This window comes from Tiliqua scincoides, chromosome 5, assembly GCF_035046505.1.
Source record: "Tiliqua scincoides isolate rTilSci1 chromosome 5, rTilSci1.hap2, whole genome shotgun sequence".
Taxonomy (NCBI): domain Eukaryota; kingdom Metazoa; phylum Chordata; class Lepidosauria; order Squamata; family Scincidae; genus Tiliqua; species Tiliqua scincoides.
The window spans coordinates 77,603,486-77,887,241 of NC_089825.1; the positions used below are offsets into that span (position 1 = coordinate 77,603,486).

General features: G+C 44.9%; 5 protein-coding genes and 1 pseudogene across 13 annotated transcripts; 1 reads left to right on the forward strand and 5 right to left on the reverse strand.

Moving 5' to 3' along the window:
• Window positions 1-392: 392 nt before the first annotated feature.
• TMEM98 (transmembrane protein 98) lies at window positions 393-10,946 on the reverse strand. Its single transcript, XM_066631151.1, has 6 exons — window positions 10,816-10,946; window positions 9,255-9,386; window positions 7,406-7,439; window positions 7,132-7,247; window positions 1,076-1,135; window positions 393-600 (listed from the first exon to the last, which is right to left on the reverse strand). The coding sequence occupies exons 1-6, from the start codon at window positions 10,944-10,946 to the stop codon at window positions 393-395; spliced, it is 681 nt and encodes a 226-aa protein (XP_066487248.1).
• Window positions 10,947-18,887: 7,941 nt separating this feature from the next.
• Window positions 18,888-73,862, reverse strand: ARHGAP27 (Rho GTPase activating protein 27). 2 transcript variants are annotated; one of them, XM_066627219.1, is made up of 16 exons: window positions 73,211-73,862; window positions 67,174-67,995; window positions 39,631-40,074; window positions 38,252-38,449; window positions 36,470-36,589; window positions 35,667-35,734; window positions 34,416-34,503; window positions 32,892-32,996; window positions 31,447-31,545; window positions 30,617-30,719; window positions 28,670-28,795; window positions 28,315-28,413; window positions 27,982-28,059; window positions 23,992-24,126; window positions 22,414-22,519; window positions 18,888-21,072 (listed from the first exon to the last, which is right to left on the reverse strand). In XM_066627219.1, exons 2-16 carry the CDS (start codon window positions 67,951-67,953, stop codon window positions 20,895-20,897), a joined length of 2,727 nt encoding a protein of 908 aa, XP_066483316.1. In that variant the 5' UTR covers window positions 67,954-67,995; window positions 73,211-73,862; the 3' UTR covers window positions 18,888-20,894. The 2 variants fall into 2 exon arrangements, with proteins under 2 accessions (XP_066483316.1, XP_066483317.1); XM_066627220.1 differs by lacking the exons at window positions 67,174-67,995; window positions 73,211-73,862 and adding an exon at window positions 52,110-52,185.
• An 11,609-nt stretch (window positions 73,863-85,471) lies between these two features.
• Window positions 85,472-116,373, reverse strand: PLEKHM1 (pleckstrin homology and RUN domain containing M1). Of its 7 annotated transcripts, XM_066628819.1 has the most exons (15): window positions 116,285-116,373; window positions 112,623-112,704; window positions 108,688-108,877; window positions 106,099-106,188; window positions 104,484-104,579; window positions 103,648-103,895; window positions 102,020-102,649; window positions 98,956-99,394; window positions 95,554-95,794; window positions 94,468-95,391; window positions 93,325-93,470; window positions 91,815-92,008; window positions 90,549-90,612; window positions 89,349-89,506; window positions 85,472-86,310 (listed from the first exon to the last, which is right to left on the reverse strand). In XM_066628819.1, exons 5-15 carry the CDS (start codon window positions 104,535-104,537, stop codon window positions 86,199-86,201), a joined length of 3,210 nt encoding a protein of 1,069 aa, XP_066484916.1. In that variant the 5' UTR covers window positions 104,538-104,579; window positions 106,099-106,188; window positions 108,688-108,877; window positions 112,623-112,704; window positions 116,285-116,373; the 3' UTR covers window positions 85,472-86,198. The 7 variants fall into 7 exon arrangements, with proteins under 7 accessions (XP_066484916.1, XP_066484914.1, XP_066484919.1 ...); XM_066628817.1 differs by lacking the exon at window positions 112,623-112,704 and having other exon boundaries at window positions 116,285-116,369; XM_066628822.1 differs by lacking the exon at window positions 112,623-112,704 and having other exon boundaries at window positions 106,094-106,188; window positions 116,285-116,369.
• Window positions 116,374-126,740: 10,367 nt separating this feature from the next.
• On the reverse strand, window positions 126,741-130,981 carry LOC136651689 (somatotropin-like). The gene is made up of 4 exons (XM_066628304.1): window positions 130,841-130,981; window positions 128,816-128,932; window positions 127,296-127,457; window positions 126,741-126,941 (listed from the first exon to the last, which is right to left on the reverse strand). Exons 1-4 carry the CDS (start codon window positions 130,979-130,981, stop codon window positions 126,741-126,743), a joined length of 621 nt encoding a protein of 206 aa, XP_066484401.1.
• Window positions 130,982-141,157: 10,176 nt separating this feature from the next.
• Window positions 141,158-215,739, reverse strand: SCN4A (sodium voltage-gated channel alpha subunit 4). 2 transcript variants are annotated; one of them, XM_066627114.1, is made up of 26 exons: window positions 215,461-215,724; window positions 213,942-214,060; window positions 210,026-210,115; window positions 207,510-207,638; window positions 206,752-206,843; window positions 205,715-206,035; window positions 203,010-203,073; window positions 200,506-200,647; window positions 199,620-199,832; window positions 190,288-190,449; window positions 189,117-189,258; window positions 187,746-187,984; window positions 178,687-178,860; window positions 176,871-177,227; window positions 170,402-170,866; window positions 161,041-161,049; window positions 153,778-153,910; window positions 153,315-153,469; window positions 152,614-152,787; window positions 152,197-152,319; window positions 149,690-149,968; window positions 148,770-148,823; window positions 148,511-148,648; window positions 146,654-146,758; window positions 145,158-145,428; window positions 141,158-142,458 (listed from the first exon to the last, which is right to left on the reverse strand). In XM_066627114.1, the coding sequence occupies exons 1-26, from the start codon at window positions 215,722-215,724 to the stop codon at window positions 141,158-141,160; spliced, it is 5,715 nt and encodes a 1,904-aa protein (XP_066483211.1). The 2 variants fall into 2 exon arrangements, with proteins under 2 accessions (XP_066483211.1, XP_066483214.1); XM_066627117.1 differs by lacking the exon at window positions 161,041-161,049 and having other exon boundaries at window positions 215,461-215,739.
• Window positions 204,027-204,146, forward strand: LOC136654668 (5S ribosomal RNA; annotated as a pseudogene).
• Window positions 215,740-283,756: the final 68,017 nt, after the last annotated feature.

The following is a 283,756-nucleotide window of genomic DNA, read 5'->3' on the forward strand; positions in this document are numbered from 1 at the left end:
GCCATTCAGCATGTCCCCTAAGCTTTAGGCTCACCTAAAGAAAACTTATGCATATGATTTTCAGAATTCAAGACCACACTTTTGTCTGGTCTTTTTTTATACCACTACTGAAGTAATTCTCCTCATTGCAAATCATCAGCCCCAGCCACACTTCCCCTCCCCACCCCACCCCCAGAGTTTTAGTTGTCTCAGTGTTGCTATTCCACATGCAGGAGAGTTAGAGCAAAGCAGCAACAGAGTGGAGAGTCAGCTCAGTAGCTCTGAGATATTAACTAAAGGGCAAAACTAGGCTACAGGTGGTATTTTGTACTTCTGACAGTGATACTGGTTGAGGGTAGGGAAGAGGTGATGGAAAGCAGTTTATTAGATGAGCTCCAGGCCTTAGATTTCTCTCAGATTGCAGACTGCTCCTGTAGGAAGCCCTCAGTGTTGGATGCAACACGCTCCGGTTCCGAGGCAAGGGCTGCCTCGCGCAGCACAGCCATGTGCTCTTCTGCTGCAGACAGTGATTGGTCGATCCAGTCCATGTGGCTGGGTGAGTGGCAGGCATTCCGGGTAATCAAGACCAAATGGCTCACCGAGAGCAGCAATGCTGTGGTCCTACAAAGGAAGGCTCAGGTTGATTAGAATGGGGGTGAACACGCACCCCTCCCATGTGTTCCCACCCCATACACCAGGGGTTCCCAAATTGGGCATCACATCAAGCATCCTGGCCAAGCTTTCAAGCAACACAATCACAATGCAACAGATTGTGGAGCAGAGTTCCCCCAGCAAGTGCTTTCTAAAGAGACTCCTTGCAAAAAGCAGGCATTAACTTTTTCCATGAACAAACTGCTCAGGAGTAAGAATATGTAACTCTTTCCAAAGAGGAACATGCACTCTTCACTTTTGGCCTTCTCATGCTAAGCAAAGAATTTGAGTTTAGAAAATCACACTTTTAAATTGCAGTTACTTTTGGCATGACAGTGGCTCAAGGCTGCCTGAATGTACAACCACGTCTGGGAGTCATATTGAGTTCCCAGCATCCACTTGGGCAGTCCATCAGCAACCCATCTAACCAAAGTAGCCTACTCACCTGGCATCCAAAAGCTTGGGATCCAGTGGTGGGTACATGGATCGGACCACATCATCCACCCTGGGAGGAAAAAAACATTAGAGGCTTTGGTGGAAAGAGGGTTGTTTCTTGCTATTAATTATGTTAGCTATTCCTTGTGTTAGTACAGGTTGGTGGCTTTTGTGTTAAGGTGATTTTATTTATTTTTTAATTGTTTGTGTGTAAACTGTTTTGGGTGCCTCTATTTAGAGTTGAAAGGCAGGGTAAAGATCTTTTAAAGTAACATATTCTTGTTTTTCAGATTTGTTGTAAACCATTTTTGAATGTCATGGAAACAGAAATGCAGTACGCAAATTAAATGGCTTGATGGTGCTTTCTAATTTCAAATGTTGGGTGAATATAGGATTAAGGCAGGTGACTAGAGAGAGAGAGAGAGAGAGAGAATGTGCAAGAGGCACTCCACTTTATGTTAAGAACATAAGAATAGCCCTGCTGGATCAGGTCACGGGCCTATCTAGTCATCTTCCTATATCTCACAGTGGCCCACCAAATGCCTGAGGGAGCTCACAAGACAACAGACACAACCTGTGGCCTGGTTTTCTCCCCTGCATCTGGCAATCAGAGGCAGCCTGCCTCTAAAACCAAGAGCTTGCACATACCTACTATGACTTGTAACCCATAACGAACTTCTCCTCCAGAAATTTATCCAATCCCCTCTTAAAGGCATCCAGGCAAGGTGCCATAACTACTTCTTGTGGCAAAGAGTTCCACAAACTAATTACACACTGGGTAAAGAAATATTTTCTTCTGTCTGTTCTAACTTTCCCAATACTCAATTTTTGTGGATGTCCCCTGGTTCTGGTGTTTTGTGAGAAGGAAAAGAGCGTCTCTATATCTACTCTGTCCATCCCCTGCATGATTTAGTATGTCTCAGTCATGTCCCCCCTCAGGCGCCTCTTTTCTAGACTGAACAGGTCCAAATGCTGTAGCCTTTCCTCATAGGGAAGGTGCCCCAGCCCAGTAATCATTTTGGTTGCTCTCTTCTGCACCTTTTCCATCTCCACTATATCCTTTTTGAGATGTGGCGACCAGAACTGGACACAATACTCCAGGTGTAGCCTTACCATTGATTTGTACTTTTGTTTTGTACAAATGTTGCATGATACATTGTGCCAAATTCAGTTTGCATTCCAGACTGCCACTCAGAACTAGCCGATCCATAAAGATGAACTAGGGAACCATCTGGGGTGCTGGAATTTTAAGGGTGTCTGCCACAGCTATGTCAGTGTTCAAGAGAGAGAACAAGAGTGGCACTGCCTGCACTGTTGGAGGAGATGGACAGAGGACACTTAATAGCTTGCTGGTTGGCTCTTTCCCTTGCATGCCAAGGCACTAGACTCACAGAGCATGGACAGACACAGTTCTAAAGGAAAAGCAGTCAAAGACTATCAGACATTAAACATGACAACAAGAAAGCAAGATCTCAGCGCATTCTTGATCATTTCATGTGCTACTATTATGTTGTTCTACAACATGTGGGAAGAAGAGGAGCAGAATTTTAATTCATAGTAAAAAACAAACCCCAAACCCAAACATGAGCCAGCTGTGTTGCCTTGAACTTTTCTTTTGCTAAATATAAAAGAGGAAAGAGGTGAAGGTCTGTTTGGCTAAATGTGTATGCAAATTCAATTGTCTACTGCAGAAGTATTATAACAGTGGTTACTTCCACACTAGAGCCTTTAACTATTGAAGTATTTTTTTTTTCTACCTGGAAGAGAAAGTAAAAATGAAGGTTCCACTTGCTACCTTAATATAGTACTACATTAACTAGCAGTGCCCTTCCCTGTGGCCAAGCTCCTCCTATAATATTTATTCTCAAACAAAGTCCCAGCCAACAAAGATCTCTGGCAAATCAAATGAATATACTGCTAGCAGCTTTGGCCCATTATATTAATAATAATAATAAAACTTTATTTTTATCCCGCCCTTCTCCCTAACGGGAGGCTAACAGGGCGGCTAACAACATATTTAAAAAAACAGATTTTAAAAACATTAATACATAGCAGATAAAAACATTTAAAAAACACATTACAGAGGCCATAAAAACAGTAGTCAGATTAAAAGACAGAATAAAAGTCACCGAGGAATCAAGCCTGTAAAAAACTAAAAGATGTATAAAAATGTTAAGAAGGCCAGAAATGTTAAGAAGGCTTGTTTAAACAACAGTGTTTTCAGGCCTCGCCGAAAACTCTCAAGAGAGGGAGCCATTCTCAAATCAAGGGGAAGGGAGTTCCATAGCGTTGGTGCCACTACCGAGAAGGCCCTATTTCTTGCAGCCGCCCCCCAGACCTCCTTGGGTGGCGGCACTTGCAAAAAGGCCTTCTCTGATGACCTGAGAGGACGGGCTGGATTGTACAGGAGTAGGCGGTCTCTAAGATATCCTGGCCCAGAGCAGTATAGGGCTTTAAAGGTCAAAACCAGCACCTTGAATTGGGCCCAGAAACGAATGGGCAGCCAATGTAGCCCCCGGAGAAGCGGACTGACAGAGTCAAACCGCCTGGCTCCGGTGACCACACGGGCCGCCGCATTCTGTACTAATGGTAGTTTCCGAACCGTCTTCAGGGGCAGCCCCACATAGAGCGCGTTACAATAATCTAACCTTGATGTCACCGTGGCATGGATCACCGTGGCCAGGTCTGCACGATCCAAGTACGGTCGCAGCTGGCGCACCAGCCGAAGCTGAGCAAAGGCCCCCCAGCCACAGCCGCCACCTGGGAATCCAGGAGCAGCTGCAAGTCCAGGAGGACCCCCAAGCTGCAAACCTGCTCCTTCAGAGGGAGTGCAACCCCATTCAGAGCAAGCTGATAATCCAGCACCTGCATCGAGGATTTCTGAACCAGGAGAGCCTCTGTCTTATCCAGATTTAATTTCAGCTTGTTAGCCCCCATCCAGATACTCACTGCTTCCAGACAGCGCTCCAGGCCCTCAACCGCCACCCTGGAGTCTGGAGGAAAGGAGAGATAGAGCTGGGTGTCATCAGCATATTGATGACACCTCACTCCAAACCCCCGGATGACCTCTCCCAGCGGTTTCATGTAGATATTAAATAGCATGGGGGACAGAATTGAACCCTGCGGCACCCCGCACCTCAAGGGCCAGGGTGTCGAACAGGCATCCCCCAGCACCACCATCTGGGACCGACCCTCCAAGTAGGAGCGGAACCACTGCAAAACAGTGCCTCCAACTCCCAACTCGGCCAATCGGCCCAGAAGGATACCATGGTCGATGGTATCGAAAGCCGCCGAGAGGTCCAGCAGGACCAACAGGGACGCACTCCCCCTGTCCAGTCCCCGGCGTAGGTCATCCACCAAGGCGACCAAGGCAGTTTCCGTCCCAAAGCCCGGTCTGAAACCAGATTGAAAAGGATCCAGATAATCCGCTTCATCCAAGACCCTCTGGAGTTGGGCCGCCACCACCCGCTCAATTACTTGCCCAGAAACGGGATGTTGGAGACTGGCCGATAGTTATTCAACACAGTGGAATCCAGGGAGGGCTTCTCCAGGAGGGGGCGAACCACCGCCCGCTTCAAGGCGAGCGGCAACGTCCCCTCCATCAAAGAAGAGTTGACCACCCTCCCCGTCCACTCAGCCAGTTCCCCCCCCCCCCCGGGCTGCTCTAATCAGCCAAGCTGGGCAAGGGTCAAACAGGCAGACAGACGGCCTCACACTCCAAAGGAGTCTGTCCACATCCTCAGGCTGCACAAGCTGAAAAGAAACCCACAATACTGGACAAGCAGTTGCCAAGGGGACATCATCAGACATTGTCAATGTGGCATCCAAGTCGCGACGAATACGATCGATTTTATCTGCAAAGTGTTGGGCAAACACGTCACAGCTGCTGACTGTGTATTCCTCCTGGACTACCGAAGGGGCCTGATGAAGGAGGCCCTGCACCACACGGAACAGCTCTGCCGGACGGCTATCAGCAGACGCAATGGTAGCAGAGAAGAACGATCTCTTCGCTGCTACCACCGCCACGGAGTAGGCTCTATAATGAGCTCTACTCCATGTCCGATTGGATTCATCACGAGTTTTCTGCCACCGTTGCTCTAGATGCCTGCCCTGCCGCTTCATCATTCGCAGCTCCTCAGTAAACCAAGGAGCCGCTCCGAGTCTGCAGCGTGGCAGAGGTCGCTCCGGAGCAATCTCATCCACTGCCCTGGACATTTCCCCATTCCAGAGGTCGACCAGGGTCACAGATGAGGCGCCAGTCTTGGCAGTGGGAAAGTCCCCCAGGGCCCTCAGGAAGCCTTCAGGATCCATTAGCCTCCAGGGGCGGACCATAGAAAACGGTCCCCCTCCTCTGCGGAGGTAGGAAGTCGCAACAAGCCTATACCCTACCAGGAAGTGATCTGTCCATGACAATGGAGTGATGTTGATCTCCACTACCTCCAGATCATTGCCCCCATGCCCAGCTGTAAACACCAGGTCCAACACGTGTCCTGCTGTATGTGTTGGGGCCCAGATCTTCTGGGACAGGCCCATGGTTGTCATGGCAGCCATGAAATCCTGAGCTGCACCTGCCACAGGGGCCTCCGCATGAACATTGAAGTCCCCTAGCACTAACAGGCGGGGGGCCTTCAATGCCACCCCCGAGATCACCCCAGTCAGCTCAGGTAGGGAGACTGTTGGGCAGCAGGGCGGGTGGTACACCAACAGAATCCCAATCCTGTCCGGCCCTCTCAACACCACATGCAAGCACTCGAACCTAGGAGACTGCTGGACAAGGCACCTGGTAAGGGAGATGGACTCACAATAGACCATTGCAACTCCCCCTCCCTGTCCCTGCAATCTTGGCTGCTGCAACACCTGGAAACCTGGCGGACACAGTTCAGAGAGACTAACGCCTCCCTCCCCGTCCAACCAGGTCTCCGTAATGCATACCAGGTCAGCTTTCTCATCCAGGATCACATCCCGGATGATACAGGTCTTGTTATTCACCGACCTGGCATTCAAAAGCAGCAGCTTCAGATCCAGGGACTCACCGCCAGGACCACCAAGTATCCGAGAATTGGGGGAAGGACCAGAAGGGGAGATGATCTGCCTACGATGAACTCTCCTTCTCCTGTAACGGCCTGTCCGACCCCCACCACCATATCTCCCCTGGCCCGTCACACTCTTGATAGTGGCACCCTTCCCCTCCCCTGAGCTCCCTCCCGAGAGAACAGACATGTGGCGAGGCCCACCTTCTGATACTGGCCTGCAGGCAGATCCTCGGCTGCTCCACTCTCCCCAGCCTCAAACAAAAAGGGGAGAATCTCCGACGACTGTTGATTGGACCACTGTTCAAGATGGCAGCAGATCTTCCGGGCACGAGCCCCAGGCTAAGAGCCACGGGCCAAGAGCCCTTTATATTGCTTTCTTTTGATCCTGACCAGAGGATTCATGAGTAATTGGCCCTTGAATAGACTCTCTGAATTGCCCCATCTCAGTTTCTATTACTCACAAATAACAAGAAAAATGGAGAGGATACCAGTAATTGACCCCCCACAAAACTGAGATTGGGCAGTTCAGAAAGGGTCAATTAATCCCCTAGCTCAGATCAACAGAGAGTAATACAATAGATTGAGAGAATGTGATTGAGAGAATGCAGGGAGACCTGAAAACTCTAAACAGTGCTTTACTTATCAACACTGGGCAGGCCAGAGCTGTAATTGTGTTTAGTTCAAAATAAATAAAGTTACCACAAGTAAGTCTGGAAAAATCCAGGAAAGGACCACAAAACACACTGGACTGCTAAGATCAGACAACTACCTGGACCTATGTGGTTCTGATAACTCATAGAAGCTCTGTAAAAAGTAAGTGAACAAAAAAGTGGCCATTTCAGAGAAAAAGGGATGGTGTGGAAGCAACCTGACATTTCTGTTAGTGAGACGTTAGCATCAAATTTATTATTTATGTATGATTTACTCTCCCCTAAGTGAATGGTATCTCAGTTCAACATATTCCCTTTGCTGGATGGAACCCACCCCTATCACGTCTCTCATCAGTTTGGCATCAGCCCCTGATAACCCTCACCTGGGACTGATTCGCTTGGCAACCACAATGATATCACTCAGGCTTGCTGGAGACTTCATTTGGGCACCTGACCCCATCGTCATGGCAACAAGCTTTTCCGTGAGAGTATGGCAGATCTGTTCAAAGGAAAAATGGAGTCAGTGTTGCTTGCTGTTTGACCTCCATAGCTGCTTAAATACACTATTTATTATGTACAGATTACTGCATCTTCTAGGAAGCGCCTCTTTAGGGCATAGGATACTCACATTGTGATTTACAAAAAACAGGAACTTACCTTCAGGATGGCAATGCAATGGGAAACCAGGCCCCTGAAGGAAGAAAGAAAGAGAAAAGGGTGCCAGGTTAGAGAAGTAATGTGGCATTTTAAGCAGACACTACTGACTCATCCATGCCTTCCTTTGGCACCACCCCTCATAAGAACATAAGAACATAGGAACAGCCCCGCTGGATCAGGCCATAGGCCCATCTAGTCCAGCTTCCTGTATCTCACAGCGGCCCACCAAATGCCACAGGGAGCACACCAGATAACAAGAGACCTCATCCTGGTGCCCTCCCTTGCATCTGGCATTCTGACGTAACCCATTTCTAAAATCAGGAGGTTGCGCATACACATCATGGCTTGTAACTCGTAATGGATTTTTCCTCCAGAAACTTGTCCAATCCCCTTTTAAAGGCATCTAGGCTAGACAACAGCACCACATCCTGTGGCAAGGAGTTCCACAGACCGACCACACACTGAGTAAAGAAATATTTCCTTTTGTCTATCCTAACCCACCCAACACTCAATTTTAGTGGATGTCCCCTGGTTCTGGTATTATGTGAGAGTGTAAAGAGCATCTCCCTATCCACTCTGTCCATCCCCTGCATAATTTTGTATGTCTCAATCATGTCCCCCCTCAGGCGTCTCTTTTCTAGGCTGAAGAGGCCCAAACGCCGTAGCCTTTCCTCATAAGGAAGGTGCCCCAGCCCCGTAATCATCTTAGTCGCTCTCTTTTGCACCTTTTCCATTTCCACTATGTCTTTTTTGAGATGCGGCAACCAGAACTGGACACAATACTCCAGGTGTGGCCTTACCATCGATTTGTACAACGGCATTATAATACTAGCCGTTTTGTTCTCAATACCCTTCCTAATGATCCCAAGCATAGAATTGGCCTTCTTCACTGCCGCCGCACATTGGGTCGACACTTTCATCGACCTGTCCACCACCACTCCAAGATCTGATCTGTCACAGACAGCTCAGAACCCATCAGCCTATATCTAAAGTTTTGATTTTTTGCCCCAATGTGCATGACTTTACACTTACTGACATTGAAGCGCATCTGCCATTTTGCTGCCCATTCTGCCAGTCTGGAGAGATCTTTCTGGAGCTCCTCACAATCACTTCTGGTCTTCACCACACAGAAAAGTTTGGTGTCATCTGCAAACTTAGCCACCTCACTGCTCACCCCTGTCTCCAGGTCATTTATGAAGAGGTTGAAAAGCACCGGTCCCAGGACAGATCCTTGGGGCACACCGCTTTTCACCTCTCTCCATTGTGAAAATTGCCCATTGACACCCACTCTCTGCTTCCTGGCCTCCAACCAGTTCTCAATCCATGAGAGGACCTGTCCTCTAATTCCCTGACAGTGGAGTTTTTTCAGTAGTCTTTGGTGAGGGACCCTCCACTTCCTATACAATCCACTTATAAATTGTAAAAATATATTGCATTTCAACCTCCTTGTTAAGAATTCACAGCTTCAATTGTCCCTAGGGTTCCGTGTGATATTCTACTCCAAAACTTTCCACCTGAGCAGTCAGTATGTAAATTATTTTATTTATTTATTAAAATTTATACCCTGCTTTATCTTCCCAAAGGGCATTCAATTAACATTTGATGACATCACAGCAGCTTAGCCAATAGCTTTGGGGGTGGCCCTTGAGCATCTGCTGAGTGGGGAACCTGGCCCTCAAAGCCAATTGAGTGTAGTGCCCCAGAACCAAGCCCTTAAAGAGAATTAGACAAATCATGGACTATATTCTTGTGCTGTTTTATTAGCACATTGGTGGCAGTTCAATCACCTCTCCCATTATTGCTAACAAAAGGATAAGAAAACTCTGAGAACTTTCACTGCATGACTTACGAAGCATCTTCGATCCAGTCTTCATTCTCCAGGATTGCTTCAATATGTGGGTTTGTTATTACGACATCATCTAGCTCCAGTTCTGAAGGTTCAGACTGTGTCTCCATTGTGCCAATTAGGTCAACAATAGGCCTGGTGGGGGAAAACAAAGGGATCTGAGGTAGGTCAGCATTTTCTGACATGACAGCCCTACTTAGGTCATTTGGACTTCAAACAAGCTCAATAAACTTCAGTTATCAAAATCAAAGAGAGCTGCCAGCTAACCAGAAGAAAATATGGTCAAGCAAGCTCTTGCGTCTTTCACGTCAGCTTGATCTGCATGTCAAGACTGTTCAGGACATGGAGATAATAAGCATCTTTGCCTGCTGATATTTGTAGACCAAGCTCCTGTTAAAGGCACAAAAGCAGAGGCCAGTAAAAAAGGTGGCAACCCAAATATAAAACAGTTTGAAATCATGGTGGTTTTGCTTAATCTGTTATAACTTTTCCTCCTTATAGTAGAGGTTTTCCTGACGCAGTTTTAAAAAGTCAAAATTCTTTCTCCCCTACTTCGATTTTTGGCCTCTTTTATATGCCGTGTGAATTCGTGCACGATCTTTGTCTCTCATCCAGTCCTTATGAGAGAGCGAGCCTACCTGTTGTTAATTACATTTCCAGGCAATCTTTGCCATGAGAAGATAACCAAGCAGATCCTCAAGGCAAGACAGAAGTTTCCACTCACTCAACTCCACTGCTGCTGTCCCTCCACTTGCTCCTTGGAATGGAAAAAGAGAGGGACAGACCAGAAAAGGAAGGGTGGAGGAGAGTAGACTGGTGGACTAGAGTATCTCCAATGCTCTTGCCTACCACTCTCTTCTCCATACTTCATCTTCTGCTCTATCTCCCTCTTTTTTTTCCCATTCAGGGAGCAGGAGGAGCAAAGTCTGACAGTGCATCACCAGGTAAAGAGGGGCAGCATTTGGCAAGCTGTCTCAAGTGCCAGGAGCTCTTGGGCCAGGTCTGATTGGTACCATAAGTGTATATATTTCCACACCCTTTCCAGCAATTTGGGATGCTTTGGGAAAGGATATGCAAAATGTTCAGCACCACAAATGCATTATCTTGTATTGAGTTGTATATTAGCACAGACTGTGGTTCTCAATGATGTTCTTTTTTCCCACAACTCCTTAGTTTCAAATCCCATTCTTAAACCAAGGTGCGTAAGGCAAGGGTGCATGCACAGAAACAAGCAAAATCTGGTAAATGTGAGATAATTTGACATCCAAATGTCTTTCCACCACCAGCTTGGCTCCACACCAGCACTCTCTTTGATGGCTTAGCTCCAGAACATTTCACTGTGATTTATCAATTGTTGTCAATTATCATTGTCAGATCCTTGAGCTTACTTCACAATCCTTCTCTCAGGGTAAAGAGAGCCTCTGAAAATATGCAAAATATTTGCAATGATGCAGAGTTGTTGTTGTTGTTGTTTTGCCTTGCTGCAACATATTTGGGATTCAAGGCTGAAGAATGTGATTGGCATCTATCCATTTCTTTTTTGAAAGTCAAGGATTGTGCTCACCTGGTATCGTAATGGCTCAAGAAGTCCTTAGGTCGGCAGTAACGTTGCCTGCACACCATGACGAGGGCCACAAAGGAAGCCAGGAAGATGGTTGCCAGTACCCCAATGGCCACAATCACAACTGTCTCCATATCAGCCCTGTTGTGCCCTCAGGGAAGAGGGCAATGAAAAAGCAAGCCACTTTGGGTCACTTCTGAAGTCCTTCCACCTGGAATGAAACCAAGTTGAGGCATAACTAGTTTGTAATTAAGGGATTCTGAGGAAGCAGGCTTGCTTCAGAACAATTCTGCTGGACCACATCAAGGGCCATGTAATCCAATATTCTTTGCAGGAGTCCCTGCAACCAACAACCAGTAAGTGGTTCACCAGAAATTAGTTGGAGGTCAATTAACAGCCAACCATAGCCTACTATTTCCCCTCTATTGCCTTACACCAATTACAGCTGGCTCTAAGACATTGGAGACATTGGTCTCCAAGACATTGGGCTCTAAGACATTGGTCTGTACACGGGCAACAGACCATTATTTTACATCTACCCTCTGTTCAATCTTTCAACTTCCATTCACCATTCTTCCTCAAAATAGCTCACTGCCAAGAACCTCTTGTAAGGCATGATTCAGAGACAGAGTATTTGAGAGAAGGGGGTTTCCCACTGTTCCCCCTTCCAAATATAGCAAATTCAAGAAGCTCTCTGTTGTCAGAGTTAAATACCATCTTGTGAAGTGGGCCCAAGACACAGGCTCAACTGGTCCACTCCTTGATAACAAATTGTCTACTTAGACCTATTTGAACATCAGTCCTATCTTTTTAGGCCTTTTTAAAATTCATATTTTCTTTTAAATATGTATTTTAATTCTATTATGTTACTTTTATGCTGTTTAACTGCTGTGTTATGTTTTATTGTTAATATCAAACATCGACAGTACATTATTATACAATATTATATTTAATGTTATTTTCAACATCATGTAAATTGCCCTATTTTTTTAACCCCCCGAAATGTACAAATTCATTAAATAAATACATTTGCTTACATTTTGCAACACTGCCCAGATTCTTTGCAATTAGCTTGCAAAGCTGACCAGCCCCTATTGCCACGGCTTTCACCTACTACCAAACTAAGCACTTAGTGGGGCAGCCGACATAAAGAAGGCTTGAAGGATCTGAACTTCTCGGGCCAAAACTAGGTGAAGGAAAATAAAAAGAAAAAAACCATGACTACACAACAAGTCAGATCCAAGTTCTGACCAAAGGTCTTGCAAACAAGCTGTGAACAAGAGACCTAGTTCCGATTGTATAAGCAGCACATAATAAGGAGCATAGATTTACATACAGCAGGCTGAGTCTTCGAGAATCCCAATTCTTTTTTCCTTTTGACACACCTTTTAGAAATGCCATCTAAAGGTGGCCAACTTTTGACAGTCTCTGAAGCTGTGCTTTTAGAGAGCAGCTTGATGTCCAGACATGAGCAGACAATTTACTTCCACAGTGGGGGAAAAGCCAGTGGCTGTTCAAGGCACAAGAGCAAGCCAACAGAGCTGACATTGGGTATTAAGGGATCCCTAAACAGGCTGCTAAATGTCAGCTGTGTTTCAGCTGGCTGCTGTCATACAGCATGAACACGATGCTAAGGGGCTCTACCACAGACTTGGACAAGGCAACCAGCCTTGGTTGCTTGCTTAATCACTGCAACACAGAACCAGCGAGGGTACATTGAGTACATTGAGCAAGCCGTGCAGGTGGGGAAAACTGTACTTCTGAATGGTAAGAAAGCATCTCACCTGGCCTCCTCAGGAACACAGCAGCAGCTGAGACTTCCGTGCAAGTGCAACCATCAGGTGAACAGCGGTGGTGGTGCGGGTGACCTTTACCCCCCAACATCCCAACCCAAAGCAAACAGCGCAGAGGAGTGAAATTGTTTCCTTAGGCCGCCCAGACAACCAGTAAGCCTGGCCAGTCAGCTGCTTGTGGAAAGCAGCACATGGGATAATCCCCCAGGAGGGAGAAGGCAGTCATTCCTTCCTTACAGTTACAGCATTAAATAAGGAGGGCAGTATGTTACCAGATATGCAACAGTACAGTATTGACTTGAGTTGTTTTTAAAAAAGTTGAGTTGATTTTAAAAAAAATCCAAGTCACCCTTTAATCCTCTCAGAAAAAATATATAAAATGCAACATAGAAACATGAGCAGCAGAGAGATCATAAGAGTTTGATTGTCAGGGGTCCCAAGAGGGAGAGGTCCTCTAGTATTGGCTCATAAGTCTACATAGGGCTGCCCAGGCCAGGCCCACCTGGTTTGTCTTCCTCGTCTTCCCCTGGGCCTTAAAGCAAGGCACCCTACTCAGCCTCTGAGCCTTTTCCAGCCTCCTAGGGCTCTGGAGCCTCTCTTTCAGTCAGTCTCCAGCTCTCAGCCAGCCCATTCCCATCCCTGGCCCACTCCTTATATTCTCCTGGCCTTGGCTGTTCCTCTCACCTTCCTGGTTCCACCCTCCTTGCCTGGTCCTATGCTTCCTCTTCCAGAAAACAGGCAGGCTCCTGCAGGTACTTGCCATGCAGGCAGGTGCACTCTGCTCAACTGGGCTGATAGCCCCTGCCCTGCCTGAGGCCTTCCCAGCCCTTCCCAGCATGTACCTGGCCCTGGGCTTTCTGGGCAGGCTGCTCTCTGGGGCTGGTAAGTCCAGCCCTGGACATTGATTAAAACAATGTAAGCACAGAATGTGTAAAAGGTCAGGCAGGATACAAATCACCTGGTACCCCAAAGGCATCAGACTCTGCTAGGCAAGCCTTCTTGGCGAAGACATTCCAGAGTCAGGCAAGGCAGGAGCAGGCAGCCATGAAGTTGAGAAAGGCTATCATTTCTGGCAGCAGCGTGCCCATTTCTATCTACCCACTCACGTACATTGCTCCTCTACCTTCCACTCCCTGACATGAAAGCAAGGGGGTACAGTAGTAGAGGAAGCATGCTAGCCCACCACTCTTCTCTTCTCCAGACTTCTTCTTCTATGCCATCCCTCCACTACATTTTTTAGTTCAGAGAGTGGAAGAAGTAGAGGCCAGGACATCTCTAAATGACAGGAAAGGGGCAGCATTTGGCACACCACCTAAGGTGCCAGTAGATCCTGGGCTGGCCTGTGACACCACCATCAAGAAAGCCCTGTTACAGCTCCCACTTGCTTAATATCTGGAGGTGTGGGGAAACAAAGAAGAGCTTCTGAGAATTATTTTTGCAGGTGGGTAGGCTTGTGTGGGAGAAGACAATTCTTAAGGTAGGCTAACTCCAAGCCATTTTGAGTTTTAAAGAATAAAGACCAATTCCTTGACATAGGCTCAAAAATGGATTGGGGTGCCAGTGTAGCTGCTTCTAGACCAGCAAGATGCCCAATCCCTGTAAGTAATCTAATAGCTGTGTTCCATCTTAACTGCGGTTTCTAAACCAGCTTCGGGGCAGTCCTACATAATGCAAGACTGTAAGCCAAACTGGATGGTACAAAGGCATTAATGACTTATGACCAGGCTTTTACCATATGGAAGGTCTGGTCCATAATGAGGCCAACTGAAGCTGTTGCCTCAGGTAGCAGATTGGTAAGTGTGGCACTAACCACTGTCTACCTTGTCTCCACTGCTGCTTCTCCTCCTTCCACTGCCCCTGGCTTGGAAAAGAAAGAGGAATGTGAAGGGGAATGCTGACCCTGGAGAATAGGAGGTTGGCACATCATCAGGTAAGAAGGGCAGCATTTAGCATGCTATCTCAGGGATCAGGAGGTTTTGGAACAGCTCTGCATAGCTGGTACTGTGGAATATGCTCTGGGCACCAAGGCCGCTTAGACCTCTAGCAATAGGAGCAGATTAACCAGCACATGGTCCTTCAGGGGGAGCATATATAAATCCACCTGAAACAGCCCAAACTGTTTATACCCTGAATATATTCAATAAATGAAACTCTTGTGTTACCTTGGATTCTGAACCAGGAAAAGTGAATGATGCAGCCTATATAAAAACTTGCTTGTCATGGACAGAGGGCAAGGAATATGTTACAGACCATCTGGAAATCCTTACCCACCAACATCCTCTCTACCTTTTGACAAACTTGAGGTTTCAGAGTGCTCGGTTCTAAGTACAAACTTGCTAACAAAGTTGGAGCCCAGCTGCAGAAAACACATGGCCTGTGCTGGATGATTCTTTTTGCCTTCAGGGTTGCTCTTTTGCTCACGGGTGCAGTTCCAGCATTGAATGAAAACAAGAATAATCCAGGGAGGCACCAAGCCTACTAGCTGCAGACTCCTTTCCCCAAAGACTCTCCAGAAGAAAAGGTATGGGAAGTGAGATAGGAAGGACAGAAGGAAGGAAAGAAGCTGGCTTCGGGGGCTGCTGCCACCTCCTCCTTGCTGAGGAATTTGGTCTTAGCAAGAGCACCCTTGGAGCAAACAGTGGCCTCCTCAGAACAACAGCCTGAGGAATGCCTGGTTTTTTTCCTTTTCTTTTTTTAAAAGAAAGGATTAATCACTGAATTCCGGCTGTTTCTCTTTCCCACAGTGAAAAAAGGCAGCAGATCTTGAACAAAACAAAATCGGAAACATGCCCCAACATACATGAAAGACTACCCCAGCAACCCAACCAAGCTTAAACAAGATAGCAGTGAGTGGCGTAAACAGATATTTCTTCCCTTGCCAGCTTTGTATTTACCTGGAAATACTTGGTGAGGACTGGAGTGTCCCACTTGCAGAGTCTGCCTATGAGGTTTCCTTCCCCTACGTTAGGATGGGCCTCTAGCCTGCCGCCAGCACCAACTCTTGCAGCTCCTTGGTCCTGCCTGCATTCCTGAGCAGGATAAAACTGAACAGATGCCAAACAGACAGGGGAGAGATTAGAAAGTGGGTTGGCCAAGCAAAGGGGGATTTGAAGTTGGGGTCATGTTCAGCTGGGATGTTGAGCTCCCTTCTCCCTCCAGAGGAAAGTGCTTGAAGTATATCACACAGTACCACCTCTGCCTGCAACCCACAAGCTAATTGCATGCAAATAGGAATTTAATTCTGCAATTGCAGGGTTAACACTGAGTGGCCCAATCCTGTGCATATTGCCTTAAAAGCAAGTCCCATTTTGTCCAATGGACTTCAAAGTCATTGTGTAGAATTACAGCCTTAAATTCACTGCTAGAAACATTCTGTGACACAGAAAGCAAAACTGTGTGCCACATACAGAATGCATCTATGCATGCATAATTTTTAAAAAGTGATACTGCTATCTATCCATAAAAATACACCATTAAACATTAACACAAAGTTTATTTTTTATTTAAAAATCAATGGTCACAAATGGTCTTCCGGCAGAATTTTTTCTTTTGGGCCAAACCAGAGTTAGTTAAGCAGTTTCATAAAATGTTCGCTGATTTTTTAACATATACTGGTTAGATATAGATGAAACCACATGGAGACCATGTGGCAGTAGGGTTCAATCTGTATTTTCACAAAACCCAGGGCAGATGTGCAATTTTCAGTTACCAAACATTTGAATCCAGTTCTTATACATATTACTGTTGCAGCAGCAATATTTTAGACAGCTCAAAAATCCTTTGCAGAAAAAAGGAAGTATTTAGGAACAAAAGGAGCAGGTTTCTCTTTTCTGCAGAGAGAGGTTTGTCCAAGGCATACTGTATATTTTATAAGTGGCATTAGGATTTTTTTTTCTAATATTGTGCTAAAAGAAAGGGGCAGAAGAGAGCATTATTCCTGTACTAGGCCAGAGCTGGGATGGAAACAGAACAGCAAAATCAGTAGGTGAAGCTGAAAAGAGGATCAGAATTCAATTTTTCCTTCTAGGGACTATTCATACTAGAAGCAGTCAGCTGTCTCATCATGAATAGCACTTAAGTCTCTTTTGCCTCCTGTGGAAGATTAATGGCCAAGCATAGCCACCCAGCAAATTCCTAAAGACAAGACCCTAGGAAGAGCACAACAAAAGCTGCTTGTACTAGACCAGGGTGTCAAACAAAAGGCCTGCAGGCCAGATGCAGTCCCCAGAAGCTCTTTATCTAGTCCCCATTATAACTGAGCTCTCCCTGAGTTGCCCTTTCAGCAGTTCTGCTTCCACTGAGTTTACAGAGCATCTCTCAGCTGATGAGCTACAGAGTGATGCTGTGGCAGATGCTGCTGAAAGGGCAGTCCTGTGTGATAATTTGGTCTCCTATCCTAATAATTGGGCTGTCTTATAACTTGAAAATATGATCAGGATTTACACATTTCTTCTTCTGTCATTTGCCGCTGTACTTGTCGTAAGAGGCGACTAAACAGCCACTGGGTAGATGGGACTCGTCAGCCTGGGAAGGCAGCTCATCTGAGAGAAGGAGAACTCTGATTCCAAACCTCCACTGCCTTGTGGCTACATCCAGTTAGGGAAAAGGCTTCAGGAGTCAACCTCGAAGCAAAATCCGGAGCCGGAGTCCCTGAGGCAGTTCATGGCTGAACACAGTCATGTTCTGGCAACTCCTGCGATGCCGCTGGAACCAACCGTATTGGCCTCTGCCTTTCCATTGGACCATTTCAGCGACGTGGAGAGGGGGGATTTGCTGCATGGGTAACAGCCTATCCTCCATACCTACTTTACCCAGGCTTCTCGCACTGGAGAGGACACTCTGTTCCAGAACCACCATTCAGAGCGTGACACCATAGTCTTCCAAGATTGAAGGATGCCAACAAGAAGTTTCTTGTGAGAACAAAGGTTCTTATTTCTGGCCTTCACCTGCTTAATGACAACACTTCCTGCTTAATGATGTCACTTCTGGCCCTCAGCAGGCACCATGAATGCTATTCAGCCACTTTATGAAATGAGTTTGTTATCCTCTATACTAGATTATTAGCAAAGAAGAAAGTAATCCTATTTAGTTAAGGGTGTGGGGCTTCCATATTCACCAACCACCAGAGTTCTAGAGGGCAACCGACTGCCCCCCCCCAACACACACACACCAGGAGGTACAGGAAAAGAAAGTACCATTTGCAAAGAAATGGCTAGGCATATGTGGCTGTGGCTTTGGGGTGAGCATGGAGCAGCACTCCTTCCACACATATTGATGCAGGCATTAAATGTGCATTACTAGGTACCTGCTCAACTTCACTGGGTACAGAAACAAAAGGATAAGTTCATGTGCCATGAAATCAGCCTTTTTGAAGCATGTCCCCCAAAACCAAATGTCTGAATTGTGGATTGAGCAGCACAACAGAAGCAGGATCCTTCTACAAACTCTCTGCTCCATCCTTCAGTAGGATGTAGGTTGGTGCTATCTCAGACCTGTCACAAATGTGCCATATCAGTTGGAGTATCTTCCCCCATGTGAAGTACTTCCCTGAAGAATGCCTGCCCCCAAATCCAGTCTTTTCTCATGAAAATGCAAATTTCAAAAGCCACAGAGTACTTGGCTCTTTCTGGATTTCCCTTTTCAGAAAGCAAAGTTGTTGTTCCTGTACAACATATATGTACAACATATATGGGGAGACACACCACATAAAAAGGCAATATGTCCAAATGCTCGTGCCCCATGTAAGTTCCAAAACCTGTGTTGGATTTCATTGATCAGTAATTTACATTGCACTATTGCCAAAGGCTGGTTTGTGCACAACTCTGAGCTGTAATTTTGGGACAGTAGTGCAGTGTAGGAGAAGGAACTAAAAAATCTGAGCCACTGCAATTTACACAGCCTCCCAAACAGCCCCAAAAAAACTTCCAACTCACAAAAAACTGTCAATAATAATGTATAATGCGAGCTTCTAGCTTAGATTCCTACCCTATGCATATGAATTGAAGTCTCTTGACTAAACCGATGAGTTTACATAAAGCACTTTCCCCTATATCCTGGTACAAAATGGGCTCAATGCATGCCTGACAAATACCATTGCCCACGTAATAAGTGCACACAAACACATGGAAATGCAATAAATGCATGAGTGTGCACATGTACACATAGCCTTCTATTGCAACATGTGGACATATGGCAAGAAACCCTAGCTGGTGACAGGTCCTAGGTAAACATGCACACATCTCAGGCAGGTGGGGGCAGATACAATTTCCTTTGCGAAGGTGGTATGCATATAGGAAGTTTATTGTGGATGAAACAGATCAAATTGCAAATAACAGAATCACTCAATAAACTGACCTCAGCAGTATGTTGAAGCCATTTCTTTTATTACTTGCTCTATTAGGAGGAGGGTAATGAATTTACTTGTTCACTTTAACACAAGCCCACCAAGAAGCTACTCTTCCCTCACTAAATCTTTCTCTCTCACACACCTAGGAGCAAGTATCAGATACATAGGCATTATATTTTAATGGGTTTGCCACCAACAGCCTTTTCTTTGACTTACCAGTTTGAATTCTTTGTTACTGCAAAATTCTAATGCCACTGTGCTCATGTATTAGCACAGCGATTTTCAACATTTTTCATCTCGTGGCACACTGACAAGGCACTAAAATTGTCAAGGCACATCATCAGGCAAATACCACCATTTTGACAATTGACAAGGCACACCATGCTGCCAGTGGGGGGCTCACATCCCCATTGGCTCTACTAAAATGATCTTTCCCCAAATTCCTGTGGCACACCTGTGGACCACTCGTGGCACACTAGTGTGCCAAGGCAGAGTGGTTGAAAATGGTTGTATTAGTATCTTGCATTTTGTGTGTTGCATATGGGCATGAACAGGTGGTATGAGGGAATGGGCTAGAGCAGGGATAGGGGACAAGTACTGTTATCCATCAAATGCAAGTCTTCCCCTGTTCAAACCAATCATTGAGATGTACTTTTAGCAATACCTTGTTCATGGTCATGAGATATCCATGGAGCAATGGGAGAGCTTGTGAATTAAAAGATTGAAATTTACTTTGAATGTAAACCTTACAGAGAACTTTTATAAGATGATGTATAGATGGTATTTGACTCTAGGTAGATTGGCAAAAGTGTATGAAAATGTACTGAACAGATGTTGGAAGTGTAAAAGACAAGAAGGAACGTTCTATCACATGCGGTGGACTTGTAGAAAAACAAAAAAATGGACTTTGATACACTAGCAAATGCAGTTGATACTGAAGGTAAATTTACAAACAAAACCAGAAGCTTTTTTGTTGGGAATACTGGATGACTCGATTCAGAAAGACTATGAAACTATGTTTTTATATATGAAAACTAAGAATATTGTATGCCAAATACTGGAAAGTTCCACAGATACCCATATTGGAAAAGTAGTGGTTAAAGGTATTGGATTTGGCAGAAATGGACAAACTTACAATTTTTCTTAAGGACAAGTCAGTAAAATCTTTTATGGACAATTGGAAACCATTCATGGACTTTCTGTGCGTTGAGGGGAAAGTGGGCCAAGTGATCTATGGATTTGATTTGTAGATAGGTGTTAACTTTTATGTTTTTTAAAATTTTTCTATTTGTGTGGAAAATGTATTTTATAATAGATGTAGACTGCTTGATGATTTTTTGTATGATTTTGTAGTAGAATAAGAAATGTTGTTTGAGATCTCCACATTTGCCATACAACTTGTAATGTTCTTTTAATTGTTTTTGTGTACGTGTGTGTGCGCTTTGTGTTTGTTTTTAATAAAATTAAAAAGTATTTAAAAAAACAACAATACCTTGTTCATTTACTGGCACTCACAAATCCGAGTATGCAAACAACAGTACAATTCCCAAAATTCCTTAGCAGAAAGCCATGGCACTTAATAAGAGATATATTTTTAATGGTACAGCCTTGGTCACAAAAGCCTATCCCAAACTCTGCCCATACCAGAATGTAGCTGTCCATAGCAACTAAGATTTTGGAACACCACTGACCCAGAATGCTTTGTCAAACAACTGGCTTTTTCCTCTCCAAGAGAATTTCATTTTTCAGGTCCCCAACACCGGAGAGAGAGGCAGTGAATCCAGAATTCAGAATCCAGAATAGGCAGATGGCGATCTGCCTCTTTCCCCATCTTGAGCCTTGGCACTGTCCAGCAACACCACCTTCCCAATAGCACTGGGACCTGCCCTTGCATTGAAGCCACTTCTTCATTCAGCTAGAGTCCTCTGGGCCTCTGGGAGTGCTTAGCTCTCTGGGAATATGTAGGTGAACTGGCTCAGAATTTGCTCCACAATCTGGTTCTGGAAAACCATGTGTACAGTCATATTCCCTTCTTCTGCTTCCGGCTTCAGCAATGTTGGACCAAACACAATTGCGATGCTTTGTGCTGACATGCGGTTCTCCTCCCGGCACTCTATAACCCTAAGGGGAAAAAAAAGAGGTCCATGGGAGAAAAATTAAAACAAGAGAAACTCTGATGGTGCAGATAATGGTGTATCCCAGAAGCATATGGAAAGTCTTGGATTCAAATCCTCCACTTGGTTATGTCTCACTATGAACTCATTTCACAGGTTATGTGAGAGAGATACTTCCACACAGAGTTGGCTCATCCATGAGGCAAACAGAAGCAGTCGCCTCAGGTAGCAGATTGGTAGGGAGCATCCACTTCCATGTGTCCACACACATTGCTTCTTCTCCTCATCCCTGGATTATAAAAGGAAGAGGGGGACGGAATGGAAGTGCAGAGGAGAGTGGTGGGGTAGACATCTATCCTTTACACTTCCTCTTCCATTCTGCCCCCCCCCCTCTTTCTTTTACAATCCAGGGAATGGGAAGAGCATTGGCTGGCATGTCATTAGGTCGGGGGCAGCATTTGCCATGCAACCATAGGTGCCAGAAGGTCTTGGGCCAGTCCTGCTCCCATACAGGTGAAAAGCTGCTTATTACTCATCTGCAAATGCCTCCCTCCTTCTTCCCACCTACCCACTACTTGAGATCTTTTGATACCATATCAGCTACTGAGCATTCTGATAGTGAAATAAATAAGTGTTAAACTAAACATTGTTACGCACAGTCTGTTCTGCAGTTTGCTTGTTTTTTCTTTGCAGAGAAGTACATGCTGGGTGGCCAGATCTGGACTGGGACCACATTAGGACTGGGACTGGACTGAGCTTTAACTTTTTGGTCCAAGGCTATTTGATCAGAGGGTGAAGCTCTGTTGGCATCAATAGGAGCTCTCCTTTTGGGTCAAATAGCAGCTGTACCAGTTAGTGGGATACCTGGATCAGAACTGTAATGGTGATGAACGGTTAAGCCCTCCCCACTGCTTTTCGCCCCAATACCAACTGGGTTCTTCACTGCATGCTATTTTACAAAGAAAAAAAACACTACAAGTATACAGATGCATACTTTAAGCTCAAGGTAACACCTAGTTTAGCTCTAGGATTCATTCAGCCACAGATTGTTAAAAATCAGTGCAGGGGCTGTGGAGAAGTAGAAAGTTAACTTGGCTGGGGAAGGGGAGAGTCTGTTTACAGGCAGGAGCCTGTAGCCTGTATGCTGATGGCAGGAATGGAGAGGGGAGGCAAAAGCCAGGGAAACACCATGACAAATGTTGAGCACAGTTGCACAGGGAATAAAGAAAGAGCCTCCAACAAGGTCTTGGGTCATGAGGGGATGTATGCTGCGAGGGGATGTATGCTGTGGAATTAGAACTCCACAACCCAGGCCAACCTGAGGAGCTGGGAAGAGATAGCTGCTCACCTGCAGAGATGCTGGAAAAGGACCCTCATGGTATTGTGGTTAGCAGGAGGTAGAGAATTCACCAGCTCCCGTAAGCGGAGGGCTCGCTTTGCAGGCTCCGGAATTTCTGCAATCCCAAAGAGATGAGAAGATCACTCATTGACATGTTCACATGTATTTCAAGGAGCCAGTGCTGCCACCCTGCATTTCCCCTGCATTTTCAGTGTGTGCCCCTAAGCAGGTACAAGAAAGATACCGCAATCTTTGCACAAAACAAATAAAGCAAGGGCTGGGGGAAAATACACAATTGCTCTGTATCTATTTTCTCTTTTTAGATTTCAGTGAGTAAATACATGCACAGGTGAGACCAGGTTGTCCAAGTTGCTGCACATGTGCACATCATGGTTTTTTTAGAATGCAGGTCGGTCTTCATCTCAGACTCCAAATGGATGTTTCAGTAAAAGCAAGCTTGATAACAAAAAAACAGCAGTTGTGTGTCTAATCCCCCTGCCTCTCATCCCCAACATATGAGGCTGGCTGACAGACTACTGCCCAGTACTGCCTCTAGACTGAATGGAAGCTGCTCTCGAGGAATTTCAGGCAGGATCTGGAGATGACATGATGTGCTCTACCACTGAGCAGCACCCTGACCCACAAATATTGCAACTGCAACAGCTCATACATGTGACAAGATGTTATGCGTTTCTCCATCGCCCATCGCCCTATCCCTTTAGCATCAACCAAGCATGTGGAGTGAAGGTGGGGAAACATTCACTGCCATGCTGCGTGCTTCCCTACTTAGATGTTTTGCTGTCCAGCAAAGGAACCAGGCACACAGCAGTCACATGCATTTACTTTTACATCAAGTTGGTGCCTTAGACATGCTGCCTCCTCTAGTTTCCAGCAAATCCTGGAAAGGCACCTGTAACACCGTGAAACACAAACGTTGTTTGTTGAATTTTTAATGTTTCTTATACAATTCAGAGGTGATTATTCCAATGGTAATCATCGTTTTTTGTATCATCAAAATGGTTTTAGTTATCTTAAATTTTGTATTTTTATTAATCCTATTGCCAAATGCATTGCAATGCACGTCATAATAAACAGCTGCATAGATTTTGGAGTAGCACAACTATTGGTGCCATGCCAAAAATAGTGGCATTTTTAAAAATCCTCACACTAAAATTAATAAAGAAACATCAACATATTCAGATAACCACAAAGTTGTTCAGATTGTGTTGGCCAGAATGATGGATACTTGGTGGTACAGGCCATTGTGTCTTAGAGGCAATTGGATCCCAGCTATGTCCCAGGATTCCACTGTGCCCTTCCTCAAGCCCTGATTAAAGCAGGTCCTATATAAGAAGGGACAACAATGTTTGAACTGTTCTGCCGGCGCAGAGTATCTTTCTCTTTTAGAAGCAACTACATACATGCAGCTCTGCCAGACACTGAACTCCCCAACACCACTTGTACAGATATCCCTTTAAGTGGTACAGGTTGCTTGCCACTGCTCTCCATTCAGCCAAAGCTATCTAGTCAACCTTCAAGCCTTCCTGTTAAGCCTACCCTCCCCCCCGCCCAAGGAGTGCCTCTTACTAATGGCAGCGATGAACTTGTGAAAATGGCTGAAAGGAAAGAGTGGTTCTGGCAACTCGCGAAAGAACAGCTTCAGCGCCCCAGTGATGACATGAACGTCGTCCCAGCGGCCATCGTCAAGATCCAAGCGCTCGTCTGCGAAAAGTATGACAAAACAGGGCATCAGGCAAAACAACTCCAACTAACATTGTCAGCCACTGAAAAGCCACCAACACTATTATGGTGGGAGCAGCTTCACTGGACTCCCCAATCATTTGACTTCCCAGTCGTTGGAACAGACCACAGACAAAATAATGGCTGCTCCTCAAACAACTTAAAAAAGAAAATGTGGCTTTCATTTACTCATATCACAGAGGAACATAAAACACTCAACTATATGCAGCTTCAGCACCATTCTAGGATAACCTGGACATAAGAAGAGGAATGCATGAAAGCTCCACTGAATTAGCCACTGGTATAATCACATTAAGTTAGCCAGTCAGAGCAGAATGAATATGTACTGTTCAATCCCAGAAGCTCCCTTTTCTAATGTTGGTAGTCAAAAAATGTGGCACTGTATAATGCCATCAGTGGCATATCTAGACTGTGGCAGGTATGGACATTTGCACTGGGTGCCCATGCTGTGTTTCGGTGGCTTCCTCCATTCATTCTGCTCAGTGGCACCCACTTTCAAGGAGTGCTCCTTCAAGAGAGAGCCTCAACAGGAGAAAGGACAGGGGTTGGCAGCAAAGCTGCTGCAGCCACCAGTGCCTCCTCCTCTGTGTGACATCACTTTCAAGTTCCCAGAGAGGAAGTGATGCTGGCAACTTCATAATACATCTGCCACCCCCCTGTGGAGGGGAAGGAGAAGGAATGCAAGGCAGTAGCCAAACTGTAAAGCAGCTGCCACCAGCACCCCCAGGAGAATGCAGAGATGACTTCACAATGTGACATCACGACATCACTGCCCAAGGTGCTGGGGCCTCTATGTATGCCAATGAGTACAACCAAGAGAAAAAACTCACTAACAGTTTCCACTTCAGAGGCTGGGGAGCTGAAAAATGCCTGCATGTGTAGCTTACCCAAGTGATCTTGGGTAAGAGCCCCTCCCCAAGATGCTGTTTAACCTCTCTGGGCTCTAAGAATTGAAATTAAATGAGAAAAATCTGCTTGACTATTTTCTCCAACTCCAATCTCTTTGCAACAGTTCAAAATAAGAATGTATAGTTTTCTCATATGTTAATGCTGTTGGATTTAGAAGTTTTCAGGAAGTAGCTGTAAGGTCCTGGATTTGGCAAACTGACTATCAAGTCTGGGCTATCCATGATTTCACCAGTCCAAGTCAGAAGAATATGAGAATTGCTTTGCTGGGTCAGACAAAAGGTTTATCTGTTCCAGTACTCCATTTCCTACAACAGCCGGCCAGAAGGCCCTAAGTGGGCATGGTAGCAATCACTATCCCCTGTTATTTGTTCCCAGCATTTGGCACTCATCTCAGTGAGTACCCTGCATCTCAGCATGGAATTTCCACTGAGTTATCATGGCTAAACAACGCTGATAGACTCATCCTACATCAATTTTAAGTACAGTCACTAGCTTCAATTTCACCATGTCTTGTGGCAGTGAATGCCATGACAACAAAGACCACTTTGCAACTTTTACACCAGAATGTTTGGCTTTTCTCTGTACCATCTTACTCAATTTCTAAAGTTGCACTCTGTTTCATTCTTCTGTAGCTTGGTACAATCTACAGTCCACACTAACTGGCACGGGTTTGCGAGAGATAGTGACCTTATCTAGCTATAAGATTCCTTAAATTGGGAGTCAACAGAGACGGGCAGCCCAATCCTAACCTTCCCCAGAGCAGGCAGGCCAGCAGGCCTGTGCTGCATCCAAGGCAGGATTGGGGCTGAAAGTGGATCAGCTTGGGGCAGTGGTTCTCGAACGTTTCTGGCTCACACCTCCCCTGATCCTTGTAGCCATTGGCCACGGCTCCCCATTATAACACCTTACCTCAGTTACCCCCAAAATGGGGATGAAGGTGTTATAGTTATACACTAGAAACAAAAAAACAGCTGCCCACACTCTGAGGCTGCAATCCTAACCACACTTACCTGAGAGTAAGCCCCATTGAACAAAATAGGGCTTACTTCTGAGTAAACCTGAGTTTATTAGCGGCACACCTGGAGGGTTTTGGAAAGGGGGGGAAGTGATGAATTTGCAGGAGGGGAAGCCTTTGTTTTGTGTGTATCTGCTAATTGCAAACTGAGACCTAGAGACTGTTTGGCTGGAATCCTAACCCCACTTTCCTGGGAGTAAGTCCCATTGAACACAATAGGACTTACTTCTGAGTAGACCTAGCTAGGATTGTGCCTTTTGTCTTACAATAGCAGCCAACAGAGTACCCCCCCCCAAAAAGGGAGGCAGGAAGGAAAAGGGATAGCTGAAAAGAAAGGGGAATTTTTTATTTCTAATCAATTTTTGGAGACAAAGCCATCAAGAGTGGCTTTTTTTCTTTTTTGAAGAGGGAGGAAAAAGAGAAAGGTGAGTATCCTTCATTAAGCTGACACGGACCCCAAGCCTATGTAGGTCTACTCAGAAGTAAGCCCCATTTGAGTTACTCCCAGGAAAGTGTGGAAAGGATTGCAGCCACACCCGGCAAGATTACAACTCACCCCAAAGTAGATGGGGGTTGCTCACACACACACACCCAACATGCAGATGCCACCCCTGTTTTCCCCAGGCAAGACGGCGGGATGAATCAGGCTGGAGCATTTGGACACCCCCCCCCCACTAGGAACAGGCTGGTTCTTTCCTTTCTTCCCAAGCAGCCTTGACCAATCCCAGGATGAGGGGCACACTGGGAAATGTAGTCCTTGGGGCAAGGTTGCACATGGAGAGAGCTCAATGATGAGATGCGGCACCTCTGCCTGCCCAGCCAGCCTTCTCTCCCACCATGTTTCCAACGCCCTCCCAGCCTCACACTGCCCCACCCACCTCGTTCACAGCTGCAGAAAAGCAGCAAGGCAGTACGTGGAGCAGAGCAGCCTCTCCCCCCAGATGCCTGGCGACGCCCCTGGAGAATAGCCACACCTCTTTAGGGACGAACAGATTGAATACCTCAGGCCTGGGGCAAGGGAAATTACTTCCCCTTACCATGGGTAAAGACACAGCAGCCCCGTGGGGCTACTCGGATCTGTGCCACCTCAAGAAGTAGCGTAAATCTGAGCAAACTGGGACTGCCCTGGGCACCCAGGAATGGGGTTAGAATCCGGCATAGCTGCGGGATCCTGGACCCGCCTCCCGTTCCCCGCCCCCCAGAAATGGCCGTCCTCCTCCACCCCGAAACACTTCCCTTCCGCCTCCTCCCTGCTCTCCACACGCCCCCATGCAGACACCTGCATCAGCCAAACCCGGCCAATGCAACTCACCCGTCCTCTGGGGCTTGAAGTGGAATGGGGAGGTCAGCGCATGTTCGTGTGCTGGTCTAACTCCTTTACAAGTGGTTCAAAAATGCTTTACGGTCCAAGTGCGGGTCTGAATTGCACCCTGCATCTGTTAACTTCCACTTGCAAAGGGCATGTTGCAACTTAGGAGAAACCATAGTTTCAGGCCAAACTAGACATGAAAGGAAATGCATAATGTGCTCTGATGTTTTCCTTTTTGTTTTGTCAAAGTAGCACATCATGGGTGGGCTGTGAAATAGGGCAGAGCAGCTTTAGCACTCTGCCATTGCTACCGTTTCAATCCAGATTGTGCCCTTTGCATACACTAATTTTTTTTTAAAGCGAAAATATTTATTTCCCTAATTAAAATAATGCCAGGAAGGGCATATTTGAAATTGAAACCAATGCAGAGGCAGAGTGCTAAGGTCCCCCAATCGCTTGCCACCCTTCTGTCTGTGTCACAGCCCACCACGCTATTTCAAAAAACAAAAAGTACAGAGGCACGCAACACGTTTCACGTAATGTCTAGTTTGACCCATCGTGGTACAACTCTGCAGTCTCTTACCATGGTCCACCTTGTAGCGCAGTTTCTGTATTGTAGCTAGATTCCCACTTATCCGGTAAAGTCCATCAATATCCAAGCCTGTGGAGTAGAAATGACAGCAATTTATTCACTGTCTATTATCTGGGAAACAAAGTTCTGAGTCTAATTAAATCCTGCAAATTAAAGCACACTTACACAGACATTGATTTATTTCACATAATTTATTGTCCACTGCGAAAGGAGCAAAATTATGCAAAATAAAAAGGTAGTTTAATTTGCACAATACTGTATATACAAATAACTGAATTCAAAATGTGGTGTGCTTGGGCAGAGAATTTCAGTTCAGTTCTGTACCTCTGTTCTCCACGGTGGAGATGCACTGCTGAACAAACTGAGGTACGGTGCTCTTCTCACGATCACATAGAACTTGTAAAGGGCATCCAAATACCTGATCTAGACAAAAAACAACAAAAAGCCACATAAAACCCGGCCAGAAACACTACTGTAGCATACCAAGTTAATGCCATGCCAATAAACCGCTGGTAGTAAAGGGCAAATCTATACATACATTTACGCATCTTGTTTAAAATGCAACTATACAGCTAAACGTACAATAAAGGTGAAGATCTCCAAGGAATCAACTAAGCCATCAAAGACACTCCCAGAAGGATTTTTAAAGAGCTTAGACTCTTATCTCCCAGAAAGATACCTTTGATGTAGCCTCGCTCACGAAGGGACTGAAGTGTTGGCCGCCTCTGCAGAAACTTCCGGAGCTTGTTGCGGACTTTGCTGGTATCGCTGTCCAAGTTGAGGGAGCTGGACGAATGCCAGGAGGCTGCAGAATGAAAAAGTTTGACGTCTTAGGGGAGGGGTACACATGAAAGGAGAGAGTAGTGTTGTAACATTCTACTGAAGATCGAACTTGGTATCAGAGGGAGAGAGGAAAAAAAATGGTAAAACTACCCTTCTAAGCTGCGTCTTCTCATACATGATACAAAAGTGCATTTGACTTCTCTCAAGTCTTTGGGGGGGAACATATAATTTCTATTGGTGAGAATGTATGCTCAGTTTTAAAACTTCTCGCTTTTCCTTTCTGTCCTATACAAAATTCACCTGCACAAATAGGCTAAAACAACATTCTCAAACTGCACATGACCTGATGTGCAGTGGGTCATGACATGATGCTCGCTGTCATGCCACAAAGCATTGCTGCAGTGGTTTTCAAACTCTCAGGGAGAGTTTCAGCCACTGTAAGTGCTTGCAGGGGCAGGGGGAGGCAGCGATGTGATCCCCAGGATTGTGCTGCTCAGGGGGCTGCAGGGGCTTATCCAAGACTCCTGCAGCCTCCCCGGAGTTAGGGTAGCCTGGTGCTACCTTTGGCAGGGCTCCCGCAGCAGTGAAAGTGAAAAGCAGTGAAATGCTTTAGCGGAGGCAGGGCGCGATTGCTCTGCTTTCACTGCTGCAGGGAGCCCTGCCAAAGGTTGCACTGGGCTCCCCGCACCCTGGAGAGGCTGCAGGAGTCTTGGGTAAGTGCCCCTAAGCCCCTGTAGCCCTCTGAGCAGCACAAACCTGGGGATCGCGTCGCTGCCTCCTCCCTGCCTCCAGGCTGCCCCCACTCCTTAAGGGGGCAGAGGCCAGGGCCCACAGGCTGGGGCGTCGTGACATCCCAGTTTGAAAAGCCCTGCATTACTGGGAGCCTCTGCTTCTGGGTTGCACCGGGCCTGTGACTCACTCTATTGGCCTTTACGGCCCCCAGAATGCCTTGTGGAAGTGACCAGAACTGGTTTCCATCAGTGACTTCTGGTTTGCTTCTGCAAGGTAATCTGGGGCCCACAGAGGCCAACACCTGGTCACCGGCCTGGAGCAACCAGGAAGCGGCCTCTGGAGGCTCTCAATAATGCTTTGTGCTGTGACAGTGAGCATTGCGTTGTGCCCCACTGTGGAGGACGAGCTGGGGTGCAGCACTATAATGTTTAGGAACCACTAGACTAGAAGACATGCAAGACAGCCTTAGTTTGTTCTAGAACCAAGGGTCAAGAGATCTCCAAACACATAAAACATTGGGTGCTACAGTTATGCTACATCAGTACAGGAATTCAGGGTTGGACCAAGACCTCTTGGCACCTGAGACAGCATGGCAACTTCTACCCCCACATAACTGGAGACACACCAGCCTCTGTTCCCCCTGCTTCCTGGATTGGAAAAGGAAGAAGGCGAGATAGCAGAAGAGAAAGTGTAGAATAGACACCTCTCCTTCACATTATCTCCATGCATTTTGCTCCTTCCCCCTCTTTTCCAATTCAGGGAGTAGAAGAAGCAGTAGCAGAGATAAGTGGGCAGATGGAGGCAAGTACCCCCCCCATCAACCTGCTACAACTGCCTCACAGTCCAACCCTATCCAATTTTCCAGTGTCAGAGCTGCTGTGCCAACGGGGTATGCACTGCTTCCTGAGTTGGGGAGGCAGTCACAGAGGCCTCCTCAAGGTATGGGAACATTTGTTCCCTTACCTCCGGGCTGCTTTACGGTTGCACTGGTGCTGGAAAGTTGGATAGGATTGGGTTGTCAGTCAGCCTAACAGATTGATTAGCCCTGCAGGAATCAAAGCCAATCAACCTCAAGGGTTCAGTGCAAATGTTTACAGTGGCTCTGTACTACCTGGACTCTTCTTCTCCCCCTCTTTTTCTCTATTTCCAGGTTGCTCCTTGGATTTCAGGTCTCTTGAATTCTCCCCATTGTCTTCCACAGGGAAATCTGCAGGCTGAGGAGGAGAGAAATACAAAGTCACCTTTGTCACAGGAGTCACAACTATACACCTCAAGAATTGGCTGCCTGTGAATGGAACCTGCTTCCCTCACAGTTCTTGTGACAAGCACATGTTTGTAATGCTCTTTGCATACCACACACTGAGCACTTGTCATGCAAAACTCAAAGAGGAGATGCAAAATGGTGTAAGTTAGCTAATCAAAGCTGTGCACAGGTAAGAAAATCAACCCTAGTTTGCATAATCCATGTTTAGAATTTGCTCTATTGAGCATTTGGCACCTGGAATACACAGAATTCTAGCGTGGCTCACACTAGATGTAAACATCCCAGAAGGGGCACAAAGCTGTTTTTCTCTGATGCATATTGGCCATGTCTTTCCCCCAGGGTCTGTGCTTCCACCAGAAAGTCCATGCTTTGCCCTTAAACTGTGTATGCTTGGAATCAGTTGTTGAGGCAATGTTGGGGCCAGTCTGCTGGAGACCCTGGACCAGAGACCTAACTGGGCCCTTATGGCACCCTCTGCCTGCCCCCTGATGGCACAGTGGGCACTGCCACTGTACAAATGTTTCAGGGGTTGACCCAGCCAGGTGGGCCCTCTCAAGAGTGTGGGCCCTCAATCTGAACCAACATCTTCCCTGGCCAGTGTACTCAACTGGGTCTCCTCTGAAATTATTAGCAGGTTGGCAGTATATGACCAACTCCTCCTACATGGTTCAACTCACCAGTCTGCTGATGCTGTCAGCAATTGCCTCCTGCCACGTCCTGATAATGGTCTCTGAATCATGATGAATCAGGTACTCGGAGCCGTCCTGTGACTTCAGCTAAAACAGAGCAACCATTTGGGTGAGGGATCAGGACAGAAGATGTTCCCTAGGATCCTGTCATGACTCTGAAAAAAACGCTCCCAAATTTCATTCTCAATGCCGTTGTCAAGAATTTTGACTTTACATGCAGAATGCTCCAGTACATCAGATTTCAAATGGTGTTGAACTTCAAACTACACTGGTTTGTAGTGTAGTTCACTAATGTAGTTCTTATTCTCGGGTCTATTATTTAATCCCAGATGCAAGCCAGATAAATGAGAACTGGAACAAGGGAATTCTCTTTTCATATCATATACACTTACACTGAGAAGATCCAATTTTCATAGACTGTCCAAATGTTGAAACATTCTTTGCCAATACAGGCATTCTCTGACTGGCCTTCTGCATTTGATGCCGTAACACAATGTTTGCAGTATGGCTTTTATGTTCCTTTTTGAACATTGCACTTTTTGCTAGTGTCTTTAGTGCTTCTACAGGGTCACTCCTGAAAACCATTCTACACTAAGGAAGGTATAGAATGATGGTTACACAGTGTGCCCAGACGTGCCGGTGACAGTTTCTGGAACAGGTTTTGATGGGGTAAATGTATGCAGGTTTCTGTCCCCCATTGCAAAAAAGAACGTCATATACACTTATACTAACTTTTAACTCTGAGGTTCACAAGATACAAATACACACACTGTGCCCCAAACAAACTTTATTGATTTAAAGCCATCTACATTTTTTTTAATGAGTTCCATCACTTTCCAAGAGCAGCAAAGTTTCTAGCCCCCTAATGCATATCTCCCTTGTAGGATGAAAAGATGCACATTTGTTGCCAAGAACTATGTAAAAGCAGGCAAGGCTGGCCCAAGTTCTCACCAAATGCCGACTTTCCTTATTTGGTGATGCACCAGCCTGTGTTCTTCCACTCCTGGGTTTGAAAAAGGAAGAGGCAGTGTTGGGGAGGAGACAGTTGTGGGCTAGAGCATCTGAAACTATACTTGCTCTTCCTCCTTCTCCAATCCTCTTCCTTTTCCATTCCAGAGAGTGGGAGGAGAAGCAGTGGTGATGGGCATCCTCTACAAATTGGCTGCCTAAGGCAACCGCCTTAATTGGCCTCATAGATGGGCCAGTTGTACAAAATTATGCTTGCATTTCTCCAAGGCATTGGAAAATAAACTTCCTGAATAGATGTTTGCAAAAAGAGCGATACTTTCTAAACTCAGAAACACATAGTAGAGATGGCATGGTGAATAACAGAGCTCTGTTATGTAACAGAGCTTCTTTCTCTCCAAACATTGGCATCATTCAAAATGATATATACAGAAGCACATCACCATAAATAGTGGTCATTCCTTTACCTCCAAGACATGCTTTTTACTTGATTTGTCCTTAGTGGCCCACGAGAGGGTTGCTCCACGAAGATCCACAGTGTGCTCTGGGCTACTCAACACAGAGGGATGTTTCTGAGTGCAGAGGGAAGAGAAAAAGTGGAAGTGACACCCAAATCCACATTAAGTGACTACTTACAACTACAGTAAGAATAAGAATCCTTTCCTGATTTATCCACCAAAATTATATCCTGCACAGGAAGTGTTCTTAATCTATTCTAGATACCCTAATTCTCTGCCTAAGCATGTGCGAGTTAACATTAAGACTTGGTTACGTACACAATTTTCTTGATTGCTTTAGCTTTTTCTTTTAATTAAGAGCCAAAGTTACTTATTTAAAAAAAATTATATCCCACCTTACCAGTTTGTTTAGAATTGCAGTTTATAATGTAAAACAATTTTTAAAACACTGCATAAATGAAAACCCAGTCCCAGCGAAATTCATACAAAATAACACAACAGCAGATAAAAAATACATTATAAAGGCAGACAGACCAATAAAAGGACTAAAACAAAGCAAGTGAAACAGTAAGTTGAGGCAGAAGTGGCAATTTCATAATTTCCTACCCATCCTCAGAAGCCAACTGAAACCAAAAACTCTTCAGGCCTTGCTGGACATTTTCCAGTGAAGGGGTCAGTCTTAAATAATTGAGAAGATAATTCCAGATGGGCAGTGCCACAACTGCAGCCACACTTTTCATCTGTGACAGAGGCAGAACTCTCAGCAGGACCCTGTCTGATGACATAAGGAACTGGGCCGAACTATATAGAAGTATACAGCCCTATATGGCCTGGTAATGCCAGCACCTTGAATTGGGCCCAGAAATGAATTGGCAGCCAATGCAGCTGCCAGAGCAACAGCCCAACAGAAATGAAGTGATGCCTTTAAATTATCCTGGGTGCTGCTGTGCACAATTTGGGAACTGAGGCCTACTTTATCCCAAATTAAAGTACAGGCATGCCCCCTTATCTGCAGGGGTTTGGCTGCCACCTATTGATCCAGCAGTAACTGTGGTTCCAGAAAGACCCCCAAGGGGGAGTTTGACACTGGAAATTATGGAAAATGATGGGACCAGGGATAGCTTCTTTAGGAAGGGGCAAATCACTGTGACCTTCAAAACACTAGGCAACACTCCATTAGGGATAAACTAACCATCCTCCCCACCCACTTGGCCAGGCCTCCCTGGGTTGATCAAATAAATCACGACCCATGCTGCACAAGGGTCTCACACTCCAAAAGATCCTACACACACCCAAAGTTGAAATTAATGAAGACAGAATATCTTTTTCATGTTAACCCAAGACATTGCCCTTGGGCATAGAGACCCTTAAAAGATTATGCAGTCTAGCTTTTATAATGAAAAGACATGGCACAGGCATTCCATGGGGGGGGGGGGAGAAAATTTGGATTATTTCCCCCTATCTCCTGTACCCCATGAAATATCAACAGGTTGACCCTGAAACGAGGGCAGCAAGCAAAAGCTGATGACGCACCACACCGCCAGAAGCCGAGTGCTTTGAGTCCTTGAAAAACATCAGGACCCCACCTTCCAGAACTGTCCATGAGGAACTCCAATTCTTCCTAAGAGGAGACAAGAACCAGAACATCTCAGGCACAAAAAAGAATACAGTAGGTGGTGTGAAAGAGAGGGAAGGAGAGGGATTCTAGCTCCGTGAGAAGGGGTGTTTGCCCTCAGCTGTCTGCCCAACATTACTAATCCCAGCTCCTCCCTCAGTCCCGCTTCCTTACTCTCACCACCATTTTCAAATAATTTTCTGTGGCATACATGCAATTCCTTCCTTTTATTACTACAAAATCAAGATACCATGACCTAGAGGGGTTAAGCATCTCTCTGTGGAATTAGGGCCTCATCTGGAAAGGAAGTTCCAGCAGGGTAGTGATTTCCAACTGGTATGTGACAAAATATTTTATTATTTTATACTACCCTTCCTCAAGAAGCTAAGGTGATGTACAAGGTTCCTTCCCTCATTTTGTCCTCACAACAACCCTGTGAGGTAGATGAGGCTAGTGTCTGGCCCAAGGTTATCCAGGAAGCTTCATGACTGAGTGGGGATTTGACTGCCCATGTCACACCCCCCCCCCCCGAAGGAACTGTGGGGATGTGATGATGTCACTGCCAATTATTTTCACGTTTTGGAGCTTGGAATGGTTGTGAGCCCCTCTGAGCTGCCAACTGCTTTTTTGTGAAAAAAGAGGTCGGCTGCTCAGAGCAGTTCGCAACCACCCCAAGTGCCTGCAAGGGGGGGGGGGAGTGCAGAAGAAAGTATTGAAGCAATGCAGAGGCATCCCCCCCACTGCAGTATCTTCTCCTGCACCCCCCTACACCATGGGCAGGGAGACAAAGCAGGTGGGCCAGCTCCAGCTCTGCATTGGAATCCACTGTTGGGTGTGTGGGTTGGCACCTCCTCAAGGCGTGGTACCTGGTACCCCCTCGCTTCCCAGCTACAGCACTGCTGTTTGTCTTGCCATAACAAATGTCTGGGAAACAATGAAATATGGAAATACACCAAAAAAAATCTCCTTATTCTTTGCTTAATTATTGCACTGGATCCAAACACTTGGTTCTTCACCTCTTTGCATCTATTCCAGTTTTGCAATTGTTCCTTTTTATTTAAAAAATGTAATTAAAAGGATGTCAAAGCTCCTCCATAAAAAAATCCAGGATCATTCAGCAATGTGATGGTGGTGGAAAATCCCAGAATTCACAAGCAAGTCACTCTTACCTAAGACGTTTCCCTTTATCAGCAGTTTTTGCCCGTTGGAGCATCCCAGCCTTTTCAAGGGTCTTGAACTGGTGGAAAAAAAAAAACAGGATAGGCTGTGGTTTAATGATGTCAAGAACCTTGCAAGAAAAAGTATCAGATTCGATGTTCCCATTGAACGTTTCTTGCTAAGGCAAATGTCTTTGAAAAAAAGCCTGGCTGGATCCAGACAAAGGCCCACCTACTTGAGCATCCTGTTTCCAACTGTGGCCCACTAGCTGCCTTTGCGAAGCCCACAAGTCAGAGAGAAAGGCTTATTTCTCTCCGAGACTTGCTCCCCTACAACTAGTATTCAGAGGTTCATAAAGCTCCCTATCATGATTGGACAGCAAAGCATTTCTCAAACTGTGGGTCGTGACCCATTTGGCCAGGTGGGTCATGAGTTGGGGCCCTTCTGCCTTGCCTCCATCTGGCTCCAAATTGGAGCCAAACTGATGCAACTGGAGGCCACTTCTGGGTTGTGACCCACCTCCAGAAACCACTCCCCCATTGCACTGGGTTTGGGATGGCCTCCAGAGGCTTCTGCGGGCCTCAGAATGCCTCTGGAAGTGAATTTGCATCACTTTTGGTCACTAGCATCACTAATGAGGCAGAAGTCTCTTCCGGTTTCAGCTGTCTGGAGGCCTGTTTCAGCTCATGCCAGAAGCAAAGGTGGGTCACAGCTCCAGTAAGTTTGAGATAGAGGAGTTAGTCCCACTTCCAGTTTCCTTCCCACAAACACTCCCATCCACCTCCAGTCCATGACACCTCATGTCTTGCCTTACCTGTTCCTCCTTTGAGCCAGAGAAAGCCGGAAGATTGGCTGACCAGTTCCCAAAGGGACTGCTGTCTAGACTGGACCCACTGCTGTTGCTGCGGTGATGACCGGACACAATCAACTGAGCCTTTATTAGCAGGAGCAGCATGAAACAAAATTATTATTATTATTATTAACAGTATTTATATACCGCTTTTCAACTAAAAGTTCACAAAGTGGTTTACAGAGAAAAATCAAATAACTAATGGCTCCCTGTCCCAAAAGGGCTCACAATCTAAAAAGATGCAAAAAGAACACCAGCAGACAGCCACTCGAACGGACACTGCTGGGGTGAGGTGGGCCAGTTACTCTCCCCCTGCTAAATAAAAGAGGAGCACCCACTTGAAAAAGTGCCTCTTACCCTATTAGCAGGGGAAAATCAAGGTGTGTGGTGGATTATTAACAGATCTTCAGTATCCTGAACTCCTGTCCCATCTGGCTATGTATGTTGATAATCAGCCACCTCAGTGGCTCTCAAACGTTTTCTTTACACAGTACCCCCTAGGCCAATTGTCATTTTTTTCCATGGCACCCCTCACTGTGTTTTCCTTTAAATACCCCAGGATGCCTTTAAACTACCCTGGGAGCCACAGTGCCTAATTTGGGAACTGTATAATTTGGGAACTGTGGCCTACTTTATCCCAAAGAAAATAGCAGTCTTATGTCAAATAGATGGGTCCATGCCACTTTAAATATAGTGAAAAGGACATAATTTTAAATGATTAAAAACACCATTTTCCTTGCAAGTTAATCCCAAAGTCAGGAATTAAAAAATCTTCACCCTTACTAGGATGGCAGAAATTCAACATGTGCAGAGCAAAGAAGAGGCGGCAATGATGTTTTCACAAGGAGGCTAGTTTTATTTTCCTCCTTTTAGTAACCATCTTTTCATTACTGGATTATTTGATAATGATCAGTTGTTATTTCTTAAACAGGTACTAATGGCTAGAATCTCCCCCAGCGAATCAAGATCATTGGCAGCTGCCACCACTCCGGACACACTTACCAGCCACAGCAGGGCTCAGACTAGTGTTCTGCTGTGTATAGGTGTGGCCAAGGGAGTAAAAACATTTGGAGTGTTGCAGTGCGGCCAATAAGGAGGAAACCAGGCCTTGTGCTTTTTTAGCTCGGCTGGAGGAGCCTCAGGTACAACAAGTGGATGCTGCTTGCTTCTGGGGGAACTGGCGATACTTTACAGACTAGCAACGTCTCCAAGTGCCTATCGTCTTCTTCCTCTCATGTTCAAATCCCACTAAATCACAAGAGCTCTTGCAATAACTTATCCAAAGATAAGTCTATTAAAGCCTGTAAGTCAACCATTTTCAACCACTGTGCCACAGCGCACTGGTTTGCTGTGAGTGGTCCACAGGTGTGCCACAGGAATTTGCGGGAAAGTCATTTATTAGTAGGGCCAATGACGGATGTGAGCCCCCCACTGGCAGCATGGTGTGCCTTGTCAATTGTCAAAAACCTGATGGTGCGCCTTGCCATTTTAGTGCCTTGTCAGTGTGCTGTGAGATGAAAAAGGTTGAAAATCACTGCTGTAAGTGAAGTTCCTTCATGCTGCAGTTAAATAGCTGTCATTTAATAATGTCACAGTACGACAGTTAAATTATAATCTTATATGCATGTGTTTTAGTGGAATCTTTATCCATCTCCATAGGATCTCATGTTGCCTCTTGGTAGGACTGGCATGACCATCCCCCTCGTTATCCCTTACTTGGCATAAGGTCCCACAGCCTCGTCTTACCGTATCCGAGATGTAATGGTCGCCATCAAACAGTTGCCCCTCCGGGTTGCCGTAGGAACCCCAGCTTTGGTATGCTGAGGGAACACAGGGATAGGTGAGTTGCTTGTGGTAAGAGCCCACTGGAGAATAGTCTTCTTCAGGGTAGTGGTCAAGTTCTTCAGGAGAAAGGCTGGGGTAGTCAGTTTCTGGAGTTGGCGGCTGAAGAAGAATCCAGAAAAAGATCAGCTCTACATACACACAGAGCAGGTCCCTCCTTCCTTCACAGCCCCCTAAATTGTTATCTCCTTATCAAACTATGTCCCTTTTTACAATGATGGTGAGTAAAAAGACTTCTGAAAGGGCTACAAATCAGAACTTTTCTATGGAATTGCCCAATCGTATAGTATAGAGGCCTTCTCCTTGCAATATCCTAAGTGGGCATTCACCAACCTAGCCCAAACCCCCATACAAAGCAAGGCACCTTCTTTTCAGGTGCTCCCACAAATCAAACTACGCAATCCAGAGAGACAACAGTGTGCCACAAGCCAAGTGCCTACAGCCAGTTTACTATAACGGGAAAAGACAACTGGCAACCTGTTAACTCAATCCAATCTCCTGAGATAAATTACTCCTTCACCTCTCTGTAGCCCTACTCAGATTTTTTGAGGCATGCTAAGAAGTCTACTCACACACTGACTCATAAAAGAAAAATGATATCACATTGTGCAAGACAGAACCATTCCACACCTTAAAGATAAATTTAGCTTTTGGATTTTGCATGTACATAAAGCTAAAACCAAGCACAAGTGTTCCATTGTGGTAAAACCCTTTCTGTTTGGGGGGGGGGTCAGGTTGTGTAGCCACATGTTTTTACCCCTCACAGAGAACAAAAAAAGTTGGCCTCCATTCACCTTCAAGTTATGCTGCTTGACACATGAAAGCCCTTCCCTTCTCTAATCCCACACGTCTGAAGACTACTGGCTGTCAATCAGTGATGAGGAAAGGCACTCTTGTCCTTCGCATGTCCCAACACTGACAGCATGATAAAACTTTTAAAGTCCTGAATTTGCTGTAGAAGAGCGCTTGCTTGCAAAGGAAGGCACAAGGATATGACTTGAGCAAATGAGTCAAGCCACAGGCTATAAGAGAAGGCATTTCAAGGTTTGATTTGACCTTGTCACACATGACAAATTGTCACACATGTGCAATACCATGTGAGAACCAAACACTTCCTGGGGAACTTTGCTGGAACGCAACTGTATATCATCAAATGTTCCAACTCTGAAGTCATAACCGACTTCAAACCCCACTGACTAGATCACCTGTCAGTGGACCATACGGCTCCATCAAGATTTATCTTTCTCATTTTAATCCCCCATCAGCCCTTGCCCTTCATTTACCCTCTGATCCACAGGACTATAAGGAGCAACTGCAGTCTGCATCTCCAGGCAGCTGAATGTTTCTTCCCCTTGGGGTGCGTCCCACGACGTCTCGCCTGTGGCTGTGTTATAGAAGAACACCTGCCCACTGGCCTCGTCTAGGTATTGGCCCCACTCTGCAGGTGTGGCAGGGCTGGGGGCCAGCGAGGGGGAGTGAGAGTGGACAGGGCTCACGCTATCCACCAAGCCATCAAAAGGAGACTGCCACGTCGTCTGTCCCGTCTCTGGGTTGTAATAGAACAAATGACCACTTTCTGTGTCTGTGTGGGTCTCCCAGTTGGCCAGAGGGTCACAGAGGTGTGGCTGGAGTGTAGATTCAGTGCTGGTGGAAGCAATAGTATTCAATTCCCACTGCAGGTCTTGTAGATTGACATACACTGGATCCGTGGCTGCTTCCTCACATGGCTGAGGAATGAATAAATAGAAGTCATCCAACCGCATCATTGAGTATGACACATGTGCAATGGATTGCAGAACCATATAACCCTCCCATGGTAGAAACTAGTTGGATTTCTAAAGCTTGATCGACTTAGTATGATTAGACCCATCTTTTTCTGGAATCCCAAACCTCTTCCTCTCCATTGTTAGCAGCTTGTTAACTTATATAAATATGAGTGCATTTAACTTCCTTCGTTGATCAGTATCTGCCACATAACAACAGAACCTTCAGATTCTCCTCTCCTTTCACCATGTTAACATAACTTTTCTAACTCATGAGAATATAAGAAGCGCCCTGCTGGATCAGGCCCAAGACCCATCTAGTTCAGCATCCTCAGCCCACAAGCAGGGTATAAGGCATACCCTCTGCTACAATTCTTCCCCTGCAACTGGTATTCAGAGGCTAGAGCCAGTGAGCCTAGAGGTAACACACAGCCATTATAAGCAGTAGCTATTGATAGACCTGTCCTCCATGAGTTTGTCTAATCCCCTTTTCAATTCATAAGCTAATGGCCATCACCAGTTGCATTGGACATCCTTCTTCTAGTGTTGCAAGAGAGGGAGAAAAACCTCTATCCATCTTCCTCGCTCCATGTGTAATTTTATAAGCCCCAATCATGTCCTCCCTTTTCTCTAAAGCAGGGGTGCTCACACTTTTTTTGGCTCGAGAGCTACTTTGAAACCCAGCAAGGCCCGGAGATCTACCAGAGTTTTTTTTACAATGTTCGCGCCATCATAACATATAACATTTATGTGTACAATGTATGTTGGTGTACCTTGAGCCCCACTGAGTATAACAGGACTTACTCCTGAGTAGACATGCCTAGGATTAGGCTGTGAGGCTGCAATCCTAGCCACACTTACCTGGGAGTAAGCCCCATTGAGTACAATGGGCCTTACTCCCGGCGTTTCCTCCCAGAGGCACCTGAAGGGGGGGATCGGCACTCCGTGATCTACTCATTTTGCCTCGCGATCTACCGGTAGATCGCGATCCACCTATTGAGCACCCCTGATCTAAAGTAAGAAGCCCCAAGTGCTGTAGTCTTCCCACAAAAGGAAGGTGCTCCCCCTTCACTCCCCCAATTTTGGAAGCCCATTTACCAGCTCTGCAATACTGAGCAGAACTGTACACCATAGATTTGTATCAAGACATTATAGTATTAGCAGTTTTATTTTTGATCCTTAACATAGCACTTGCACAGACTTGGTCAGTGTTTTCATTGTGCTATCCACCACAACTCTAAGATGTCTTTGCTGGTTAGTTACCAACAGCTCAAGAACACACCAGCGCATATGTAAGGTTGGAATTTTGTGCCTGGATGTCAGGCCTTTGGCATTCCAGGCCCTGAATTGTTATAAGCCAGGATGTGGCAGGAGAGGCCTTGATGTCCAGGCCTAGTATGAAATGTAAATTATAGGAACAGCAGCTGGACTGTCTATGTTGCTGATTAGCAATCAGCTGCACCAGTTACAGGTGGGAGTCACGTGACTTGGGGAGAGATGTGTGCAGAGTCACATAGGCTATGGTGGAGTGGTGCAATGCACCACTAGACAGCCAATCAGAGTGGGTCACAAGACTGTCTTGTGACTATGAGGTCACCCTATTCTGATTGGCTGGCCCCGGTATATATGGGGCAAGCACAGACACCAAGGTGTAGGTTGTTGTGGTGGAGTTTCTGCGTGCCTGGCTGCTGGTTTGTGTACTGATTTTGGACTGGCTTCTTGTGACTGTGACCTGCTGTATCCCTGACTTCTGGACCGTTTGACTGACTACTCTTCTGCCTGCTCCTTTTACCAGTACATGCTTCTGCAACAAACAAGCCTATGCCTGCTTCTTTGGCTCTCTTTGGGATCGCCTGCTTCTTGTGCTGTCTTCCTAGGCTCCCGAGCCACTCTGCTATCAGGAAAGCAAGGGCTATCCTCCCCTGCAGACCTGACACTGAATGGGCTCGATGAGTCACATTTTCCATTAGGTTGCCCATTCACCAGTATCAGTTCACTCAATTTTCAATGCCCTGTGAGTGGTCAGAGAGGCAACACTAATTCCCAACAGACTACTTGATTAATGCTTGAAGGGGCTCTAGGCCTTTCTACAGTTTAAATTAATGGTCCAGTACTTAAGAGCTTTTGGCTCAAATTCTCCCATTTCACCTGAAGGGTGGAGAACTCTGACTAAGGTCAGCTTCTCTGATTGGCTGTTACAAGCTTAGCCCTGCAGAGCTACATCCAACCCTGACTGACCCAAATCCAAGTGGGTTTAGCCATCCTTTCCCCTTATTAGAACATTTCTGTCTATTAAAAGAGTGAACCTAGGAAAATCAAAGTAGGTATTTTCTTATTTCCATGAGGCCTACTTGACTACAGTATAGCCCACAACTGCCTAGAAGCACAGATAACGTGTGGACGATTATTTGAAACAAAGGACTTTTTGAAACCACATTATGCTTGCAGGAAGATGTTTTTAACTGTTGAAAGACAAGATTGATATCAAGAAAAAAAATCCAGATGCTCACAACATAAGAACATAAGAAGGGACCCACTGAATCAGGCCAAGGGCCCATCTGGTCCAGCTTCCTGTATCTCACAGTGGCCCACCAAATCCCTGAGGGAGCACAGGAGACACAACCTGCACACTGGTGCCCTCCCCTGCATCTGGCAGCTTGCCTCTGAAACAAAGCACTTACACATACCTACTATGACTTGTAACCTGTAATGAACTTTTCCTCCAGAAATTTGTCCAGTCCCCTCTTAAATGCATCCAGGCAAGATGCCATCACTACATGCTGGGGCAAGGAATTCCACAAACTAATCACAGGCTGGATAAAGAAATATTTTCTTCTGTCTGTCCTAATTTTCCCAACACTCAACTTTCGTGGATGTCCCCTGGTTCTGGTGTTATGTGAGAGAGAAAAGAGTGTCTCTCTATCCACTCTGTCCATCCCCTGCATGATTTTGTCTATCTCAATCATGTCCCCCCTCAGGTGCCTCTTTTCTAGACTGAAAAGGCCCAAACATTGTAGCCTCTCCTCATACGGAAGGTGCCCCAGCCCACTTATCATTTTGGTTACTCTCTTTTGCACCTTTTTCATCTCCACTATATCCTTTTTGAGATAGGAACATAGGAAAGGTACAGTATTTAACAAACCTTGTATTCTTCTATTTTTATGCCTCTTACCAGTTTTAAAGTATGGCTTTATCTTCCTTTTTCTTCTACATGCCATTTAATTCTGATTCCCTTTAAAATACATTTCATTTTATGACTATTTGCATACTGTGCCTTCGAGTTTCCAGCACTGCCTACTCTGTGTCATTGCTCTGGCTTGCATATCCCCAGATATTATTTCAATCTAGACCAGTGTTTTTCAAACTGTGGGTCAGGACCCATTAGGTGGGTCAGGAGCCAATTTCAGGTAGGTCCCTATTCATTTCATTTCAATGTGTATTTTATTTTTAATATATTTTAAAAACAGATCAGCAACTGCTTGGGAGAATTAGGGGGGTTCTTTATTTTAAATAAATTTTTAAACTTATACTTATTGTAAATTTTTAATTTACTTATTTATTAGATTTGATTTTGTTGTATGGTAGGTGTTAAAATTTTTCCTGTTTGATGATGTCACTTCTGGTCATGACATCACTACCAGGCTAATGACATCACTTCCAGTGGGTCCTGACAGATTGTCATTCTTAAAAGTGGGTCCCGGTGCTAAAAAATTTGAGAACTACTGATCTAGACAATGGTAGCATACTGGAGGGACTTCATTTTAAGTAAGCTTCAACCCTTTGATAAGTGGCTAAGGGACAGGGAACAAAGTTAAACCAAGAAAACCCTCTGCTCAACACACTTCCTTACCTGTTGAGATTTGCACTAGAGAAGCCTTGTGTAAAATCCCTTTCATCAAAAACAACCAACAATATTTTCCTAGGCAAAATACAGTATTACAAAGTTTTGGAACCACAACCAAATAGATCCTATCTGGTAAGGAGACCAAGTAGAGTCTGTTTGGTTGTGGCTCCAAGATTTTGTAATATTTTGCCTAGAAAGGTTGGTGTGGCCCAATTCTACCCAACTTTCCAGCACTTATGCAGCCACAGTGCAGTCCTGAAGTAAGGGGAAAAAACATTCCCTTACTATGAGGACACCACTTTGACTATCCTCCTACTGCAACAGCGTGCACCCTGTTGATATGGCTGCACCAGTGCTGGAAAGTTGGGTAGGATTTGGCTGTAAAACACTTCATTAAAATGTTGCATTTCAAAAGTGAGAGATACAAAATATTTTCTTCAGCAGCACTATCACGTGTTTCCGTTGTGGAGCGGTGTAGCTCTCTTGCTCCCTTTCGAAAATGGATTTTTAAAGGATTCTCCGTGCCTTCATTTTTTTAAATGTAAAGACTGATGGTTTTTAAGTAATCTTAAAAGGAATTGGTCCTTGAGATGGGCCAGCACTTGCAATATACAGAGATAACCAATCAGTATCCATTTTACAAATGGGGAACCAAGATCTAGCAGCTCATCCAAGGAGGAAGCTGGGGGTGAATATGTGCATAGGGAAGATGGGAAGTTGCAAAATGAACTCTTTACTTAAAAATAAGGAGGGGAAGGGAAAGTGTGGGGGCTAAAACAAGTTATTCTCTCTCATACAAGAGGCACCTGGCTGCAGTTACGCACTGGTGCAGTTACCCACTGGTAGAGTAAAAGACTCACCAGATCTTCAGAGAGACTCATATCTGGTGTTCAAGGCTGGGTCTTGGCACAGGTCCCAGACTGAGGGGTTGCTTATAGATTATACCTTAAGCTTGCTCACAGACACTCTTTCCTAGTGTTGCTCATGACCCCAAGGTCAATCTCAATACTGAAACACAGGTTCTGGGCTTGAGGTCAACCTCAATACTGAAACATGGGTTCTGGGCTTGAATCTTTGATCAAGTTAAACCTCGTGTCAAAGGCAGCCTGGTTCCAGCCCCACCAAGTTTGGTTTATCATCTCTGCTTGGACACAAATTTAGCAGTTGTAGCTTTTTATGGCATGGAGATAAAATTATGGGGAAAGCATCACCTGCTTGGTTTTTTTGGGTCAAAGTGAGGTCAACACACATGGCAACAAGCCTAGGGGTGGGCCAAGAAACCTGGATTGAAGGCAGGCTGAGTCTGCCTAGAAAAAAAGAATGCAATGTTTTGGGGGCTGGGTAACCTCTCTCTCTCTCTCTCTCTCTCTCTCTCTCTCTCTCTCTCTCTCTCGCCATTGTGGAGGTGCTGGACTGCTATTGTTTTAGGTACAAGCATTACTTATCTGTAATTACTGGTAGCATTACTTATCTGTACCTGCTCAATTTATCCATATTGTTTGGTAAGCAGAAAAGACCACAAGTCTCTCAGGCTGCCTGACTCAAAAGAAAAGTGTTCTTACAAAGCTGCCTTGGAATGCCCCATCACCAGGGCATCCATCATTTCCATCACAAATGATTATTTTCTCTGCTTGTAACATGTGCAGAATTTTAGAGATTGGACAAGATAAGATCTAAAAATTCTAATATTTGCAAAAGAGCTCAAATCTTCCAGCTTAGTTTGATCCAGCAAAACTAGCCTCAACCCAGCTTTAAATGGACAATTAAGTTTTGCACAGTGGGACTGCTAATCTTTTTACAAGTTCCCACTTATTTCTGGACCCTTAATAGCTGTTTAAGTGCAAAAGTTAACCTGGAATAAACTGTGAATGGAATAAACTGTGAATGGAATAAACTGTGAATGGGTCAGGGCCCATTCTTAACAAGTGGATCCTGCAATAAAATGTTGCATCTCCGCAAACCCATTGTCCACCTCAAGGATGCTATAAGCTGTTGAAGGTCCAAGCCTACCCCACCCCCATGTTCTGCTGAGTTCCCCCTCCCCAACAGATGCCTCAATATCCTATTACTCCCAAGAGCTACTGAGCAAGCTCAGTCTACATCAAGCTTTTGGGTTTTTCCCATTTCTTTACAAATTCACTTCAACCACCTAACGTCATAATATCAGTTAATAATAGATGCCTGTGAGGTTTCCTGTATAGGCAATTCTCCTGCAAGGGTAGGGGGTCAGAGCAGACTCTGTAGGGCAAGTGTATGCAAGACACAGAAGCAGACATTCTATATTTAGAGAGAAGAAAGCACTGCGAATTTATCAGTTTTAGAGATGGCTGTAACAGCTGCAGTCTGTGAATCTGATACAGTGCACCCTGAGAAAGCAAATCCTAACTAAACACCATTGACATCAATGAGACAAGTTAATGATGTCCAAATACCAGTCCAATTGATTTCAACTATACTTATTCAATGTTTACTTTTTTGAGATATAGCATATCTGCTAGTTTTGTACTGTGTCGGCATAACATGCTTGCTTTCACTGTATTTGGCCAATTTATAAGTAAAGCCAATATTACAAAGATGTTAGAATTCTTCCATGCTGTCTCAGGCAAAGGCAACATTGTAACATGGCTCCAGAAGGGTTCACCACAGGGGAGTGTGTAACAGCACCACAATCAGGTATGGGAGTGATTTTACCTTTTTATTCTTTCTTCTCAGTTCTACATCAATGTAAGAATACACACCACCTGGACAGAAGTGTCACTGAAATCAAGGAATTTAGTTTGGATATTAATGCAAAACATGATGATGAGGTTCAAAGCCTGGAATCAATGTTTGGTGCTGAGCAGAAGTTGGATCGCTTCAAATTGTTAGGTGCTAAATAATCTGTATGTTGCTGTACAACTTTTTAAAATGCAATACAACAATTGCTCCTACCCATAGCTTTGGAGATAAACAAGACCCAAAGAAAAGATAAGTTAGGGAAGAAATAAGTCTTCAGCAGAACAGAAAGACGTGGCAGTAACAGGGGTGGGGGGAAATCAGTGGGCACCAAGGACTTGATTTTAAATCAAGTCAGAGAAATATAGGTTAGAAGTGTGCAGGGCGAGAGGTCATCAGAAGGGACCAGAACCTGAACCTGAAAACTGCTTCGGAGACATTTTTTCAATGAACTGGACATAATTCACATGCCTAATGTGTCCTCTTTGTTGCCTTGATCCTCATAATGGTTCAAAATAAGTAGCTTGGTTATCAGGCATTCAACTTTTAATTGAATCATTCATGTTTTATTTTCCTGTTCTATATATTAAAACAGTTTTTAAAAATTTCTTTATGTCTCTTGCTTGTGATGTGTTCAAATCAGTCACAATCCCCCTTTTTCAGATCGGTGTCTGAACTAGAACTGAACTTGAGAGTTAAACTGAACTGATGAACTTGAACTGGAATTGAACCCAAATTTGTAACATTTGACTCCCTGGTCAGCAGACTATGGACCAAGCTCTGTGATTCAGATGCAGATCCTTGAATAAATTTTACATAATTCCACCAGGCCAGTGCTGTTGGCACACAGGGGAAGATAACACAGGACTTCCGTCAAGGAGCTTACAACAGAGACAAACACAGAATCACTGGGCAAACAACCATGAATGCAGAAGTGGCTACTTGTTTCTTGGGCATGCAACTACTGGATGATGAAGACACAGATAGATCCCAAGTTGTGCAATTTAACACCAAGCAGAGGGAACCCCAGAGGAATGCATTAACTGGAGTGGAGCACAGTAGTGGACCATGTGGCTTTTAGAACCTAAAAGAACTCAGCAGACACAACACAAGGAAGCTAAGACCGGATGTAGTTGTAGTTGTGTGTGTGAGAGCTTACAAGTTCCTGGTTCAAAGCTCCTCATCACAGCCAGAAACTCAGGCAACTGGTTGCCTCAGGCACCAGTATCTGAAACATTCCCTCACATACGTATACCCAGGGATGGTTTTTCAAACAACAACAACAAAAAAAAACATACAAGGTCCTGCTTAGAAGAAGAAATAGTACACTCTCTCCTCATCCCTCCTTTCGTCTTCATATCTCCCAGAGCTGAGCCCTAGCCCTGAAGAAAGGTTCTGGATCTGTGCCCTGGAAACACCTGGTTTGTGTTAAGGAAGGAAGTGGAGGTATTCAGGTGTTACACCTAGCAGCAAGCATCAGAGGGGAAGAAATCTAGCTCAGGCTCTCTTCTGTAATTTGTGTGCCAACTGCCAGGCCCAATGCTTAAGTCACCAATGGCAACTAGACATCCACACCCTGAACAGAGGAATAAAAGCTGACCTGCTTGGTCAGACCACGCGTCCACTTGGAGACAGAACTTACCCCAGTCGGCCAGATGCTTACAGAATGCCCACAAGCAGGGCATGAAAGCAACAGCATTCCCTTGTTTGCCCCAGTATCTGATATGCAGAGATCTGTGTTCAGTGGAAGTCTATCATGGTGAACAATACTGGCCTCTTTTATAGGTCCCTTTAAAGGAGATAACACTGCGTAACACAAAAATTCATTCAGTTCAGGGGCAGGTGATTCCAAGGGAATCTTAAGAGTTTTTTTGTATCAAAGCTTTTTTAGTTATCTTCAATTTTGTGGTTTTTATCTATCCTATTGCCTAATGCAGCAGTTCTCAAACTCTCAAGAAGTTAGAGAACCAAAGTAAGTTGTTGCAGGGGAGAGGTGAAAGTAGCGACATGATCGCCAGCATCACACTGCTGCCAGGGACAAGAGGGAGGGGCTTACACTTACCTAAAGCCAGTAGTGGCCTCCAAGGGGGTGCAGGTTGCCTGTGGAGCCCTCTTGGAGGGTTGGGCAGCCCTGCAGAGGGCTCCAGGGGGCTCCCCACACCCCCTGGAGGCTACTGCTGGCTTTAGGTAAGTATAAACCCCTCCCCCTTGTCCCTGGCAGCAGCAGGATCCCCAGGATTACGCTGCTGCCTTCTCCGCTCCTTAAGGTGGCAGAAACAGAGCTTCCCAGGCTGGTGGGTCACAGCCCACCAGTTTGAGAACCTCTGGCCTAATGCATTGTAACATAAGTTGTATTATACAGTGGCATAGTGTAAATTGTGGCTAAACTACTGGTGCTTATAGTGGCATGTTTGAAATTCTCACACCAGAATTAATAAAGTATCATTGAAATATTCTGATAAACATGAAATGGTTCATATTTTGTTTAAACTGTGTAATCCACACAAAGTACTTGGAATATCTGAAATATATTTCATATATAGTTAAATATTAAACAACTTTAACACATGTATTATTTAATACAGTGTTACATTATATCTTAAATATTTTATTTAGTAGTTTTAATCAACTACTGAAGGGAAACTTGACTTCTCCTGTTGTTTTGCCAGAGGAAGACTTTGGAGCAACCCAGATAACTGTCTTTAAGTCATGGTTCAGAGCAGGGGTGTCCAAACCTTTTGGCAGGAAGGCCACGTCATCTCTCTGACACTGTGTCAGGGGCCAGGAAAGAAAAGAATTGATTTACATTTCAAATTTGAATAAATTTACATAAATGAACACATTAGAAATGGAACTTATATGAATGAATGAAGGTCTTTCGATGGGGCAACCTATAAAAGGCTTTGTGCAAAGCAAGGCCAGCCTTTCCTTTGCTGCTGCCCCTGCTTCACAGATGTGAAACAGCAAGCAGTGGAGGGAGCCCTCAGTTCATAGCTCGCATGAGAGGTCAAATACTCAGGCTTCATGCTGAGAGCAGTTGTGTCGGGCCAGCACGGACTCCAGCAAATCTCCTGCGGGCCAGAGGCTCATTGGAGATTGGGATCTCCCTGCGGGCCAGTTTGGGGGTCCCTGAGGGCCGCAAATGGCCCCCAGGCTGGGGTTTGGACACCCCTGGTCCAGAGGATTGAGGACATTGTGCAAGCTCCCATATTCTCTCTTCCTTCTCTCAATTCCCTCCAAGCCAAGTTTGCTAGTGTCAACACTGAGCATTTTCTGATTAGCACTAACCAGGATTGTCTTGAAACGCTGGTGGAAAACTTATTTCAGATCATGGTCTGAAGGCAAATGCAATCTATATTTTGCCTGTTTGGGATGCCAAAGCAAAGAATGCTTAGAGAGAAGACTAGGACAGGAAAGAGGGCACACATTCCAAATCATGATTTGGAGGACTGAGCAGAAGGTGTGGTCTGGAGGTTGCGCTGCATGTCTGCCTGCCTGTATGAAGCTAAATGGGATCAACTCAGTTGTGCTTGGAAAAGAGACCAGACCAAGACTGAAAGTAGCTGACATGTTGTCAAGACCCTCTGTGAGAAAGAGGAGCATGCATGCTGCAGTGAGAGGGCCAAATGAAATGCTGAGATGTCAGTCAGCAAAGAGCAATAACAACCTGAGGTCCTGCTGGGATTGTTGGTGGCTGTCTGCGGAAGCTTGAGGACAAGGACTGTGCAGCCAGAAGAGATGGCTACGCAGTGGGAGGAAAATATCTGGAGTCTGAAAAGTTCTATATTAGAATAGAATAGTATTTTAAAGACCCTTATTGAATATACGTAGGAAAGTCTGCCTATGTAAACCACCTTGAATAAATCTGATGAGAAAAGCAGCCTATAAATAGAGAAATAAAATGGTTTTAATATTTGGGAAGTTTGAATCGGACCTTGAATTTCATAACATCCAAGAAAATCTGGCCCAGAAGGGAAGACAAACCTACACTTCAGTCTCTCTCATTCTCTAGGAGAAACGTTACAATAGCAGCCTGACGGAACGACTCAGTTTTTTGCAAGGGAGACACGCAGGAGGCAGCTGAGTAAATTTAGTCGCTGTTTACTTCCCCTTCCTGTCTCTGCTATGCCGAGACAGAGAGGAAGACAATACTCAATAAACCTAAAAACAGTTTTAAGTCAAACAAAGGCTCCAGTTCTGAAGGGGCTCCTTTTTGTCCAAGCACTGCTTAGAAAGAAGAGTTTCAGAAGCTGGACTTTTTCCATCTTGCAATGCAGAGGAGCTCTTCCGGGGTCTAGGCCTGGCACCCTCAGGGATGGATCCAAGGAAGGGGGTCATGGGTGCTTGGCCCCCCCAAACTGTCTACCAGTAGGCAAGGGCACCCACCAGGGTGGGGAACAAAATCAGGTGCCAGGGGAACACCCACTGGGCAGGTACTGGCAAGATTGGCTGGAATGGGAGACCAGGTCTACCCAGCTGGTAGACCTGGGCTCCAAGGCCAGGCAGGAGCCCAGGCCCACCCACCCAGTAAACCTTGGTCGCAGAGGCCATCAAATTCAACCTGGAGCCCAGGTCTACCTGCCTGGTTGATCTGGGCTCTGGAGTTAGTAGTACTTATGTGCCCCCCCCCCAACACAAACACTGGATCCATCCCTGGACACCACTCCAAACCTCGCAGGAAATCCCTGACCCAAATGTTTTAGAAATATCCCATCACCGCACAGTACATCACTGCCCCAAAGCATTCATACACATGGCTTCTCTTTAAACCAGGGTTGTTACCCTCTCACAGTAAGTGCATATTTGTTTCATGCAGCCCACATACCTTTCATCTCTACAGTGCCTTCTGGTATGAGGATATTGCCTCTCTAAACAATCAAAGCACAATGCTTGAACTTGAGAAGTTACTTTCACCAGCTAATACAACCACCACTGCTGCACGAAATATGGTTGCACCTACTTGATGCAGCTGGAGTTGCAACTTTTTGCATGATGAGACTTCTGTGCTTTCTATAGCTTCATGATAGACAGAAATTCAACAGACACAGACTTTCCAGTCTCACAGATACAATGATTTAGGATTCTGCACCTGTTCATCTTCTATCATGGAACAAGACAGAGAAGTCTTGTTAGCAAATTCAAGCTTATAAATTTGCTATACTTTAGATCCAGCTCCTCTCCACCCCTTATAGTCTCTGCTTGGAGGGTGCCTTCAAAAATAAGTACACCAGCGATGACATTAGCCAAGCCATTACATACCCCAATCCCAGGTGTCTGAATGGCTAATTGTGGTTATTCAGCAGCAAGCAAAATGCTCTGCACATGGGCAGAGGAACCAGTGTTTTCATGTGTTCCTAACTTATCATTCCAGGCAGGTTCTGGACAGACTTAAAGCAAACTCCAGCAGAACTCTGACCCTGTAAGCAAAACTCTACCCTACCTTGGATGAATCAGAGGGAGGATGCAATTTATGCCTGAAACGTGATCTGCGAACCCTGTCTCCCATCTCCAGTACAAACCAAAAAGATTTGTCAGAGTCCGGACGCCTTGATGGGTGGAAGATGGCTGAGTGCAGGCGAAAGACTCACTCTTTCTACTACAGGCCAATCAAGAGGCAAAGAGCAACATCAGAAGAACCCAGCCCTTTGCATGCTTCCTGTTGGGGTTTGTGGGGTGGAAATGTTGCTGTGGCAACAAAGATGTCAAGTCCTACCTACTGTGATGTTCCCTTTTGACAGTTTTGTACAAAACCACCAAGACCGCCTCTTTACCCTAATAGGACATGCTCCAATCTCTCTAAAAATCCTACACCCTTTGACCTGGAAGCTCTTCTCCCAAATTCTAGTTGTGTGGTTAACCAATTGCAATTACACTGCAATGTGGGAAATACACTCCACACATGCTCAGTTGCGGTCTTTTATTACTTTCTCGCTTGAAAAACCAAGGAAGGAGATCACTTCCAGGAAGTATAGAAGTGACAAGGCAGAAGGCCTGGAGACACAAGAACCAGAAGCGGGAGATGGTTCTTAAGAGGCTGGTCTGTAAGAATCTAATTTTAAAATAAGTAGGGTTGTCAAATATGAACACCAGAGGACTCCTCAACTTTTAGGAGTTGTAAAGATTGGAGAATTTTACAAGATGTAAAATTATTCTCATTAAACCAGTGCAACAGGAAAGCCTACAGCTGGTTCAATTTTCCCTTCTATGCTACCATTAAAAGGTAGGTCCCCCTCCCCATCAATGCTGAAGTTGACAACTCAAGGAGTCTCCTTGCATGCTAAAGACCTCTTGCAAAGATATCCGTGTGTAAACCCATAACAAGATAGCAGCAGAAACACACTGTAGCATATTAATAGAAGGTGGGGGGGGGGCAGAAAGACACAGCACCTTTTACTTGAGGTTCACTGAAACAACCCACAATAAGAACATAAGAACAGCCCCACTGGATCAGGCCATAGGCCCATCTAGTCCAGCTTCCTGTATCTCACAGCGGCCCACCAAATGCCCCAGGGAGCACACCAGATAACAAGAGACCTCATCCTGGTGCCCTCCCTTGCATCTGGCATTCTGACATAACCCATTTCTAAAATCAGGAGGTTGCGCATACACATCATGGCTTGTACCCCGTAATGGTACAATAAAGAGGGAAAAATACTTTATGAAGTTAGAATAACTTCAAAGGGGTTCACTTCTAACATTGACTAGGTTACAGACACCTCAGAACTGTTACATTAACTGAGTGCGTTTTGTGAAGTATTCCATCCCAGCCATTCTCAACAGGAGGGGGACAACATATGACCCCCTGGGTAGCCCTGGCACATTTGAACGTGGCCACAGGCTGAAAACCATGAGAAGGGGATTTCAGGTTTATCTGTTTGTGTTATATCCTTGTTTGACAGGGGGCCCCTGGACCCTGAGAAATGCTCTTAAGGGTTCTTAGCAAAAAAAAGTTGAGAGTGTCTGGTGTATTCTACTTCACTAATCAACAACAAACCTGAATTTTAAGAGTGATGGATGCATGGGGGGTGAGAGGGGCTCAACCCTCACAAAACAAGGAAAGAGAACTCCTATACCAGCAGCTTGTCAATGCTGGCAGGATTCTTCTTTGTTTTCTCATCAAGAAGTTCTCTTCTTAAGACCCCTGTAAAAGGGGTCCATTCTCCTGGATAATTTCCAGAGACAGCAAATCCACAGTGTTCTCTAGACAATGTTGAATGTTCAACTGAATTGGGCTTCTCCCTAGGAAATTCCACTGCAAATCTGTGTGACAGCACAATCCTAGGTCTGTTTACTCAGAACAAAGTCCTGCAAGTATAGGGGCTTACTCTGAGGTAAGTGTGCAAAGGATTACAGCCTTGAAAGCAACACAAGACTCTCTGCCACCAGAGGCTCAAGTGCATTTACAGTATAGTGCTGGAATCAGTATGATACAAGCAAGGACATACATACCGTACTATTTTACTTTCCCTTCCTGTCTCAGATTAACAGTATTTTGGATGGATCATAAAAGGCTGCTTTGTACCAACTCAGGTCACTGATCCATCCACCTCTGCATTGTCTACACAGACAGCTGTGTCACAGACAGCACAAGAGAAACTCCTGGGATGCTTTTCAGAACCTTGCACAAAAACATTTTATTGCATAGCTGCTTTGCTAGAAACTATGGCTAGAAGCTCTGAAAAGCATCTACTTGCAGAGCCAATTGCTATTTGCCAATCTACCAACACTAGAACTATAACAATTAAGACACTCTTTAAAAGACTGGTGAAAACATCAAAAACAGGTACACACTGCCAAAGCCCCATTTTACATGCAAGGTTAATATGTAGCAAGCCAACCTGGGCATCCTGGTCTCCGCTTAATCAAGAAGAGTATAAGCTCCCACTTTGCTGTGGGGTGCCTTCTCTGAACCTCTGACCAGTGTTTAAATCCACAGTGAGATTATACAAATTACTTACCCAAGGAGAAAAGACAAGCTACCCAAGGCCTTTACTACTGTCCATCTCACCTAGCTGGTTTTTTCAGCAAACAGCCCCACCCCGCCCTTGAGCTCTCCTCCACCTCCTGAGGCAGGTAAAACAAACTGCTCCATTTGCATAGGGAAGGAGGGTCTGGCATTAATGGCTTTAACCCTCTCATTGCCTCACTCACCCCCACACAGGCTCCTTCCTTGTCACTGAACCACCTCTAGGAAGCTGTGCTTGGGAAGCAGAGCTACTAAGGGATATGGCTTCTAAACAGGCACAAATTATACTGGAGAGGAAACTGAACGCTTTCCACATGCGCTGCCTCCGACGCATTCTTGGCATCACCTGGCAGGACAAAGTTCCTAACAACACAGTCCTGGAACGTGCTGGAATCCCTAGCATGTATGCACTGCTGAAACAGAGACGCCTGCGTTGGCTCAGTCATGTCGTGAGAATGGGTGATGGCTGGATCCCAAAGGATCTCCTCTATGGAGAACTCGTGCAAGGAAAGCGCCCTACAGGTAGACCACAGTTGCGATACAAGGACATCTGCAAGAGGGATCTGAAGGCCTTAGGAATGGACCTCAACAAGTGGGAAACCCTGGCCTCTGAGCGGCCTGCTTGGAGGCAGGCTGTGCAGCACGGCCTTTCCCAGTTTGAAGAGACACTTGGCCAACAGTCTGAGGCTAAGAGGCAAAGAAGGAAGGCCCATAGCCAGGGAGACAGACCAGGGACAGGCTGCACTTGCTCCCAGTGTGGAAGGGATTGTCACTCCCGGATTGGCCTTTTCAGCCACACTAGATGCTGTGCCAGAACCACCTTTCAGAGCGCGATACCATAGTCTTTCGAGACTGAAGGTTGCCAATATATATATACTGGAAGTCAGGGTGTGACAAAGCTTAGCCCTGGGAACATTGATTTTATTGCCAGAGATCAGCTTGTAAAGGTAGGAAACAATAAGAGGCACCCTGAGCATGTGCAGAGCATATGTCCGTGACTGCCTGAATCAGCATGAGCTATTGGAAATGGAAAGATATTCCAAATTGGAGGCTCTCACTTCCAGATAGCCTTGTGCCCTTGAGTATTTTACATTTTAAAAATACTACAATTTAATTAAGATCTGACAGAAAGGCAGAAGGGAAGGAAAAGTCTGGAACATGTCTGCAAGAAGATTCCTTTTCTTACAGGTGCATGCTCTCTCTCTCTCTCCTGTGACTGGTGCCAAAGTTCTGAAAAAATGTTTGCACACAGCCCTGCCCTGCCCTACCCAGTCCAGCAAGAACTGCACATAACAGGGTGAGGCACAGAAACTCTTGTGATAGCCCTCCCTACTATCCTTTATCCCTTTACACATTTCTAAGGCTCCTCCAGCAGTTTAAACATTAATGAGAAGAAAAGGTTGCCATGCAAAGTCAGTCCATATATATCTGTATGAACCCATTTTCTGCCATCTCAAAGGGGCCTGCCAGATGCATCCTGGAAGTTCACGAGCAGCAAGATGACAGCATTCAACTACTATTCTGAATGCCCATCAATTAATAACCAGAGATATGTTGCCTCTTACATGAACATTACCCCTCTGGTTAGTCAAAGTACCAGTATATGTCTAGGCAGTCCCTTTTAAAAATCACAACATCCTGCAGCAATTATTTGCATAGAATTCAGTACATGATACCATTAATAGAGCCACCTCCAATATATTAACCAAATTCTGTCTAATTTTACACAGTTATGTAGGCTATACATAGGTTGGTCTTCTTTGTATTATTATAATTTCTTTGTTGATACACTTTCCTCCTTCTTGGAAGACCCAACTTGATATAAACTAAGCTTTATGCTTCCAATATTACACAAGTTAGCCAGTTCCCTCCCCCTTTTAAATATTATGTAGAACAGGGGTGCCCAAGCCCCGGCCCTGGGGCCAAATGCGGCCCTTGAGGCCTCTCAATGCAGCCCTCGGGGAGCCCCCAGTCTCCAATGAGCCTCTGGCCCTCCAGAGATTTGCTGGAGCCCACACTGGCCCAACGCAACTGTTCTCAGCATGAGGGCAACTGTTTGACCTCTCATGTGAGGGCTCCCTCCACTGCCTGCTGTTTCATATCTGTGATGCAGTAGCGGCAGCAAAGGAAAGGCCAGCCTTGCTTTGTGCAAGGCCTTCTATAGGCCTTGAGCTATTGCAAGACCTTCATTCATTCATTCATTCATATAAGTTCATCTTTAATATATTCATTTATGTAAACTTATGTAAATTTATTCAAATTTTAAATGTAAATTAATCCCCCCCCAGCCCCGACACAGTGTCAGAGAGACGATGTGGCCCTCCTGCCAAAAACTTTGGACACCCCTGATGTAGAGGAACAACCAATAAAGCTTTTATTCTATAAATGGCACACAGGGAAACACAATCAGGGTCAGAACCACTAAAAGAGCAAAGTTCCCTCCTATTTCTGGTAACTAAGCAGTTTAGCCTTAAGCAATAATTTGGCATGGATACAGTTCACCTAACATCCACTTATTCCTTACCAAATTTTGATTTCAAAAATGTTGGTCCCTGAATAAAATCTGGAACAGGTCAGGCAAGGCACTATTCTTTGTTGCTGACTTTCACTGTTACATTAACAGGTTATTATGATGCATTTCAGTACACTGAACATCTTCACCTGATGAGTTCTGAAGCTCAAGCTGATATTAAAGGGAAAGAAAAAAGAAACACTGCTTTTTCTGACCAGTCAGCCTCTCCACAGGCCACAGCCTGGGGGGCTTTGCTGAAAACAGAACTCAGAACCAAACCTTTCTTTTTGCTTTAGTGGCTCATATGGGCTGATGGGTTGAGTCTGTGCTTGGGTGCTAGTGCAAAATGAAGGAGCTAGACAGAGTAGTGGGTGTAAGAAGAGACCTCCTTGCCTGTTTTCAGCTTCGGTTCAAGAGAACCTATGGGGGGGTGGCTCAGTGGGGTAGCTAAGGGATCTGGCATCTGGGGGGGGGCACAAAAATTTTAACATCTCCAGGGGGGGCAGATGCCCAGAACACCCCCTAGGGGCAACTGGGAGGTGATCCTAGGCACAGGGAGGCCACATGCAGCCTCCCTGCATGTCCAAAGGCCTTCTGGAGGCCTGAAAAAGCCACATCTGTTTTCACAAAACCAGAAGTGCCTCTCAGAGGCCTCCAGGAGGCACTGCATGCCTCCCTACACCTCAGAACTCCTCCCAGACCCCTCAGGATCAGACATTGGGAGTGCAGGTTGGCATTCCTCCATAGTACCCCAAGGCAACGTACCCCCCTGCTTGCCTTAGCTACGCCACTGGTGTGGCTATAGGAGAAGGACAAATACACATCTGTCAGTAAAGTGGTGTGCTGGAATTGAGCTCAGCAACCTGGCTGTATATTGTGCAGCTGACAGAGACCGAGCTTGAGTGCAGGCAAACGTAAAATGCTGCTGCTGCCCTTTAATTAAAAAAAAAAAATCCCAGCATTACTAAATAACTAAAGATTCTGACTCACAGCCTTAAATTCTTCCTTTGAAACATGGTACAGCCTCTAGTGCTGTGGAAGCATTGCATTTATGTAATTACCTGAAATTAAAATGGAGTTTCTATACAACATCTAATACAGTACATCACTAGATTATCCAGCAACACCCTTGCTGGATAACACCCTTACTGACAAACATTCTTCTTCTTTCTAGCAACAATGAGAGGAAATCAGTAATTAAAGCCTTCCTCTCCTGGGATAGAATATGACACTGGAGCAATTAAGAAAAGCTATGGAAGAGGCAATTGCTCACCAATCCCCTCCAGCTGAGATCTCTAGGAAAGGGTAAAACAGGCAGGACCTGCAAAAAGGACACTTTTAATTAAAGATACAGGAGGCCTGACTTTGCTTGCCAACACTAGTATACAGGTTAACATATTTTACTGTAATTTTTTTTTGTGGGGAGGGGAATCCAAAAATTAGGTTTGAAAAAAAAACACAGGACAGCACAGAAAACATTGGAATGCAATGAACTGACATCATCATCTGGTGAGTGAACAAATAAATGACTGCAATTCCAATGAGAAGTGACACAGTAACATGCACTCAATCCCCATCAGGCTGGGGTTCCCCCCCCCCACCAGGTTGGCCACTTAAACTTGGGTTTAAGGTGCTTCACCCTAGTGGCATCGCTACGGGATGCGGGCGGTGTGGGCCACACCAGGTGATGCACATGGGGGGGAAGGTGACACCACTACTGGCCAAAATTTCTAAAATACGATATATCAAATGATGTGTAATTTCATGTAGAATGCAGTGAAATAAACCTTGTTGAAATAGCTCTATTCTATAAAAAGTTATAGCCAAAAAACCAGCAGATGGAGGCTGATGGTACATCACCACTCCCACCACCTGGGGCATTGCCTCGCCCACTGGGCCATCATGGGGGTGATGTGCTGGCCTCCTGCACTGGATTATGCAAACCCTACTGACACCACTGCTCCACCCCCTTATTCTGGGAGCCCCTCAGTCAGCATTGAGTTGACTGAGGCACAGCAATGCTTTTTCTCTGTTACAAAATCCCAGCCCAGGATTGATGTCCTCATTCAGCTCTGTTCTTGAAATCAGGATTTTTTGTGCAGGACAGACCTTTTTCATACCTCCTGCCTCATGGAGGAGATCTTCAAATGCCAGGAGGTGGCTTTAGAATTCCCCCCATCCCAGTGTTTACTCTGGAGTTAATGTCGACTGTGAATTATAAATTGCTCAACATATTTTTTATTTGTATTTTGTTCCTTTAAGATATATACCTGCCCATTATCTCTGAGACAGGGCTGATCACATGCTTAAATAAACAAACTGAATTTGCATCTGGGGTAACCCAGATGAAAAGGACCCCTCCCCCACTCACAAACATTGATCATTTACTTGCTAAAATCATACAACCTTGCTCCATAAAATGATTGAGATTCTCCTGTATTTGGAGACAGGGGGCACCTGACCTTCTTACCCTTTGGTCCAGCCTCTTGTCCCTTTAGCTCTGTTTTAGAAACAGTACATTTGCTAGGAGGGGAGGCATGATATGAAATTAGAATGCAATGAAAGTCATTGCAGAGTGTATGCAGATTTTAGTAACTTAATTTTTATTATTGTTAAGTGTCCCCATCCTACCTATTCTCCTGTCATTCAAATGCTATCTGATTGGTCTAGAGCAGGAGTGTCCAAACCCTGGCCCGGGGGCCACTTGTGGCAGGCGGGGGGGGGGGGGGCTCCCAACCCAGCCCTCAGGGAGCCCCAATGAGCCTCTGGTCCTCCAGAGACTTACTGGAGCCCGTGCTGGCTCAATGCAACTGCTCTCAGCATGAGGATGACTGTTTGACCTCTCACCTGAGCTGTGGGACGAGGGCTCCCTCCATTACTTGCTGTTTCACGTCTGTGATGCAGCAGTGCAGTGAACGAAAGGCTGGTCTTGCTTTGTGCAAGGCCTTTTATAAGCCTTGAGCTACTGCAAGACCTTCATTCATGTATATAAGTTCCATCATTTATAAATTCATTTATGTAAATGTATTCAAATTTGAAATGTAAATTAATTTTTTCACAGTGTCAGAGAGATGATGTGGCCCTCCTGCCAAAATGTTTGGACACCTCTGGTCTAGAGAGCAGCAATTTTTCAATCATTATGCCATGCTGCAAATGGTCTGTAGATGTGCCATGAGAGTTTGGAGGAGGGTCATATATTAGTAAGGCCATTGGGGGATATGAGCCCCTGGCCAGCAGAGCAGTGTGCCTTGTCAATTGTCAAAATACTGATGGTGTGCCTTGATCATTGTAATATCTTCTCAGTGTGCCATGAGATGGAAAGGGGTGTCCAAAGTTTTTGGCAGGAGGGCCACATCATCTCTCTGACTCTGTGTCGGGGGTCTGGGGGGGGGGAAATAATTAATTTACATTTAAAATTTGAATAAATTTACATAAGTTTACATGAATAGATATATTAAAGATGAACTTATATGAATGAATGAAGGTCTTGCAATAGCTAAAGACCTATAAAAGGCCTTGCACAAAGCAAGGCTGGCTACTGCATCACAGATGTGAAAAAGCAAGCAATGGAGGGAGCCCTCATCCCACAGCTCACGCGAGAGGTCAAACAGTTGCCCAACAAAGTGCTGGCTCCAACAAATCTCCGGAGGGCCAGAGGCTCATTGGAGACTGGGGGCTCCATGAGGGCTGCATTGAGAGTCCTCAAGGGCCGCAAGTGGCCCCAGGGCTGGGGTTTGGACACCCTGCTCTAGAGGTTGCATCCAGAGCCCCTCTTGCAGATGGGACAGGTGCATGCTAACATTTGCAAACTGCAGCCAAGAAGTTCAGGCCCAGTGAGGCCCTGGGTGTGGTCCCTGGCATGTACAATTCTGTGCTTCATCCTGCTATTTATAGCAGAACAGAGGAGACTACCTGCACAGTTATGTAAGCCAGTGCAGTAATGTGGAAGATTGCTCAAGAAGAATGACAGCTGCTACCAAATATGTGGAGTATCTTTCTGACAGGACTCCTGTGCCTTTGGACAAACCTGAGAGGCACACATGCACACAAAATCCACAAAGTGCAGTCTTTCCCCATGTCCTCTTGATGCCAGGAAAACCTTTCCTCTTGAATTGCTGCCTAGCCAGGGTGACCAGATGTCACAAACCCAAAAGGGGATGAGAAGACTATGCACTGCCTTGAGGGGCCCACTCACAGGAAAAAGGAGGACATTTAAATTCTTTTCTAGGACATGAGGCTTAAAAAGAGGACACGTCCTGGAAAAAGAGGACGTCCAGTCATCCTGTGCCTAGCACACAACTGTTAAGCAGTGGTTCTCACACATTTAGCGCTGGGACCCACTTTTTAGAATGAGAATTTGTCAGGACGCACCAGAAGTGACATCATCAAGCAGGAAAATTTGTAACAATCCTAGGCTGCACTCCTACCCACACTTACCCAGGAGTAAGTCCCATTATCATTGTTAAGGGAATATACATAGTAGCATGTTAAAAGTACAGGACTGTTACATTTCCCCAAATACAGTCACATCCCATGGTAGCATCAAGTCTAATATATTATAAACAAAATATTGAAATGAATGGGGACCCACCTGAAATTGGTTCATGACCCACCTATTGGGTCCCAATCCACAGTTTGAGAAACATGGTTAAAGGATAGGAGCGGTGCCAGAAAAACTAGTGGCAATCAAGGGCAAAGTGGTTTGTTAGGAGGTTATTCTAAAACAGGGGTGCCCAAACCCCAGCCCTGGGGCCAGCCCATAGAGGACTCTCTATGCAGCCCTCAGGGAGCCCCCAGCCTCCAAGGAACCTCTGGCCCTCCATAGTCTTGCTGGAGCCCATGCTGGCCTGATGCAACTGCTCTCAGCCAACTGTTTCACCTCTTGCATGAACTGTGGGAGGAGGGCTCCCTCCACTGCTTGCTGTTTCACATCTATGATGCAGCAGCGGCACCAAAGGAAAGGCTGCCCTTGCTTTGTGCAAGGCCTTTTATAGGCCTTGAGCTATTACAAGACCTTCATTCATTCATATAAGTTCCGCCTCTAATATATTCATTTATGTAAATTTATTCAAATTTGAAATGTAAATGAATTCTTTTTTCCCTGGCCCCCCTGACACAGTGTCAGAGAGATGATGTGGCCCTCCTGCCATAAAGTTTGGACACCCCTGTTCTAAAAAGAGAAGGAGCTCAAGGCTGCCAGGAGGGTGCACCCTGGCAACCCTTGCATCTAGAGCAAGATGTTGCCGCAACTCTTTAGATGCTCAGAGGCCTGTTCTGCTTGTGTCCTCCAACGAGTCTCCTGCTCCAAGCGGAATCCTGGGAAGCTCAGGTTTAAGCGTAATGAAACTACGCCCTGCTGGCCTCGTGATCAGCTGGAATGAAGGGCTGGGAAACCGCTGGGTGACTCGGCATGCTGGCTGTGGGCATCTGTACCGTGCGCAGCCGCCTGAGTCATTGGTTCAATGAGAACTTGCCCTGCCTGCCCGCAGCTAAACACCTGAGCGCTCTAATCCCCCAACCGCCTGGGAGAGGACCAGCCCTGCACCGCCCCGGTGGGAATCTCCCCGCCCCTCATTCCCTTCTCGGTCTCGGGCTTGCACTGCAGGCCAGCCAAGCCGCGGAGTGGACTGCGCCACTTCACTGGGCAGGGGGAGGAACGTGCAGTTTGGGAAGCGAAAGGCTCCTTTCCAACAAAAAACTAGGACTGCGCTACAGTTTTTGCCCCTGATCTTTTTTTCTCTTGCTGTGCTATACGGGGGGCGGGGCCATGAAAACGTAGTGTTCCCCCACCTGCGGTCTGAAGTCGTCCAGTCCACTTTCTACCACTTCAGTCCGCAGTGTGTGTCAACTATAGGGACGTGCTGCTACCTACTGGTGCCTACGAAGTGGTAGCAGGGAAGACATATAGTTGTAATCTCTTCCCTCCTCTCCCATAGAGCATCTACCTGCAGTAATGAGGCAGGCTGCAATTCAAGAGGGGCCCAACATGGAAATTCAGTGATGATGGGGATTCACCTGTTGCATTTCTGCCTGCCACCACACAGCTATTGAAAGGCACAGAGCTCCCCCGCCCCCCCAGCACTGTTAGAGGTAAAACTTTGAGGTCAAGCTTTGTAAGCCGCCTTGGGCATTTGCTTCAACATGGGAAAGGCAGGATATAAATTTCTCAAATAAATAAAATACATAAAACAGTGAGGTGGTAGTCCTGGTGTGATTTCTGTCTGCTTATCTTGGAAATAGCTAAGAAGCAACAAAGGGTGGAGAAGAAAAATAAGCAGCAAGGAGATACTAGAACAGGAATGCCCTGAGCACTCTGGTTAAGCCTTGGAACACAATCCTATGTGTGTGCACTTAGAAGTAAATCCCATTGTGTGTCCTCTAGGTTACTCCCAGGAAGGTGTGCATAAGGTTGAAGTCTAACAGCCCAATCATATCCATGTCTATTCTGAAGTCCCATTATAGTCAATGGGGCTTACTTCCAGGTAAGGAAGGATTGGATAGGATTGGGCTGTTAAACTCTATATGTGACAGTTCAGACCAGAGCTGGGAGGTGAAGGATTCTAGGGGGAGGGGAAAAAAATTCCATTTCTTTTGCTAATTTTATCCAGAGTACAGTTCTGTTTGAGTACAGTACAGTACACTACAGAGTACAGTTTGTATGCAAATAGTAAAGAAGGTCTTTATGGTATCTCTTTAAAAAATGATGGTGCACTCAGGACTGAAGAAAATACTTCTAGGAGTTCCCATTCAAAGTTTTAAGCTAGTTTGGGAAGCGGTGGCAGTTAAATTGGTTTATGTTTCTAGTACAGCAATTTTCAACCTTTTTCATTTCAGGACATGCTGACAAGGTACTAAAACTGTCAAGGCACACCATCAGTTTTCTGATAATTGACAGGGCACACCATGCTGCTGGTGGGGGGCTCACATCCCACAATGGCCCTCCTAATACCATTTGCAGTACACCAATGTGCTGCAGCACACTGGATGAAAGTCGCTGTTTTAGTAGATATGTGCTCTACCCATGCAAACCTGTTTTCACGCTCATGACTTTTCCAGAGGAACTCCTGGAATTCTGTACTAGTGAGAGGTTCTAAGAATTCTCTTTGCATAATTACAGTTCCAAAAAGCCAGGTTTCTTTCAAGCTGTAAGATAGATGTGCCTTAAGGGACTGTGTGGTCTCCAATAGCTGCTAGGTTGCCAACTATCCAGAAAAAACACAACCTGCCTTGCTCTTGGTTCTGTAACCACAGGCTTGATCAGAAAAATCAACAGGCCAAGCTCTTGATGATGTGGAGTACCTGCAGGTCAAGCTGCTATGAAAGGCACAAGAGAATGAGGCTAATAGAGAAAGCTGGCAGCCCTGTTTGCTGCATGTCTGGATTTTTATTGAACGTTATGCATTTTTGTCCCACTCCTATGATGCACAACTCAGGGTGACCAGATGTCATAAATGGAAAAGAGGACAAGGCACCCCAAAACGTAGGACATCCCAGAGGAATGTAGGACGTTACAAAATAAAACCTAAAAATGCTTGTATATTGATTTCATGTGGTAAATTTAAACACTATATTACTTATAATTAAATTTAAAACTATATTACACAGAATGTATTACAAATAATTTATGAATTACAAGAAAGGTATGCACTGCCTGCAGGGGCTGCTTGCAAGGAAAAGGAGGAGGACATTTAACTTTTTTCCAGAACGCAGGCTAGAAAAGAGAACATGTTCCAGAAAAAGAGGATGTCTGATCCCCCTAGCTCAACTGCTCCACACTTCCTCCTTGCGCTTTGGAGAACCTGAAACAGGTCTGCTGCCTTTTTTCTGTTTGTCATTTTCCCATAGAAAAGGAGAATTGAAAGTGCTTCATCCTATCACAGTCTCTAGTCTCCTAGCCATAAGAACAAGTTGCTTTGTTTAGTTCTACCAGATGTTTGCTTTACTTTCTGCATTTACCAAACATGGGGAGGGCTTTGATGAAAGCATTTGCATTTACATTTCTTACTAGAACGACCTTCAGTGCTGCCAGAACCTTTCCTGGCAGTATCCTCTGCCTTTTGATGCTACCCAAAAGGAAGTGATTCAACAGAGACAACTTTTCCACACCATAGAGCTGCAGGGCAGCTGCACTCCTTCTAGTTCTGTTATTCAGTGCACTGGGTCCTCTATCTGCACAGGAGTTGGCAACCCTATTCACCATTGCACAAGTCACTATGGCTATGTATAGTTGTTTGCCATATTGGGGGGGGGGGAGAGACAGGTAGTTCAGTTTCTATTTAGAGTTGAGCGACATGTGCAGAGAAATCAGGTGGTCTTGCCCTGGGGCTGTACCACTTCAGGCTGTAAATAGGGGAGTGTATGTCAGAAGCAGGGTCAGTCCAAGACCTGATGCCTGAGGTGGCATGTCAAATCCTGCTCTCCCTAATCTGGTGATGCACCACCCTCATGGTCCCTGGATTGGAAGGGTGGAGGGGAGTCAGCTAGATCATCTCTCCCCTTCTGCTCCATCCCCTTCTTCCTTTTTCAGTCCAGGGAGTAGTGGAGATGAGTGGGCAGGTGGAGGCGTGCAATTCCCAACAAACTGCTGCCAGAGGTGAACTCCTGAGTTGACCTCCTGAACAAGTTGGCCCTGGTCAGAAGGTTTGCCCATGTTTTAGAAAAAAACAAAACAAAACAAAACAAAACTGCAATAACCAGATGGATCCTCCTTGCATGTAAAACAGTCACAGGTCAATGAGAAGGATTCAAACCTAGCAAGCCTTGTGCTAAGAAAGAAAGAAAAAGTGGCAACAACTGTCTGAAGTTTGGAAAGTAACTGTTAGAGCTATGTTGTAATGCTCAGGCAGTTGTTGTCACCCTCTTTCTGATCTGGGATACAACACAACCTACACAATCTCACACCTACAGTCTGAAATGTACAATCTGAGGAAAGCTACAGCCCAAGATTTTTCTGCACATGTGATTTAATTTCACTGGCTTTCATCTGAAGCTTTCCCCACTAATAAAAATAGTGCGGTGGCAGCAAAGTGCTAAGCTGCCTATATCCTCAGCCCAGTTTGGTTCCTGCCCCCTGCATGCTACTCTTAACACATACACATGAGATCACATTACACAGTTATTGTCATATGCAGTTTGAGCCTAACATATCAGCCATATGCTGCTACTCGATCATAATCAAAGGAAGAGTTCAGATGGCAGGGTCAATTTGTTAGAATTTAACCTCAGAACATTGTTGGAACATGTGCAGAGTGGTATTCACTCATTTGTAAGGAACCTACAGTTCTGTGGGCAGGTCTTCTGGGTCAGAAGGTACAGATTTCATAGAAAAACGGAGCAAAAAGAGACTCGGGAAAGGGAAGGGTTATCAAACCACCGTCAGGAATATTATCTAAAACAGGGGTGCCCAAACCCCGGCCTGGGGGCCATTCGTGGCTCTTGGGGACTCCCAATCCAGCCCACGGGGGGCCCCTAGTTTCCAATGAGCCTCTGGCCTCCGAAGACTTTCAGGAGCCTGTGCTAGCCTGACACAACTGCTGTCAGTGTGAGGGCAACTGTTCGACCTCTCACATGAGCTGTGGGTCAAGGGCTTGCTGTTTCACATTTGTGATGCAGCAGCGGCAGCAAAGGAAAGGCCCACTTTGCTTTGTGCAAGGCCTTTTATAGGCCATGAGCTATTGCAAGACTGTCATTCATTCACATAAGTTCCATCCCTAATATATTCATTTATGTAAATTTATTTAAATTTATTTAAATTTAAAATGTTAATTAATCCCTCCCCCCAGCACAACACAGTGTCAGAGGGATGATGTGGACCTCCTTTCAAAAAGTTTGGACACCCTGCTTTAAACCAATCCTTTAAGATTTCCTTTCCCAAACTACTGTGCTTGAGAAATTCAGAGAAGCAGGGAGGGGATGGCGCTAGTGGTTGGCTCAATGCAAAGACCAGAAGCTAGAACTGAGTGGCTCTCCACATATTAAGAGCATCCCCGTTTCTGGTTTCACTATGATAAAAAACACATACTGTACCTGTGTGGCACAGGGCTTCTGTGCTTCCCACTTCTCCCCATCCTCCACTGGCTTATGGAAGTTTTCAGAGCTGCTCTTCAGGAGCTGGTGAGGGTGAGCCCAGGAGGCAGCTTTATACAATCCCGAGTTCCCAATGCTTGCCTGGCTATGAGCCGTGAACCTTGCCAAGTCATCCAGGGATACCGTAGGCCTCATGTATTCAGCAGAACGACCATAGCCCACTGGGGAATGGCTGGATCCTGTTGCATGGTGTGGCTTGAGGGAACCATGTGATGCACTGAGGGTGGGAAGTGCGGTTTGTATTGCTCCAGAAACGGGGAGCAGAGCCTTCTCACGCATGTCGATGGGGATCACTGTTCCAACCCCTGAGGAGGGGGGATGCAGCTGGGAAGAAGAGCTGGGATAATCTGCATTGGCCTTTTGTACTTTGCAGTCCTGAACGGCGTTCACAAAACGATATTCATACTCTGGTGCCTGCTCTTGGTCACCCTCAGCGAAGGTTGCTAATCCGGCAACCTCTGGTGTGCTTGTGGGGAGCAACTCCTCAGTAGGAGGCATAGTCTGGGCCATGGGAGCCAGCTCCTTGACATACTGAGCTGGGATATAGAAAGGCCGAGTTCCTTTTCCCTTTCGAACGTGCCACCAATGGTCATTTGTTCTCCTCAAAAGCACATATCTCTCATTGGGTTTTATGGAAACAAGTCGCCCATCCTTGGCAGTGTACTCAAAGGCGTACTCCACCAAGACATACGTTTCCTCCTCTCTGCCCAACGTCTCCATCTTTGTGGCCCACAGTAGCTTCCTGTGAGTACTCCCTTCTCTCTGAAAAGCAAGGGGAATAAAACCTTAATGGTAAGGATGAACTTAGGCAGGTCTGTGTGTGATTAAAACAAAACTCAGTCAAGATTGTGGATTTGCAGGTGGGTCTCTGGTGAAGTGTGATGGGGCTTCCCCCAACCCTAGTCTGAAACACTGCTATTTCTGCCCTCCCCCCACATTTTGCCAGATGCATTGAGGAATACAACTAGAACAAATGACTATGTTAAAACATTTTTCTTCTTTACTTTTGTCCAGAGTTATGAGGTCTCTGTCCAAGTTGGAAGGTGCCTTTCACCCATAGAGACCTGAGAGCAAATCCCACTGTCTAGTCCAGGGGTATCAAACATAAGGCCAGTGGGCCGGATGCAGCCCACAGAAGCTCTTTATCCAGCCCATGTGATAATTGGGCTCTCCCAGCACCTTCATCAGCCGCTCTCAGCTGCTGAATTGCAAAATGATGCCTTGCCAGAAGTGGCACTGCTGAAAGGGCAATGCTGGGGAGTCCAATTATCATGCAGGCCACTCTTTCAGCAGTGCCACTTCTGCCAAGGCACTGGAAGGGAGAGAAGGAAGGAGGCCTCAGAAGGTGAGGAACAGTACAGGAGAAGAGGCAGACCAAGAGGGGTGAGAAAGGGAGAAGCCATGGATGCGCTGAGACAGATAGATTATCACACCTGCTGCCCCTTAAGCAGCACTGCTTCTGCTGAGGCGTTACTTTGCAGATCACCTCTCCTTTGCAGATCAACAGATCACCTTTGCTAAGCTGCAAAGTGACACCTTGGCAGAAGTGCACTGCCAGAAGGGCAATCCATGTGACAATTGGGCTCTCCCATATTTTGAAAATATAATCAAGATTTGTGTATTTTCTGTCATAAGAACATAAGAACATAAGAACAGCCCACTGGATCAGGCCATAGGCCCATCTAGTCCAGCTTCCTGTATCTCACAGCGGCCCACCAAAATTAGCTGTCATTTGCAGCTAATGAGTAGAGGTGGAAGAAAACTGTGATAATGAAATAAAAACTCATAACACCGTTTTCTGCACTTCTCCTTTTTGTAACAAAACAAAACAGCTCCAAAATCTGTGAAAAAAACTGCTTTATTTGGTTTTTATTTATTATTTAACGGGGGGGGGATGCATGGGTATGCATGCACTGTGGCTGCATCTGCTGACATTATACCACCTATATCACTTACCTAGTACACTTCTAAAGTGATTATAATTTATAATTATAATGTAAATTTCGAATTATAATACTGCTTTCCGCACTTCTAATTTTTGGAAAACACCAACATTGGTGAAAAAATAAACCATTTTCTCCCACCTCTACTAATGTTCCTAAGTGAGAAAAAAGTGCTTATTTCTGGTCATCACCTGCTTAATGACATCATTTCCTGGTTAATGACATCACTTTCGGCCCCCAGCAGGCACCCTGAATGCTATTCGGCCTGCTGTATAAAATGATTTTGACACCCTTGCTCTGGTCCAGGGGTGCCCAAACCCCGGCCCGGGGGCCACTTGCGGCCCTCGCGGCCTCTCAATGCGGCCCTCAGGGAGTCCCCAGTCTCCAATGAGCCTCTGGCCCTCCGGAGATTTGTTGAAGCCAGCACTGGCCCAATGCAACTACTCTCAGCGTGAGGGCAACTGTTTGACCTCTCGTGTGAGCTGTGGGATGAGAGCTCCCTCCACTGCTTGCTCTTTCACATCTGTGATGCAGCAGTGGCAGCAAAGGAAAGGCCAGCCTTGCTTTGTGCAAGGCCTTTTATAGGCCTTGAGCTATTGCAAGACCTTCATTTGTTCATATAAGTTCATCTTTAATATATTCATTTATGAAAACTTATGTAAATTTATTCAAATTTTCAATGTAAATCAATTCTTTTTTTTTCCCCGGCCCCCGACTCGGTGTCAGAGAGCTGATGTGGCCCTCCTGCCAAAAACTTTGGACACCCCTGCTCTGGTCTGTCACTCCACAGGTCCCCTTCTGCTTTGGCCCTCTTCCTTTTCCAATGGAATAGGAGGAGGTTGAGGAGGAACAGTGGAGGTGAGAGGGTGAGCAAAGGTGGGTGTCCCCTGTCAAACTGCTGCCTCAGGTGACCCCCTCAGAGCCTCCCTGATGGACCAGCCCTGATTGGCCTTTTCAGGCCAAAGACAGATAGAGTCATGTCTCCAGAGAGCTGAAAGGCATTTCAAAGTGGGCGTGTTGCTCATGGAATGTGCACTCCTCCTACTTTCACCTTTGGTAAACAGGTTTTGATAGCTGGGGCATAGTTTCAAAATGCTGTTTGACCAGAAGCATCAGCAAGACATAAGAAATATGCATGAACACCACGCATGGGAAGTGAAACCTCTCACAAATCACTTTCTACTCTTAGGACCAAACTGCCCATTATCAGAAATGTGCCAGATCAGCTTGAGGCTGTGACATTGACCCAAGCTGCATATGTTTTTCAGCTAGCAGCACTAGTAGTGCTGGAGAGGTATATGTAAACCTCCTCCCAGCACACTCTGCTTGCATATGTTTTTCAACTTGTAGCCCACTTGCAATCTTTCCTTTGAACTCAAAGCTATGAAACATGGTGGCCTTGATGCATTTGAGTTCTACTGGTAGAAACATGGCAGCCTCCATACATTATGGTAGAAACATGGCAGTCTTCATGCATTTGAGTTCTAATGACTTGAAGCCATTTTGTCGTTTGTTAATGAATCAAAATAGAAGCATGCTAGCGATGCCACTTCCTGCTTGCCGAAAAACATATGCAGCCCAATTCTCAAGTAGAACTAATAATTATTGTGCTATAACCAGTTCCCACAAGGGAAGGATACACTGTACTGAGAAGAGGAGCAGTCCTCTATGTGGTATTTAGTCAGTTTCGGTAAGTAGAGAAGTGAAAGTGAAATTGATTAAGTGACAGATGGTAAACATGCAACTTTAAAAATTGAGATTCAAAAAGGAACAGATCCATGAAATTGGGTTACAGGACATTATTACTGGGAGACACAAAGTAGTTTGACTGGCTTACCCTTCCTTTCCCTGTTTTTTTTCAAAAGAGATAAGCGAGCATTCCTTATTTTGTGTGCACACTCATTCCCTAAAAAGCTCTTTTGAAACAATGATTTTTGAAATCTCAGATTAGAAGCATATGCGCTATGGAGGAGCTGCATTGCTTATCACCGGAGATGGTGCAAACCTTGTCCCCATAGACACTCTGGATGCAATCCTAACCCCTTATGTCAGTTCTTTCCAGTTCTGACATAAGGGCAATGCAGCTCTGAGGTAAGGGAACAAACATTCCCTTGCTTTTGAGGAGGCCTCCGTGAGTGACACCCAACTGCAGAATGCAGCACACGGCCCATTGGCACAGCTATGCCAGTGCTGGAAAGCACTGACGTAAGGGGTTAGGATTGTGCCTTCTGACACACAGGCTATTCCAAGCCACATCACACATTCTCAGCAGGGAAGTATTTGCCGGGACAAATATTGCATTTTCACCAAAACAAAATACTGCAGCTGGGGAAATGCAGGCACTGGGATCCCTGCACATTTGGATCCCTGTGCAGCTGTTTCTCATTGTGCAGGGATCTGAGTGTCCTTCCCTCAAGGTAATGCTTCTGTGGTGGGGAGAAATGGTTTTGGAAAAAACCAGCCCACCCACCAATTCATTCACCTGTTTATTTGAAGAACTAACTCTTGTTATTCAGTGAGGAGAAAGCTCTCTGCACATGGCAGAGTTACCATATTGTTTCATTACCTATTCCTGTAAGGAGCCACGGTCTTGAAAACAGATTCTAAAGCTAAATGCTGCTTGACATGCTGCCCCAGACACTGTGTCTCGACAGGGACTGAAATCTATTCCACAGAATAAAAGCTGAAAGGAGTCAAAGGTCACTTTATCCAATCCCCCCAGCCCAAAAGGCAGGTCTATCTAGTGACCATCTCCCATGGATCAGCCTCCTCCACAATCCAGATCTCACTATGCCTCAGGCAGAGAGCAAGTGCACAGCAGAGAGAGGTGTCTCCTGAGCTAAATATGTCTCAAACAAGCCAAGCCAAACCACATGCTAAGAGGAAGGCAAAATAATTCCCAGAGGCAGAGAGACCACACCTGATGCTACCTAACTTTGATGTTCTGTAACATGCTTTCCCCCTCCTGTACATTCCTAGAATTAATTGCCACCAGAAATCACCCTGACCTCTGGCGTAGCTGGTTTACAAAAACCCCAAACAATTAGACAAGTTAGTGGAGGATGTCTATCCGTGACTGCTCATCACAATAGCTTGCAGTAGAATTTCCATGATTCAGAGGAAGGATATCCCTGTGTTCTGGATGTTAGGAATAGACCACAGGACAAGGCCCTACTTGCATCTGGCTGGCCACTAAATGCAGGACTTGATCTGATCCAAAAAACCAAGACTTAATTTGATTTAACATTTCTCCATAGCCAATGGTGCTACTACATTAATGATTTTTTGTTGTTGTTGTATGACAACATTACTCCCATTGTACAGGTGGGGAAAACTGAGTCTCAGTAAGTCTTCAAAGCCCATTAAGGAAGTCTGTGTCCAAGCTAGGATTTGAAACAGGGTCCACAGGTTCATAATCAAGAAGGTATTCAGGCCTTCATTTGAAATGGAGTTTCACTTCCAAGGCTGTTTCCCAAGCTACATCTCACCCTTCGAACAGATGAAATAATAATAATTACAAAAGTCCCTCCAGCGAAGTGCACAGTGCACCTCTCCTGGTCACTGAGTAATGCCAACCAGCCCCCATACCTTATAGCTTACGGGCTGACGGCTGAAAGAGGTGCAATTTCGGAGCAGGCAATGAGCCCCAGCAGCTCCATTCATTCTGACTCAACTAAATGCTTCAGTTTGAGAGCCTTTTTGGCAGCTGAGCGCACCAGGAATTCCTTGGAGCAGCCCCCCCATCCTGCTCTTCTGTCATTATCTCTTTGTGCACAAGGTGCTGGGCAGAGTCCATCTTTCTGTCCCACAAGCAGTGAAACTTGCCCAGACAAGCACATGAACCCCGTTGGAGCGAATCGTTCAGTGGCGAGATCAAGAAATTCAGCTCACACCCTGAGCATCCACCTGCTGGAGCCACATCTGTGAAACATAGACTAGTAAGACCCACTTCCCATGCTGCGGCAGGTTCCCACACTCAGCTGGCCTCCACGGACCCACATCTTCACCCTCCATATTTCCCTGGTTGGTTTTACCTGTTGGCTCACATCTTGTTAGTTTTCTCTTCTGTCTCAGGCCTCTTTTTGCCCGTCACCCAGCCTTGCATCCTGAGACATGTCCTGACTCCTCCTTGTCAGTTGTGTCAGGAGCTTCACGAACCTGCCCCAGCCTGTGTGTCTGGTCTGAACCTGCCTCAGGTCCTTTCCTGCTGAACTACGCTGAGAACAGGAATATTTAAAAAAAAATCACAAAACTGATATTTCCATGGACTTCCTCAGGTGAAGATTTGGCGAGCGAAGACAACTGCAGCAGGAAAGCGACTTGGACAGGAAGCTCTTCCAAAAACAACCTCACCATCCCACAGGCCCCCAGGCCTGCTGTGGAATTCCACAACGTGCAATATCACCCCAAGGATCAGACCTGGCTCTCCTGAGACAGTCACGTCAGTCAGGTCCTGAGAGCAGCGTCAAAGCAAAGGGGACAGGAATCCAGTGTGAGGAACAAAGGCAGAGAGATACTTCTGGAAAAACAGCCGCCCACACCCTGCCCGCTTCTGGCTGCCTGTTTCGCTCAGGTCACAGCAGGACACAGGCAGGACACAGGTGTTTCCATCCCCAGCAATCAATGACTCCTGGTTATCCTAAACCTTCCTGTTCAACCAAACTCCTCAGCTATGTCCCTTCTTGCCCAAGCCTCCTCTACCGGTGTGGTTTGAATGCGTGAGGGAGGCAGGCGAAACTGCTTGGGTGTTCCCATCAGCCTGGATGGAGGAAGGAAGCTTCCTCAGTCAGAGGAAGTCTCCCCTAGGCCAGGGATGTGGGGGAAGGGCCCTTTTCAATGGGCAATGACTCATACACTGTGTGTATGTATATATGGGATTTCCATCAGGCTCACTGCTGCATCTTCACTCCCAGCCTCCTTGAGTCACTGGATTGAAACTGAGTGGATTGGGGTTCCTTCAGTCCCAAGAGGACATATGTCTTTATTAAGCAAAAAGTAAAGGAAGACAGTAAAGGAAGGCCAGACAACTAGGATCATCTAGGATCAATGAGTGGCACCTCACCTGCACCTTGAAAATTAAGACTGTATTCAGGGCTAACCTTACTGGGATGTGACAGAAAGCCAAATCTGTGGATGGAGCATACCGTAGTACTTTCTCACAACCTTAGTGTTTCTAGTTCAGCTTGGAACATTATGTAATCAACTTTGATTTAAAGAGAGAGGCCAAATATAAATCTCCTCTCCCAAACAAACAAATGGAAATTAAAAGGCTGCCCTAGAATTTGGCCCTTATTTTTATTTCCTGGGACAAGATTGCACTAGAATGACATGAAGCAGTTACTCAGGTAAGGAATGTGTCATGATGCCCCTCCTTTGCCACAAGTAATTCAGTGGTTTTCAAAAGGATATTGGGAAGAACTGGTGTGTGTATGAGAACTGTTTGCCCCAGCAAGCAGGAGAACAAGAAAGACACAAAGGAATGCAGTTAAATTCCAGGCAATTAAATTCAGGTTGAACTTCCTAAACTTTAGGGAGCACCTGAGGGCTACAAGTGGAAGATGAACAAAGTTGAAGCTGAAGGTAAGACCCACCTACTTGGCAACATAAAAGGTAAACAAATGAAGTGTCTTCTCACTTCTGATACCTCAGCGCTAAGAGACAGACAAGGTTTTCCCCATCCCTGTATACAAATGCCTGGCTCCATGCATGTTTTTATTTACAGTATGTATACTACCTCATGTATCCTCATGGCATAGAAGGACAAACAAGTTTTGATCATGCCGAAATGCATCCAATCAAATGACCTCTGAAGTGACAGGTGGATGGGTTTTGCTTGTGTTCAGTATCTTAGTAGCTGTTATGCTTGCAGTTGGCAAGGCCTGTCCTTCTGGTCAGATTCACTAGTGACATGGCTTGGCTTGGCCTCTGCAGAATAGATCTTGGCTTGCAGGCATGATTCTTCTGACATAGCATGCTTTGTGACTATCTTCCTTAGCCATACTCTTGCGATGCATGACACACTGGCCTTGCAGTCCCTGTCCAACTCTGATTCAACCCCTATGCTATTTGTCAATGTGACAGCTACAAGTCACCCACACAGCTCATGGGTGCATCTTTCTGCATACACCCTTCAACTTCGCTTCTTACTTGTGTTTGCTTTGTAGGGGTTTTCAATGAAGTCACACCCTCATCCCATCTACTTGGTGCAATCCTACAGGCTGCAATCCTAACCACACTTTCCTGAGAGTAAGCCCCATTGAACAAAATAGGACTTTCTTCTGAGTAGACCTGGTTAGGATTGTGCCCTAATATAAGCAGTTTGTGGTTGTTCCCATTTCAGAATTCTGAACATTCTGCAGGTCTCATCATGCCACTCTTGAGACTTAAAATGAAGGTAGTAGAGAGCACTGACAGTCAACAGTCAACAAAACCTTTATTAGGCAAAAACATTTGAGAGGTGAGAATTCTGTACAGAAATTGCAGAGAGTATAAACCTAAATAGTACACAAATATATGTATAAGTGCACACCTATGTGTACACACAGATACAACGTACATTACATTTTACAAACAAACATGAATTATTTAAAAGACAGAAACAATCAGTTACTCTGCGGATCTTGCCAGTATGTAGCCTACTCAGTGATTACTTGGTACAGAAAGCTTGGCTCGATTCAGAATACTCAAATTTAGGAACCGTGCGACTGAGAGGGTTGTATGTTCTACATCACCTGCTAGAAGGAATTGAATTATATCTTTCTCAGAATGCCCTGTTTTGGGATGGAGCAAGGGAGAGAGAAATTGCTGCCTTAGTACTTGATATCTGGGACAGTGCAACATGATGTGTGTGGATGATTCTACTTCGCCTAAATTGCAGCTACATAAATGATCTTCCCTGGAGACATTTCTAAATCTGCCATGCAAGTCATTAGAGGGGGTCACATTACAGCGTGCCAAGGTAAAAGCCCTTCTCTCCAGGGGGTGTATTAGGAGGGACAGATAATTTGGTTGTTGACCACTTGTGATTTTAAGTTGAAAATTCAGAGGGGAACATTTTTTCTGTGCTACGCCTAGAATCTCTTGCCTTTCTATATCAAATAGTCTGGTTTTCACAAGTCTGATGATAACCTCAGGAGAAGGAGCTCCTTGTAGATCGACCTCAAGGCCCATCTGTTGAGTTTTTTTATAGAATAGTACTAGGCAAGGGGATAACGTTGAATCAGTCAACAGCCCCTTTAGCAGCAAGTCGTGATCAGCCCTAAAAAAGACTTTGGCCCAGTATTTTAAAAAACTGGACCATGCATGTAACTCCAGCCTGTGTTGACCTGATTCCAGGCAGAGTGCTGGGTAAGGAACGCAATGCGGTAAGCCGAGAATTTTGTAAAGAAATTTGGATTGGACCCTTTCAATTGCGTTATTTAATGCTGGCATCCATACTGGGATGCCATATAAAATTTGTGGTATAACTTTAGCATTAAAGGTTTGTAAAGCAGCTGGTACAAACCGGTTGCCCCAGGAGAAGAAAAAGCGAGTTATGGCTTGAACCACTGGTTTAGATGAATTAATTGCAGTTGATCGATGAGAGGACCAGGAATGCTTGTAATGAAATCGAAGACCAAGGTACTGGAATTCCTTGACCTGCTGTATTAATTTTCCACTGAAAAGCCAAGATTGTGGTTTCCAAGAGTTCCCAAATACCACAATTTTAGACTTTTCATAATTTAACTGCAAAGAGTTTGTTGTAAAATATTCAATGCAGGCTTTGACCAGTCTCCGTAAGCCTATTTTTGTACGTGAGATCAGAGCCATGTCATCAGCATATAAAAGTAAAGGGACGTCCACCGATCCCAGTTTGGGGCAATGCGAGTCAAGCTTTGTTAAGAAGGGGGCCAAATCATTGATGAAAAGGATGAACAAAGTGGGTGCCAGCACACAACCCTGCTTGACCCCCTTGTTGATTGGATTGGAGCTGAAAGGTCACCCTGTGGGGATAATTTCACTTGACAGGAAGTGTTTAGGTGGAGGACACGAATTAATTCTAATAGTCTTTTGTCAAGTCCCATCTTCTCAAGTTTTTCCCAGAGTCTGTCCCTATCAATAGAGTCAAAGGCAGAGTTTAAATCCAGGAATGCCACATAGAGTCGAGATTTCTTTTGAGTCACCTGTTTGAAAATTAAGTGGGACAATATCACACAGTGGTCGACTGTGGACTTGTTTTGTCTAAAACCGGCTTGCTCTGGACCTATGATGTTATACTCAGATATCCAGGAAGAAAGTTTTTCCAATAAGTGGGATGCGTACATTTTCCCTGCGACATCCAAAAGGCTTATTGGCCTGTAGCTAGAGGGAAGGTTCTTATTTCCTTTTTTGAAAATAGGGACCAAGATTGATCTGGTCCAGGATTCTGGAATTACTCCAAATTTATTGATTCTTGTGAATAGTTCCGCGATGATTGGTGCCCACCAGTCTGGCGCTGCTTTATAGATATCTGAGGGGATTGCATCTGGGCCAGCTGCTTTACCCTGTTTTAGCTGGTTAATAATTGAAATGATCTCATCCTCTGAGACAGCAGGCCAGTCTGGGAGGTCTGGCAGGATGGATGCCTGAAAAGCAGAGGTTGATTTGGATTGATCAAAGAAAATTGATTTGAAGTGCGATTCCCACAATTTGGCAGGGATTGTGGTAGTACCAATTGACTCTTTATGAAAACAGCCTGATATAATTTGCCAAAAACTCTTAGCATTTTTTTATCTGACAGCATTGATTAGCAGTGACCATCTTGCTTCTGCAATACGATGGATCGAGACTCTGACAGCTTCCTTCAGGTGGGCAGTCAGCTTGAAATATTGACGTAGAAGTGTTTTACTGTTAGTGTCTCTAAATTTTTTGTAAGTGCTGCGAACGGCAGTTTTCAGAGATAAGCAGATCTGATCAATCTTAGAGTCATCTCGCCCACCCTCAGCTCTTCGGGATGAGGGGATCTTACCTAATACTTTCAAGAGAGTAGATATTAAATCCTCGAAAAAGTGGACAATCCCTGGTTGATCCAGAGTGGACAACTGAGGGAATTCCTTGGCTTGTATTAATGTATAAAATGAGTCCTTAGAGTCTGGGTCCCATTTAATTCTTTTTGTTATGTCTGGGTAACCTTCTTCCTCCTGGGTGTTAGTGTTATGATAATGATTTGGGAGATAGTCTAAATCACACAGCAGAGGAAGATGGTCACTAGACTGAGGGTATCCAACACAAAAGTTTGCTATCTGGGGAAGGAGTTGAGGAGGAACCAAGATATAATCAATGACACTTGCACCTCTAGATGAGATGTAAGTGAATTCTCCATTATCCCCCAATGCGTCTAAGCCGTTTAGCCAAGTGAGGCCATAAGTAATACAAAATTTGGCTAGAAGCAGCCCCGCAGCATTAATTGTTCTATCTTTCGATTGCCTTTCGAATAGATAGGTCTCTGGCAATATCATGTCAGTATGTAAGTCCCAAAGTTGATGAAAGATGTCAGAATTATGCCCCACCCTGGAACTGAAATCTCCTTCGATTAGAATCTTATAAGAGGGAAATTTACCAGTCAGGTTATTGATTATACCACTAAGATATGCCCATTGCTTTTCAGTTGCAGATTTATCTTTTAAAGGAGGCATATATATGTTAATTATCATTATGCTTTGGGGCATTAGCTTCACCTTGATCACTTGTATTTTGCAAACACTATCAGCCATAAATAGCAATTCATGATTGAAAACATGTTTCACTAGTATAGCGAGGCCTCCAACTGGGCGGCAGAGAGCACTGAGCCCTCTTTAAAAGAGGTGAAGCAGATCCCTACTCTTTAACTACTTCCATATGGTACTCCCTCCCAGCATCAATGGACTACTTCAGGGCCAAACATGAATTTGGCCAGTGTTTTCCCCTTCTTTAAATAGTACAGGTGGAGGGAGCTTCTGTGCTAAATGTGGTGGTGCAGCTCCCACTGCAATTGCTATCCTGACCATGTGCCCCATGTGATATTTTAAAGCTTCTGTTTCTGCTTTTTTTTTTAAAAAAAACTTCAATTGATTTTCAAATCAATCTTTTCTAAAAAACTGTGGCATGCGGGAAGCATACAATTGGAAAAGGAATGACAACTGGAACTAAAGCCATGTGGTTTCATGGCGTCTGGCACAATCTTTTTTTTTTAAAAAGTGGGCTAAATTCATTCTAACCAAATGTTTCTTCATAGTGTGTAGTTTGGTCCTAATCCTCCTTTAATGTTAACATATTACTTTACACACCATACCAATGGCCCAATCCTACCAGGCCCTTTGTGACTAGTTATGATGTTGCAAAGGCCTTACAGAGAGAGGCCAGCAATGGCCATTTCAGATCCAGCATTTGAAGTGGTAGCGGCTGTGGTGGCCCACTCTGCCACCTGGCTCCCCGTGGGACTGCAGGTAAGCCAGTGGGGTGGCCAGAACAGGGTGGAGTCCGGGGAGGGAAGGAAGCTTGTCCGAGGGGGTGTCCTGACCTGTGTGACCTGCACCAAGATGCTATCCACTTCCTCACCTCTCAACATGTCCTTGACAAAGCTAAGAAGCTGGCACAGGTCCAAGAAAACCCACTGGTGATCATTAGCTTACAGGGGAGTAAGGGAAAAATACCTTACCTCTCCCAAGCTTCCCAACTGATCTCCCCCCCCCCTTTTTTTGGCACAGCTGTATGCTATGGTTCACTGTGAACCAACCCTAGAAGAACTTCACGTGGCCCTGGACTCCCTTGCCTTTGGCAAGGCACCTGGAAAAGACAGCATCCCTGCTGAAGTCCTAAAATGCTGCAAAGAGATCATCGTCACTGAGCTGCATGAAATCCTCTGTCTCTGCTGGAGAGAAGGTGGAGTACCTCAAGACATGAGGGATGCAAACATCATCACGCTGTACAAGAACAAAGGTGACAGGGGTGACTGCAACAACTACCGCGGCATCTCTCTCCTTAGCGTTGTAGGAAAGCTGTTTGCCCGAGTTGTACTAAAGAGGCTCCAGGTACTTGCAGAGAGCGTCTATCCAGAATCGCAGTGTGGATTCCGAGCCAACAGGTCCACCACTGATATGGTATTCTCCCTTAGACAACTGCAGGAGAAATGCAGGGAACAACGACAGCCACTCTTTATAGCCTTCATAGATCTCACAAAGGCTTTCGACCTGGTCAGCAGAGACGGCCTCTTCAAGATTCTCCCCAAGATTGGATGTCCACCCAGACTCCTCAGCATCATCAGATCTTTCCACAAGGACATGAAGGGCACTGTTGTCTTCGATGGCTCCACATCAGACCCTTTTGACATCCGAAGCGGAGTGAAGCAGGGCTGTGTTCTTGCACCAACCTTGTTTGGGATTTTCTTCGCTGTCCTGCTGAAGCAGGCCTTTGGAACTGCAACAGAAGGCATCTATCTCCGGACCAGATCAGACGGAAAGCTCTTCAACCTCTCCAGACTGAGAGCAAAATCCAAAGTCCAGCTGAAATGTCTGCGTGACTTCCTCTTTGCCGACGATGCAGCTGTCACTACCCACTCTGCCAAAGATCTCCAGCAGCTCATGGATCGTTTTAGCAAGGCCTGCCAAGATTTTGGACTGACAATCAGCCTGAAGAAAACACAGGTCATGGTTCAGGATGTGGACTCACCTCCCTGCATTACAATCTCTGAGCATGAACTGGAGGTTGTCCATGACTTTGTGTACCTTGGCTCAACGATCTCCGACACTCATTCTCTCGATACCGAGCTAAACAAGCGCATCGGTAAAGCAGCTACCACGTTTTCCAGACTCACAAAGAGAGTCTGGTCCAACAAGAAGCTGACGGAACATACCAAGATCCAGGTCTACAGAGCTTGCGTCCTGAGTACACTTCTGTACTGCAGCGAGTCATGGACTCTTCGCTCACAACAGGAGAGGAAACTGAGCGCTTTCCACATGCGCTGCCTCCGACGCATCCTCGGCATCACCTGGCAGGACAAAGTTCCAAACAACACAGTCCTGGAACGTGCTGGAATCCCTAGCATGTATTCACTGCTGAAACAGAGACGCCTGCGTTGGCTTGGTCATGTCGTGAGAATGGATGATGGCCGGATCCCAAAGGATCTCCTCTATGGAGAACTCGTGCAAGGAAAGCGCCCTACAGGTAGACCACAGCTGCGATACAAGGACATCTGCAAGAGGGATCTGAAGGCCTTAGGGATGGACCTCAACAAGTGGGAAACCCTGGCCTCTGAGCGGCCCGCTTGGAGGCAGGCTGTGCAGCATGGCCTTTCCCAGTTTGAAGAGACACTTTGCCAACAGTCTGAGGCTAAGAGGCAAAGAAGGAAGGCCCATAGCCAGGGAGACAGACCAGGGACAGACTGCACTTGCTTCCGGTGTGGAAGGGATTGTCACTCCTGGATTGGCCTTTTCAGCCACACTAGACGCTGTGCCAGAACCACCTTTCAGAGCGCGATACCATAGTCTTTCGAGACTGAAGGTTGCCAATACTAATACTATGTATGCTATGGCAGGGAAAAGGACAGGACTGGGCTGTAAGTATGGTATCACAACAACTTATATAGCATAAGCATGTTGCAAGAGAGTGGCAACAGGATACAGGTATCTTATTGCTTTGGGTGCTCCCTAAGACATCTGGTGAGCCACTATGAGATACAGGAAGCTGGACTAGATGGGACTTTGGCCTGATCCCGCAGGTCTTATGTTCTTAAGCACCAAATGCAGCCCCAAATCCCATTGAGTATGTTCAGTTTTTTTTTTAAACACCCAAGTTTCTACCCCTCATGGCGTTGAAGATTTGCTTAAGAGTATGTGTGCAAACCTGGTAAAATTTTAAAAGGCAAGTGGTAGAAGATGGTTTCTGGTGGCGTTTCAGTGTCCTGCACAACTTTATGCAGATTGACACAATTTATATAGGCCTCCAAAGCTTTGTCAGCCAACAGTGTTGATTATCCTCCTACAGATAAAATTATTAGTGCAGAGTACTTAAGTTAATGGCTTCTTCTTCACATGAAGTTTGGCGATGATGTGATCACTGAAGGTCCAAAGACATGATGAGTTGCACAGCTGCAGGAGAGGTCTGTGTAGCACCACTGACCCTTTACAGCAGTGTTTCTCAAACTGTGGGCAAAACCCATTAGGTGGATCGCGAGACAATTTCAGGTGGGTCCCCATTCATTTCAATATTTTATTTTTAATATATTAGAGTCGATGCTACCATTTTATGTGACTGCATTTGGGGAAATGTTATAGACCTGTACTTTTAACAAACTTCTATGTATATTCTTTTAACAATGATAGTAAAGGAAACTTACTCCTGGGTAAGTGTGGGTAGGATTGCAGCCTAGGATAGTTAAACATTTTCCTGCTTGATGATGTCCCTTCCGGTCATGACATCACTTCCGGTGGGTCCCAACAGATTCTCATTCTGTCCCGGTGCTAAATGTGTGAGAACCACTGCTTTACAGCAATAGTTCCCAAACTGTGTGTTGTGACACCCTGGGGCATCATGAGGAACTTGCTAAGGCACTGTGGGATACCCACCACCTGGCAGGGAGACCACACTGTGCCAAACAGTGGATGGAGGCTCAGCCCAGCAGGAAGAGCTCCAGTGCATGAAAACCATGTGCTGGGGAAAGACTGCCTGCTCACACTGGCCTCCTTACTGCTGTTTGAAACATGAGTTTCAGGTGTCTGAACCCAAAAGTTACTGCCACTGACATCATCACTAGTCACTTCTGGGAGTCACACACTGCATTCACAGCATGGGGGTGGGGGGGTTGGGAGGAGAGAATCACAGGTCCCAACAGCTTGGGAACCATGGCCTTAAAGGGAATGCTGTACACAAGCCACTGCATTCTGCACTAATTGCAACTTCCAGACCATCTTTAAAGGCAGGCCCATGTAAAGCCTGTTACAGTAATCTAATTGCGATGTCATGGGCCAGGGCCTATGAGAGCAATTTTATTGGGGGGTACAAATTTTCTTTTGGGCCACTTCCCAAAGGGGGAGAAGGCAATGGGGCAGTAGAATGGGTCAAAATAGGGCAGGGGGAGGGTGCTGACAGCCACAATTGTCTTTGCAGCCCAGGGCTACTAGGCTTCTTGATGCAGAGCCCAGGTCTACCTGACCTTGCAGCTAGATAAAGTAATATGGAAAATCAAACACACTCCTAAGTCTCTCTAAAATCTTTGAAATAAAGAAAATTCATTGCAGAAAATTAGCATCGTATTTAGACTCACACTAGAATGGACCAAAATGAACTTCTGCAGCAGCTGTAGCCCTGCAGCTGGGTCCATGAGCTTCTATACACTCCATTACAGTTAAGGAGATCCACAAGCCAGACAGCTGCTGTAGCAGGCCGGTTTCCACCCTGATTTGACACTGGATGCATTCCTGGGCCCGGTGTGCATGGCTTGCAGCAGCAGTTAACACTGCAGGCACTGCACCCGATTGTGAACATAAGAACATAAGAACAGCCCCACTGGATCAGGCCATAGGCCCATCTAGTCCAGCTTCCTGTATCTCACAGCGGCCCACCAAATGCCCCAGGGAGCACACCAGATAACAAGAGACCTCATCCTGGTGCCCTCCCTTGCATCTGGCTTTCTGACATAACCCATTTCTAAAATCAGGAGGTTGCGCATACACATCATGGCTTGTACCCCGTAATGGATTTTTCCTCCAGAAACTTGTCCAATCCCCTTTTAAAGGCGTCCAGGCTAGACGCCAACATCACATCCTGTGGCAAGGAGTTCCACAGACCAACCACATACTGAGTAAAGAAATATTTTCTTTTGTCTGTTCTAACTCTCCCAACACTCAATTTTAGTGGATGTACCCTGGTTCTGGTGTTATGTGAGAGTGTAAAGAGCATCTCCCTATCCACTCTGTCCATCCCCTGCATAATTTTGTATGTCTCAATCATGCCCCCCCTCAGGCGTCTCTTTTCTAGGCTAAAGAGGCCCAAACACCGTAGCCTTTCCTCATAAGGAAGGTGACCCAGCCCCGTAACCATCGCTCTCTTTTGCACCTTTTCCATTTCCACTATGTCTTTTTTGAGATGTGGCGACCAGAACTGGACACAATACTCCAGGTGTGGCCTTACCATAGATTTGTACAACGGCATTATAATACTATTATATAATATTATTATAATGGCATTCTGCCAGTCTGGAGAGATCCTTCTGGAGCTCCACACAATCACTTCTGGTCTTCACCACTCGGAAAAGTTTGGTGTCGTCTGCAAACTTAGCCACCTCACTGCTCACCCCTGTCTCCAGGTCATTTATGAAGAGGTTGAAAAGCACCGGTCCCAGGACAGATCCTTGGGGCACACCGCTTTTCACCTCTCTCCATTGTGAAAATTGCCCATTGACACCCACTCTCTGCTTCCTGGCCTCCAACCAGTTCTCAATCCATGAGAGGACCTGTCCTCTAATTCCCTGACTGTGGTGAGGGACTGTGTCGAACGCCTCCAGATATATAACGTCCACGGGTTCTCCCACATCCACATGCCTGTTGACCTTTTCAAAGAATTCTATAAGGTTCGTGAGGCAAGACTTACCCTTACAGAAGCCATGCTGACTCTCCCTCAGCAAGGCCTGTTCGTCTATGTGTTTTGAGATCCTATCTTTGATGAGGCATTCCACCATCTTACCCGGTATAGATGTTAGGCTGACTGGCCTATAGTTTCCCGGGTCCCCCCTCTTTCCCTTTTTAAAGATAGGTGTGACATTTGCTATCCTCCAATCTTCTGGCACCGTGGCTGTTTTGAGGGACAAGTTGCATATCTTAGTCAAGAGATCTGCAACTTCATTCTTCAATTCCTTAATAACTCTAGGGTGGATGCCATCAGGGCCCGGTGACTTATTGATCTTTAGTTTATCAATGAGGTAAACCTCATTGAGGTAAACCTCATCAGGCACATGATGTGCCTGAGCATCATGTGCAGGCAGCGAGTTCAGGTGAGACAGGAAAATGTCAGATCCCAGGAACTTTCTGGGCCCCCTCCTTTGACTCCTGGGGCCCCTTTCTGACCCTGGGCCCGGGTACAAATTGCCCCCTTTACCTCCCTCTCCTAGGCCCTGTTTTGGGCCACTGTGGTCAGGTCCTTCCCCCTTCCACTTTAGGCATTACTGTGACTAAAACATACCCTCCTCCCCAATACCCCACACTGTTGACTTTGTTTATGTGAACACAGGTCCACAAGATATGAACATTTCTTTTTCAAGGAACTATTTTAAGGAAATATGAGACTCGAAGATACATATGGGTTAGTTTCTTGTTAAATAAACTTTAATTATCTGTGTAGAAGAGTAAAAGGAAAATTAAAAAATCATCTGAACCTGAACCATTGGCTTAGCATTTTTTTTTAAAAAAAGAGCAAGCAAGCAGAAGAGTGGCTTATTTTTTGGAGAAAGGTCACTTTGTTTGGAGGATACCAGGAGGTGGAAGGATGAAATGTGTTCCCAGAGGATTCAGCAGGCATTTGGCACGTGGCATTTCAAGGGTGGTCTGTAAAGTGCAGAAGGCACGAGAACTTTGCTACAAAGTGCGTTAATTTTAAAAAACCCACACAAATCCACTCTGTCCATGGTTTGAATTGAGACGTTCACTAACATTTTGTTTCCCTAAGAGTTCTTGCTTTGCACGTCTTACAAATATCCAGTTTGTGAAGCACAAGAATCAATGTGGTGTCAGTCTGGAAAGGCAGTGGAGAATGAAGGCTGAGGAAATTATTCCCAGAGGTGGCAACAGATCAGCCCACAGAAGTCACCTTGCCCTCCTCATCTGCCCTCTGTAGGCCCCTTTCCTCTATAACTGATGTTAGCAAAGCCCATGAGAGATCATTGTGATCAATGTTGGGGCCAGTCACCGCTGGAAGGAGATGCATGGCTGGCACTGGGCTCTCCTTTACTCCACATGTCCTTTTTTAATTGCTCTCTGGGTTGCTTTATGGCCCTGGCCAGCCTCATTCAAGCAGCAGTGCACCCTAAGGTCATTTTCATGGGGACGCTTGCAGCTTTTGCTGGTATTTCTCCCGGCGTATGCACCGGGGACAAAAACTGGCATTTGTCTGGCAAGTGCTGTGGAAGACAGTTTTACACTCACTACACCTGGAAAAAAAAAAAAAGAGAAAGTCAATCACTGGAGGCAATATGAACCATGTTGTAGATTGCTGGAGTTGGGCTTAAGAAGAACTGACTTCTAAGAACTGACCACTAAGGCAGCTGTTCCCAAACTTACGGGGGTAATTGCGTCCCTGCAGCCTCTTCTTCCTGGCTTAGCTGAGCACTGCCATCTTAGAGCATGTAAAATCTTGCATGATCCAAGATGGCGGGACCCAAATCTGACAAGATCTTGCATGGTTCAAGATGGCAGCTCCTGGGAGAGCCTGTAGTCCCCACATGAAGCTGACAAGGAAAATGTATTGAGCGCCATGGAAAGCAAACTGAGCCACACATGCGTGTTTACTCATAAGCAGGCAACATGCCTTGGCTTCTGTCAAAGGCCAGGTGAAGGGGAATGCACAGCCACCAGAATGGTTCTGATCTGATGAATGTTGAGCTCAACAAAAGCTCAGAAGTCACCCTCCCACCGCAGTAAAAAAATATAAAAAAGAAGCTTAAGCGGCTGGTAAGGTATAACTTTCTGTGTTTAGCCTCATAAAACTAGGTGGGTCCTAATAGAGCGCCCTTTTAAAAAGTGGGTCTCAGTGTTCCAAAAGGTTTGGGAACCACTGGCCTATGTGATTTGTGCAATCCATTTAAGTGTGACAGAATTCAGCATTCCTGGATTTGAGAAATGAGTGTCCCCTGTTTGTAAGCAGCAATCAAAATATTTGGGGACTTTTCTGTCTTTATCTGACAGAAAAAGATAGCTCTGCTTAGAACAGACTTGCGCTCTGTGACGCCCCTGAGGGCTGGGAGGGTGTGCAAGAGGAAATGACCCCAGGCTACCACCTGTGCAGGACAGCGACTCAGGAAGCGCCTGCTGCCTTCACCAAAATAAAAGTATTCCTTGGAGCTATTGTCAGAAGAGCTCCAGGCACATCCTGCCAACTGGGGTAAATAGTCTGGCACAGGCAATAGGAAGTCATGTCATTCCAGCAAGCAGCCACTTCCTGCTGCAATGCATAACATAAGAACAGCCCCACTGGATCAGGCCATAGGCCCATCTAGTCCAGCTTCCTGTATCTCACAGCGGCCCACCAAATGCCCCAGGGAGCACACCAGATAACAAGAGTCCTCATCCTGGTGCCCTCCCTTGCATCTGGCATTCTGACATAACCCATTTCTAAAATCAGAAGGTTGCGCATACACATCATGGCTTGTACCCCATAATGGATTTTTCCTCCAGAAACTTGTCCAATCCCCTTTTAAAGGCGTCTATGCTAGACGCCAGCACCACATCCTGTGGCAAGGAGTTCCACAGACCGACCACACGCTGAGTAAAGAAATATTTCCTTTTATCTGTCCTAACCCGCCCAACACTCAATTTTAGTGGATGTCCCCTGGTTCTGGTATTATGTGAGAGTGTAAAGAGCATCTCCCTATCCACTCTGTCCATCCCCTGCATAATTTTGTATGTCTCAATCATGCCCCCCCTCAGGCGTCTCCTTTCTAGGCTGAAGAGGCCCAAACACCGTAGCCTTTCCTCATAAGGAAGGTGCCCCAGCCCCGTAACCATCGCTCTCTTTTGCACCTTTTCCATTTCCACTATGTCTTTTTTGAGATGCGGCGACCAGAACTGGACACAATACTCCAGGTGTGGCCTTACCATAGATTTGTACAACGGCATTATATTTGCCGTTTTGTTCTCAATACCCTTCCTAATGATCCCAAGCATAGAATTGTCCTTCTTCACTGCCGCCGCACATTGGGTCGACACTTTCATCGACCTGTCCACCACCACTCCAAGATCTCTCTCTTGATCTGTCACAGACAGCTCAGAACCCATCAGCCTATATCTAAAGTTTTGATTTTTTGCCCCAATGTGCATGACTTTACACTTACTGACATTGAAGCGCATCTGCCATTTTGCTGCCCATTCTGCCAGTCTGGAGAGATCCTTCTGGAGCTCCTCACAATCACTTCTGGTCTTCACCACTCAGAAAAGTTTGGTGTCGTCTGCAAACTTAGCCACTTCACTGCTCACCCCTGTCTCCAGGTCATTTATGAAGAGGTTGAAAAGCACCGGTCCCAGGACAGATCCTTGGGGCACACCGCTTTTCACCTCTCTCCATTGTGAAAATTGCCCATTGACACCCACTCTCTGCTTCCTGGCCTCCAACCAGTTCTCAATCCATGAGAGGACCTGTCCTCTAATTCCCTGACTGTGGAGTTTTTTCAGTAGCCAATAAGGAGAAGCTGATGAGGGCAATCCTCATGAGCCATGCTCAGCAGCTGTGATCCCAATGGTGTTACTCTCTCCAGGACACTGGGGCTCCACTTCTACAGTTCGAGAGATGAACTGAGAGCAGGAGTTATTCAAGGACCACTTCAAGGAGGAACTGATGACCAAATTCTTTTCAGGTAATTCCTATGGAAGGTGGATCTCCCTGGCCACTGAAGCACACTTTTTTTCTTCCTTACCAACAGGGCTGACTTTAAGCCAATTGAAACCCGTGCCTAAAGGGGCCCTGCACTAGGGCAATCTAGTCTTGTATGCAATTTTATATTAAAATGTACTTAGATCCATTTGTTCCATTAACTCACATGCACATTCTAAATGCACATTTTGATTGCTTTCCATTCTGCCACAGAGATATAAATTCTATGATAGAAATAAAATTTATCTCTGAGATTCCACATACTTTGGCTAGAGGTGAACCTGGAGCCCTGCAAAAAATATTTCCAATGGGTCCCTGCAGCTCCTAATGCTGGTCCTGCTTATCAACCACTAATTTCCAGAAACACTGCCCTCCTACAGCTGAAGACCTGGAAGGGACATTGTGCAAGTGTTGGACACTTGCATTGTTAATTCCAAGATGTTAATCCTAATCAGAATAGGGTTATGGTGAACATATATGGGAGGCACAGCTCTCCCATTCTCCTTCCCACTGTCCCACATCTTGCAAAAAAAAAAAAAAAAATCTGTTTCTTTAAAAACTTCAATCTAAAAGGGGGTGGGGAGAAGAAGGAACAATGCTCACCTGGTAGTGGTGTCAAATTCAAAAGGAAAGATGATGTCATTGCTGTTACAGAGCTGGCAGATGAAACCCCTCTGTGTGCAAAGGTCACAATTGTAGACGTGGTGAGAGGCAAACTGAATCAGAGACTGGAGAAATGTCTCGAACACACCATCTGCTATCTAAGAACAGAGAAGGCTATTAGCAGGTTGTGGGGTTGGGTAAGCAAGGAAACTGCTATATACATATTTTTTAATAATGATAAATAACTGCAGCTGCTTAAGAACCCAATCCTATGCATGACTACTCAGAAGTAAGTCCCATTATAGTCAATTGGGCTTACTCCCAGGTAAATGTGGATAGGCTTGCAGCCTCAGCTGTCAAAAATACACTTTGTTTCAGAAGATTTTTATCCTGCCTTTTGGCATAAAATTTCTAAAGCAGTTGTGACACCCTGATGCGATAGGACCAGCTTACACCTTCCCATCTACAGGTAGGTCCAACATAGATAATGTAATGTTAGGGCGAAAGGACAGATGAACCAGACACATGCTTTCTCTCTTGTAAGCCACCTCAAACTATTCTGGAGAGTCAGGATACAAATCTATTAAATAAATAAAAATATGGTGCAGAACATCAGTGGGGTGTCAAAGCTAAGCCTCAGCACCTGTTTTCAAGACTCTATGCACTCCCCAAGGTAAGGAAGGAAAACTGACTGTCTCAGAGCATGCAGAGAGTGGTTTTCAGTGTCTTATTATCCCCTCCTCTCCACGTGTGGCATGCTATGGTATAAAGCAGGGGTTCCCAAACTACTTACTTTGGCAACCCACTTCAGCCAAGATGCTGCAACCTAAAGTGGAAGGTGACCCGGAAGTGGCTTTCAGGTTCCTAAGGTGTGTACCGTGCCCCACAACACACACTTTGGGAAACGTGGCATGATACGTCAAATGACACGGAGGCTGTAAGTGTCCTGGAAGCAACTTCCAAATTTTCCACCATTTTAGGCTGCAGGGTCGGTAGGCCAATGAGGAATCGGGTTGCAGCCCACAGTTTGAGAAACATTGATCTAAATGGGGTAAGTAAGGCATGAAGAAGCCATCTGTGTGGGGCTTTCTGAATTGTGTCACGGGGAATCCTGTCTGGAGTCACATGGAGCTGGGAACAGTTTCTTGTGGCACAAGTCCACCTGCATCTAGCATAAGCAGAAGCTTCTTTATCTCATACCTGTCTCAGGTCAGCAATGCTGTATTTATGGGGACATTCCAGGAGGTAGTGTCGGTGATCAAGCCTTCAAATAGGAAACAAAAAGAGGGGGAACAAATGTGAGAGTCTCTTGTTCTCAAAGTTGATCAAACAAATGGACACTAAGGCTGCAATCCTAACCACACTTTCCTGAGAGTAAGCCCCATTGAACAAAACAGGACTTACTTCTGTGTAGACCTGGTTAGGATTGTGCCCCAAGTCTTATAAAAAAAAAATCCAGGAAAGAAGCAACCAAAACCCTGGGCCAGTATCAAAAGTAAGGAAAGAAGAATACCTGGCATTTGTATAGTGCTTTGAGTGTGCAACACACTGTCCTGACAAAAGGTTAATTTTTATCTCCCCCATATTGCGGATGGGTAAGACTGAGGTTGAAAAGAAGTGAGTTGCCTAAAGATACCTAGTGAGAATTCATGGCAGAGGCAAAGTTTGAAGAAGGGAAGTCTGATTTGCATCTCAGTGTCTTCACCACTGCACTGATTTCAAGAGTAAAGGATCAGCAAGGATGATTTATTTAATGTATTTCTACCCCACCTTTCCCCACTAACACGGGTGCTCAAGAATTCTTTCCTTTGACTCCCCTTCTTGGGGAAGAATCAAAGGAAAAGGAAAAAAAATGCAGAGCCCTGCCTCTTTGGCTCAACCACAAAGGGTAGAAACAAGGTCCTCAAGAACATACCCTGAATCTTTAACAAACATGGCATGAGCCTCCTGGCATGAGCCCAGCAAGTGTGGTCCTGCCCCAAATTCCATTTTCTCTTTAAAAGCCACCTTAAGGCTTTACAAGTAAAGGGGGACACTGCATTCTAAAAAGTTTAGCAAATAATCTGAGAGCCAAGCTCCTCAGCTACAGACATCTTGCATTTGATGCCCTTTGAACACTAGTGAATGTTATTTATCACATTTTTTATACCACCCTTTCAATAAGGAGCTCAGGGTTGGGTACACTGTTCCTCCCCTTCTTTTGTCCTCACAACAACCCTGTGAGGTAGGTTAGGCTGGGAGATAGTGACTGGCCCAAAGTCACCCAGGAAGCTACATGGCTCCGCAAGCATTTCAATCTGGGTCTTCCAGGTCTCAGTTCAACTCCTGAACCACTGCACCATGCTGGCTTGCCTAGTGGCATTCCTGTATTCCATTTTGGAATAGTGACATTGGGGATATGACTGGAGCAAGCCTGGGGCCTTGCAGATAAGAGGGGAGGCAGCCTCCTAACGAGTAAAGACCTACCGTTTGGTGATCTCCTTCAGGGCCCCACTTCGGCAGAGGACGAGGTAGTCCCCAAGGAGCTTCAGCTGCTCCCGGCTCCTGTGGATGCGGCTCATGTCTTCCACGTGGTCATAGAGAGTCTCATTCACCAGCTTCAAGTCAATCAACGGCTGGCTGTGGATCTGAGCCAGAAACTTCAGCACCTGACGACAGACCTGAGAGAGATATGATTGGATGAGGGCACCCTGTGAAGGCCCTGGTGTAACCAATAAAGAAGTCAGGTACAAGGGTCCTTATGTGGGCAGCCAGAAGGCTTCAGTTTCAGATTAACACCCCCTCCTGCATATGAGCAGCAAAATAGACTGTGCAGTTCTTGCCTGCTCACTTCAAAGTGTTAACTGTCAAAAAACCCCTTTGTGTTTTTCAGTGCCTTCGCAAAGTTCTCAAGGAGAAGAATGCTTGTGTGTGCCCTCAATTCCACCATCGCTTCATAGAGAGCCTAAATTGTTCAGGAGCACACAGAAGTCACAGGTCTGAGAATCTCAGTTTCGATTTTTGGAAAAGGAAACCTTAGCTATCAGGACTATAAATTGCAAAAATAAAAAATAAAAAAAAAATCCCTGGTTAAATCTCAGAAAGAAAAGCAGCCCAAATTACCAGGCATGGGTTTTAGCAACCTTCTGGATAGCCTTTTGCTCTTCTTCATAACTAACAGAAGTAAAATAAGTTGCGTAGTTTGCAAATTTGCCCCATTTGTGCAACTTAACCTAAACCTTGCAAATTGTTTAACAACAACAACAACAACAACAGTATTTATATACCGCTTTTCAACTAAATGTTCACAAAGCGGTTTACAGAGAAAAATCAAATAACTAAATGGCTCCCTGTCCCAAAAGGGCTCACAATCTAAAAAGATGCAAAAAGAATACCAGCAGACAGCCACTAAAACAGACAGTGCTGGGGTGAGGTGGGCCAGTTACTCTCCCCCTGCTAAAAAAAGGAGCACCCACTTGAAAAAGTGCCTCTTACCCAATTAACTTGGGGCAGAATTTTAATCAATCCATCGTATCAACATAGCTTTCATCACTCCCCCTTCTAAGCTGTTTCTAGGCTCTTGAACGGCACCTTCTACTACAGCAGGATGAAACAAATAGTAATTGGTACTACTTGCGGGCAATTTATCTTTTGTTGTCAAAATTTGTGGTTGTTTTCCTTTAAACATAAAAAGAAGGTTGGAGTAGAAGGTAGAGCATGCAGGAGAGAGACTGGAGCAACTGGAAGCACAGCCAACTGGAAGTCCCACCTAGGCCTTCAGAAGGTTACGCTAAAACAGTGTGTGTTTTCAGGCTTTTCCTCATGGGAGCTAGGAACATGTTTTTAAGAAGCAAATTCAATAATGCAGCTTGTCTTCATGCTGGTTTTGGACTCGAGTATGGTACACAAGGCATATTTGACAGGTGGGGATGCTTAGATGTTGTGTTCTCCCCCTTGCCAGCGCCATGCCCTCTTCCCTTCAGTTGCCCAGACTTACCGGACGTCTGGCGAGATCCCAGTTATGGATCAGGCGTGAAGGAATCACAGACTCGTCATCCTGGTGGCAACTGTCACAGTAATAGAGGCCTGTGAATGAGCACAGCTTGGGTTTTATGAAGGAAAAGCCGATCTGTCTGGAGCAGCCTGGAAGGGTAGGCACAAACTGTGAGGTTTCTAAGTATGCTAAAAACAGACGCTTCCCTATCCAAGAACCTTTCACATTGACTTTTGTCTTGTACATGTTTCAAACCAGACCCCCTCTTTTCTATGCTCCCTCATTTCTGGCTGTGCTTCTAACCTAAAGTCGAGGATGCATTTTGATTACTTGACTAGTATGAAGTTTCCCTAATTCAAACCTCATTTTTTGTTGGTAACAGCCCTACCATCACCAGTAGGTAGCTGGTAGACAAGGTGGATCCCTTCTGACATCAAGGAGTGCAGACAACCCTATCATTAGAAGGAAGCAGAAGGTCAAAAGTATAATAATAAAGTAACTGACCATCATGTGGAAAAGTATCATTAAGATTTGCTGCCTCAGGCATCCAAATATTTTGGGCCACTTCTGCCAAGGATGCATGTCCACATCTTCTGATCACTGGAAATATTTCCAAAATCATGCACAGTGAATACCTAGGTTTACCATTTAGGAGGCAGTTTTGGTCACTATGCATCGTCAGAAGGGCAGAGGCATGCTTTCTCCATTGCGCTCTCCTCCTCTCTCTCCTCCCGCCCCTGCAGTTGCTGTATCAGCAGGAAGATGAAGAGAATCTTCTAATTGCAAATGGTAGATGGGGAGGGGAGCACTCTCTAACGATCACAGCTTCATCAGATGTTCCACACCTGCTGCTTTACAACTCAAATTGCATCAGACAAAACCAAGCAAAATAGAAATTATGGTTGTAAAAGAAACATAGAAAGTTACAATTTGCCTGCAGAAATGGCCCTGTTGCCCCACAACAATTTCTTGATGCCCTCCCTGACTTTACCTGCTTTAATCCCAATCTGATACCCCAATAACTAAAGTTTGAGCCCAATTAGTTATTTGATTTTCTCTGTAAACTACTGGGTGAAATTTATTTTTTAATTGAAAAGCGGTATATAAATTATTATATCTTTGCTACCAGTTGGCCCCCTCCTATACCTGCACATATGAAGCTCTGGCAGTCCAGTCCCTTCTCTGTGGGAATGGCAACCAAGTACTGCAGGAGGAATCCATTCTCCTTGACAGTGCTTTTCAATAGCGCCTGCGAATTTCCATCCAGGTTGCCTCCAAGCGTGAGAGCCTCCTCAGCAGTTTCAAGGTAGGACATGAGCACGCGGCGGACCAGGTCTCTCCAGTCGGTGGCCTCTTCAGCATTCTCCGCTCTCAACTTCAGCACTGCTTTGGAGGTGATGATCTTGAAGAAGGCAGGACCACCCAGGCTCACATCAGGCAGGATGTCCTGGATGGTTTCAATCCCATAGCTGTTGCTCAGGGTTTTTTCACCATTTCTGGCCCTGAAACACTTCAAGGCATCCAAGGACAAAGAGAAAACAAAAGGGGCCCACGTTCTTTCTGCCGCTACATACAGAACAGACTCTTTGATTGCATCCAACTCAGGTGCCACAGCACATGTCCAGTCCAACCCATTCTCCCCAGTACCACCATACTGAAAGAGGGCAGGGTGGTCACTTGGTGGTCCACTGTCACCAGAGCCCACTTCGAGGTCCTCCATGGCCTCTGAGCACTCCAGAGTCTCCCACTCTTCCTCCAGCTGAGGCCTGCATTTCTGAAGAGCCTCATGCAACCGATCCAGCCAGTCCTCTGCCTCATCCTGAGAGGCAGCCCGAAGGCACAGCCGTCTGCCTGAGAAGACCAGGTCAAAGCGGCCGTCACTGTGAGCCAGCCCCAGCGACTCACACCGCAGCAGGGAGCAGTTCTCCACACACACCCGTTCCTCGTTGTCCACAAAGAGGCGCAGTTCTAGTGGGGACAGCTCGCAGAAGAACTCCTTCCAGATGCCCATGCCCCCTCGCCGCTCCAGGGTGCCTAGCTTCAGCAATCCGCGAAATGGATTAGAAAGACCTGGGGGGGGGGGGGTGGAAGAAGAAGAGAATTCTGAGTCCATGCAGACTTGTGCTGGAGCACCCTCCCAGAAACAAAAGTTCTATTTTTAAAAAATGTTAAAATGTTTATTTCAGGTAAAAATGCCCTTATTCTCCACACCCCGTCTTGTTATTCAGTTACCCATCTGTCTGCGATGCACCACACTAAAGCCTTTCGATTCCTGCTCAGGGGACAGCTTGGGTTTCCCAGCTTCCAAGGGTAATGCATGAAGCCTGCTCTGATCCAGGGCACTGCTTGGTATTGGAGGTTGGCCATTAGCCAGCATGCCCAGCGAGGGACTGCGCGAGTTGGAGAGGCCTTTTCCCATCTCCTCAGAAGGTGAAGGTAGGGAAAAATCATCCTCAGTGATCCAGTTTGTTTTCTGTGGGGGAATAAAAAAAAAAAGAAATGCTCCTTATCTAGATGATGCATTTAATACAGTGGAGCTGAGCGAATGCAGACAGATATAGTGAGTTACATTTAGCACAAGAAGTTTTTACCATGCTAGTTTTTATCATGCTAAGTGACACTAGAGGGCTTGCCATTTAGGGTGAACTAGACTGGGGTGGAAGTGAGGGTAGTGAAAAGGATTGTTGCATTTGTAATATTTCTTAAACTATGTAGAGATACTGATTTCAACAGTAATCTTAGTTATTTGTATCATCAAAACTTTTTTAGTTATCTTAAATTTTGTGATTTTAATCTATCCTACTGCCTAATGCAGTGGTTCTCACACATTTAGCACCAGGACCCTCTTTTTAGAATGAGAATCTGTCAGGACCCACCAGAAGTAATGTCATGACTGGAAGTGACATCATCAACATCATTTTTAACAATCCTGGACTGCAATCCTACCCACACTTACCCAGGAAAAAGTCCCATTTGCTATCATTGTTAAAAGAATATACAGAGTAGCTTGTTAAAAGTACAGGTCTGTAACATTTCCCCAGATGCAGTCACATATCATGGTAGCATCAAGTCTAATATATTAAAAATAAAACATTGAAATGAATGGGGACCCACCAGAAATTGGCTCGCGACCCACCTAGTTGGTCCCAACCCACAGTCTGAGAAACACTGGATTGTATTATATAATTGCATAATGTAATATGTGGTTAAACTATTGATGTGATGCAAAAAATGGCAGCATTTTAAAAATCCTGACACAAAAGTTAATAAATACCAAAATATTCAGATACACATAAAATTGTTCAAATTGTTACATAGTGATAGCAGGGGTACTGGGGCAGGGAAGACAGGGCAGGGGAACTGATTACCTTCCGCTTAGCTGGATTTAAGTTAGACAGTGAACAGATCTATCAACTTATAACTAAACCACCTTTGGCTATTATATGTTGGGAACAATCAATAGAAGAGGCTTTGTCCACATGAGCATTACTTCATGAGATCTCGGGTAAACTCCTACTATTGAACGCATGTAATTTTTATAATCATAATCAATAATTAGACTTTTTCTTGATATGACAGGAAAAATTCCAGGCACTAGATCTTAGAGAAATGGCATGGCTAGTGTCTAAGAAGTCAAAATTGTTATTCAGACACGTGTGATATGTTAGCAGATCTATTTGACAGAGTTCATAATTCACCTATAGCCATCCTGGGAATCCCAGCTTCCAAGGACAATGCATGAAGTCTGCTCTGATCCAGAGCAGATCTGCTCTGATTGCTCTGATCCAGGACTGAGGTGAGATTTGAATTTGTGCCTCTCACATTTCAGTTCAGTGCTCTACCTGCAGGGGTCATGCTGACTGGTTTGGGGACTCAGAGCCAAGATTCTGAGCCTTCCACAACCAGGACTGGAGTACCCTGGATAGTAAGTTTACAGCCTCCAAAAGACTCTCTTCTGAATGTCTGTAGAACAGATAGCAGGTATTTGGACAGAGTGAGCTAAGCAGGATGGCATCACTTCCTGTTGACATGTGTGTTACATGAAGATTGGCAGGTTGCCAGGCATGAGAAATACTTCCTTTGGAGGCACTCTGTAGCCAAGGGGAAAGGGAATGGGAGAGAGGATGTTTCGAGTAACAGCAAAGAAAAGCATTTCCTGACCTTTAAAGTGACCTCTTCATCCACAATTCATTCAGTGCCATGGGTCTTGCTCATGAGCTGCTACTACCCATACCTATAATTTTAGTCTCCAGCTGGTATACACAGACCAACTTCCCAATTTGAGGCCAAATAGTCCTCTCCCCTTGGACTACAAAGTAACACAGGTAGATAGCCAAAGAGTGCTGGAAGAAAGAGTGCCTCTGAGCATGTGGTGCAAACTGACTCATGCAAGTGAGTAAAGTCGCACAACTCAAAAGAAAGTTAAAAAAAATCCTCCAGATTAACTTATTAAATATTACCTTGGGAGCTCAATGCCTTGTCCACCACACAAACTCTCCTTTGAAAACTGTACCCAGCTGTGCATTTTATAAAACAACTAAAAATCAGAGGACTGTAAAGAACCAAAAGCTATCTAGTCCAGCCTACTCGGGCAATGAGGCAGAACCACCTCCACCCACACAATTGGGAAGCAAGCCTAAGCAGAAAACAAATACCACACAGAAATGATGCCTATAGAGCAGGGCTGTCAAACATAAGGCCCACAGGATGGATACGGACCATGGAAGATTTTTATCTGGCCTATGTGACAACAGGGCTCTCCCAGCACCACCACAAGCTGCTTTCAAGCTGCTGAACAGAGAAGTGACACCTCAGCAGAAGTGGCACTGCTGGAAGGGTGGCCCACATGATAATTGCGACCTCCCATATCTTGAAAATAAGATCAACATCTGCATATTTTTTCTTCTGTCATTACAGCTAATGAATTCCTAGGAGAGAGAAAAGTGCCTGTTTCTGGTCACTGCTTGCTTAATGACATTACTTCCTGCTTAATGAAGGCACCATGAATGCTATTTGGTCCACTGTAAGAAACGAGTTTCACACCCCTGCTATAGATGATGTGGAATGTAGGCATGAGACTGAGCAAGGAGCTGGAGGTCTCTAGTTCAAATCTCAGCTCAGTCATGAACTCATTAAGTGGTCTTAGGCAAGCCACTCTCACTGAACCTCCATCCTCATTCCATTTCAGCACGTGTAATATGAGGATAATGTTGTACAAAGGGAAAATTGTATCTCTGAAATACTGCAAGGATGTAGAAAAAACTTCCTAGAAATACTAAAGGCCAAGCTAAACATTACAATAACGTGTGAGCTGGCCCTTTAAGAGCTTTGTGTTTGTGAAAAATCCTGTGCAGGCAGTGGCCTGAAGTGAAACAATGGCAGGGGCTTTAATATTTTGCCTCACAGTGGTTCTTCCCCTGGTGCTCTATTAGCAGTAGTAGTAGTAAAAAAAAAAAAAAAAAGCTTCCACTGAAATCCTCTAAGGCTGGGCACATAAGTTACTCCTTAAAATAACTTCTGTCAGAATTAACCTGTTATACAACACTTAGCTGTCTTCTTTATTCTCCAATACCTTTGCCCGCTTGAAAATTTCTGCAGAAAGGTAAATATAAAGAAAACACAAATAATTCCTACTGAACAAATTGTTGGTGAGACTGGTGAGAGAGGCTGTCCAGTCCGAGGAAGGCTTCCGTCATGACCATTAATTTGGCTGCTCCCGTCTTTAGCTCTTCTTTCAGTGTCGCACTGTGTTTGGGACTCATTCACTTCTCCTCTGGCGACATGTGTTGTTGGCAACTGGGAAGCCTGCTGGATCCGGACACAAACAGCTGGAGAGCACTCTGCTCTTTTTCTGGTTTTAAGTGAACTGTCAGCACTCAAAGGCTGCAAGTTTGCAGTGGCAGGAGGTGCTTTGACGTCACTGGGGCACTCTGCTGTTTCAGAACAATGAAGGGACGCACTGGCAGCTGCGAAGGGGCACTGTGGTGGGGAAGATTCAGATGGAATATGAACTTGTAGAATCTCTTCTACAGATTCTGGCTTTTTCTGTGCTCTGCTGAATTCTGCTAACACCCTTGGAGGAAAAAATAAGAGGTTTAAATTCAAGAGCAACGAAAAAACATGTCCTTGGCAGCTGCATCTTCTACTGCAGCTGTGGATTCAACATTTAACTTGTGTAACAATTCTTGAACCACCACATGAGTACTACCAGAGACCACCTCAAGTACCACTGGTGGTACCTATACCACTGATTGAGAAACACTGAGATAGATCTTTTGCTTCTAAAATAATCTCTAGCTATTATTTTACAAATACATTGCTACTTATTTAGATTCTCATCTCATGTTCATCAAACTCATCATCAAGCTCCATGCTTATCAAGCTACAAGATCAAGGAAAAAGTCAAACCACTGTGGGACTAAGATATAATTAGTTTGGTCGTTTATTTTTTATAAATATACATAATTATAAGAGAGAGAGTGTGTTCCTGTGCAATTTTTGGGGCACAGACCAATTTTATTTTTAAAATTCGTAAATGAAGTGCTAATGAAGAATTTTACCCAAGGGTGTGTGTGTTCCTTTCCTAATCTTGGTATTTGGCTGCCACCTTTAAAAATGACAACCATGACTAATACAGTATATGTAGATATCTTGAGGCAAATTTTGAATTTCTAAACAAGGTGAAACATTAAAACAACTGACAACTGGGTAGGCCATACCACTGTTTTGGAACTATCCTTCTTTAAATGCAAAACGGTAACATTACAGACTACTTTTCAAGGCATGATATATAACAGCATCTTCTCCTAATGTCCAACAATCTTATTCTTTTGTGTTTCATTGTATCTTCATTATTTGCTTTTATTTTTTAGTAAACGAATAGAAGGTAAACTGTTAAAAACAATAGATATGGACCAGGAGCTGTACATTCTCAAACAAACCAAGGAGCCCGCACTTTTAGTCGCCAGAATCAGTCAAGAAAAAAACCTAACATGGGTGATAATGAAGCATGTATAACGTGAAGAAACTTCAACGTCGAAGAATCTTTCTTATCACTGAAATGATCACGAACAGAAAATTCCAGAATGGAAGAAATGGGGGCTGGTTTGGGTTCAACCAATTATCTTTATGTGGTGGTTGATGCAGGGAAGATAGCCCTGGAAGAATGAGGCAGAGACCCAGAAGATCAGAACTGACTGACCTCTCTCTTCCTTCCCCCTGAAAAGCCAGTAAATGGAGAGGTAAGGAAAAGTCTCCACACAGTCCAAGATGAGGGTAATGATGGTGAAAAATACTCTGGAGAAACTTGCTTCCGAAACCTAGTAAATATATGACACTATCACAAGAAAAAACAAGGCCTTTGCGACAAGCGATGACTGTAAGCAAGAGGACAGGAAAGCTGAGCTACAATGAAAAAAAACTAGCCTTCTGTAACAAATAGATTACCATGACTAGAAAAAAGTTTACAATGCAGGATTTACTTATCTGAGCCTTTTGCTGCTTACTCCAGATGGAACATTCCACAAACCAAATCCAAGATTGTAATACTGATGTAACTCCAGTTAATCATCACACCAACATGCATTAAAATATTGCAGAAAGTTATGGAGTAAAGCCTCACCAAGCAAGACATGGCATGAATACGCCTCTTCAAGGATGCTGCCAGCTGATATCAGCAGGAGGTAGCACTGCACTTCATTAAATATGTTTATGATTAAGAACTGTGGAAGACTGGCACAAAACAAAATAGTCTCAAAGTCATTTGGGCTTGGTCCTAACATCTACCTTATTTCTGGCAAATAAATGTTGGTCAATAATGATGTTTTTTGCGTTTAAAAGAGCTGCCAAATAGTGAGCCATTACTCAAAAACTACAAAATTTCCTTCATATTTTGATAATACTGAGACTCATTTAGACATTCAAAAATTGGCCACACAGGTCCGAAGAGAGCAAGATGTAACCATCTCACAAGTCATGGCTGCCACTATTAAAATGGTAACCAAACACCAGGATTAGAAATGTGACACCTGCCCACCTGACACCCTCTAGCACAAACTTTCATTCCAGGCACCTCAAAAATGATTTGAGTGTTTTTTAACTTGTTATAATTGTGTTTATTTTTTTTGGTATTCTTTTATTTGTTGTTGTAAGCTGCCTTGGGTCCCTTCGGGGAGAAAGGCAGGATATAAATGTAGTAAATAAATAAATAAATAAATTTTCAGTATAATTTATTGCCTTTTATGCTTGTATTACTTATTCTTGTTGTGTTTGTGATCCATTTATATACTGTAGGCCCTCCTTATTGGCAGGCTCAGCTTCCGTGGATTTGAATATCCATGGAGGCCGAGCCCTGGGCTGGAGGGCCTCAGAGGATCTCCCAGAAATGACTGAAATTGCCTTCCAGAAAGCCTCAGAAGGCCTCCTGGATGCTTCCATAAAGCACTTCTGGTTTGCCAGTGTGGGTCCCCCACAGATTTCAATATCCATGGAATTCAGTATCTGGGGGGAGTCTAGGAATGGATCCCCCATGGATACAGAGGACCCACTGCATGCTTAATTGAGTTGATAAACTAATATGATGAATATGTTTAGATAAGTTAAAACATGGTTTCCAGTCACAGACGTTTTCCTCACAATGCCCACTGATTTTGTATGATTGGACTAAATTTGGCCCACCGTCCTTATTCTACATACTCACTCTTGGAGGGACTGGTCCAAGTCCTTCGCTGTTGCCGTGCCAAGTTCAGAGTTGTTTGAGACTGGCCCCTCGCCTCTGTCAGGACTCTGGGTGCAGCTTCCAGGTAGAAGACTGTCAGAGCCAAGACTAGAAGAGAGTTGCGAGGAACCTGTTGTGCTGATGCTAAGGTTGGGTGCTGTGAGTTTATCAGCCTTTTGGCTTTTAGGAACAGGTAAGATGGCAGGATGAGTTTCGACTTCATCAGAACCAGAAGACAGTGAGACAGAGCCCAGTGATTCCTTCCTCCGGGGCTCCAAACCCACCAGGGCATCCAGCATCTCCGAGGCAGGGCAAAGGCCCGATAATGACAAAGGCGTGGCAGTCCATTCATTCAAAACTGCTGACTTGTAGGAGAGGTCAAAGGCCAGAGAGGACAAGCCCTGCAAGTAGCTGAGGAGGAACTCACCCTCCTCTGCGTCCAGCAGCAGGGCTGGTGAACGGTAATACTCAGAGAGGCGATCCTTTTCGTGAAGCAGGAGTTTCAGGTAGCACTCCATCAGGCCATCGTTCAGCGCCAGTCTCAGCCATGCACGGCAGCGGCCCACATCTGTGTTGATGAAGTCCAGGTGTTCCAGTTCGGAAATAATGTTTCTAGAGGAACAAAAGAAAGGGCAATGCGAAAAGGAGGAGAATGCACAAAATCCATAAAGCAACAGTTCCACTGGAGAGTGGAAGAATGACCTGCCTGTGAATGTGGACTAATTCAGAGAAAGTTGGGCATGATGAACTTTTCAGAGGGGAAAAAGAAGGGAAGGGCACATTGAGGGGGGGTGTTATGCAGACACAACCACAACAGCTCTTGTGTCAGCTGGCTCACAGGTGGGCAGAATTCAGGGTTGATGAATCTACTTTGCTTTTCTTCTTCTTCCTCACAAGACCCCCAAGAATCACCAACTAGAGCCAGGTGCTAGATAGTAACCTAAGAGGCAAACATACATGTTGAATTAAGACACAGGGTGTTTCAGAGCATATGCTCAGGCCAGGGCTTGTCCTGCCATGTAGCAACATGAAACAATCATGTGGTGAGGCACACTTGGGGGGATGGTGAATGGAAATGCCCCCAGCCTATCTGCCCACCATCCACACCAGCCTACTGCTGTGCTGGGGGCTCCAATCACATTGCTGAAAGTAAGTTGGAAGAGGATCGCAGAGGCAGTGGCCTCCTGCTTTCACAATCCCTGGCTCTGACCAGGAATTTGCTTTCAGTAGCAGACCTGAACTTGCACTTCTTTCACACAAAATTCCGTGCCTGGTTTTCTCCCTTGAAGCACCCTTCATTTCAGCAGTTTCATTTTGGAAGCAAAAAAGGGGAAATTTTTGCCACTGCAAAACAACTGAGAGCTACACACCCTTGCCACATCACCAGAGATCTACTTTCTGTTTTCTGCTAGTAGATGCCCACTGAAGCCCTTGTAAAACTTCAGTGGGAGCAGAAAGGTAGGTCCTGTTTAATCTGCAGTGCTTTCAGTTATTCTCTGAAATGAGAAGCCTCACTCTGGGTCATTCACACAAACATGATGCTCAAGTACACAATGCTAGAAAAATTTACAGTTACAAACTCATTCCTCAGAATGACAACCCTGCCTCACCTGTGAGTGATAGATTTTAGCAGGGCCCAGAAAACTGGCTGGGGAAGAGGAAGGCGGCCCCCAAGTTTTCTTCCTTTTGCTCCAGAATCTGCCTTGATATGCTTGGCCTTCAGTCCATGCACAAACACGGCCTCTAGTGCACAGCAGAGGATGTTGGCATCCCCATTGTCACTGGTTACAAGTGCATCAGAGGTCACATAGTGCTTCTGTAGGGCTTTGATGGAGTTCACCAGGTGCTTCTTGATCAGCTAGAGTAACACAGAAGAAGGTTGCATTAGACACTATCAGAGAAACCCCTCCCACTCAAAAATATTGAGCTGCAGAAACTGGCAGCTGTGTGCTGTGTTAAGCTCTGGGCACAGCATGTCAAGAAAGATGTTTAAAAGATGTCAAAGAGAATTGGGTGTGATTGATACCAATCTATTAGGCAAACCACTGAAGAAACTGTATACCTCTAGATTAGAAAAAAGTCCAGGGAGGTGAGAGAGAATACAAAGAACAGCAGCATCCTGTTCAGAAACCAAGGAGAGGGGCCAACGTGCTGTGTCTGGAATAAGCCCCACAGCAGATTTCAAACCAGTTCCTTCGATGCCTCAGAGCATGTGAATATACGAAGCTATCAATAGACTATTTGCACACATCTACCCAGCATGGTCTACTCTCATTCACAGCAGCTCTCCAGGGTCACAGGGAGAAGATTTTTCCCATCACTGGTGTAACAATCACGTCTAGACTACACTCAGCCTCTACCTCTACAGAGATTTGGAAACAGGTGCACTGCTACTTGATATTCCCCTTACTTTAGCCAATGCATAGACCAGTGCAACAGCATTCACCTGGGTGGCTTCTTGTGCCTGGCGTCCATTCTCCATTGTGTGGTTGGAATGCATGTCTTCTCCTGCTTCTGCCCAGTTCTGGAATCACATGTTAACCTAAGTAGGAGGGAACAGAAAGGAGAATAGCTGAGCACTGCAAAAGCAAGATCATGATTCTATGTTAATTAATCTGAAACAACTCCCATCTCCTGGTTTATGTACACAAAAAAAGCACACATAAGGAGACACTCAAGTCAGACTAGGAAACAAGGCCAGTGCAAACCCCTTCTGATGGGCAATAGCACCACACACCCAGAAGACCAAAAAGAGATCAGACCACACAGTTCAAAGTCTAAATACCACACAGAGAGCAGGTAAACTACAGAATGGTGCTTACAGAGTGTTTGAGTGACTTGAGCATGTGAGCCAAGCCATGTGGAACACAGAAGCCACCTACTTCCAAACCACCACAATGAGCCAATGGCCAGACCGACCTAGGGATACAATCCTTTCACAACCACAAGCATGATCATAAGGCAAAATTGGAGCATTAGTACCTCCAATCCATGGAGATTTCACACGAGAACTGTCACCGCAGTGCCTGACAACCTGTCTAGTTGTGCCTGTCCTGTTGCCTCAGAGAAAGGGGACAAAACACCCAGTATTATACTATCACTCTCTATGGCAATCAATTCCAGGTTGCCTCCTCCCATTATCCTAATCTTCCCTTTTACCAGTAAGGACATTCAGAGCTCCCCAGATGTAACCAACTGGTTTTCACCACTTATCTAACTGCAAACTGACCACGCAGACATAAACACACTACAAGTTGAGTCTCAGTATTTCCGATGGTTCAGTTCCCAGAACTCACCTGGGTGTCAAAAATTGAACTAAAGCAAATCCATTTAAAAAACAATATCCTTTAGCTCACCAATTTAAAAACAGCCCTGCTGACCTTTGTCATGCATACAGAAGCAATGAGTCTCTCTCCAGGCGCTTAGGAAGGCTTCACTCCAAGACAGCCACACCTCCCTTCCCCTAGAGCCCAGTGCAGGGAAAGAATGGAGGAGGTGATAGTAACTTGCATTCTTTCATGTACTCAGGGGGAAGGGAGGAGTTCCTTAGAACATAAGAATAGCCCACTGGAACAGGTCATAGGCCCATCTAGTCCAGCTTCCTATATCTCACAGCCCACCAAATGCACACCAGATAACAAGAGACCTGAATCCTGGTGACCTGGTGACCCAGGGAGCACACCAGATAACAAGAGACCTGAACCCTTCCATCTGGCATTCTGACATAGCCCACTTCTAAGTTGCACATACACATCATGGCTTGTAACCCATAATGGATTTTTCCTCCAGAAATTTGTCCAATCCCCTTTTAAAGGCATCTAGGCCAGATGCCATCACCACATCCTGTGACAATGAGTTCCACAGACCAACCACACGCTGAGTGAGAATGAGGCTGTTCTAAGTGCCTGGAAAGAGAATGATTGATGGATTGTCTACCAGCTTCCTCTCCCTCATTAACGATGCTATTGTTAAATGTCTTTTTTCCTTTGATTTAAAGGAAATCATCGCATTGAGATAAAACTGCAGGTAAAAAATCCATGGATAATTAGGTTTTACCTTACCCTGCTTGGTTGGAGACAGGCTGAGCTGTATGAATCACAAAGTCCAAGCAGCAGAGAAATTACAGCCACTGGCAAAAGCTCCACAGCTGCCTGGGGGAAAGGAGTAGGGGAAGAGGGTAAGCCATCTGCCTCCATGTGAACCTGGTCACAAGACTTCCTAAACTCTGGATGCTGCAGTTTTGAAAGCTGAACACAACCATCACATGCAGCTCCCAACTTTGACCTGTATGTTTAATTTGCCAGGTCAGTAGGTCAGAAGCAACTCTTCATTACTGGTACCAATTGGATTCCCTTCTGGGGAACAAGTGAGAGAGGAGGCTGGTGTAGTTTTTGGGTGTCTGCCCCTCAGAGGTCCAAATTCATACCCTACCCCTGACATGTATTATCCAGGTGGCCAGGAATGACACTTCCTGCAACCTAAACACAAACATAATGGAATCATACAGTAAATACATAATGCATCAGCAGCACTGCATTTTCCAGCAGCCTGAGAAACTAAGATTTTTCAGTTATAGGAAGTGCTGGGGCCATAGCTCCATGGTAGAGGACATGCTTTGCACACAGAAAGCCCCAGGTTCAACCCCCCAGAATGTCCAGTTCAAAGACTCTCAGGAAGGAGCACTGTGAAAGACCCTGCCTGAACCTTGGGAAGCTACTTCCAATTAGGCCACTGGTAGAGGGTATCTCTTAATATCTGTCACCACCAGATTCTGGGATTCTTGCATCTGGGGGCGCAGGGCTAGTACCAGCCTCACTATATGTTTTCAATTCCAGAGCTCAGCTCTAGAATGTAAGGTTGTAACACAAACAAGCATGCCTCTGAGCATGCGCAGAGTTCTCCCTTCCTCCAATATAGGAGATAACAAGCAGTTCCCATTTGTTTTGAGTTTTGTATAGGACAGGATAGATCAGGGGTGTCAAACATAAGGCCTGTGGGCCAAATGTGGCCTCTGAAAGCAATTTATCTGTCTCCTTTATAATTGGGTTCTCCCAGCTTCATAACTGGGCTCTCTCATATCTTGAACATACGAACAAGACTTGCACATTTTCTCTTCTGTCATTTGCAGCTAATGCGTTTCTATGTGAGAACAACGTGCTTATTTCTGGCCACCATCTGCTTAATGATGTCACTTCTGCCCTCTGCAGGAGCCATGAATGCTAACTTCGCCCTCTGTATGAAATGGGTTTGACACCACTGGGTTAGATAGTGCAACTTTCAAATCTCTCTCTCTCTCTCTTTCAAAGGAAGGACGTACAGTCTACCAATTCAGAAAACACCAGTATCTGAAATGCTTTCATATTGAACAGCCCCTATATCTACTGTTTTTCTAGAAATTGCCAGCCTTGACATCAAGTCTTTGGAACTCAATGGCTTTCCTCAAGGGCTTAATTTGAGTGTTTGTTTAGTTTTACAACCCAGTCTAGCCGCTATAGCCCAGAGCAAGCCAGCACAGCTCCGATAAACACACAAAAGTAAAGTTAAATCAGCAGCCTAGGCACATTTACTTGGAACTAGATCTTGTGATCCAGGTAGCTCACACACAAAAAATTCTGTTTTGAATGCCAGTGCTGAGCCCTGGACACATGGAGTGTGCCTTTCCTTCATTACTGATAACGATAGGTGTTTGTTTCAGGTGAGAGATAGGTTTACAGCTTGGGTCTTATAGAAAACCGTGGGCTTACTTCTGAGTAAGATAAATAACACAGTTTTCAAACATCTCTACTGATAACCCTATGGCCCTTGCTATAACACTTCAAGTTCCATAAAGGTTCTGGGGCCCATGCACCTTATCACGAACACTTCCTGCTTCAAAGTCCAGATCTGGTGGAGGTGCAGGGGAAACACTCAAAGATACTGATTATTTACACACACCACACCAATCCGTGGCAAGAGTAACAGAGCCAAATTAAAAAAAACAAAAACCTGTTGACAACCACTTGTTTGCAAATAAAGCCTCAACATTATGACCAAGAAACCTAGAACCAATTCCCTGTGCAATCGGCACTTCCCATGGGAGACAGTTGGGCTACTGCTGACAATAAATACAAAACACTGGGCTGAGTGCCAGCGTGAGCAGAGGCTCCAAGGCACTGTTCCCAAAAGTCTCTTTGCAAACAAACACTGGAAGAAAATAGAGCAGCGGAGGAAGGAGTGGGGAATCTGGACACTTCACAAACAGTGATACACAAAGGAATTCAAATGTTTACTTCACAGGGACCTTGTCTGCTCCCTGGGCTGTTCATATCCAAAGTGGTAGAAAACAAGAGTGCATTTAAGAACACCGGGGGGGGGGGGGTGTCATGCTCATCTGACTCAAACAAGGTCCATCCAAATCAGGACATCTGGAATAAAACCAGGCTCAGAGAACACAAAAATACCTAAGGGTCATCTAGCCCAAACCCTGGTCTAAATTCCCCATGTTCAAACCCATCTCATTCAAGTTGTTTTTCTAGAATAGCTTGTGTACATAAATACTAGTGTACAAAAAAGGCACATGTAAAGTATGCCTAAATTATGACAGGTGCAGCTAGGCAAGCATATATTTTGGCACAATCACAGATTGAGGCAGTATAATTTCATCCACTTACCTTGATGTTATCAAGGAAGTCGTCACACAGGTATTCGACCAGAGGCCTAAATCCCAGGGCTACTAGTGTTTTCCAGAAACTTGAAACAGCACATCTCAGAGGCAGTCAGATTCCTCCTTCCTTGGATTCCCTCGTCTTTAGTTTTAAGAAAACAGCAGCTCTGAGCAGGTGACAGACGCCAGGTCATAATCTTGGGACAGAGGATTGTAAGCAACAATAGACAAGTCACATGGTGACTCAGCCAAAGCCTGGAAACTTAAAAGCCATTCATCTCTCAGGCATGAACACTTTGTTCCACATAGCATGATGAGGAGGCTTTGTCTCCCTATCTGACAGATATCGTGCTCCTGCATTTAGGGTCTTTGTCCAGAATTCTGACAGGTAGAAACAGGTAGATTGTCAGTCTTCATTTACAATGATTGATGAAGACTTTAGGAACCCTTTCAAACTTGCCAAATCCCTTAGATCTTCCCTTTTTCCATCCCATCCATCCTACATAAAGAGAAAGAAATAGATCACTAGGTTCTGTCCTTTGGTCTCTGGGAACTAACTTCTCTTTCTTTAAAAAATAAAAATAAAATATATATATATATATATATATATATATATGATTGCAACATGGGAAGGCATTTACTGTGTAGGGCCTTTTCGGTAGTGGCACCAACATTATGGAACTCCCTTCCCCTTGATTTGAGAATGGCTCCCTCTCTTGAGAGTTTTTGGCGAGGCCTGAAAACACTGTTGTTTAAACAAGCCTTCTGATTTCTGGCCTTCTTAACATTTTTATACATCTTTTAGTTTTTTACAGGCTTGATTCCTCGGTGACTTGCTCTTTTATTCTGTCTTTTAATCTGTTTTTATGGCCCCTGTAATGTGTTTTTAAATGTTTTTATCTGCTATGTATTAATGTTTTTAAAAATCTGTTTTTTTAATATGTTGTTAGCCGCCTTGGGTCCCATTAAGGAGAAGGGCGGGATAAAAATAAAGTTTTATTATTATTATTATTATTATTATTATTAATCAGAGCAAGGGATATGCACATGTCTATATCTGTATGATTTGCATCTGTGTGTCTCTGCCATTGAGATTGTTACTATCAAGTTATTGTGAAAGGTTATATGAAAGGAAATGCCAACAAACTCTTAACAACAAAGGTCTAGTAAGTGGGTGTTGGAGGGTCCCCAGCCCAGTGTTGGGGCACATGCTCTGCATGTAAGCAGCCCCAGACACACTCTCTACACAGGTGTCTTGTACAGCAAGACCCTCTGCCTGAGATCCTGGAGAGGTGCTACCAATCCAAGAAAATCAGTTGAGTAGCAGAACTGTAGGGGAGTAAAACAACAACAACAAAACCAGGAACTGAAACTTAAGAACCCAGACCTTTGACCTACAAATTATGGGGATTTAAGGAAAACAAACTTAAAACAAAAGCAGCACAGAACTGGAATAGGCTTCTAAAGAGATGGTGGAATCTGCTTTCTCAAGGGGTTTCAGTAAAAGGTTCAGCAAGCCTGCTTCAAGGACACAATACAGATTTAGAATAATGTAATTAAATCAACAGATAGCTATTCTTCAGCTTCACTGGAACCCCCTCTATCCCCCCCAAATCCTTCGGAAATAACAATTTTGCTCACACCTGCTCTCTTCAGTCACCAGCAGCCTCCAGAAAAACAGATAGTTGGCACTAAAAAGGCACTTCCAGATGCACTTGCTACCTGAGATGCCTCCGTGTTTATTCTTGGCTGCCACGGCAGGAGCAGCAGCCTGCCGCAGAGAAGGGCTTTCCAGCTTGCTGTTGCTTTGTATCCAGGGTTTGGTTGATTACCCCAGACCAGCCAATGTGACAAACACCCTAACGATTGGGAGCAAGGAACACCTCACTCTCCATCACCTGTCTAAGGAAATTATTACGAAATGCACAAGGATTTCATCACCACGAGCCAATGGTCAGAGGGAAAGATTTCAAAAATCAAAGAGAAGCTGGCAGAAAGACATAGAAGGGTCATCAACACCATAGTGTTTTGTAACAGAAACCCGCCCGGTGTTGGTTACAGAATTTCCTTCTGTGCACTCAGAATGCTTATCTTGCACCACCTACTTGACATATTTCATGATAGTAAATGCAAAAGGAAGCTGTTGGCTAGAATCTGCCCTAGGCATTTGTGGGTTCCTAAAACCAGTTGGGCAAGTAGGCTTCCTTAACCATCAGGGTGTGGGAGAGGGGAGATGAATGCAGACTATAACTCAGACTTCACAGTAAAGACCACAGGACCAGCCATGGTTGTTCCTGCCTGCCAACTCTCCCCATTAACTGTAATTGGAAACAATGCAGTTCTTAGTAAAGCTGCCTCATTGCCAGTCATCTTCTCCACTCCCAATGTCCCAACCAACACTTCCAGAAAAATAAGTAAGATGGGAAAGAAAAAGAGAACTATGAGTAGCATCTTTGCAGTCTCCTAAATTGCCATGTTTTTTTTTTTGGCAACTGAGGAAAAACTTCTTAGTTGTATGGAATGGGTGATAGTTCGCAAAGGGTGGGAAGGGAGAGAGGAGCTAGTCACCCATAGTGCACAGTTTCAGCCACATGCGCACCATGTGATGCTCCCTTCTCCAGTCTTCATGGTTTTTTCCAAACAGAAAAGCAGAGTGACTGCTATTGCAGGGGATCAAGCAGCCAGGCAGAAGGACAAGAGCAGGTTCTCCTTTTGTTCATTCATCAACACTGTTAGGAAGAGAATGAAATTAGAACCACAATCAACAATGATGGCAACTCAGTAGGAGCCATCTCAGGTCAAGGAAATGAAGACAAGACAGTGGGCCCTCTTTATCTGCAGGTTTGGCATCTGCAAATTTGAGCATTTGGACTCTGCAGTCATAGAGGGCCACTTCTAGTTGTGTCCAGGTGGTGTTCTGAGGCCACAGAAGGCCCAGGGAATGGGCTGTGGGCCTTCCTCAGCCTCAGAAGTCCTCCCAGACACAACCAAAAGCCACTTCCAGTCCAGGTCCAATACTCCCAGTTGTATCTGGGCTCACTTTTCATGGATGTGAACCAGAGGTGGCTTTCAGTGATATCTGAAAGACCACCTGAAGAGACTAGTAGGCTGGTGTGACCTCTGAAAGGCCCGGTGCAGGTCCCAGGTGAGTCCATGCAGCACCGCAAACCCAGTCTCCAGCAGATTTCATTATCCTTGGATATTCATGGCACTGATTCCCACAGGTACTGAAGGCCCACTGTATTGACAAATACTATATACCCATGGGTGCTATTGAGAGAAGGTGCAAAGTAACCTGTACCTTCCTAGTCTACCCTAGGAAAAAAAGGTACTCCATGAAGAAAATGTGTCCTGTTACATACCTATGCTGAAAAAGTAAACTGAACAGAGATGCCTTTCGAAGATGGTTAGGAAAAGATCACTTGCAAAGAAGCAGTGAGACAGCTCTGTTTATTTGGTTTATCAGGAAAAAGAGGGGCCTCAAACAATTCTAGTGGCCTAAGCAGCTTTATAAGAGCATATTGTCTAACCCCTGCTCCAGTCAAACTTCCAATAAAGTTACAACAAGAATCTGTTGCCATATAGCAAGACTATAATAATTCTTGGCCATGGGTTACCTTACAACACATTTCCCAGTATCCAAGACTGAACTTGCCAAGGTCAAAATTCACATATTCCTAGCTCATATTATGCTTTCCTTCTCACAGAGAGCTAGGAAGACGCATGGGAGCACAAAAATGCATTCAGCCTCAATATAAAAGCTAGATTTCATCAACACTCAAATGCCATCATGATACAAACGCACAGAAAACATACCCAGACATCTCAAGTTAAACTAGAACATAAGACATTTGGAAGTGATGGCCACAAGTGAAGGACTTGACGCCAGGAGGTGTGGATTAGGACAGAAGGTGTGGTCTGAAGGTTGAGGTGTTGCCGTACCTGAAGAAGCTAAACAGGGTCAGTCTTGGAGGGGAGACTGGAAGTTGCTGATGGAGCTTGGGGAGCAATGCGGAGAAGTCAGCTGGCAAGAGAAGGATAACATTTTGAAAACCAGCCAGATGTGTGATTTGCGCTGCCTGTGAAATCTTGGAAAGTGAAGAGTGCAGGCAGGAGGACAATCACACTTTGAAAGGGAAACATCTGGAGAAACTGAGGGTTCTATGAATTTCTCTTGTAGAACAATACTTGTAAAAATTCCATTGGAAAAAAAATGGAGTTTATGATCAGTCTGCCAATGTAAACTGCCTTGAAAAAGGTGGTATATAAATACAATAATAAATAAATAAGACCAGACTGAACAATAAATTACACTATGAAAGATCCCTGAGTGGAGTTCCTTCAACAGTGGACTACCCAAGCATTTCTTTGCATAGGAAAGCACAGCCCCGTCCTTTCACCTGACTAGGCCCCATCCTTTGTCACATTACCAAAGTGTGACAGAGCTCTGAGAACTGACATATCTATTTAGGTATCTGCAAAATGCCTATTATTATGAAGGGTGGGAAGACAGGAAGGTGTACACACACACACACACACACACACACACACACACACAGGTGGAGCCTGTTCATCTGCAGATTTTTCATCCACAGATCTGACTCAACGCAGGTCCCCCAGACCCACACTGAGTCAGACTTGGCTCCACCTGAGCCCTCTGAACAAGACTGGAGCTGTGCCCTCTGAATGGGACCAGAGCCTCCAAGGACTTCTCCAGGCCTCAGAATGCCTTATATGGTGAAAAATGTCACTTTTGGTTTCTTGAGGGCGTTTTTTCACCTCTCTGGGCCATTCTGAAGCCCGCAGAGGTAGCAGGTGGATGTGCACTGCCTCTGCAGGTTTCAGAAAGCCCTCTGGAGGGGACCAGAGCACAGCTCCAGTCCCCTTTGGAGGGAAAAAGGGGCAGAAAAAGCACAGATTTGATTATCTGCAATTTTAGGTATCAGCAAAGGGTCCAAAAATGGATCCCTCATGGATACTGAGGCCCCACCTGTATATATATCAAGGCTTCTCTAGGAGGATGCAGTGGGTGTTACCACACAGAGACACATAACATCCCCTGTGACATGAGACCCCACACAGAGACACATGACATCCCCTGTGACATGAGACCCCTGTTGGGAATGATTGGTCATCTGCATCAGACACAGGAGATATGGTTGGCAACCTTCAGTCTTGAAAGACTATGGTATAAGCCTACAGCACCTGGTATTCCCAGGTGGTCTCCCATCCAAGTACAAGTACTAACCAGGCCTGACCCTGCTTAGCTTCCGAGATCGGAACATGTGCAGGGTAACATAGGAGATAGGTTTTGCCTTTATTTGCAGGGTGTCTCCCAAGTGCCAACAAGCATTACAGGAAGTGATGGAGATAATCTACTAAGTGGCACATAAGTGAGAATCTTAAAGTAGCATTACATTCTTTCCTCGATGAGGAGCTTTGATGCTCAGAACATCTCTGGACAGTTTTATTGCCCTTGACAGGGCAATAAAATTGTCCAGAGATATTCTGAGCATCAAAGTTCCTCATCAAAGAAAGAATGTAAATGTGAAATGTGAATGTGAAATGTGAATGTGAAATGAAGAGCCAAGCAATTCCAAGCAATCAGAATTAGCCTAACCTCACCATGTCTTCCATTTCTTAGTCACATGGGAGCACAATGGGATGTCACACAGACACGCATGTAGAGACTGGGGTTGTTGCATCTAGTTGATCAATTGGTTAGAACAGATCAACAAGCTTCAAAGCATTTGGTCTTCTAAAAAGCTATCTCCCAATTCATTGGGTAGCAGATTTTAAGAACAATACTTAGTACTTATAAAAACTGCAGGTGGCAAGCATCAGCTTAGAAGAGATCTTTGCTTCTGAGCAAGACAAAAAGAAATTCCTCTTTCAAAACTATCCTTGCTGCAACACAGGTGTACCTCAATTCTTTTCCTTCAGACTGCTTTAAGAGATGCAAGTCACTGTGAGATTTTCTAGAGAAATACTTTTTTTGCACATGAGAAAAACACTAAAATATAGAAAACATCATAAAAAACATGAGAAAGATTCAGGCATATAAAACAGGCATAAGTTTACAAGGCTGGGGCATATAAAAAAAAGTCTTCACCAGCACCAAAAGGAATATCAGGGGATATACCAAGGGATTCTCTCTGGAAATGGAATTTCAAAGCAAGTTTGCAGCACTAGAAGATCCTACCCCAAGTGCAGCCTTACTTTTGATGGCAGGAGGCTTTGAAGCAAGGCCTCAGAGGATGATCTCAAAAACTGGGGGGTTCAAGTCAGAATAGCCAGGTCCCGTGCCAGTTAAGGCTTTGAAAGTTAAAACCAGCACTATGAATTCAGAAAACAGTGCAGTTCTTTCTTTCAGGACAAAGGGCCCAATCCTATCCAATTTTCCAGTGCCAGTTGCTGTGCCAATGAAGTATGCAGACCCCAGAAGCCATTTATCCAGTCTCCATTATAACTGGGTTGTCCCAGCATGATAACTGGGCACACTGGCCTAAAGCAGTGTTTCTCAAGGTTTGTCCTCCACTGTACCACTTCACATGGTCCACCTATTTGAAGTACTACCAGAAATAACTGGTGATGACATCATTGCCAGTTACTTCTGGGTTGGGAGGAGGCCAGATGCGATGTGACAAACACAACTAAGGGCACAATCTTAGCCAAATTTCCAGCACCAAGGAAATGGCAATGCAATGCTGAGGTAAGAGAATAAACATTTCCTTACCTTGAGGAGGCCTCTGAGACCGCCCCCCCCCCAATGGCAGGATGCAGCTCATTCCCCACTGGCACAGCTATGCCAGTGCTGGAAAGTTGGTTAGGACTGCGCTCTAAGAGGCTCAGGATGGACCGGAGGGTTTTTTTTTAGTGCAGAAAAGCACACTTTGGAGCTCTGTCTGCTGAGCGGAGTCTCCTACCGCTGTTTGTTGCATTGCATTCCTGATCGGGTGGCAGGGGTCCAGGGGTCCTGTGAGAATCACCAGACACCACCTCAAGTACAACTGGTGGTACCCATACCACTGGTTGAGAAACACTGGCCTAAAGCCCATATGACTAACTGAACATGTTTGTTTGTTTGCTTGGAGTTGAGCAACAGCCAAGATAAGAGCTTCCTGAGAGGATTTTTGGGTGTCAGTGAGGAAAGAAAGGTCTGTCTGTGGTGGACACACCTCCAGCCAGGTGTAGTGCACCTGTCTGTGCTGCAGGCACTGGTCCTACCCCTCTGCAGTGCTGCCTTCATGGCAGGCACTATTAAGAGCAGTGCTTTCAGTTTCCCCCAAAGGGGTAGCAACGTTTCACTTTCATAGGAGGAGGCAAAGGGGGGGAGCCCTCCAGCCACCACTGCAGGGCAGGCTGGAGCTGCTCCTTGCCCCCTGCTGTCTAGACCTGCTCCCACCTGCACAGGTGGAGTCTAGGTTCAGAATCTTGGTCACACTGAAGAGTGACAGCTCCAGAGGATGCTCTCCCCCCCCAGCTCCTTCCTCTCTCTCTCCCCCCACCATTTTCTCTTCCAAGAGTTTCACCTCAGGCTCACTTCACCCCCCCTCCCAGGGGGCGGGGCTTGGGGAAGCAGTAGGGGAAAGAAAGCACCTCACCAGCTCCGATGCGCGACCCCGGCCAAGCTTGATTGAGGAAACCCGGAACCCAGCTGAAGCAGGGCACGGGTGCGCGCCTGGTGACGTCACCAAAGCCCGAGTGGGCGTGGCCACAGTTCTGTCGATCTGTTTTGGGGGTGGGTCTCTCGCTCAGTCTGGTGCTTGCGATTGGCTACCAGCTAAATCCTCTTGCTTTTTATTGGTTTGGAGACTTGCCTTTCTTGTTTCCCTTCCTGCCCACCCTTTAGCCACCCTGCGCAGAAAGATTGTTATGGAATGTGATTGGCTCGGGGTGGGGAAGTGGGCGCGGCTTCGCTGTATTCCTGGGCCCCTGCAGGAACTAGGAGGCAATAGGAAGCGCTGCAGAGAGAGCAGGGGCCTGCATAGGCAAAGTGGAGGTGGCGCTAAGAGGCTGTTTCTCTGCCCTGGAAACCTTTCCCCAGCTGGGGACACGTGGGGTTCTGAGTGTCTCTGGGCATTTACAGGGTCTCAGGCTCAGCTGTAGGGCTCGGATTAGATGGGAAGTCACCATAACAAGAGCTCCTCTGACTGTGTGCAGAGTGCAGAACCTTATTTGGGCACACTCCAGGACCCCTGCCCATTTAGCAAAGGGGCATTTTTAAAGCGGTGCCTCTTATGTTTAGCAGGAGGAGAGCGACTGTCCCTCTTCATCCCAGCCTGATGCTTTTTCCAGTGTCTCTAACACATCTTTAGATTGCGAGCCCTCTGGGGATAGGGAGCCACCAAGTATTTATTCGTTTTGCTTTGTAAAACTGCTTTGTGAACCGCTACTACTATGTAAACCTCTCTCTTGTTGAAAGTGGGTTATTATTATTATTAAGAATGTTTTTATACCACTTTCCAACAGGAATAGGTCACGAAGTAAAATAGTAAAATCAATCAATCAATCCCCCTGTCCCCAGAGGGCTCCTAATCTAAAAAAATATATATAGAAGCGACACTAGCAACAACCATTGGAAAAGATGCCTTGCTGGGGCGGAAGAGTGACTGTAACTTGTTCTTAGTGCCTGAGTAAGGCCCTGGAATGTACAAGTAAATAAGGTAGCAGCAGGTGCTCTGAGCCACGCACAGTCTTCCCTTCACATTACAGCCTAGGCCAGTGTTTCTCAAACTGTAGGTGGGACCCACTTGGTGGGTTGCGAGCCAATTTCAGGTGGGTCCCTATTCATTTCAATGTGTATTTTATTTTTAATCTATTTGATGATGCCACCATGGTATATGACTGCCTTTTGGGGACATGTTACAGACCTGCACTTTTGACAGGCTACTATGTATAGGCAATGACAGTCAATTAGGCTTACTCCTGGATAAGTGCTCCACCAGATCCAGAGCCTCTATGTCGGGCTGGCCACCCAACATGGAGGCTCTTGATTCTACGGCGACCTTTGGGTCACTGTAGAATCAAGTAGCCCCATTGTGGGGCTACTGCTTTTACCTAGGAGAAGGAAGCAGCTGCCTGGAGCACGCTGGATGTGGAGAAGCCATTTTTGGTGCTGCTGCAGCCCCTGGAATTAGCTCAGGATTAGACTGTTAGTAGCTAGCCATAACGTCATGTAGCACATTTGTAGCAGAGGCAAGACTCAAGCTAAGAAAGTTCTGATTCACAGCTCACTCAGTCTATTAGTTGCTTTGCTAGAACAATTCTTGCCTTGTGAAACTCACTAGATCCTAGGGGTTGCCAACTTTTTTCCCCTGGTACGTTCCCTTTGTCTTTATTAGCACAATCTCATGCATATCTACACAGAAGTAAGGCCCATTGTGTTCATTGGGGCTTACTGCCAGGAAAGTGTGTATAAAATTGCAGTCTAAGAGATGTATACCTGAAAACTGCACACATTGAATTCCTGCCTGTCATACATCTATGGAATTCCTGCCCCGAGAAGCTGCACCTGTTGGATTTGTGATTGTCAGTCATGCACTATATACTGTAATACAGTGCTGTAAATATTTTCTGGCCTATGAGGCAGCCATTTGCAACATAAGACTGTCAGATACATGATGTTATTTAAAAGGTACCTATTTGCCCAGCTTTATGTTTGTACAAATTAGCTCCCCTGTTATTCAACTATTCCTTCCTGTTCCACACAGTCTTATAGGATGTTTTGCATTCTACCACTACTCACACCAAGGCTTCCCTTTTAAATAAAAAACTGAATCTATTTCTCACAAGACATAGGCAGAAAAGAAAGGGGGAGCCTACTTGTTTAAGGTGGAATGGGGTGCTTGCCCCCCAAATATGGGATACCTTGGACTAAAATCAGAAGAAAGTAAAAGGAAATAGGGAGATTCAGAAGGAGGAAAAGCTCTGAAGGAGAGAGCAAGGGGCCTGCTAAGCTTCTTGGCTGTATGAGGTGGTACTTTTCATTCAGCACTGACGTTCAGAAATTAGAATTCTTTAATTTTGCTTCATGATTTGTCATATCTTCTGATGTGATTTTTTTCTTCTTTTGACTGTGATTGGTGATTCAACAGATTTTCAGTGCATTGGCCTATTATGTAGGAGGGTCCCTGTTTTTTTTCAGTACCCAAGAATCTAATGTTTCACTATGATGCCATGCAAAGGAACCACTTCTAGTTCATAGCATGTTCACATCATATTAATGCAGATTAGTTGCTCCTCATGATTCTTACTGTTCCCTCCATGCCTAACACAGGATGTTCTGTGCCCTACTTTAACCAATTGGAAAGCATTTCCATTTTTGCTTCCAGCTGGTGTTTTGAAAAATTGGGTCTCCCGTATGTACTCCGTGGAAAAAAAAACCAGGGAAACAGAAGAAGAGTTTTGGTTGGGAGAGGTTCTCTCACTTCCCACAACGTATGTAGACACTTTTCTTTTTTCCCATGGTTGCCTTTGGTCAAAGGCATTTTGCAGATTTGAAACTACACAAAAGCCTGTTTGACCAGAAACAAATGTGCAAGAAATAAGCATAGTATGACAGCTATACTACTTTCCTGTCTGCCACCCATTACATTGCCAGGGCTACAAGTTAGACAGGTGTAGGGCACAGCACTCTGCAACCAGCACCCACTCTGTTTTTGTCCTGAAACTGGGTTTAAACTTGCATAATAGCTCTTGCTAGCAACACCACCCAAGGCCAGGGGAAACCAGACAGATAGCACAATCCTATGCATGTCTACTCAGAAGTAAGTCCCACTGAGCGCAATGGGACTTACTCCCACACAAATGTGCATAGGATCGTAGCCTCGGGGAACACTCCCTCCAGAAGCAGAGAACCCCCAAACCCCTGGAAGTCCCCTTAAAAGCTGGAAAGAAGTGGAAGCTGGTGATGTGGGAAGACAGACCAGCTCCCTCCCAAATGAACTGAGATCAAACAGGGAAAACTATAAAAATACAGGAAGCTTAGTAAAAGGCTGTAAAAGGTATCGATACAATGGAGGGAAACATTTGTTTAACCCAGTTGTTCCCAAACTGTGAGCCGTGGGTCCCCAGCCAGGAGAGTCGTGAAATCCTCACAAAAAATCCACCATCCTGTAGGAGTATAGGCCTAATGGGGAGCCACAGCTAATGATCCAGTAGATCAAGGGAGCAGCCAGTTGATAAAGTTTGGGAACCACTGGGTTAACCCAAAGTTCAACAGAAGAAGATGGGGAGGGTGGTAAAGGTTGGCAAGAAGGATGCTAAAATGCAAAATGAAAATAGACAAAATCACTCATGTGACTTTCCCAAATACTTCCCCTAGCCTGTTGCAAACTCAAAAGCAAACTCAGCAAGCAAGAGTGGTGATCGTCTGCAAGCTTTATTTCGTTGCCAGCAACGGGCTTCTCAGGGACTCCTGTCCAAAGCGAAGAGAGCAATGAGAGCCACGTGGGAACTCTCAGAGCCCTCAGAGAGAGAGCAATTTCCCAGTGTGTGCCTCTCCCTTATATTCAATTCTGGCTCCTTTGTTTGAGGAGTCTTACATTTCATTGGCTGATGTGTGACATCAAAGATGGGGGCTTTCTCAGGATTGGTCACAGATAAATTTACAAACATTTGATTGGTTAGTTTCAAGTTACAGACTTCAAATATAGTCAAAATTTACATTGAGACATTATAGAAAACACTGTTTCCAACAACCACTAGATGGCACAGTTTACTCATTTATTACTGGCCTTTGGTATGTCTTTGTTTATCTCTGGCCATTCCTCACTGGCCTGACCCTGACATGTTTCAAACAGCCATCTGCTTATCTATTCAACTTTCTTTGTGTCTGGTCTCATCAAACACTGGTTAAACTAAACCTTTTGTCTTCCCTCTATTAATTCTCTTTATGTGACTGTGTTATTGTGATGCATAGTGGTATAATTATATTTAATAGAAGACAAAACTAACTTCTTATTGTAAATAAAGATTTTAAGAAATCTTTATTTCAATTAAATCTAGCCCCTCTTGCCAGCGTTTACCTCTGACAGAGGTTTTCAGGAATGTTTTGCTAATTAGGGGCTTTCTCATAGATGTTATTTCTGTTATCTTCTGTCTGTCAAACAAGATAAACTGTCTTCTCATTAAAACTGCTTCTAACCTGTGTATAACTCTTAGTTATCTGCTTCTTGGTGCCAAGAGATATAATTTATTATTGCAAGTGCATCCTGACTACTCCTTTTCTGTCTTTCTTTGAGTTCTAAATCTGTCTTGTAACTCTCTATTCCAATTAAAAGTACCTAAATCTGTCACTTTGAGTCTACAGAGTTGGAGACACCAGTCATTGAGGAAAAGAGGAGAGCTCAAGTAGCATACAAGGCCTGTCCCAGTGAGCGCAACCTGCAGGTCCTCCGAGCTGCTCACAGCAAAGTCCAGCAGGCTGCCAGGAGATGTGCTAATGACTACTGGCTCCAGCTCTGTTCCGAGATACAGATAGCAGCTGACACGGGCAACATCAAGGGGATGTATGATGATATCAAGCAGGCCCTAGGTCCAACACAGAAGAAAATTGCCCCTCTGAAGTCTGCAACAGGCGAGGTCATCCAGGATCGGGCGCAGCAGATGGAACGCTGGGTGCAGCACTACTCTGAGCTATATTCCAGAGATAATGTAGTCACCGAAGAAGTGCTGAACAACATTGAGTGTCTGCCTGTGTTGGAGGAGCTTGAGAGTGAACCAACCCTAGAAGAACTTCACGTGGCCCTGGACTCCCTTGCCTTTGGCAAGGCACCAGGAAAAGACAGCATCCCTGCTGAAGTCCTAAAGTGCTGCAAAGAGATCATCGTCACTGAGCTGCATGAAATCCTCTGTCTCTGCTGGAGAGAAGGTGGAGTACCTCAAGACATGAGGGATGCAAACATCATCACGCTGTACAAGAACAAAGGTGACAGGGGTGACTGCAACAACTACCGTGGCATCTCTCTCCTTAGCGTTGTAGGAAAGTTGTTTGCCCGAGTTGTACTAAAGAGGCTCCAGGTACTTGCAGAGAGCGTCTATCCAGAATCGCAGTGCGGATTCCGAGCCAACAGGTCCACCACTGATATGGTATTCTCCCTTAGACAACTGCAGGAAAAATGCAGGGAACAATGACAGCCACTCTTTATAGCCTTCATAGATCTCACGAAGGCTTTTGACCTGGTCAGCAGGGACGGCCTCTTCAAGATTCTCCCCAAGATCGGATGTCTACCCAGGCTCCTCAGTATCATCAGATCCTTCCACAAGGACATGAAGGGCACTGTTGTCTTCGATGGCTCCACATCAGACCCCTTTGACATCCGAAGTGGCGTGAAGCAGGGCTGTGTTCTTGCGCCAACCTTGTTTGGGATTTTCTTCGCTGTCATGCTGAAGCAGGCCTTTGGAACTGCAACAGAAGGCATCTATCTCCGGACCAGATCTGACGGAAAGCTCTTCAACCTCTCCAGACTGAGAGCAAAGTCCAAAGTCCATCTGAAATGTCTGCGTGACTTCCTCTTTGCCGACGATGCAGCTATCACTACCCACTCTGCCAAAGATCTCCAGCAGCTCATGGATCGTTTTGGCAAGGCCTGCCAAGATTTTGGACTGACGATCAGCTTAAAGAAAACACAGGTCATGGTTCAGGATGTGGACTCACCTCCCAGCATTACAATCTCTGCGCGTGAACTGGAGGTTGTTCATGACTTTGTGTACCTTGGCTCAACGATCTCCGACACTCTTTCTCTCAATACCGAGCTAAACAAACGCGTCGGTAAAGCAGCTACCACGTTTTCCAGACTCACAAAGAGAGTCTGGTCCAACAAGAAGCTGACGGAACATACCAAGATCCAGGTCTACAGAGCTTGCGTCCTGAGTACACTTCTGTACTGCAGCGAGTCATGGACTCTCCGCTCACAACAGGAGAGGAAACTGAACGCTTTCCACATGCGCTGCCTCCGACGCATTCTTGGCATCACCTGGCAGGACAAAGTTCCAAACAACACAGTCCTGGAACGTGCTGGAATCCCTAGCATGTATGCACTGCTGAAACAGAGACGCCTGCGTTGGCTCGGTCATGTTGTGAGAATGGATGATGGCCGGATCCCAAAGGATCTCCTCTATGGAGAACTCGTGCAAGGAAAGCGCCCTACAGGTAGACCACAGCTGTGATACAAGGACATCTGCAAGAGGGATCTGAAGGCCTTAGGAGTGGACCTCAACAAGTGGGAAACCCTGGCCTCTGAGTGGCCCGCTTGGAGGCAGGCTGTGCAGCATGGCCTTTCCCAGTTTGAAGAGACACTTGGCCAACAGACTGAGGCAAAGAGCCAAAGAAGGAAGACCCATAGCCAGGGAGAGAGACCAGGGACAGACTGCACTTGCTCCTGGTGTGGAAGGGATTGTCACTCCCGGATTGGCCTTTTCAGCCATACTAGACGCTGTGCCAGAACCACCTTTCAGAGCGCAATACCATAGTCTTTCGAGACTGAAGGTTGTCAATATATATAATATATAAATGCTTTTTCCCCTTTCAATTCTCTGCTTAGAAGCAACTTGAAGGTGGAATTTGCCTCTCTATTCAAAGACAATGCTTATCTGATGCTTGAATATACAAGCTGTAAATCTGATTCCAAGAGAAGTTTAAATCATCTGTCATACTAGCAATTAGCTTGACAGATGTAAATTCCAGCATGAAGCAGTTCCTTTATCTGATATCCTTGACAGTTGAGCTAGAAACATTCCTTGATTTACAGCCTGCCTGCTGTTTCGGTTTGGAGACAAAGACCAGAATAATGCTCTCTGATGCTGAACATATAAGCATTGCTATACACTCGTATAAACACTTTTCTTATTTCTTAATATTTGTTTGTGAAATGCTAAACATATAAACATAACATTTTGTTTTAAACTAATTTAACTATAAACATCCATAAACATTTGGTTCATTAACATTTGCATAAATGATTAGTTTTAGCATAAATGGCTATAAACACTCATAGCATGGCATAACATTTGCTTCATTAGACATTTGGTCTGTTGGCATAAGTGGCTTTCATGGCCTTGTCTCAAGCCTACATGATTGCACTAATTCAGGATCTTGATCCTTGTACCCACATTTAACTAGGCGGGCAGACTATCATGGACAATTGAATAAATGATTGTTATTCTTCTTACTTTTTTGGCTTGGATTCAACTCCATCCTGTTCACCTTTTTACCTTGTTCAACCTTTCAATTCTCCACCTACCAAAATTTGTTCCTTCCCTGCTAGGAAAAACAGGTTCAGTGTCCATTTCTGGAAAAACAAATTATTTCTTCCCTGTATCTTAGAGGGGATTAAGCAGGAAGGATGGCTAGATAGCTCATGGAAATAGTCCATCAAAATATTTTTTCTTGATGTGAAAGGTATTAATTATTTCAGAATGTTATCAGTCAAAGGAAAGGAGGTAATTATGATGTTTGAGTGAATTAGGCTGCAATCCTATATGCTCTCACCTGGAAGTAAGTACCATTGAGCTTACTGGAATTAACTTCTGAGTAGACAAAATGAAAATGTTAAATGAATTTTGTATTGCATTGTATTGCATTGTAAGACAGAAAACGTAATTTTGGGAAGTTGTTGATTCATCTTGTTGTTTTGCATGATCGTGGCAAAATACAATATAAAAAGACAAGAGTGTGTGAACCTAAAATGGGGCAAACAGGTGAAAAACAGGTAAAGAATCGTAGAAATGTTTAGAAATGTTTAGGTTTAGAAATGTTTTGTCTCTTGATGTTGTAAAAAATTTAATTGTCTCTAAACTCTGCTGCTCTGGATTCATGGTGAGCAGGTATTTACTCTCAATGTGGGCTTGGTACTTTTGGTTTTGGAAGTAGCTTAAGGCTAATTCAAATACTGGAGGTGTGAGCGGCTTATCTTTAGGAGGCAAACTGAAACAGGGTGACCCCACTTGAAGTATCAGATGCTCCAGACAAAGGACCAGGAAGTGGGGTTTTGTGAAGGTATTTTTACACCCTGTGGGTATGTGAGACTCTGCCAGCCTGTATGATGCATCCAGCCTGCTCTGGGTGACCCACATGGTATCACCAATCAGCTGGGCAGTGACTTGCACCACCCTGCCTAGCAGCTAGGAAGTGGCCTAAGTGATTTGGCTGGCTGGCTGGCCACTGGGTGATTGGCTCTACCCAATGGGCAAGATGGAGCAGGTGACAGCAGGGAACTGTTGACTTCCTGCTCTGGGGAATCAGGTGGGCTTCATGGTCCAATGAGTTTGCTCCTCTTCCAGTCCTTTGTCACTACAGGTTGGGTCTCCTTATATGTGAGAGTTCCATTCGCGAACACACGTGGATGGCAAAAATCGTATTAAAGCAAATCCATTTAAAAAACAATGTCCTTTTGCTCAGTGATTTAAAAACAGCTTTGCTGACCTTTGTAATGCATCAAGCAAATAGTCTCTCTCCAGGCGCTTAGAAAGGCTTCACTCTGAGGCAGCAATCCCTCCCTTCACCAGGAACTGCAGCATAGGGGAAAGAATAAAGGAGGTGATAATCACTACCATTTAGCATTCTTTCACATGCTCAGGGGGAAGGGAGGGGTCACTTGCCTTGGAGTGAAGCTGTTCTAAGTGCCTGGAGAGAGAATGATTGATGCATTGTCAGCCAGCTGCCCTCTCTCACATTAACAAGGCTACTGTTAAACAACATTTTTCCTTTAATTTAAAGGGCCCTTCTCATCACACTGAGATAAAACCGCAGGTAAAAAAAAATCCATGGATAATTAGGTTACACCTGTAGTCAGTCTGGGAAGAGGAAGAAAGTCAGCAACAAAGAAACACTAACTATAGCATCAGGGTATCTAAGAAGCCCCTTTATGATGCTTCTGTATACAGGAGCCTCCTAGGTGAAGGTGCAAAATATGTGAAAAAAATAGTTTAAAACTAGGAGATTTTCATGTAGGTGCTGATTCTGCAGTTGCACTGTGCATAAACTGAATCTGATCTGAAATGAATATTCTGAGACTTATTTCCTTTCAGCAAAACAAACCAGGTTTGGGGGCTCAGGGGGATGGAAAATTGAATGGGCTTGGAAATAAGCCAAACTTCCCTGAATTTGCCACCAAGTATCCATTTTTTTTTGACAGTGATAGCTCTCTCTCTCTATTTGATCTAATTCACGCATTCCTTTTTAATGTAGGTGCTAAGACTTAAAGGATGAAGCAGATCTTAGCCACCTTCGATAGCTGCCACATGTGCATTGCACCCCATCACTTTGTAGTAGTGCATGAAACTTGTGATAATTTTGTATAGTCTTATTGCAGATGGGAATTGTTTTTGTGCATGTTGAAGAATATTTGGTGAAGAAAATCTGAACACTAAGAGCACAACCAGATTGCATCCTGAGCTCAAGGAGGGAAGCATGCAGTTGGAGGGATCCATTCAATGCAAGTCTACACTTTTACTGAACAACATAAGAGCCCTATAGCAGTTGAGAGATCTTTTCTACTCTCAGCTGGTGTAGCTAACTGCTGTTTTCATATCTAATTCTCTTAAATTGCAGGTGTGCCAGTTTCTCCCCCATTCTTGATTTGAAAAGAAAGAAGTGGATTGGAAGAAAGAAGGGGGCAGAGCAGAACAGGAGGAGTGGAGGAAGATGCTGTCCACCACTCTCCTCCACATTTCCCAGGGAGTAGGAGAAGGAGCCATGGAGGCAATGTAGTGGACAGGCATCAGTGCCCCTTGCTAACCTGTTGTCTGAGGCAACTATCTCAGTCATCCTCATGGATAGGCTGGCTCTGGCAGTGAGACAAACACTCCACAAATGAGTTTTATAGCATGTTTATTCTTCAGAGGCAAAACTTATTCTTTAGAGGAAAATCATTACAAGCAGAGAGGGGTCTAAGAGGTCTTCATGAAGAACACGCTCTGAAATGCAGGATGCTTTGCTCTCATTGTGGCTCACTTGCAGGAGATCACAGAGAAGGCAGCCGCAACAGCACACCATCTTCACTAGGCTTTAAAAAATAGTGCAAAAAAGCAGGGCAAAGGGGCAAATTTATCCTGCTCTCAGATGTTGCAGTTAACATCCCCAAAACGTCGACACTTCATCATTTTCAGGTAGGTCTCCACCTTATGCAGGTCTTTCCTGAAGCAGGACAGGAGGCCATAGTTTTTCATCAGGGAAGCTTCATTCCGGAGGTTGACATCGAACTTCTCGTAGGTGGGTCGGAGGAGCTGAAGGCCCTGGGAACTTCCATCCTCCAGCGCCTGTTGCAAATGGGAACATGTTACCACAAAAGCACTATACCAAACTTTTGCGAACACCCCACCCCAATTAGACAGATTTTGAAAATTTTCCAGTATTTGCTTCAGCTTCACTAGTTATGGCTACAGTTCAATTTCCTTTCTCTTTTGATCTGTTCCCCTCTTCCCTCTTGAACTCAGAGAGTGGGAAGTGTTTTCAGCCGACACACTAGGGGGCAGCATTTGACACGGGTGTGTGTGTGTGTACCTCTTCTCAAGCTCCAGGCTTTTCAGGTGCAATGGCCAGAAGTGCAACACTCTTCTAAACATAAGTGCTTGGCTGTTTGTACTCTGTTACCATGAGAGGGGACTGCTTACCCTTATAAGAGCCTGGATACCTTCTTCCAAGTCTTGGAGTTTTTCATAGACTCTGTCTGAAGTCCCAAAGACCAAGCTGTTCGTGAATACCCTGCTGAGGAACTGTACTGGAGTGAGCCATGACTGAATGAGGGTCAGTGAAAACTGGAGCAGCTCCATGTCCTTGAACAGAAAAGAAGTGAGTTCAGAAAGAGTTGCAATGAGGTTCATAACCCTTTTCCACCATGACCTGTAAGATCAACCAGGAATGCTTCCTTGACATTGGATCAGTTTTGCAAGGACCAGAGATGCATTCACAGTCACAGCTAGGCAACTTTGAAAGTCTTTGAGCGACTCTTTTACATCTTCTGGAAGTGGCGTTTTTATTCAAACTGACTCTTGTGGACCCAGGACAGAGCAGAATAATGAACATGACTGTCCAATGCAGCTGTTGATCTGGGAAGGACTGTATAGCCCCCCTCCCCCAATTCCACCCAATCTACAACATCTCCCTTTGATCCATTCTGTTGATTATTCATTGCTAGAATGAAAACCCATCTGGACAAACAGCTTAACTGAATCTGAATAATGAATTTTGAGTTGACTTTTCCAATTTATGTGTATCAGGGAGAACCAGGCTCAATCCAATGATGATCCTGTTAACACAACCTGGAGGAGTGAGGAGAAATAACCCATTAAAAAAAATGTAATTACAGCTCCAGTTGCAAGTGCTTTGATGAAACAGAATGTGCTTTTTTTCTAACTCTCAAATGCATGTGTAAAGGAAATGCTATTGTGGTGTATCAAGTTAAACAGAGGATATTTCTGGTTTTAGTTGGTATCAACATGAAAAGTTGCTTTATATTAGGTCATAACATTGGAACATTTCGCCTAGCACTGCCCACTATGTGAACAACTAGACAGGACATTGGAAGACCCATGATCAGAGAATGTGCACATGCACACACATGCGTGTCAGGATTTTCACTGGGGCACCTGTGAGGGAAAGAGTTTTTAAAAAAAGCCACTGCATGCTGATCAAAAAGGATGCAGATTTCCCTGTGGCTGTCATTAAAAGCAATGACAGATGCAAGCACAGATATAATGTCATTTCTGCTTTGTCTCTAGGCAGAATGACACAATGACACAATGGCTCTCTAGGAGTGTCAGGCAGCACTGAAACAGCAGCTGCTATGGGTCAACTTGGACCTACATCAGCGATATTGCTGGTTCAAGTCTGAGCCATACAGGCAGATCAGTCCTGGGAAGAATACAGCATGCTCTGGTGCCACTGATCCTGGCCCACATCCCAGGCCTGATCTGCCCACCCCTGCCCTTTTAGCTGCCTCCCCCACCCCGTTATACTCTCTCTCTCTGCCCCCTACCTGCCTCCCCCACCCCGTTAGACTCCCTCTCTGCCCCCTACCACTTGCATGGGGAGCTCTGTGCAAAATACAAGATTCCAGAATTGGGAAATTTCCAGGTTTTTGGAAATCAATGAAGTCATTCCACTAAAGAAGGTAGTATAGGTGACTACATACCGATTTTTGCTGGGCAACATCCTTCCCAGTAGGTGCAGGAATGGTTTCCGAGTAACAGAACACAGATGGCGAGATTCTGTTGAAGGTTCGCTGGCCTTCTGGGATGTAGGAACGTTCCTGTACAATGGCAAAAAATGCTGTGAGAATCGCGTCTCCTTCTACAGTATGCTCAGGAGGGCAATTTTGGAGAGGGAGAAAAGGGAAGCATTGTGCATTGCCTAGAAAGAGAGGTGCCAGGCACAGTCTGCTGTGCTGCCTGAGTCAGAAAATCCAAATTGCTCTACAAATCCAAATTTGATTAATTTGGACAGTAAAGAAGTATTTATTTCTTTAAATAACGTATCTGTAAACTAGATCAGCAATTTTCAACTGGTGTGCCATGGCACATTGGTGTGCCATGAAAAGTCCGCAAGTGTGCCATGGGAGTTAGGAATACAGTGGTTGAAAGTCACTGAAAATCTCTTCTGGGTTCTGCAGCAAGAGGGACAGACAATTTGTTACTACAGACAGTTGCCCTAGAAACAGAAGTCTCCCAGAAGCCGGAAGTGATATCACAAGAGGTGAAGACCATAGAGGTTAACGTGCCATGAGAAGAAAAACGTTGAAAATCACCAAACTAGGTAATAATTCTTTTTAGCGAATGTACATCTAGTGAATGTACTCTCTGTGTAACCCTTCTTTTTTTGTTGTGTACAGTGGCATAGCTAAGAGGGTGCAGGGGGTAACAGTTGCACTGGGCAACAAGCCTTAGGAGGGCAACAACTTGAGCTTGACACTAGCAGCCAAAATTGTGAAAATCTTGGTATGTACAAATAATACCATCATGTTATATATCATTGGAAAGGTAATTCAATGCAGAATGCAATGAAATAAACTGCATTGGAATACCTGTATTCTATCAAAAGGTACGGCCAAGTAACCGGAAAATGAAAACACAATTGCTTTATGGAACAAAAAGTGGATTATCGTAACTGATCTGTGAGACTCATTGTTCTGAGAGCAAATGAGATGTTATTATAATATAGCATAAAACCAGTAAGGTGTTAATATGTGTCGGCTCTCATTTCCATGTATCATAATACAGTTACCCCTGCTAACTGGGTAAAGAAGCACTTTTTCAAGTGGTGATCCTCTTACGTTTAGCAAGGGGAGAATAACCGTCTCTCTTCACCCCAGCACAGTCTCTAACCAATAAGGGGCACACTTTTTATTTATTTATTTACCTAATTAATTAAATTTGATTTTGTCGTGGAGAGGGGGATACAAAATTTTCTTTGACCCCAGGTTGGCAACCTTCAGTCTCGAAAGACTATGGTATAAGCCTACAGCACCTGGTATTCCCAAGCAGTCTCCCATCCAAGTACTAACCAGGCCTGACCCTGCTTAGCTTCCAAGATCAGACAAGCTCAGGACCCTTAGCAACCAATGCCTTAGCTATGCCACTGGTGGGGGGTCTGGCAGAGTAAGTGAGTATTGTGCTGCTGGGGGAAGGAGGTGGGTTTCCCGCCATTTTCACTTTTTTAAAAACCCAGGCATGATGTCACTTCCAATTGTCAAATCACTTTTGGGGCTTCATTTTGAGCTTGGCACTGGGCTACACGATCACTAGCTACACCACTGGTTGTGTAATATACAAAATAGGCCTTAGAGCCTATTTGGGGGCGGGGGTTGCATTTGTATTAGTTGGAGAGGAACATAAGTACAGTTCTATTAAGTACAGTATTGGCTCTCCTTACCCACCACTTCAGGGTCTCCAAAATGCAGTGTCTCTTACTCTCTCACAAACCAGTGCCTCTCTCTCTCTCCAAAACCAGTGGTATCGTGCCTTTGCAAAAATGCTGGAGTAGACAGAGTGCGCTTGCACAAAGGTATGATGTGGCTGTTTTTAAGTTGGGGCATCTGTAAGCTGGATGTCCTTAAGTAGGGGACTACCTCATAGGATGGTGCTGTAAATCACCCTCTATTAGACCTTGAAGAGTTGTCATATATTGGCATTACCAGTTGATACCATAGTAAAGTACTCACAAATTCCTTGAAGGTATCTGCTGCAAGCAGGTGAAGATGCTGGACTCTTAGGACTGCATTGGCAAACAGGCTGGAGAGGGGCATTGTGGGGAAGGCCACTGTTCTCTCTGGCCATTGCAGGGCCAAGATAACCAAAGACATAATAAACGGAGAGGGCTTGAATCCTGTAAAAGAAGATGAAAGGGGTCTCAGCTTGGTAACATTATCAAAACAAGTAAAGCAATGTGTAAGCAGCAGATAACAGGCAAACTGCTTGCAAGATTGAGGCCTCTTTTCCTTTGCTGAGCTGCTAGATTGATTTGTTATCAAGCCATGCAAAGAAATCTTAAAAGTTCTCAGTTTCTTTTTGAATAAACAGAGCAAAATGTTATCAAATCTGAACTGCTGCAGAACTCAGGCTTAAGATGTTTCAATCTGTTCTTACCAGGTCTCACCTCCTTTGTGAATTAATGAAATTAAATGTTATCAAATCTAAACTGTTGACCAGAACAGAATGAATGTCTTGAATGCACATCTTGCAAGAACTGAGCTCCTTTGAAGAGCAATGAAGCTAACCTTTGCTACACCTGAGCTGCTTTCTGGCAGCTGGAATGGTAAAGCATCCTGGTTACAGTATTGTTACAGAAGTTGTCTCAAGACTGAGCCACACAAACAACTTTCCAATGCATTTGAAACCCATATTTCCCCCAGTCAGTATATATTACTCTCCCGGAGTTCTATGGGAGGAAACCATGGTAAGTAACTTGTCTTTGGCTGGGTTCAACATGTGCCCAGATCTGAGATTCATCTCACTTTTGGGGAAGATTTGGTAGGAGGAGGCCAGAGGAGTAGGTGGAAGATATCTTCACCCATCTTTGATAAAGACCTTGCTAATAGTGTTCTTAAAATTTGGGCAGGTGGGATTGGACTGGAATTGTCCTTCCAAGATTTCCTTCCATTTTAAATGTTTCAGCTTTTGCCATCCTCATTCTCGCATTGGGCCTTTAAACTAAAAGTGAGATAAGCTGGGGAAGTAGAAGATCTTTAAAATATGAAGAGATGCTTTATACAGTCAGAAAATGCCATGTTCATGGTCTAGCCAGCTACAGTCTACACTGCCTTGTTCAAGACAATTCCTAGACCCTACTGTGTGAAATCCTTTAGCCACAGATAACTGAGATGGTAACAATCACCTTCTGCACATGTGGGAACCAGTGCAACATGGAATCACCTGTGTGTGCAGCCAAGGGATGACTTTTCTCCACTTGTACACCCACTCTCCCATCAAAATAATTCCCTTGATACGTCCTGAGTATCACATTAACAACCCAGGAGGGCGGCTTCTTCGGTGGGTTGCAGACTTACCAGCTCAGACAGCAGCAGTTTCCTTTCTCTATAAGCTTCTTAAATTGAGAGAGCAAGCCCTGGTCCAGTCCCTACCAAACTGGTTGTTGATGGCAGCTAAATGCCCAGTGTAAGAAGCAGTTGGGGGTCGGGAGGATAAATATTTGGGGAGGCTTTGATTTTTCTTAACACATAAAAGCATACCTGAAGCCATGTCCTCTTGGCAAAATGCTGGTGTTGTTGGACGACCGTTTTCCTCCTCTCATCTGTACTGCCTGCAGTCCCCTCTGAGCTGTTCTTATACAGGTAGCCATGATTATGCATTGGGTCCCAAACATGTGTCCTGATGCATAGATCCATGCGGACGGAGATCGTTAGCTCATCAGAATCAAGCACATAAGAACACATACACACGTATAGACGTCAGTGGGAACATTTGGAGCATTCGGTCTAATACATTAACCAATTAATTAATTAATTAAGTGGTCAAGCAACTGCTTCTGTGTATGCATATGGCTTTCTGCATATGAAGCGTATGTGTGAATTTCAGTATTCTACTATCCGTGTGGATTACAGCACAATAAATGACATTATAGAGTGTGGGTACATTTTTTTGCCCTGTGTGCATGTATGTATGTAGAGGGCAGTTGCTCTATGAGATGTTTGTTCTCTGAGTGTTGTTTGCCAGAAAAAAAAGGCATTTGGAGCCTGCCTACCCAGAGACCTCAAAGGATAGGGCTGGAGAAATTTGGGGAAAGAGACATTCAGTTTGGGTTGTTGGTAGGCAAAGGAGATGGACCACAGAATCTAGTCCAGAAGGGATTTAGAAATCTGGCTTGGCATGGTTGGATCCAGGTACAGCCAGGGCTGGGCCAATATATGTTCCCTAATCCAGAATGTTCCAGTTGTGGCACAGCATGAATGGCCACCTCAGTGGCCCCTGGTGGTGATAATGGGATGGGAGAATGGTAGTTTATACAAATTCATACATCTCTCTCCATGTTTCCTGTCCTGTCTTGGTCTTGAATGTTTATGCCTGGTACTGGTCATATGGGACAGGATAGAGATTTTGTGGTACACTCACGTCTCCACTGCACAACTGACTCACTGCCTGAACATGTAAAGATGGTCTTGGGGGACCCCTTCCCCCATGTTATTAACCTAAGATCAGGGTGTAGGACATACTTCATGATCACCATGACAAGCACGGAACTGTCCTAGCATCGTATCAGTCCAACACACATGACAGGTCACACTCTGGAAGCAATATTTTCTGCCAGGCAATTAGATGATGATCTGTGCAGGCTGGGACTTCTTGTGGTCTCACTATTGGCATGAATAGATCACTTCCTATGCAAAATTGCATCAGGCAGGATTCCCCTCTGCTGGGGAGGGGGCGTCATTAAATTGGTCCATCCCAAAGTCCAAATGGTTCCCAGGTTTCCAGTTTCTGGTTGCCATGGCTGATGTTTCTGTCAAGGGCTTGATTGATTTGTGGCCTACAGAAATGACTTGGGCTGTAGACACTATTGCTCTGAAGTGGGGTCTTCCCCTCTGCAGAGCCCATTCATTCCACTCAACCAAGCTTTGGTATTTCAGGAAACTGGAAGCGATGAGGCAGTTAGAGTGACAGCTTGATCGCCAGCTTGTGTTGAGTCTAACTACAGGCTGGTGAGCCTGCATTTTTGAGCTGATTCTAGAGCAATAATGAATGACTGACTTTTCAGCCACCATTTTGTCAACAAGGTGCTGTCATTATCTTGAATGGTGCAAAGGCTTCTCAGGGTTGGACCTTGCCCTCCACAAACCCCTGTGACATGTTAGTGAATTATTTTGCTAATAAAATTGCTTACATCCTATCCCATTTGGATGCCTCTTAAGATGTGTCGGAAAGCCATCTGGTCACATTTGCTTGGATGAGTTTCAGTTACAGTATTACAGACTGTGGATGAGATGTGTTTGCTACCATTCACCATTCACACTGTTAACCAAGACTGTTAACCAGGTTAACCACACTGTTAACCTCTTGGTAAGACACCCACAGGGGCTTTTGTGACCTTCCTCAGGGATCCTTTGAGCCACGACATTTCAGGGCAAGGTTTGTGGGCACCTAATTAATAAACATGGATTTGGGAATGAGAGTTATGGACCACTTCTCAGAAGCCCTGCTGAGCTTTGCTTCACATTACAGTGGTCAACATGTAAAGGTCATCTCTCAGGAAAGACATTGTGGGAGGAGGAGCGGAGAAAAGCCCTCCACCCAAGTTGGGTATCCAGTAACCAAAGAGGCAGCGACATCTGGGTGTTGTTTTTTTTCTTCTTTTGCACTGGGTTGTTTTCAGATTCAGCAGCATTGAGGAGTCCTTGTGAAATCCTGATCACTGGCAGCTCAAGAAGGTAGCACAGAGATGAGGAAGGCCCCAGAAAAGATAGCCAAAATGGCCATTGAGGTGGATCATCTTTCCTGTAAAGAACTTGAGGTACACTACAGAGGTTTATAACAAAGCACTCCAGACTCCACTGCACACAGCAAGCTGGAGCAATTGTTCACCTGTAATTGTCCTGCCCCCCTCCCTTTTACAGGTGTGGACAGGAACTGTACAGCATACCCATGAAGAGTAGCAGCACAACTTCCTAGAGGAAACAGATTGCATCTAACTGGTAACCTGTACCTCAATTTCTCTGAAAACTAGACAAATACACATCTTCTAGAACCTGACTTGCTGGATCAAAGTTGAGATTTTTCAAGGGTTCAACTCCGCCCAAAGTTAACATGACTAAAACAGACACCAGTTACCATGTGGTCAGCATGGAGGAACCAGTTTTCTAGACTCTAGCCATGTGGTGAGCCAAGCTATACTCTATTCCTGCAATCCTGAGAACCAGAATCCTCACTCACTTTTCTCAACAGTTACTGTGGCAGTGGAAACTTTTTTCCTCCTATAAATAGTATACAGGAGGGAGTGAATGGGGTCAGAACTGTGATGGGACAAAGCAGTAAAGCTCCCTTAACCTGCCACAATTTTGTGCAACCCCCCCCCCCCCCAATTTACCAAATAAAAAGGCAAAACTCTGGGCTAAATTACACATTCCTGGGCCTATGTAGCTTGGCCCTCAGCATCTGGTTCATGTAAGAGTAAATTTGTCCTTGGCAAAGTGCCCATAAAATGCTAATCAGGTCAGCCTGCTATAGGGTCAGTTCAACACACGCACACACACGCACACATGACCTTTCATCAGCCATTCCTATTCATCACAGAATCAGATTTCACACTAGCATCTTTGGACCAGTAAAGAGATATGGCATCAGATCAAATATGGATCTCTCCCTCTTGCACCATTGCCTGGAACTGACGTCCTCCTTGTCCTCTGAGACAAGGCTGGCACATTTGGAATAAATGTTTTGCAGGAACAAGCTGTTCCAAGACCATCGTGACTGTATTTGCAAAAGACGGGCAGGGGAGGATCAGGACATCTCTGAAGAGTCCTCATAACGTTGTTTTACAAAGTGGTAAAGCACACATAGCTGGTGCCAGACATGGGCAGTGCAGGGTTTTTGCTGAGGCACAGAGCAACTGGGAGCCAGCACAAATGTCACTTTTTAACACATGGTTTTGATGCTCTCATGTAGTTTTGATGGTTGTCCGATTGCATTCACTTGTGGTTTGTTTTTCCAAGCAATTGACAGAATTCCTTTCCCTCCTTCTTCCCCCAACCCTGTCATTGTGATTGGCTTTATTGCCTGGTTCAAGTTGTTTGGTTGGTTCAAGTACTTGATTGTTTCAAGTAACATTTGAGAGGACATACACATGTAATGTGTTATGTGTGGCTGTGTGTTTAGAAGCAGACCTGACTGCCTCCAAAAGACGATTGACAGGAGAGGTTAGCCCCTAAGAAGGATGCTTGGGGGGGAGGTGTGTGCTCTCAGGGACAAACTAGATGTAATAAGATTGGACTCCTGACTCAGTTCACCCTCTTCCTGGCTCCCCTAACCATTAACACCACCCTGCGACAAGTATCTCCTCTTTGCAAGTTCTACAAGATGGTTGAATTTGGGATTTTTGCAAGACCTCTTGTACTTCCAGGAGCCAATGTTTCCAAGAACATCGGAGACATTTTAAAATAATCACTGGGAGAAAATATACTGGGAGAAATGTGTGGAGATTTGACATAAGAGAGCCTTAAAGACCAAAACAGAGCTATGCAGGTGTCAAGCCCCTTACCACTACAAGTATTTTTCGGCATCCAAGATTTTACAGACACTGCCCACTGGACTTCATTTGCACCAGGAACATGTGACATAAATTAAAAGGAGGTGGTTGTTGCAGAATGAAGTTGCTCGATTCTAATTCTCCCCCCCCCCCCAGTTCTAGTACTCACCCTGGAAAACAGAAAAAAATAGCAGGGAGTACATTTTCTTCTTAAATTAATACATACATAAATACATATAGTTGAGCATGTGTAGACACTAATCTCTGAGAGCCCAATCCTATCCAACTTTATAGCTCCAGTGTAACCACAATTCAGCCTCATGGTAAGGGAATACATGTTCCCATATCTTAAGAAGGCCCCAGTTACTGCCCCTCCACCACAGTATGCAGCGCACACCCCACTGGCACAACTGCACCAGCACTGGAAAACTGAATAGGATTGGGCCCTATGTCACTGGGACTAAGAAAAAAAATTCAGAGGCCATGTCTTCAGGGAAGGGTTAAGCCCCAGCACCTCTGTTTTTAGAAATTAAACCAAGAGGGATTAAACTAAGAGGGAAATTAAACCAAGAGGGAACACAGGTGTAGCTACAAGAACACCAGTAATGAAACAGACATGTAGTTCTAAATATAACAATGACTCATTTACAGTTTATTTTAAGAAATGTACAAAGATAACATTGCACTAGCTTATGGAGTTAAGCTTCCCCCCCCATCGCAAATTTTATATGTACAAGCAACAAAGTCTATTCAAAACAGAGCAGCGTCCTCTTTCCACAGTTGTTCACATGTAAACACAATTGAAAACCCTGCCTCAAGTAATGTTTTACTACATCCTCCCTCCCCCTCCCCATGTTGAAAACTGAGGTGTTCTAGTCAACAACTGGAGAATCCTGGCTTTGCCAGTTGCGAAGAGAAGCATCCCTGACAATAAAGTGCTGGCTTGCATTCAAACAACTTTTCTTGATACAAACCCCCTACAGAGTGCTCTTTGCTTGGGGCAGGGAGAATATGGTTTATCAAGAAATTGCCTTGAACCACAAGACTGGTAGGTTAAACTGGAACAATGAGCAGGGCAGTCATGACTATATTCTTTTCTACAAAGGCAAGTGAGAAATGAAACCAGTTCTCATAGGCAGTCTCAGCAATTTCCAGTGATTCTAAGTTGAGGCAGATTCTAAGTTGAGTGAATTTGAGATGCAAAAATTCTCAGGCAGGGAATTGGCTTGCAAAAATTCAAATTTATATTAGTAAAATCAGAATGATGTGGTTTCTTTCTAACCATATTCCAGATTATGGAAATTTTGGATTGGAAGGGTTTGGAAGGAACCATGTACATCACCCTAAACTCCTTGGAGGAAGGGTGGGGGGAAAAAGAAGTGAGAAATAAATAAATAAATAAATTTTAAAAAGAGGGTTTAAGACTTGAGGCACAGCTCATCAGGGCTTAGCCCCATAACCTAGTTTCAGTGCCTGGGAACAGCCCAAGGACATGTCAAGTAATAACAACAAAGACAGGTATCTGCATCTAGTGAATGCAGTCTGTGTGCAGAAACAGTTTTCTGAAGGCAAATCTACACTGGGAGCACACAAACCAGAAGTGTGGGGATGGGGAGGCCACATTCAGAGAGTGGAAGCATAACTTCATAGAAGAATCCTATAAAATGTCTAGACTAGACTGCAGCTGTACATACAAACGGGTATCAGTGCAGGTTTATTTTGCTTCAGGATGAGCTTGCTTGGTTTCTCATTCGCTTCAGTCCTCAAATGACACACGAGTTTGTATTCATATCTAAAACTGATTTCCTCTTCTCCTCCCCTTTATTTTTCAGGAACGCTATCCTATCATATTTTTTCCTTCTCAAGCACCATACACTTTTATTCAATACATCAATAGTATGAGAATGAGAAGATGGCTTTGTGCTGCCACTTGGTCCAGCCATTCAGCACTGTCCATCACTAGCTTCTGCTGGAAGCCAGCAGAACTGGTTTCCCCTGAGCTCTATCTTGCAGAGAAGACTGAATATCTGGCCAGGAGAGGGTTGGTGTGCTTTGTTCCACAGCAGCTTCACTGTTCTCCTTACACATGTCTGTATATACCTACTGTTAATCTTAAGAAAGGCTTTAAAGTCTTCAGGCCATATCCTCTGATCTTATGCAGCAGGAATAATGGGAATCTAGAGTTTTTAGTGCCCTCAGATTTTGTACATCCAAGATGTCCTGTCATGTGCTGATTCTGGCTCTCTAGGTAAAGATGCTCAAGAAGCCTTTCATTCCTTCTAATGAGGAAGTACCAGACCTTCCCTGAGGGTGGGGATTCAATTGAAAAGCCACAGAGGCTTGCTCTGGGGGAACAGCATCTTCAAACTAGAGGAATGGCCAGCTAGGCCCATGGTCCAGCCTGCTAATATAGGTGGAACCTCAGTATCCACTGATTTGGTATCCACTGATTTGACTCCCCACTGATATAGAGGTCTGCCTTGTAACAAGGAAAAAAGCATCAAAATCCAATTTCCTACGTCACACAGTTAAATAATTATTTCATCCCCACTAGATTCCATTATTTAACCCCATCTAGTGGCTATAATGTGGTATAGCATCTATACAAATGCATTTTGGGGCAACAATGGAGGAGCAAGAAACCTGGAAGAGGGTCTTTAAACCTGGGTCTTTAAACCTGGAAGTGGGTCTTTAAAGGAACAGAACCCCAGTGGATAATGAGGCATGACCTGTATTCTGTTTCCAACAGTGGGCATTGTAATGTCTGCCTCAGAGGTAGAGTGTTCCTATTTATTTACTTAATAGAATTTATATCCTGTCTTTGTACATACCTTAGGGTGTGTCTTGTTCAAATGAGAGAGGAGAAAACCTGGGACAGTGGAGGGAAAACTGGAAATAACACTCCCTACAGAAAGGACTCTCCTTTTTCTTTTCACAATCCATGCACGTCCACTGCTTTTCTGAGGCTGGTTGAGGTGGCTGAGGATGCAAACTGCTGGGGAACATATTCTCCCATGAAATGAATGGTTGCTGCCCAACCATTTTGTGGAGGAAGTTTACTTTTGCACATATCCTCATTCACTTTAATGGGATGTTTACAGTAAACTTTCCTGCTGGAATATCCACATAGCGGGCTCCCACCTTTCAGCGGTTTAGCATACTGTTGTAGGAAATGACCTGGCACAAATGAAGGGACACCTTCACTCAAGGCATTCCCTTCTCATTGTCCATGAGAACCCACCATGTGGACTCCAGGCTTCTGTAGTACTTCATGGCCACAGTGTGAACTGGAGAGGAAGAAGCAAAACACCGCACATTTCAGGATTTGGGGATCAGAATATAGCACATCTCTTAGCTATAAAGATGTGCCTTAAAGAGAAATGCAGCAACATGGCAAATACAGAACAAGCACAGCTTACATTCCTATGTGTTTGGTGGGGTTGAGAATTCACAAAAGCTTCAAAGCTGACAGTAAACCCTGAGAACAGGTCAGCACATGACTTTTGCTCTTTTTCCCTCGTTTTAAGGAACTATAGAGTGTACAAATTGTAAGACTTAATTGCACTTTAAACCACTTCTATGATAATCTCTGAAGCTCTTTTGGATACCCAAAAGGAAAAAGTCAAACTCAGTTTTTAAGACATTGCAGATATTAGTTCATAAAATTGTCCCATAATTTCACTATTATTCCATTCATTCACCATGCCTTTGCACTCTGGCAAGGATCTCAAGCCAAAAGTGTATCAGACTGTTATCAGAAAACAGTTAAATAATTTCTTTAACTGTCAACCGGAAAGTTCTATCCATCCAGTTGTTAATGTCTGAGAACCAGTAAAGATGGCAATTTTCACTGCTAGTGTCTTTAAGACACATATAGAAAATGGAAAATGGACAAAAACACAAGTTTTCATGATGTTTGAACAATTCAATATCTGTCCCAACTGATGCCAGTTATTAAGTTCAGGCTGCATACATTCTGTGTCACCATGATCCTGTACAATCTTCTCACAAGCATAGAATTTGCCATTGGGTACAAAATCCATCATCATCATGTTTTCATTTTAAAAGTTTCTAGTTCTTAAGGCTGCAACCATAAGGCTTTTAACTATGCAGGCAAGTCTAATGAAATCTCTTTAGTCCTGTGTTTGTGTACAGACACTTTGAGAATGATTTCCAGTGTAACAGAAGCAAGGCTTCAGTGCTCTAGGAACCTCTTTGTTCCTCCCATGAGTAACACAATAAATTATGCAAAATACTCAGCCACATAAAAATTTGCATAATTTATACAGACCACAATTTTAGTTGTTTTTAAAAGTAGGAGGGAACAACAGCTCTGGTTAAACTTTCAAAACATTCAAAAACACAGTTCCGTGTGTGTTGCTTGAACCTGACTGCAGTGAAACTATGAAGACTTGCATCTTTGGCCATTTCTCCCATTTCCACTTCTTACATCATTTCTTAAAAACTCTAGTAGGAAATAATATTGGAACCGGCCCTGAAACGTACTACATTAGATGCCACCCTTTTCTTCTCACCGGCAAGAGAGAGAATTCACATTTACCTCATTAGAAAAAAAAATTCTCTTTGCACATTGTGGTGAATTTGAAAAAACAAGCATCCAGAGTCAGTCTTCCTTCCAATGATGTTGTGCTGAGTATCTGAAATTTTGGAAGAGAACATGGTTAATTCACTGCAGCACAAGATACGGAAGGGTCCTCGCAAGGGAGATGACAAGTCCTTGGAAGGCAGGTGGCAATCACTCCTTGGTCAGAAGTGCTCTGCATTATACAAATGATTCTTTGGCACCAGATTTGGAGACCTCCTTCCATTCTTTTGTTTCAGCTGAATTATCTTCTGTTGTTTTGCTAGGATTTTCCTCCTTCCCTTTTGTTTCCCTGGGATCATCCATAGTTACTGGAGGGGTGGTGGGACCATCTGTAGTTTCTGGACTGGCAACTGGCTCAAGATCAGGTGATGAAGATGTTTGTGGTGACATTTTAATTTCTTCCTGTGTGCCTGAACCCCTGTATATTTCCTTCATTTTGTCTGCAATCATCCCTTCCTTTTCTGGGGCTTCTTCTTTCAGTGTGTCCTCATCTTGGCTGTGTCGATACATGTACGAGGCTTGCTTCACTGATCGCCTTAGTAGATGTCGCCGGTATGCCCGCTGGATTTTGATGGCACATACTTCCTCATGCTTTCGTTTCAGGGTTGTGGTAATGGGTTCATATGATACTTTTGAAGGATTGGCAGCCATAAATTTCTCCTCCATTGATGCTTTCAAGGAATCCATTTCCCCAGAGTCTCCCAAAACTTCTTTGGTAAGTGCAAAGAGAATGTCCAAACAGTGGATCTTATCCCCAGGTACCATGGGCAAATCCATCGTGACCAACTTGATCTTGTTGGGTTTAGCAATTCGAAGTGGATCTTGCAAAGTGTCTACAAAATCAGAGAGAATGCTGTAATTGATGAATTGTGTGGCATCTGGGTCAAACTTCTCCCATATCTCATAGAACATTTCAAAGTCATCTTCACACAGTGGCTCACTGCTCTCCTCTGTGGCTACATTGAAGTTCTCCAAGATAATTGCAATGTACATGTTGACCACAATCAGGAAGGAGATGATGATGTAGCTGCAGAAAAAGCAGATGCCCATGCCAGGATTACCACAGTCACCCTTCACTGAACTCCCAGGGTTCTCCAGTTCAGGATCACAGTCTGGGGGCCCACTGTTCAGGATGGGGTTCAATAAACCATCCCATCCAGCTGAGGTGGTAATCTGGAAAAGGCAGATGATGCTGTTGCCAAAAGTCTCAAAGTTGAAGATATCATCAACACCAGATTCCTTCCTCACATAAGCAAAGTTAGACATCCCAAAAATGGAGTAGATGAACATAACTAGGAAGAGGAGGAGGCCAATGTTGAAGAGGGCTGGCAGGGACATCATCAAGGCAAAGAGGAGTGTCCGAATGCCTTTGGCTCCTCGAATCAGCCGGAGAACACGTCCTATTCTGGCCAGACGGATGACCCTGAAAAGGGTGGGTGATACAAAGTATTTCTCAATGATGTCCGAAAGGACAAGTCCTGAAAGACAATTAGGAAGGTGTTACATTTTTCCAAGAACAATTATCCCTTAATTTAGTTATCTCTCTTTAGTTCAGGGATCTCCAAACCCTGGCCGGGGGGCCAGATGCGACCCGCGGCAAGCCTCTTGTCCCCTGAAAGCCTCTGGCGCACTTGGTCAAATGTGACAGGAACTATGCTCTGGTTGTGTCTGGAGGGTGTTCTAAGGGCCATAGAGTTTGAATGAATGAGCCCATTCATTCATTTATTCACTCATCTAAGTTCCATCTCTAATTTATTTATATAAATTTTATATTTAAATTTTTTTCCGGCTCTCAACACCGTGCCAGATATTTAATGCAGCCCTCTGGCCAAAATGTTTGGAGACCCCTGCTCTAAGGGGTGGGGGCAGGGGGAAAGCAGAAAAACGATCCCCAGGATTGCACCCCTGCGGGGGGAGGGGGTGCTATTTTTTAACAAAAACATACATGCTTCCAAGGTCTAGGGGGTGCGGGGAGCCCCACGGAGCACTTGCAGGGCTACCTGCAGCTTCTAAACAGTGAAAGTTACAAGCGCGACAAAACCAGAAATTCCACTACCAGTTTAATTGCGCTTGCAACTTTCACTGTTTAGAAGCTGCAGGGAGCCCTGCAAGCACTCTGCGGGGCCCCCCACACCCCCTGGACTCTGAGAGTACATATGTTTTGTTAAAAAATAGCACCCCCTCCCCCTGCAGGGGCGCGATCCTGGGGATTGCTTTGCTGCCCCTGCCCCCACCCCCGCCCCCACAAAGACTTACCCTGGGAGTAAATCTACTGGGAAGTTTGAGAACCATTGCTTTACTGTATTTCCATCACAACTGTACAAAATTTAACCAATCCATATATAACTAGGTACATTTATAACTTATATAACATATATATATGTTTTATTAGTCTTAGGCTGCAATCCTAACCACACTTTCCTGAGAGTAAGCCATATTGAACAAAATAGAACTTACTTCTGAGTAAACCTGATTTGGACTGTGCCCATAGTGTGATAAAAGTGTGATAGTGTGCCCATAGTGATAGCCCATAGTGTGATAGTGTGATAAAAGGAAATATAGATGACTTGGGGTGGTAATTGGGGAAATCTTGGTGCCATAATCTACTTTCTTCCCCCTGATCTGTCCCCATGTCAGGGCCAAAATCAGAAGACTCTGCTGCCACATGACAACAAAGCCGGGTATGGGGGGGGGAGAGAATTCTTGAAAGCTTCCCTCCCACTTATAAAATGGTTAAATTTTCACAAATCTAAGGCTGTACAGCTGTGGTTCCCAAACATTTTCAGCTGGCGGCTCCCATTAGGTTTACAATCCTATACATTGTATAGGGGGTAGGTTTTTCATAAAGATTTCACAGCTCTCTGGCTTGTTTCCACAGCTCCCTGAACATCCTTGGCTCACAGTTTGGAAAACATTGCTGTAGAGCAGGGGTGCTCACACTTTTTTGGCTCGAGAGCTACTTTGAAACCTAGCAAGGCCCAGAGATCTACCAGGGGGAAAGGAAGCGTCTGACAGACACCCCCTTTAATGTATGGAGCCCCTGCTGGAGTCTAGTCAGTTTCGTCAGTTTTGTTGCTGCATGCCTGAAGAGCAGCTAAAGTGTCAGTTTTAGTGTCAGCTAAATATGTCAGTTTCGTCTAGTCACTAGACGAAACTGACATATTAACAGTTTGGAGAGACAGGGCTCCGTGATCTACTCATTTTGCCTCGCGATCTACCGGTAGATCGCGATCCACCTATTGAGCACCCCTGCTGTAGAGTGAAAACCAGGGTCTAGGAGGACTAGGGCAAGGCTCTGACTAAATTCAACCAACTGCAAGCAGATAAAGGGTTAAAATGGTGAGGATGCACTTGTGCTGACCTTCCTTATTATCTTTCCCTTATTCAGGACTGTGAGTGGTGGACTTGGTGGGCTGTGGAATTGTCTGGGTTGTAGATTTCTACTGTAAAGATGGAGTTATGCTGTGCAGGTTTCTTTTCTTCTTATTCTGGATGGGTTTGTGTTGTTTTAGTAGAGGGTATTATTCCTGCTTTGGGGGGGGGGATGTGTTTTTCATATCTTCCTTCAGCAAGATCAACACCCTCCACCAAAACAATGCAAACCCACCCAGAAGAAGTAAAAAGGGTCTAGGAGGGAGAGTTTGCACCTCCGTTGAAAGGGTGGTGACTTGTTGGAGTTGACTGTTCCAGGAGAACAAGGGGTAGTTGCAATTAGACTACCCCTCTTTCTGGCCCTTCCTCCAGTCCTCTGACAACTGCTGTTCTTGCAGTGGAACCCCCCCCCCCAATCATTAAGCTGCTGCTTTTTAATGCAAAGATAGTTAATAATAATATCAGCCTGATCCAGGATTTAATCCAAGAGGAAGATACTGACCTGGCATATATTACAGAGACCTGGTTGGATGAAGCAGGAGGAGTTGGTGTCTCCCAGCTTTGTCTGCCAGGTTTTTGGGTGTTGCAGCAGTTGTAGCTACAGCTGAAAGGGCAGGGAGGGAAGAGGGCTGCGATGGTCCCATACCCTTCATATCTGTCCCAGTTAGGCTTATTTATGGATTTAAAAGCTTTTAGAAACAGTGTCAAGCATTGTTGTTTGAAGTCCTGGGAATGTTTATCACTGTAGTGTGGAATTTACACTTTTATAACAGACAAAGTCTGAATCTGTGACATTCTTTCTCACCTACAATGGAGAGAATGACCACAACAAAGTCAAAGATATTCCAGCCGATGGTGAAGAAGTAGTAGCGCAGAGCAATCATCTTGGAGAAGCACTCAGCTGTGAAGATGACAATGAAGACGAGGTTGATTTGGCCAAGGATAGCTATCTTGGTTTCACTTTGGTCATCTGTTTCCACCATCATTGTCACCATGTTAAGACAAATGAGGATCATGATGACTATATCAAAGGCTTGCTGGGTCACAAAGTCAAAGATCATCGCTTGAAATTTGTTCTTTAATCAGGTGGAAGGCATATGTGGGTGTGTAAGAGAAATGCAGGAAAGGAATGAGACACACGGACAAAGACAAACAAGGGAAGAAAAGAGAAAACAAATGGAGAAAATCCCATACAAGAACATTTAAGAGGGAGACAAAGTGAGGTTCAGAAAAGCTACCCAGAATTCAACTAAACAGAGTATAATCACCACTGAGAATGTGCACCTTTACTTTAAAAAAATTATTGTATGGTATCACTGGTAAGGACATTGAACTTGAATTGGGAATGCTTCTGTTCAACCCCTTGCTCAGCTTTGAAGCTCACAAGGTGATCCTGGGCAAGTAATCTGGGCAAGCCTAACCAACCTCACAGGATTGTTGTAAGAATAAAATGAGGAAAACCCCAAGAACACTGCCTTGAACTCCTTGACGGAACAGGGTACAAATGTGGCAAATGAATACATGGCTTTAAAAATCAAAATGGGGGGGGGGGGCTGAAAGATTAAGCAAATGTGCGTAATCTGTTTTATATTGCATAATTTATTCAGTTTTGGCTAGCCATGGGGAAGAGGAAAGACTAGAGTAGACTAGACTAGACTAGACTAGACTAGACTCCTGGTCAGACACCTGCCCACTTTTCCAAGCACCGCTGACACCTTCTTTCAGCACATCTCTGAAGTGAAAAAGGACCAGCAGAATACATTTGATTTTGTATCTAACAACATTCCCTGACTTAGCACAATGGGGACCCTTGGAAAAGGTCATTCTTTCATAGCCTAGACAACCCTATGAACAAGTCAAAATGACTGTGGAGGGAAAATATCAAATTTTGGTATGAGAGCACAGTTAGGAATTTCATGTCAGGAGGAACTGGGGTGCAAAGAGAAGAAAGAAAGAGAAGGAAAAGGAAGAAGATCCTGGAAAATGATCCCAAATCCTTCCCCATTTCCTTCCCTAGTCAGAAAGATTTACAGCAAATATTGTCTGAAGAGAAACCACTTTGATCTTTGCAAGTGCAGGAACATTGTGCACGAGTTTGTCTCACATATTAGTTTTCTGCAGAGTCCAAAATCTCTATATGCTAAGTGCACCCCAGTCTTCACTTTGGTGCTGCCATTTAGAAAAGATCCTGGATCAAGAAGTAGAAATTAACCCTTTACACTTCAAAGGAAACAAGAAGCCTGAAGACACCCTTCCTCTGTACACGGAAAGTGGAGTTGGGCCATGCCAGGAATGACATACCGAGGGCCTGGGGATGGGCTTCTGTGGCTTTTTGGAGCCAAGCTTCTTCATGGCATTGTAGTATTTCTTTTGTTCCTCTGTCATGAAGATGTCCTTCCCTCCAGAGTAAAAAAAGAATAGCCATTATTAGATGTGGCATGAACACCTTAAGTAGCAGAGTTCAAGACTCATGCAAGGATTCTGTTGTAACCCCTTCTTTAATGGGTAACCCTCACCCTTCCCTGCAGGGCTTAATTTGAACAGAACTTTCATTTTAATTTCTAAGGTAGTGTCATGTGATAATTGGCAGGATGTCTAAACTTGACCAGTTCTTTTTTTTCCCCCTAAAGATCCCAAACTATCTCCTTCCATTGTTAGCAGCCTTGGGTTGTATGTATGATTTTTTTTTATATCAGTGTCTGTCACTCAGACAGCCGTGGTCTCAGTCCCCTCCCTTTAGACAACTGTGCTAACTTTTAACGTCCTGTATGCCAACATTTCTCAAACTGTGAGTTGTAACCCACAGGTGGGTCATGACCCAATTTCTGGTGGGTCATGGACCACTGCCCAGAACCACCAGCACTTCTGGGCTGCTCAGCTTACACATTTTTAAATATGAAAAGCCAGCCTCTGGAGTGTTTTCTCACTGACAAGTGTGCTTTCGTCAGTGAGATGATGCAACTTAGCCCAGAGCAGACCAAAGACCACTGAGCAGAGTGCTGAGGCTCTGCTTGGTGATGATGTCATCATATCATCTTGTCACTGCCAACACTTCTGGGTTGTCCAGCTCAGGGCTGGAGGTGGGTTGCAGGGCAGAAAAATCTGAGAACCACTGCTGTACAGACTATATACTTAGAAAGATTTTCCAAATCATGCCAGACCACCCCATGCTTTTTCCTCAGTTTAATTAATAGCTCATCACTTAAGAGTTTTCAGTTCAAATTCTTCCATAAACAGAGACCTAAAGAGTGATGTCAGCTTTTCCAACTGGCTATTAGCCCAACACAGATTGGCCCAATTCCAAAAATGAATTTGGTCCTCCTTTTCTCTACCAGACTGCACTGATCTATTAAACAATACACCTAGGAAGATCAGAGGTTATTCTTTTGGAGATTTCAGGTTTTTTTTCGCCTGACACCACCACAGTGAGACATGAATTCCTAGATCTGCCCAGAAGCCGTATCTTGAATGGCTTGAAATGAGGAATCTTTAAAAACTATGCATGTCTGAGGGGGAACCGTGATGGTCCTGTGGTTTAAAAGTATTATTTTGCTCATGAAATCTTGTGTTTTAAAATTTGTCTATCTTTTTTTGCTATTTTTAGAAGTTTTCCTTCTTTTCCAAGTGCAGTTCCTAGGCTCTGACTCAAGTTAAACCCTCTACTCTGGACATGCTCAATGGATCTCTCTCTATTGTTGCATCTCATATCCTACTGCAAAGCCCTAGCAGTCAGAATAGGTTCCAGATCTGAGCACTGGAGTACTGTAGCTCAAATCCAGCTGAACTGTACTCAAATCTGTACTGTACTGTACTGTACAGTACAGTACTGTATTGAGTACTGTAGCTCAAATCCATTTCTCAGAAATTGATAGTATGAATTGGTCCTGAGATCTGTGGGATGCTGAACTCTGTACCAGATACAAAATCCTGCAGTTACAGGCTCACAGAACGCAGAACTATTTGTGTGGCCCTTCCAAAGAGCACACAAAATTATTTCCTAAGTATACTGGACCTGTGCCTATTTAGCCATTGGGGCCTGAAGGCCAATTCATAGAATGGGAGATGCCCGCCTACAATTCTTCCTCTGTGACAAGTCTGCATTCTCTGCAGGCAGACGATGACTCCCCTAGTGGAACCCGAAAGCCAAGAGACACTTATCTTTTTCTTCTGTTGGTTGAAGTTGTCAATGATGACACCAATAAAAAGATTGAGAGTGAAGAAAGCCCCAAAGATAATAAAGATGACAAAATAGAGATACATGTAGAGATTCACTTCGTAGGAAGGCTGTTCCTCCAGCTAAGGGGGCAAAGAAGAGGTTTAGAAGTGATCCCTCTTGCAGCTAGGCCCTCCCCATGCAGGTTAGCCTCCTATAAGAAGGCTTCAGGGCAGAGCAAGCAACTTGGCATGTCCAACTTACATCACGGGAGTCGACAGCTGCATACATGATGTCCATCCAGCCTTTGAAAGTAGCCTGTAAGGAAGGACACACACATTCATTGTGACACTGGACAGAGGTGAGCTGGTAACCTTGAAAAGGACCTCTAATGGAACAATCCTATTGGCTATTTGCAACAGCGGGACAAGTGATGATGTGCGAAGTGCACTGCCACCAAGCCAGTCTGAGTTGCAGGGGCAGATCAGAGGAGGGACAGGGTGGATAGTGATACATTCTGGGGTAAACCTCCATGAAACCCAGGTCTTTTAGCCCTAAAAATTGTGCTGGAGGTTTGGAAATAGCATGGTTTTACCGCACAACAGTAGGTACTCCAATTTTCACACTTTTAAATGCCTTTAAAACTTGGACTCCAATATCCGCTGGCAAATCCACAGATGCCAGATCTGTGGGTACTGTGGGTCCACCTATATTCAATAATATGTTAAAGAAAATAAAAGACTGTGTTCCATTTGTGACAGACAAGGGAAGAGTTCCTAAACTATGCTGCTTCAGTGGTGATTGAGAAATATCTGAGCAGTTTGGTATTCTTCCCACACTTGAGGCACACAACTATGCATGGGGTTTCCCACAGGGGTAGAATGAGTAACAAAGCACTGGAAGCTTTGAGGTCTGCTTTATTCATGCACAGAATGCCTCTACATATGACTGCACAGAGACCACAAAAAAGGACCTGACTTAATTGAAATTCTCCAGTATGGTAAACGTCACACCTAGCCACTGGGGTGTATTCTGAAAGGAGGTGTACCATATGAAAATTAATTGGGAGATGTTTTTCCTTTTAAATACCATAATAGAAAAGCCAGCAGAACAGGAGTTATAGCACATTCAGGGAAGGAGAGAAGCATTTCTCAAGGACAGTGGGAGAAAGCAGGTACACTTACCACTTGCAAAAGGGAGAGATAGCCCATGCCCACATTGTCAAAATTAACCTTGACGTTAACCCAACGGACTTCATTGGTGTAGAGGAGGGCGATGCAATCACTTTTGTTGTTGACCACGCTGATGTCGAAGAGTTCATCTGTGGTGGTGTTGATGCAGCGGTAATACTTCCCTGCAAAGAGGTTGACCCCCATAATGCTGAAGATGAGCCAGAAGATCAGGCAGACTAAGAGGACGTTCATGATGGATGGGATGGCTCCCAGAAGAGCATTCACAATGACCTAGCATTCAGGGAGAGAGGAAGAGATGACTCCGCACTTAACAGACTATGCTGAACGCAACTGAGTTTCAACACATTCCAAAAACAACCAGTTTGCTTGCTTTCTTTAAGGGTATGTGAATGTTTAAACTCCAAATTCTGGGACTTTCAAGTTAGCCTGGTTTTAGCACAGAAAAGACAGGAATGTAGTGTTTTAACTTGCCAAATTCTGAAGATATTGATTCTAATAGCATCCACAACTGGAAATGATATTGAGAATTCAAAGGTACTAGAAGTCTACAGGATTTGATTTGAACAGGGATTCCCAGGGTTGAGCACCAGAACATGTTTTCAGTGCCATAACAGAAAGTGATTCTGGCATCTGTGTGTAAAGTGGTGTATCCTTTACCAGTGAGTAAATGCATCTAGCTCTTACAAGACTGGGATTAAATGAGCCAGTGTGGTGTGTTTGACTTGGATGGGGGAAACCTGGTTTGGGTGATCTTGTGCCTGTCCAGATCTCTCAACTAGTCTACCTGACAGGGCTATTAAGGATAAAACAGGACAACTCCAAGCAGGCCTATGATTAATGCTCTGTGATCTTTTTCCCCTGTTTTTCCTTATTTTTAGATACATCTAACTTGCCAGAAACAAGAGTGCAGATTTAGCAATCTAAGGGCTGCTGGGATATTCTCATGCTGCAGTCTTTGTTTTTTATTTGAAACACCATTTTTCATGATCATCTGTTCATGGGGATTCAAGTCCATCTTCATGCCTGGTGTAGCCAATCCCCCTACCGAAATTGACATGTGCCTACCAATTGAGCAGCTAAACCTGTCTATCTAGCTCAGGGGTGCCCAAACCCCAGCCCGGGGGCCACTTGCGGCCCTCGGGGGCTCCTAATCAGGCCCTTGGGGAGCCCCCAGTTTCCAATGAGCACCTGGCTCTCCAGAGACTTTCTGGAGCCTATGCTGGCCCGATGCAACTGCTCTCAGAATGAGGATGACTGTTCGACCTCTCACCTGAGCTGTGGGATGAGGGCTCCCTCCACTACTTTCTGTTTCATATCTGTGGTACAGCAGTGGCAGCAAAGGAAAGGCTAGCCTTGCTTTGTGCAAGGCCTTGAGCTAATGCAAGACCTTCATTCATTCATTCATATAAGTTCCATCTCTAATAAATTCATTTATGTAAATGTATTCAAATTTTAAATGTAAATTAATTCTTATTTTTCGCCAGCGCCCGACACAGTGTCAGAGAGATGATGTGGCCCTCCTGCCAAAATGTTTGGACACCCCTGATCTACCTAAAAGAGTGGGATGGAAAGACCAGGTGAGCTCCACTCCTCCAGTGAGGTAACTTCATCATCAACCCCAGGTTACTTCAGTTCAAGCACAGGGATGCTTGTGTGCGATTCTGCCAGGTCTGCTGTGAAATCTAGTATTGGTTTGTGGAAGGCACATCCACTTATTCAGCAGTACATCCTCAGACCAGGACCTGGCACAATGTAAGCAGCTAGCAATAGGGACAGTATTTTTAACTAGACATGTTTAGGGGATTAGTTTTGTTTAATTTGCTCTTTTCATTCAAAGCCAGCATGGAAACTTCACAACTTTAACTAGGAATTATGCGTTTGTGTGCTTGTGTCACTTCCCAGATCCCTCTACTGGGCTTTCTTGGTCAAGTGTTTTCTTTGTGGCTACCCAGTCAAGTTCAGGCATTTTCCATCAGCCTGCCTGCAAATTTTTGTACCCCATCTTTTGTCCAATTCCTTTTCTTCTGGATGTTAATAAACATATTTTGACTCCTAGCCCATGTATGAATGTGGCATTGCCATGTGTGTTTGCTCACAGACTCTACAATTTGACTTTTAACCCCTGGCAGAAGCCCAGGAGGGGTTTCTTCCCGGATGGATTCCTCTGAGAGGTCTCTTTAGAATGCAATGATGGCAATTCAGCTCCTGACCCAGTAAAAAGCAAAAATGGAGAGTAGGAAGGGGTAGAGGAGCACTAACTATTAGGCACTACTTCCCTTGGCCTGCAGTTTTTCTCTTTCTGTCTTCCATTATAATGCTATTCTGAGTCCTTTGAAAGTAATGCAGAACATAAATGTGGTAAATAAACAGAGGTGAAAAGGTATATTTTTAAGGAAAGCTTTTGTTCTGCCACTTCTTTCTATGAACGTGAAATCAACATTTCTACTATGAGGGTCAAAAGGGGAGAATGAAACCTTGGGGTGTCAGGCCAAACCTACCCGCATGCCTTCAAATCTGGACAAGGCCCGAAGTGGTCTCAGTGCTCTGAGTGTCCTCAGGGATTTGATGGCTCCTAGTTCTGAGTAGCCCAGCCAGTTTGCTGTCAGGCTGATGAGAGATACCTGGTGGAGAAATCAGAACTCTTAGAGACAACACAACATAGATGACAAATGGTATTCCTTACCCTCAACAAGTGAAGAAGCTAGTACATTCATCTTATTGCCCAATTCAATTCCGAGATTCCTCCCAGAGACTTTCTGCCACCACCAGAAGGATATTGTTAATGTTTGGGACCCAGACTTTGAGCTGAATACATAAAGCACCCCTTAACAGAATCAAATTATCAACTTGCTTTCCAGTGCAATACCAAAAGGGGCCCCTTTCAAAACAACTTACTCCTGGAAGTGACAACTTACATCCACGATGAGGAAGTCCAGCCAGCACCAGGCATTGGTGAAGTAAACCTTGAATCCATAGGCTACCCATTTGAGCAGCATCTCAATAACAAAGACATAGGAGAAGACTTTGTCAGCGTACTCCAAGATGGTGCGGATTGTCTGCCGCCGCTCTATGTAGATATCTTCAAAAGCCTGATGGGGAAGACAGGAAGAGTCATGTGGGGAACCTGCTCTGCAAGACACGCGTGCACGCACACACACACACGCACACACACACTCCCCTTACAACAGGGAGGTGTGTGGGTATATGAAGGCAGAAAACCAGTGATGAAATGCATTAACAGGGAGAGGGCAGAAGGCATATTTCTGAAGCATATTTGAAAGTATATGGCAAAGGCCTGCTGAAATAACAAAATTCAGCATCTGGAGAATCTCATCTTTCATTAAAAAAAAAAAAGTTTCTAGCCCTTAAGGCTGTGATGGAATATTTTGAAAGGTGGGGACAACAGTTTCACTTTTAGAAGCTGTGGTGAGGTTGAGCAACACAGTGTTTGTGTCAGGTTGCTGGAGGGGGGGCAATATCTTGCACCGGGCCCCACAAGGCTGCCTCTCCACTTGCCCATGATGGTGCACTGGATTCTACCACCTCCTCTGGTGCCCCTACTTTCAGAGCAATTTGAAAATGTTTGGTGGAAAACTTGCCAAGGAGTAGTACTTACCAATGCCCCACTGCTAAGGAGGATCATGAAAATGATGAAAGTTTCAAACCAGTTGTGCTCTACGATCTTGAAACAGGCCTTCCGAAGATTCCACCACTTCTTCCCTTTTTCCGTTTTGATATCAACATACAAGCAAGGACACCTTCCAACGCAGGCTGCAGCAGGGAGAGAGGCAGGCCAATGGTATGCCCATAGCTACACTACAACCTGCTTGGAATCAATGTCATCTGACTCAGGTCCCACCCACCCCCAAGTGCTGGAAGGCAATGCAAACACAGGGGTACTACATGCTCTAAGGTTGTGCCTTAACACTGATTCAGCCCTGAAGATTAAAGGATCATGACTGTGCTCAAATGCTCCCCCTTTCCCATGTTGCAAGACTGGGCATATGTAGAAAGCCTCGACTCTAGTCAAGCCTTTCTTCAAAATTCTTTGCCCTGGGCTTGCTCTGCTGCCACTTTACCTTCAGTGAAGCATTCTTCTGGCTCTTCAGCCTCCTCAACCTCCTCCGCAGCTTGTTCCTGTTCCTCAGGGTCTGGAGGCTTATAATCAACAGTGCTGCATATGGAGGATTCCGTTCCATCTGAGAGTGGCTTCTGAGGGGGAGCAGAGGAAGAGACAAATGAAACTTCATTTGTTCACCTCAGGAGGGGGCAGCCAAAGAATCACATTGTTTTCTTATAGCTGTAGACTGTTCCCAGTTTGTTTTGCAGAATTTTGTCCTTGGAGGGCTCCTGTAAGACACTGGTATGTGTATGCTTCAAACCAGGGCTGCATATGATTTTCAGTTAGCAGCACCAGTAGCGATCGAGAGGTGTATGCATGCTACGGTCACATATGTTTTATAGCTGCTAGCAAGCTCGCCATGCTTGCAACTTCTCCTTCAAGCTTGAAGGTATTAAAGTAGTAATAGCAGCCAACAATGGATGAACATGAGCAGGTATATGTACAGTTATCTATTGAAGTTATGGTAAAATTTTACCCATGTTATTTTGGTATTTGACTACAATACTTGCATTGATGTCCATTTGCCCTCTTCCAAGTGGCTGTGTGGCATTTTTTGCCATCTTCTTCTAATCCTGGAGTAGAATGAGACTCCATGTTCTGTGCCATGTGTTAACGAATCTAGCTAGAAGCATGCTAGTGATGTCACTTCCTTCTAGCTGCTAGCCGAAAAACATATGCAGCCCAGGACTTCCACCAGCCAATGTCTGGTGCCTTACCTCCTTTGACATCCTTCAGCAAGCCATTAAGAATCTGAGAAGCAAGGGTGATTTCCTAGGCTGGATATGATCAGTTGACCCCTAGCTCAGACACATCAGCCCCTATAAAGCCCCTCATCTGAGCGAACCCATATCAAGTTGTCCTGCCTCCAGCCCAGTTTTAACTATGTCTTCTGCCTGATCAAGTACCCAAGCCTGACTTATTCTCAGTCGTGCCTTCTGACTCTAGCCCTTCTCTTCTTGCCCTCCAAAATGGATCATTCCCACTGAAGCCCATCTCAGGCCAAAGACTGACATCCCAGTAGTAGGAAGTGTGTGTGTGTGGGGGGGGGGGCAGTTGGAGCAAAGGGAGAAAGATCACAACTGTAAGAAAGAAAACAAGTATTAAGAATGGGAACAAGCTGAAAGTTCAGTTCAGACACAGGCCTTGGCCCACCCTAATTATCTCGGAGAGGAGCATGTGCTCCAACCCATTGCTGCACGATCTCACTGGCCCCTGAATATGAAAATTAAATACTGCATTAACATCACTTACAGCCCAATCCTGAGCTCCTGTGGTGCGCAGCTTTGGCGGCACTGAAAACGGCCGCCACCACATCCTGAGCTCCATGGACTATTGCAGGTGGTACTTTTGTCCCCTTCTTCCAGGCAAGGGAAGTAGCCCTGCAATGGGGTTACTCAGGTGAGGTAAAGGCATTTGTGTAGGGTGCTGGATCCAGATCCACACGAACAGACAGGATCCAGAACAGACAGGATCCAGTTCTACCGGATCTGCCTCCCTCCCTCCCTGCTCCCTTCCCCCGGCACGCCTCCTGTCCACCCTCTCCCCGCCACACCTCCCCCCTGCCCCCTTTCCGCCCTTTACCCGCCCCCCCTCCCCAGAACACCTCCCCCCCATGCCCCCGCTTTCCTAACCATGGCTCGGTGGTCTGTGTGACTGCCGAGCGGCGGAGGCCGTGTGCCCGCCCGACCCTAGCCCAGGGCCATCCAGCACTGGACTAGCACGGGTGCAGGCCCTGGCATTACCTTACCAAACCCTAAGGTAAGCCGGCATGTCAAGCTCAGGATTGGGCTCCTACTCTGCACATTGAAGGGCAGACCATTCACTGCACAACAAAATTTGAACAATTTTGTGTTTATCCGAATATGCCGTTTATTAATTTTGGTGCGAGGATATAAAGAATGCAGCTATTTTTAGCATCACATCTATAGTTCAGTCACAATTTACGTGATGTATTTGTGATAAAATGCATTAGGCCAGTGCTTCTCAAACTCAGTTGGTGGGTCACGACCCAATGCAGAGATGGGTCACAAACTTGTCCTTGCATCCATTTGGCTCCAAACTGGATCCAAACAGATTCAACCGGAGGCCACTTCCAGTGTGCAACCCACCTCCGACAGCTACCCTAAGACTGCAGTGGTCTGGGACAGCCTCCAGAGGCCTCTGCGGTCCTCAGAAATAGCTTTAGCAGTGAATTCTGAGTCACTTCTGGTTTTGTGATTGCAACTGAAGTACCATAGATACTTGAGTATAAGCTGATCTTATAGATAAGTCAAGGGCAGGTTTTGAGTCAAAAATCATGGAATTTTCTGACCCTTGAATAAGTTGGGTGGTTAAACTTGGGGGGGGGGGGTGTGTGTGTGTCTGACTGTAATTTTGTCTGATTTTACCCAGGGCCAGATCCTGAAAAAATAACCTACCAGTAATTGTTACCCACGAACTGTACAGTCTATAATTTATTAAAAATATAGTAAAAGTTCATAATATACATTTTTATTCATTAACATTTAAAATTCCAGTCTTCACAACTTTTTTGTAAACACAGTCAGAGTAAGTGCACTATAAACAACATACCAGTAGAACCATTAATCAAATCCTTCTTTAAGGTGACAGGTGTGTTAAGCCATAGGCTCAATATATAACATACAGCTTGATTACAACACATAACTGGGAGTCAATTTACAATGGAGAGACAAGCAACAAGGAATGAGCGTAAACAAGTGCAGCTACACATAGTTGCAACTTGATTTACTCAGAAGTAGACCCACTGCTTTCCATGGGTGTTAATCATAAGTGATGGTATGCTAAACTGTAGCCTTAGACTTTCTTGCAGATGGAAAAGGGGATTACATCCTAGTGTTTTAAAAACTAGACCTCCGCCAAACATTTGCAAAATCGAAGGAGGTTACAGAAGGGTTGGGTGTGATCCTGCCAAAGAGAATGGGGCTTGCTTGATTTAAATAGAAGTATTGAGCCCTGGTTTACTTTTTTCTCAGGGGGAAATGAAAAGGTAAACTTTGGCTGCAGCTTACAGCCTCATTGCCCTGGAGACAAACTGCCATGTAATTATCTCTGTATTGTCCTTTTGCTCTCCTCTGGGCTTCTCCTGGCTGCTGTGATGTTCCTGAACAGCCCTGACTCCTGAGTGACTTGCAGATAAGGTGAGGAAATGATTTACACTTGATTTATTGGCATAAATTTCTCGCCTTACAGGCGAGTGTCTATGGTAACTCAGAAGTCATCACCAGAGCCATTTCTGAGGTCTCTGGAGGTTATCCTAGACTAGCGTGACGCTGGAGTGACTGCCAGAGGTGGGCTGCAATGCCACCCCCCTGAGGACGAGCTGGATCACAGCCCGGGTAAGTTTGAGAACTGCTGCATTGGGCAATAGGATAGATACAAACGCAAAATTTAGGTAACCCAAAAAGTTTTGATAATACAAAAAAACTAAGATTACTGTTGAAACAGTGCCTCTGAATTGTATAAGAAACATTAAAAATCAAACAAACAATTTTTGTTACTTTGTGTTATTTATTTAAAGTGATTTCTGTCCCGCCTTTGTCTTTGCTTCTCCCCCATATGATTAGGACAGGCTGCGGACATATTATCCAAACTTGCCCCTGGACTTTCCCTAGACGTCATAAGTCATATCATAATCACATCATAAGTTACTTTTACTCCGAGCTGCTCGCAGCAAAGTACAACAGACTGCCAGGAAATGTGCTAACGACTACTGGCTCCAGCTCTGCTCCCAGATACAGATAGCAGCTGACACGGGCAACATCAAGGGGATGTATGATGGTATCAAGCAGGCCCTAGGTCCAACACAGAAGAGAATTGCCCCTCTGAAGTCTGCCGCAGGCAAGGTCATCCAGGATCGGGCGCAGCAGATGGAACGCTGGGTGCAGCACTACTCTGAGCTATATTCCAGAGAAAATGTAGTCACCGAAGAAGCACTGAACAACATTGAGTGCCTGCCTGTGCTGGAGGAGCTTGAGAGTGAACCAACCCTAGAAGAACTTCACGTGGCCCTAGACTCCCTTGCCTTTGGCAAGGCACCAGGAAAAGACAGCTTCGCTGCTGAAGTCCTAAAGTGCTGCAAAGAGATCATCGTCACTGAGCTGCATGAAATCCTCTGTCTTTGCTAGAGAGAAGGTAGAGTACCTCAAGACATGAGGGATGCAAACATCATCACGCTGTACAAGAACAAAGGTGACAGGGGTGACTGCAACAAATACCGCGGCATCTCTCTCCTTAGCGTTGTAGGAAAGCTGTTTGCCCGAGTTGCACTAAAGAGGATCCAGGTACTTGCAGAGAGCATCTATCCAGAATCACAGTGTGGATTCCGAGCCAACAGGTCCACCACTGATATGGTATTCTCCCTTAGACAACTGCAGGAGAAATGCAGGGAACAACGACAGCCACTCTTTATAGCCTTCATAGATCGCACGAAGGCTTTCGACCTGGTCAGCAGAGACGGCCTCTTCAAGATTCTCCCCAAGATCCACCCAGACTCCTCAGCATCATCAGATCCTTCCACAAGGACATGAAGGGCACTGTTGTCTTTGATGGCTCAACATCAGACCCCTTTGACATCAGAAGCGGAGTGAAGCAGGGCTGTGTTCTTGCTCCAACCTTGTTTGGGATTTTCTTCGCTGTCCTGCTGAAGTAGGCCTTTGGAACTGCAACAGAAGGCATCTATCTCCAGACCAGATCAGATGGAAAGTTCTTCAACCTCTCCAGACTGACAGCAAAGTCCAAAGTCCATCTGAAATGTCTGCGTGACTTCCTCTTTGCCAACGATGCAGCTGTCACTACCCACTCTGCCAAAGATCTCCAGCAGCTCATGGATCATTTTAGCAAGGCCTGCCAAGATTTTGGACTGACAATCAGCCTGAAGAAAACACAGGTCATGGTTCAGGATGTGGACTCACCTCCCTGTATTACAATCTCTGCGCATGAACTGGAGGTTGTCCATGACTTTGTGTACCTTGGCTCAACGATCTCCGACACTCTTTCTCTCGATACCGAGCTAAACAAGCGCATCGGTAAAGCAGCTACCACGTTTTCCAGACTCACAAAGAGAGTCTGGTCCAACAAAAAGCTGACGGAACATACCAAGATCCAGGTCTACAGAGCTTGCATCCTGAGTACACTTCTGTACTGCAGCGAGTCATGGACTCTTCACTCACAACAGGAGAGGAAACTGAACGCTTTCCACATGCGCTGCCTCCGATGCATCCTCGGCATCACCTGGCAGGACAAAGTTCCAAACAACACAGTCCTGGAACGAGCTGGAATCCCTAGCATGTATGCACTGCTGAAACAGAGACGCCTGCGTTGGCTCGGTCATGTTGTGAGAATGGATGATGGCTGGATCCCAAAGGATCTCCTCTATGGAGAACTCGTGCAAGGAAAGCACCCTACAGGTAGACCACAGCTGCGATACAAGGACATCTGCAAGAGGGATCTGAAGGCCTTAGGAGTGGACCTCAACAGGTGGGAAACCCTGGCCTCTGAGTGGCCTGCTCCCAACCTCCTCAAATTTAGTTCTTTCCCCAGTCTGTACTATTGACAAAGGCCCCCGGGAAGGAGCTTTTATCCTGGTGGATGCCAATGCTCAAGTCGAGCCTCCATTAACTTTTGATTATGTTACGACCAAGACTACCCCCTCTATCAACAACCAGCCTTGTCCAAAGGATCCCCCCAACCCTAATTTAGGCTTGGTCCATTTCTTTCACACGACCCCAGTCAATGGAAGTGGAGTGGTGGAGACTTCTGATCCTAACAGTACCTCTGGTTGACTGACTTTGCCTAGGCCCCTTTCAACAACTGCCTCGACTGATGTAGCGTTTTTATCCTGGAATATTGCGGGCTGGGGTAGCAAAAGTCTGGACCCAGATTTTGTTAATTTCCTGACTGAGTATGACATCATCTTTTTACAGGAAACTTGGTCCCCGAGTACTCCCTGTATCCCTGGTTTTATTGCATACCATGTACCAGCTTTCAAACTTTGCCAAATGGGGCGTCATCGCTCCGGCCTCTGTTGTTTTGTTTGCCCTTCCCAGTTATTTGTTATGACACCTCTCCCCTGCAAGTCTCTATATATCCAACCGTTTCTTTTTAATGGTGGTGGGCTTTCCCTTCTTATTGTTAATGTTTATATCCCTCCTAGTGGGCCTACCGTCCCAGTTATTTGGTCTGAATTGTCTGCATTGTTAGATTCTTTGTTGGTCTCCTACCCAGTATCCTCTTTTATTTTAATGGGAGATTTTAATTCCGGATTAGGTCCCAGTAATGAAGCTTTGGCCAAATTTTTGAACTGGGATCTTGATGATGTCCCTCCTACTTGGATTTGCTCTGACAGACGTTCCAGTGATACCTCTTTTAATAATAATGCTCATTTTTTAGCTACTCTTTGTTCGTCTTACGATCTTTTTATTATTAATGGTCTCACTCAGTTGTCCCAATCAGGCAGTTTTACTTTCTTATCTTCTCTTGGATCTAGCGTAGTTGACTATATTTTGGTTTCCTCCGAGTTATTACCTTCCTGTTGTGATTTTTCTATTGGAGCTCGAGTGGAAAGCGACCATCTGCCTCTGTCAATGAAACTTAGGAATTTTGCCTTTCAGCCTACTAGTGAGGAGTCTATCAATCAGACCTGTTTTTGGCCCAAATGGTCCCCTAAGACCAGTAAGGCAATTGAAAATTGGTCATCTAATCCAGACACAGTTTTTTTTAAGGCAAATAATTAGTTCTACTACAGTTCCGTCCCTGGCAGATGTTTCGTACCAATTGATAACCCGCTTGTTGGCTGACACACTAAGGTCTGCTACCACCTTTAGTTGCAAGGCTGCCTCTTCTTCTTGGTTTGACGCTGAATGTTGGGCCGCCAAACGCTTTGTATGCTCCCTGTTTCATATATTCCAGTCGCAAAACTCTATCGAGTCTAGGGATCTTTATTTTCGTGCTAGAAGGGCCTGGCAACATCTTCTGGATGCAAAGAGGCACGATTTTGCCCTACGTAAATGGGATCAGCTATTTAGCGCTATTTCATCTAACAACAGCAAACCTTTCTGGAGCTTGATAGCGCGCTCTAATGTGAGAGCCCCTTTTAACCCTCCCCTGCTTATTTCCCCTCGTGATTGGTAAGCTCATTACTCCAAGGTTTTCTCATCCCAATCTCCATCCTTGGCATTGTGTGACCTGCCACAAGAGTTACCTTTGTGGCCTCCTGTTACCAGTGATGAAATTATAGAGGTTATCGCCTCTCTGAAAGCGGGTAAGTCGCCGGGTCTTGATGGGATATCTAACGACCTTTTAATTAACAATGCCCGCTGGTGGGCCGAACCACTGGCAAATCTGTTCACCTTAGTTGACAAATACGGGACGGTCCCGGATGACTGGCTTACCTCCATCCTAGTCCCGCTATTCAAAAAGGGCGACCCATCAATTCCCGGAAACTACAGACCAATTTGTTTACTTTCGGCCCTTGGGAAGCTTTACGCCAAGCACCTTCTATCACACCTTGTTAACTGGGCTTCATCCAAGAACAAATTGGTTTTCGGCCCGGTTCCTCTACATTGGACCATGCCCTAACCCTTTTTTTCCTGGCTGAGAAATACTCTATTCACTACAAGGGTAACCTGTTTGCGGCATTTATAGATCTAAGAGCCACCTTTGATTCAGTTTGCAGAAACATCTTATGGGAAAAATTAGCTGCGTGGGATATTCCTCCCCGCCTGCTTTTCCTAATCCGCAAACTGCATTCGGCCAACTCCTGCCAGGTCCGTTATGATACCAAAGGTTCGCTATCAAGAAAGATACCAATCACTAGAGGTGTTAGGCAGGGTTGTATCCTAGCTCCTTTTTTTATTTAATCTCTTCTTAGCTGATCTTTGGTCCTATTTGTCAGCAGCTGAGAAGTTTGCCCCTCTCTTACACAAATTACCTGTTCCCATTTTATTATACGTGGACGACGCTGTCCTTCTTTCAATCACTAGCGCGGGTCTTCGACATCTCCTAGCTTTATTTCAATCTTATTGCTTGGGCAATAATTTAGCCATTAACGAGGATAAAACCAAAATTTTGGTCTTTTCCAAATCATGGAGACCACTTCAATGGGTAATCAACAACCGCCCTATTGAACAAGTAAAATCCTTTAAATACCTTGGAATTTTTTTACATTACCAGCTCAAATGGTCTTTTCATAGGAACTCTGTGACTGCCTCTTCCTCTCACCTTTGGTGCGATTTCCAAATTTTATTATTCAACAGGCAATCAGTATGTTCCAGCTGCACTTTTAATCTTTAACGCCAAAATGGTCAGTCTTTTGCTTTATGGGGTCCCAATTTGGATCCAGGCCATGTCCAATAAAATTGACCAGCTGGCTGCCTCTTTCTTTAGGCGGATCCTTGGGGTCCCCAACTATATTAAGTTGTCCACTCTGGCTTTTGAGCTCGGAATACATCTTCCTTCCACTCTGGCCTGGAAATTTACTTTCAAATTTTGGCTATGCCTTTTTTTTAAGATTGATTCGGATTCCTTTCTTGGTTATTTACTTAAAGACCCTTTTCAATCCTCTTGGTCTGCGTTTTGTATCTCTAAACTAGCCTCTATCGGCATTTCCTTAGATTCTCTTTTCAATTGCAATTTTGATCAGGCTTTATCCCATATTCTTGAGAGACTCTGGGAGTCTGAACACCGGTGGATATTTTCTAACCTGAACCGGGTCTGTTCTCCCATTTATTATGGAATTTCTCCCGCCTTTGCCAATGGCCATTCCTATTTCCAGCTTCTTGTGAACCCCCTTGAGAGGAGGGCTTTTATGTTAGCTCGGCTTAACATATTTCCCTCCGAGATGTTGAATGGCCGCTACTCTCGGGTTCCCTTCGATCAAAGGTGTTGCAATTGGTGTGGTATTGAGCCTGATTCTGTTTCTCATTTTCTCTGTGTCTGCCCAACGTTCAATAAACTCCGCTGCTCCATTTTGGGCCCTGTCATTTCTAGTTATTCTGCCCCCCCCATCTTCTTGCAGTGTTTCTCTTACATGACTTCTCGCATATAAAGCAAGACTTACTTCTAGGTAAAGAGGTATAAGATCAGCTCTTAATCAAGTTCAGCGTCCTAGTGCACTATCTGGATTATGGTTTTATTGTGTGGCAGGTAGCAGTGTTAGCTTGAATGAGGCAGGCTGGAGTGTTGGCCTGTTCCTGCCCATAAGTGACACCAGTCAATGCTGAATGTACCATCTTTATGCACTGATACAGCAAGTTGGGCATCTGTGTTCTTTTTCTTGACTTTAACTTCCGTTATGATATCAGCAGCAGGACGGTGATTTTTTTTTTGGGGGGGGGAGATTTCAAGGGGGGGTGGAACTTAAATTTTTCACATTTGGATTTTCACTGGAATGATATCAATTGCAAAGACAGTGTTGCCACCTTCTGGCACACAAGGGGACAGCAAATAGATACCTTTCCTAAATATTGCTCATACTTGTGCCCTGGTTAGAACTTGGAACTAATCCAAGTTAGCTGAAACAACTATGAACAGTGTCTATCTAGACATACTGCAGATCACTTGCCAGGTCATATACAATTGGGATTTACTTTCACCTGTACCTTTAGCAGTTAGCATGTCTGTGATGAGTAGTTTACATCCGCCACTTTGTCCAAGCAACAAGATAAGGTACTTTCTTTTTTTCCTAAACAGCTTTTCGTACCAACCTTCAAAGCCTTTGCTATCCCCTTCTCAGCCAGTCCACTATTGGCCGTGACAAACGATCTGAGTTATAATTAGTACAACCAAGACCCACGCTCCAGGGAGTTAAGTTCTCTTAAACATCCACAGCTCAACTTACATTTGAAGAGCTTTTAGGTCGATGTTTATCCTAGTTCAGAAACTGGGTGCAGATGCTGTTGACAACCCCAGTCCTAGCCTAAGCATATAACCCTATAATTTACACCACCCTATCTAGTTGTCCCTCAAAAATAGCTCACGAGAGAGCCCCATGTGCAAGGCTGAGGAATTATGTTGGCAGGTCACTTCAGGATTTTCCAAAACTTAAATTACTGCAATCTAAGACTCAAGTCAATACCTAGAAGACAAGCAAAATAGACAGTTGGATAGGATCCAATGGGGTCATCTAGCCCCATCTTCTAGAAGAAATGGACAGACAGACAGACAGAGAGACAGACAGAGAGACAGACAGACAGACATGCTACTGAAGTATTCTAGTCAGTTTTTCCATTTTATTTTTTTGTCTTAAGCCTTTCTGGGGTAAAGTGCAGTAATGTGGGGCCTTAATATGAGCCAGGAATCAATTTTCAGAATACCCTCTCCAGAGCTCTATGGTTCAGTGCCTGGAAATTCAGGGATAAATTTCCCAACTAATAGCATGGAGAACAGTAGCAGCAGAGGCCACTTGTTTGAGGATCTTAGGGACCAATCCTATGGGCCAGCAACAGTGCTAGGTGTCATAAAAGTGCTATTAAGCACATTTATGGCACTGTGGGAGGAGGGACCTCCAGTGCCAATCAACACTGGGCCCAGCACCAGGAGGACGACACCATGCAGCCACTGGAGGAAGGGGCTCGGGTGGGAGGGGGTTGAGACCAGCGGAGGCCTCCTCCGCTGGATTCTATCCTCTGTTTCAGACTGCGAAGCCCAACACAGAGGTTCTCAAGTCTGCACTGGCAAAATAGCCGGCACAGACTTGAGAAGCCCCATTGTGGGGCCTGGGGCTTTCCTCAGGGGAAGGGGACGAAATTCCTTCCCCCCCCCCGAGACCTTTGGCTGCTTCCTAACAACTGCAGGATGCAGCAGTAATTTTGGCGCTGCTGTTCCTCCAGGCGACAGGAAGCATAGGATTGGGCTGCCCAACTGCCCAGGGAGATCTGTGGAGTTTCTGAGCAAGTGTCTTTATTTTGTTACAGAATAAAACCACAGAGTCCCCATTTCGTCTGGGACACTCTTGACGTTCAGTGAAAGAAAACTCTGTAGGCTGTACTGTCAGTAAAATCTGAGCCACTTGGATTGCCCCTCCAGTTCTGTAATCCAGTATTCAAGAACTAGTCAAATTCAGTAAAGCTTTTGGCATTTTCTTATGTCACATGTCATGGAAAACAAATGTCTGAGAACCATATGTTCAAAAGCATCATTGGAGTGCCAGGCCATTTAAAGAGAGAGTCAAAATATGGACATGATTTTTAGCATCCTTTTTTCTGGAAACAGCATATAATCACAATAATCTCTATACCCAGATACTAAGGCAAGACAGCAACATTCCAAATTCAGTAAGAAAAATCAGATTATATAAGTGTCCCAAATTTAATTTGAAAATCTGGGGTTATCATAGTTTTTCTGAGTGTAGACTCTTCTTTTGGGAGGAGCTAATGGCAGTGTCTAAAGTAAAATACAAAGAACTTTTAAGAATAATACTTGGAGTACCAGAACCTGCCATTAGATGACACTTTAGCGTGGTCCTATAGCCATGGAATTTGGTGGGAGATCTTTGGCTGTAAGGACATAAGAACAGCCCGCTGGATTAGGCCATAGGCCCATCTAGTCCAGCTTCCTGTATCTCACAGTGGCCCACCAAATGCCCCAGGGAGCAAACAAGACAGCAAGAGACCTGCATCCTGGTGCCCTCCCTTGCATCTTTCAGTCATAGTGGTGAATTTCTGAGTGATGCTGGGGCTCAAACTTGCCTGAATGCCATCTGCAGCGTACGGCATGGAAAGTCTGTCCTACTCCTGAGTCTGGGTGTTAAGAAACATGCCCCAGAGCTGAGCTTTAGCTCTTGGGCTTAAGCTATGAAAAGAGAGGTGCTGGGGCTTCAGGGCTACAACAGGCTCGTTGATTGGCAAGTCCTATTCCTGAAATTCCAGATGTGTGCATGTGTGTAGAGAAAGAGCTATTCATAACCCCTGCTAATTGGGTAAGAGGCACTTTTTCAAGTGGGTGCTCCTTTTTTTAGCAGGGGGAGAGTAACTGGCCCATCTCAGCCCAGCACTGTCTGTTCTAGTGGCTGCCTGCTGGTATTCATTTGCATCTTTTTAGATTGTGAGCCCTTTTGGGACAGGGAGCCATTTAGTTATTTGATTTTTCTCTGTAAACCGCTTTGTGAACTTTTAGTTTAAAAGCAGTATATAAATACTGTTGTTAACAACAACAACAACAACAACAACAACAACAATAATAATAATAATAATAATAATAATAATAATTTTTTGAAGAGGGCAGTTTAGGCTCTTCCCCCTAACCTTGATGGCCTCAGCAAAAGCTCTCTGTGGTGCTGCTTTGGAAAAGTATCTAGAAATTACATCTGCTCCAGAAGACAGCAGTGAGGGTTAAGAACATAAGAACACAGGAACACAAGAAAAGCCCTGCTGGATCAAGCCAAAGGCCCATCTTGTCCAGCTTCCTGTATCTCATAGTGCCCACCAGATGCCTCAGGGAGCACACTAGATAAAAAGAGATCTACATCCTGGTGCCCTCCCTTGCATTTGGTATTCAGTCAAAGGCTGACTGCCTGATTCTGAGGGTCAAATCAGAAGGTTACTTTAACTTGTATACTTTCGTGTGTGTGTGTGTGTGTGTGTGTGTGTGTGTGTGTGTGTGTGTGTGTGTAATGTTAAAAAGCAGCTAGAGTGAGCCTGCAATAGTGGTGGAGCTTTACTCCATCTCTCCACTGTAGGCCTGATCCAGATCCCCCCCACATGCTGCAATATGCCTAGAGGGGAAAGCTGAGCTCCCATTTGGGGAGCTTTTTTTTCTGTCTTGACAAATAGGAAGGATTTAGATTAGTACTGCAGCAGGAGCTTATCATTAAAAACCTTCCCCCTCCTCTGTGGTCCCAAAACATGGACCCTCCTGCTCTGATGGCTGTTTAAAATTTAAAAAACCCATCAGAGAGTCCATATAAGACTGATTTTCAAACAGCTGTTCTGGTTACCGGTCAGTTGGTGGCTCGGTTCAAAATGCTGCTTTTTAAACTTTGAAGCCCTAAATCATCTGAATTTCTGAAAGAATGCCTTCTCTCATGTCTGCCCCCCCCCCCAAATGTTGAGGTCATCAGGAGCTGCCTTGCTGTAAGTACCCTGCCCCTGGAGGTTTTTCAAGTGGCCTGGTGACCACTAGATCAAGAGCCTTCTTTGCTGCAGTATCTTTTCCTTTCAAGGGTATTTATCTGGCTGGCTTTTCAAAGGTGTATGAAGCTTGCTCTTTCACCAAGGCTTTGGTCTAGACTTGCCTTTGATGGACAGCAGTCATATTAACAAATGTAGTTGAAATTATTTACCCATACCTATCCATGTATCCTATTTCAATCCATCACATTTCTGTATTTGGTCTCATGATTTGCTATGATATTTTTTTTCAATCTCTTTGGGAGGATTGAAAGTTTTTCATAGAAGCAAGCTGAAGACTTGTTAACCTGATCATGTTCCTTTTAAATTTGAATTTGCTTATTACACAGGCCAACACACATTTTGCTTCCTTAAACATTACATCAATTCCTAGGTATATTTGGGGTACTGATTCCAAAAATGGCATCTGTTTTGCCCTCTCACATCTAGTTTTGGAGATATAGTATAGCCTCATTAGTGAATGGTTCAAGCAGCTTCCTCATGAGGAAGCCGACAGCATGGTTTCCTCATGAGGCAGCTGCTCGAACCATTCACTAATGAGGCTATACTATATCTCCAAAACTAGACGTGAGAGGGCAAAACAGATGCCATTTTTTGAATCGGCACCCCAAATTCATAACAAACCACCATAAAGTTTGGGAAAAACTTTTCTGACCCTCAATTTTGTAGGCCTGCATTATTTATATAAGCCTCTTCAAGACACTGCTGGCTGAAAAATGACATAGGGGTTACAAACAACAACGGTAACCACAGCAGACTTTCTCATCCATCCATTGATTTAAGATAATACTCCTCAATCAGACTTTTAGCAAAGCCTGTGAAAGTATCTTGTAAATGGCAAGTCCCAGAGTGGTTAGCCATCCTACAACCCAATCCTGTTAGGCCCATGCTGGCAGAACTAGAGTCTCTGCCTTAGGTCAGTTGTCAAAGCCATTCCAGTAGCAGCATCAAATCCAAATCCTCTTCCTGGACCAGATCCCACAAATGTTCCCTTACCCAGAAGAGAGTTCTGCAACTGCCTCCCCTGCATGATCAGTGTGAGCCATTTTGGTGGGGCTGCATCTGCAGGGAGGGGAAGGATAGGATTAGGCTGTTAGTCTGCAGCAAAAGCAGTCTTATGGCACTTAAAATGATTAAGGGCCCAATCCTAACATCGAGTTGGGCCAGCACAAGTCCCTTGTGCCAACCTGGGAGTGTTGCAAAAGTGCCATAAAATGCTTTTGAGCTGCTCTTCTGGGAGATAGTGGACCCCAGGGACAAGGTGAGTTGCGTCAGCTGAGCTCAGCCAATACAGGGTCTGGGAGGGGAATGGGGAGGGAGGAGAGGAGGCAGGAAGGAGCTGTTTCGGAGCAAGGGAAGGGCAGGTGGTGGGTGTTCCTGGGGAGTGGCAGGCAGGGAGCAGGAGGTGGGGCCAGGACCCAGCAGTTGTGCCAGCAGGGAATTACTATTCACCCAGATCAAAGTAATATGGATACTAGATTTAGGGCAGGCTATAAAGCTGCATACACCGTACCCACTTAAACAGTTCAAACTCACATAATGCAAATAAAGCATCCAAATAAGCCTCAGTATGGAAAAAGAAAGAAAGAAAGAAAGAAAGAAAGAAAGAAAGAAAGAAAGAAAGAAAGAAAGAAAGAAAGAAAGAAAGAAAGAAAGAAAGAAAGAGAAATTTCTACCCAATGTTGCATATATGCATCAGGGACCAAATGTGTACACCTGTGGGCGGGCAAAAAATAGGTTAATGTGGAAAATAAGCCTAATTGGATTTTAATAGTTTCCAACAAAGCTCCAGCAGAAATCCTTTACACATGCAATTGAGTTTCCTTTGACGTTTCCTTGTGACAATGGCCTCTCCCTTAAGTAAAATAAACATTTCTGGCCACTTTTCCATCTACTTTGGCTTTCATTTTCTCCTACACACTGACACCTTGGTTCACATAACTGAAGAGCAAATAGGCAACCATACTGTAAAAAAAAAAAAAAAAGGGTTACGTGCAAATGTGCCCTTCTAGATGAGCTCCACAATAAGTGAAATAACAGACAGATCAGTGGTTTTAAAGCATGCTACAGTATGTGCACAAGGCTGTGCACTGTATCTACTCAGAAGTATGCATGTCTGATAAGAAGTAAGCCCCACTGAGTTCAATAGTACTTCACTTGTGTAAAGAATTTTATTTTATTTTATTCACCATATTTCTATTCTGCGTTTGAGGGGATTGCAGCCTCAGTACCTTTTCCATACTTATGCATCTGCCCAGGACTCCCTTTACTTCTGCATGGAACACTGGAGAATAGGAAGAGGATTCTGGGACATATTCTTGAGCATGTTTGTTATGTCTGACATCAGATCTTTTGGGCTTCACCATTACCCTATGTGACCTGAGTGTATTCTCTAGAGCAGGGGTGTCCAAAGTTTTTGGCAGGAGGGCCACATCATCTCTCTGACACTGTGTCGGGGGCCGGGGGGAAAAAGAATTAATTTACATTTAAAATTTGAATAAATTTACATAAGTTTACATAAATGAATATGTTAAAGATGAACTTATATGAATGAATGAAGGTCTTGCAATAGCTCAAGGCCTATAAAAGGCTTTGCACAAAGCAAGGTTGGCCTTTCTTTTGCTGCCACAACTACATCACAGATGTGAAACAGCAAGCAGTGGAGGGAGCCCTCATCCCACAGCTCATGTGAGAGGTTAAATAGTCACCCTCACACTGAGAGCAGTTGCGTCAGGCCAGAGTTCCAACAGAGGCTCATTGGAGACTGAGGACTCCTTGAGGGCCGCATTGGGAGTCCTTAGGGCCGCAAGTGACCCCAGGGCCAGGGTTTGGGCACCCCTGCTCTAGAGCAGTGGTTCTCACACATTTAGCACCGGGACCCACTTTTCAGAATGAGAATCTGTCAGGGTCAGGACCCACCGGAAGTGGTCATGACCGGGAGTGACATCATCAAGCAGAAAATTTTTTAACAATCCTAGGCTGCAATCGTACCCACACTTACCCAGGAGTAAGTGCCATTTACTGTCATTGTTAAAAGAATATACATAGAAGCTTGTTAAAAGTACAGGTCTGCAACATTTCTCCATATGCAGTCACACACTACAGTAGCGAGCCTAATATATTAAAAATAAAACATTGAAATGAATGGGGACCCACCTGAAATTGGCTCGTGACCCACCTAGTGGGTCCCAACCCACGGTTTGAGAAACACTGCTCTAGAGTGCATCTCAGAATTCTCTGCATAAACATTGCAAAGGATAACTGATGATGATGACTAAGCTGTCTTTCTAGCAATCTATCCACTGAGCTTATAATAAAAAGAACCCCAATACATTTTGGGATCCCCATTCCTAGGATCCCCATTCCTACTTTGAAAACCACTGGAATAGCACAATTCTAGCTTTGCTTCTAATGTTATTGGCAAATAAGGCTCACCTTTGTATCATCTGCAGTCTCTTCACCCGTGTCAGTTTCATCATACAGGTCAGACTCCTCAGAGGCTATCGGGACATGTATAGTCAGGTTGGGGTTGTTAATGAAGTTCATTTGGTCCAGTTCATCAATGAGTGTCTCTTTTTTGGCAATGCCATTCATGGCTATGCCATCCATGCTTTTGGTTATGCCATCCATGTATTCTGATTTAGAGTCCTGGCCCACATCCATGTAGGTAAGGGCAAAATTATCCTTCTTGCTGTCATCCTGCTCCTCTGCCGGTGATTCTGTCTTCCCCTTCCACTCCCTGTGAAGTAGCAGTAGGACCTGTTTCTTTACAAAGTCAATGCCCCGCGTGATCCTGCCAATCGCAATCTGCAAATTGTTCATCTCACCGTCATCATCAGATCCTGCCAAGCTATCAGCGCTGAAGGAGCTTAGTAGCAAAGCTAAAAACAGGTTGAGGACCTGGGGAAAGAAAAGCAAATATCACCTCAAAAGTCAAAAAAGTATTTTCTGTGATCCCGTCTTCTGATCCACCAACCAAAAAGGTGAGAAGCCACTGGTGTTAGCTGGATTCTAAGAAACTTCACATATACACTGACCAGGTCCAAGCAGTCAGTGAAAGAGCAATTGGGGGGGGGGGGGAATAGGCCGTTGACCCAATGTACTCTAGCAGTGAAGAAGACAAATTCCATGCTAGGGCCACTAGGAAAAGAACTTAGAATGATACTAAGTACTATATATTATATATATAGTATATAATATATATAAGATTAATATATAATTAATATATCTTATAATATATATTAATATAACTGTTAATATTATATTGTCCTTATGTAAATCGATGGTATAGCCATATTTGGAATACTGTATACAGCTGTGGTCATCACAAGGCTATTGTAGAACTGGTGCAAAAGAGGGTAACAAAAACAATTGGAGGGCTGGAACACTTTTCTTACAAGCATTTGGCGCTTTTAAGCTTGGGAAAAACAATTAAGAATTGCCTCATAATTGAGACATATACAATTACGGTTCATATGGTGTGAAAAAAATTGATACAGCAAAGTTTCTCTTTTTCATACATAATACTAGAACCAGGGGTCATTCAATGAAATTGGCTGGCAGGAGATTTAGGATTGTCAAAGGGTCCAATCCTATCCAACTTTTCAGCACTGATGCAGCTCTGCCAATGGATTGTATACTGCATCATTGGTTAGGATTGGGCCCAAAAGGAGATACTTCACACAAAGCCTAAGTAATCTGTGGAACTGGTTGGCATATGATGCATCTAGCTTGGATGGCTTTAAAAGGGGATTGTCAAATTCATAGAAATCAGGTGTATTGATGGCTACTAGTCACAATGTCTATGCCAGGAGTGTCAAACGCACTTCATACAGAGGGCCGAATAGCTTTCATGATGCCTTCTGAGGGTCGGAAGTGATGTCATTAGGCAAGAAGTGATGCCATTAAATTGGTCATAACCAAAAATATGCACCACTTTTTCTCACTTAGGAACTCATTAGTTGCAAACAACAAAAGAGAAAATACACAAATCTTGATAATCTTTCAAGATATGGGAGAGCCCAATTTTCATGTGGGCTGCCCTTTCAGCAGTTAACACCTCAGCACTGCTCACCAGCTGAGAGCCTAAGGGCCAGACAAAAAGCTTCTGCTGGCCACATCCGGCCCTCGGGCCTTATGTTTGACACCCCTGGTCTATGCACTACCATCTGCAACAGTATGTCTCTGAACACCAATTGCAGGAGAGGAGTTGGCCTTTTTTTCTCCTGCTTGTGGATATCCCAAAGGCAGCTAGTGGGCTAGTGGAAAGCAGAATGCTGTACTGGCTGGGTCATTGGCTTGATCCAGCAAGGCTTTTCTTATGTTCAGAACAGTGTCTGCATATTGTACATGTCTTCTCAGAAGTCTCATTGTGTTTAGTTGGGCTTATTTCCATGAAAGCATTTATAGGGTTGCAGCCCAAGGACTAAATCCTATCCAGCACAGGAGCACCAACCCCAACCACTTTCCTAACCCACTTTCAGTAAGCCCTACCCAAAGTCTATTATTTCTTGCAAGAGGTTCTCAGAGTATTTGATTGCTCTGGCAAACCACATTATGCTCCTGCACTCATAAATCACACTGTACTCAGCATTTGGATGTACACAGGTTATACAAACACAACTCTTGCTTGCAGGTCATTTTGGCATGTCAGAACTTAATTTGACCTAGGGTTCATTTCTAAAATTAAGGTTTCTTTGATTGAGTTCAAAATGATGGACAGAGTCTGTCTGTCTTATGCAGACAGAGGAACACAACTGGCAATAGTCACAGTCTTAAGTGGTTTCAAAAAGAGATTAGACAGATTTATAGACAAGAGGTCGACCAGCTGCTGTTAGCTATGATAACTAAGTGGGACCTTCAGAGATTAATATATCACTGAAAGTCAATTTCTGAGGTACAGTGATGGTGAAGACAATAGTCCATGCCCTGATATGGGCTTTCCAGAAGCTTCTTTCTAACCACTGTTGGAAACAGGATGGTGGACTATGTGAGTTCTTGTTCTGTGCCAGCAAGACAGCTCTTATATGTAAGAAGGGGTCAAAAACAGAGGCCTGAATTCCGTCGGTTCAAATCAAAGCTCTGCCTGCTTGCCCCCATTCCACTCCTCTCATTGCAAGCACTGGTTGGGCTGGCATGTACAGTTACATCAGCAAGAATGTGTTTGCTGAGAAAAGCCGGCCTCCTGCCCACTCACAGCTGTTGGTGCTTGCACCCCTCCCCTACCAGGAGCACATTTGAGACGGGACTCGCTGATATTCAAGGTCGCGGCTATTTGCACATGGCTCATGCCTCATGACTTAACTAGAACCTTTATATAAACCCCCTTCAGCTTCTTTGCACCTCTCTGATGTTTCTCTTAAGAGCATTACAGCAAAGGGCTGTTGCTGCTCCTGCCGCTCATATCCATAAAGGTTACTTACTTTCTCCACCCGTCCACTGAACAGCTTCTAATTACTTGCAACGAAAATGCCCCAAATGACATTAACAGAAAAAGTGTGGCCATCTCAGGCCACCAAGAGCCAATACACCAAGAGCCAGGCTGCAGAATTCTAAAAATGAGAGGTTCTGGGGAAGGAGAGGAGGGAATGAGGACCTAAAGCACAGCTGAAAGACACAGTGCTGCCCTACAAACTCTTTCCCCTCATATGTGGGCAGCTGTGGTTATTTAGTGGTGATAGATAGGCATTCTCTGTATGCTCAAATACATTCTGTTGTGACACAAGGAATGTACTCATGAGGTCAAGTTGCGGTGGGACAGGAGAAACCTCCTTGCGGCAGCACAGCTTGGCCTGCCTGTAGATGGTGCTGCCAGTATTGCTATTGACAGGTGTGCTAGGAGGATGAGACAGTACACCTCTGTCCTCTCCAGAGACCACTCTTTGTTGGTTACAATGGCCCCTTCTGGTGTGCCCGTGCTTCGGTGCTTTAGGATGTATTGGCATCAAGAGGCCAGAAGAAGCTGTGACACTGGGGTTGAAATCCCATAGCCAGCTCAGGGCCCAATCCTATCCAACTTTCCAGTACCGGTGCAGCCGCAATGCAGCCCCGAGATAAGGGAACAAATGTTCCCAAACCTTGCGGAGGCCTCTGTGACTGCCTCCCCACCACACGATGCAGTGCATGCCCCATTGGTACAGCTGCACCAGCACTGGAAGATTGGATAGGATTTGGTCCTCACGTGTATAGTGACCTACATTCTTAAAAAAAAGGAGCAATTCCATACATCAAAAGGAGGTATATTTTCATAGAAGGAGAGGAGCGGAAGGGATTAGAAATTTCTATAAAACCTACTCCAAAAAGGAGCAATTCCATACATCAGCTCTCTCCCAAATTAATCCACATTAGTCTTCCCCTGTACCCAGTGAATATTTATGAAGCACCCTTGGAGATCTGTCAAAACTTGGATTTTTTTTTTAGTTTGCTTTTAATATATGGAGTTCGAAATACAGAGTGATTTTCATTCAGTACACTTTTATGTCTATAATGAATGAGTTTTCATTCATTATAGACAACACTAGAGATCTGATACCAATTATTTGGGTAGCTATAATCTAAATCAATATGTGAAATTGAGCCATCCTTACTTCTCTACATACCTTTCCTCTACCAAAAATGCACAATATTCAGTCTTGTAACCTAGCCTGAACCCTTCGGATAAGGCAGGCTAACCCACTAAGGGCAGCCAGATCTTAAATTCTCACCAACCGCTCATGGGTTCCTGGGATTGGAGACAGAGTTTATTTACTGGAGAGGTTCTCTGACTCAAAACTACAGAGAAGTTGCACCCTTTGCCCTGGAGCCGTGCCCATCTAATGCAATTGATTATAGGCCAGATATTGCAATGCAATGATGTGAAATAAGCACTCTATACACACTCAAAGGTGCTCTTTTCTGTTATAAACTTCGTTCAGATGCAGCCCTCAACCCAGGTCACCCTGGTCAATGACCGCTGACAGCTCACTTGCTCATATCACTTTCCAAGTAGATTCCTACAAGATTATAAGGACTCTAGCCAAGCATCCAACCTTCAGAGATCCTCCAATGGGAAGTCAAGCAACCTTTAAAGCTCCTCAGTTCAAAGAAGGTATGCTCAAAAGTTCCACACTTCCAAGAATATCCCATGGAGAAGTGAGCAGCAAGTTGTATGAAAGGGTTAAACACCACATGACACTTCATCATATTTAATTTTCCCCCTTTTTGCTATTTTACAAAATTCAGCAATGGAAGCTGCAGTTCTACCACAGGAGACCTGTAAGAATTGCAAAGGGAAGGTCTTCTTCTTCTTCTGCAAAAAATTACCTACCCAACTGTTTCTTCCCCTGTGGGGTGAAAAATACAAGTACAAAAGAAAGAAAATGTGGAGCATAAAAATAAGTAAATTACAGCTGAAAAAGAGAAACTACATCTTCACAGTGATGAAGGGGAATCATGCTAAGAAGCACCCTCTTCTTTAACATTAATAGTTGAAATTAGAACCGACTGAAACTGTGCAACATGTTTTCTTTACTTCTCAGAGCCTTTGCACAGGGCAGGCCCAGCCATGAGGCCAAATTAGGCAGCCGCTCACATGCACTACTCCTTCTCCCAGTGGAAGCAGGAGAAGCTGAAACATCACTGGGTAAGGGGGACAGCATTCGGTATGCTGCCTTGAGTGCCAGGAAGTCTTGGGCCGGCCTTGTCTTCACATGTCACATGGCCACATGGTCAGGTTTGCCACCAAGCAGAGAGCTGCAGTCCATTCTGCTTCTTTGACATGTGTACCTGTATGATACAGGTCTCGCTCACATTTTACTTGCTTTAATGTACATGTGGTAGTTGGTTTAGTTCCCAATTGTAGGAGCCTGTTTGAAACTCCATTCTTCATTAATGCTTATCAGTTTTCTAAGGGATGCTTCACACATTACAAAGAGACTGGTAAGGACTAGTCAACAGTTCAACCAAACTCTCATATAATTTGTGGGTTTAAATTAGGTGCTGAACCAACTACAACCTCCAACAAGAAGACCCAGTCCTGAGGCCAAACTACACATTACAAGTAACATATAACTGCCATCAAAAATTAAAGGCTTGCGCCTCCTTTTCTTGCCCCCCAATTTGTAATATAGCAAATCACATGATGTGACATCATCATGTTTTGATCTCCCCAGCCTTCTCACAAGCAACAGCCTGGAGAGGGGTTGGAGAAACATGCAGAACTATTATATTGTGTCATGTATTCCATTGCATGACATGTTAGGATGAAACAGAAGAAGAAGGAGACAATGGGGTCACATACAATGTATAATTCCAGTCTTAGAATGAAACCATGGACAACTGAATTAGTGGAGGAGAAATAACACAAAAGGGGGGGGAAATAAAAGGCCAGACAGCAGTGTGGTATAGTAACTAAAGTATTAGTCAGGATGTGGGAAGTTCATACTCCTGCTCCACTAGGAAGCTCTCCCTCCCCTCATGCCAAGGGGAGGGAGAGGCAGGTGAAGAGGGTTTAATTCAGCCTCAGAATCTGTTTCCAGTAACAGGGCTTAGTCCTGAAATATGTCCTCATCACACACACACACACGAGCTAAAAGGAACAAGATTTCCTGGGCAGGTGGTGTGGCCTCCAGAAGGAGTGAAGTGCCAGGAGAGTAAAGCTAAGAAAAGATAGTGACACAGTTCCCTGAGCTTCTGATACCAGCTGGGTGGCAGGGACATGCAGAGCAATGGAAATGCTTTAACCCACCCCCCTACACACCTTTCTATGATGCAAACTGCCTGGCATGGGGTGTCTCCAAAATGGACGCATACAATTTTAAAACCAGAAATGCCAATTATGCTGCAATGAAACAAGGAACCCTTTGGTCAGGAGACACTTTATGTTGCTCCCTCCATATCATTCCCTTCCTGGCACAAAACAACTCACCACCAGATTCCCGATGACCATCACCATCAGGAAGACAATGAGGCACAGTGGCTGTCCAGCCACTTCCATGCAGTCCCACATGGTCTCGATCCACTCGCCGCAGAGGATACGAAAGACGATGAGGAAGGAATGGAAGAAGTCGTGCATGTGCCAGCGTGGCAATTCACAATCACTGGCAATCTTGCAGACACACTCCATATAGCTCTTCCCAAAAAGCTGCATGCCCACCACAGCAAAGATGAAAACGATGATGGCCAGCACAAGAGTGAGGTTGCCCAGGGCGCCTACTGAGTTGCCAATGATCTTGATCAGCATGTTAAGGGTTGGCCAGGATTTGGCAAGCTTGAAAACTCTCATCTGGGAAAAGAAAAACAACCCTGCTTAGCCTGAAAGTCTCTGCCATTCACTTACAATCCAGGCTCCTAAAGGCTGGGAATCATTGAGAACATATCTTCAGAACAGAACGTGTGACAGCCTTGTGAATGCTATATTAAATGCATAATTCAACTACCATTAAGAGCGCGATACCATAGTCTTCCGAGACTGAACGTTGCCAACAACAACAACAAAAATTCAGCCATTATGTACTTGGGTTTTTTCTTTTTCGTAAATAAAAGATGTATTTACAAAAATTTACAAAGATAAATTTACAAAATAGCAGCAGGACTATGATCACAGTGTAGAGAAAGAGGGGCATTAACCCTTTACACCTACTGTGATCCCAGTTCAGATTAGGGCCCCACAGCTGCTATTCACCCCAAGAGAAGAGCTTCCATTTGGCACCAAAGGAAACTTACCTCTCTAGGCACATAGCCGCTACAGGGTGGCCAGACCCAGATTGGGACTACACCAGGACAAACCACCTCCTCTATCCCACAATCCCAATTCAGATTGGCATTCCCTACAGCTGCTAGTTACAATCAGAAACCAAACATGCAAAGGCCAGACTAGGTATTAATTGCATTACGTAATAGCTCTCAGTCAGTCCATTACAGAACTGTGATCCTCACCTTGCAGAGATGACAGCCAACTGACAACAAACCAACACAATCCTTTATGAGCATGGGCAGACAGTATCCAAATCATAAATTTTCAACCTTTTCCATCTCACGGCACACTGACAAGGTGCTAAAATTGTCAAGGCACACTGTCAGTTTTTTTTGACAATTGATAAGGCACACCATGCTGCTGGTGGGGGGGGGCTTACATCCCCCAATGGTCTGACTAATATATGGCCCTCCCCCAAATTCTCACAGCACACCAGTATGCTGCAGCATACTTGTTGAAAATCACTGGTCTAGACAGAATCTGAGATTTCACTAGGTATTGCCCGTATACTCCTACGTTTTTCTGGAGGTAAAAAACACATTTGGGCTAAACACTTGCTGGTCTTTTTATAAATAATATTTTTTTAAAGAGATAGTTTGGAGACCAAATTTGCTCAGAAATACAAGAATTTGCCCAGGCCTGGTTGTTGCTATGGCATTGGATTATCTACCATCACCAATGTACTACACTCTAACTTAGAGACAGGTTATGAAGCCATTGTGGCAGAAATCATAGTGTACCCTTCACAGAAGATCAGGTTCTCAGGATGCCTTTGGCACTGGTCAGTGCAGAAACCAAATGTGCATTCCAAAATGCTTTGTAATGTTTAAGAGGGCCAGGACACTTGCCCAGTTTGCATAAGAATCCTCAACACATCCTATCTAAAGTGGGGGAAAGGTTGTTGACCCTGACCCTGGTGGCTGTGTGCTGACCACCCTGAAACTGTAGAGGTCCTTCGTATGAGGTCTTGTAGAACAAAGCCACCTACCAGACGGAAGGAACGCAGCACAGACAGACCCTGGACATTGGCAAGGCCTAGCTCAACCAAGCTGAGGGTGACGATGATGCTGTCAAAAATATTCCATCCCTGCTGAAAGTATTCATAGGGATCAAGAGCAACCAGTTTCATAACCATCTCTGCTGTGAATATCCCAGTGAAGACCTGCAGAAAGAGGTACAGTAAGAGGTGAGAGAATAAACTAGAGCTTAAATGGGAGGAAAGATATCAGATTAAGGGCACAATCCTAACCAATTTCCAGCACTGGCATAACTGAGCCAGTGGGGCATATGCTGCATCCTGCAGTTGGGGGGCAGTCATGGAGGCCTCCTCAAAGTAAGGCAATATTCGTTCCCTTACCTTGGAGTTGCATTACCCTTATGTCAGTGCTGGAAAGTTGGTTAGGATTGTGGCCTAATCCTCCTTATGTAGCATTAACTTATAACAATGCACATTTGTCTTATCTCAGGCTACATTTTGTGCAGTATTCTTTTCCTTGGACTTGTTAGCGCCTAATCCTATCCTCTGCCCCCACCGCTGATGCAGCCACACCAAAAAGGAGCATGCTATATCCAGCAATGGGGGGGGGGGGGGGAGAGGGTGCAGGTTTAGTGGATTGGGAGAGGAAAGGGGAATCATTTTTCTTACCCAGTGGTGGGATTCAGCTGGTTCTCACCGGTTCTATAGAACCCCTACCTAATCCAGTTGTTGGTTCTAAGAACCGTTTGCAGGCCAGGGAGCTCGCGCCTTGAAATGTCAGGGCTAACCCTCCTGGGGGCAGCGGCCTTGCGGGGCCAACCCATGGGGGGGAAGGGGGTCACTCCCAGTGGGTGCCGAGGCTGCCAGGGCTGAAGGGGCAAGCCGGACGCGGCCAACTGGAGTCTGCGCACGCACAGCTCTGACGCCTCCTGCGACTGCACCGAAGAATGTAGGAGAGGGCACGAACACCCGCACATGCAGCCTCTGAGTAGACACCGTCAATCAGAAGGCAAAGAAGGAAGCATCTCATGCTCTTCTCTGAGGCTGCGATCTTATCCACACTTTCCTGAGAGTAAGCCCCATTGAACACAATGGAACTTACCTCTGGGTAGGCACTGAGCACAATCCTAACCAGGTCTACTCAGAAGTAACTCCTATTTTGTTCAATGGGGCTTACTCTCAGGAAAGTGTGGTTAGGTTTGCAGCCACTGTCAATCAGGAAGGAAGGAAGCATCTCATCCTTGTCTCTGAGTTTGCCACACTTTCCTGGGAGTAAGCCCCATTGTATACAGTGGGAATTACCTCTGAGTAGACACTGTCAATCAGAAGGCGAAGAAGGAAGCATCTCATCCTCATCACTGAGGCTGCGATCCTATCCACACTTTCCTGGGAGTAAGACCCTTTGGCTATAATGACTTACTCTTGAGTAGACATGCATAGGATTGTGCTCAAAGGCTGCACTCCTAGCCACACTTTCCTGCGAGTAAGCCCTTTTGGCTATAATGAGACTCTATAATGAGTAGACATGCATAGGCTTGGGCTCTCATGCTGCAGTAAGCTCTATTGACTATAATGGGACTTACTTCTGAATAGACGGGCATAGGGATTGTGCTCTTACTTCCCACAAGCACAGGACTGCACCATGGGGTTGGTTTTCATCCTTGGGGTTTGGGAATGCAGTTTTATGCCTGGGATCTTTTCATTGCAATACAACGTGTTGTTACACAATGATTGTATAATACACTATCAGACACATAGAGGTGATGCTCCCACAGCTGAAATTCCTCAGGTTAAAAAAAGGCAGGAATGTGGCACAAAACATTACTTCATTAAGGGCACAATCCTATGCAGGTCTTCTCAGAAGTCCTATTGTGTTCAATGGGTCTTACTCCCAGGAAAGTGTGGATAGGATTGCAGCCCTTGAGCAGAATCCTATGCATACCTACTCAGAAGTAAATCTCATTATAGCCAATGGGGCTTATTCCCAGGAAAGTGGAAGTAGGATTGCAGCCTTAGGGCACAATCCTATGCATGTCTACTCAGAAGTAAGTCCTATTGTGCTCAGTGAGGCTTTCTTCTAGCACCTGTGCAGTCACAATGCAGCCCTGAGGTAAGGAAACAAATGTTCCCTGCCCCCCACCACAGGATGCAGTGCATGCCCTATTGGTACAGCTGCACTGGCACTGGAAAATTGGATAGGATTGGGTCCTAAGTCTTCTTAACTGTAACTTTCCAGCACCAAGTCCTGGAGGTCTCCTTGTGACAAGGGAATGCTTTTTCCCTTACCTCCGGACTGCAATGTGGCTGCATTGGCTCTGGAAAGTTGGATAGCCCTTAGGCTGCAATCCTACTCACACCTGGGAAGCAAGCCTAATTGACTATATAATGTGATTTACTCCAGTGTAGGCTTGCATAGGATTGGGCTGCTATTCCCAGGTAAGTGTGCTGAGGATGGTACAGTTAGCATTGCTCCTTCTCTAGCAGAAAAGTTCCTTTAGGTTATTCCCTCCCCCCCCCCCCCCCCATGCAAGTGAAATGGCAGGCTGACTAGAAATTGAAGATTTTTTGAACAAGTTTGCAAATTGGGTTTAGGTCTTATCACCTAATGAAGAAGAACTGGAGAAGCACTGGGAAGAACTTGTGATCAGGGTGAACCTCAAAACCTGCAAGGATTGTTACATGTTCGGTTAATTTTCATTTTTAGGCTGGGTTGTGGGTGCTTGGGCACCTACACAGCTGCAACACTTTTGAAGGACTGTGGTGGGGAGGTTCTGTCTCCCCTACCTCCCCACCCACTGCAGGCCCCTGCTTTGCACTCCCTGGTCAGCAGCAGCCCTCAAACTTGTGGGAAACTGATGGGTATCTGCTGTTGCCTGTTGGAAAGCAACCTAGAAGAACAGTCCCCTCATAGTACTTTTTTGCTCATTAGTGAAACTGTCCTTCAAGGCTGCCATTCTCTCTCAAATCCTGGAAGTCAACAACTCCCCTTGAACTTGTTGGGCTTCTGAGTAGACGTGCATTGGATTGCAGAGTTGGAAGTTGGAGGGGGAAGCTTTAGAGTTCACTGGAATTCTTTTTGGGGCTGGGTGGTAAAAGTAATAGAGCAGCATTTCTCAACCAGTAGTACTCATACCACCAGTGGTACTTGAGGTGGTGCCCAGTGGTACTCATGGCAGGACCCACCCCCCCAGACCTCCACTGCCTGGCAGTGAGACCAGCAATACGATGCAACAAACAGTGGCAGGAGGCTCAGTTCTGCTTTTCTTGCACTCAAAAAAGCCTTCCCATCTACCCTGGGAGCCCAATCCTATGCATGTCTACTCAGAAGTAAGTTCCATTATAGTCAATGGGTCTTACTACCAGGAAAAAGTGGATAGGATTGTAGCCTGAGCCTCTTACTGTTGTTTGTTGCATCATGTCTGGCCTCTTAGTATGGAAATAACTGGTGATAAAGTCATTCCAGTTACTTCCAGTTGTACTTCCCAGAGGTGGGCCATGCAAAATGGTATAGCAGGCAAGAGGCAGATGCTGAGGAATGCTGTAATAGAACAAAAAAGGGGAGTTGTAAAGATGTTACTATGCTGTTGTTGCTTTTGGTTGATGATGAAGTGTCAGGCTATGTGCTCTTTTGCTGACCAGATGTTCACCACTAAAAGTGAACCAGATCATTGAGAGGATTGACTGCTCTGGTAAAAATCACCAAGTTCCCACTGAGAAGGAAGGTGGCCCAGCTCAAAGCCCAGTGCAGCAAGTTGGTTTGTGCAGATGTGAAGGTGCTATGCTGCTGTGGTGTCTCCAGAGGTTGGTAACCTGCAGCCCTGGCAGTTCCCACCTCCTCTTCTTGGTGCCTTCCTGATTTCATTATACAACTGCCTTGAGAATTCAAGAAAAAATGTCCATTTGAAGTGTGCATTTCAGCCGCATGTTTATCCTCCTTGGAAACTAGTGGCCAGAGGCCTTTAAGTATGACTATAGAGGACAGAATTGCAGCCTTGCAATTTGGATTTAGACATTGGATGCGTGTTAAAGTTACAGTGCAATCCTATGACTATCTACTCAGAAGTAAGTCCCATTATGTTCAATGGGACTTACTCCCAGGAAAGTGTGTACTGTACAGTATAGGAGTGCAACCGTAGTCTTTCAACTTCCTTTGCGGCAGACAATTGAAGCTGAGTTGCTCATTGGGACAGAACCTGTTGTTAATTTATTTGAATCCCACCACTGCCCTTACCCCTCTATAAGCTCCACTTGCCAATGAGTCCCCTTGGTCCTATGCCAGCTCTGAACCTGACAGAAGTCCAAGGAAAAGACAGACCACAGAGTAAGGGAAGGGTTTTCTAAGTCTTTGCCCCTACACCAATCACCTGATTTCATCACACACACACCCAACACATGAGTTTTCCATAAAGGGGCAAACAGCAGCTTTGGGGTGGGGAGTCTATTCAAATCAGGGAACCACCACAGGTCAACTCTGGACCAGGCTGTGTGCAGTTGCCTATTGTAGGAAAAAACTTTCCAGTCATGGAAAGTCCACAATTTGGGCCGTCTTTTGTCTTCTCCCTTCTGTCAAAATTTAGCTTGGTAGCTCTCAGTGCAGAGTCCTGCCTTTACTTAAGTTGCCTTGTGAACTACTGCCATAACAATAATATCATGCCTTTGTGTCTGGATGCTTTTCTGTCCCTCCCAGAGCTGCTGGAGCGTTAATTTGACATCCTATCAGGGGCCTGGCAAATGCCAGTAGGGTCATGTCTGCTTTGGGTCAAATTTCATTCAGGAAATACAAGGGGATTAATGGGACAAAGTCTATCAACCGCATTTCCTAAGGGCTGTTGGAAACTGACTGGCGATCCAACTCTTGAAACAGAGCAGAGAGTGTAGGTCTGAAGGTTCCCTGGGGAAACCTGTCAGAAGTCAAATGCAAAACAGCAAAACCCTAAATGCAAAGTCTGATATATTTAAATTGTTTAATTGTTGAAAAGTAGTATATAAATATTCTTAATAACAAAATAAACACCTTAGTAATTTTTTAAATATAGTTTTAGAGGATAATGTAATAAAAGTTTAGTATCTGGCTAGGATTATGAAGACACAGAAGTAAGAAATGAAGATAAAATAGACTTGCTGGAGAGAAGACAATTTAAAAAAACAAACAGGTAACATGAACAAAAAGCTTACTGTATATTCTTGCCTATAAGTCAAAAAAATTATGCTTAAAAATTGAGCCTGAAAGCCTCGGTTGACTTATACACAGGTCAATACAGTAAATAAAGTGAAGTCTCTGGGAGCTTCTGGGAAGCATAGAAGCTGTTGGGTGGGTAGGACAGGGCTGAGAAGCAGGACACAGGGGAGGAGAAAAAAAACTTTTTATTAGTAATGACAGTATCCAGAGGCAGCCATTTTACCTTTTTATCCAGAGAGGAAGAGAAGTGAAGGCTCTTATGGGAACTGTAGTCTGTGTATGAAGGTTGCTGCTATGGAAGTGCAGCACTTACTCCTTACTTCCTGTTTGGAGCAGAAGGTAAAATGCCTCCTTTTTTCTTTTTTTGCTTCTGCCTCAGTACAGTTCCTGGCAAGTCACTTTCAAAGAATTTCACACACACACACCCCTCAGTTTAGGGGTCTGATTTTTTTAAACATCAGTATGGAATTTCAATCTGAAACAAAGTCCCAGGCTACAATTCAGTGCACCATTAGTTAAGAATAACACCCATGGAAAGCAATGGGTCTATTTCTGAGTAAATAGGGTTGCAACTATGTGCAGCTGCACCTCCTCATGCTCTGTCCTTGCTGCTTGTCTCTGTGCACACTCCCAGTTATGTGTAGAACCTCTGGCTTAACACACCAGGCACTTTAAAGAAGTATTTAATTAATGGTTCTGCTGGTATGTTGTGTACAGTGTACTTTGATAGCATTTACAAAAAGGTTGTGGAGACCAGAATTTAAAAAGAGTGAATAAAATGTATCTTAGGATCTTTTACTCTATTTTTAATAGAGACTGTACAGTTCTTAGGTAACAATTACTAGTAGGTTATTTTTCAGGATCTGGCCTCTGGTAAAATCAGACAAAATTATAGTCAGGCACCTTAAAACTAACCAAAACAAAACAAAAAAAATTCGTCTTGCGAAGCACGGGTCATAAAAATTCGTTGTGCAAGTCACCAAAAATCGCAAAACGCTTTCGTTCTGCAAGTTTTTCGGTGCGCGAGGTATTCGTTATGCGAGGCACCACTGTAATATAGTGTTTAAATTAACAACATGAAATAAATAAATAAATAAATAAAGTTTTTAGCTTTTAATTTGTCATGTCCTACATTTTTCTTGGATGTCCTACATTTTGGGGTGCCTTTTTCAGTTATGACATCTGGTCACCCTGGTCCTGAGCCACCCAAGACAAGGTGGCTCAGCCTGAATACTGAACTCCCTCAGGACATCCTACCTAGAAGACTTCAACATCACCCCCAAAACTGAGAAAATTTGGGTCCTCTGAGTTTGGGAAAAATAAACTTTGAGCAGAGTAGATGTGATAGCAACTGATAAAATTATGAGTGATGTGAAGTGAACTCTTTCTCCCCTTTAGTACTCAGAGTCAATCAATAAAACTGATTAGCATTAAGATCAAAACAAAGAAGATGAAGTATTTCTTCACAAAATTGGGAGGTCTGAGCTTCCCCTTCTCGGTGGTCTCCATGGCAGGGTCTGTCCTTTTCATCTGGGAAACTCTTCCCTCTCAGGCAGGCAGGTCAAGTTACAAAGCCTTCCTGAGGGGAGAGGCTCCCTCAGTTCCCCAGACTGACCCTGTCTCTAGACACAGCAGGTTGGGTTTTTTCTTGGTCAGTTTACCTGACCTTCAAAACTGAGTTTCTTTTCCCCTGAGGTTTTGGCCCCTTCTTTTAAACAAGCTGTGAGGGAAAGGATCGCAACTGTTCTTCCTGAGCTCCCCTGACTGCTGTCCTTGATGGAGCAGAAAACAGGGTTGTTTCTTGCCCCCTAAGCAGCCAAACAGCTATAGGGCTCATGCTCCCCTCCAGTGTGGGGGACAGCATAGCAGCCTGGCTGCAGGGCTATTCTAGGTGGTGGCTGACAGCTCGAGCTCCCACCAAAACTGCAAACTGTACTGCAGCGGTAGGATGCTATCCAGAAGCTGTGTGGAAAAGGCAGATTCCCGCTGATTCCTGATTCCCGCTCAAATGGAGGTGCTAACAAGACAAGCTTGTTTCCCACCAAAACACCACACAGCAGGCAAGGTGCTGCCAAGGACACTGTGAGAGCACTGCAGAGCAGCACCCAGAGCACCCATCTCTGGGTGGGGTGTTTTTTGATTCAGTAAGGCAGAATTTGTAGAAGATGGCAAGGCCCTCTAGAGAGGCATCTGAGACCCTGAATCCAAGGCTCTCTGCGCCTTGCCTCTATCAACTGGGAGGAATTAATGGCCACGATTCAGAGCATAGTTCAGGCCAATGTCTCCTCCAGCATGGCCACAACCATGGCTACCCTCCTGAGATCATTGGACCCTAAGGCAGTTCTGATCCCTTCTAATCCACATCAGGGTCAGGCTGAGCTAGACATTGAGCTCCCCCCCCTCAAAACACAAGGCGTCCAGTGGGTAAACCAGTGTCCGTAGCAAGTCGCCCTAGATCTAGACCAGCCATTTTCAACCAGTATGCCTCTGCACATTGGTGTGCCACAAATGGTCCCCAGGTGTGCCAAGGGAATTTGGGAGAGCGTCATTTATTAGTAGGGCCAATGGGGATGTGAGCCCCCCCAGTGGCAGCACAGTGTGCCTTGTCAATTGTCAAAAAGTGGATGGTGTGTCTTGACCATTTTAGTGCCTTGCCAGTGTGCTGTGAGATGAAAAAGGTTGAAAATCACTGATCAAGACATTAAAGAGAAGGAAGCCTCAGGTGCTTCATCTATCGATGAAGAGGAGTCTTTTGACCAAAGAAAGATCTCCTCTTCCTCTCTATGTCCTTAATTAGGTGCTAAGACCCTCGATGTGGGGGAGTGGTGGTGGTGGAATTTTTACCTCAGAATTTTTACCTCAGAAACTGCAGCTGCAGTTAGAGGATTGTTAAGCTTGTGCATAGGCATATTCTGCTCCTCAGCATCTTAGCTGAGGGGGGCTTTTCAGCCTGTGTGTTTTTTCGGGCATGGGGGCAGCAGTCCTAAGAAATCAGGAGGCTGCCAACCCAGTCATCCTGAACTGATGTGCCAAATCCAGGCTAAGACTGTGTTACACCTTCACATCTCAGCGCAGCAAGGCAGAGAATTCAGGAGGTTACAGGTCTCCTGTCAGCCACGCTTCTTGCTTTGCCATGTTGAGGGCCAGGCAGGTTTAAAAGAAATCTCATGCCCAGCCTGTCCCACGCTCCCGAGTTTTGCCTTTTCTCCACAGCATTTACCGAGGAGTGCCTAACTAACTTATGAAATTCATTACCTCAAAATGAATACTGCATAGTGCAGTAACGTAGCAGATTTTTTTTTAATACAAACCTTAGATGGAAGATAGCTGGTTTGTCAAAGGCTTTTAGCATAGCAAAAAGGGGAGCAGCACTCAAACAACAGCAATTATAAATTACTAAAAGTGCTCTCAAATACTTATATCAAATTAAGCAGTAGATACAAACTAAATACCAATTTTAATTTTAATTGTCTGCTTCTTTAGTCCCCCGTGAAAGGCAATACTGTATACCAAAATATATTGGGATTTAAACAATATTTTATAATATAGTATTTTCTGCACCTGTTTGAATGTCTCCCCCCTTAAAAAAAATAAAATCAAACACTTTTAGCCATAACAACTACAAATGGAACTTCCATGTAAAAAAGAAAACAGGTGATGGCCATCTCCATCTTGCTCCACAAGTGAGTTTTCAAGAGGCATCCAATCAGATGCTAATGGAGACAAAGTGCGGGGGGGGGGGGGGAAGAGAGACATTTGTCTGTTCCAGCATGACAGTTGTTTTATATTCTTAAGGGATTAGTGCTTCTTGTTCATGTCTTGCAAGCCCCCTCCCAGAGCTGCCTTATTGCCAAACCAAAAGAGGAAGAGTAGAGGGCATGCATTGTCTTACCAGATTGCCCACAGTCAACAAATGTTCAAACTCATCAGTCATCGGGTAGTGTTCCATGGCCATGAAGAGAGTGTTGAGAACAATGCAAATGGTGATTCCCAAATCAACAAAGGGGTCCATGACAATGAGCTTGATAAATCCCTTCAGTTTCACCCACAGCGGGCAACAGTTCCATATAAGGAATGTACGGGCAAACTTGTACCACCATGGCGGGCACTTCTGATGCGCCTCTTCCAATTCTGAAAGCAAAAATCAAGAGTGACTAAGGGCCAAATCCTATCCAACTTTCCAGCCCTAGTGTAGCCATGCCAATGGGGTATGCACTGCATCCTGTGGTGGGAGGGTAGTTATGGAGGCCTCCACAAGGCAAGGGAACATTTGTTCCCTTGCCTTGGGGCTGCACTGCAGCTCCACAGGTGCTGGAAAGTTGGATAGGATTGGGCCCTAAGGCCACACAACCACTTTTACTAAATGGAATTTATCAGTAATATTTCCTTTTAAAACAATAGTTGGTTTTAGTTCAACCAACTAAAGAGTTAACATACATACATACATACATACATACATAAGACCTTTATTGGCATAGATAATGGAAATAAGAAACAACAACCAAACATTAAACATTCAGAACACACACACAATAAATAAAACACTCGTAATCACCCAATACCCCCTCCCCCCATTCACCATAATATAGCGGAAGACCCAGAATTCCGTCCTGCCAGAATCCCAGAAACAAAGTTGGCAACCTTGTCAAGAGAGTCAGTTTCCTCTATGGAAAGAAGAGTTTTTAATTTAAATGAATCCTCCCAGCCCTGCATTTTGTTCAGCAGTGGAGCCAGATAGATCTTACGAAGGGTATCATGGAGTGGGCAGTAAAAAATGTATGATGTAATGTCTCCACACAATTCCTGTCACAGGTACATCTTCTTTCTGAGTAGGGAATGCCACAAAACCTGCCCGCTAGCAGAGCTGATGGAAAGGCATTGCATCTCACAAGAGTTAACTAAATATTAAAATTTCTTACCATAATTAATGACATCAAAAACATCACTGAACGTGCCTTTGCCTCCCAGAAATGCACAAAGTGGTCCTGAAGGTGTGGACCAAATCATTGCTGAGAGGTTTTGTTGCTGTTGGTTTTGTCCAAAACTTGAAGAGCACCTCTCTGCATCTATGGTTTCCAGCTAGACAGAACTGCTGCTGCCACACTAATTTGTATTTATTCGTTTAAAAGGCATATACACACTCCCCATTTTCAACTAGTTCAGAACAATTTGCAATAGTAAGAACAAGAAATGTTATAAAACATTATCTTTTTAAAATTCCAAAACCCAATCTAGTTCCATCCATAATCAAGAAGGAACTTACCTTCCAGGGCGTTGGACATCGCACTGATTTTAGACACCACACTGAGTTTGCTCTCAGACCGTTTTTGCAAGCCTGTCCCATCTTGGTTGCCCGCATACAGGTGGTTCTCATCAGACTGCTCATGCTCCTTCACTGGATCTGACTGGCACGGGGAAACAAGGTCCATGGTGAGAAAAAGATGTAATGGCAAGATCTAATTACCTAGAGAAAGCAGTGAGGCTGACCCCACTCATTGTGGGTCTTGAAACGGTGACCTGCAAGATATCAGGAAGGGACTCAGCCTCTGTACCATCAGCCAAAACCAGAAGAAGTTTCTTAACATTAATAGGTCATAACAGGTCAAGTCTGAGCTGGCTTCAGAGATAGGTGCTCCCAGGCATGTTTCAGGGGCCTGCAGCCTCCACAGAACTCCTACTGACCTGAACTACAGTCTTATTGGTGCAGCCTCATCTCATTTAAGGAGATTAAGTTTACTTAAGAAAATTTAGAGTTGTGATACTAGATTTTCTGATTTCTATGTGAGACTTGAGATTTTCTTAAACAAAACTATGAACTGCTGCAATTCCCAATGTAGCCAAATGGATTGTTCCAGAACATCTTGATTGGCCTCAAGATGGGGATGGATAGGGAAGCCAGACACTTTCTCTTCTCTCCCCCCTTCCGGGGGGGGGGGGGATGCAGCTGAAGATAAATGCCACCACTTGAAGCAGGCCAAGATGGTCTGGGAAGGATGGGAGGAACTACCCACTTTTTTACTGCAGCTGCTGCCACCATCACCAGACCTGCCTACCTGCCCAATGCCCAGTAATTGGGGTGAGGAAATGAGCTGAGGAGAGCATACAGTTAAAAAGCCCAGCACAGTCACTAGAGTAACACGGGATGCAGGCAGGAGTGCAAGCCTGATTCTGTACCATAGCAAGGCTCTCATGCAAGGCGGTCCAGGTTCTCATATAATAGGATCCTGCTGCCTGAACCATTTGTAGAATGGTTCTGTGAAGGTCTACGGTCTCCAACTATGCATCTCCTGTCAAACGTTTTCTATAACATTAGGCAACTTGCACCAGAACTGCATGGCTCTTCAAGCCAGGACCTCTCTCTCTCTTTTCAATGTGCAAAGGAAACGGCAGGTGATGCAACTGCCCTTTGGTCCTTGTACTAACACTAAACACACCTCATCCATAGTAGCAGACCGCTCCAGCATCAAGCGTGGAATGACCCGACCATTGCAATCTTTTGGTCCATCTTGATCACTGTGTCCCTCTTGGTCCGATTCTCCCTTCTTCTCCACTATGATGCTGTCCCTGGGGCTATTGTTTTCTGCCTGCTCTTTAAGCTGCAAAGAAACAAGAGAGTTAGGTTGGAAGCTAGAAGGAACTTAGGGCCAGACCACAAATATCAATAAATGCATATTTTTGGCCCACCTTTTCTTTCTTTTTAAATGGGTGGTAGGCTTGTGCAAAATGACCCAAAGTGATCCACGCATTGTGGGATGGCAGGTAGGGAAGCCTTCTCTGTGGTTACAGTTGTGGTCATTACCCCCTCCCTCTTAAAAAGAAAAAAAGAAAAGAAAAAATATTCTGTTTTCTATAATAGTGGGGGGCACAGCAGGAGCTAAACACTAAGGCTCTTTGCTCTCCAAGGTCATTTCGCATAAGCTCCCCTATGATATTAGTTTAAAAATAAACAAAAGAAGGACAAAATACACTTGTTTATCAGCACATCTAGTTTGGTCCTTGGAATCCAGCTTCAGGTTTGTTTTTGCATGCCACAATAATAATAAGCTTGGAAAATATTACACATTGGTTTATTCCTTAAAGGAAGCAAAAACTTTCTGTATTACATTCAGCCTAGAATCCTGTAAGATTTATTTAAAAGATTTATATATGGCCTTTCTTATGCTCAAGGTGGTGTACAATTAAAAAATAAGAATAGATCCAGGTTCAAATCCCCACTCAGCCATGAAGCTTCCTGGGTGACCTTGGGTCAGTCACTATTTCTCAGCCTCACCTACTTCATAGAGCTGATGTGAGGACAAAAGGAGGGGAGCAAGTTTGTACACCACCCTGAGCTCCTTGGAAGAAGGGTAGTATAAAAATGTGAAAAATAAATAAATAGAATAAGAAACATTAAAACAAATTTTTAAAAAAAGATAACAGGATTAACAATACAGAAAAAAATATAAAAGCAGCAACAGTATAAAAACAATGGTATTAAAGCAGCAACAGAAGATTAAAAGGGTCCCTAAGAGGGTTCTCCTCCCTCCTCAAAGGCCAAGCAAAATAAATAACCTCTGGAAACCATATAAAGATGGGGCTGTTCTCAAATATTCTGGTAACTGGTAACACGGTGCCAAAACAGAAAAGGTCCTGCACCTTGCTGTCCTCCCCTTGGCTTTAGATGGTGGTTGTATCTTAAGCAAGGCCCTATCTGATGATTGTAGGGGGCATACAGAATTATATAGGACAGGGGTGCCCAAACCCTGGCCCTGGGACCACTTGCGGCCCTCAAGGCCTCTCAACGTGGCCCTCAGGGAGCCCCCAGTCTCCAATGAGCCTCTGGCCCTCCTGAGATTTGTTGGAGCCCACTCTGACCTGACGCAACTGATCTCAGCGTGAGGGCGACTGACCTCTCATGTGAGCTGTGGGATGAGGGCTACCTCTGCTTACTGTTTCATGTCTGTGATGCAGCAGGGGCAGCAAAGGAAAGGCCAGCCTTGCTTTGTGCAAGGCCTTTTATAGGCCATGAGCTATCGCAAGACCTTCATTCATTCATATAAGTTCATCTTTAATATATTCATTTATGTAATCTTATGTAAATTTACTCAAATTTTAAATGTAAATTAATTCTTTTTTTCCCCGGTCCCTAACACAGTGTCAGAGAGCTAATGTGACCCTCCTACAAAAAACGTTGGACACCCCTGCCTTAGATAAAGAGGGCACAATGACCAAAGCTCTACTTGGGAAGCTGAAAAGATAAGTTGGTTTTTGCAGCTGTGCTCCACCACAAGCCCCCCTTCAGCTACATCCCCTGGCAAGGTAGTGGATGCTACTGGGCAAGGATCCCCGGGCAAGGTAGTCGTACTCCTCCTCAGTGGGGGCACATGAGGGGTCTTCTGCCATGACCTCCTGCCCCCACTAGGCGCCCCCCCCCCAGTGTCTGCCCAGGAGCAACTTCCTCACTGTCTCTCTGTTCTCTTGCAGGCTATGTTGCTGCCCGTGCCTCAAAATAAGGAGGCACAATGCCCGAATAGCATAGAATGGCAGCAGCTACTTGCCAAGCTGAGAGAGAGCCAGCAGCAGAAACTTTTTCATCTGAGTCAACCCTCAACAAATGCTTGGAGTCCAGAGGTAAAGAGTCTTCCTGCCCTCCCCAGCAGCCAGTCTGGGCTTTGCCCCCCCCCCCCCCGAGAGCAAGCAGGTTTCCCATACATCATCTCTGGAAAACTGAAACTGGGGGGGGGGGAGTGGCTTCTGAGGTCCATGCAATGGCATATGTCTCATCTTTCCTTCTCTCCTTCCAGATGACCAAGGACCTGCAGAACCAGAAGACTGGTAGATAAGGTCTGCTCAGATTTCTCCCTCCTGTGGCAGAGATGCCCACTGGGATCTGGCTCCCCAATTCCTTCAAGTGTCGGACACATTGTCTTCTTCAAAACTGTGGCTGGTGACGGCACAGAGCCACCGGGGCTGGCAAGGTTGCCAGTCCGGCTCTTAGAAGAGACAACACAGCTGTTTCTGTCAGCATGTTGGCTTTCTCATCGCTGAGTCTCAAGGGGGTCCTTTCTCTCACTTTCTTCTTTTGTCTTCCCCATTTCTCTTAAGAATTCTCAGCAAGCTTGGAAGGAAAGTGGTGCAGGCAGGTGATTGAGGTGACTGCCACAGGCTAGCTCATTCACCCAATGAAAATGAGTGACTTTGGACATGATGGTCTGTAGGAAGCAAAGCTGGTGGGCAAGATGCCTACCTGGGGTTGACCCTGAATTTGGGGATTCTTCCAGGGGTCCTGGCACTCTGCTGGCTGAGAGTGTGGGGAGGCTGTTGCATGACACTGACATGTGCTTTTAAGTCTACAGCCAGAAGCAGTCAGAGACATGCAACCCCTGGAAATCTGGACCATCTGGGTCAAGAAGGAAGATGGACCCTCCTCCTCCTCTACTAAAGGTAACACTCTTTTCCAAGGAAAGAGGGAGGGCCACATTGCTGAAGAGGCTTAAGCCACTCACTCATAGCCTCAGCTGCTGACAGAGGTGCCTGCAAGGTTGGCCACTTGTTTCTGAGACAGACCTCCCAAGTGAGCATGTCATTCAATGCAAATCCTGCCATTGGGAGAGTTGACGTGAGAATAGGATCCCTCTGGACCAGGTCCTTGCAGTCAATTTGGAAGCTTGGAAGCAGCCATTGCTGCCAACAAGGGCCCCCCCCCACAAAGCCAGCCCCAGCCCCTTGAGACCTTCCCCAGGTTTGACTAAGGGCAGTGACTCCCCCCACTGCCCTACCCTTTTCTGAAGGTAAGTAAAATGGGAAGATGATGTCTCTCTTCTACCTTCCTTCCATCCAGATACCTTGTATGTGAAGACCTGGAGGAGGAGGAAGAAGAGGAGCAAAGAAGTCAAGACTGTCCTCAGAAGCCATCCTCACGGAACCCTAGTTGGAGCCGTGGCCACTATGGAACCTGCCAAGCAGCAAGTGACACAGGCTGTGGGAATGACCTTTCCTTGGGAGGAATGGGGAGGGCCTGATTGAGGCAGGATCCAGCCTTGTCCTCCATCTGTCCCTGGAAACACGCCAGCCTTCCACAAGTCCCAGTCAGAGCAGATGGATGAATATGAAGAAGAACCAGCAGGCAAGAAACACAATGGTGGGCAGGCCCAAAAAGCCATCAAAAGTGGAGGGAAGAGAGGCGAGAGAGGAAGAAATCCTGATCTCCAAACAAAAGAAAGAAGGTGGACAGACCTGAATGGACACTGAAGGAGAAACATGTGGCTAAAAAGGGAAAATCTAGACAGGAGGAAAAAGAGACAGGCAGCAGTTGTTCGGAGGAGAGGCAGAGGTTGAAGGAAAGAAGAAATGGGGCACTTCCTGGTCCTGGCTGGACTCTTCGGCTCTGGATTTCCATCCTGGTTCCTGTCTGGAGTCCCAGTCCTGGCTCGACCCCTCGTGTTCTGGCTTTGTTCCTGGCTCCTGCCACTCACACAGTGGCTGCCTACAGCCCAGCTCTCACACTACATCGGTCTCTCTTAGTGGGATCATGCAAATGTGAGGCTAAGGCATTTCACAGGACACAATCAAGGGGCTGAAAGATGGGTTAAAGGCAGGGCCGGATTATGACCTTTAGAGGCCCTACATGCTGAAAAAATTATGGTGCTCCCCATATATATGTAATTCAAAATAAAAACAATTCTACACCATAAAATAAAATTTTATCTTTCAAAATGAAACAAGACTTACAGTAAGATTTATTTACAGTAAACACAGCACCAGTATTAAATTACATTTTAAAAATTGACATTAAGGGCCCAGTCCTATTTTAACATACACAAATCAAACATGCAAAATAATGTTTATTATTTATTATTGCCTACTTATAACTTTACTTATCCTTCAAAAAGTTTTCTTCTACTTTTTAAAATGGCAAAATCTTTGATTATATCCTCAAAACTAAACTGACGTAACTTAGCAGAGATATGGCATCCAGCCTGTCTTTTCACATAGTTGTGATTTTTAATATACTTCAACTGAGAAAGCAGTGGAGTTTTCTGGGCTCTCCATGTATATGTGGGGGGGGGGGGGCTGCTTGGATTTGAAAGCAGTCCAAAGGAAGGGAGAGAACTTGGCATGAAGCTCTCTTCCATTTGGGCAGCACCCCCACATCCAACATCAGGGTCTGTTTACATTTCAAACACATGGAAGTGGTGGGTTATCATGCCTTGGGGGAGGGGGAGCCACTGTGGTCACATGAAATAGTGCCCTAGGCCAGATCTGACCCATTGCTTTCTTCCTTCAAGGCATTGGGATAGCAGACATGTCCCTTTTAAGGAGGAAGGTAAAAGGTTTCTCAACACTGAGACCTTGCCTAAAAAATCACACATACCAAGGTTTGAACACCCTGCACATCAGTAGCCAGGGTGCCAAACAGGTGTCCCCCAGCCTCACCATCTAGATCCGATCTGTCAGGAAGAAGTGGAACCACTGCAGAACAGCGCTCCCAAGCCCCAACACAGCCAGTCAGACCAGAAGGACAATCTAGATGGTGTTGAAAGCTGCTGAGAAGTCCAGCAGGACCAACAAGGATGCTCTCCCCCTGCCGAATCCTTGGTGCAGGTCATCAATCAAGGTGACCAAAGCTGTCCCTGTCTCAAAGCCCAGCCTGAAACCAGATTGGAAGGGGTCCAGATAATCCTTTTGTGGAATCTGCCTCAAGTCCAATCCTCCCCCTAGGCTAAAGGAGGAATTCACTGTCTGGAAATAGAAAATCCACTTCCGAATACATGGAGATTAGAAGCACAAGACCATGATACAGAGGCAACAGTCTGCATCTGCCTTTATAATGAGGACACTGTTTGCCCAATCCAAAAATTAGATTTGGAAAGGTGGTTCAGGGTCAAAAAGGCAGAAGCAGCCAGCAAGGCAAGAAGCCCTTACATATTTCAACATGCTGGAGGTGCCTTCCCTTGCTGCATTTTTTTTAAAGAACAGAAGAGGACACTCAAGGTCAGAAGAGAGGTTAGCCTAACATATTTGGAATAAGTTCAGTTGCCGGGCACTGAAAACTTTGGCATTCACCTGGGAGAAAAATTAGCACCAAGGAGTGTGTTTCAGTGTGGGTGTGTGACCAAAGGCTTATTCACATGGTTCTCCCAGCAAGCGGTGCCACAGGTTTCAGCCAACACACAGCAAGGCAGTTGTGTGTATGAATGAATTCAAGGTTTTGATAAAGTGCAACAAAAAGAGAACTTTCTGTCAGGAACTACTGAATTGCAGTCTCTTTCCTTCTATGAAATAAATTTTCATCTGAAGAAGATATTTCTAAAGTTTGAAGTACTGGCATGTTTGGTTATTCAATAATACATTCCTCTTTGCATCTATTATTGACCTTAACTCTGCCTTGACGTATGAAGATTGTGTGCTACCCATGTGCTGTGCTACACTTCCACACATGCAGCCTTTTCAGCATTTGCAGTGATAATACCAAAGCCAAATCATGCTAGTTGTGAACAGAAACATACACACAACCACCGCTCCACCTTGGGCTGACAAAGGTAAAATTTGGCACAGGCTGAATGAGATCCACAGCTGCCAGGCTCTGAAAGGGTACTGTAGGTCAGCTCAGAGTGTATGTACATTTACAGGTGGGAAGGAGAGGGGAGTAGGGTTGGAATATCTACTGGAGATAGATGACGGTAGGCTGGAAGCAGATGATTATTTTTTCAGTTGGAAAAAAGATTGCTGCTCATGTTGCATACAATCATTGCTGTTTTGCCTCTGCGCAAAGAGGTTTTGCAGAGTTTTGTATGTTTCACATACAAATCTGCAGAGTATGTTTGGCCAGAGATGATATGAACAAAATAAACCTGCAAGAAGTCACATTCTCAGCAATCTTAAAAATGATCGTTTTCAGTCTCTCTCAAACATGAGAGAGAGAGAGAGAGAGAGAGATTATTTGTTCAGCGTTGGCACGGGGAAAGAAACTTTCTATATCTGTTTAGTTTAAGCAGCTCCATGTAGCTTCAGGAAGCAAAAGGCAAGTCTTGCTGACACTGAGGTATATTTCTGCTGTCAGTAAACAAGTCCGGGAGGAGGAGGGGCTATGTCACAGCTGAGGAATGGAGTAACAAACTGCTGGCTCACAACTTCATGCTGAAGACTCCAAGGCATCTGGGGGTTTATCTGCCTTACATACGTGGACATTTATTCCACCCTATGCTGATGGCTTGGAATAATTTACAAACAACTTACTCCTCCACCCCTTGCAGCCTCAATTTATTTTAAACTTTGTTGCTTCCACTAATTGAATCTGTATATTTTCTTCTACATGGCTAATTGTATTTGCAGAGGATGCAATTTGCACTGGGGTCACAGTACAGTGGGGGTGGAGGATTAGACCTCCCCCCCTTCCACACTCCTGTCCCAATCCAAAGTTCCCCCATTGACTGCTTAGAGCAGTGGTTCCCAGCATTTTTTCACTGGTATATCCCTTGGCAGCCCATTTCCATAAGTTGTACCCCTCACATTAGCCCTGCAAGGCATTTAATACAGACCTGCCTTTATCCGCCATCATTCAATTCTTTTTCAAGTGCCCCTAAAGATACTGGCAAGTACCCCTGGGGTTACACGTACCCCAAGTTGGGAACCACTGGCTTAGAAAAATGTTTTTAATCAGGAGACACATTCACATATATATTATGTTTAGTTTGGTCCTTAAAATCAGACTTTGAACAGAAAATGTAGTGCAGTTTCAGAATGTCTTCAAGAAGCAAACACTATCTACAGGACGTGTACTAAAAGAGGGAATCTATCTTTTTAACCATGTTAAACAGATGTTCTATGCCTATGACAAAAACTACATGCTAGATGTAGTTATCTAGCATATCTGTGATATTTTTTCTTTTATAACACAATGCAAACCAAGATGGTTTTGAGCTCTGAGGATTAGGGGAAGGTCTACTTATCCTTCTCCCAGCCAGCCAAAGCTGTCACTCAAAGCACCCCTCCCCCACATTTTCCCAGTCACAGAGCAAAAATGCAGTTGAGAGAAAGCAAATTGACTGGACGTTGGCGGGAAGGGAAAGGACTAAGCATTCATTTCCTTTGCTGGTTCTCCATTCTCTATGTCTGCTCGCAAGGAAAAAAATGAGCCTTCATCAAGCAAGTTCCAACTGCTCATCCCCACAATCCTGCCTCAGTGGCCTTCAGTGGGAGCTGCTGTATGGAAGGCAGAAGCTAAAGAGTGACACAAGATAGGGGGAAACTAAGGATAGAAATTTTGCAGAAATCAACGTGGCAGCACCACTATTTCTGTTTCCAACTATATTTCAACATGATGTTATTGTGAGGGTCTTTCTAAGCTGAATTTAAAACCCCATTGGGCTACAAACAGGATTTAAATTTTAAATAAATGATAAATCTCAGCCTATTTTTTGTTTACAAGATTGGGAAAGCATCACAGAACTGCCTGTGTTGGCCCCCATGCTTCCAAGCATACTAAACCATGCTCAGATGGAATGACTTTTGGCAGCTGGGAGGAAATTAGTCATATGTTTTTATTTTAATACTTCTTATGGTTTCAGACACCTTATATGTGTTTCAACTGTACCACTACAGCTACATTCTCCTGCTGTACAAGTCTCCCTCTGCACTTGGTATAGCCTGGTATTTGACAGGTAATTCAAGCTCTCTTTATCTAAGAGTTAAAACATGGCATAGGCTCTGTTGCATCCTGCAGGCATCCTGAGGCAAAGAGGTAAGTAAAATAAAATTTTGCTTATCTTACTCTGCCATGCCACGGTCCCCTATGGGTCTACTTGGATCTGTGTCAGCTTTTTGGCTGGCACAAGTCTGAGTAGGATCAAGTGGCTGTTGAGGCCAGGGAGGAGCACTGTTCCCTCTTAGGCATGCATGGGCAAGCAGCCCATAGGCAAGCAACCACACACCTCCAAGCCAAGCTCCATGCAGTGCAGAGCTTGGCAACTCAGAAATTCAGCAAGGACATCATCGCAAAATGTCCAGAGGTGACACTGCAACACAGTTGCAATGCTGTGTAGCTAGAGAAGGGGTCCACACTCCAGCACAGACCTCTTTGCACTTGGTACAGGGAACACTGGGTGGGAGCAGAGGATATCTGCGTAGCCGTTGCCACCAATATTCATCCTGTGCCTGCCCCTGCCACGCCTCCTGAGAGCCCCGATTCCCACCCTGTTCCACCCACCTTCCACCACCAACTTACCTTCAATGGCAGATGTAGCTGGGTCAGTGGTGACCTTCATTCTAAAATGGAGACCATTTTGTGACAGCAAACTGTGTTCCACTGTCCTAATGGGCAGCAGAGTCCTATGCTGGATTGGGCCAAAACATTACATTTGTAATGTGTGTTTTGATCATTAGAAAGCAGATGAAATGTTATAGCCACCTGCTGCATTGGGAACTGAAAAGCTGATTTGAACTTTGGTCTGAGGAAAAAAAAGAAGCCTGCTAAGACTTATAAAAATAAAACAGTTCTGCTAGCAGAATTTTGGGAGAAAACAGTTTTTTAGGATGGATGTTTCCCTGAAATAATGATTGTGAAATTGCTTACATTTGTAAACAGGTTACAGAAAGGTCATAATATATCACTCCAGCATGTACTCCCTCTCTCTCAGATCTGAAAGGAAACTGAACCTATAAAAGGCTGCTCTTAACTTTGAAGAAGGGAGCTTTGAAGAAGAGAGAGCAGAGAACAGTATCTATAGGCCAGGAGCTTTTGGAACTGGGTGAAGTAGTAAATAAACATTAACAACAAGGTACCAACCAGCCGTTGTTGCTCTTCCTGATGCTTTTTCAACTCCTCCATCATCTGCTGAAACTCTGCTTCTTTTTCCTGATCCTCCAGCATGGTTGCTTGATTCTGCTCTTCATAGGCCATTGCCACCACCGCCAGGATCAAGTTGATGAGGTAGAAGGAGCCCAAGAATATAATCACAACAAAAAAGATCATGTACGTTTTTCCAGCAGCTCTCAGGGTCTGTGGGGAGAAGAACCACCTCCTGTCATCCTTTTGACCAGGAAATGTTGACCTCCAAAATGTGGTTACTCAGCTATCAGAGAAGCATTCATAAGCATGCTCAGGAGCCCTCTAGTGCGCTGTCACCCCACACACTCCTTAGCCCTGAAAATATCATTTGAGGGCTGAGGGTTAAACCAGAAGAAATGTTGAAGATTTGTAATTGGCCTCTTGCCTCTTTTAATCTTTTGTTAAAAGCAGCTGGGGTGTGCATAACGTTAGGAACAGGATCATGGCAAGGAAGGTTATCATTTCCTCCCACACTGTTTTCCAGATGAAAATCACCCAGAGCGCACGCATACAAAATCACCTCAGCTGCTGCTGTGAGCGCCAGGCATCAGGTACTCCCATCGCTCTCTGACTTGGAAGCTGGGAAGCGACTGGAGCCCCAGATGCCACTGTGAAGATCACCCCAGCTGCTGCTGGGACTGCCCGGCTGTTGCAGTCACTTCTTGACCCAAAAAGTGACTGGAGTGCATGAGCATTCATCGGGGCAGCTGGCACCCACTTTCAAATGGTGCCCAGGGCTTGTGCCCTGGCTTGCCATTCCCTGGATACTCCACTGCTGCAGGTTTCCATGAAACATGGGGTTGGGAACTCCTGCCGCACTGGAACCATAAGAAGTGTGGCTTACCAGTTGGAAAAGGTTCTCCCAGTAGTCCTGTGTCATCAGGCGGAAGAGTGCAAGGAAAGCCCAGCTGAAGGTATCATAGCTCGTATAGCCATAGTTTGGGTTCCGGCCAGCTTTCATGCAGGTAAAGCCTTCAGGGCATTGCCTATCACAGAAGGTGAAGAAGAAAAAGAGCATGTCAGCATGATATCATGTGAACTGAGGGGCATAATTCAGTCCCTAAATTGAAGTCTAGGCACTGGTGTCCAATTCCACACTTACCCCCTGCCTGCCCCATTGTGTACACCACATGAGATCTTCATTATTGGGTTGCCAGTGTTAGTTTTTCGGTGTCTTTAGAACTGCAGCATACCCAGCAATTCAACACATGTAGCTTTTCCTAGCATGAAATTCTGGTACTTAATTACTTCAGATTATATTTGTCCTAATCAATCCATTTGCTCAAATGGTGTCTAGGAGAAAGGCTTCACCCAGCTTCTTCTCAACCCACTGTCTCTTATATTTGTACTGTACAGTTTTAAAGCAAATGCAAAAATAAAATGGAAGGGCTGCTATAGGACATATTTCCTCTAGCGGGTGTAGATTGCAGGGAGAGTGGAGCTCCGGAAATTCTCCTATAATAGAAGCTGTGATGCCATCAGCAGGGGCATTAAGATGCTGCCTTTGAAATTCTTTATAAAGGATCTTAGCCAAAACGAAGCATCATGCTCAGGAGAAGGCAAAATGAAAAATTTGCCTAGGGACATATGTCTAGGCCAACATCTTTCCCAAGGACTGCATTAAGGGTTACATTAAGGCTGCAGTTCTATGCAAATTTACCTGGAATTCAGTTCTGAGTAAACATGCACAAACTAGCACTCCAAATAGCCCAATCCTATGTGGACATTGCACCAACAGCACACAGACACCAGCAAAACATCAGTCATATCCTATGCCCATCCTGGCAATGTCATACCAATGGTGCACTGATGCCGGTGCAACAAGAGCCAAATGCCAAGCCTGACCTGGCCAAACAACACTGGCACAGCTTGTCCCAGTAAGGCCCCCCTGCATCCTGCGAAACAATAATATAGTCCATTATCCATGGAGCACATTGCTGACATCATTGCTGTGATGTTGGAAGCATCATCCACGTGACATCCATGTGTCACTGGTGTGATCCAAGGAGCCAATTGTTGCATCCACTCAGCCCCAGAGACATCTAAGGTATATCAGTATGGCATTTTTCCAACACTGTGCCAGCGCCCACCGCACAGACATTGGCAGGTGTGAGTCTACACTGGTGGGGCTGTTGTTGCGCTGGTGTACATGGAGATACACTGGAGCAGTGGTTCTCACAATTTTAGCATTGGGACCTGCTTTTTAGAATAAGAATCTATCAGATCCCATCGGAAGTGATGTCATGACTAGAAGTGACACCATCAAGAAGGAAAATTTTTAACAATCCTAGGCTGCAATCCTACCCACACTTAGCCAGGAGTAAGTCCCAATGACTGTCATTGTTAAAATAATATACATAGTAGCTTGTTAAAAGTACAGGTCTGTAACATTTCCCCAAATACAGTCACATACCATGGTAGCATCACGTTTAATATATTAAAAATAAAATATTGAAATGAATGTGGACCCACCTGAAATTGGCTTGTGACCCACCTAGTGGGTCGAACCTACAGTTCGAGAAACACTGCACTGAAGTATCTTAAGGATAGGACTGAGTCTTAATATACCTTTTATACTTACTACTACTACTACAACAAATACTTATATAGCACTTTCAAAAAAAAAAAGTGCACAAAGTGGGTTACAGAGTATAAACAGATAAATAAATGGTTCCCCTATCCTGAAAGGACTCACAATCTAAAAAGAAGCAGAAAAACCCCCAGCAAATGGCCACTAGAATAGACATTGAGCTGGAGTGAATAGGGCAGTGATTTTCAACCTTTTTCATCTCACAGCACACTGACAAGGCACTAAAATTGTCAAGGCACACCATCGGTTTTTGGACAATTGACAAGGCACGCCACACTGACAGCAGGGGCTCACATCCCCCAGTGGCCCTACTAACAAATGATCCTCCCCCAAATTCCCGTGGCACAGACCATCTGCGGCACATGAGTGTGCCACGGCACAGTGGTTGAAAATGGCTGGAATAGGGGATTGTTGCTAAAGATATACACCATAAGATCTTGGATACAATATTTATCTGTGGTAGTTTTACAGTCCATTTTTCATTTTTTATTTTTTTTTACATTTGTTTTAAACTACTGCAAGCCACTCAAAGAGTTGTGGGTAACATGAGTTTGATCTTTAACTGAAGTAAAAGTTTCAATATTTATATTGGAATACATTGCAGGAGGAAATATTCAAATAAAGATATTTAAAGTTGATTCAAATTTTAATGGTGCCTGAACTTCAACATTTACAACTATACCAATGCTCCCTAACCACAACCACAACCCCATTCCCAGCCCTAGGGGAGGCCCACCATCAGGACCGACCTCACTCACCCAGCGTCGGAGCTGTTCCCACAGAGCAGAGCATCAAGTGCACCATCCAAGAAATAGAAATTGGCTACACAAGCAAGGAAAAGCAGGTGTAAGAATTTGCAAGTTTAGACTGCAGAACAAATGAATAATGACTTTGAAAGAACTAATAAAAGCAGGCAACTAGCTGTGATGCGAGAGACCCATGATCAGGGTTTCAACGATGGGATTAAAGTTAAAAGCAGTCATAGGGTGGATGGGATGGGATTGTGCCACAGTGCTGGGACAGTGAGGTTTAACATTCCCTCCTCATGCCATTTTTCATATGTAATTACCACCCCCCAGCTGCTATTTCCCCATAGGGGAAGCATACAGATACTGTACTATTTACCCACTACCAAAGGCCTGCAATCCCAGTACAACTGGGTGGTAAGGGCGTGGGGATGACTGCTTTCAGTTTAAAAAACAAACTGGCAATCTCCTGCATCTTGTCTAGTTGTGCTTTAAGGCAGCTGTCTTCAATATTTTTCATGCCATAACCCCAATATATAAAAAAAGTATGAGACTGGGAACTCCACTGTTGATTCCTCCCTCCAAGACCCTGTTTGCCCACCAGTCCAGTGGTTTTCAACCTTCTTCATTCTCATAAATTGCCACAACTCCACAACTGAGGCTTCATGACCCCATTTGGGTCCTGACCTCAAGGTTGAAGAACACTGCTCTAAGGGCTAATCTTGATGTTACTATAAACTCATCTACAACAAATGAATTTAAAAGCAGGAAGTAGAGTGGAAATTGTTTTTCAAAGTCCCAAACAGCTGGAGAGTGTGTGTGTTCAGCGTGAAATGCTTTATCCCTCTATTGTTTATGCACCAAAAATCCCATCCACCTCCCCATCCCAAAAGTAGCACTTTACCCTCACAGTGGTGATTCATGGAAGTTACCACTATGAGGGGAAATCACCACTCGAGAGGGGAAAAGTATTTTAAAAAACCTCATAGTACCCATTCTCCTGCAATATTTGTGTAGTTATTTTAAAGGGCTGACAGCAACTGTTACCCTGCACATGCCCAATCTTGTCTGATCTTGGAAGCTAAGCAGGGTCAGGCCTGGTTAGTACTTGGATGGGAGACCACCTGGGAATACCGGGTGCTGTAGGCTTATACCATAGTCTTTCGAGACTGAAGGTTGCCAACCAACCATTTAAAGGGCCACTGCCAGTCCACTTTCTCCTTTAAACTATCTGCTAAGGGTAGGCTGAAAGTAAAATCTAGTTTGGCTCTAAGACAGCCACTTAAAAAATAACAACCAGTCAGTACAATGGCTATAGTGTTGGGCTTTAGTCAGTGAGACCAGCATTCAGGTACTCCCTTAACCATTAAGCTTCCTCAGAAACCATGGGTAAATTACCATCTCTGAAGCCCAAACTAAATGCATTTAGTTAAATGCATAGTATACTGTTACAGGTTCATGTTAGGGAGTATTTGCCTCTTTTACCTCTGCCCTCTTTCTCTGCTGAAAATCGCCTCTCCAAAATAGACATGCGGTTCTGGCTATCATTGTGTGTGGATACACATGCTCATCTTTTCAGTTCCAATGTAGGTTTTGGTAAAAACATGTTTTGCAGGTCTTTGAAATATAGTGACAGAAATGCCTGTAACCTTCTGGCAACAAATATTCTACCATGCCATCTTCAAGACAGAACAAATTATCTTCTGCACTTACCACCCTCACTTCTAAAGAAGAGTTATTGCAGTAACAGTATATGGCATGCAGTACTCCATGGCAGCCATTTTGGGGGCACTGCCACAAGAGACAGCAGTGCTCTGCACCCATTACCAGTTCCCACTGCCCCTGCTGGACCAGGTAAGGCAGCAAGGAGGTAGGGAGGGGGGAGGAAAAGTGGTGGGGAGGTTGCAGGAAGAGTGGATACAAGGACAATGATGTGCACCAAATCCTATCCCCTCTTTTAGCAGCCTCCCCTCCCCCTCCTCAGAGACCCATTGAAGAGCTGGAAAGCTTATGGAGGGGTAAGGGGGAATAATTCCTCTTTCCCCTCCAAAGCCTCCCGATCCACCCAGCCTCACCCTGTTGGATACAGCGTGTTCATTTTTGGTGTGGCTGTATTTTTTTTTGGGGGGGGGGGCTAGGATTGGGATCTAAATTTACATATGCATATAAATCTCTTGTTTGAATGGCATCTGTGTGAATGAAACATCCAAGATCAATCACCATCAATAGCACTTTCGTACCACCTGATGTGAAATACAATACTTTTTTTTTTTTTTTTTACTGGAGATGGTTCAAATGTTCAACTAAGAGTAATCAAGTAACAAGATGTACAGTATATGCACATATGAACTACCTGTAAGCATAAGGGGACCCAAACTGCAATGGTACAGTACATACTTTGTATACAGAAGATATCTAGTTAAAAGAAAGTGAGGTAGAAAGGCTGGGAAATATTCCTCTTTGTCTGAGAGAAGACCTGATTTAGTTAAAAGCAGTTTCAGTTGCAAGTATAAAGGAGAGAAAAAGTAAGCAAGATAAGGCTATAGGCTTGAAAGGAAGTAACAAGACCACTGCAGAGGTATGTTTCTGTACATGGGTAAACATATGATTGAACAGTGATAGTACTGTATTATCATTTTCATCTGAGGGCCATTCAGAATCTGGTTCAGGTCAGACCGGGCCATAGTATCAGTAGCTCCTTTGAAAAACAGTCTTACCTTCATCATTTATGTACTCCTCCCAATCAAAGGTCACATTGTTCGAAGTGGTGTTGTAAAAGTTCTCATTGCCATACAAAGTGGTGTTGTAGAAGGTCTCATTGCCATACAAAGTGTTGTTGCCAAAGGGTTCACTATCTAGCCCAAAGACATCCTCCTGAAATGGGGGAGGTGGCCACCGAACACACTTGTGCCGCAGATTCCCCATGAAGAGTTGTAGGCCAATGAGGGCAAAGACAGCCAAACAGAACACAGTGAGGATCATGACATCAGAGAGCTTTTTCACCGACTGTATCAATGCGCCCACAATTGTCTTCAGTCCTAGATGGGGGTAGGGGGAAGCACAGGTTTTGTTAGAGGCCTTCTAGCACTTTGAATTTTTATAACATAAGAACATAAGAACATAAGAACAGCCCCACTGGATCAGGCCATAGGCCCATCTAGTCCAGCTTCCTGTATCTCACAGCGGCCCACCAAATGCCCCAGGGAGCACACCAGATAACAATTATGAATGCTGTTCATATGAATGACAAATCCTAGCCGACAACACATTTTTAATGGGTTATATTTTGAACTGATGCAAGAGAGAAATGCTCAAGCACTGACCAACATATGCATGTAGGAGCAGGCAGCTAAGATGCTTATTTAAGTACCCTTATATTAAGTAAAAATTGATTTTTTAAAACCAACTGAAAAAATTTCAAACCTGGGGTTTCAATTTTGAAATTGTTCCACATGTTTTGTATATATTTTGAATTTTTAACTTTACGGCATGTTACTGATATCTATCTTCCTTCTAGTAACACCAGAGATGCAAATTGGTTTACATTTTCTACTATTGTGTTATGTTAATAATAGCAACAGATAATGTTTCGCCACAGTGAAAGTCAAGAGCTTTGAGGCCTCTCAGGACAAAGGCCTGTACGAGGTGTTATCCTAAAGACTGCATGTCTTTAGAAACCTGACCAATTTGTGAGAATTAAGCAAACCAGAAAGAAAACATGACCCTCAGCAACACCATCATCCCCATCACCTACCTGGAATGACCGTGATGGTTTTCAGAGCTCGGAGAACACGGAATGTCCGTAGAGCAGAGACATTGCCCAAGTCTACAAACTCTGTGACATAACTAGAAAAGAGAAGGCAAGAGAGATGTTAAGAAACAGGTGTTATTTAGAGAATGGAAATGGGGACTGACAAGAGGTAAGAAGATACTGGGGAATACATGGTTGCCATCAATCCATGTCTCTACTGCAAGTCTCTCCATTAACATTAATTAAAGAAACATGTGAAAACATGTCATTGCACCCCTGCCACCTGCAAATAACCAACTGGAGAAGGGATGACATCATGGTTGCAACAGACGTTTCTTTTACTAGTCATTACCAGAAAAAACCTAGATATGTGGATTGACAGCATCCACATGTTCCTGTAACATTTAATTAGACTCTCAATTAATATTATGAATTAAAATGAAACCCCTCTGCTGCAATACAGTTTTCCTCACACAGACTCTGCTCAGACAGGCTGATTGTAGATCCTACCCTGACCAATAGTTAAGATACCTTTTAAAGTACATTCTGGCTTTAGGCAAAAAAGCAGGATTGGCTTTTGATCAGGCAGCTATCATTCATCACAAATACCAGACTCTGCTTTGAATTTCAGGTATATAACATTACTCTTTAGCTATAGCTAATTAGTTATGAAACTAATTGAGGGTACATGTGGCCAGATATAGCTTTGGACAGTGGTTCAGAACAGTGGTTTCAGAGCTTGCTTGTTGGATGTAACTTACGCCATAACAATGACACTGAAATCCAGCCAATTCCATGGATCTCGGAGGAATGTAAAGTTGTCCATGCAGAATCCTCGGGCAAGTATCTTGATCAAAGACTCAAAGGTGTAAATGCCAGTAAAGGTGTATCTGTAAAAAAATGGAAGATAGTGAAAAAGCCAAAATGCCAAAATGCAAAAGATTTATTGATGATAAAAATTTCATACATTAAAGGTTCAATATGTTACAGTCTGTTTTTCTAAAAATGTCTTGGTTGCTTCTATGCCAGTATTTTACTCCAGAATGCCCACCCATTGTTGACTCACTCAACTTGACTACACTGTGCTGCTGTCAAGTTGCTGTACTCCTGTGATTCCCAAGATGCCCTCCCATGTTTTTTTCAGACCTGATTTGTGGTAATTCTTTTTATAATACAATGCAGTTGCAGTACAAGCCTATCAAACGTGGGCAGACAAAGCACTATAATGCTGTTCAGGAGTACTGTACTGTGTTTTAATTAAACACTTCCAGTGTGCACACATAGCCCATTTTATTGCTTGTTATTGAGCAGGGCAGAAGGATTAGTGATGAGTAACCTGATAAATGTTGCATGAATAACTCCTCTTAGGCTATAATCCTAAACAGATACAAGGGAGTAGGTCCCATTGAACACAGTCAGACTTTTTTTAAACAGAGGAATAGTACTATTTCACACTTAAAAATAATACAAGGAAATAGAGTAGTGGTTTCCAAACTGGTGGGTCGCAACCCACCAGGGGAACCAAAAGTGATCAGAGATACAAGCTGTTTGGATTAGCAGGGAAGTCCACAGATGGGGCAGCGAGATGTCCACACCCCTTGAATGGCCAGCACTACCCCACAGACATGTTACAAAGCCCCTTGATTGTGGCAGTGCTGCCTCCACAAATACTTACAGGGTTCCCAACTGCTGAGCTTTTCACACACAAATTGTGAGTTTAATTGCAAAAAGAAAAGGATTTCAATTACTGAATTCACTGAAGATATGTAAACATGTTTTCTTTTACATGCATGCTATGGCTGCATGCTATAATGTTGGGGGGGGTAGGATTGGATTTTTAGACTATGTTATATCTGCATATCACGTATCTATATAGGAGGCAAGCCTGATTAGAAAGCATTCCCTGCATTCATTTTAAATGTACCTATCCCTGTTTAGCATCAAGCTCTGAAGAAAAAAAAATTCTAGAAGTTTGGCACAGAAGCTAGCTATACAGAGTGCTGATCAATGGTGTAGCTAATGATTGTGTAGCCCGGTGCCAAGTTCAAAGCGTTGCCCCGGAAGTGATGTCACAACCAGAAGTGACATCATGCCTGGGCTTTTAAAAAAGTGAAATTGGAGGAACCCCACAGCAGCTCACCACCCACTTGCTCTACTGTCTCCCCTCAGTCAGTGGCATAGCTAAGGCATATATCTGCTGCCTGGGGTCAAAGAAGATTTTGTAGCCCCCCTGCATGACAAAATCAAATTTAAATAAGTAAATAAATAAAAAGTTATTGGTTCCATGCTGTATCATAATAACATCTCATTGGCACTCAGAACAATCAGTCTCATAGGTCAGTTTGGAGTTAAGCAAATCTATTTTTTGTTCCACAAGGCAGTTGTGTTTTCATTTTCTGGTTAAATGGCCATAACTTTTGATAGAATACATATATTCCAGTACAGTTTGTTGCATTGCATCCTGCATTAAATTACCTTTCCAATGATATATAACATGATGGTATTATTCATACATACCAAGATTTTCACAATTTTGGTCACTAGTGTCAAGGTCAGGTTGTTGCCCCCCTAAAGCTTGATGCCCGGTGCAACTGCTACCCCCTGCACCCCCTTAGCTATGCCACTGGTGCTGATTTTCTCAGAGGAATGCTCTTGCCCCACAAGCAGTTTTGAACTACATTTTTTTAAAAAATCAATGCAGTGACTGAATGGATAAATGCATAAATGTTTGTACTCATTAAAAAAAAATAAACAACAAGAACAATAAGACTGATGACTGAACCAGAATTCATTCGTGGTTATGCATGCACATTTATTCTTTCAGTGTGAAGCCAAGCTCAGCCCATTACTGAGGAATGTGCTATGAGCTATCTTAGATTTTATATTTACATCAGCCTTCACCTTGAGGAGCACTGGTAAAGCGTCCTTCCTTCCTTGTTGAATAGCCACTGCCTTCCTACAAACATCTGGCACTGAAAGGAAATGGTTCCTGAAAGGCTTTAAGTTTTGCCAACAAAAAAAAAACCCCTGCTCTCCTCTCTTTTTCTCACGCTAGCTGGGTTATGACACTGTTTCACAGGGAACTGGTCTCCATACCAATAGCTAGTGGATTTGACATTGGACACTGTGATTATAGTTACTTGCAAGCTTTTGAACCACAAATAATTCCTCACCTGGTCCTGACCTTTCTGATTCCTTTCCTTCTCCCACCCCAAACTGTAAGAACTAGAGAGAGGATTAGCAGAGGAAAGAAAAGAGGAAGGAAAAGCTCACTTACTCCACATTTTTGGACCACGGTGGTGGGTTACTCATGGCCATGAAGACACAGTTGGTTAAGATGGTGATCATGATAAACATACTGAATAATTTGAAACAAGGTCAAGGAAACTCATCAGGCTTCTGTAGAAATTCCCAATACAAACCATTTGTTAAACCCAGGAGAACACTGGTGCCAATTGGGAAACTTGACTAGGAACCAAAGAACTGCAACAAAACTAGGAACCCAATCCTACCCAACTTTCTAGTGCCAATGCAGCCGCAGTGCAGCCCCAAAGTAAGGGAATTTGTGTTCCTTTACCTTGGGGGGGGAGGGCCTCCATGACTGCCACTCTACCGCACAATGCGGCGCATGCCCTATTGGCACAGTTGCATCAAGTGCAGGGAAGTTGGATAGGCCCCAATTCAGCTAGACCCGAGGCAACTTTGGGTTTGTGCTTGTTGAAAAGACCTGCTCTGCCTTGCCCTGGCTGCATAGCAAACAGTTTTAAACTTTTCAAATGCAGTTCGTTCTAGGACAGGCTCGATAGACTACAGGCAGAGGGCTGGATCCAGTGCCCTGCCTAAGTCGAGCATCTGTCAATTCCATCATTATGGGTTCTTTTCAACTGTTACAGCCTGAGGATATGGATAGAGTTCTCTGGAGTTTGAGAGAGTCATCATGCCCATTTGACCCTTGCCCAGCGTGGCTAATACGATCAGGGCTGGTCTGGCCAATTGGGTGGTACACATTGTAAATTCATCTTTGCATGAGGGAACGATGGCTTCCATCCTGAAGATCGCAATTGTGCACCCCCTCCTGAAAAAAAACACCCATCTCTTGATTCCATCAATTGAAACAACTACCGACCAGTATATAATCTTACTTTCTTGAGTAAGGTGACTTAGCAGGCGTTGGCATCTCAGCTCCGGGGGTCCTAGATGAGACAGATTATCTGGACCCTTCCACTCCAGCTTCAGGCCGGGCTTTGGGATAGAGACAGCCTTGAATGATCTTCGGACTAGACAGGGGAGTGTGTCTCTCTTGGTTCTGCTGGACCTCTCAGCAGCTTTCGACACCATCGATCATGGTATATTTCTGGGCAAGCTGGCTGAGCTGGGGATTGGGGGCACTGCTTTGCAGTGGTTCGTTCCTTCTTGGCTGACAGGTCCCAGATGGTGATGCTGGGGAACTCCTGTTCAGCACCCTGGCCTTTACAGTGTGGGTTGCCACAGGGTTCTACAGGTTGAGCCTCATTATTTGCGTGTGTTCCGTTCCAAGCACTCTCATGTGGATGGCAAAAAATGCACTATAGCAAATCAATTTAAAAAACGAAGGGCGCAATCCTAAATGTGCCTTATGCCAGCCCAAATCCCTGGGGCCAGCATAGAAGGGTTGCAAATGTGCCGTAAAGCACGTTTGTGCCTCTGCGGCTTGGAGCCGCGTCGGCACATTTAGATGCGCTGATGTGCAGAGGCTGGCAGAAGCCTCTGCGGCGGCTCCCGCACCAATTCAAGCTGCAAAGGTAGGTGTGGGGGATGTGGGGAGGGAACATTTCTGGGCGGGGGAGGGTGGGCGATGGGCAGCCCCAGGGGCGGTCCCGTGGGAAGCCGGGAGTGGGGCTGGGACCCGGCAGTTATGCCAGATCCCAATTCCCGTCCATGGAGAGAACGGAGCGGCTTCCAGCCACTCCGCTCTCCTCTGACTTGCACCACCTCCAGAGGTGGCGTAGGTCTGAGGAGACCCATAGGGGCACGCAGCCCTTACCCAGGGGTAAGGGGAAGAGCTTCCCCTTGCCTGTGGCTGAGTCGCTGCACCCAGCGAACCTGCGCTGGATGCAGTACAAGCCTCCTGGCTTGCCTGCTCCAGCACAGGTTTGGATTGCGCCCAAAGTTTCTTTGCTCCAGTGATTTAAAAACAGCCTTTGTGATGTAAGATAAGAGTCATTAAGAAGACAATCCATCAATCAGTCATCCTCCAAGTGGGAGGCGCTTCACTCAGTCCCTCCCTTCACCAATGCAAAGTGATCACTTTTCTTTCACGTGCTCAGGGGGGAGGGAGGGGTCGCCTGGAGAGAGAAGGATTGATGAATTGTCAGCCAGCTGCCCCCCCCCTCTCTCATTAAGGAGGCTATTGTTAAAGGACTGTTCAGTTTTTTAAACTGATTTTAAAGGGATGCATTTTCCCCTTCTCCAGGGATCAGCACATTCCTTCTCATTTGCAGTGGCCATTTGTGTTGAGTCAAATCCGTGTATAAAAAATCTGTGTATAACAAGGCTGGACCTGTATTATGTCCCCCATACTTTTTAACATCTACATGAAACCACTGGGGGAGATCATCCAGGGATTTGGAGTTCAGTGTCACCAATATGCTGATGACACCCAACTCTATCTCTCTTGACCATCTTGTTCCAGGGAGGCTGTGGGAGTCCTGGAGCAATGTCTGGAGGCGGTTGGGGTCTGGGTGGGGGCCAATAGGTTGAGATTGAATCCAGATAAGACAGTCTTTCTGGTCAGGAAATCCTCGATGCAGGTACTGAGTCATCTGCCTGTTCTGAATGGGCTGCACTCCTCCTGAAGGAGCAGGTTCGAGGTTTGGGGGTGGTCCTGGACTCCCTGGAGAGCCAGGTTGCAGTGGTGGCCAGGGGTGTGTTTGCCCAGCTTTTACTGATGCACCAGCTGCGGCCATACTTGAGTCAATCAAACCTGACCACAGTGGTCCATGCCCTAGTGACTTCTAGACTGGATTACTGTAACACACTCTACGTGGGGCTGCCCTTGAAGACAGTTCAGAAGCTACAGTCAGTGCAGAATGCGGCTACCAAGATGGTTACTGGAGCTAAGTGGTTTGATTCCCTTGGGTCACTGCTTCAGTAACTGCACTGGCTGCCCATTCACTTCTGGCCCCAATTCAAGATGCTGGCATTGACGTTTAAAGCTCTTCACAGTTTGGGGCCAGGTTATCTGAGGGTCTGCCTTCTCCCATATTTTCCGGCCCGCTCCCATAGGTCATCTGAGGCGACTTTCCTGCAAGTGCAAACTTTCTCCCAAGTTAAGGGATGGTGGAATGGGGGCAAGCCTTCTAAATAGTGACACCACAATTATGGAACTCCCTACCAGTGGACTTAAGATCTACGCCCTCCCTTATGGCGTTTTGGTGAGGGCTCAAAACCTTTTTGTTTCATATAATATTTGAGTGATGGGTTGTCTGCCTCCTGTGAAGGTTTGTGAAGCACTAGACAGAAGGTCTGGTCTAGAGGGTAGATCCTTTATTAGGCTTGAAAACAACATCTGAAGGTTGTCAGTTCAAGAACACTAGAAGCTTCTGTGTGCGATGAGAATTTGAAGCTGATGAGCTGCACTGAGCTGTTAGCTCTTAATTCTCATTTTTAGCCTCTATTTTCATTTTATTTTTAGTTGCTTAACTTTTATTGGAGTTTTTAGTTTATTTTAGCATTAGAGATTTTTTGAGCCTTGAGTTGTAGTTTGGACCATGGCATTCATCCTGAAAAAAAACTGTTATAGTCTAGTATAGAGCCGTGAAAGCCTTAGCATGTTTTTTTAAAAAAAAATTTTGTTCTTTTTAGTATTAATTTTTGTATATATCCTGAATGAAGGGGCAGACATTTCAGTAAAAGGGGAAGAGCCTATCCTACCTTCTAAAAATTAGCAAGTCTTTTCATCAGCACATCATTCAGCTAGAGAATATGGAGACAGCACCTGTTTCCATCAAAGCTGCTCCCTCCATCCCTCAAGCATTTCAAGGAACAGTGGTGGTCTCTGAGTCACACAAAAAGTGACAACTATGCAAAACATGAAGCTGGGCTACTGACTCAACAGTTCCCCCTATCTTAATTTCCAGAAACAGCAGCAGCTGCATCCCCCAACAGCCTCTCCAGGTGAACACCACTTCCAATTCAAGCATCAGGAAGGATATGAATGTATAAGCACTTTGATGGCAACATTTCGGACAGGGTTGAAAGGGTCCAACATATACAGGGCAGGAGTGGCACTGAACCGGAATATTGACTTCCCTTTGTTAATGACGATGTAAGTCTGAGAAACAAAAGAAATAAGGTATTGATAAAATAAGCTATATAAATATAAAGATATACATTTTTATCCCACTTTTTCATTCCAATAGATTGAAAAGTTGAAATTAGGTAAGCATGTAGTCCAACACATTTTAGTACTCCAAAAATGATACTTTTGTTTTTCTATATAAAGGCCATTGCACTTACCTCATAGTACAAGTCAGTAGTTTCTGTAAGCCTAACAAGGCACAGGTGGGACAGTTGCATGCCTGCCATAGGCTGACCTGGGGCAAATTCCCCTAGTGCCAGCCTCTAGGGCCCCACGGAAGACTCTCTGAGGCTCGCGACGGGGGGCGGAAACTGTGCTTCCGGTTTGCCAGAAGCACAGTTTATAGCGCCGGAGAACTTCACAGAGGTTTCCCCGGCATGGGAGGAGGTCGCAAGAGGCTCCGTGAGCCTCTGGTAAGTAGGGGAGGCGAATTTCTGCCTGAGGGGGGCGGCGACAGCCCGCAGGGGAGTGCCGTCATGGAGCTTTGCCCTGGGTGCGGGGCTGCGGAGGTCCACGGCTGAGGTGGGAGAGTGGGGCAAAAATATTTTTAAACAAACTAACAAACAGCTTAGTTGTAGAAGCTCTGCTCTGCCTTAACAAACAGGTTATCTCCAGCATTAGGAGAAGAGTAATTTCAAATTTTTAAGTATAAAAGTGAGACAAACACTGCATGCTTGGAACTTTTATTTCAACAAGTTTTGGACTTGCATTCTGGACAAGTTTTGGACATCAATCACTAATCAGTTAGTGATTAGAAGGATAGATTAGAAGGATGAGGGGCCCAGCAAAGTCTGGCACCAACCCTGAATTTGAGCATTTAGTTTGATACCATGTGACCCTAGCTGCTCATGCAAACCAGGTCAGTCTTGAAGGACTGGTGATTTATGCTCAGAGTGGCCCAGTCATGAGGCTAACCGAATGCTGTGCTTCATTTGGTAGGCTGCGGGAGATGGCAAACTAGCAAGGGATGACCTGTACCCCACACTTGCAACCTATCCACCTTCCCGCCACCTACCCTAGTCTGCTGGCTTACCTCCTCCTCTTCTAGCTCTGATGCCACTTCTGTGGCCTCTGTGACCATCAGAGAATGGGGGGAGTGAAGAGGTTTTGCTCCCAGGATTCTGCATGCCAAGCTACTTTACAAAAAGTGGCAGCAGCTTGAAACAGGAAAAAGAAGAGGGAGAGGTGTGGTCTGTGGGTTGTGGAGTGGCTGGTGGTGCACATGCACTAAGGCATGAGTGTGGCTGGTGGAATTTGGGGTGGGTGGTTTGTGAAATTTGGGGATGAGCTCAGGTGGTGGATTGGCTTGGTCACCCCTGCCACCCCATACTGTGAATAGGTTCTTCCTGTTCATCTTCCTAACCAACTCTTACTTTCTGATTTCTGTAGAAGGGGTCCAAGTCTTCCAGGGGCACGGCAGTGAGCTCAGGAGGAAGATCCCCATAGATGAATGGAAGACTTTTTCCTTGCTCTAAGTCACTGCGGGGCTTGGGCTGATGGTCTTCATCAAGAACCTCTTCATGTTCCTTCAATTTCCTGGCCTCCTCCTCAGCAATCCGTTTCTCTAGCGCCTCCAGGGACTCTCGGGTGAATCGGCGTAGGCAGTCTGGACCAGGGAGATATGGCGGGGCTGCCATCTTCTCATTCTGCTCCTGGACAGCTTCTGCCTGGCCTCACAGAACAACAGTGAAGCTGCAAAGATAAGGAGCAAATTGATTCATTTTGTACCAGACTGACCATGCTTCCCTACAGACTTAGGACCAAATCCTATCCAATTTTCCAGTGCTGGTGCAGCTATGCCATACACGGCATCCTGTAGTAGGGGAGCTTTCATAGAGGCCTCCTTCAGCTAAGGGAATGCTTGTGCCCTTTCCTCGGGGCTGAATTGTGACTGCACTGGCATTGGAAAGTTGGATAGGATTGGGTCCTTAGTTATGTGATTATGGGCACAATCCTAATTCCTTACGTCAGTGTTTTGCAGCACTGATGTAAGGGCAATGCAGCTTTGAGGTAAGGGAACAAACATTCCCTTACTTTGAGGAGGCCTCCGTGAGTGACACCCAACTGCAGGATGCAGCACATGTCCCATTGGCTGGAAAGCACTGACATAAGGGGTTAGGATTGCGCCCTATCCCTTTTAACATAGTACTTGTAACTACATAGTTGGTCACTGACAGCTGGATCTACACATACAACTCAATTAAGCAGTAGAATCCTGGAGTAGTAGAGTGGACTGTACCACTTTAGACTGCAACTAGATTGTCATTTTTTTAAAATTATCCATTCCCCCCCCCCCAAAACCACCACAGATATTCGCCTATAAGTTGATCTCACAAGAGGGCAGGGTTTGAGCCAAATTGATGCAATTTTCTATGACCCTTGGATAAGAAGGGGTTAAACGTACGGGGCTGTCTGACTATAGTTTTGTCTGATTTTACGTGAGGTCAGATCCTGAAAAATAACCTACCAGTGATTATTACCTAAGAACTGTAAGGTCTCTAATTTAGTAAAAACAGTAATAGATCATAAGATACATTTTTATTCTTTAACTTTTTAAATTCTGGTCTTCACCACCTTTTTGTAAACACTATCAAAGTGCATTGTAAACAACATACCAGTAAAACAGTGGGGTACATGTACCCCCACGGGCACTCAACAGGATCTTTAGGGGTACTTGAAAAAGAATGGCATAATGCAGGTCATGCTCCAGAATGGCTTGAAAGGGAGGCAAAGCAGAAAGGGAGGTCGCTAGTTGGCTATGAAAGCCCCACCAATAGTTAGTTTTTGGTCATCAATTCATGTATGCACCAGTGATTGAAAACCAGCACAGTAAAAAAAGCTGAAACATAATATGGAAAGTGATCAATCACCCAGAATTTCTTAGCACACATCTGGTGCAAAATAGTGCAAAGGCACTGTTCTGTTCTTCTGTTCTTCAAACAGATAAAAAAAGAAAACTCTGATGAATACATAAAGTCTGGGTTTTTATATGGAGGAGATGAGGGCTTGTATTATCAATTATAAAATTTTGCTAATAGGTACAATTTATGGAAATGGGCTGCCAAGGGATATGCCAGTGAAAAAGGTTGAACCATGAATCGAATCCAGCTTTAAGGTGTCTGGTGTGTTAAACCCAAAGCTCTACATATAACATACAACGTATAACTGAGAGTTATATAACATATAACTGAGAGTGTGTAATTCAGTTCACAGCAGAGAGATGAGCTACATATAATTGCAACCCTTTTTACTCAGAAGTAGACCCACTGCTTTCCATGGGTACTATTCTGAAGTCATGGTGCACTGAATTGTAGCCTGGGACTTTGTTTCAAATGGAAAGGAGGATCCCACCCTGGTGTTTCAAAAGTCAGACCTCTGCCAAATGCAAAGCTTTTGCAAAAGAGAACCAGGCTGCAGCAGCATTTGCAAAATTCTCTGGAGGAGAATAAAAGGTTAATTTTGGCTGGAATTTCCCAGGAAAGTTACTATAGAAACTAAGGATCTCTGTATTGCTTCTGATGGGCAAGAGGTGCCTGCCTGAGCCAGAAACTAAACTTTTCAGAGTTGAAAGGCTCTGCCTTCTGATTGACCTGGAGATAAGACCAAGTGAGAATCAGGGCTTGATTACTTGGTAAAATTTTTTAGGTACTATAGGCAAGTATCTACTTTGTCTATATCTATAGACAAGTACTTTATCTATAGGCAAGTACTTTGAAATCTGCTCTTCACTATGGTTACTAGGTCTCCTGAAAGAAGGATGAAGCCTGAAAGCTCAAGAGTAGGACTGGCTAGGATCCGGGCTGTATGTAATCTGCTTGTGCCTGCCAGGAACAAGACATGCTCTTAGAAATCATAGGCCATCTAGCAGCATGTGCAGGTCAGAGTGAAGCTTGATGGGTAAAGAGGTGGAACAAATAGCAACAGCACAAGCCAGCAGTATCATATCTAAACAAGATTTTAAATGCTTCTGGTACATAATGTGCTTATACAACATTTATCTTGAGTGCCATTATCTTGAATGGAGTGCCATTGCAAGTTTCTTAAAATAAACTGTTTAGTATCAAAGTCATTCTTCAAATTTGCTCCAAAGTTTTGCCCATGAAAACTTTCAAAGTAAGAAGGAGATTTTCAGGGGTCATGAAATGTCCCCAAGGAAACCAGCTGTAGGCATTTCATATTTGTTCATGAATGTTCATGAGCTTCTTCAGCACCATTAAAAAATAAAAATAAACAGGTTTGATTGTTGGAGAGTGATGAAAAGCAGGATTGCATTTCCTGTTTTAGTTCTGCCACTGTATTCTTCATCAGTAACACTGGAGCAGAAGAAAGCTATCCTACCCATCCTCTTCTCACTCATTCCACAAGGATAAAAACATAAGAACATAAGAACAGCCCTGCTGGATCAGGCCAAAGGCCTATCTAGTCCAACTTCCTGTATCTCACAGTGACCCACCAGATGCCTCAGGGAGCACACAAGACAAGATACCTATATCCTGTGACCACTCCCTTGCAGGTGGCATTCAGAGATAGGCTATGTCTAAATTCAACATGATGCATATTCCCATCATGGCTTGTAACCTGTGATGGAACTTGTCTGCTTCCCTTTTAAAGGCATCTAGGCCAGACACAATCACCACATCCTGTAGCGAGGAGTTCCACAGTATACACACTTGGTAAAGAAATATTTTCTTTTGTCTGTTCTAACTCTTCCACCATTCTATTTTAGTGGATGTCTCCTGCAAGTAGCAAGCAAGTAGAGAATGAAGCAGGGAGGCCAGGTGAAGCAACTGAGCAGGCAACAGGTCAGGGGAAGCAGTGGATGGGCACAGTGTGTGGGATATCCCCTAACTGCCACTTCCACCAGCTAGCCTGCCACTAGAAGCAGCCATTTCACCTCGCCTCATGAGTGGACCAGTCCTGCTAGAAGTCAGCGTCACCCAATGAAACTGATTGACAGTACATTCAGATGACGCAAAACAAAATATTTCTTCACACAATGCCTAATTAATACAGTCAATCCTTGTTAATCGCACACTCCATTCCCACAGATTTACTTATCCATGGGAACAAGAGTGCGACTTACCTTGCTCCATTCTCAGTCTGTTCTTGGCTATCATGACATTCTGAAACTATTTGCTGTTGGCAGGTTAGCTAACCCTCCCCCTAACTCCATTGATTCCATAGGATCAATGACTCGTCATTCATTTCAACAACCTTTATTGGCATTTAAAAACGATCAAATACACAGGATAAAAATTAAACATTTTAACTTTGTTGTGGAACTTGCCTTCATTATCACATCCCGGATAATAATTCATAAGCAACTACTTTTTTTGATAACAGTCACCAAGAAGTCTGCTACCAAGTTGGTAATTACTTTGGAGCTATCCTCAAGGAGGAAGCCCACACGTCCTTCAGAGGGACCAATAAAGCTAGATGAAATTGGCTCTAATAGGCATTCACGAAAGTAACTATGAGCAGAGCAATGACACAAAATATGGGCAACTGTATCGGGTTCCAGATGGCAAAATTCACAAGTTCCACATTCATGTGAAATATTTTGAAATCTGCTGGAGAGGACTGAAGAGGGAAAAATATTGAATATTGCAAGCATGAAAGCTCGCCTCTTGCCAGGATGGATCAATGACTCTGTATCCATCAATTCGGTATCTGATAGGATTTCCAGGAACCTAACCCAGAGGATAAATGATATTTGCTGACACAAGGGTGGTGATGGCCATTAGTTTAGATGGTTTTGAAAGGTGATTAGACAAATTCATGAGGAGGACATGGAGGGTCATTGCATTCAAACCCCTAGTTTGGCCCTGCACACTTAAAACAAACAAACAAACAAACAAACAAACAAACAAACAAACAAACAAACAAACAAACGCAAACCCTTAAAATCTCAATTGATTTTAGCTCCTGACTGAAAGCCAGGAAAGTGCAATGGGAGTCACTGAACCACACAGAAAGGAGGAGCTGCTCTATCCCCCCATTTCTGCAATGCTCTAGTGCCCCATTTGCTTGCCGTTAATGACCCCCACACATGTTTGCTTAGTGACTTGCCTATAACACTGACATGCTTTAGCTTTTCTTATGCATTTTATTTTCAGTGGCATTAGTATAATATCCTATCTAATCAGGTGCAACTATGTGTATGAGAGGACACAAGAGTTTGTAGCTCTTTGTAATTTTGGGGGGGAGGGGGGAGTAGATTAATATTCCCAAATGGGTGTTGTACAGCAAAAATGTCCACATCTTCCAAAGAATGTTCAGAAAAGAAAGAAAATCTCTGTATAATACCTAGCAATTATAAGTATTAATTCATTAATTATAAACATGTGGGAGGATGACCACATGCCATTAATCACATCGCAAAAGTTAGACAGTTGAATGGTCTTGGGCCTGACGGAGAGTAAGCTGGGTCCCCGAGTAATGGGGAAAGTTATGAATGTCTGAATTAACAGATGGCTACATTGGCATTTGAGCACAGGTACAGTCCTTTCATTATGTTTTTGCTCAGGTGTGATAGCACTGAGCCTACAAGAACTGCCTGTTTCAACTTCTGAACATTCTGAAAAACCTCCGGAATGGAACTAGAACATAACTTGGCGGCTTGGTGTATATCATTTTCTCAGGCACAAAATGTGTGTATTCAGAAATTTGTCATATTAATGCCAGAAGAGTGAGAAAGACATGATAAACAACAATAATAGCATTTATACCTCAAGAGTTGACAGCACTTCCCATAATACTTTATATCAGTAATTCTTCCAAGAACCCTGTAAGGTAAGCGATGTTTTTATCTTCATATTTGCAGGCACAGAAATGAGAGGAAAGAATTGTGACTTTTCTAAGAACACCTAGGAAGTTTGGGACAGATGTGAGATTAAAACCAGGGACATCATCACGTACAGCACAATCCTATGTATGTTTACTCAGAAATAAGTCCCAGTGTGCTCAAATGGGGCTTACTCTCAGATAAACATAGGATTGCAGCCTCAGTCATTTTGCTATGCAGTATTAGCTCTCATGTCAACTTTGCATAATAAACAGGAAAAAATCCTCCCATGTGTCTTCTTCTTGTGCAGGGGTCTCCAAACTTTTTGACCAGAGGGCCGCATCAAATATCTGGCGTGGTGTGGAGGGCCGGAAAAACAATTTAAATATAAAATCTAAATAAATAAATTAGAGATGGAACTTAGATGAGTGAATAAATGAATGAATGGGCTCATTCATTCAACCTCTCTGGCCCTCAGAACACCCTCCAGACAAAATAAGAGCACAGTTCTGGTCATGTTCAGTGGAGTGTGCCAGAGGCTTTCAGGGGACAAGAGGTTGGCTGCGGGCCGGAAAGAGGCTTGCTGAGAGCAGCATCTGGCCCCCAGGCCGGGGTTTGGAGACCCCTGCTCTTGTGCAATAAACCCCAAACAAAACAAAAATCATTCAGAAAGAGCTATCATCCTCAATCATTCATTTGTAAAATGAGAACAAGCAATCTAGGAATCTTGGGAGAGCAACCCCAAGAAAGGCAAAAAAAAATAAAAATTGGGAAATGTTTTAAACAATCATATTTTATTTATTTATTTATTTATTTATTTATTTTTAAATGTTATAAATTACCTTTCCACTTTCCCAAGCACCCAAGAAAAATGGTAGAATAAGCTGTAGTATGGTAGCCCTTCAAGGCCAGGGGAAAGAGTCCAACTGTCCCTCTGTTGGACTTGCCAAAGTTGGCTATTGTGACAGCAACTCCTAGGTTCCTGCCTCCCATGCGCAGCCAGGAATTTTGAGCTTGGCTGTTTCTCCAGCTGCTGTGGGTCATCACAGAAGGAGTTGAGTTTCAGCAACAAGATGACTAAGGCCATTCCTCCCAAGAAAGAGAAGGGAGGGACAGTGAGAGAAGAAAAGGTACATATGATGGAAGCCAGGCTAAGGTCCACCACCATGCCCCTGCAAGTGACTCCTACCCCACAGGCTTCTCCCTTTGCCTACATTCCAGCACCCTTCCTAATTCAGCTGGTAACCAACTTCTATTCTGTAGGTTGAAACCCATCAGGTCACTGACAAGTTAATCTCTTCTCTGATCAGCTGCTAATTAAATAGATTCCAGCACAATCAGATGTTCCGGCCTCTCAGAGAGCATTCTGAGAATTCAGGATGTATATGGAATCACCTTGCTCAATTCCCACAACCACCCCAGATCAGCAAGTGGAATTTGCCATAGGCAGCTCTACACACACACACACACACACACACATACACACGAACATATGTACATGCATGAGCAAGTACAAAAGAGAAAAAATGAAATGCATAATTGTAAATTATTAGAGAGGGAGGTTTTTGCACATTCTCATGCTCAGGATTTGATTGTTCAGCATATCTTCTAGAAGGAATTTTTCCCAAGTTCAGTTGACCAAAGATTCTAGGAATTTTTTTTTCTTTCCCACAGAATGTGGCTTGTGTAATCAACAAAGGTTGCACTAATTGATTTTCTGTGAGAAGTCTGTTAAAATTTAAAATACAAATTTCTCTCTAAAAACACATCAATTAAAAAAACAAAAACCCCGCTGGAAGGGCAGTTTTGTTTAAAATTCCCTCTAAAAGCTGTAACTGAGTCCTCCTCAAGGTAAGGGAACATTTGACCCTTTACCTCAGGGCTGTATCAGCAATTAAAAGTTGGCTGTGATTGGGCCCCTGTGTGTATATACAGGTGTGTGCCACTTTGCAACGTTCCAGTTTATGCCAGGAACACATAACCGACGACTACACGGTCATTGGGGCACACACCCCAACCCTCCAAAAGTGAGGGGAGCTCTGTACCCCTCCCCTTCAAAGGGTTGTCTGAGCCTCCAGAAGCAGTGCATGTCCGTGCACTGCTTCTGCAAGGCTCAGACTGAGGGAAATAGTGCCTCTCGCGCAATTTCCTGTTTCCTCCATGAAACTGGAAGTCGCACAAGAAATCTGATTTCCCTCAGTCTGACCCCCACAGAAGCAGCATGCAGACACATGCTGCCCCTAAGCTCAGACATCCCTCTGGAGGGAAGCGGAGCAGAGCAGAGCATCCCCTTCCCTGCAGAAGGTCCGAATTCCACTTGATGACAAGGATCACAGTCCTGATTCCTGTCATTAAGTGGCACATGACTGTATTTCTTGGGGCTCTTCCAGTTGAAATGTGGGATACAAGTATTTTAAGCATTGGAAGATATGCGAACTCAGCTGAAGTGGCTGCTTTGAACAGCAAATTGGCAGCAATGGGTGCCCCAGGCACACCAACCACCACATCTGCCACTTGCTCACCTAGGCACTTGACTGCAGCCTCTGCTAGCTGGCTGATGAGCCAGTTGCCTAAGTGGCCCAGTGCCAGCCACTTTACCTCTTATTCCTATGGGTGTGCCAGAACGGGGGTGCCAGAAAGGGATGGAAGGGGGTGTACAGCCATTCTGAGCAAAAGAAATGTAACCCATTCTTTGGCATTCTTTGGCAAAAGAAATGTAAGAAGGTGATACGGGAGGCCATGCGAGACTATGAGGAACGCATGGCCAGCAACATTAAGGGGAATAATAAAAGCTTCTTCAAATATGTTAGAAGCAGGAAACCCACCAGAGAAGCAGTTGGCCCTCTGGATGGTGAGGGAGGGAAAGGGGAGATAAAAGGAGACTTAGAGATGGCAGAGAAATTAAATGAGTTCTTTGCATCTGTCTTCACGGCAGAAGACCTCGGGCAGATACCGCTGCCCGAATGACCCCTCCTAACTAAGGAGTTAAGTCAGATAGAGGTTAAAAGAGAAGGTGTTTCAGACCTCATTGATAAATTAAAGATCAATAAGTCACTGGGCCCTGATGGCATCCACCCAAGAGTTATTAACGAATTGAAGAATGAAGTTGCAGATCTCTTGACTAAGGTATGCAACTTGTCCCTCAAAACGGCCACGGTGCCAGAAGTTTGGAGGATAGCAAATGTCACGCCTATCTTTAAAAAGGGAAAGAGGGGAGACCCGGGAAACTATAGGCCAGTCAGCCTAACATCTATACCAGGTAAGATGGTGGAATGCCTCATCAAAGATAGGATCTCAAAACACATAGACGAACAGGCCTTGCTGAGGGAGAGTCAGCATGGCTTCTGTAAGGATAAGTCTTGCCTCACGAACCTTATAGAATTCTTTGAAAAGGTCAACAGGCTTGTGGATGTGGGAGAACCCATGGACATTATCTATCTGGACTTTCAGAAGGCGTTCGACACGGTCCCTCACCAAAGGCTATTGAAAAAACTCCACAGTCAGGGAATTAGAGGACAGGTCCTCTCATGGATTGAGAACTGGTTGGAGGCCAGGAAGCAGAGAGTGGGTGTCAATGGGCAATTTTCACAATGGAGAGAGGTGAAAAGCGGTGTGCCCCAAGGATCTGTCCTGGGACCGGTGCTTTTCAACCTCTTCATAAATGACCTGGAGATAGGGTTGAGCAGTGAGGTGGCTAAGTTTGCAGACGACACCAATTTTTCCAAGTGGTGAAGACCAGAAGTGATTGTGAGGAGCTCCAGAAAGATCTCTCCAGACTGGCAGAATGGTCAGCAAAATGGCAGATGCGCTTCAATGTCAGTAAGTGTAAAGTCATGCACATTGGGGCAAAAAATCAAAACTTTAGATATAGGCTGATGGGTTCTGAGCTGTCTGTGACAGATCAGGAGAGAGATCTTGGGGTGGTGGTGGACAGGTCGATGAAAGTGTCGACCCAATGTGCGGCGGCAGTGAAGAAGGCCAATTCTATGCTTTGGATCATTAGGAAGGGTATTGAGAACAAAACGGCTAATATTATAATGCTGTTGTACAAATCTATGGTAAGGCCACACCTGGAGTATTGTGTCCAGTTCTGGTCACCACATCTCAAAAAAGACATAGTGGAAATGGAAAAGGTGAAAAGAGAGCAACTAAGATGATTACGGGGCTGGGGCACTTTCCGTATGAGGAAAGGCTATGGCGTTTGGGCCTCTTCAGTCTAGAAAAGAGATGCCTGAGGGGGGACATGATTGAGACATACAAAATTATGCAGGGGATGGACAGAGTGGATAGGGAGATGCTCTTTACACTCTCACATAATACCAGAACCAGGGGACATCCACTAAAATTGAGTGTTGGGCAGGTTAGGACAGACAAAAGGAAATATTTCTTTACTCAGCGTGTGGTCGGTCTGTGGAACTCCTTGCCACAGGATGTGGTGCTGGCGTCTAGCCTAGACACCTTCAAAAGGGGATTGGACAAGTTTCTGGAGGAAAAATCCATTATGGGGTACAAGCCATGATGTGTATGCGCAACCTCCTGATTTTAGAAATGGGTTATGTCAGAATGCCAGATGCAAAGGAGGGCACCAGGATGAGGTCTCTTGTTATCTGGTGTGCTCCCTGGGGCATTTGGTGGGCCACTGTGAGATACAGGAAGCTGGACTAGATGGGCCTATGGCCTGATCCAGTGGGGCTGTTCTTATGTTCTTATGAGCCAGATCGTGGGCCTGTCTTCCCCTCCTCACAATTGGCTGCCCAGAAACTCAGTTGGGTTGAAAGCACCAGCTTTCAGCTCATCTGAGTTTCTGGGCAGCCAATTGCCACCACCACCGCCACTGTCCAGAAGTAATTGGCAGTGACATGGTGATGTCATCATATCACCACCAATTACTTCCAGGTCATGAGGGGTGACACCAGGAGTCACTGCCCCAGGCAGCCTGGCAAGTTGGAACACCACTGATAAGAGTTGCTCTTACAAGGGTGGTTATCACACACCCTGAATCACTGTGATAAAAGTGGTTTTAAATAGCAATAAATGAATGAATGAATAAATAAATACATAAAGTTACATAGCCTTCCACCATTACTGTTTACTGAGGTCATGCTCAAATTCCCTCTCAAAGACTTGAACTGTTGGCCTTCTGTCTTGTCAATTATTAGTACCTGAGTCATTCTCCTCTTTCTCCAGCTTTTGCTATTTACAGCCAAGTTTTGGAAGCCTCTCTGTCTGCGCAATGTCTTAGCTGAAGCTGGGACACATTTATTCATCTGGATCATTTGCAGCTGAAGATACAATTTCCTAGTCACAGAATGGGGCCTTGTAGCAACTGACCCCACTTTCCTGTAACATGGCAGAAACTTTGAGGCTCTCCCCACCTTGAACACTTTCCCATGTCCTTAATTTGAGCTAGAGCTCAATCCTGAAACCTGTTTTCAGTGCCAGGGATCAGCTCTTGAAAACTAAGTGTCAATAGCTTTAAGATGCTCTCTAATGCCCAAGGAACAAGAGATTGACACATCTATTCTCTTACTCTGTTTAGAAATGCAAATTGACCCCTCCTTAGTTGGCTGGCAAAGAAGCCACAGGCTGCAGCTTGCAAGACTTTAGCTCTACAGTACCTTCGGTTTAGCAAGATTTACCTTAATCAACTTGAAAGAGAGTTGAGGTGTCCACCTAGTCTGGAATTTTCATCCTTCAATCATGTTTCACTTAGGCAGTTTCCTTACTAGCCATTTTGTTTGGAATGAACATCATTTGTTCATTCAGTTTTCACAGAGAACCCAGACAGTGTCATCGCTAACCCATTACGCTGAGGTGCTTTTCACACGGCCCTTCCATCTTCTTTCAGACATGAGTTGTTTATTGGATTTTAGCTTTTAAAAATCTCAACTGCAGCACCAGCCTGCCCAGAGTGGCCCAAAGCTTTGCCAACCCTCCAGGACTGGCCTGGAGCCTCCAGAAATCTCCAGGCAACTACCGAAACTAATCCTAGAGATTTTAAAAGGACTTCCAAGAATTTCCAGCATTGTATTATGCTGGAAAAAAATAATCTCCAGGAATAACTTCAGTCTGACCTGGCAACCCTAGTGGACCAGCAGAATACTATGGGCAGCCCAGTCCTAAGCTGCACCGCAACTGACAGGCTGCATGGCCGGCACTGTATCAAATGCAGGTTAGGAGCAGGCTGGAGGTCACCATAGGGTAAGGGGATGTTTTCCCTCCTTCCCCCATGTAACACCCCAGCCTGACCTATTGGGCTACTTGGATCTGCACCAGCTTTTTTGCTGGTGCAAATCCAAGCAACCCATGTAGAGCTTCCCAGGCCAGGGATGGGGGTTAGGATATGGCATGTGCTGCCACTGCTGATCCCACCCCACTCCTGGGCCCATCCACCTCTCATTCCACCCTCCCTGCCCAGAAACGCCCCTTTCCACCCCCAAAATGCCCTCTAGCCACCCTCTACCACCCACTGTGCTGCACCAAATAGGGGACAATTAGAGGCAGAAGTTGAAAAGCAGAAGCTTCTAATTAAAGTTACGGAGTCCTTTTCTGAACAAGTTTTACTTTTGAGTAAACATTAAAGAAGACTCTTGGCTACCAGTCCTGTATATTGAAGGGGTCTTCTTTAGGTGGCGTGTAATGAACAGTCCGGTTTCCCCCTGATACTTGCTTGTGGTGGTTTTATTGGGTAGAGTTCTGGTTCTGCTCTGCATGCTAGTGAGTCATCATCGTTGCCTGTGTTCCTGAGAAATGGTCTCAGGTAGAAGGTGTTTATAGGCCAACCTGTTTTCACTGAATGCTGACCTGATGGCAGGACCTTTTGGAGCCTGGGAGGCAAGTACCTCATCCATGCAATTCACAGACAAGGAGAAAAACTTCTAATGAAGACTAGTACAGATGATTAGCATTACATTATATGAAGTGTCATATGGAAACACCATTTTAATTAAACTTTCAGCTGATTTCAGGAAACCCATGCCTGAGCAGCACTACGGATCCTTAATGTGAAAGCTGCTATGCTGTGCTTTGATCAAGCAGTCCAAGATCATGATCAACTATTTTCACTATGGACAGTGTGCCTTTTTGTCACTATAACCTAACCCAGTGGTTCCCAAACTGTGAGTCAGGACCCACTGGTGGGTTGTGACCTGATTTTTGGTGAATTTTTGGTAAGGATGATGGAAAGATCAGATAACTAATTCCCTCAGTCCCTGGGGCTATTCTAAAATCAGATGGCTACTAATGAACCTGCAAATTGCTCAGCTCCTGCAGTTTGCAAGCATGTTTAAGTATAGGGAGATAAATGTAAATACATAAATAAAATGTAATTTATTTCTAGATTTCCTTTTTAAAAGTCTGATAAACCTAGGTGGGTCCTGATAAAGTGCCATTTTAAAAAGTGGGTCCTGGTGCTTAAAAAGTTTGGGATCCACTGATCTAGCCCATCCCTCTGAGATTAAGTGGTGCTGTAAATCTGCTAGAGCAAAGGGTAGAGCTTCCAGGCAGGCTTGAACCCTGACCACCTCTCATTTTAAGCACTGGATTAAAAAATAGCTTGAAAACTCAGACTCCTCTTGCAACTAAAATTGTCCCTGTAATTCAAAACCACTTGGCTGACTCCACTTCCCCTTGTGGTTTTGATAGCAGACATTATTCCTTCACACTTCCTGTTCTGAAAACTGCACTATTAACCTCCCTCCCTTCACTTTCCGGGATTAACTGAAACCCTGAAGGAAGCCGACTTTGCTGCTCGCCTTGGAGAATTTTATCCTGGGAGGTGAAACCAGAGCCTGTATTAAAATTTCCCATCCGGAACGCAGGTTTAAAAAGCAACAGCAGGACATAACGTAGCCAGTCTTGCAGTCTCCTGGTTGCAGAACAAAGTGTACTCAAATTTGTATATGACAGAAGGAATCTTAAGAATGTTTACTTGGGAAGTCAGTCTTATGACTTTAAATCCATGAGATTTATTTCCAAGTCAGCATGCTTACAACTACTAGGGTATACACTTGGCAAAGACAGATCTGCTCCTCAACCTTTCGCCAGCAGAGTTTTCCATACCCACTTACCTAGAAAGTCTCAACATTCACTATTCTTTGTCTGGAACAAAATGCAAAATACGTATTACAAATTCAAAGGTCTGGAAATCACGAGGAATTTGGATGCCAATAAATCTCACAGATGAGTGACAACACACACATCCCTACAGACACATTGTGATTGCAGTCTGATTGTACATATTCTTCACAGCACAGGCAATATATGTTATGGAGAGAGCCTGTTTGTTGTTGCAGTCCCTGTAACATCGTGGAGACCTCCATACATAGTCCCATTGGTCACAGACCTATTGTCACTGGAAGATGCAATGGAGACCTCCATATATAGTCTTATTGCGCACACATATATTGTCATTAGAAGACCCAGTGTGGAGTAGTGGGCAGGTCTTGCTCCCCTCCCAACATTGTCCGCTGTGGTTTAATTTTCCTTGGAGAGATGGGACTGCTGTCCGAGTCACTGGTAACTCCAATGACTAAGGGCGAAAGGACGTTCTTTATGTATTCCTCTTCTCAGTTGTGTCCTAGATGGCATCCCTCAGAATTCATTTGTACTGCCATTCAAGGGTCTGCATAGACCTACCCTAGATTGAATTGCTTGGTTATGCAAGCATATTAAGATAGAGTGTGGCAGAAGTTGAACCAAAAGATGACCTGAAGTCAGAATTGTCAACTTTTTATTACCAGTCCCTGTATAGCTGTTTGATCTGCAGACGTAAGTGAGTGATAAATGCATACTAATGTTATGCCATTAAATGCTTCACCTCCTATTTTTTGCAGATCAAGCTGCTGATGCCTGGTAATAAAAAGTTGGCAACCCAAAGTGTGTCATTTGACTCCAGATCATACTTTGAGTTCTGTCACACTCAAGTGTAATATATACTTGCATGTAAAAATAAACCCTCTGAAAACTGATAGACAGATAGATAGGTCGATAGATAGATACTGCAGATACTCTAACTCTACTCCAGAGAGGGAAAGAACCAGTGGAGCAATAGACAGTGGCATATACTGTATATTGCTTCAGATAAACAGAGCTCAGTGAATAGGATTACCAATAATAATAATAACTTTTTCCCTAGCTTAATTTCTGTGCCTATAATAGCCATGAGATGTGCAGACATTAGCAGATAATGAGGCCTATTATCTAGGTGAAAAACTTCACTTGCCTATTCCTGCATACCAAGCTGCTTCTATAAAGGCATTAGAGTGGACCCAGCATGGTGGGTGCGTTTGCTTTTCCTGGTCAGTTGGCAACCCTATCAGTGGGAATCCCTGTGGGGTAAGCCGTATGTCAAAGGCTGCAATCCTATCCACACTTTGCTGAGAGTAGGTCCCACAGAACACAGTGAGACCTATTCCTGAGTAGATGTGCACAGGATTGTGCTGTAATAGAGTGATCACTGTGCCTCTTCCTCTGCTTCTTACAGAGAAGCTGTGCCTTTAACAGCTGCTTGGTTATTCCAACAGGCATCACTTTCTCCACTGGGGTATCTTCATTCCAGGAACTGCTGCCTGATCTGCAGAATGTCTGCTTGGCCTGCAGCTGTTATGCAACGCCTCTATTGAGAACATTGGTGGCGTACAGGTTGTTATTATGCATTGACCTACTGGGAAACATACATCTGCTCCTTGATCTAAGTTACAGACAGGTTTACAACTTGGCGACCAAATGTATTCAAGTACAATTTGGAGCCAACATTTCGATTTTAAGATACAAATTGGTGTGCATGTTTAAGAATCAGAGAAGGAGTTTTTTTCCCCTCAACAACCTTACAGCTCATCTGGCTATCCAAGGACCAACCTAAATACTGTATCACACATAATGCAAAGTTTGATCCCTTGGTCATGAGTGGGAAGAACCGAAATGTGACAAAATCAGGGAGGCTTTAATGCTCTGCCTCCCTCATGCTTCCCATACAGATCCATCCCCCCATATCCTGCAGGAGAAAAGCTTCCACTGAAAGCCAAGAGCCTTGTGTTCCTGGTTCCTTTTTGTAAGCATACCTTGGCATTGCGTCTTATTACTGAGCTAGTGATAGAAGATGCTTTGTATGTCACATAGGAAGCATAGTTGCCACTGAAAAATTGTGACGGGGACACCAAGTACCTGCTGTAACACATTGTTATAGCCGTGCTGTTCCATTTTGCAAAGTGAAAAGATGACTCTATCTAGGCTTTTGTGTAACTTGATAGCTAAAAATGCTTGCTTTGTGGGCATTGATAATCCACTTATGCTCTTAGTATGTAGGCCATGCTGCCCTGACAGGGCAGAAACTATGATACAATGACACATGATGTTAAATGTATGCTTGCATTTTTGTCTTTTCCCCTTTAAGTAGCATCAATAGTGTGTGTGGGGGGGGAGGGTACATGTGAGGGACAGATCTAGATTGGGGCCATGGCTTAGGTGGATTTAGCCCTTTCCCCCTCAGTGCCATTTTCCCATTCCCGTAGGGAGAATTGTGCTGAGAATTATAAAAACCTGCCCTTCAGTTGCCATTTGCCCCAGAAGGGAAGCTGTTAATGACCCAAATAGCAGATTCCCTCCCAGAACACATAGCACTGGGGATAGAATTTTAGAAATGAACATGTCACAGGAAGAAAGAACTCATCTCCCTCTTTCATACCATGATCCCAATCTGGGTTGGGCTCCTTTGGCTGCAAGTCAAAAGGGAAATGGAAGTGTAAGCATATTAATACCATATATACTTCAACCCTATAGCAGATGTGTAAAGGGGGAGTTTAAAACTCATCCCATAAACTGCATTGCCCTGAGGCAGATCATAACTAGCCCATACCTGCGTACTCCAGGTTTTTCTCAGCCCAGCTACTTTTGAAACTTTTCCACATTGGAGATGGTCAGGATTGAACTTGGAACTGTTTGCATGCCAAGCAGGTCCTCTTTTTATGGCTTTGCAGCTTTTGAACCTTCTCCAAGAAAGAAAAGCAGAGTAACTTTTTATAGCTTGTTAGAAAAGCAGGGGAGCTATAAGGATGTATTGTTGGAGTTGGGAGTCACAGAGAAGCATTGCTGTTTTAAAATGAGCACGGCCAGTCTGAGTTTGCCATATTAAATTAATTGGCAATAGGTTTACAGGTCAGACTAGGTATTTCATGAGAGATTATTTGTAGTGCTCAGAAAGCAAAGGATAATGGCTCCATGTAACTATCATGGCCAATAGCCGCTCACAGAGCTACCCTATATTATCTAGTAGTCCTTTAAAAAGCAACCTCAGCTCTTCACCAGCAATCATGAATTCAATCTGATCCGAAGAAGTACTTCATTTTGCCTGTCGTAGGGTCAAACTAGATGGCACTTTAAGCATGTAATTGGGGCCAGTGTGCTTGTTTTCATTTGGTTAATAGCAGCTCTATTGGGCCCTCTGCTCCAAATTGGGTCCTTCACATGGGAGGGTATCTCTCTGCCCTGCCGTCGTCCTGATCAGGCTCCCATTGGGGAATTTCTTTTCTCAGGGCAAACAACAGCTATAGAGGGTGGGGGGAATCCAGACCAAGGGCAGGGCAGAGGGCTAGAAATCCTCCCCCATAGAAAAATTCCAGTCTTTGTGGGGCCCAATCCAGCTGCTATTTGCTGAATAAAAAAGGGACACTGTCCCAGTAAGTAACATACTTCAGATAATGTCTAGTTTGACTTGATAACAGGCAAAACGGAGGAAGTACAGGTACGCTCCGCTTAACAACAGGGATCTATTCTGCAAACCCTGTCTTTAGGCACTTCGGTTGTTGTCCGAACAACTGCTAATGGCTGTCAGGTCATGCCCCAGAATACCTTGTGGCAGCCTTTCAACACCCCAGGATGCTTTTCAAGACCCAGGAAAGCAAGAAGAAGGCAGTTAGCTGCCAAAAGCACAATGGAAAGCACGCAAAGCGCCGGTTAGCTGACTCATGAAGGGAAAGAAGCTAGCCTGGTGATTTTGGTAGGACCACCATCGTATATGCCAATGATTTTCAATCTTTTTCATCTCATGGCACACTGACAAGGTACTAAAATTGTCAAGGCACACCATCAGCTTTTTGACAATTGACAAGGCACACCATCTGTTGGTGGGGAGACTCACTTCCCCATTGGCCCTACTAATAAATGACCCTCTCCCAAACTCTCGCAGCACACCTGCAGACCATTCACAGCACACCAGTGTGCCATGGCACAGTGGTTGAAAATGGCTGGTATATGCAGTCGTTCATTTCCTGGAATGATGCCCTGCAGCACATACTTGTGCTTCTTCAGACAAGATGGAATTCCCTACATCAGTGTTTCTCAACCTGTGGGTCAGGACCCACTAAACGGGTCATGAGTCAATTTCAGGTGGGTGTTCATTTCAATATTTTATTTTTAATATATTAGACTTGATGTTCTCATGGTATGTGACTGTATTTGGGGAAATGTTACAGACCTGTACTTTTAACAAGGTATTATGTATATTATTTTAACAATGATAGTCAATGGGACTTACTCCTGGCTAAGTGTGGGTAGGACTGCAGCCTAGGATTGTTAAATATTTTCCTACTCGATGATGTCACTTCTGGTCATGACACCACTTCCAGTGGATCCTGACAGATTCTCATTCTAAAAAGTGGGTCACAGTGCCAAAAGTGTGAGAACCACTGCCCTACATGATGTAATGATGATGGCCAAGAGCAGAGGCAGCTTTATGAAGGACCAGACCAAGTGAGGGGAACCTTTTTATATTGGAAGACCACTTTATTTATTTATTTATTTTACAGTTCTTTCTCTAAGACGCCTTTAACATAAGAACATAAGAACAGCCCCACTGGATCAGGCCATAGGCCCATCTAGTCCAGCTTCCTGTATCTCACAGCGGCCCACCAAATGCCCCAGGGAGCACACCAGATAACAAGAGACCTCATCCTGGTGCCCTCCCCTACATCTGGCATTCTGACTTAACCCATTCCTAAAATCAGGAGGTTGCGCATACTCATCATGGCTTGTACCCCATAATGGATTTTTCCTCCAGAAACTCATCCAATCCCCTTTTAAAGGCGTCTAGGCTAGACGCCAGCACCACATCCTGTGGCAAGGAGTTCCACAGACCGACCACACACTGAGTAAAGAAATATTTTCTTTTGTCTGTCCTAACCCGCCCAACACTCAATTTTAGTGGATGTCCCCTGGTTCTGGTATTATGTGAGAGTGTAAAGAGCGTCTCTCTATCCACTCTGTCCATCCCCTCCATAATTTTGTATGTCTCAATCATGTCACCCCTCAAGCGTCTCTTTTCTAGGCTGAAGAGGCCCAAACGCCGTAGCCTTTCCTCATAAGGAAGGTGCCCTAGCCCCATAATCATCTTAGTCGCTCTCTTTTGCACCTTTTCCATTTCCACTATGTCTTTTTTGAGATGCGGCGACCAGAACTGGACACAATACTCCAGGTGTGGCCTTACCATCGATTTGTACAACAGCATTATAATACTAGCCGTTTTGTTCTCAATACCCTTCCTAATGATCCCAAGCATAGAATTGGCCTTCTTCACTGCCGCCGCACATTGGGTCGACACTTTCATCGACCTGTCCACCACCACCCCAAGATCTCTCTCCTGATCTGTCACAGACAGCTCAGAACCCATCAGCCTATATCTAAAGTTTTGATTTTTTGCCCCAATGTGCATGACTTTACACTTACTGACATTGAAGCGCATCTGCCATTTTGCTGACCATTCTGCCAGTCTGGAGAGATCCTTCTGGAGCTCCTCACAATCACTTCTGGTCTTTACCACTCGGAAAAGTTTGGTGTCGTCTGCAAACTTAGCCACTTCACTGCTCAACCCTGTCTCCAGGTCATTTATGAAGAGGTTGAAAAGCACCGGTCCCAGGACAGATCCTTGGGGCACACCGCTTTTCACCTCTCTCCATTGTGAAAATTGCCCATTGACACCCACTCTCTGCTTCCTGGCCTCCAACCAGTTCTCAATCCACGAGAGGACCTGTCCTCTAATTCCCTGACTGTGGAGTTTTTTCAGTAGCCTTTGGTGAGGGACCGTGTCAAACGCCTTCTGAAAGTCCAGATATATAATGTCCACGGGTTCTCCCGCATCCACATGCCTGTTGACCTTTTCAAAGAATTCTATAAGGTTCGTGAGGCAAGACTTACCCTTACAGAAGCCATGCTGACTCTCCCTCAGCAAGCCCTGTTCGTCTATGTGTTTTGAGATCCTATCTTTGATGAGGCATTCCACCATCTTACCCGGTATGGATGTTAGGCTGACCGGCCTATAGTTTCCCGGGTCCCCCCTCTTTCCCTTTTTAAAAATAGGCGTGACATTTGCTATCCTCCAATCTTCTGGCACCGTGGCCGTTTTGAGGGACAAGTTGCATACCTTAGTCAAGAGATCTGCAACTTCATTCTTCAATTCCTTAATAACCCTTGGGTGGATGCCATCAGGGCCCGGTGACTTATTGATCTTTAATTTATCAATGAGGTCTGAAACATCTTCTCTTTTAACCTCTATCTGACTTAACTCCTCGGTCAGGAGGGGCCGTTCGGGCAGCGGTATCTGCCCGAGGTCTTCTGCCGTGAAGACAGATGCAAAGAACTCATTTAATTTCTCTGCCATCTCTAAGTCTCCTTTTATCTCGCCTTTCCCTCCCTCACCATCCAGAGGGCCAACCGCTTCTCTGGCGGGTTTCCTGCTTCTAACATATTTGAAGAAGCTTTTATTGTTCCCCTTAATGTTGCTGGCCATGCGTTCCTCATAGTCTCGCTTGGCCTCCCATATCACCTTCTTACATTTCTTTTGCCCCAGTTTATGTTCCTTTTTATTCTCCTCATTAGGGCAAGACTTCCATTTACGGAAGGAAGCCTCCTTGCCCTTCACAGCCTCTCTAACTTGGCTGGTTAGCCATGCGGGCACCTTCCTGGATTTAGTGGAACCCTTCTTTCTTTGCGGTATACACCTCTGCTGGGCCTCTATTACTGTTGTTTTAAGCAGCCTCCATGCACTCTGGAGAGATTGGACTCTTTTTACCCTCCCTTTCAACCTCCTTCTAACCAGCCTCCTCATTTGAGGGAAGTCCGCCTGTCGGAAGTCAAGGGTTTTTGTTAGAGATTTGCCTGGTATTCTTCCCCCAACGTGCATGTCAAAACGGATCGCAGCATGATCACTGTTCCCCAATGGCTCAGTAACGTTTACATCTCTAACCAGGTCCTGCGTACCGCACAAAATTAAATCCAGAGTCACCTGTCCTCTGGTGGGCTCCGTGACTAGCTGATCTAAGCCACAGTCATTTAGCACGTCAAGAAATCCGGTTTCCTTATCGTGACCAGAACACAAATTGACCCAGTCAATATGAGGATAATTGAAGTCCCCCATGATTACAACCCTGTCCCTCCTTGTCACCTCCCTGATCTGTTTCCTCATTTCAAGGTCCCCATCAGATTTCTGGTCTGGAGGACGATAGCACACCCCCAGTATTACATCGCTGCACAAGCCTGGTAATTTAACCCACAGGCTTAAGCCTGGTAATTTAACCTGGTAATTAAGCCTGGTAATTTCTCTTGGGCCTTTGGCCAGTTGCCAGTTTGCCAATTACTGATTTGCCACTGATGGGGGAAAAAAAGTGTTTTTTTTTAAAGTTCCCCAAAATATACCCTGAGTTTCGCATTATGTAATGAAATAAATGGCGGATTTAGGCTTTGCAGGCAAATATGCAAAAGGCCACAACTGATATCCCAAAAAGCCGCATGTAACCTTAAGGGCACAGTTTCCCACTCCTGGACTAGACAATGGAGGATAGATTTATCAATGGCTGTTAGCCATGATTACTAAACAGAACCTGCATCTTGGAGGCAGTATATCAGATGCTAGAGACAAGCAACAGGGGAGGATTATTATCTTTATGTCCTATTCCTCAGAGGTATCTGGCTGGCCACTAAAACGCTGGATGGAGACCAAATGATTCTTTAATTCTTTGGGCCAGCAGGGCAGTTCTTATTACATTTGATATTACAATTCTCTAGTATTGCCTTCCCATAAGGAAAAATTAGACTTCCATACATACCAGCTGGGAGAGTGCAAAACAGTTTATAAGTGATTCACAACCCAGATTGGCTTTGTGGCATGGAATGTGAGGAGGACAGCTCCTCTCTCCATATATCACCACTATCCTACATCACCAACAACAGGAGAAGTTGTGGCTGCTGGTTTCTGCCCATTCTGCACTTGTTAAAATCTTTGAGCTCTGTCCACAACAAAAGTGTCAATCCTGAATCCAGGTAAAGAGGCTTGGGTTTAAGAAGTGGATCCTGACATGTGGTTTCAAGTAGGAAAGGAGACAATGGGGATATAATATCCCTATATCATAGTCTCTTCGAAAGCAGCTGTCTCCCAAGAATAAATATCAGAGGGCAAAAAAGCACTTAGCAAAAGTGCATTGTATAAGGCAGCAGTGGGGGCTTCCCTCCTTGGGGAAAATATCAGGAGAAGGAGATATAAAGGAAACTGGGTGGAGAGGGGGAGGAACAGAGGGTGGGGAGGCTGTAGGAGGGGGTGAATCCTATAGTGGTGGTGGTGCGCACCGAATCCTAACCCCTCCTTCTTCTCATCCCCCTTTTCTCCTCAGATTCTTTCTTTCCACTGTACTGAGCCTCTTAATACTTGTGGTTGGCAACCTTCAGTCTCAAAAGACTATGGTATAAGCCTACAGCACCCGGTATTCCCAGGTGGTCTCCCATCCAAGTACTAACCAGGCCTGACCCTGCTTAGCCTCTGAGATCAGATGAGATTGGGCATGTGCAGGGTTGTGACTAGAATGACAAAGGAGAAGGGAGTGTGATTTCCACATGGGCTTCAGCTCCAGCACCTCCCATTTCAAGGAGGAAGGAGAGCACTTGATAGTTCTTTCTAGCTAGAAAAGATTTTGTGCATAGACCTAATTTTTGCTTCCCCCCCCCCCAACATTCTGAAAATTAGCTCCCAGAGGCCAACTCTTCTCCACCAAGACAATGAAATAGTCTTAAAAGGATTCCTGCTGATGCTTCAAGGCCGAACCATCTACTTCCAATTGTGGTAAACTAGACGCAGAGAGCCCATAGGCTACAGAAAAAGTTGGTGCAGATGACTTACAGCCCAATCCTATCCACACTTTCCTGGGAGTAAGCCCCATTGACTCTAATGCGACTTACTTCTGAGTAGACATGCATAGGATTGGGCTGTTAGACAAGCAGGCCAAAAGCCACATGCTACAAGGAAGAAGAGGGAGCAAAATGTTTACCTTGTCTCATCTGAACAAAACAATACTTTTGGATTTTATACGTGGCAATTGGCACAGCACAGTATCACCTTTGGGTCATGTTAAGTGTCTTATATAAGACACTGTTTTAAATAAATAAATAAAAGATTAACTGTCTTGATCACAGGCTCTAGTCACCCACTTGTAAGTAGCTTATTCCTCTCTTTCATGCATTTCCCTAAGGTGTTTTCTTCTTTCTCTTCTCCTAACATCCTTTGCTCTGTTTGAGAGAAGCTAACTTGCATTAGTGGCTCAGCTTCCAATGTAGCATGTCCTGAGGGCATCATGGACTCTAAGCCCTTGTGCAACACATAGAAACCGTATCCCTTCTCCATTCGCGAGCCAAAGGAGAGGGTTCTGGCATGTCGTACCCTCCGCAATTGGACAGCAGAAATCATGTTCACCAGTTCTACTTTCAGCACATAAGGTTTTCATCATATGATCAGGAACCAATAGGCAGACTGGTTCAGTGGGACGTTAGGGTGCCTACCAATTTCAGCAATATTGGTATAAAACAAAAACAAAACAAAAACCAGAAAAATCAACATTTCCTTACAAATCAGCAAACACATTTTTGTAATTTAAGAGCAACCATTAACAGCATAATCTTATCCAGGTCTACACAGAAGTAAATTAAATTCAATGGGTAAATTAAATTCATTGGGATTCACTCCCAGGGAAATGTGCATAGGATTGCAGCTTTAAACATTATTTTCAGGGTTTCTGACTGATCTGGGTCTCAGTCCTAGGATCTGTTCTTGCTATAAGGCCTTGGTTGTGTTGTATGTGAAATAAACAACACACAGGAGAGTCTCTGAACATGAGCAGAGTATCTTTTCGTCACCACTGGTAGAGTAACCATGACTGAGCCACACATTATCAGGGATTGGGGGAGGAAAACTTTCAGGTCAAGAGTGTCTAGTGTCCAAGAAGGATTTAACTCCAGCACCTCTCTTAGTAACTATTGCCACAGATGGAATCCAGCTTTCAGAGTTAAAAACATTTCCCACTCCTCAAACGTTCCCCCAGCAGCTCAGAGTCCATTCACGTAACCCCTTGTGTGGCATGGCCGGAGTTTATTTTTAGAGTAATAGACAAAGATGGCGGGAGAGGGGGGCATTTCTGATTTTAAAGCCAAGATTCTAGTTGTCCTCTGGAGCATGGAGAAGATGGTCTCTCAGTTCATCTCACCTTACAGCAGTGCAACCCTTTGCATTTCCCATCCTAACTGTGTCACTGAAGTCTGAGTCACGCAGTCCTCCTGTCAAGCTTTGTTTATGGCCCCACGTAATCCCCTCCACAAACACACACCCATACACTTACAAACTCCCCTCGACACTGTCCCCCTCACCCACCCTACTCTACCCTTACAGTGTGACTGACGGAAACTGAGAGAGAGAGAAATAATCCTACAATCAAACACAATCAAAAGTGTCACAGAAGCAGTACACAGGTTTGTCAAAGCGAGACAGGAATAAGTAGCAACATGAGAGAATTTGGGGGTCCGTTAACCCCTCTTTCTCTCGTGAGGAAAAAAAGCAAAGAGGCATTTCTGAGGCACAAAATCTCTGCTAGGTAGCTCCTGGGGGGATTCATTGCCTACTTACTGTTTGATGGAGAGAGAAATATCCCAAAGAAAGGCCCTTTAAGGGTCCACTTTTTCGCTCCCCTCAGACTTGCTGAGTGTGGGAGCCTCGGGCCGAGCTGCTGCCTGTTGGCAGAACAGCTGCTGTTGCTGTCAGATGGTCATGCTGAAACCTGAGGACCGGAGGGTTCTTCAGGTAGCATCGTACTCTCTCGGCTTTGGCACTCGCCCCTCTGGGCAGCTGGTCAAGTGTCAGGCGGTTCCTGCAACTCTGCAGCTCCATCTCGTAGTGCCGGGTGGGTGGTACAACCATCCAAGAATGTCCACCAAAAAGGGGGGGAAGGGGCATTCCCATGTTCTGTGGCTGGTCCAATAGCAACTGGACCCTTGACTAAGGAGCAAGCACTAGGGTGGGGCTGTTTCTCCAGAATAATATAAGCCCTGCAATTCCACCCCCATATCCATTGCTTATATGACGAAATCACTGGGCAAGATTATCTGGAGCAGGGATTAGCAACTTCTGTGCTCAAAGGACACTGTATTCTCTTCAGTTGCTTCTCTACCCCATCCTTTAGGTCTTGCTGAGGCCTTAGTGTTCTGCAGTCAGCTCAAAGTGGAATTAAAACAGTGACTCCACCCAGTACCTTATATAGTGCTATATTCTTTCTAATCCCACAAAGCCCGTCCCCCTTGGCATGAGCCTGATACATGTTTACTCAGCATCAGACCTCCCCAGCCCTGCGCCCGGGGCAAAGGTCTGCGATGAGGCCCCTCCTGGACTACCGCCACCCCTGTGCAGAAATTCATCCCCCCTACTCACCTGAGGCTCACGGCGCCTTGTGCAACCTCCACCTGCGTCAGAGAAACCTCTGTGAGGTTCCCCGATGCTTTAAACTGTGCTTCCGGAAAACAGGAAGCACAGTTTCCGCCCCCATCGGAAGAGGCTTCCTCAGGGTCCTGGTGCCTCGCGCCTGGGGCTTTTACCCCATCAGACCTTATGGTAGGTCCGCAACTGGAAGTAAGTCCCAGTCAGAAATGATCCTGTTTCTCCCAGGCACTGACTCTTCAATTCGTTCTTTCCTGCTTGTCTCTTCCCTTTAAATCAACTTCTGCTTTTCAGTACTGAATTGTTTGTCTAATGCAGTGGTTCCCAAATTGGGAGATACCAAAAGCAGCCAAGGGAGCCACATAATCATCAAATCTCCCACTTCCCCAGAACCAGCATTCTCAGAGGACATGCTGGATAAAAGTTGGATTCTTGGTATTCCACTGTATTCTTGGTTGGCTGGTGCTACGTGAGCCGGGCTGGAGCTTCCACTAGTGTTATTTTACTTTCACCTTTTTGGCACGGTGGTTGGTAGTAAAGGTATTCTCACAATGGTGAATGGTGGGAAAGCCAGCAGAGAGTAATGTAATGGGGGGGGGGGCTACAGCCAAAAGCCAGTAGGTCAAGGGAGCCGTGGGTTGAAAAAGTTTGGGTACCACTGGCCTAATGAATCACTGCAGGTACTCGAGTATAAGTCAATCTCACAGATAAATTGAGGGCAGGTTTTGAGCAAAAATCATGGAATTTTCTATGACCATTGGATAAGTCGGGGGTGGGGGGTTTAAACTTAGGGCAGTGTCTGACTATAGTTTTGTCTGCTTAATGATGTCACTTTCTGCTTAATGACATAACTTCCAACCCTCAACAGACACCATGAATCTTAACTTCAGTCCTCTGCATGAAATGAGTTTGACATCCCTGGCCTACAGTGTAAATCAGACTAAGGGCAGAAGCGTCCTTTGAGTGTGATGCTTTGCTTGGGCATTCTTCTCTCCATGCTGTGCCCATCTCTTTTTTCTTAACTCTATGGCCAAATTGAGAGGTTCACACATGTACCTATGGACATATGTTCTTTCTAATGATGACCCAACGTCTGGCTCCTATGTGAAAGAATGTTGCTGACCCCTGCTGTATTCTATACCTCATCATGGACTTTCTTTAGGAAGTTGATCTCCTCCTGTAGTGATTTGGCTTTGCGTTCCAGGTCTATCCGGGCTAATGCGGCATTGTCAACATCCTTTGTGGACAGAAGATTCAAGTTCATTAATTTGATGGTGTCTGTTCCTTGTTAGTGGGCCTTTTATGACTCCTTTACAGCTGGAGTTATTGCTTGTTCATTTTATTTAGCTAGTATTAAATTGGGCAGTAACCAAGAAGTGACTTTAAAAGAAAGGCACAAATAAGAAACAGTTGAAAGGCCAGCTACTTAGAGAAGCCAGTTTACAGCACTAGACATAAATTTAACTGACTTCTGTCATACTAACTCATTGGAAACTATAGAGTATGTGTAAGTGACTAGATAATTTAAAAGGAGATTGCACAGATTAATGGAGGAAAGGTTCATTGCAGTTTACATCATGATGACTGTATGCAACCTCTGAGTTTTAGAGGTAACCTATCTCTGAATAGCAGATGTAAGGGAGTGGCAACAGCATACAAGTATCTTGTTTTGTGCTTCCAGAGGCGTCTGGTGGGCCACCATGAGATACAGGAAGCTGGAATGAATGGCAGGCTTCAATAAACTATTTTTAGGGCTGATTTTTGTGAATGTTGGTCCCATAGTTATACTCCACTCAGTTTTAAATGCAAAAGAAGAAGACACTAACTATTGCTCCAGCCTCTTGTTCAGTATGCCTATTTGCAAGCATATTTACTCAAGAGTAAGCACCTCAGTTGGGCATTTCGAGCAGCAAGCTAGCATAGCTATTCACAGACACATCTGCTCATGAGTGTATACTCAGTTTGGCTGTTCAAGTTACAGGGTGGTGGCCAACTTTTTATTTAAAAATATTGGGTGGTCCCAGAAAGAATATCAAGGGCAGAACCTAGTGAGTCTCAGCGGTAGTTCCATGAGGGAATCTGGTGGTTCCTAGGTAGAGCCTGGCAGAATCTGGAGTTTACTGGTTTTTCAAATCTCATTTTCCTGCTTCCCTGAAAGAACACAGTTTCTCTGGTCAGACCAGTAAAATGCTGGCTGGTTGGTAATTCTACTGGTGTACCTACCCAGGACCAAATGTATTTGTAAGTGCTTCAGTATGTAATTTATAACTTCTTGTGACTCTTGAACTTTAATATATTGTTGCTGGTCTGATTTTGTTGTTATTGATTTGTTCAAATAAATATATATTTTTACCATATCTGCAGAAACTTCAGAAAAGTTTACATGCACACAAGAAAATGTCCAAACAGTATTTAATTTCTTTGCAATCTTGAACTGTTCCTAGCCTAACCTGGTGAATATTATTCGCTGGTCAATGATTAATTGGATCATTTATTGTGGGCAACTGATATTTACTAGTAATGGCCAGATATTATAGAATCATGAGGCAATTGTTGTCATTTACTAGGAAATAAGCCACCTTGAGGCAAAGCTCAATAAGGTGGGATATAAGTGTATAAATAAATAGTCATAAATAAGGGAAATTAAGATGCTGTTGGATAATTTATTGTCTGTTTTGTCCTAAAAGGAGAAAAAGCAATGGAGGAGAGGTAATTTTGATTGGAAAAATGAGTCGGGGGAAGGGTTAAAGCACCCTTCCTCCCTCCATGTTCCAGTCAAGTTCCTAGTCCTCATGGTTGCTTTTCACTAAGCAAACACACAGTTAAGAGACTGTCCACGCATCTCTTGCACCGCATCTAGTTTGGCCCTCAGTTCCATTGTTTAAATATTCTGCATCTGTCGCAGACAACACAAAGTGATTTCCCCTTTCAGCTTTGTTCATATGCTCCAGAAAATGCTAATTATGTCGTATGTCTGTATCCATTCTGTGGCTCAACCAGCAGTGCTTAGTCCTGTTGGCTGTCCATTAACTTAAGGGACTGCCTTTTGAAATGTGTATCCACAGTATCTTCACCCACAAGGTACTTGGGTCTACCACCTCCGAGTGCACCTGTTGACATGTGCTCTTACCCTCACCCCCTTGCCTCAATGAAGCAGTTCGTCTTCAAGGCAAATCCCATGCAATAAAAGAAACCCAGAGGCATGGTTAACATTCCACTGGTTTTCATGGTATTTAGGCACAGAGAGAGAGAGTGTATGTGTGTAACAGACCAACACAGCTGCTTTCCTTGGCACAAGCCGAGACACAGTCTTTCCCTTATTACTCACACATTCAAGGCTTGAGTCCTGCTGGCTGTGAATCACACGGAAACCTTAATCTTGAACCTCTGGTCGCCTTACCTTGACCTCTCAGGTGCACTCAGATCCTCACTAGTCACCTTCACTACAATATTCCAAGTCACAAGCAAAAAAGAACTCTTGGAGGATTCACCTGGACTGGTCTTCAGATGAGCCAGAGGCAGTCTCCACACGTGGTTTCTCTGGAGCAATGCTGCTGTTCATTCCTTTGCTGGGGTATCTAATGTCAGTGCCCAACAGTGGGAGATGGGATCATAGTGCCATCCTCAGGCACTCCTGAGGTTTTACCAAGTGCTTTTTCCTCTACCAGATTTGTCACTTGCCACTCTCTTTCTCTGGATGTCAAATGAAGCCATTCCCTTTCCCCAGTAAATGCACGAACTGTAGTTCTATAGAACTATATAAATATTCATCATCATCATCACCCTCATCATGATTCCCCTGTGAGGAAAAGCCATCAGTCCTATGCAAAGAAGCCACAACACCACTGAGAATGAACAAGAGTGTTTATCTGTTGGTTAAGAGAGGCCAAAAAGTGAGGTCCCTTTTATACCTTGCTTGGCTGTATAGATGGTGCATACCTATCAGAAGAAATGATGGCATTAGGTGTCTGTTCCCTGCCTGTCAGTTGGACTCCGTGCTTCAAGAATAATTTCTTTCAATAATCAGCTTTCAGGGCAGAAATCAGAGTTTACTACTGTTCGGATCTTACTCCATACCTCTATCTCCAAAGATTAATGGGATTAATAGCCCCAAGGAAGAGGTTGGAAGAGTCAATAATTTCTCCCAAGCAAAGCGAGTCTATACCGCTCTCCTCCCTGCAGCTGGGGTATTTATTATTATTATTATTATACTTTATTTTACCCCGCCTTTCTCCCCGAAGGGACTCAAGGCGGCTTACAAACAAGGTTAAAACAAGTTAAAAACATAATTTAAAAGCAGATAAAAACATATCATAAAAACAGTAGTCAGATAAAAACTAGTCAGGTAAAGCATAGGGCAGCAAATTAGAAAAGGATCAGGCCTGTGAGCAGATGTTAAAAAATGTTAAGAGATGTTAAAAAGGCCAGGAACTCAGAAGGCTTGTCTAAACAGAAGGGTCTTCAGGCCTCGCCAGGTAAGTCAAGTCTCATGACAATGTGTCATGTGCCTGGGTGGAGAGATGTTGAATGGACCATAATGACCAGATGAGAACCTCTTTTGAGTGATTCATTAACATATTGAACTGGAAAAGTTATTTAGGGTGCAATCTTAACCAACTTTCCAGCACCAAGGTAAGTGCAATGCAACTCCAAGATAATGGAACAAACATTGCCTTATCTTGAGGAGGCCTCAGTGACTGCCCCCAATTCCAGGATGCAGCACATGCCCCGCTGGCACAACTATGCCAGTGCTGGAAAGCTGGTTAAGATTGCGCCCTTAATGTTCTGTGATGCAAAGATACAAACCATCTAATAAAACAACAAGCAATGAAAAAAAATCAATATTTTTATTAAGATTTAATAAAAGAATCATCAATTTTAATCCAAAGTACATTTGTCCACTGTATCTGGCAATACTGTTAACTTTGATAGAAGGCCAACTTGAGAAGCAACAAGATTGTGTGTGTCACAACTGTTGCCCTTGTAGAAATAAAGACTCTTGAGGAATATGATATTGTATCTGTTCAAATATGTGTTGAATTGATTCCTGATCAAATGGGAAAGACTTGACTTCTCCATTCCTTTCTTGAATTGAACTGGATGAGCCAATGTAACCATATGGACTTTGGTCACTTAGACGTGTTCTACATTTTCTCTTACTCATCTCCTTTGCATGGACCTTTCCAGGAAAGAGGTGAGGGTGGAAGCAGCCAGAGACTGCTCAGACTGCCATCTTTGATGTCATCCAGCTGGAGCAACTGGGTGGTCACTCTATAAGAAAGTTGTACTGCAGGAGAGGTAGAGTTGGGGCATGTAAAGCAAGAATAAGAAGGGCTTGCAAGCCTGGCTGTGTTTTCCTCTGTCCAAGAAAAGTGCCAGACATAAACTCCTTCCACAACTGCAGAAAGGATTCCATCAAAACAGCAGCACCCCAGCAAGATGGAGGAAATTTTGAAAATATGACACCATATAGCAGTTTTCACAGTGCTTTATTCTTATACTGCATTTGTTTATTCTCTTTTCCACCTTACTTTTTTTGTTTGAAAACAAACAAAATATTTTTTGTTTGAAAATGTTGATTTGAAGATTTGTTAAAGTTTCTCTACATATAAAAATGTTCTTTCTTTTCGTCCCGCTTTCACTCTATCTCTGCCTCAGATTACAGATCTGAAATTTTTAATCATTCTTCTGACCTATGCCTCAGTTTTCCCCTAATACTCCTTCCTGCCTTCCTTCTGACCATCTACCTCTTTTATTCCTTCTATTCCATTTCCCGCCATCTCTTTCTAATTTCTTTTCTCTTCCATGATCACACTCTTTGACTGCTTGACCCTCTTATTCCTGCTTCTTGAGGGACTGCTTGACCCTCTCATTTCTCCACTCCTTTTCATCACCCCCCCCCCAATTAACCACCATCATTCTCTTTTATTCCTCCTTCTCTCTTTACATTGTGGTGAATTTAATTTGGTCTCACTGAGCTCTCTTCTTTCAGCATTTTCTTTCTTACATTAGCAGGCTCAATCTGGTGCCAAATGGCTCTATTTTCATTCTTCTTTTTTTCATTATCAGGCCTAGGGCGCAATCCTAACCAACTTTCCAGCATTGACATAGCTGTGCCAATGTGGTGTGCATTGCATCCTGCAGTGGGGAGGTAGTCAAGGGGGCCTCCTGAAGCTAAGGGCATGTTTGTTACCTTACCTTGGGACTGCATTGCAGCTAAGTCAGTGCTGGAATGTTGGTTAGGATTGTGCCCCTAATTTGGTTGCTATTTACTTGTGTCTTATTCCATTTTTCCTACATTATCAAAGTGGCCAAACTGAGCTCTTTTTTCTTCCTTATTGTAATATTATTAGTCTCTACTTAGCCACTAATTATCTCTCCCTTATTTCTTTTGTTCCTTTCCCACCAGTTAGCTCCCTTTTATTCCTTGTTTTCACTCTTTCATTGTCAGGCTCTTTTGGGCCACTACTTACCTGTGCCTCATTCCTCTTTTTTCCTTCCCACTGAGCTTTCAACACCCCCCCCCCCATGTTATCAGGCACAAATTTGCCACAGCTTTGCTCCCTTTTATTCCTCCTTTTCTTTCTTCCCTGATCAGGCTCAATTATTAGGCCTTCACTGACCTGGGTCATTTCTTTTATTTCCTACTGAGCTCTCCCTCATTCCACGCTTTCTCCCATGTTATGAGGCTCCATTTCTACACACTTCTGTCTCTTTTATTCCTTCTCTTCTTCTTACATTATGAGGCTCTATTTGGCCACCACTTAGTTCTCCCCTTTTCCTTTTCTTCTTTCCCACGGAGAGATCCCATTTTCCTTCTCTTTTTTTCCTACTTCACCTTGTTAAAACTGACCCTGATCTCTTCTTTATTCCTTCTTTCCTTTCTTACATTACCAGGCTGAATTTGGCCACACTTTTATTTTATTCCTTCTTACATTATCAGGTTCAGAGGGGCCAACACTTACCAGTGTCTGATTCCATTTTCTTTCTTTACCACCAAGCTCTCCACGATTCCTCCTCTTTACTTTACGTTTTATCAATTTGACTGCAGTGCAGTTGGATTGTTTTCTATCTTACATTTGCAGGCTCTGTTTGGCCAATACTTCCCTGTGTCCTGTTCCTTTTTTCTACTTCCCACTAAGCCCTCCCTTATTCCACCCTACTCCCCCCCCCCACCTTATCAGGTTCAACTTGGCTACACTTGGCTCCCATTTATTCCTTACTTTCCTTCTTACATTATCAGGCTCAGCTTGGCTCCTTCCGCTACCCACTATGCTGTCCACAATTCTTTCACTTTTCCCCCTTATATTGTCAGGCCCCGTTTGGACACATTGAACTCTGTTGTATTCCATACAACATTCCATGTGGTTCCAATAGCTCCAATTCCATGTGGTTTCTTAAATTATTGGGCTCTGTATGACAACATTTTGCTCGTTTGTATTCCTACTTTATGCAATTATTGGAAACTACTCACAAGTCTTATTTCTTTCTTTCCCACTGAAATCTCCCTCATTCCACTTCAAACCCTCCCCAGTTTTCATGCACTTTTTGGAAACAATTACCTCTCCTATTTTTTCCTTCATTTGTTACATTATCAGATTCAATGTAGCCACCATATAGCTCAATTTTATTTCTCCTTCCTACATTATCAGGCAAAATTTCACCACTACAGAGCAGTCTTATCCAATTTCCTTTTGTCCTACATTATCTTTCCTGGTTTCACTCTCTAGTTCACACATTTAATTTGGCTACACAGCTTCCTCTTATTACTTGATTTCTTTTTTGACCACACCTAGGGCCCAATCCTCTTCAAGTTTCCAGCATGGGTGCAGCTGCAATGCAGCTCCTAGGTAAAGGAACAAATGTGCCCTTACCCTGAGGAGACTTCTGTGACAGTCTCCCCATCATAGGATGCAGAACATGTCCCATTAGCACAGCTGCAATGCAAACTTGGATAGGATTACACTTAGCTCTCACCTGGTGCCAGCTCTCAAACTAGGCCAAGCAGCTGGTTGGAAAAAAGGATGGCTAAATCCTGGACTGGCCAAGAGAAGGGGAGGCGATCAGCCCAAGCCAGGGGGGAGGGAGAAAACTAGGATCACAGGAGGGGAGGGAGCTGAGCAAGAGCCAAAATGCAACTCCAGGTCCCTGGGAAAACAACCCTGCACCAAGGCAACCAGATATTTTCCAGGATGGGACAGAACCTCTACCAAGAACAAACCTAGGAGCACAGGAGGGGAGGGGGCTGAGCAAGAGCTGAGATGCAACTCCTGGTCCCTGGGAAAGCAAACCTGCACCAAGGAAACCAGATATTTCCCAGGATGGGACAGAACCTCTAACAAGAACAAGAGGGAGAACTAATTCTCTTTGCATTGCGATGAGGGAGCTATGAAGAAGTGAACAAAACAGGCAGGGCTAGGGTATCAGATACTGAGGTTCAAAAAGGGTTGGCTGCCTGGCTGGACTATGTATGTCTGACCAAAAGAACTGTCTCAGAGCAGATACCAGGCCAAGCAAAACGGAAGTGAAAAGATCTAGCACAGGGTGAGTGAGAAATCGCAGTGCATAGGAGGGGAGGGGGCTGCAACAGAGCCCAGAGGCAACTCTAGGTCACTGAGGCAGCAGCCCCAACCTAAGGCAACCAGGTCCTCTCAAGAAGGAAACAGGGCCTCTAAAAGGAACATGAAGGACCTCCAATGCATTAATTCTATCTTCATTTCTTTTAAGGGAGTCAGAAAGAAATGGGGTTTGCATGGGAGAGGACTGTGGCATCAGGTGAGGAACCTCATAAATGAATGGGCATTTGGCTCAAAAGAAGTATGACTGGAAGAGCTACTGGTCTATCCGAGTGCATTGATGGGGACCATGGCCATTAAACTAGAAATATCTACCCCAGCTGAGGGGGTAAGGCCCTGCGCACAGGAGAGAGGGCTGTGCCAGAGCGCACTGGAAAGTCTCTGTCCCTGGGACAGCAACCCTGACCCTAGGCAACCAGCCCCTCTCAAGAAGCGGACAGGGCCTCTAAAAGTAACATGAGGGAGCTTGAACACATTAATGCTATGTGCATTTCATTTGAGGGAGCCCGAAGGGAGAGGTGTTGGTATTGGACAGCATCAGCCGGCATGTGGCATCAGCTGAGGAACCTCCTAACTGAGTGGTCATTTGGCTGGAAAGGAGTATGGCTGGAAGAGCTACAGGTCTCTCTAAGTACATTCCTAGGGACCAGGGCCATTAAACTGAGAGTATCTACTCCAGCCAAGGGGGAGTGAGAAGGCTCGGCGCACAGGAGGAGAGGGGGCTGTGCCAGAGTCCAGGGGCAAGTCTAGGTCCCTGCGACAGCAGCCCCAACCCCAGACGACCAGGCCCTCTCAAGAAGGGGACATGGCCTCTAAAAGGAACATGAGGGAGCTTGAAAGCATTAATGCTATGCGCATTTCATTTGAGGGAGTCAGAAGGGATAGGTGTTTGTATGGGACAGGGCTATGGCATCAGTTGAGAAACATAACTAAGTGGTCACTTGGCTGGAAAGGCGTATGGCTGGAAGAGCTACCCGTCTCTCTAAGTACGTTCATAGGGACAAGGGACAATAAACTGGTGGCCCCAGCCAAGGGGCAGTGAGAAGGCCCGGCACACAGGAGGAGAGGGGGCTGCACCAGAGGCAAGTCTAGGTCCCTGGGACAGCAGCCCCGGCCCCAGGCAACCAGGCCCTCTCAAGAAGGGGACATGGCCTCTAAAAGTAACATGAGGGAGCTTGAACGTATTAATGCTATGCACATTTCATTTGAGGAAGCCAGAAGGGATAGGTGTTCGTATTGGACAGCATCAGCCGGCATGTGGCATCAGCTGAGGAACCTCCTAACTGAGTGGTCATTTGGCTGGAAAGGAGTATGGCTGGAAGTGCTACCAGTCTCTCTAAGTACATTCCTAGGGACCTGGGCCATTAAACGGAGAGTATCTACTCCAGCCGAGGGGGAGTGAGAAGGCCCGGCACAAAGGAGGAGAAGGGGCTGCGCCCGAGCCCAGAGGCAAGTCTAGGTCCCTGCGACAGCAGCCCCGACCCCAGGCAACTAGGTCCTCTCAAGAAGGTGACATGGCCTCTAAAAGTAATATGAGGGAGCTTGAACGCATTAATGCTATGCGCATTTCATTTGAGGGAGCCAGAAGGGATACATGTTCGTATGCGACAGGGCTATGGCATCAGTTGAGAAACATAACTAAGTGGTCACTTGGCTGGAAAGGAGTATGGCTGGAAGAGCTACCAGTCTCTCTAAGTAATTCATAGGGATAAGGGACAAGAAACTGGTGGCCCCAGACCACGGGGAGTGAGAAGGCCCGGCGCACAGGAGGAGAGGGGGCTGCGCCAGAGCCCAGAGGCAAGTCAAGGTCCCTGGGACAGCAGCCCCAACCCCAGGCGACCAGGTCTTCCCATGGAGGGGACAGGGCCTCTAAAAGGAATATGAGGGAGCTCTAACACATTAACTCTATCCCCATTTCTTTTAAAGGAGCCCGAGGGGATAGGTGTTTGTATGGCACAGGGCTATGGTATCAAGTGAGGAACCTCATAATTGAGTGGCGTTTGGTTCGAAAGGAGTATGGCTGGAAGAGCTACCAGTATCTCAAAGTACATTCATAGGGACAAGGGACAAGAAACTGGTGGCCCCAGATGAGGGGGAGTGAGAAGGCCCAGCACACAGGAGGAGAGGGGGCTGTGCCAGAGTCCAGGGCAAGTCTACGTCCCTGGGACAGCAGCCCTGACCCCAGGCAACTAGGTCCTCTCAAGAAGGTGACATGGCCTCTAAAAGTAATATGAGGGAGCTTGAACGCATTAATGCTATGCGCATTTCATTTGAGGGAGTCAGAAGGGATAGGTGTTTGTATGGGACAGGGCTATGGCATCAGTTGATAAACATAACTAAGTGGTCACTTGGCTGGAAAGGAATATGGCTGGAAGAGCTACCGGTCTCTCTAAGTACATTCATAGGGACAAGGGGCAAGAAACTGGTGGCGCCAGATGAGGGGGAGTGAGAAGGCCCGACGCACAGGAGGAGAGGGGGCTGCACCAGAGCCCAGAGCCAAGTCTAGGTCCCTGGGACAGCAGCCCCAACCCCAGGCGACCAGGTCCTCTCAAGAAGGTGACATGGCCTCTAAAAGTAATATGAGGGAGCTTGAACGCATTAATGCTATGCGCATTTCATTTGAGGGAGCCAGAAGGGATAGTTGTTCTTATGGGACAGGGCTATGGCATCAGTTGATAAACATAACTAAGTGGTCACTTGGCTGGAAAGGAGTATGGCTGGAAGAGCTACCAGTCTCTCTAAGTACATTCATAGGGATCAGGTCCAAGAAACTTTTGGCCTAAGGGGATTGAGAAGGCCTAGCGCAAAGGAAGAGAGTGTGCTCCGCTCTAGCCCAGAGGCTACAGTTCTCTCTAAGTACATTCATAGCAACCATGGCCGTGGAACTGGGAGTATCTACTCCAGCCTTGGGGGAGAGAGACAGCCTGGCGCCCATGAGGAGAAGGGGCTGAACCTGAGCTCCGAGGCAAATCTAGGTCCCTGGGACAGCAGCCCTGACCCCAGGCAACCTTGTCTTCTCAAGGGGGGGACTTGGCCTCTACATGGAACAAGTGGGAATTCCAACACATTCATTCTATCCCAATCTTTTTTTCAGGCAGCCAGAACGGCCAATTGACCATATGGGGGAGGGCTATGGCATCTGGTGACCACCTTCAAAATGCGATGGATGGCAGGCTGGAAAGGAGGAGGTTGGAATAGTTCCCAGATTACCCAAGTTTATGAAGTGTGTGCAGGGCCATCAAACTGGGATATATCATTTTGTTAGAATCCTCAAAATTGGCTGGGCGACTGGCTGGAATGGAGCATGACTGGAAGAACTACCAGCCTATTTAAGTGCATTAATAGTGACCAGGGCCAGGAAACTGGGAATAACCATCCCCAGCCCAGGATGAGTTAGAAGGCCTGGAGTACAGAAGCAGAGGGGCCTTCGCAAGAGGTCAGAGGCAATTCTAGGTCCCTGTAACAGCAGCTCTGACCCAAGGCAACCAGGTCTTCTTGAGGAGGTGAGAGGGCCTCTACCAGAAAAAAGAGGGAGCTCCAACATATTAATTTATCCCCATTTCCTTTCAGGCAGCCAGAAGGGAGAGGTGGCCGTACAGGGCAGGGCTAATCAGGAGGGGACAGGGCCTGTACTAGAAACAAGTGGGAACTCCATCACTTTTATTATCTCCCCATTCATTTTGCAAGAGCCAGGAGGGAGAGGTGGCAGGATGGGGCAGGTCTATGGCTTCCAGTGACAACCCTCAAAATGGGCTGCCTGGAAACGGGAATTGCTGGTAGAGTTCCCAGATTATCCAAGTCTATGAAGACTGACCAGGTCCAGCAAACTGGGAGTAACTAGCTCCAGCCCAGGGGGAATCATAAGGACCAGCACACAGTAGGGGAGTGAACTGTTCCAGAGCCCAGAATCAAGTCTTGGTCCCTGGGACAGCATTCCCGACCCCAGGCAACCAGGTCTTTCCCAGGAGGGGGCAAGGTCTCTATGAGAAATAAGAGAGAGCTCCAACACATTAATTCTATCCCAGTTTCCTTTAAGGTAGCCAGAAAGGAGAGGAAGCCATATGGGGAGAGATCAGCAGCAGCCTAGGGGAGGTAGAAAGCCGGGCGCACAAGAGAGTAAGGAGCTGCGCCAGACCCTAGAGGTCAGTCCTTGCCCTTATTCCTTTTCGTGCTAAATTTCCTGCCACATCTCTGAATCTCTTTCCCTACAGTACTCCACCTAAGTGATTTCCCAAGTCCTAGTCAGTCTTTGTGGAGGGGGAAGGGTGGCAATGTGATCAGAGGGTCTAGGGAGCTTGCGACCCCCTCTGTAGCTCTCCTCAAAGCTTTTACAAAGAAAATTTACAAAGAACATTTTGTAAAAACAAAAAAATCCACTTCCTGTTACAGGATGAAAACTGGAAGTGGGTTTTTTCCCCTTTGTTACAAAATTTTCAAACCTTAGGGAGGGCTGCGGAGGGGGTCACAGACTCCCGAGACCCTCTGAATGACCCTTTTCTTTTGTCCTATTGCTTTTTCTTTTCTTGCTTCTTACAATCTGGGCAATTGCGTCTTACAATTTCTTCTTACATTATGTGCCTCAGCTTGGCCTATACATACCTTTGTCGTTATTTTTTTTTCTTTCCCATGTGCTCTGCCATATTCCTCCTTGTTTGGTATGTTACCAGGCTCTGCTCAGCTCTCTTGTCTTCCTTACATTATCTGGCTCTATATCTGGCCCCTTCTTCAATTTTATTCCTTTTTTCCTATCCCACTGAGCTCTCCCTAATTCCTCAGTTTTCCCCTTACTTTATCAGGCTAGTGTATTCCATGTACAGCTTCTTTGATAGCTTCCTCTTCCTTACTCTATAAGGCTCAACTCGATACACTGATTTCTCTCTCTTTTTTTTTTTTTTTTTGGCTCTTTTCTTCCTTACATTGCTAAGTCGAATTTGCCCACCATAGATCTCTATCTTATTCCCCATTTTTCTTTCCCACCTCTGAACTCTCCCTTATCCCTCCTTTAAAAATATATATATATATTTTCAAGCTCAAGTTGGCTACACTTTTGCTCTTTATCTTCCTTCAACTTACTATTACTTACCTGTGCCTTATTCCCTTTCTTCCTTTCTCATGAGCTTTACTATATTCTCAGCACACTGAGCTCTCTATTATTCCTTCTTTTTTATCTTAATGTTATCAGGCTCAGTTAGGCCACATGTAGGTCTCTTTTATTCCTTCCTTTCAGTATTACCTTTTTCGGCTCTATTGGCGACCACTTACCTGTGTCTTATTTCTTCTTATTATTTCTCATTAAACTCTCTGTATTCCTGCTTCCCCCTCCCAAGTTATCAGGCTCAGGCTGCAATCCTAAGTACACTTACATGGGAATAAGTCTCCTTAAGTAAGGCTTACTTCTGAGTAGACGTGCCTAGGATTGCACTGTCAATTTGCTATACTTGGCTCTCTTTTTAACCTTATTTTCTTTCTTACATTATCAGTCTCATTTTGGCCACACAGAGCTCTATTTTAATCATTCTTTTCTATCATATGCTATCAGGCTGCCCTTGGTAACTACTTACCTCTGTCTTATTACTTTTTTCTTTCCCATTGAGTTCTCACTTATTCCCCCCCCCATTCCCCCCACCTTATCAGGCTTATCAGCACCTTATCAGTACTCCACACAAAGCTCTCTTTTATTTCTGCTTTTCTTTCATTAGCAGGCTTTATGTAACCACTACTTACCTGTGTCTTATTCCTGTTTTTCCTCCCCACTAATCACTCCCTTGTTCCACTTTCCTCAACCCCCCCCCCACTCAATTTGGACACACTTAGCTCTTTTATACTTTCTTTTCATTATCAGGCTCAATTTGGTCACACGTGGCTCTTTTTTATTCCTGGTTTTCATATATTATCAGACTCTATTTGGTCACTAAGTACCACTTGACAGTACCTCTGTCTTACCCCTTTTCTTCTTTTCCCCCACTCTCTTATTCCTCCTGTTTTTCCTACAATATCAGATTCATTTTGGGCCCCCTTAGCTATCCTTTATTCCTCCTTTTCTTTCTTACATTATGAGGTTCATTTTGGCCACTTGTTATCCAAGTCTTATTCCTTTATCTCCTATCAAGCTCTCCAATATTGCTCTATTTTACCCTGCATTTAATTCATCTGTACTTAGCTCCCTTCTATTCTGTTCTTGTTTCTTGCATTATTAGGCTCAGCTGGGCCATACCTATCTCTCTTTTATTCCTTTCTTTTTTTACAGTAGGAGGCTCTATTTGACCACTAGTGGCTCTCTCTTAGTCTTTTCTGTCTTGCATTACTGGTCTCATTTTGGCCACTTCTCACCTGTGTCTTGTTCCTTCCCCACTGAGCTATTCCTTGTTTCTTTCCTACATTATCAGGCTCAGTTTGGGCACACTAAACTCTCTTTATTCCTTCCTTTCATTCTTACATTACCAGGCTAAAATTGACTACCACTTACCTTTATCTTATTCCATTTTTGCCTTCCCATCAATGAGCTCTTCTGCCTTTTTTGCCCTACTACATTATCAGGCTCAGTGTGGACACAATGTGCTCTCTTTTATTCCTTCATTTTTTTTAATTACCTGTGTATTATTCCCCCCCCCCCGAGTTCTTCTTTATTCCATCTTTTTATTTCCTATGTTGCCAACAATTTGGCCACACTAAGCTCTCTTTTCCTTCTTTATCAGTCCCAATTTGCCACCACTTATGTGAGCCTTATTCCTTTTGGGTGCTTCCCACTAGACTTCCCCTTATTCCCCCATTTTTTCTCTGCATTAGCAGACTCACTCAATGTGGCTGCACTTAGGTCTCTTTTCTTGTCTTTCTTATGTTATCAGACTCTGACTGACTACAACAATATCTATATGTTAGTCTTTTTCTTTTCTTACCACTGAGCACTCCCTTTTCCCTCTGTTTTCGGGCTCAGTTGGCTATACTGAGCTGCACTTTATTCTTTCTTGCATTATATGCTTAGTACGTCCATGCTGAGCTCTCTTTTTATTCCTTTTTTTTCTTACATTATTAGACTCTAACTGACCACTGCTTACTTGTATCATTCTTTTTTTCTTTCCCACCTGTTAGCTCACCTTTGTCCCATCTTTTCTTTTTTACATTCTCAGGCTCAATTTGGCCACTGCTTACATCTCTCTTATTTCTCCTTTTGCTCCTTTTCTTAAATTTTGCTTCTGCTTTGCACTGCTTAGCTCCTTATTATTCCTCCACCCCCCTTCTTCAGTCCTGTTTCAACTTATCACCCCCAACCTCTCTTTTATTCTTTCTCACATGTTCAGGTTCAAATTGACCACAGTTTGCCTCTGTATCAATCCTGTTTCAATCTCCTACCATCTGCCTCCCTTTTATTTCTTCTTGTTATGTGTTTATTTAGTTGAAATATTTCTACCATAGCCTTGCAGCCCCACAGGGGCCAGCAGGGTGACTTCAATCAAAAGAGAAGTATTTTTGTCCATGTTTCATAGGATCAAGGCCTTAGTTTCCTACAATCTATTTACCTTCTATCTCTGGCTTCCTTTTCTTTTCTTTACATAACCTCAATTTCCCACCACCTGCCTCTCTGTTCTGTTTTGCCTTCCCTGTTTTCTTCCATCCTGCCTGAATTCCCCACCTTCTACTTCACTCAAATTAAATATTTCTTCCTTTCTTTCTTGCAAGTTTTGACATGTCCTCTTTGTTTCTCTCTCTCTCTCTCTCTCTCTCTCTCTCTCTCTCTCTCTCTCTCTTTCTTCTGCTTTTATTCCCAGAGCCCTGTGTGTTTCTCTGTCCATCTGACTTTTTCTTTCTGTCTCTGTATTCTGTTTTGCTTTTCCTACCTCTCTCTGAAATTTTACCTCTTTTTTAAAGTTGTCCTTCAGTTCATTCAATGTTCTTTTTAGTTTTTTGCCTTACTTTTGGGGGGAAGTTGGTTTCTTGGGCAGAGGAGAAACAACATCTGAGCTTGCCATATCCAGGCAATGGGAACACCCAATTTTTCTCTGGTTTCAGAAAATCTTCATTGCCTACTTGCTAGTTGACAGACTTAAAGTCTTCATATTGCTCCAGCTGGGAAATATGGGGTATGGCAGTCAGATTTTGGACATTGGCTCACATCTCCTTCTTCTTGTTCATCAATATCTTTATATATAATGTCATCTGGGGAGAAGGAAAGATAATTGAAAAGAAGAGTTACTTATGCTTTTCTAAAATTTGATTTAGGAAAGGAGCTAGGAGGGTGGTCACCAGACAAATGGAGAAGGCTGGACGAAGCTGGGTTTGATGGGTTGGGATTGTACATAGCAAATAGTAATGGCTACTTCTGTACTTGCCTTTCTTCTCAGAAAGGGCCATATTTGTTCTATGGCACAGTTGGAATTTTGGGTGACAGTGATTAAAGACATTGGTTTCTGGACCCAATCAGATATGACTTTGATCATTTTATTGGTCCTTATATATTGGTATCTTTCTCCTCTACAAATACCACATGGTCTGAGGACAACTGAGGTAAAGGTTGCAGTGAAAGTCAAGGAAGGTTTTAAGCCTAAATTCAGTTCCAGTTTCAGTCAGGGCCTCCCTGTGCATGTTCCATGTCATGGGGAAAAAAATTAAGCTTCTACTGGCTTCTCTGGGTAAATGGCATGCATAGAGCCCCCTGGTTTGGATCTGGATCTGGAGGCCACTTTTAGCCTCCACAGTCCCAGACAGGATCAGAAAACTAGAAGGTGAGGGTTAACCCTTCTCTTTGAATATCTTAATAACCTGTGTGCAAAGATTTCCATTTTAGGTCTTGCAATCTTCAGCTGTCTTTCTCTATTCAAGCAATTCTTCAAGGACCTGGAGATTGAGCTTACTGCCCCTCTACAGTACAAGGCAAGAGATATGGCATAATGGTGTTCCTGCATCTTTAATTTACCTGCCAAGACAGAGAGCCCCAGAGGAGCAACTGGATAATTCTGCTGATGAGGTGCTGAAAGGCAATCTTCCCTGGGGAGACTTTCTCTATCCCTGCTTGAAAGGGAAGGCACATCTGCCACAACTTTGCCTCTGTGAACTTACCTTGTCAATTCCCACGAGGTGTTCTCTCATTGGGTCCTGCTCTAACCAGCCCTGCAGCAGGATGCTGAATGTTCCAAAGAGGAAGCCATCACACAGCTGCTTTCCTTAGCCTCTTTCTTCTCTGTCTGGGGCGCACAATGCCACCTGGCCAGCAGGAGTATTTGTCACAGTGCCGATGAGAGTTGTCCTGGCTAAGGTCACACTCAGGCCTTGAGAGGACAGGAAGGAGCATCCTTAGAGTTGGTCAGAGGAGTGCAAGCTCTGTTCCCATTTGAGGTAAGGCTGGACGGAAGGAAAAAGAGGACACTGTGTGAAGAGGGCCAGTGATCCAGGCGCTTGTGCATCTGGCAGTGGGCAAGGGATTGTGAAACCCTACCTACAGGAAGGCTACTCCTTGGCTGAGAACTTTGAGCTTGAACACTAACAAGTAGTTAGATCAGCAGTGAAGCTTCTTCCACAGTTGAGGATTCCCTGGTGCAGATGAAAAGGCAAGAAGGTTTGATGCTTAGGGGTGGGGGAATTAAATGGTCCTCTCTTGCCCCTCTCAAAATCAACATTTCAAACTCTCTTCACTACTGCTACCGCTACACTACTTGTTGATCTGCCTGTGTAGAGACCAGGGAAGTGAGACATCCCTTCCTTTCTTACAGAATACCAACTTCCTCTGTGTCTTTTCCCAGGGCTTGAACAGTTCTGTTTCCTTGCCTGCATAACGAAGCATTCCTACCCTGGTTCATCATTTCCTCCACTCTGACAATGCCTTTTTACTGTGAAGAGATGTTCACTAGGGACTAAGAGCCCCTGAGAGGCTGCATTCAGAGCCCCCAGGATGAACAGCATGGTACAGGCCAGGTCAGCTGCTCCTCCTCCCCAACACCCCCCCCCCCCGGTAATTGACCAGAGAATGTTGCAACTGCAGGCAGCTCACAAACACAAACCCTGCCACCTGGAAAAAAAAAAACTCTGCTCTAACTTCTAGTTGACCAGTGACTGGCAAGGGGGATGCAACAGAGCAACAAGCTCTGGCCTCTGTCACTGGTCAGAGGACTAAACATTCCTGGCTTGCTTCCCATTATTATAAACTGCCATGGGGATAATTTTGATCAAAAGGTCAGTTAGCTGAAAATAATGAACTGCTCCCCTTCCTCTATAAAAGAGATATTTCACCTTTGTTCATATGTGATGGTCCTTGCAGCCAGGACGGTGGGTGCAGACTCAGATCTGAGCAGGGCATCTTTCATCACTGCCTGAGGGAGAGCAAGGGGCGAGACAGAGAAAATGAGAGTTGGACTCCACCCAGTAGAGTCCAATAGGGTCACTCCAGGCCCCCCCCCCCACGCACACACTTTTCTTTCCTCCAAATGTCACAATTCCCCGGTTTTTTGTCAGTGTCAACTCCTTGAATCGGAATTACCATTCCACAGTATCTATTTAATGTTCTTGAAATCGCATTTGGCAGTTTTGTTACAAATGGTGTATGAATTTAAAAAAAAAAAAGAGTGTGAAAGGAACTTGGTGAAGCTTTGTCCAATCTTGACCTCGTGGCCGGTGTACAATTCCTTGGGGGCCTGGCAGTGGCAGACCCAGCAGCTACCATTCTATCATTGGGGGAGATGGCAGAACTGGAAGCACTTGCAAATTTGAGAATGCACCCCCCCCCCAATTCTGATGGTAAATTAATGTGGAAAACCCCTCATCTTCCTTTCAGGTACATACAGGTTTTGTGGATCAAGCAAACAGAACTGAAACGCCACAAAAACTCTTGTGCTCCCTCCTCCAAAGGGAACTGAGTGAGAGCGGATTTGCCATCAAATCTTCTCACTACTCAAGAAAGTGGGGAGCCCATCACAGCACCGAAGAGAAGCTTCTTTTGCCACTGCCCTGCCTAACCTTGTGGGATTCTGAAGATGCCCACAAAGGAAAAGGTTGGCTGCCTTGAAGCGTTTAATCTGGTCCCGAGCATCACTTTTCAGATAACTCTCCCTTGGCTGGCAAGAGACAACTTCCTAAGATTGCCTGAAGTAGCAGAGACATTCACAACACAGAAGCCATTAAGAAATCCTTATTAGATCTTTCAATACGTTATATTTCAATAAATATTGACAGGAAAAGAATGAGATCCCTGCCAAAATACACTCTCACTCCCCTGATAATTAGAACCAACATCATTACTAAAACCCTGCAATAGCCAATAAGATCACTAATTCTTCATCCCTCCTTCTTCCTCTCACTAACTCAATCTTTTTATAATAGTAAAGATGAAAAGTGTGAATATTAGGGTAACCAAGAAGGACTTACTAGCCTGATCTGGTCTGATCTAGTCTTTCTGGTCTGGTGACGGCAATGTTCTGACCAACTGACAATTGAACCAACTGTCAGAGTGTGATGTCACAGAGGGCCATCACACTACCACAGGGTTTTTCAGACTGGGGTGTTACGATGCCCCAGCCTGTGGGCCCTGGCGGGGCGGGGGCAGCCTAGAGGCAGGGAGGAGGCAGTGGCGCAATCACGCCGCTCAGGGGGGCGATGATCACGCCACTCAGGGGGGCAACGGGGGCTTGGGTACACTTACCCAAGCCTCCTGCAGCCTCCCAGGGGTGCGGGGAGCCCTGCACAGGGCTCCCCGCAGCTTTGAAAGGGAAAGCGGAGTGATTGCGCTCCCCAGTGGCGTAGCTAGGTCATTTGACACCCCGGGCCCATAAATTTTTGTGATAACTCTCCCCTCACATTTCAGATAACTCTCCGTTGGCTGGCAAGAGGCAACTTCCTAAGATTGCCTGAAGTAGCAGAGACATTCACAACACAGAAGCCATTAAGAAATCCTTCTTTATATTTCAATCAGTATAGACCAGAAAAGAATGAGATCTGTTAATGGTTCATCCCTGGGACTGAGAGAGAATTTACAGGCTGAATATCAGCAGGCCTTGAAGCCTTGGGCTGACTCAGCCAGCACAGCATCCTGGGAAGAAAGGATGATGCAACATCGGGTGATGTAGACCAGGTGACCGCTACCTCTGTGTGTGTGTGTGTGTGTGTGTGTGTGTGTGTGTGTGTGTGTGTGACTCCATGCAGAGTCAGAGTGACTTAGCAGTTTCTTACTCTACATTGATTGGCTGACACGCATATAAAGTTCAGCAGGGACAAGCTGAGGTGTGGGGGATGCAGAGTGGAGTTAGTGCCAAAGGGTACGTCAGTGAGAACCGTGATTCGTGTGATATCTGGACTGTTGTTGTACATATTGTATATAGTAAAGAGGCGTTTGGTGGAGAACTTCTGCCTTGTGTTGTCTTGTTCCTGGGAGTGCCGGTGCTCTGGCCTTGGGAGATAGGCAAGCCAAGCAGCCGGGCAGCAGCTTGCGCTGTACACCGTTCATCCAGCTCGCAACATGCACTCTCCTGATCCTACCAAAATGCACTCTCTCCTGATCATTAGAACCAACATCATTACTAATATGCTACAATAATCAATAAGATCACTAATACTCTCTTCATCCCTCCCTCTTCCTCTCACGAACTCAATCGCTTTATAATAGTAAAGATGAAAAAAGGAAAATTAGGGTAACCAAGAAGGACTTACTAGTCTGGTCTGATCTTTCTGGTCTGGTGTGGGCAATGTTCTGACCAACTGATAGTTGAACCAAGGGACTGTGATGTCAGAGTGTGATGTCATAAGAGGGCCATCACACTACCAGGGATAATCAGGGATGTACCATTAGCACCCTGTTTTGCATAGTGACCAGACAAAGGCTTCTGGGGAGCCCAGAATCAAGGTGTCAAAGCAACAGCTAGTGGTATCCAGTGGCCTCTGAACTGAGAGGTTCCACTTGGCAGTCATGATTAGTGGTCATTTATAGGCCTCTTTGCCATGAAATTGTCTCCTGCCCTTTTAAAGTTATCAAACTGGTAGTCATCACCAGTTTTTGCAGCAGTAAAAGCCAGAAATTAATTTTGGTTCTTGTCTATTGTTTTGGCTGTTTCTTTTAGCTGTTTCGCCTTGTATGAAAGGCAATCTTCAGCACAAATCATTAGGACATTTGGCAACACACTAAGAAACAAGACACTACACATTGAACACTTCTTCCACTGATAAGTCTGGGAATATAATGAAGTCCTTGGCTGATTTCAAGAAGACATTACATGTTGTGTGTTTAACTCCTCTCTTCTGAATCAATGTCCATCAACTTCATTGTGTCATCCAGAATTATGGGAGATGGAGGAAAACTCAAGCCACTTTCTCCACAGTATGTGTAATGAATTCCTGTGAATTCCTGCCCACCCCCCAATGTTTTTTTCTGTGCCTTTTTGTCTGTTTTCCTGTATCTGGGACAAATTTAACTCACCAGCAGCTTCTGTGCATTCAGCTGATGGAAGCATCATAGGTAGCTTTTCTCCCTTTGTTAGGGCCATAAGTTCCTTCTCTGGGTCAGAGTCCTTGCCAGGGACAGGGATGTGCCTGCTCATTGGCTCACATTCCCATTGTCCTACTCCAAGGGGGGGGGATGGGACAGACAGATATCTAGGTAATCCCTTTCCACTAATCAGGTAATTATTATTAATTATTAATTATTAACAGTATTTATATACTGTATTTATATACTTTTCAACTAAAAGTTCACAAAGCGGTTTACAGAGAAAAATCAAATAACTAAATGGCTCCCTGTCCCCAAAAGGGCTCACAGTCTAAAAACTGGTGACATCATGATAGCCAAATCTTAAAACTTGCAAACCCACCAGGAACTGAATGGTCTTCATTCTAGCTGCCCAAGAGCCCATGCCGTGGGTCTGGGAGAGAAGTACCCACTCACTGAGCAGCAAGAGAAAGTGGACTGGGAGTTCCATCTTTCAGATACCGTATTTTTCGCTCCATAAGACGCACTTCCCCCCCCCAAAAAAAAGTGGGGCGGAAAGTGTGTGCGTCTTATGGAGCGAATACTGGGGGCAAGGTCCACACCGGGGGCAAGGTCCTCATTTGCACAGGCGCCACAGGGGGAGGGCAGGCGGAGAACAAAGGGGGCAAGGTCCACACCGGGGGCAAAGTTCTCATTTGCACAGGCGCCACAGGGGGAGGGCAGGCTTACTTTAAAAGTAAGTTTTCCTCTAAAAATTAGGTGCGTCTTATGGTCAGGTGCGTCTTATGGAGCGAAAAATACGGTAATTAGGAGAGGGATACAGTCTAGCAGAGATCCGTCAGGCTCTGATTCATTTCAATTCAGTTTTTTCATTGGTTTACAAAATGTCCCTGAATGAGGCAGGCAGACTAGTAGCCAGAGCTCCTTCTGCTGGCCATTAGCAGTAACCTTCCTTTACTCTTTTGATCTCACATTTTTTATCTACCAGTAGTTGCCTTGTTGTTTTTCTGCTTTATTTACTCCTCTTACTTAATCTTTTAATAAAACTGGTTGCATTTTAACCCTTGAGCTGCCTGGTCCCTGGGTATGGGGAGTGCAATGGATTGCCACATTCCCTCCCTCTGCAGGCACTGCAGTGTGAGTGATTGTGATAAGAAACCTTGAGGTTCAGTAATCTCCTAGGAGGGGAGGGGTATTGGCCAAATGGCTTCCCTCTGCCTGGTCTGATAGTCTGGGCTGGTAGCATCAGCTATATTCTACCAAGGCTTTCCCCCATTCAGTTGCGTTTCCAAAAAGGGAAAGAAGGGAATAGGAAGGGACATGCTAACCACTGGGTGCTGCTTCTCTGGGTCAGCCTGCAGCCCCTTGGGGAGCCCCCTTCCTTGACAGTAAGCATAATTTTAAAGACCTCAGTCATATTCCCCCTACATGCAGGTTCTCTTTTTTCTAAATTAAGAGACCCTAATCACCTTCGTTTCTTCAGAGGCAGGTGCTCCAACCCTTGACTATTTTATTTGCCCTTTTCTACATCTTCTCCTATGATTACCCGTTGTGAGATGTGATGACCAGAACAGTACACAGTATTCCAAATATGGCTGCACTATCATTTGCTTAAGGGTATTGCAATACTGGCAATTTTGTTTTCAATTCTTTTCCTAGTAAATACCTAGCACAGAATGTGCCCTTCACAGCATCCCTCATACATGATCAAAATTGTCATTGATATCCACTATGACCCCAAATTATTTTTCTTCCAGAGTCATCACCAGCTTAGACTCCTTCAGTGCATGGACAGAGTTCGGATTTCTCGCCCCAGTGTGAGCCACTGTATTTACTCACAATGAATCTCAGTTGCCATTTTGTTGACCAGTCACCCAGTTTGGAGCAGTTTGCCAGTGCTCCTTGCAGTCAGCTTGAGATTTCTGTGGGAGAAGTAACAGAAGGGGAGTAGGGATACACAGGGTAACTATACAGGGTATAGATACAAAGGGTATGATTTGTTGCCTGTAAACCATCTTGTTAGTCAGTTAGAATTTGTTGAGTGCTTCTCTTCCTATATCTAATTAACCTCCTTGTTAGTGTTTGGTTTCTTAGTACAAGCACTATAACTATGCCTGCAGTTTTCTGGTTTCATTCTTCTTTCATTATTTTCAGTCTTATCAAAATAATGATTTTTAAAAAGATTGATGTTTGGTGTGAGAACAGATGCCAAAAATAAACAGAGACCTACCTCCTAGTCAGAGTCTGTCTTTTCGTCCATCAGCCTCATCCCAACCCACAGGCATGGCAGTTGTACCCATGACCAATGTCCTCTCCCCTGCAGTCAGCTGTGCCAGAGAAAACTCTGGAGCCCTGGTCTGTCTACCTGGCTTCCCAACACAGAGCCAAGGTCTACCTGCCTGGTAGATCTGGCCTTCTGGTTGTCCTGACCAGGAAATTCCCAGCTCCCCTCCTTTGGTGTCATCCCCCATTGTGTCACTCAGTGCAGTTCACAGCCCCATAGTGACATCACTGGTCACCATACAGATCCTTGGGGATCCCTTTTACTTCCTTCTCATCATTGCAAGCTCTGTCCCTCTTTTCCTACCACCTACTTCCTGATGAAGACCCCTCCTCTTATCTCTTTCGACCCTTAGTCCTGTTCATTTGTTCAAAAGCTATGGTTCAGTTTGACCCATCTGAGGAAGAAGTGAGGACCACCCCATTGGCTTGGCTGAAACTAGTGGCAGTTTGGCTGCTTCCTTCCAGAATGGTCTTACTGGCAGCACCTGAGAGGGAGGAAGGCAGCAAGGCTCACATCATCAACTGTCCTTTGGCTCCTCCCTCTCTCAGAACTGTCATCCTCAGTGGACATTCCATCTGGGTATTATAGAAACTGTGGGTGGGGAGTCATTTTTGGTGCGTTGCAAAACTGACAAGCAAAGTCCTATGGAAACTGAAATGGAGCAGCACATGTGCATTTGCTCACAAGTAGGTGAATGTGCCTCAATCCACTTTGGAGGGCTGGCCAAGGGGAACACACCACCACCAGAATGGTCCTGATCCAATGACTGTGGCGCTCAAGAAATGCTCTAGAAGGCAGTTCTCCCGCCATAGTAGAAAAGTATAAAAACAGAGACTTGAGCCTCTTGGTAAATGGAAACTTTGTTTTCAGTCTCATAAAGCTAAGTGGGTCCTGATAAAGTGTCATTTTAAAAAGTGGGTCCTGCTGCTAAAAGGTTTGACAACCACTGGGGTAATATTAGTAAGAACTGACAACTGAATTGGCTTGCTTCCACATCTCTCCCCAACCAGATTTCCTTTGGTGTTGTATTCAGTATGTTGACTGCCATGATTTAACAAATTTTTAGTGGCAACCTGCCTTGAGTTCATTGGCAGTATGGTGGTAGTGGTGGAATATGTGTGTGTGTGTGTGTGTGTGTGTGTTATATGTATATTTAGTGTACAGTCATTTTTGTTTTCTTCTACGGTATCTCAAGAGCTTAGGGTGGGTAGGAAAACACTAATTATTAAAATATAAAGATCTGCAATGAACCCAGGAATCCACAGGGAAATCTATAGAAAGGGCTCTCTCTTGAGAGATATGCAAAGCAGAAGTGATCACTGTTCTGCTTGCCTGCCTGCACTTTTTTTTTCTCTTAAGATATACAGGCATGCCCCATATCCATGGGGGTTCTGTTCTGTAACCCACCATTGATACCTGAATCCATGGATACAAGGGGATGCCTCCCCCACTGGAGGCACGTTGAGCTCCACTCCCCTCTCCTTCGGAGGGTCCACTGAGCCCAGCAGAGGCTGCAGTCAACCATCCATGGCCTATGCCAGGCTCAGACTGAGCTTTTTTTTTGTAAAACCGGAAGTGACGTTTTTAATTCCTTATCATTGTAAAGTTCGGTCTGAGCCCAGAAGAGGCCACAGGCAGACATCTGTAGCCTCTGCTGGGCTCAGAGTACCCTCTGGAGGTGAGGGGCCTGCAGACCCAATCCACAGGCAAGTGAATCTGTGGATATGGGGTGGGGCCCATACTATGGAAGTCATGAAGACTAAAAATTTGCTTCTTTTAAAAAGGGACCCTGAAATTTGCTTGATTCTGTGATAGGCAAGGCAGTAGGTGTGTCTGTGATCATGACCACTCCACCTCACTATGATTCAGGCCTCAGTATCCTCAATTGGAGCTGCTGAACATTACAGGTTGAGGCTCATTATTCACATGGGTTCCATTTCCAGAACTCCCATGGATGGCAAAAATTGCACTATAGCAAATCAATTTTTTTTAAAAAAAAGTCTCTTTGCTCAGGTGATTTAAAAACAGCCTTGCTGACCTTTGTGATGTTAAGATAGAGTCATCAACAATCAGTCTATCTCCAGGCACTTAGAAAGGATTATCTTTCTTTCAGGGGGAAGGGAGGGGGGGACGCTTGGAAAGAGAATGATTGATGGATTATCAGCTGGCTGCCCTCTCTCTTAACTATTGTAAAGGACTGTTTCCCTTTAATTTAAAGAGCCCTTCTCATCCTGCTGAGATAAAAATCTCTACAACAGAAAGAAAAGCATTTTAAAGGGGTGCATTTTTCCCCTTCTCCAGGGATCAGCACATTCATTCTCATTTGCAGTGGCCATTCGCATTGAGTCAAATCCGTGTATAAAAAATATGTGTATAACAACATTGGACCTGTATTTTTATAGCTCAAAGGCATCCTGAGGCAGCCTCACAGGCTGAGGTCTGACAACAGCTCTCTTTTGCAATGGAGTGTGTAATCATGTTGCAAAATCATGAGCTCATGTTGCAGTAAGAACAATGTTTATAATAGCCATTCCTGTAACATGTTTTCCATATGATGACTCACCCCAGGCATGTTTGAACAAATAAGAAAGAACAAAATACCTTTTGTGTACATCTAACTAACCATAGCCATCCTCCTCCATAATGTAGAGTGAGAATTTCCCAGCAGTCATGAGTCCCTGCACTTATCATTTTAGAAATTATGCCCCAGTTACAGAGGATGACAGTGATAAACCCTGGTTTATATATTCTCTTATATTAGACATGCATTGCAACAAGGTACCCACTCAAGTTACCCTTTCCCAGGATCTTCTGCTATAATCTCAGGTGACAGGGAAAACTTGGCGATTTTGTTTTGAACGACCCACTAAGATCTTCTCTAAACAATACTGATGCCGCACAATTATTTTAACATGGGAATGAGTCACTGGGGAATTGAGGTAGATTCCTGAGTTAGAACAGGGAGGAAACTTCCTGATAACAGAGCTAAACAAGCTCCAATGTCACATGAATAATCTACTCACTACAAGGTGAGGGTATCATTTAGACCAGGTCTCACGTGTCCCTTGCCATAGGCCTTAGGTTCATACACAGGACTTTGCAATAGAGGCAACACATGGAATGTAAATGCATGTAGCCAAACTCCCAACACATATATCCCTTTTTCCCCTTAAGGAACAGAAGGGGACAGGACTCAATCACCCATGTTGACCTATAAGGGTCAGACTTATAAGGGATTGGCAATAGAGATGAATCCTAGCCTGCTTCATTATCCCCTCCTCCCTTTGGGGATCAAAATTATGTGAGCCATTTGCTGTTGTTAGTGATGGTTGTTTTTAATTATTATTGTATTTATTGGAATTATTTTACAACTACAAACACAAAATAAGAAAAAGCAAACAATCAGACTACAATCAATCAGGTTGCTTAATTATATCCCCCCTCCCTGCTCCCATGTCCTGTGAGGTTTAGTTCAGGAATACTGCCAACCAGGGATTTAAAAGAAGAAAAATAAATAATATATTAATCAACCTAAAAAGATAAAATATCTAACTCATATGTCTCTTAGCACTTCTTCCTTTCCTATTTAATGTTCCAAGGGACACTGAGAATGAACTAAAGCAGTGATTAATTCTAAAACAAGAAGATTTGAAGTTGAAGCTTTCTAGAAGTCACACCATCTGACCTAGAAACTCTGGGGGTTCTTAACCCCAGATGAAAGGGGCCTGTTATGATTCCTCAGTGCTGACTTAGAAAAGGCACTCCTTTATTTCTTCTCATTTCATCTGTCAGAGCTCTGCTGTCTTCTCACATCCAGTGTTTCCAAGGTCAAGCCCTGATAAAATCTAGGTCAAATTAAAAAGCTCTTCACAAAGAGAGAGGGGGGGGGAGGGAGAGAATGCTTAAGTCCTTTTAATAGGACTTTAACAGGATAGTTGACATGTAGTTTTCATTTTTGGTGGCCTGCCTGCAAGCTGGCAAAACAGATGAGCTGTGCAACAAAATTGATTTGTCTTTGCAAAAGAATGGAGCTGGTTCCCAAGAATTTGACATTGATCAAGCGCTAGCTGAACTCTACAAAAGTTTACTCCAAAGTTTAGGAAACTTTTAGTGACCAGTGCAGGGACCATAAGAAGATCACAATCTGAAAAACAGAGCAGAAATTTCCTCTGGATTTGTTTATTTATTTGTGGAATTAATTTTCTGTTTCTCTCAATCATAACAGGGGAGTTAACAGATCTGACAATTTTAGATATTCCCTTCCCTTTTGCCCCTTCAGCTCCTAGGGTGCTATTTTTCTCCATCTCCTGTGTGTGGCAAGTTCCAGGCCATAACCTGGCATGGGGGGAGGGGACACAGTTATAGGTTTATTTAAGAAAGAATTTGAGCTGTTTCTAGGACAGAAAAACTGGCATCCCTCAGGACACTTCAAATAGCTAATGTTTGATTTCAAATAGCAAATGTTTGATGGGAAGGTTGGGGTGAGTTAATGCAAAGACTTGTAACGATTTTGACAACAAGCATGCACAGATGGAATATTTGGCTACAGATCCCTTAATAGAAATACAGTGTGAGGACATAATTTGAGCCAGGCCTCTGCAGAGCCTTGTCTCTGGAACCTATTTTTAATTTCAGTGCAAACATAAAAAGATTCTTTCTGAGCAAATGCAGAGTGCAAGGCTCACATTCAGCCCCAGAACTTGTTTTTGGTTTGTAAATGTCAAAGCTCAGCTCTGGATCATGTGCAAGAACAATAAGGAAGTGCATGCCACTGAATGCAACCAACCACAGATACAGCTGCATTTCTGTCACCACCGACGGAGCAGCTTCAGTCATCCTCTGTGATCGAGGGAGAAGGACTAGAAAGTGTGTAATGTCCAGGGTTGAACTCCAGCACCTCTTGTTTTAGAAATTAGCCATTGGTAGAAGAGACTGAACTGCATTCTAAGGGTCTTTGAGCTTAGTCCCAGTCCCTTGGCACATGCAAGTAAGTTTATTGAAATCTCTTTCTTGCTCATTGACAGGTAGTATTGTGGGGTTTTTTTGTGCGGTATCATTAATAGCTGGGTGACACGAGAGATTCAACAGGTGTAGCTTCCCATCATTGTGTCTCTCCATTGGGAAAAATCTGAGCTGTTGAATTTCTTCCTTTCATGTCACTGCTCTTCTGCATCACCATAGTCTCTGCATTTTCTAATGAACTTGAGATCAGTGCAGTCTCTTGAAAAAACTCTGGTCCCTTCAAGTAAAGTCATAGCAACCATATGCACACTTGCCGGGAGTAAGTCCAGTTGACACAGTGAGACTTACTACTGAGTAAACATGCACAGGACTGGGCTGCATGACAAGCCCCATGGGCTTTTTCAGAGATGAGCTGCAAGATCAAATCCAAGGTCCTTCAAAACGAAATCTTTGAAAGTTTAGACAAACAGAATACAATCATCAATCATGAAGCTGTTAAATTAAAGCAGAGCCCTTTTTAAGGACTCTTCTCTGCAAGTTGATTAGGTGGAGCCAAACAGGACCTCAGTTGCTAGCTCATACCAGGAATCTTGAAACAATCAGTTCCCCTGCCAGGTCACCCAGACAGCAATCCTATACACACTTTCCTGGGAGTAAGCCCCACTGAACACAGTGGGACAATTCTGAGTAGACATGCATAGGATTGCACTGTGAGACTAACAAGTTAAACTTTGCAAGAGGTCAGGCACAAGTCAACGGCAATTCGAGTTGAACAACAGCAAAAAGATTACATTTCAGTTTTAAAATATGGCAGCTGGACCAGTGTTTTTTCTTGCACATGAAGGGTTAACAGAATTCTATAGGAATTCAATCTAAAATATCTGCCCTTGTGACACTGATGACTGAGATTCCTGGGGTCAAGAGCAGAGCCTCTATGACTCTCTTTTAAACTTCGCTAATATTGGCAGGTATGTGCGCAGTGTAGCAGGGAACACAAGCAAGAAGGCCCAGCAGCCAGCAGAGACCCAAAATTGTTCCTTCAGTTGATTGGAAACCCCTTGCCTAGCCTTCCACATTCAGCATGTGCAGTGAAGGTACAATGTGTATTTACAAGAATGTCCAGAAGTGGCATTTGAGTTAGTCTTTGGGCACATCACAATATACAGACAAGGCTGCCCACCCTGAAGGAGGCCCAGAGATTACAACCCCGTGCACAACAGAAATCACAGTTCTAGGTGTCTGCGAGCCGGAGAGTGCTGGGTGATGTCAGGGGTCCAAGGCGAGCGCAGTGCAAAGTGGGCTCCCTCCATTGTGCTCTTCGTTGTGGTGCAACCTTCGCGCCTCCTCTTCCTCACTCCTCTCCCTTGACGCTTTTAGGAGCCTTGATCCTTGCTACTGTGCGAATGTTAAAAAAGGGTTCAGGTTGCCCATTGCACTAAGATCTACAGTTTGTTTGCAGACACTCACCCACTCATGCTGGTTTCAAACACAAACACACACACACACACACCTCCCATAGTTATAAGAGTCACACACGTGCCAGTAGTTCAGAAGCCAGTCTACCTGCCGACTGTTTTCCAAATAAACCCAAGCAATTCTCATGTTCTAAATCACCCAGCCTGAAAAAGCCTTCTGTGTAACTTGAAAGCTGGTCTGCTCCAACTTTGGTCCCACCCAAAAAAAAAAAATCACCTTACCTGTTTTGTATTTCAGTTTGCCAACATCCAGTCCTCAACTGGAACAAAGGAAACTACAAACTGCAGCTTCATTCCTCTAGCTGTAACCTTACAAGTGGGGAGGGAAGGAGTTGCAGCAAAGGTCAGGAGCAACTAGGAATTCAGTCGGGTAGATTTGGTCCTTTAACATTTGCTTTGCTGCCCCCTATCCTAGTTGCTGGGCTTTTTATGAACCTGTGGTGCTCAAATGGGAAAGAGAAGGGAAGGGGAGAGGTCAGGGAGCCTACAGAGAAATGAAGGAAACACAAAGTGCATGAAATGTGTTTCTCCAAAAATATGTTTGATGGGATCCCCTTACAGTACGGGAACCGGAGCAGACTGACTGGATGAAGAACATTCATTCTGAAAAAGTTTTGCTCCCAAGAGCAGGGAACGGCTAGAGATCAGGTTTTTCCTCACACTCAAATGATCATGTCCAGAAGTGGACGGACAATACATTCAGCTCCTTTACAGCTCCAACTGAAACTCTTTTTCCCTTGGATGGGAAAATGGTTGACTATGTCAGGGGTTCCATTGAAATAGTCCAGTTTGGTGCATGTTCAGGTTGGGCTTGCTCACATCAAGTCTAGCCAGTTTTCCTAACCTAACTAGTTTATCTGAAGTAATTGCCATTATGAGACTGAGGGCCCAATCCTATTCAACTTTCCAGCACCAGTGCAACTTCAATGCAGCTCCGAGGTAAGGGAAAAAAATGTTCCCATATCTTGAGGAAGCCTCTGTGACTGCATCCCCAATACAGGAAGCTTATTCCATAGGCACAGCAGTGTCGGCACTGGAAAATTGGATTGGATTGGGCCCTAAGAGTGCAATCCTAAGGTTGCGCTAGGCCGGTGCAGGCCTCCTAGACTGACCCAAGAGTGCTGCAAACATGCCGGTGCAGGGGATGGGAGAGTGTGGTAGCAGAGCAGGTGGTGTGGGCGTGTTTTGGGTGGGGAGAGGGTGGAATGGGAAGTGGATTGGGCCCAGGAGGAAATGGGTTTGGTGGCAGAAGCCCACACTGTATCCTAGCCTGGGCCCTGCAGCCTTACATGGGCTGCTCAAATTTGTCCCAGCGTTTTTGCTGGAGCAGAGCCAAGTAGCCGTATAGGGGTAGCTGGGGCTTCACTTGGAGTAAGGGGGAAAATATCCCCTTACCTCGAGTTGCCCTCCAGCCACCTCCTAACCTGCACTGGATACAATGCAGGCCACTTGACCTGCCTGTTCCAGCACAGGTTAGGATTGGGCTGTAAGCTGCACAGCACTGGATAGGCCGACTGGCGTGTCAGACAGTTGCTAGTAGTTATTGTTGAGCATTTTAAAATAAGAAATGCTCTTAAAATGCATAGCTTTCTGGCAATTTAACCATGAATGTGTTCAAGGGCAGGGCTTTAGACCTGCTTTTAACCCCCAAATTAAAAATATCTCCCCTCTCCTGGTAATTCAATTTGAAATGACACTACTGGGGGATCTGCTGGATACATAATGATGTGTTTGGGAAGGAAGCGTGATTACATCCTTCCCAAATTAGCCTCCCTGATGGCCAAAGTGGATGAGAAACTGGGAGACCTATAACTTGCCACCATTTTTTTTAAGTTCCAAGGAGCTGTGGAGGAACTGACTCAGACCAAGGAAATAGTACTGGGAGAAGAAGTGTTTAGATCCTCCCTCTTGCTGCACCCTTTCTCCAGCCTAACAAGCCCTATCCTAATGGGCTTCATCACTGCAGGACCTAGTGTTCTGGCAGCAATTTCTGTTTTACAGCTGTCGCAAAAGGCACTCCAGCAGTGCCCGAAGCCACACAATTCTGGAACACCAGCAGAGAGGCCAGAGCAGTCCCATGCACAGTGGCGCATCAAGGAAGGCCCACCAACTCAGGTCGTCATTGGGGGTGGAAGAGGGTGGGGATAGGGCAGAATGGGGGAGGGCTGGGGGCTTGATGGAGGCGGGATGGGATGGCACCCCGTGCGGGTGACTTATGCCAGATGCTATCCCCTCTGTTATCAGCTGGCATGCCCCCTTTGACTCCTCGGACTTGTGTTGGCTAAAGGGCTGGCACAGTTCCAAAGCAACCCATGATACATAAATGACGAGGATGCCTTACATCCCTCTCATGTCACATCATGGCACCACCACCCCATACAGGATACAGCGCAAGCCTCCTTGGTGCAGCTGCATTGGCGGGAGGAGCGGGGAGGATAAGATTGGGTTGTAAATTGCCTTTCTTCCAAAATTGTAACTTGCCCAGAGTGAGAAAACATGTTTTCCCCTATATGTTTTTGCCAGTGACATAACTAGCAGGGGGAGATTTAGATGAGGAAAATGGAGCAGGGGGAAGATTTAAAACCCTTCTCCAGTTATACCCTCTCAATCCAATTCATTTTAAAAAGCAGGCAATTCAGTCATGGGTTCTCTCGATCTCATCTAGTCTGCCCCTAAGGTCTAATCTTCACTGAAGTGGAAAAGCAACAGCTGGGCAGCAGCACTTTAGTCAGCAAATGGAGTTCACATGACTGAATGGGCCTTCCTGCAACAATATTCTCTGTGGAAGGAAACTAGAATGGGGAAGTCTTATCCCTGATAGTGAAAGCAGTGACTTGTCACATATGGAGGAGACCCTACACTCATGCTTGCTATCTGAAGTGGTATAGTCCTAACACGGTTTTACCATCTCCGTGAAGAGTAGGTCCTGGTCTCTTTCTGCTTGAGAATTCTGATTAATGTTTTTGACTGATATCTAAATTATTTTGATGCTCTCACATCTTACTGTAAGCTGGCTTGGGACTGTAAATGAAAGGTGAGATTAAAATGAGTAAGTAAATAAATGGTGATTATATCCTCAAGCTTCTTCAACTGCAACAAAACAGCCTTGTCTATAGATGTTGGAGGGAAGGAAGGCTATCGACAAGGTTAGTAGCAGAGCTACTCTGAGGCGCTATTTTCTTCCCAATAGGACTTTGATTTGCATGTGAAACAGTGAGGTCTACCCTCCTCTCTTGTAATATCTTGGGATGTATTTGAGAAAAGCTGTACTGCACAATTGTCACAGGAAGTCCCTTTAGGACAGTGGTTCCCAAACTATGGGTTGCAACCCACCAGCAGGTTGCAAGTCAATTTTTGGTGGGTCATGAAGCCCCAAGGTTCACCACCAGCTGCCACTTGTTGCTGCCTGAACATTTGCTTGGTTATCTTTGGCCCACTATGGGCCTCGTCATATCATGTTTTTGTCACTCCAGCTAGTGCAAGGCCTGGGACTCATCACCAGCTGCCATTCTCCCTGATGAGTGATGAAAGCATGAAGCAATGAGGCCCAGAGCAGGCCACAGACAGCCAAGCGGTGACAAGAGCAGCAGCCAATGGTGAATCTTGGGCCTTGCACTGCCCACAATATGTAGATCATGACAAATTGTCATGTTAAAAATTGGGTCATGGCGCTAAAAAGTTTGGGAAGCACTGCTTTGGGACATTGTTTCCTAACTCTTGCTAGGATGAGGCCTACTTGTTTTTGAATTGGACATATACTCTCCTAGACTGGAAAAGATTTACTTTTAGATGGTGTACAAGTAAACATTTTGACCCACAGAGGAACTCACTTCCTCTCTACCACCAGGTTTGTGTCTGACTCACTTGTCTGGACATGCTTCTTCATTGGAAGAAGGCATGCCCAGAGATGCAATTGATCAGTAATTCTACTTTGTTGTCTGCACCGGGAGTGACTGAATGATCCAGTCAGACCCAGTGCAGAGATGTGGCAGAATTATCCACCCCAATGGAGCATGATTAGCAGGAGACAAGGCCAGATTAGTAAGGGGCAGCAGGCAGGCTCCTCTGTGGGTGGGTCTTTGTACTCACAGCAGCCCTTAAATGTTCAACTTGTCTATTTAGCTAAGAGAGAGAGAGAGAGAGAGAAAATGATATTAACAATCCCCTCATAGTTTAGGAGCTACAGCTTTAGGGAGAAAGAGGAGTACTGTCAGACTAGCCCAGGGGTCTCCGAACCCTGGCCTAGGGGCCAACTGCGGCCCGCAGCAAGCCTCTGTCCAGCCTCTTGTCCCCTGCAAGCCTCTGGCCTGCTCAACTGATGTGACCAGAGCTGTGCTCCAGTTGTGTCTGGAAGGAGTGCCTGGGGCTGGGGTGGCCATGCACCTCCCCTCAGAATGCCTTTTAAAGGCCTAAAAGCATCACTTCTGGTTTTTCTGAAAAACCAGAAGTGATGTTTTTCGGCTGTCTGAAGGCCTTAGGCTTTGTGAGGCTTTCTAATGTAATTATTTAAATTTTATATTTTAAATTTATTTTTTCTGCCCTCGACATGATGCCAGATATTTGATGTGGCCCTCTGGACTAAAAGTTTAGAGACCCCTGGACTAGCCAATTATTATTCAAGGTCTCATGTGGGCAGAATCAGCCCAACCACAGCAGGAATCAAAGCACTTTGGACAGGAATATTTTTCGAGGCACAAAGGAAACAGTAATAGTGATCAAAGGAGCATAACAAAGGAGCATAACAAGGTCTTGGCAAAATGTCTTGGGCTGACCATCCACACCAAGGTTCTTCCTACACTTTCTACATTTGAAGACTGAAGCAGACATGAGACAGGAGAGTTGATCATGGATCTCCCCTTTCTTATAAACACTTTAAAGCGGATATGATTTTGACTGAGGCAGTGGCCCTGGCTCCTGGAGAAGGCAGTGTCCCCGTCCCCCCGCTTCACTTTGCCTGACCTAAATTGTTCCTAGGAGCTGCTCAGCTGGAGAAAAGTGCAGGTACTATATATGTATTGTAACTGTATTTTTTCCCTTTAGCAGTGCCATACTATGAGTGAAGGGAATTTAGATCAGAAAAATGGCACAGGGGTAGGATTCAATACCCTTTTGCCAGCACCACTGCTCCAATCAAAATTGACAAGCCCTACGGGTGCCTTAAAGTTAAAAAAAAAAAAAAAGTCACAAGATCCAGTTACAAATCTTTTGCCTCATGTCCGCTTTGGCCCTGAGATTCTTTAACTAGAGATGTCAAAGGCTGGTGCTGAAATCCTATGCACACTGACCTGGGAGTAAGCCTCACTAAAATCAATGGAACTTACTTCTGTGTAGATATGCATAGGATTGTGCTGTGAGGCTGTAACACCCTGCCTGCAAGCACGTACTCTATTACTAAAATATAACCCTCCCATCGAAAAGCTCATTTTCCTTACCCAGGAAGGGCTGAACCATTCTTGATGGCTGTATGTCCAGTCCCATAACATGCTTAATTAAGAGAGAGGCAAAGGACCAAATTTTGTGTGACACAGAAGATCTGCCATTGGATTGCCTTGTGCGTCTTTTAGATTTTAAAGCAGCCACCAAGGAGGTGCACTGGATCAGGGCCACAGCACTGGAGGAAGCGGTGGCCTTCCCTTTCACAATTTCCCTGATTTAAATGGCTCCCTTCTCAGGCTGCCATTAGCTGTAGAGGAGGAAAAAAGGACAGGTACAATATGGGCATTCCCACATCACACATAGTTTGGCCCTGAGGAGAGAAATGCTTGATTAGAAGCCACACCTTCACCTGTGGGAAATCTCCTAATCTCAAATACACTGTGTATTATTATTATTATTATTATTATTATTATTATTATTATTATTAAGTAGTAGTAGGGGCAGTAGTAGTAATTCATGCTCTTGTACGAGAAAGTGTGTACGAAATAACACGGCCTTGAGAGTGTATATTTTGTTTCTGCTACATACGTTAAGTTTAGGTAGTCAGTGTAAATGCTTTTTCGTACATGAGGCTGAATTTCTGCAAAGGAAGAAGCAAGGCCAAACTTATTCACAGATTCCACAGAATGGAAATCTGTCATGATACCTGCCCTGAGCTCAGAATCTAGCCCTGAGGAGGAGGAAACAGTTGTGACAGAAAAACCAGCCCTGGACCCAGACCTCAACCCCATTCTGGAGCCTGGGCTTGACCCCACCATTGGAAATCCCCAAAGCCAGTGCATGCAGAGCACATTGCAGAACTGACCTCACCAATACCTTGAACCTCAAATCTCCTGAGGAGTATAATGGGGTGGAGTGCAAACTGCAGGCCAGAGGCTTGCCCCTGATCTATCAGATCTCCAGGCAGAGCTTGGAAGGGGTTACCCAGACCTAGAAATATTTGCATTAGGACCTCACTCTTGCTCCAGCCCTTGTTGGAGCAAACTGCTCTCTCTCTCTCTCTCTCTCCAAGGTGCTAAAACCCTGATTGGCCTCACTCAGGGATAGAATCCAAATTGTCTCCATAGATGTGGAGGTTATAAAGAGTTTAGTTTTGAGTATCTGCTTTGAGTTATGGTCCCCATAATTCCTTGGAGAATGCAAGGAATTTCAGGGAAGCCATGATCAAATAATCCGCTAAAGCTTGGTTCTCCTGAGTGCCAATCCTATACATGCTTACCTGGAAGTAAGCTCCATGAAGCTCAATGAGGCTTATTTCTGAGTAGACATGCATAAGACTGCGCTGTTGGAGACCCAAAGTCAGGCAGCCATATTCTGATATAAAAATTATTTCATATCAGCCTTTTCCAATATTAGTCTCTGGGTATGTATCTTGACGTACAAATAATTATGTATAAGAAGGGAAAACCTATTTAAAACATAATGCTGAAAACAGTGGGATAAGGGAATCCCTTATAAGGGAATCCCTTATCCCATAACAGTGGGAATAGGAACGTGTAGCATCCTATCTAGATTGGAACTATTTGGAACAGCACCTCAAAACTGTGGCTACCTTATTTGGCGGCTCCTGAAAACTAGGAGGATGAACTGATGTATTTGGGGGCTGTTGGCAACACAACAGAGATATTCTTCCTATGAGGTTGTCAAAAGGAACACATAAAGTGGCTAACGCATGTCATTTTGTCACTCCCAATAGCTTTGCAAGCACCTCACCAGGAATATGCAATCCTCTGTCTCACAACTGTAATGAGGTTTGTGGAGCTATATAGATATAAAAGATCACACACCCCCAAATGCCCAGGGACAGTTTTGTGCTGCTGTTTTGTGCCCTTGAGGAACAAAAAGGTTGGAAGCTATCCAAACGAGAACCTGGTACACGTGAACAACCATGGAAGAAAACATGGCTCAGTTGGGTTCACACACACGCACACCCCAAATGCCTTCCCCCCAAGGCTCGGTCTACTGAAAGGGAAAGAGATCGGTGTGACTTCCAGGCACAGGAGCTCAGAGAAGGAGCATTTGTTATGCCCCTATGATGCATGGCTTTTTGGTGATTTCCAACGTGGTAGATTCCTTGGTGAGATTAGCAAAGTGAGGCACATATGTAGATCTGTGAGGATGGAAGAAGCATCCCTTTTCCGGTCCTTTTCCCCCCAGGAAAGGTTGCGAGGAGATGTCACGGTGCATATGACAAGGTACAAAGAGACCTGTGGCTGTCCATGGGGAATCTGTTCCCACGGTGCCAGGCAGTGCAATGCAAGTTGCCTCCAGAGGAGGGTGTCTCTCCTGCCCATGTCCATCCTGGAGGCTATGGAAGAGTTGGTGGCTTGGGCTGTTGGTTATTTGCTGACCAGGAAGAGGAAAGGATGACACATTTACCTTCCTCCCCACCCTATGGTGGGCATAGAGACTCAGCAGCACAAAGGTCAGGGCTATGGGTTGGGGCTAAGCCCCTCCCGACCTGTAACACAGAAGCAAGGGGGGCAGTTTAGTGTTAGCACATAGCAAGAAAGAGATGCAAGATGGGGGTGGTTGCAATGATACCCCGGCATGCTTAAAAGAGCCAGCTATGTCCTCTTCTGTATCAGATGGTCCCTTATTTGAAGCAGCCAAGGCTATTGGCTTTGTAAAGCCACTTTTCTGTGACTTTACTCGTTCTCGAGTACAAGGAAACTTGTTCTTTGCTTGTTTTCTGGCTGCTCTCAACTTGTTGCGCACCAGAGCCTGGATGGCATTATTTCATTTGTGTAGCTGATGTATGATGGTGCAGTGGCCAAGCTAGACTTGCTGGTCTTGATTTTATGAATTGTGCCACTTCACTTCTGGGCACTGCCACACAGAACATCAAAAAGTACCTTTGGGCTCCCTTGTGCAAACTCACTTGTGAAGGTGCTGTCAACTTATCACAAACAACAGAATTGAATAATATTTGAATGACCTGAATGAACATTCTGGCCCAAGTAAGAGTCATATTTATATTATATATGCAGGAAACAACAGATGTGCTTTAGGATCACATGAAACTATTCTGAAATGCCTTTGTGAAAAAGGGGGAGTGAGTTGCACCAAAACCGTGTGAGGCAGGGTCATTTCTGACTCATGAGGGCCACTTTGTATGACCACTGTATTAATTGTCAAGTGTTTCCCAAGTGTTCCCCAGGAAGCAGGATTTGGGCAGCCTTCAGACAAGGGAGCCTCAGTGGGCCCCTTTAACCTGAAAAATGTGGGGCATGCAAACTGTGAATTATCTTTTGCTATCTCTAGCCTTATGCCTTCTGTGCAAACTGGTAATGGTAGTTCTGTAGGGGGCAGTAGACCTTTTGCTGGTCTTGGGATCCTGGCAAATGCTCAACTTTGCCAGTCTCTGATGCTGGCCTTGCCCCCAACCCAGCCCACCCCCAGTTGGGTTAAAGAGAGATTGTCTGATTTTTTTTTGTTTGCCATGAGCATCAATTCTATTTTACAGTGTTCTCAAAGTAGGTAAAAATCACAAGTTATTTTTAATCACTATGCAGTTTGCTGAAACAAATGACATTCTTTGTTCCTACCACTAGTCCAAAGCTTCACTTATGGAGAGCAGGGTGAGTGGGAAGCTATTTCAGAATTCAAAACCTCTAGTAATTCTTTTCAAATTTAATTGGTGCCTTTTTATTTTTTCTGACAGGGCTGTTATATTTAAGTCTGTATTAAATGGAACAAAGAACTCTCAAAGGATATTCTTCTTGATTCCAATTGCTTGCAAAAATTAACACGACATTCTCCCCTACTTCATATTTTCCCTTCTGCAATATTCCTAGACAAGGCTGTTGGATTTTGGAGAACAGGATGCAAAGTACTGGAATCAAGACTGCCACCTTTTCTCTAACTTTGCTCCTTAGAAAGTAAGGGGTCAAACTACACACAAGAGGGCAAATGAGTTGTAGTTCTTTCTTGTTTCAAAAGAGCAGCTGTAGGGAAAGCAATCTGGATTGGGGCACAGGACGAGTAAGTTTCATTTCCCCATGTGCTGTTTTCCCAATGAAAATTCCACACCAATAACCTTCCTTCTAGGTGCAAATAGGGCCTTAAAGGGGATTTCTGTTGGGGAAACAGTACAGAGAGAAGGACTAAACACATTCCTGGTGCAGATCCTTGTCCCCCACAGCTTGTCCCCCACAAAAAAGGCAGAATTACAGTAACACATCTAATATTATATGTTGACCTAAAGTAGCTGGTACTTCCCCTACCGTTCATCTCCATGCCAGGAAAATTTTCACTTGCTAAATTCCTGTATGCCAAGCTGCTGCCGCCTTAAAAATGATAAAAATGATTCCACTTCCACTTTCCAAAACTGAACCCCAATACAATCTTTAAAACTTTTCTTAGGGCGCATTCCTAAGTGTGCCCTGGGCTAGCACAAGTCCCTTGCGCCGGCCTGGGAGAGTCACAAACATGCCAAAAAGCATGTTTGCACCTCCCTTGGAATAAACCACACTGGCGCACAGAGGTGCACCCGTTAGTGGAGACCAGATTCAGCTTCGATGGCGGCGGCAGCAGGTGAGTTCACACCAGCCGAGCTCGGCTGGTGCGCGGGTCTGGGGGGCGTGGGGAGGCAGGGAAAGAGGCGTTTTGAGGCAGGGAGAGGGCAGGTGGCGGACAGGACTTTGGGTGGGCAGTGAGTGGGAGGCGGGGCCAGGACACGGCAGTTATGGTGGATCCTAGCCCTTTTCCTGGGCAGCGTGGACCACCTTCAGGTTGCTCTGTTCTGCTCAGATCTGCCCCACCTTTTTAGGTGGCACAGATCTGAGTAGACCCATTGGGGCTGTTGCAACTCTCCGTGGGGTAAGAAGACTATCATCTCTGGGAAGGAGCCGGCAGGAGGGGACCCAAGAGAAGGAGTAATGCGGGACAACGGAGGGGAGGAGATGATAGGCGGGAGGTGCTGTGGTCTACGGTAAGATTGATAAATCTGTATCTCCTTTTTGCGCTGGGTATCCAAAGGGGCAAAAGGAGAAAAAGTCCACCAACACGCAGGGATGGGTCCGCTTTGTGGTCTCCAGAGTATACGGCGTCGCGGCTTACGAAAGTGTGAGAACCGGTAGAGACAGGTGGAAAAAATGGTGGGAGTGGTTAGATGGGGTGAATCCACCTATAACATGATGTATCTGTGTTCTAGTTAAATAGCTGAAGTAATGTGACTGTAGTTGAAAATGTAAAATGTGATTTCTTTCCTTTGTATTATTTTTTGTAGTATGAAACTTTTAAAATAAAAATCTATATTTCAAAAAAAAAAAAATCTATATTTCCCAGGTCAAGCCTCAGCCAGCCTCAAACTTGTGCTGGATACAGCACAGGCCTGCCTGCCTGTTCCAGGCCAAGTTAGGATTGCGCTGTTAATTTCTGATTAGGTATTGATTTTGTAGCCGTTAGGTGCAGTTGGCACAAAACGCAATGCTTGGGAACTGGACCTCAACCCTCTGCTAGTGGGGAACAAATTCTGAAATTATTGGCATGAGCAGTGACATACTGTGTGGCAAAACACAAGTACATAGTTATAGCACACAAGTGTGAATATTCACTTTGGAAGTAGTTGGGGAGATTATATTGAAAACTGTTCAAATAATCAAAAAGTGATGGGTACAAGTCAATTTCCAGTCCTCTTTCACAGTGGGTGAGGGGAGTTATTCTGCTTGATGTCCTAAGTGGCTAGCAATGTGTGTATCTCAGGGAATGACCTTCCCAAACTTCCTCCCTGCCCACTTGTGAGTGGGATGGGTCATAGATAAGACTGCCCCCTTTTTTCTTGATAGGGCTCCTGTTTCTATCACAATGGTAAGGGCAGGTGGAATTTCAGGAAAGGCAGGTTTCCCTTCCCACATATCCATGCTGAGAAAGGCCGCAGTGGTTGAATTTCTGCCTGCCACATGTCAGAGGAGCCCTATAAAGAAAAAAGATAACCTCTTCATGGCAGGTGGCAGCATTTATTTAGTACCCATGGTAAAAGTGGTCAGCTGGAAATGTGATATTGCTACAAATTACCACGCAGTGGTCTAAGGTTCCTAAAATATGTCCTGGAAAGCATACCTTTTGAACCGCCCCCTTTCCCCAACATAAATGGAGAGTGCTTTTCTTTTCGTGTGGTGAAGACTGAGCTCTTGCAAAAGAAATAAGAGTCATGTTGCCACAATCTGGAAAAGGACATGCTTTTTTTTAAAGTTAACTTGCCACTTTTATCATGTGGAGGGTAAAATGCACTTAAGTATGTGAATCCTTTGTTTCATCTAAACATTGTCTCTGTGACTCAGCTCTAACTGGATTCCCCAAGAGCAGAGGACAATCTCCCTACTCCCCAAACTTCTGGCTCTTTTGAACTTCCAAGGAACAGCATATTCATGAAATGGGAGGAATGCTGGAGACGGCAGCTTATAAAATATGCAATGTACAGAGAGCAGCAAGTAAGCATGGAGTGGTGGCAGTGATGGAATGTGTACTAGTATACAACAGGGAGGGAGCTCCTTTCCCCATGTTAGGCTGGTACCAAGTGCTAAGCAACCCTGGTTTCTACACCAAGGGAAATCCTGAGTGTTCACCTTGTCCACATGTCATCATTTGTGGTGGTAGAGCCACTGAGACAAGCCCAAAGCTCACTTCTGTACACCAACACACACAGCAGATATACACCGAGGGCATCTTTGAATCAGCCCAGAAAGTACATAATTGTATGTTGAAGGGGCAGATTTATGGAGGAAAAGTCCACCACAGGTTACAAGCCATGATGACTATTTGCAGCCTCTGGGTTTTAGAAGTAGCCTATTGCTGAATGCCAGATGCAAGGAAGTGGCAACAGGATACAGGTATCATATTGTCTTGGATGCTCCCAGAGATATCTGGTGGACCATTGTGAGATACAGGAAGCTGGACTAGAGAGGCCCTTGGCCTGATCCAGCAAGGCTCTTCTTATGTTCTTATGACAAGATACATGTGTGGACACCTATGTGTATAAACAGGTGTGTGTCAGTGTGCTTCAATGATGACA

Excerpts from the sequence above, each read along its gene's own strand:
- TMEM98 (XM_066631151.1), bottom strand. The coding sequence starts at position 10,946 with ATGGAGACAGTTGTGATTGTGGCCATTGGGGTACTGGCAACCATCTTC. Across the intron at positions 7,248-7,405 it reads ATTGCATTGCCATCCTGAAG|ATCTGCCATACTCTCACGGA; the intron begins GTAAGTTCCTGT and ends TCCTTTGAACAG. Across the intron at positions 601-1,075 it reads CCCAAGCTTTTGGATGCCAG|GACCACAGCATTGCTGCTCT; the intron begins GTGAGTAGGCTA and ends CTTCCTTTGTAG.
- ARHGAP27 (XM_066627219.1), bottom strand. The coding sequence starts at position 67,953 with ATGGAGACGTTGGGCAGAGAGGAGGAAACGTATGTCTTGGTGGAGTAC. Across the intron at positions 32,997-34,415 it reads ACTCGGCTTCTGGCGGTGTG|AAACATCCCTCTGTGTTGAG; the intron begins GTGCGTCATCAG and ends CTCTGCACTCAG. Across the intron at positions 22,520-23,991 it reads CAAGTTCATCGCTGCCATTA|AAATTCCGGAGCCTGCAAAG; the intron begins GTAAGAGGCACT and ends TTGGGATTGCAG.
- PLEKHM1 (XM_066628819.1), bottom strand. The coding sequence starts at position 104,537 with ATGCATTCCAACCACACAATGGAGAATGGACGCCAGGCACAAGAAGCC. Across the intron at positions 95,795-98,955 it reads TCTCACCAACAATTTGTTCA|AAAACAAACTGGATCACTGA; the intron begins GTAGGAATTATT and ends ATTCCCCCACAG. Across the intron at positions 90,613-91,814 it reads CTGAAGGAGATCACCAAACG|GCTTGATCACCGACACTACC; the intron begins GTAGGTCTTTAC and ends TCCTATTTGAAG.
- LOC136651689 (XM_066628304.1), bottom strand. The coding sequence starts at position 130,981 with ATGTCTTTGGTTATCTTGGCCCTGCAATGGCCAGAGAGAACAGTGGCC. Across the intron at positions 128,933-130,840 it reads CAGATACCTTCAAGGAATTT|GAACGTTCCTACATCCCAGA; the intron begins GTGAGTACTTTA and ends GCCATTGTACAG. Across the intron at positions 127,458-128,815 it reads ATGTTGCCCAGCAAAAATCG|GACATGGAGCTGCTCCAGTT; the intron begins GTATGTAGTCAC and ends TTTCTGTTCAAG.
- SCN4A (XM_066627114.1), bottom strand. The coding sequence starts at position 215,724 with ATGGCAGCCCCGCCATATCTCCCTGGTCCAGACTGCCTACGCCGATTC. Across the intron at positions 206,036-206,751 it reads AACCATCACGGTCATTCCAG|GACTGAAGACAATTGTGGGC; the intron begins GTAGGTGATGGG and ends ACCCCCATCTAG. Across the intron at positions 178,861-187,745 it reads TGTTGACTGTGGGCAATCTG|GTCTTCACTGGGATATTCAC; the intron begins GTAAGACAATGC and ends CTCTTTCTGCAG.